General features: G+C 44.2%; 2 protein-coding genes across 10 annotated transcripts; one reads left to right on the top strand and one right to left on the bottom strand.

Annotated features, from left to right (window-relative positions):
- The first annotated feature begins 32,104 nt into the window (after positions 1-32,104).
- On the top strand, positions 32,105-36,806 carry TMEM271 (transmembrane protein 271). The gene has a single exon (XM_077817899.1). It carries the CDS (start codon positions 32,337-32,339, stop codon positions 33,321-33,323), a length of 987 nt encoding a protein of 328 aa, XP_077674025.1. The 5' UTR covers positions 32,105-32,336; the 3' UTR covers positions 33,324-36,806.
- Positions 36,807-102,599: 65,793 nt separating this feature from the next.
- On the bottom strand, positions 102,600-268,188 carry PIGG (phosphatidylinositol glycan anchor biosynthesis class G (EMM blood group)). 9 transcript variants are annotated; one of them, XM_077817889.1, is made up of 13 exons: positions 267,984-268,188; positions 264,741-264,946; positions 250,429-250,638; positions 247,910-248,098; positions 242,536-242,677; positions 237,378-237,590; positions 219,584-219,801; positions 211,126-211,407; positions 197,804-198,258; positions 182,174-182,365; positions 168,189-168,498; positions 163,776-163,939; positions 102,600-103,167 (listed from the first exon to the last, which is right to left on the bottom strand). In XM_077817889.1, the coding sequence occupies exons 1-13, from the start codon at positions 268,141-268,143 to the stop codon at positions 102,963-102,965; spliced, it is 2,946 nt and encodes a 981-aa protein (XP_077674015.1). In that variant the 5' UTR covers positions 268,144-268,188; the 3' UTR covers positions 102,600-102,962. The 9 variants fall into 9 exon arrangements, with proteins under 9 accessions (XP_077674015.1, XP_077674014.1, XP_077674021.1 ...); XM_077817888.1 differs by lacking the exon at positions 102,600-103,167 and adding an exon at positions 114,053-118,196; XM_077817895.1 differs by lacking the exon at positions 102,600-103,167 and adding an exon at positions 114,053-118,196 and having other exon boundaries at positions 198,140-198,258.
- Positions 268,189-288,358: the final 20,170 nt, after the last annotated feature.

The raw sequence follows: 288,358 nt of genomic DNA, 5'->3' as shown, positions 1-288,358 counted from the left end.
CATCAGTTAGGAAGTGAATTAGCAATTAGGAAACCAGTGTATTTATTCTCCTACTGACATTTACTTGATGTGTGACTTTGGGTAAATAACCTTTCTACAGGTCAGGTACCCCATGGATCAAATGGGCAATATAATAATTATTTACTAACCTGGGTGCTCAGGAACTTCACTCAAGGGAGGTGAGGTCTAGTGGCCCTTGTTAAGGATAGCAACATTCAGGAAGCATCAAACCAAACAGTTCAGGATTATGGAATTTACAGGACCCGTTAGCAATGTTACATCAGACAGAGGAACTTGCAAACACTGACTAGAGCCTGAAATGTTCTGTTGTACCCTTTAAAAAAACCTGGGAAATTAAATGCAAAGATCTATATAAATGCAATCTTAAAGTTGCACACCAGCACTCAAAAGTCAGAAAACACAAAAATTATAGTTGGAGAGGCAACCTTAACTGTGACCTCTTTAGGAAAAGGAGTACTTGTGGCACCTTAGAGACTAACCAATTTATTTGAGCATGAGCTTTCGTGAGCTACAGCTCACTTCATCAGATGCATACCGTGGAAACTGCAGCAGACTTTATATATACACAGAGAATATGAAACAATACCTCCTCCCACCCCACTGTCCTGCTGGTAATAGCTTATCTAAAGTAATCATCAGGTTAGGCCATTTCCAGCACAAATCCAGGTTTTCTCACCCTCCACCCCCCCACACAAATTCACTCTCCTGCTGGTGATAGCCCATCCAAAGTGACTCTTTACACAATGTGCATGATAATCAAGTTAGGCCATTTCCTGCACAAATCCAGGTTCTCTCACTCCCTCACCCCCCTCCAAAAACCCACCCCCATACACACACAAACTCACTCTCCTGCTGGTAATAGCTCATCCAAACTGACTACTCTCCAAGTTTAAATCCAAGTTAAACCAGAACATCTGGGGAGGGGGGGGGTAGGAAAAAACAAGAGGAAATAGGCTACCTTGCATAATGACTTAGCCACTCCCAGTCTCTATTTAAGCCTAAATTAATAGTATCCAATTTGCAAATGAATTCCAATTCAGCAGTTTCTCGCTGGAGTCTGGATTTGAAGTTTTTTTGTTTTAAGATAGCGACCTTCATGTCTGTGATTGCGTGACCAGAGAGATTGAAGTGTTCTCCGACTGGTTTATGAATGTTATAATTCTTGACATCTGATTTGTGTCCATTTATTCTTTTTTATGGCTGATTTAGAACAACGCTTCCTCAGCTCTCGTCCCCTAAAGCCCCTACTCTACTTGCACTATATTGATGACATCTTCATCATCTGGACCCATGGAAAAGAAGCCGTTGAGGAATTCCACCATGATTTCAACAATTTCCATCCCACCACCAACCTCAGCCTGGTCCAGTCCACACAAGAGATCCACTTCCTGGACACTACAGTGCTAATAAACAATGGTCACATAAACACCACCCTATACCGGAAACCTACTGACCGCTATTCCTACCTGCATGCCTCCAGCTTTCACCCTGACCACACCACACGATCCATCGTCTACAGCCAAGCTCTGCGATACAACCGCATTTGCTCCAACCCCTCAGACAGAGACAAACACCTACAAGATCTCTGTCAAGCTTTCTTACAACTACAATACCCACCTGCGGAAGTAAAGAAACAGATTGATAGAGCCAGAAGAGTTCCCAGAAGTTACCTACTACAGGACAGGCCTAACAAAGAAAATAACAGAACGCCACTAGCCGTCACCTTCAGCCCCCAACTAAAACCCCTCCAACGCATTATTAAGGATCTACAACCTATCCTAAAGGATGACCCAACACTCTCACAAATCTTGGGAGACAGGCCAGTCCTTGCCTACAGACAGCCCCGCAACCTGAAGCAAATACTCACCAACAACCACATACCACACAACAGAACCACTAACCCAGGAACTTATCCTTGCAACAAAGCCCGTTGCCAATTGTGCCCACATATCTATTCAGGGGACACCATCACAGGGCCTAATAACATCAGCCACACTATCAGAGGCTCGTTCACCTGCACATCCACCAATGTGATTTATGCCATCATGTGCCAGCAATGCCCCTCTGCCATGTACATTGGTCAAACTGGACAGTCTCTACGTAAAAGAATAAATGGACACAAATCAGATGTCAAGAATTATAACATTTCACTTCAATCTCTCTGGTCACGCAATCACAGACATGAAGGTCGCTATCTTAAAACAAAAAAACTTCAAATCCAGACTCCAGCGAGAAACTGCTGAATTGGAATTCATTTGCAAATTGGATACTATTAATTTAGGCTTAAATAGAGACTGGGAGTGGCTAAGTCATTATGCAAGGTAGCCTATTTCCTCTTGTTTTTTCCTACCCCCCCCCCCCCAGATGTTCTGGTTTAACTTGGATTTAAACTTGGAGAGTAGTCAGTTTGGATGAGCTATTACCAGCAGGAGAGTGAGTTTGTGTGTGTATGGGGGTGGGTTTTTGGAGGGGGGTGAGGGAGTGAGAGAACCTGGATTTGTGCAGGAAATGGCCTAACTTGATTATCATGCACATTGTGTAAAGAGTTGTCACTTTGGATGGGCTATCACCAGCAGGAGAGTGAATTTGTGTGGGGGGGTGGAGGGTGAGAAAACCTGGATTTGTGCTGGAAATGGCCTAACCTGATGATTACTTTAGATAAGCTATTACCAGCAGGACAGTGGGGTGGGAGGAGGTATTGTTTCATATTCTCTGTGTATATATAAAGTCTGCTGCAGTTTCCACGGTATGCATCTGATGAAGTGAGCTGTAGCTCACGAAAGCTCATGCTCAAATAAATTGGTTAGTCTCTAATGTTGCCACAAGTACTCCTTTTCCTTTTGCGAATACAGACTAACACGGCTGTTACTCTGAAACCTGTGACCTCTTTGTGCATATGCATTATGAAACTATACTGTTTCTCAAATAATGCAGTCTAATAACAATTTTCCTGCAACCTTGAATACACATACAAAGCATCTTGAATTAGTGCTTTTGGGCGGGGGGGTATTTAGATTTAAAATAATAAAGACTCCAATCAAAGGCTTCAGATGCCCTAAGAGCCTTAATTATACAATAAATACCATCACATTAACTCTGATCAACATTAAAATCATCAGTGCCAAAAACTCAGCCAGCCAGCCACTCACCCGCTTCCTCAACGAGGAAACATACCCTCAGCCCTCTCAAATAGATGCCTTTTTGCATGCCTGGAAAGTCATCAAATTCAGGTTATTTTGGACCACAAGGAGATGAAGTTCCAGAGTTCATACACACAATGCCCAGCCAGTCACCTCCTCTTTCATTCACCAACAAAAAACTTCATTTGGCGTTAGTTAAGGTTGCTCTCATCAATAAACTAAACCATAAAAAGTGAGGAAATACAAAGTTAAGGATTAAAAGGCGGCAGTGACAAATGCTCTCAGGTTAGGAAATGCAATAATGAACATTGCCTCGGCAGCCTGAATTCAGCCCCCTTGTGTGTGTGCATTATGACACAGCCTTTAATGACCTGTAGAAGTGACTGTGCAAAGTTTGGTGGGAGTGTCATGCCCATCATCCCATAGGAATTTGGTGGCAGAGGCAAGGATAGAATCCATGCTTTCAAAGTGGCATGCAACTTCCCTAACCACAAGGCCATCCTTTTTCTTCCAGCAGTCCCCTGTCTCATTCACTACAAATCTTCCAATTTCTGCAGCACATGAGGCAGGGATCCTACAGACAACAGCCTCCTTTACTGTACTTCCCTGATTCATCCCCAGTGCACTGAATGAACCTGGGGTCCTGTGTTACACATACTATAGGTTCATGTAATTAAAAACTGTATCATAATCCACATGTGAAAAGGGGACAAATTAAGGTGCCATAGACAACTTTCAGTATGGAATTTCTGAACTTGAGAATGCTTGATTTTGCAACCTTTAAATCTTCATTAATTCTTAACTTTGTATTTCCTAATTCTTTATGGTTTAGTTTATTGTGAGAGCAACCTTAACTAACATTAAATGAAGTTTCTGATTCGTTAATTTCCTTAGTTTTTTAAAAGGAAGAAAATGGTTTATATATGTGCTATTTAAATAACAAAGCACTTACACATTTGTTGTCTTCAGTGTATACACTTCATTGCCATAAGCTATCTTTGTGAAGCTCCATATTTCATCACTCAATAATATGTTGTCCAATATATTGAAAGTCATGAAATTAAATTGTAGTAAAAACAAACCAAGTTTTAATGCAACTTCAATTTTACTGCAACATCTAAATGACAGTTTTTAAAATTCTGTAACAGGAAACTGGGCTGGGACTCAAAGCTAGAATCTTCCACTTTTTAAAGGAATCTACATGAAAAGAAGCTGGAGAAAAGCATCTTCTTTTCATATCCCCCTTTTGAGGAAAATAAGAAACAAACAATTACCAAAGAAACCATGGAACATACCACAGTACAAGCCCAAAGGAGCACAGCTGGAGTTGATCCAAACCCAGTCTGCTCTGTCCCAGGTCCTCCTGGGGCCCTGCTTTGTACTAATGTGATGGTCATCTGAGGGAGACAAGTTATCGAAGGCAGCCATTGCTATGACAACCAGGGCCCTAGTGGCTCTCCCCAAGTATGCAGATGAGAGTGCTGAATGGCTGATTATCTCTGATGTCACAATGTTACTGTACAGGTAGCTGCAAGGGACACTGTGTGAACAAAATAAAAATCAGGTTTTTCCAGTGTTCTGATTTTCCCAAATTTTCCAAAACAGACCTCAACATACAAACCCAAAGTACACATTGGAGATCATGCCACACAGGTATTAATCAATGGCTGAAATTTGGTTCAAATTCCCCATGACCTGGTTACTTAAAAGGGTTCCAAAAAAGGTGAGACATTGATGTACAGACCTGATAACACAGAACATGTTGATGCAATCTTAACTATGGTCTTGCTGCTGGGAGACCATAATAATGAGGGAGTTCCAGCTTAATCACCCCTTCTAGCCCCAGCTGTGTTAGCATGGCCTGGAGAGAGAAAGGAGATCTCTTAGGTAGGCTGGTGCCGGGCTATTTAGGAAGACACCACCCGAAGGCTACCTTACTAACCCTATCGGCCCCATATATCTCTTGCAAAAAAGGTGTGACAGGATGGTGCCCCACGGCATCCTATACTCAAGAACTCTGCAGGAGGAAGAGCAGTTGCCCACAACTGCCTGCTGAGATCCAAAGAAAGCCACCAAAGAGCAGCCCTGCCAGGCTGTGAATAATTCTGTGCATATAGCAAAGAACGGGTGAAAACAACTGACTGGACAGTAGACAGTAAACCATGAAGTGACATATCTCAAATGCAGTGTAGTAAAACAGGGTAACAGTGAACAACATATGCACAGGCTAACCATTAAATAGCATGAAGTCTTTCAAGGACTACATCACTAACAGCTGTGCTTCATCAAACCATATGAGTTCTAATCCTTATTTAGGCCTTCATAGATTCACAGAGTTTAAAGCCAAAAGAGGGCCCATTAGATCACCTAGTCTGACCTCCTGTGTATTGCAGCCTCTTAAATTTTGCCCAGTTAGTCCTGTATTGAGTCCAATAGCTTGTGTTTGGCTAAAGCACATTTTCCAGAAAGGCACTCAGTCTTGATGTGAAGAGATGGAGAATCCACCACTTCCCCTGGTAGTTTGTTTCCAGTGGTTAATCACCATCCCTGTTACAAAAAAAGTGCCTTATTTTTTATTTTAATTTGTCTGTCTTGAACTTCCAGACACATTATGCCTTTCTCCACTACATCAAAGAGCACTTTAGTACCCAGTCACGCTTAGTTCCTATTAGGATTTCCATTCTCCTTATTTCACAGAAGGTAGGCACATCCTTACCCCTCAGGCCAGTTTAATCCAGTTTTCATGTAAATGAGGCATGTCAGAAACTTCTCTTTAATTGCCCACTTTCCTATTTAGCCTAAGCTATTCAATATCCCTAGTTTCATACAAAATTCCTATTAATTTCAAAGGGAATGTTGCCTTTTAAAGGACAAGTGGATAAGTCGCACTGTATTGACATATCACTATTTATTTCTTACAATGTCACTGTACAACTGGGAAATCCCCATGGGGACCTGATCCATCTCTCACTGGCCCCAGTGTAAATTAAGAGTAACTCCATTGGAGTAAATCCAGTTTCACAGTGTAAATGAGTGGAGAATCAGGGCCAGGCACTTTTAGGTTAGATTATCAGAAAAAAAATCACTTTTGACTATCATGCACTGGCTGAAGGTGGAAATATATTTAACTTTCAAATTATTACTGTGCAGGTTTCTATTCTAGATTCAACAAGTTCTCCTGGGATATTAAAGAAACAGGTTCAAAGAAAGTATCACCAGTACTCAGTGAATTAATTGTTGATTTTTATTAAAAGTTTTGAAGAGGTCACGTGGGTAAGAAATTTGGGGGCAGAACAAAGATAGAGTCAAAAAAAATATTAGAAAAATTCATACTCAGTAGATCTCAGAAGGATGAGAAACATTCTATGAACCAGTATAATAATGAATAATATGTTTATTGTTCAGAGATATGTATCCAAAGTGGGGGAGGGGGTCGGGTTTAGCTGTACAGTTAACAATTTTTTTTTTAAAACTACATCTAATTTGCTGAAGTCCCAGCGCTGTCATCCCTACTCCTAGTGAGTGGTACCTTACCCTGTTAGCGGGCTTGCTGATTTCAGTAGGACTACTCCCAAAGTAAAACTACTATTTGACATGAACAATGGGGGCAGAATCAGATCCTGAAAATATACTGTACCATTACGACCATAGGCTTAGTGGAAGCATACAACAATGACATAAATATATGAAAAGATGCGGCATATGAGTAGCTAAGGTTGGAGAAAACCCTGTTGCATTGCATTATTTATGAAGTAGTGTGTGATTGCACAATTAGAAGCCAATCCTACCTCTCTACACAGTGCCGTTTTGCTGCGTAGGAAGAGGACAGGGTGGGAGAGGTCTGTCCAGGAAATGTGCACCCTCTGCATGCAGCAGAGTTCAACTTCAGCTCTTCCCGGCATGACCTGTAATCTCAGCTAAGACCCAGCTGACCATTCCACAACCCACCTTGGCTGCTGATTACAGTGTTAATTAAGAACCTGATCCAATGCCCATTGCAGTAGAAGAGTCTTTTCCATCAGGTTTAATACGTGCTAAAATCAGGCCCGGAATGCTCCAAATGTTGCAAGTTTTGTCATATTATTTTCCTTTTTTCTTGTTACACTATAAATCCTTTATTTTTTGTGCTGCCCTCACTGACTCCTGAAAATAATTGGTCCCTTTCTTTCATTTTTGTAACAGCCTTTTATATATCTGTAAACAGAGCCATCTCCCCTCCCTTTCCTTTTCAGCAGACTGAACACTTCCAGCTCCTCTAACCTTTCCCCATTGGTCTTATTTGCCAAACTTCTGTCATTTTACAGCTCCCTTCTGAACTGTCTCCAATTCTCTCTCTTTCCTAACAAGTGGTGCCCAAAACAGAACTCCAGCTGAGGTCTGATCTGTGTGTTCATTTCATCCTCCTGTTGATACCTCCTAAAGCCCCATCTGTCTGTTTTGCAGCATTGTCAGTTCATGTTCCATTTATTTCCCACTCTGACCCCCACATCCTGCATTGTCATATGACGCTCAAGCCAGCTTTCCCCTATGCTGTGGGCCTGATCCCAAGGGTACGCTGACTTGTGGTTCCTCGCTGCGCTCAGGATCAGGCTGTGTATCAGTGCACGTAACTACTTCCTTTGGAGCCTGTTTACAGAACAAAGAGTAATCAAATGTAGTGAAATGGGTAGGAAAGGAAATTTCCTGCCTCCTAATTCCTTTTCTAGAGGGCTCCAGCTTCAAAGCAGCCACCGCCAGCTATAGCTGCTTACCAGGAGGTAAGTCAAGGCCTTCTACCCACAACCACTGACCCAGAGAGACCTGGCACCAGGCCCACCAATGCCCCTTCCTCTTCTCCACATGGAGAACCACAACATGAACAAGAGGGAGCTTGCAGGGACAAATGACATAAATCCTCCAACCCTCACCGCTCCTTGCCCAAAGCTATCAGCTCCAAATACAACCCAGGGCACAGCGTACCCCCACCACTGGATCCAGAGGGACCCACCCCCAGGTTACTGGGCCCTGTAGCCTTCCACGCCACGCTCCACATGGGAAGAAGCAGCAGCTGCAAGGAGCAGCTTTCCCAGCCTCCTGACACCATTCGCTCATCACCGAAACCAGGACTCTGGGAACGAAATCCTGGCCCCTTTGAAGGCAGTGGCAAAACTTCCATTCACTTCACCCTGAATATTTTCTAAATGGCTGTGTTACCCCTTTCTGGCCCCTTTCCTCCTATCCCAGCAACCCCTCAGCTGCCAGTCCCACTTTCCCTGCCTATGGTGGCTTCACGCTCCCCTTTCCACCTCCCTCCTTTGTAAGTTCTCTCTTTTTATCCACTGCCCTTCCTCAGCCCCCATTTCAACCCCAACCCTTGGAGAAACAAAAGCTGCATTTTAATCCTTTAACTCTGACGAATACACAAACACGTTTATTTGGATGGATCTAACCAACCACGTACTCAGCACCCTGAGCACTTTGCTTGGATCTCATATTTCTTTCCTCAGATCCATCGCTGTTTTTTTGCCTTTTTAGATTGCAAGCTTCTCAGGGCAGAATTCTGCATGTTTATACAGTGAGTAGCATCCTGTGGCACTACTGAAATAAAATAAAATAATAAATAATTATTAAACAAATAAATTAATAAAATAATAAATAATTTAAAACAAAATTATTTAGTGTGTTATGATAAAGACTCAGGGTCTGATCCAAAGCCCATCGGACTGAATGAAAACATGCCTTTTCAATCAGGTCACTGTTTGATCAACCCCTCAAAGAGGCAGTGTTTCACATGTCAGTTCAGCCCCCTCTTATTTATCTTAGGGTTTTATAATACTGCCACCCATTACCATAGTATCTGGGTGCCTGCCAGGTAAAATCAATAGAAACAGCCCAGTCCCTAGTAGACTTCAAGGAGTCTCTAGTTCAGGGGTCGGCAAACTTTTTGGCCTGAGGACCACAGCTGGGAATAGAAATTGTATGGCGGGCCATGAATGCTCACAAAATTGGGGTTGGAGTGCAGGAGGGGGTGAGGGCTCTGGTTGGGGTTGCGGGCTCCAGGGTGGGGCAAGAAATGAGGAGTTCAGGGTGCAGGAGGGGGCTCTGGGGTCGGGTGGAGGAATAGGGTGCGGGGGTGTGTGCAGGCTCTGGGGTAGGGCTGGGGATGAGGAGTTTGGGGTGTAGGAGGGTGCTCTGAGCTGGGACTGAGGAGTTTGGAGGGCAGGATGGGGATCAGGGCTAGGGCAGGGGGTTGGGGCATGGGGAGAGGCTCAGGGGTGCAGGATTTGGGCAGCACTTACCCCTCAAGGGGCTCCCAGAAGCAGCAGCCATGTCCCCACTCTGGCTCCTACGTGGAGGCATGGCCAGACAGCTCTGCACGCTGCCCCACTGCAGGCGCCGTCCCTGCAGCTCCCATTGGTCAAAGTTCTCGGCCAATGGGAGCTGCGGGGGCAGCATGCAGAGCGGAGCCCCATGGCTGCCCCTACACATAGGAGCTGGAATGGGCCCATGCCGGTGCTTCTGGAAGCAGCGTGGAGCAACCCCAGACCCTGCTCCCTGGCTGGAGTGGGGCAAGCCCCAGACCCTGTTCCCCAGCAGGAGCTCAAGGGTCAACTTAAAAGGGCTGGCGGGCCGCATTCCACCCATGGGCCGTAGTTTGTCCACCCCTGCTCTAGTTTCTCTCCCTCTTTTCAGAGCAACAACTGCTTGAGGTAAGATAGTTTTGTTTGTTTCCAATTTTTTAGGGCAGGGCAGTTGAGTAGGTGGGGTGTGGAAGGAAGAAAGAAAGAAAACTTGCTAAGGAAGAAAAACTCTTCCAGTGTACAGAGAGAAAATGTGTGGATTTGACCTTTATGCAACTAGTTGATGCCGTCTCAGAGAAAACAAGGACATGTCTGTAGTGCCTGACCGCTTACAGATGGGTACACTATACGACAAACCAGAGGGAGAAAACACTATCTTCTGAAAAAAAACCTACACTTCCATTGTTAGGAGTCATTGGAGAGGAAACAATAGCACATATAACATCCGCTATTTAATAAGCCCTCATGTAGATTGGCCAGCTGGTGAGAGGAATGGGGAAAGAAACCACATGTGACAGATACTACTTCTATGTGGTTGATTCACTGCTGCAACGTGATCTGGTGCTACAGTGATGGATGTATTAAAAGAACCAGTGCAGGCGAGAAACAAACCCATCTGGGGAGGGGGGAAAGTCTCCAGAGCAGTGTTTATATCAAAGCTAAAGTAATGATCATCCGTTATCTTCAACAGGCAGTTTTAGAAAGAGAACAGAGGGCATATGTACACGCCTGTACTTTTGCTCAGGAGCTGGTAAGTCTGCCTCTAGGAACACCAACTGCTGCACAGATGATCTGAAGGGTGTGTGGATGCCACACCGCCAGCAGTGCTAAAATGTATGAGCACATTAGCTGCATGAGAAGATGATCTACAGCAGTAGGTGAAAGGTGCCAAAGCTGACCACAGTTATCTCTTTTGGCTGAATATGCACTCAGGCCTGAGAAAGTGATTTTGAGGATTGCTACCAAGTACTTCTCACGTGAGTGTTCAGAGGAGATGTCTGACTCTCAGAATGTTTTCTCCTCTTTCTCTGCTCAGATCACAGAGGTAGGCTCAGTTCTGCCAGCAGTCACAAGCAACAGTTATTTCAAGTTGGGCCTCTCTGCCACGATCATAGGTTTGCCAGGCGTCCGGTATTCGACCAGAATGCCGGGTCAAAAAAGGGCCCTGGCGTCTCCGGTCAGCATGACTGACTGGGCCATTTAAAAGCCCAGTCAGCAGTGCAGCAGGACGAAGGTAGGCACCCCTGCCTGCCCTGGCTTTGCACACCACCACAGAAGAGGCCAACATGTCTCTGCGGCCCCTAGGCGCAGGGGCGATCAGGGAAGTTCTGCACACTGCCCCCCCCCAGCACCAGCTCCACAGCTCCTATTAGCCGAGAACTGGACCCTGACCCATACCCCAACCCCCTGTCCCAGGTCAGAACCCCCTCCCACACCCTAACTCCCTCCCAGACCTCACACCTGCTCTCACACCCAAACTCCCTCCCGGAGCCCATATCCTACACCCGCTCCTGCACTCCAATCCTTGCCCCAGCCCTGAGCCCGCTCCCACACTCCAAACCCCTCAGCCCCATCCCAGAGCCCACACCTTAACCCCAAACCCCTCAGCCCCAAGCCCACCCCAGAGCCTGCACCCCCTGCCAGAACCCTCACCCCCTCCTGCACCCCACCCCCCTGCACCAGCCCAGTGAAAGTGAGTGAGGGTGGGGGAGAGTGAGTCATGGAGGGAGGGGGGCTGGAGTGAGTGGGGTTGGGGCCTCAGAGAAGGGGCAAGGCCTTGGGGAAGGGGCAGGGCAGAGAGCGGGGCAAGCATGTTCAGTTTTGTGCAATTAGAAAGTTGCAACCCTACACAATCACCATCATAAATAATACCTATATTACCTGTTCCAGGTATCCCCTGGGGGGGCACTTCTGCTTCTACTCCATCCATGGATGGTGTTACATAGACCCCTCCCCCCCAAAAAAATGGCTCCAATAATCCAGTTACCCCATGTCTGCACAGATCTAAGTAAACAGGTGAGCCATCCTGCCGGGTACAGGGGTGATCACACCAATGACCTCACAGGGCCCAGGGTAACTGAATCATCCTGCTGGGTACAGGGGTGATCACACCAGCAAACCCACAAAGGCCAGCATTCCTTGGGAACATGTTTCTGTGGCTGGGCAGTTCCCCATACCAGGCTGGATGCTCAGCTCTTGCCATAGCATGCACATGAGGATTATAACTGAAGTTTAGCAGATCTTTGGACCCAAACAAAACCTATTTTTGCCTGTACTCTCTGGTTCCCCACAACCTGGTCAGTGCAGAGACCACAGAGATTTTCATTCTAGAAGCTCTTTTTCTTTTTACTCACATAAACTTGACTATCTGTTAAAAAATCAGATCCTCCCGTGCACCAGAGCTCGCCTTGACACAGTGGGGGGTCCATCTGCATTGCAAGTGAAAGTGCAACTGTAGCACAGGTAGGCATAGGTAGTGTACACCTGGTGGCACAGGCTTTACCCCAAACTATAGACCCAGGCTCCCCAGCAGGCTTGTACTTCACATCTTCGCTTGCAGAACAGACTTACTCTGAAAGGGAGGCAAAGGTGGCTTTAAGCCACATTCGTTGTCCTCAACCCACCAGAACTGACTGGGGCTGACTCTGACCCCAGCAAAACTTGGACCCACAGATGTAATGGCCCCTAAGGAGCCATTCCATGGGCAAAGACGGCTAGAGAGAAGTTATATTCCCTTCCCCCAGCCCATCCCACGACACACCACCTATGTGGACATTTCCTCCCCCCTATTATGGCTTTAAGGCTGCTGTGGGCCACTAACACAGAGCAGCCTGATTTGGGCCCACGACCTGGACCAATTACTCCTGCCATAGTTAGTATATAACATTCTTCTCGCTCTGATCTGCATACCGCACATGAGTGCATTCATACATCACACTTGGATGCTCTACAACATACAAAGTAAATTAAAACAATAAATAAGAGACGATAAAGGGCTAATTTCACCACTTTTATTAAAGTGCCTAATGTTACTCTTGAGTCCCCTTTATGAAGTCTTTCTTACCCTTCAGCTGTACAGTCTTCCTGGCAAAGTCACAAGAGAGGTGACTTTTGCAGATTGCACTACTAATGAGAAAATTGTTTGTTTTTATTGTAAGATGATTTATATAAATATTCCCCGCATGATAAGACTCTTGAAAAAACAAGTCTCGTTTTCAAAAGTGTCCTGGGATACAGCAAGAAACAACAAACAAATTCATTCATAAAAATTTGACATTTAGAAAACATTTGAAGAACACGGCTTCACGCTTAACAATCCCAGTTCAAAAAACCCTAGCACTGGTTGGCATTAATTTTATTTCAGAGGGAATTTATTATTGATATTATTCTATTGCTGTGCCCACGATGAGCTAGGCATTTTCCATGCATTCAAGGCTATGAGCCACTCACAATTTAAAGACAGCTAAAAGGAGGGCAACCACAAATAGCGAATTTTCATACTGCTCAGCTAGCTTCATTACAGGCAACCCAACTGAGAAACAAGGCCCTGCAGATGGGCTCGGGGGATGGGGGGCAAGATTGGACCATGTTTTGGAGACTCTACAGAAGAAGGTACAGAGGGGACTTTCCAAAAAGTTGACAAACAGACAGACAAGACCCAGGAATGTTAGTAGAGCGGAGGGGACAGCATAATGTGAATCTTGGCAGGGAGGATAACCAGGAAGGGGCAGAGATATGTAAAGCTTTAATTTGATGTGCTGGCAGATAGGGAGTGAGGGTTTCAAAGACAAGAATGATGTGATCAAATCAAGAGGTACGGAAGATGACTTTATGGGCTGAATAGAACCCATTACAGCATATACTGAAGGCAGACAATATTATCTGATTTAAAAGTTACCAGCTATATAGACAAAATGGGAACAATACTAGACACAAGTTTTTTTCCTGGATTTGGATGAGCATGTACACAGCAGGTTGGCTAAATCTGCTGATGACACAAGGTGCTTTACTTTCTGACAGCTGTTGAGGATTTTGAGACACTCCCAATAGATCTAAGCACACTGGGGTATTTAGCCAAGTGAGTGCAGATTAAATTTAATTAGCAAAAAAATGCAAGGCAATGGCCAAAAATAGTCCAAACTTTTATATAAGCAGATGGGCTGTGAATGAACTTTGAGGATTCACAGAGGGAAAGACCTTTGGGTCAATGTGGATAACTCAATGGACCTGTCTGCCCAGTAGCAGATAAAACAGATATTTGTGTGTTAGAAGAACATGGAAATGAAATTTTCTGGAACAACTGTGTGAGCCCTGCTGAAGTGATGTGAACAGCCAACAGCAGTCTTGGACTGGCACTTTGAGCCCCAAATTCCTCCCTACATCAGTGCAGAGCCCGGCACAGGGATGGGGAGGAGAGGGGCTACTAGGGACCAGTATGGACCCTGGTAATATTTAGGGCAGCCCGCAGTGCTGTCTAATTTGGGAGCCAGCTGCCCAAGGCCTCTGCCTGCCCCTATGTCCCCCAGGAGTAGCCCCTGTGCTAGCAGCTTTCATGACCCAAGACTACTCAATTGTCACATATTTGCCCATAAAAGTCAAGGGTACATTTAGCAAATGGAGTAGGATTTAATGTGATCTCAGTTACAGGCAGCATTTTCCAAAGCACTCAGCTTTGGCCCACCTCTGCTCCTGTTGAAGTCAAAGGTACAATTCCCATTGCCTCCAGGAAATGCAGAGTTAGGCCAAGCTGAGCGCTTCTGAAAAATCCTGCCTTACATAGTAGGTAAGCCTTGAACACTTAGGCAAGTGAAACCTTTTTTCTGATGGGTGAGTAGTGTTGTGTCAATATTAACGGCACAGAATTTCTTATTTAAACAAACTATAAAAGCTAAAAGAAATCTCTAAGCTTTCATAACGGAATACTGAATTCATGAACACTAATGAGCACAATAAAAAACCTAGGGCCTGCCTGATCCAAGGCCCATTAAAGTCAATGAGGGTCTTTGATTAGTCCCTGAGAGAGACTACCTCCATGCAGATTGTAAAATGAAGGAGTGATATAACTGTTCCATTGGTTTCCAAAAGCTATTTTGCACTGAGCCCTACCGCTTTGTTGAAATGATCAAAATACAACACCAACACCAAATTCAAGATTTCTCAGAGGTGCGTACTTTCAACACTACTTTATAGGCAGAATGCTGGGGAATGAGAAAGTATGACATGTCCAAACTGTCTTCATTTCATACAACCTGTCTCAGAAAAATCCTCTATATCTTTTGGCCCAGAACAATCTCAAACCGAGATCTATTGACACAGCCAAGAGTGCAGCACAGTGCAGCACCCTCATTGCCAGGAGGCGTTGGAAACAGATGGGTCACGTGCTTCTGATGGAAACTGATTCCATCACCAGAGTAGCAGTAAGATGGACACCAGAAGGCAAGCGAAAATAAGGCTGCCCAAAAACAACATGGCAAAGAGCTGTGGAAGCCGAGCTGAAAAACCTGGGGCACAGCTGCGGAACCATTGAAAGACTTGCCAGAAACAGACAGGAGTTGAGGAGCTTCGTCGCTACCCTAAATGCCAGAGGCATAATAGAAACATCATGATGACGATGACTACCACTTTGTGAACATCAGCATTTCTACTGCTTATTATGATTCTACTCTCCATTGTTCATTAACTGGACAAAACCAATTGTTGTTCCAGGGTAAAGCTTGCAGCATAAAATAACACCATTGTCACCTCCTGTTCCTCCCTGTGAGACAGTGATTTGAGAGGTGAGGTGGCCAGGTTCAACAGGACCAAGAAGAACTGTCAAGCTCTAGGCTAAGCTGAGAAGAGAAACTGGATTCTTTCAAGGAGATCTGTGATGCCTGGCCCTAAAGATTTCCATGTGACTCGTTAGTATTCTATTGGTCACCCATTCCAGCCACGCTGCATTAGAATCTTTTCCTTGCTGCTAAATCCAGTTTGTCTTTCAATCAATCACCTTGCTACATAAATCTGTGACGTGTGGCCCTCAGAGTACTTTTCAATAACAAAAAAATTAAAACAAATACTAAAAGCAAAAGATGGGAAAAAATTAAAAAAATTTAGCGGGATTTTAAATAACCTGTGCGTAGTGGCACTTACTGTGCTCTGTGTTAGGGACCCGCCAGAGCAGCAGCCTGTAGCTTGGCCCTGCATGTTGTGTCATTAGCAAAGCAGTTTATTGGGACCCCACGGTGCTCATGTGACTCCTTCACTTCAAGTTTGTTGGGCAGAAGACAGAGCAAACGGATTCTACATTCTCAGTAAGAGGAAACCCTACAGAAGGTGAGTTAATTAGGCAAATAACTGAGCACCAAGTGATTTCATTCAAATGTACAGCAATATTTAAATACACTGGGGGACACCTGGAAATGGAATGAGTCTGTCTATCACTACCCTTCAAACATGAGCATGTTAATCACAAAGCCTATCTAATTCAGCTTCAAAATATGGCAATAGAAGTGTTGCAAAATTTAATATGGTTAATTTGAGTTAATTATCCCTAATTATACATGTGCCATATTGCAGAGTTATCTAGAAACAAGTGTGTTTAATAGCTACAAACAGTAAGTATAATATTGAGCTCTATGATGAAACTTTAGATGCAAAATATATTCAAATACACACAAAAGAGCCATTGGCCATTATCTTTGAAAACTCATGGTGATCCAGGGAAGTCCCGGAAGACTGGAAAAAGGCTAATGTAGTGCCCATCTTTAAAAAAGGGAAGAAGGAGGATCCTGGGAACTACAGGCCAGTCAGCCTCACCTCAGTCCCTGGAAAAATCATGAAGCAGGTCCTCAAGGAATCAATTCTGAAGCACTTAGAGGAGAGGAAAGTGATCAGGAACAGTCAGCATGGATTCACCAAGGGAAAGTCATGTCTGACTAATCTAATTGCCTTCTATGATGAGATAACTGGCTCTGTGGATGAGGGGAAAGCAGTAGACACGTTATTCCTTGACTTTAGCAAAGCTTTTGACACGGTCTCCCATAGTATTCTTGCCAGCAAGTTAAAGAAGTATGGGCTGGATGAATGGATTATAAGATGGATAGAAAGTTGGCTAGATTGTCGGGCTCAACGGGTAGTGATCCATGGCTCCATGTCTAGTTGGCAGCCGGTGCAAGTGGAGTACCCCAGGGGTCGGTCCTGGGGCCGGTTTTGTTCAATATCTTCATAAATGATCTGGAGGATGGTGTGGGTTGCACCCTCAGCAAGTTTGCAGATGACACTAAACTGGGAGGAGAGGTAGATACGCTGGAGGGTAGGGATAGGATATAGAGGGCCCTAGACAAATTGGAGGCTTGGGCCCAAAGAAATCTGATGAGGTTCAACAAGGACAAGTGCAGAGTCCCGCACTTAGGACGGAAGAATCCCATGCACCGCTACAGACTAGGGACCAAATGGCTCAGCAGCAGTTCTGCAGAAAAGGACCCAGGGGTTTCAGTGGTCGAGAAACTGGATATGAGTCAACAGTGTGCACTTGTTGTCAAGAAGGCCAATGGCATTTTGGGATGTATAGGTAGGGGCATTGCCAGCAGATCCAGGGACATGATCATTCCCCTCTATTCAACATTGGTGAGGCCTCATCTGGAGTACTGTGAATCATAGAATCATAGAATCATAGAATATCAGGGTTGGAAGGGACCCTTGAAGGTCATCTAGTCCAACCCCCTGCTCGAAGCAGGACCAATTCCTAGTTAAATCATCCCAGCCAGGGCTTTGTCAAGCCTGACCTTAAAAACTTCCAAGGAAGGAGATTCCACCACCTCCCTAGGCAACGCATTCCAGTGTTTCACCACCCTCTTAGTGAAAAAGTTTTTCCTAATATCCAATCTAAACCTCCCCCACTTCAACTTGAGACCATTACTCCTCGTTCTGTCATCTGTGTCCAGTTTTGGGCCCCACACTACAAGAAGGATGTGGAAAAATTGGAAAGAGTCCAGTGGAGGGCAACAAAAATGATTAGGGGACTGGAACACATGACTTATGAGGAGAGGCTGAGGGAACTGGGATTGTTTAGTCTGTGGAAGAGAAGAATGAGGGGGGATTTGATAGCTGCTTTCAACTACCTGAAAGGGGGTTCCAAAGAGGATGGATCTAGACTGTTCTCAGTGGTAGCTGATGACAGAACAAGGAGTAATGGTCTCAAGTTGCAGTGGGGGAGGTTTAGGTTGGATAGTAGGAAAAACTTTTTCACCAGGAGGGTGGTGAAACATTGGAATGCATTACCTAGGGAGGTGGTGGAATCTCCTTCCTTAGATATTTTAAGGTCAGGCTTGACAAAGCCCTGGCTGGGATGATTTAGTTGGGGATTGGTCCTGCTTTGAGCAGGGGGTTGGACTAGATGACCTGCTGAGGTCCCTTCCAACCCTGATATTCTATGATTCTATGAAAAGCAAAAACCAGACAGTGCCAACTACTGAAAAGCAGCAGTGTCTTGTGAGACCTCTATGTCAGCTCTTGCTATGGGCCACAGGAGACCCTGGTTTTCTTCTTCATGTGTGTGTGTGTGTGCGTGTGTGTAGTTGGTGAGCACATCAGATACACTTCTCCTTCCACTTCCATTTCAGCCATCTGTCACAGAGGTGGCTGCCCCTTTAAGGTCAGGCCCTGGTCCAATACATCCCTGATACAAGTTCTGGTCTTTCAAGGATAGGCATTCTGGGAATTGTAGTCTCCGCCAAAAGGATCATGTGACTGCAGGCTACAGCAAGGTCATCTGGGCAAGGTGGGGCAGACTGTGAACAAGAGTCAGACCAGGAAAGAAGAGGGCCCTGATGCAGGGCACTCTACTGAGGGAGAGCTGAAGAAGCAACAGCAGCTTGCTATTGAAAGCTCTTGAGTGCCCTGTGTCTGTGGAGAGTGTCAGGGAAGGAGCAATGGAAAGGCTTGATAGGGAAGTGCTGGGAAGAGGTCAAAAGCTGGGAATGGGCGAAAGATCCATGGGCGAAAGATCACTTGATGCTTTCCTGTTCTGTTCATTCCCTCTGAAGCACCTGGCATTGGCCACTGTCAGAAGACAGGATACTGGGCTAGATGGACCATTGGTCTGACCCAGTAGGGCCATTCTTATGCCAAGGAGAAGGCATAAAAACAGGCCAGCACCATAAGTGGTGGCCCTGGGAAGCACCTTTACTGACGGTGAAGGACTGTGCAGTTCGTTATTGTTTGTGGCTTGTTTTCCCTGGACGAAGGAGAGTCTGGTTTGGCCGGAGAGTCCAGTCGCTAAATTCACAGAAGCACCAAGAGCAAGGGGAAATTGATGTACTGACGCAGAGGGATGGCTACATCTGACGCTGTATGGGCGAGCTGACCCTATCATGGTTCTAAGGAATCCATGGGAATGGGGACAGAAGATAGAAGAGACACATACAACAGTTTATAATCCCAATAAAGGGAAAAAGGTATCCTCTACTACATTGGAATACCTACACATTATCTCATAAAAGGTTGTACATGATTGCTTAGGAGAAGTGAACATGTCTGTATCAAGGAGACATTATCTGTAAAATAGGAAGTTCAGGACAATATCTTTCCAAGACCACGTATGCTGGACATAAACTCTTCTTCCAGGCAAGTGGAGAACAGAAGAGAGCATACAGTTCTTTGGGCCCCATTCCCATGTGTGGAGACCACTTCTCAACGCAGGAGAAGGTGAGAAGCTTCCCCCCATTGGTTCAGTTAGTACATGGCTGCCATGTTGAATGAGAGTAGGAAAGGAACTGAAGAACAGATATAAAGGCCTCAAGTTCCAGGACACTGAGATGCAGCTTGGACATGTTTGGTTTCCGCAGCCTGTAAGCTCTGAGCATCTCTTCCAATTCAGAGTTTAATGTATCTGTCCCTACATAGGAGACAGGGTGGTTGAGTAAAGAGTGGACCTCTTAGCACCTTATGTTGTAGGGATCACCAAATGAGCAAGTCATTCTTTCTAAAAGGTTACAGGGAATACACACAGATGATGCCATCATTTTGGTCTCTTGGACACTGCTCAAAGCAGCATAAATTGTACCCCTGAACAAGTCAGATCTTTCAAAAGGGAGTTTCTGGCTCTTTTTTATGGATTTCCTTGAATGACATAAAAGTTCTGAGCCCAGAATGCTTCTTGAAGGTAATGACTGAAGAAATAGAATTAGCTAGAGTATGGAAAGGATCCAAGAATATTATTACTGCATGCCTGGGTAAGTCTTGTCCCTCTTAAATGGCAGTCTTCGTAGCCTAAAAGAGAAAATCAGGGAGAATAGCTATAATTTGGAGGATCTTACTGTACAGATGGAAGTTGCACCACATCATCAATGCCTCCTAGTTGACAATTTTCACAGACAAGGTGGCCAAGGAGTAAGCTCTCTTTCTCATGTAATATACCATAATTTCTATGGCTCTTTAAGTTGGAGAATCATCTTGGAAGACCCACCCATCCTACACCTTTCAGAGGCAGCAGAAAATACCAAGGAAGGATTCTGGACAATAGATAGGGATGTGATACACAAGGATGGTTTTCTAAGCTGCAGATGAACCAAGGGCAGTGTGTTATCAGATCTCCTCAGCTGGATCCATTCTCCCCTCCTTTATTGGTAGGGCCATCTCTCCTTAATCCTTTGTTGCCACAACATCAAATATCTTGTGTATCTTTTCATGAACTACAGCAACTGGAATGTGAAAGGTTAGAGCTTAGTGTCCAGCAGTCTCTTGGATGGCCTGACTGTCCTCAAGAGCAGAATGCAACTACGGAGTAATTCTGTGCAGTGGCTGCAAAAGAAGACTCCTCATTCACCTTGTTCTTCTCTTTTTCTGGTGTCAATTTGCAGATGAATAGATTCTAAGGAACCTCCGGAAGATGATGGCCTCTCAAATGCCTGTTTATGATGCGTGGAGACAGAAGAAGGTGGAGACTAAGCTCTCCTAACTCCCTTCCTTTTGGAGGGATGTCCTTGAGAGGCTTCCTAAGAAGGTGTCATATAGGAGCATTTTAGTCTTGTGGTTAGACAACTAGGATCCTGGCCCAGGATACCTATTCCCCGTGAGGCAGAGGAAGTCAAAGGATGAAGAGTGCAACTGTCCTGGTAACACTGTCTCTGCTGGACACTCGCCAGGCTGCTGTGTGTGTGTGTGTTCCACCCGCCGGGACCATGTGATCTAAGCTCTCTTGTGGCTAAGTAGAATACAACACTGTCTGTTCCCTGGACCACTCTGGCACATTTCCTAGGTACAGGCGCCCTGTTATCTCTTCATAGAAACGAGACGTGCATCCCAGCTGCCTTAGTGCTGGCTCCCCCAGATTCTCCAATAGCTTAGGCACACCCTTTCCCAGAGCTCCAGCCTCTGGGTACTTTTTACAGTTCACCACTTCAGGAATGTGGCAGAGAAATGCAAGCAGACACATATGCTTTACGAGGATTTCTGAACACAGTTCCTCTTTCCTTAGACAGCATGAGGTCTAGGCAAAATAAGAAACACCTGCACACATTCTCCTGGCTCATTTTCCTCGCCACTCTTGTGCATTCTTTGGGTTTAGGGCAGACTCCTCTAAGGAGTCCTGGATTCGCCTCCTGCGCATGGGTTCTCCTCTGAATCAAGGCATCTCTCCCCTCCTGTAGATGAGTCAGCTTCCTTCTCCCTCAGCTGGTCCCTCAGTTAAACAAGACCCACTGCTATGGAAGCATGCCCCTCTCTTCCTCTCTCCTGCCCAAAGTTTTCTATGTCTCTCTGAGAGTCCTTCCCAAGCCACCGGTCTCTGTGGTTTTGGAAGGCTAGCATCAACACTTTGGTTTCTTGGTTCTGCTGCTGGGGATTATCCACTCTCCAAACCCCAGCCCCCTGCAGGGAAGTTGGAGAGAACTGATTTCCCCTAGGATGAAATTACCCTTTTGTTCTCCCTAGGTAAGATCTGTGCAAGTTATTGATAGTCCTTAACAATCAGCCTGTTCATGGGCAGAAATGTCAGTGCCATCCCCTGTCTCCTTAATACAAAAAGCATGGGGCAACACATATTAAAAGAGCTTCATAAGGTATAATACAGACAGTTCATAAAATCAAACTGTAATTCATAAGTTGTATATAGACAGATTCCCCAAATTGTCACAGAAGCTCTGGCTAAGGAAGCAGAGATCTGTCCGGGTACCTTAATAATGGAACCAAAAGGGCTGCCTCTGATCTGAATGCCCTCTACCCCAAACAGACAGGCGTGGACTCCACGTACCAGTCCCTCAGAACCAAAGAGGCTGTATACACTGGACCCACCCTAGCCCAAAAGCTCTTATGGCATGGGCACATAAAGAACCGATTTCCCTCCTACAGAATCAGAAATGGGCCACATGCATTTCAAATAGGAGTGACGTTTGTTGCCCTCTCTCAAAGTGTTGCAGCAACTTGGAATCATCGCACAGGACTCCTACTAATGCACCATGTGCAGAGCACAGGCACAAAGCCCATATATTACTTAAGTGCCACTCAAGGCCTCCTTTGAAGGCCTAAGTGGAATTTAAGTGGTGCGTAAGCCTTGAGCCTCTGCACAGGGGTGATGTTCAAGGTTAATGCGTTCAATCAAATATTGGAGCAAACAGACACATTGTGAAACACTGAAGCCCTGAAAGAAAGGATTTTGAGAGTTTTATAGGCTTGGTAAGAGGATTCATTAGACATTTACTCATTAACTTAATACTTGGCCAGAACGTGTAGAATCAACCATTGTCCAGTTCCACCATTAGGATAGCATCAGGCACATTTATGAAATCTGATCATTATTGAATGGCTTTCTGGGTGACAAGTACAAGAAAGATGTCATGTCTTTTACATAATTTATCAAATAATGTCAAGCAACTAATGTTAAACACAAAAGCAAATATCTGATCTTTCCCCATAAGAATCTGTATCATACTTTATAGTCTTGTAATGTAAAATAAATTCTTAAATAATTATTGATACAGCTATAAGCTGAACTGAACAGAGAAACCATCCTTTTTTATTCTAATCCTAAATCATTCTTTAAAATTCTGATCACAGGTCCCTCCACAACTCCTCACGGAAATCACATCAGCAATGGGAAGAGCAAGAGAACAGGGAATTTCTTGGAAGCTGGTGAAAACGCCAGTACTATCAACAGAAGAGTGAAGTCTGCTGCTGCTACAACCGCATTAAACTCTCGCTGCATGCTGTACCCTCACCATGGAAGGAGAGTAGCTGAAGAGTGCCTGAGACAGCCAATGACAGGTTTCAGAGTAACAGCCGTGTTAGTCTGTATTCGCAAAAAGAAAAGGAGTACTTGTGGCACCTTAGAGACTAACCAATTTATTTGAGCATGAGCTTTCGTGAGCTACAGCTCACTTCATCGGATGCATACCGTGGAAACTGCAGCAGACTTTATATACACACAGAGATCATGAAACAATACCTCCTCCCACCCCACTGTCCTGCTGGTAATAGCTTATCTAAAGTGATCATCAAGTTGGGCCATTTCCAGCACAAATCCAGGTTTTCTCACCCTCCACCCCCCCACACACAAACTCACTCTCCTGCTGGCAATAGCCCATCCAAAGTGACAACTCTCTACACAATGTGCATGATAATCAAGGTGGGCCATTTCCTGCACAAATCCAGGTTCTCTCACCCCCTCACCCCCCTCCAAAAAACACACACACAAACTCACTATCCTGCTGGTAATAGCTCATCCAAAGTGACCACTCTCCCTACAATGTGCATGATAATCAAGGTGGGCCATTTCCAGCACAAATCCAGGTTTTCCCACCCCCACACCCCCATACACACACAAACTCACTCTCCTGCTGGTAACAGCTCATCCAAAGTGACCACTCTCCCCACAATGTGCATGGCAATTGCCATGCACATTGTGGGGAGAGTGGTCACTTTGGATGAGCTGTTACCATTGCCATGCACATTGTGGGGAAAGTGGTCACTTTGGATGAGCTGTTACCATTGCCATGCACATTGTGGGGAGAGTGGTCACTTTGGATGAGCTGTTACCAGCAGGAGAGTGAGTTTGTGTGTGTATGGGGGTGGGGGGGTGGGAAAACCTGGATTTGTGCTGGAAATGGCCCACCTTGATTATCATGCACATTGTAGGGAGAGTGGTCACTTTGGATGAGCTATTACCAGCAGGATAGTGAGTTTGTGTGTGTGTTTTTTTGGAGGGGGGTGAGGGGGTGAGAGAACCTGGATTTGTGCTGGAAATGGCCCACCTTGATTATCATGCACATTGTAGGGAGCGTGGTCACTTTGGATGAGCTATTACCAGCAGGATAGTGAGTTTGTGTGTGTGTTTTTTTGGAGGGGGGTGAGGGGGTGAGAGAACCTGGATTTGTGCTGGAAATGGCCCACCTTGATTATCATGCACATTGTAGGGAGCGTGGTCACTTTGGATGAGCTATTACCAGCAGGATAGTGAGTTTGTGTGTGTGTTTTTTTGGAGGGGGGTGAGGGGGTGAGAGAACCTGGATTTGTGCTGGAAATGGCCCACCTTGATTATCATGCACATTGTGTAGAGAGTTGTCATTTTGGATGGGCTATTGCCAGCAGGAGAGTGAGTTTGTGTGTGGGGGGGTGGAGGGTGAGAAAACCTGGATTTGTGCTGGAAATGGCCCAACTTGATGATCACTTTAGATAAGCTATTACCAGCAGGACAGTGGGGTGGGAGGAGGTATTGTTTCATGATCTCTGTGTGTATATAAAGTCTGCTGCAGTTTCCACGGTATGCATCCGATGAAGTGAGCTGTATCTCACGAAAGCTCATGCTCAAATAAATTGGTTAGTCTCTAAGGTGCCACAAGTACTCCTTTTCTTTTTGAGACAGCCAATGGCAGCATAGCTTTGAGGCTGATAAGTATAGATAAATAATAACCATAGGTGTAAATTCAACACAAGCTATGTTTGGCAGAAATGCAGGGCTGGAAACTCAGCCTCAGCCGGCTATGCACAAGGGACCCCCATTCAGCAAAACCTTTAAGTGGGTGCTTCAGTCTGTCCCTATTCTTCAAAGAGACAAGGTGGGGGAGGCAATATCTTTTATAGGACCAACTTCTGTTGGAGAGAGACACAAGCTTTCACAGAGCTCTTCTTCAGGTCGGGGAAAGGTACTCAGAGCATAGGCATCAACATTTCCCGGCGCTAGTGGGTGCTTGCCCCTGCCCCACCCCCATTCCAACCCCTTCCCCAAAGTCCCTGCCCCAACTCCGCCCCCTCCCTGCCCCTATTGGACCCCTTCCCCAAATCCCGGCCCCGGCCCTGCCTCTTACCAGAGCCCGCCGCGTTCCCCCTCCTCCCCCCTCCCTCACAGTGCTTGCCATCCCGAAACAGCAGTTTCGCTGCAGCAAGCGCTTGGAAGAGAAGCGGGGACGTGGCGTGCTCAGGGGAAGAGGAGGAGCACAGGTGAGGTGGGGCGGGGTGGGGAGCTGCCGGTGGGTGCAGAGCACTCACTAATTTTTCCCTGTGGGTGCTCCAGCCCCGGAGCACTCACAGAGTCGACCCAGAGTGTCAAGGTGGAACAGATAGAGAGTTAACACATGTTGCAAGAGACCATTCAAGGTGAAGTGGGCAGTTAACACCTCTGTAGTCATAGGACAAAGGAGGGGTAGTAGATTACAGATTATTTTAATTTATTACAAGTGTCTTTATTAAATCCATGATTTTTGATGTCTAGCAGAATTATAAATTTAAGTTCCCAGGCCTTCAAAGTGCTTAAACACATGCTTATCTTCAAGCATGTTGTGAAGTCCCACTGCAGCCAATAGGATTTAGCCTTGTGCTTAAGAGTTTTCATGAATAGATCTGAACCTGGACCAAAATAACCACAAAAGGTAGAGGGTAGAATACAGGATAAAATCTGTTGCTCTAATAATGTACAGAATCCCTAAAGAACGTGTGGTATTAAGTCATTCTCCAAAGGATAGGAATATGTCCCTGTGAGTATAACCTGATGGACAGCACTTAAACAACCATCAGGGCATAGTCCCTAGATTAATGAAGATCCACTAAGGCTCATAATGACATCACACCCATAAATATGACTGGTTCATTCTCATAACTCAGGGCTGTGATAGCACACCTATGATTAGGAATCATTTTTGCCTGGGGTTCCTTTCATGTAATCATTTTTTTAAAGGGTGGAAGAGCAGGCAGGCCTCTACCCATGAGGCTGTTACACATGGAGAGAAGACCAGAATGAGAAGCAGTGGGCTCCATTTTCACAGTTTAAAGAACAAAATGAGCTGTATCACTGGGGAATACAAATGGGACCTCACAAAATGATTAAAAGTTTGTGTTTCTAAGATGTGCTTAGTCATAGGACATATAAATTGTTTTTAAATAGAAAGTTTTACAGTTAACAATGTCCCTTTTGGAACCAGAAAATAAGAACCAGGAGACAGAGTAAGCTAAGGCAGGTTATATATCCATCATGACTGGCGGTATTCAAAGCTGATGCCCATTTATCAGAGATGGCTTAGAAATAATGATACACATCTTGCTATAATGCAGTGTGCGTGGAGAGGCAGACGATAAAATAATGTAATGCGTTGCACTTAGATGGCATAGTCTGGGGATCTCAAGATGTGTTACAAACATCAGTGAGTTTAGCCTCACCACATTGATGTGAAAGAGCATTGTCACTTCCTTTCTGTAGCTGAGTCACAGAGAAACTTAGGGTTTGCCTAGATCAGGGGTTCTCAAACTGGGGGTCGGGACCCCTCAGGGGGTCATGAGGTTATTACATGGAGGGTCGCAAGCTGTCAGTCTCCATCCCAAACTCCACTTTGCATCCAGCATTTATAATGGTGTTAAATATATTAAAAAGTGTTTTTAATTTATAAGGGGAGGGTCACACTCAGAGGCTTGCGATGTGAAAGGGGCCACCAGTACAAAAGTTTGAGAACCACTGGCCTAGATGTAGAGTTCGTGGACAGCACGCCAGGGTGTGCACTAGTGTGTTGTGCACTAATGGGCTGTATGGACCCTATTGCTGTGCACTAAACGTTTCCTAGTGCTCTTTGATCTATGCCAGGGGTGAGCAAACTATGGCCCATGGGCCGCATCCGGCCCACCAGCCATTTTAAGCTGGCCCTCAAGCTCCTGCTGGGGAGCAAAGTCTGGGGCTTGCCTCACTCCGGCGCTCCAGCTGGGGAGCAGGGTCTGGGGCCATTCCACACAGCTCCCGAAGCAACTGTGTAGCCCCGCTCCAGCGCTCCAGCTGGGAACGAGGGTCAGGGGCCACTCCATGTGGCTCCAGGAAGCTACAGCATGGCCCCCCTCCGGTGCTCCAGCCGGGGAGCAGGGTCGGGGGGCGCTCCATGCTACTCCAGGAAGCAGCGGCATGGCCCCCATCCGGCTCCTTCATGCTCCAATGGCCCCACTCCAATGACCCCCTCCGGCGCTCCAATGGGAGCTGCAGGAGCAATGCCTGTGGATGGGGCAGCATGCAGAGCTGCCTGGCTGCGCCTCCACATAGGAGCCAGAGAAGGGACATGTCGCTGCTTCCTGCCCCCCTGATCCTCTTCCCACCCCCCTGCCCCAGCCCTGATCCCCCTCCCACCCGCCAAACCCCTCGATCCCAGCCCAGAGCACCCTCCTGCACCCCAAACCCCTCGTCCCCAGCCCAACCCCAGCTGCAGCACCCCCAGCCAGAGCCCACACACACACACTCTTCCACACCCTGAACTCCTCATTTCTGGCCCCACCCTGGAGCCCGCACCCGGTACAAATACCCAGCTGAGCGCACTAGGGAAAAGGTTCCACCACCAAGTCACTCTAGCCTGAGCAACCTCCATAGGCCCACCAGCCTTTCTTTGCAGGAGGGCAAGACCCACCCCAGATTCTTCCCAGGCCGCCTCCCTCTTCCCTGCTGTGAACTGACACACATGGAGCTGCCACTCAACTGGGCTAGTTTCTGCAAGAGTGGCTGCACAAGGCATCCTTCCTTCACAAAACTGAATACTGATTCTGCTGCCAGGGGCTGGCCACGAAGGGAAAGGTAGAGGCAGGATTTGACCCTAAATAACATGCCCTATGGGTACATAGAAAACCTGTTGCATAGCTGGGAACAGCACCCATATTTCCTATCTCCAAGTCCTATGTTCTAACCACAAGACCATCCTTTCAACCAATGGACCTGATCTAAGCCCAATAAAGTCAATGAGAGTTTTTTCATTTACTTTCATGTACCATCTAGGTACCAGGCCTAGATGATCCAACTGTGGTCCTTCAGACCAAAGCAGTTTGTAACTATTTCACCTTTTCCTAGGTTAGTAGCATCCTAGGATTTGTTTGCTTTCCTAGTGATGCCCGTGAGTAAGAGAGGGCAGGTGGTCAACGTAAGGTACCGATTTGGGGGATATTTGTGCAGAACTTTGAAAAAGTAAAGTACTAGGTCTTATTACTATTATTATTAATTGAATGGTATTATTACTGCATTCCCAGAGATTTAACCCAAAGAGAGTTGAACAGGAGATGGGGGAATATATTAATGACCTTATTGTATGCATTCTCTCCTCTAGCCCTATGTGTGTGAAACTGCAGCGTGCTAAATAACTACAAGGGAAATTCTGCTAACACAGAGCAACACCGAAACCCTAGAGACTGGTGAATAATAAAGTAAGCATTTGTTCTTTTGGTAGTGGAATTCCTAGCCTGGCCTATTGAGTCTGGTGCTCGGAAGGTCCCCAGACATTTTGGGGAGGATTCGGCAGGGACCGTGTGGGAGAAGGTCAGTAGTAGCCAGTTGCCCAGCAGGAAATAGGCGCATTACCAATGTTGTTAATGCTTAAACTTGTGTTTGTCAGTCCTGCCTCATGCATGATTCTGAAATAAACAATGTGGAACGGGTGCCAGTGGAGATTGTGGCCCCAGTGTGCTAGGCACAGCACAAACACATAGCGAGAGACTGTTCTTTCCCTGAAAAGTTTACGGTCTAAACGAACAAGACAGAAAGGGTGGGATGGCCGCAGAAACATAGGAATTGCCAGATCAGCGGATCCTTATCTTGTCTCTGATAGTGGCTAGAACCAGATGCTTCAGAAGGTACAAGAAACTCCAATGTGTCTCCAGTGGAAGTTTCTTCCCTAAGCATAATTTTTTTTAATTTATCTAATGTAACTGTGAATGTTCTAACTATTAATATGAACAGCTGACCCTTTACTGAATCTTGTTAAACTCCTAACAATAAGATACAAATTCTATATTTCTGTCCTATTTAAATAGGAATATTTGTGTCATGTGTCACTGAGTAAAGCCTTGTCCATTGTAACTGCAATTAGTTCATTAGGTGATAAATTCCTACTAGATGCAGTTCCTTTCCCACACATGGAGAGACCATTTCCCATTTCCCTGCATCTGCTGGATGGATGGGGAGTTTGGACTGTGTGTTACAAGACGGTGCTCAGGCTTCACCAGACATAAGGGCCCAGCTCTTCAAAAGTATTTAGGCCCCTCACTCCTGTTGATTTCAATGGGTGTTAGGCACTCAAATCCCTTTGGCATTCTGGGTAGGGACCTCAGCAGTTGAGTGCTACAGTTATGTAATATTGTGCAGGTAGCGTGCATTGCCATTTTAGGAGATGGGAAGATATAGGGTGCACTTTTCCAAGGTATTTACATGCCTAAGGATGCAGCAAGCACCTAGAGGGATTTCAGTGGGCTTTAAACACACACGTCACTTTTGCAAACCCCAGTAGGTACCTTGCTGCTTTTAGGTGCCTAAACCCCTTTGGAAATCGGGCCCTAAGTAATTTAGGAATACAAGTCCCACTTAAAATTAATTAGGCGCTTAGAGGCTTTTGGACCACCCCTTACCCCCAAGTGTTGTTAAAATATTCTACAGGCAGGGGGGCGCTCTCAAAATGCCATGAGAACAAAACCAAACCCAAACCCAAAGGAGGATCTTGCACAATCGCTATTCCTGGAAAGCCCCCAAAATGAAATGCAAAAATCAAGACAGCAGACCAGGCTAGTTGAGGGCACCCATCAGCCAGGCAAAGCGGTGTTTTTTAGCAGCTTGCACTGTGCTGGGGAACATACACGCATTCCGAGGCTTTTTAAAAAAAAAAGTCCCACCAATCTTTTGGGGCTCACATAACGGGTCTGACGCTGCCTGCAGAACGGTTTGACTTTTGCCTGAGTCAGGACAGCAAAATGTTGCTGTAGCGCCTCACCTCCATCCCTCCCTCCCCCTCGCTGGTGTGTATCAGTGGAAAGGAGAGGAGCGTTGCCACCCGCTGCGTCTTTTCACACCGGGCTGGCCAGGCTGCCTGCGCCTGGGAAATCCGCAGGGAGCGAGGTGTTTCACTACAACGGGTCCGGCAAAATGCAGCCTCCAGATCAGCTGGGGGGTAGCTGACACCGCTCCGCCCCCAACACCCCCAGGGCTGCTGGGAAGCCAGAGGGTGAGACCGTGCATGTTTCCGGCGGAGCATGGGCACGCAGATGGTTTGCACATAGCCCCTCTTCCAATGGCCGCAGCAGGTGCATCATCCTCTGCCCACTTCGCCGCCGGGAGTACGGAGGGGACAGCGCGCTGCAGGGCGGACGGCTGGGGCTGGAGCTGGAGCTGCTCGGGACGTTAATCCGCAGGGCGATGCGGAGCGCAGGGGGCCGGAGGCCGGGAGCAGTCGGCGGACAGAACTTTGCCTTCCCAGGCGTGCGGGGTGAACCCCAGAGCCGCCTCCCACACCCGGCGGAAACACCCTTCCAATGCAATCGTTACAAGTCCCGGTCCCCTCCCACACCCACTCAGCCGCTCTCCCACGCCTCCTCCCTAGCCCTAAAGACGCAGCCCGGTGCGTGCAGCAAGCAGGCAGCTCGGGAGCAGCTGGAGCAACAGGCATGCAAGCAGCCCACATTGCTATTCTCCGCAGCTCCTCATCCCTCCACCCATCGCAGCTCGGCACGTCTCCAAGCCAGCGCTCCGGGGATGTGCCGCGAGCCTTAGGGACATGGGAGCGGATCGTTTGATGATTTCGGGGGGAGGGGCTAGGAGTGTAGCCGGTCCCCTATAATGTCTGTGCCTTTTGAAAAGCACGGCCTAACGTAATCAACGCTGGTGATAAAACAGGTCTGCACCTAGTTCGCTGGCAGCAAAGCAAAGGCGCGAACAGCCAAAGGACCCAGCAATGTAGCCGGAGACCCCACATCACTCCGAGCGGACACTGAGCGCAGGCAATCGCGTGCCTCTGACTTCCAGCGGGGTCCCACACGCTGCTCGCCCTCGCTTTAGCTGAGTTCCTCCGATCGGGGGGCGGGGGGGTCCGCAGCAATTACAGGCGGGAGCTGGGTGCAGATGGAAAGCGTCTCTCTCACCAGCAGAAGTTGGTCCAGTAAAAGGTGGGTCCAAGCAAAACCTCGCCCACCTTGACTCTCTAAGATGCTGGGACCCACAGAGCTACACCGCACCGCTCCATGTCACTTGCAGGCGGATGAATGTGGCTCCCCGTTCTGCTGTGAGATTGCATTCCCTTTCTCAGGGGGATGTATTTGATTTCCTGCCTTCAGCCCTCAACCCTGTCAGAGTCGGGAGATAAATGTGTCCGTGCGGGCGCATCCTAAGTCACGCTACCACTGTGCTAAACTTTTCAATCACACAAACCCTCCCGAAGTCTCTCCCCTCCCCACTCCGTCCCTTTCACTGTTATTCAGAGATGCTTCAATGATCCAGCCTCGCTTGTGAAACCCCCTTCCACTGCCTTGTGGATTCCGTACTAAAAATGCCAGCAGCTTGTATGAAAATAACTTGCATAATGCAGTGAGATCACCCGAAACCATCCCTCCTTCCCCTCCACGAGCAGGTAAGAGGAAGGAATTTAAGGACCCTGCCAATATTAGCAGCAAGGGGGGGGGGGATGATAAATCACGGTTGCCAGCTCCTGGTTTTTCCCGTCTCTCCGCTTTGCTGCAAGGAACCGTAGTGCCGCCCTCTGGGGCAGGGCAGCCTTGGCACCACCATGGGGAGAGGCGGAGGCGGCCAGGGCAGGGCACTGCGGGGGCGATGCCCTGTTCCTTCCTCTCTGCAGGTGACCTCACCGGCAGAGGGGGGCGGGGGGGTTGAAGACTAACACCCCCAGCCCCAATCTCATCCCTCCTGCCATTGGCCCTGGCCAGGCTTTTCACCGTCCCTCTGCTGCGGGTGCCGTGTGCCCGCCGGGGGCTGGGGCTCGCGGCTCGGCAGGCTGAGCAACAAGAGGTCACCCTCCCGCCCGCGCCCGGCTGCGCTCCTCGCCCCGGCTCCGGCAGCCGGGCGGTTGCCATCAATTATTAATCGCCTCCCAGCAGCCGCGGCGGGGAGCGGGAGCAGCCGCGATAAGGGAGGGCGGCAGGGAGGGCGGGCAGGAGGAGGAGAGTGTGTGTGCGAGCTGCGCCTGGCTCACTGAGGCCGGCGGCTGCCTGCGGAGCGGAGGCTGCAGCGGCGGCGCGTTTGGAGAGCTGCGGGTCCCCCTCGCCACCATGTCCCCGCGCTGCGCGGCGGCCGCCTCGCCGGGAAGGGCCGCCGCCCCGGAGGACACGGGAGGATGAGGCGGAGGCGGCGGAGGAAGGAGGAGGCGGCGAGGCAGGCAGGGGGAGGCCGGAGGAGGCGGTGGGGCAGCGGAGGATGAAGTGGAGTGTCCGGGGAGCCTGCGCCGCGCTCTCCAGCTGCCTCCTGCTCGCCTGCGCGCTCAGCGCCGCCGCCGTGGGCCTCAAGTGCTTCTCGCTGGGCTCGGAGCTCAAGGGGGAGCCCTTCCGCCTGGGCACCGCCGCCGGCGCCTTCTACTCGGGGCTGCTGCTGGCCGCCGGCCTCTCGCTGCTGGGCTCGGCGCTGCTCTGCTGCCGCCCGCCGGAGGGGGAGGCGGCCGGGGGGCAGCAGCCCGCGGCGGCGGGCGGGGGCGGCGAGGCGGCGCCGCCGGGGGGCCGGCAGAACTTCCTGCTGCTGGGCGTGCTGGTCTTCATGCTGGGCGTGCTGAGCGCCTTCGCCGGGGCCGTCATCGACGGCGACACGGTGTCGCTGGTGGAGAGGAAGTACTCGCACTACTGCGGCCCGGCCCTCGGCGGCGGCGGCCCGCGGGCGGCGAGCGCGGCGCTGCGCTGCCAGAAGCTGCGGGACTACCAGCGCGGCTTGGTGCTCTCCACCGTCTTCAACGCGCTCGAGTGCCTGCTGGGCCTGCTCAGCCTGCTGCTAGTCCGCAACTACAAGGCGGCCCAGCAGCGCGGGCTCCGCCGGCAGCGCCGCCGCCAGCAGCAGCGGCCGGCGCCTGGCGGGAGGAGGCGGAGGCGGCGGCGGGGCGGAGGCGGGGGAGCGGGCGGGCGGCGGGCGCCGCGGCCGAGCCAGGGCTCCATCTTCTCCAGCGAGGAGCCCGAGCTGTCCCCCGCCGACTGCCCCTTCCAGGCCGTCTCCTACATCAACGTGGGCGTCTTCCACGTGTTCGACGAGGCCGGCGTGGAGGTGCACTGCGGCGGGCACCCCTCCCTGGAGCTGCCCGGCTACTCGCCCATGGACCCCGAGCTCAACCCTTCCTACCCCTATTGCTACCCGCTGCCGCACGAGCAGCCCCCGGCCTATGAGGAGATCTACCCCGGGGAGCCCTGCGCCAACAGCAGCTAGCGAGGGGCCGGCCCCGGGGAACCGCACCTGCGCTGACAATCAGCCGCTGGCACCAGGCAGCCCCTGCCACAGCTTTTGGGGGACATACCCTGGGCAGCATCAGCCCCCTCTCTTCACCTCATCGGCCCGCGCAAGAAGCGTGCGTCCCTCGTCTCTCCGCGCTAACGCCCGCTGCGGCTAAGCGCCTTGCAAAAGATCAGCCTCAGTCTCCCGCACCCTCGAGCTCCATCACTGCATTTCGTGAGACCCTGACCAGAGCCCCACGGTCCGCTGCTCCTGCTGGTGAAGAAGGCTGGGGCGTGACTGAGCAATCCCACTAGTACATTTTTCACTATCATGGTTCTGCCTGCTGGACTCATCTGTCTTGTCTGCTAAATATCAAGATCAAGTTTTAAAAGGCTGGACAAGAACCATTTAGGAGTTGGTTCTTCCCGTCCTGATGTCTCTTTGGCCAATTTTTTTTAAGTGAATCATCATCATAGTCTTCTTTTCTTCAGCTTTAAAACGGTACAAAAGTATACCATTTATGATAACCAGCCAGGGTAAGGGGAAAAGTGTAAGGAAGCTTCTTTACTTCTCAAACAGAGAAATTTTTAACAACGAAAAGACGTTCCTGTAATGTTTACCACAGCTGTTTGGGGAAATTCTTATGTTTACACTTTCTTGAAGATTTAAATTCTATTTAAAATGTAGTGAGAATTAAACCCTGTGTTGGGTCTGGTAGGGTGCACATTAAACCCCCCCTGCACTTTCAAAAGGAAAAGGAAACAGCAACATTTTTGTACACTAATGTGCCTGCTTTTGTTGTTAACTTCTTACTGTAAAAGCTTTCGAAAGCCTACAGCGAAAAGGTTTCGTAGATTCATTGCAATCTAAAATTAATCACTTTACTAAAATAATTGAGATGTTATTGGGATATAGCAATTAAAAGGAAGTCCAAATGTCACGTACATTCCTTTTTGTAAACAAGTTCTGTGTTTTTAATGCGAGGCAGGGGTCATTTTTGTTTTACACAAGTTTAATTTTGTACAACTATATAGTTTCTCTTGTAAAGAATTTCATCTTACTGTTATAAATTCATCAATCTGGTAAGCTTGAATATTAAAGTTTATTTTAAAATATATACTTTAAACAGCCTTAATTGATGTAATTGCCACAGTTCTAAAGGAGAAGTTGTACAAACACACCTTCCAAACACGTTTTCAGAATCACACTTAAAATTCCCACTAAAACTGGAGAATAAAAGTGGAAAGCGTAATTTAATGCACAGAGAGCAAAGAAAAAAATTAGATTAATTTACAAAAGTTAGCAAATACAGACATATTTAAAAAGGATTCCAGCCAAAAATAAGAAACTATTAATCCTCATTTAGCAGCCTGTTGTGGGATGTCAATTTATCAGATAGCAGGAGAAAGTAATAATTAAGGAAAACAACTATGGGGTATTTTTTTGTTGCACAGAAAAGGTGAAGGCTTAAGTAATGTTGCCCAAAGAACAAACAAGGCACACTTTGGATGGTGGCCTCCCACTTCTTTTTTCAATTAGCATGTATTAAAATGGAATCCTATACAAATAAAAACCCTTCTGTTAATCCTCATTTTGGAACCTACTGTGTAATGTCAGTGTATTAGATAGTAGGAGGAAGAGGTAGTTACAGGAAAACAGAATTATGGCATATTTTTGTGGGGGACAAAGTTATTTTTAAATGTTAAGAAGCCAAGAGAAAAGTAATTTACAGCCTTAGACTCAGTAAAAGCACATTTTAGCCTAAAAATGTTGCTGCCTCTCTGCACTATTTTGTTTTCTAAAGCATTTTGATTTGCACACTTTGTATTGCCTAAAATGCAGAATGCCTTAGAAGTCTTTTTAAAATAAACTGTATCTATGAATCATATAACAAATCTTTACTCTAGATATGGAATCAAATGCAACTATTCCAAGTTTGCCAAGTAATTCTAAATTGTGGAAGTCTAGTGATACAGTGCTTTTCATTTGGCTGAAATTTTATCCTGTGGAGAAGGCCAGCACAAAGCCCTGTTTAAGTCCTACTTAAGTCTTCAAAATAGGCTTTATGCTGGCCCTCTGCACAAGGGGAAAATTTCACCCCCTTTAAACCCAATCCTGTAGTCCTTACATACAGTGCTGATTTAGCCAAAAATTTCATATTTTATATAATAGAGAGAGCCAAGGTTGTGGGGTTTGGTTTTTTGTTTTTGATGGTTTATTTTTTATTTTATTTTTTTACAAAATGGGTAACTGAAGGAAGGATGCTAAATCCTTATTTAGGCTCCTGAATAAGTGGCTTGATTAGCAAAAATGCTGAGCACCCAGCCACTCACTGAATTTAAAGGGGAATTGCTGGGTGCTGAGTACTTTTAAAAGTTAGGCCATTACTTGAAATGGCTAAATAGAGATTTAGAAGGTTAACGGCAGGTGTCTATTTTTAAAATCTTGGCTATACAATGGAATTTTTTAAAAACTTTAAGAAATTGATTTTTAACAGGAAATACCAATATTTTAGGGTTCATAAAATTAGATAAGTCTGAAACTCCAGTTGTTCCAAAGACCAGTGCTCAGGGAAATAAATGGAAAGTCAAGAAAGCTACCTATTACACTCAAGTTTAAATATAAAATAACTTTAAACTCAAAATTTTAAAAGATTGTTAAATTCACTTTTTTGTTGTGTTATTTAAATATTATCTTTTCAGAATGCCATTATGTTTAAACATTGTTTGTGGATCAGCTACTTCCTAAATTCATATCTTTCTTCACTTGGGCTTTTTCCCCTACTAATAGTTTAATTTAGTGATGGAAAACATGCCGGAAAAACAATCTAAATCCAACTACTACTGAAGTTAATGGGAGTTTTGTCATTGACTTCAGTGGGAGTAGGAGTCAGCACAAATGATTCTAGCTACTCCACATAATACATGTGTAAAACAATATATTAGTCTTCTGGCACAACAGATAAGATGCAGCATGAAATATTAGCTCTCAGATATGTATTATTTGTATCAACAGAAGTGTGAAGAAGGTAACATGGTGTCACACATTTTTTATACATATAAAATTAGGCAGGCAAGTTGACCAAACAAGCCATGTTTTCTTAAAGATGGTATGCAAATGTTTCAGGTATCAGGTGACTAACTTTTATGGTAAAACGCAAATGTATTTATTTCTCAGTGAGAAGAAACTTATAAATACAAAGTACAAGAAGAAGCTTCACAAGCGTGATCCAAGTGTCATGGAGCCATTTTCAGTAATTTTGAAAACCATTATTATATAGATTGAGCAATAATGTTCGAGTGTATATATAGTATTCTGCCCAAATGGAAATAGGCTGGTGTAGTATTAGAATTTTAGGTTAATTACATTAGAGGGCTCATGCTACCCAATCTTTTTAAAATTATATCCCATATGTCATGTAATTGACAGAGTAAATGCAAAAGCAAATCTGATATAGGTCACTGGGGGGGAGGGGGGGTTAATTACCTTACAGGATTTTATTCCATAAACATAATAAAACAAGGGAAAAAACCACACAAATATTGTTAACACGTGTATCCATACATACACACTCATTTAGGTCCCAGTCTTGCTTTAATTGAAGACCATGGCAACACTCCCATTGCGCCTGATCAGCCACTGCTTTACACTTTGTTTAGTCACATCTGTGCAAAGGTGATATAAAGTGGGTGTGAATGCTAATGAACTTGCAGCATTTCACCTCCATTTTCCAATGCCTTTTCGCAGGTGTAAGTGACCAAAAAAGGAACAAGACAGTGGAGAATCAGGCCCATTGTCTTCGGCCGGAGCAGAATTGGGCCTCTGTGTGAAAAGAAAATGCCACCAGCCTATTAGTAATTCAGATGAATGATTTTCACACACTCCAACATCTTGCTTAACTAAGTTACTATATTTTGCATTGTAATTGACAGACAGAATAAATGTAAATTAAAAAAGAAAGAGCATTTGATGCTAAAGGAAATTTTTATTAAACTAGTACAGTTCATACTCTAAGTTTGATTTCACTATAGGACTTCTTTGGTTCACCAAAAGGCACTATGGTGACTGGTATAACTTAGATATATTTCAAATGTAATGTTTAATCATCAGAAAAGGTTTCTAAAAAAAAAAGTTAATGTGATGAGGGCAATCTGTTTCTGGGTTTGGACTTAGTACATATGAAAACCTTTTCTCCATTTTGCCATTTAATCTGAGATTGATCCTCAACAAAAATGTCAATAATTGAGATTGTAATTTTAGGATCAATAAAATATGTTTTAAAGCACAGCATATCCTATAAGAAAAGCCTAATGCTCTTCATTTCATCTTTCCTTCTTGTCTTATAGTTATACCTAACATTGCTACTCAAAACAATATTTAATTGCAATTTCCAGGACAAAGTATGTTTTCAGGGATTTATACTGAGCATCAGGTGGAAAACTGGCATTACATTTATTAGAATCATAGAATATCAGGGTTGGCAGGGACCTCAGGAGGTCATCTAGTTCAACCCCCTGCTCAAAGCAGGACCAATCCCCAATTTTTTTGCTCTAGATCCCTAAATGGCCCCCTCAAGGGCTGAACTCACAACCCTGGGTTTAGCAGGCCAATGCTCAAGCCACTGAGCTATCCTCCCCTCCCCATTAGCCCTGCTTTGAATTAAAATCTACTTAAGTAAGTTAACCAATATTTTTAGTTATAGAGCATTCAGAGGTTTTTGGATGCCTTTTTATTATTTAAATGCCCAAACGAGTTCTATTTTTTAAAAAATTTATATAATGAAATTCTTCGAGCACAACTAGGGTCTCTCTCCTTAATACAGGCTATGAACTCCTTTTAAATTTAGTATGGGAGAATAAGATTGAATTCTTACTGTAGACTCGCCATTTTAAAACTTTATTTTTTTCTAAATGGCCATTTAACCTCAAAAAGTTGCTCTTGTACATGACTAAACACATACTCTACAAAATCACTGTGGTACTGAAACTCATAACTTAGCATTTATAAAATGGGGTCCAGAAAGACCAGTGCAATGTTATATGAAATTCCCCATCTAATGAATATGTTGCAACAATTCAGTTTAAATTGCACTGAGTTCAGAAAGCGCCCCTGAACCAACACACTGTCACTGAGAGGAATTAAAGCTCATCATTCGTTTGCATTGCTTTGGTATGTTCTTGCTATTACAGTATCAAGGTGGAGACCATTGTGCTGCATATGCCATCTCTGGGTGAAATTCACCGCAGTGCAGAGGGACAAACACAAGACCTATGCACAACTTATGCTCTCAATATAGAGTTTAAGTGGTGCCTGTGCCGGTCCTCTGCACAGGGATACATTTCACCCGATATTCAGACAGAGCAAATCATGTAATATTAGAACTCTGTATATAGCCTCATAGTTCACTGACACGATAACCCTGAGACTGAAGCATGACGGTTTTGGATGCGGTAATTGCCCTATCACGGGTGTATATCTCATTTACAACAGACCAAATCCTGAAGTCCCCTTTTCATTCCCTTCAGGACAAATCTTTATGGACTTCAATGGGTTTATCCTGGAGTAATGATTAAAGACTTAAAGATTTGGCCCAATAGTCCTATGCTGAGTTTCAGATATTTGAAAGATCTCATTAGATTTATAGGAGAAAAATATGTTTCTATTAAAATATCATATAAAGTATCACTGGCAGCATGCTGCCTATTTGTAAGCTCATATGTATTATGGGAAATGGAGAGAACTGAAGGATCAAAATTGTGTAGATGGCCCAGAGATTGCCTCAAGGGAGGATTGATCATAGAAGTAGCTGGTGTGTCACTTCCAGATTTGATTCTATGGTGATCCAGTTTGGTAATGTCTAGTAGTCGTTGTTTTTTATGTCTGAGAGTCTTTGTGAATAAGTCAGTAGTCTCAGTCCTGTTCCTAGGGGACAGATGTCTACTGAACACCATAAAAATCACTACCACAGTTGTCAATCTTGCTATTCTTATCAGCAGTCAAGGTTTGAAAGGCATGAAGGCTGAAACAGTCTTATATGTGGTCCCTCTAGAACAGAGTTAAGGCATGATGGGTGGGGTGTAGAGGGGAAGCTGTACAGATATTTTTGGAGAAAGAGGACTTCATGCTCTAGATCCATCATTGTTTTTAAGTGAGAATCTGCATTAGATATAGGGAAATATATCCAAGAGAGTATTTTCAGCACACACGTTTGAAATCTTTTCAAAAACCGTAAGACTTTATTTTAGAGAAGGTGCTAGAAATCTTTGCATTTTCTCCTTAGCCACCTTTAAATCCTAATTCGATTCACCTAATTAAATCCTCAGGAGTTTAAATTATTAAATTTAGGGAAAAGTATTTAAATTTAGGGAAAATATTAGCTTAATCCTGCAAGATACCGAGTGCACTTAATTCTACTGAGGTCATAGGAAGGAACTCAGCACCTTGCAGGATCAGGCCTGATGTGGCCCAGATTGTGGCAGTCAGTCACTGCCTGGGAAGGGAGTGGTGCAAGAGACAGTCCTTTCCAAAGCAGCACAGGGGCTCCCTGCAGGCTGCAGACATGTCTGAGGTGCATTTAATCATCATATATTCATGATTAAAATGTATAACCTTACAAAGATGTCCATAGGGAAATGTAAGATTTGAGTAGATGCATGTAATTTCAGCTAATTTATACATATATTTTGAACCAAACTTCTCCTAAGAGAAAATACTGCAAAAAAGGGGATTGTGCTCCCACACACACAAAAAAAATCCATATGGAATTTCTGCCATTCTCCTGCTCCTCCAAATATCTGACCGTTCCTGGATTACCATGAAATTGCTGGAACAGACAGAAGATGGTCTAGCTAGAGTCCTGGAGAAGGGATGAAACTGAAGTGCAAATATGTTGAAAGCTATTAAGTGTTTCTAGGATGTTTTGATTACCCATGAGTGCTCTCAAGAGCTGCGCATGTGTTATGAACAGCAAATTCCGTAATTTTCAGAAACAGATCAAGCAGTTGAAAGATCTACTTTTATGATGCTGAGGAGGGGAAATATTAGCAAATGAAGATATACAGGTGCTAAATGGGACAACTTTTCTAAACGACAAAACTAGAAGATTTAGAGAACCAGAGGTGATTCTCCAATCTGTGTTTTGTGGGCATCCGAAATGAAGAGAAGGATGTTGAGTTGATGGGTTTTCTGTGATGGCTCTTGCAACCAACACTCAGTAGAAAAGATCCAGGCCAAGAAATAGAAAGCACACTTGTTGTTCTTAGGCCCAAGTCGAAGACCAGATAAAAGTTCTTGCACTTCACCAGCAGAAGTGATTTTGCAAGAAATCCTAGTTGCAACTTTGGTGGATATTGATAAACAGATTTGCACCCATCCTGATACTAACATTGAAACTAACTCCGAGACATAACATCTGATCATTGCTGAGAAATCACGTTCTGCCTCTGACATGTTATGTTGCCATCTGAAGGGAACAGAAAGGGGTTTCTGCCAACACTGTGCAACTGGATTATTTGATTTAAAAGAGTTTGACTGGAGTGGCATCTTCCCCTTCTACATCACCAAGAAATCCTGGATCATTACCCTGAGCTGCCAAGAGATACAATTTGTACTAAGTTTTATCCTGAACATTGCTTTAATGTACAATGATTTCATGTTCCTATACATACTGTATAACATATTGCTGTGGCTTGCCCATGAGATGTCATACATACTCATGACATTTATATGCTAACATCTGGTATATAAGTACATTGAGCAGGCCAAGCTTATGGACCACCTGCTACTATGCCCAGGATGGTTTGGTTTTGCGTATCTGTTAAGTGGTGATTAATCCAGGAGATAGCACTGCAATTTGGGTCAAATCCTGGCCCTGCTTTATGTAACTGTAAGAGTATTATCCCCTTATTGCCAAGGTTCTACACTTGACCCATCAATACTGAGGAGAGGTAGAAGAAGGGAAACTGGTTCTTGTTCTGGGGCCATGGAGATTTCTACAAAACTACCATGTGGGAGTGAGGAAAGGGCCTCCCTAAGGCCAAGTAACGGTGGATAGGATGAGTGGGTAGGCTACTGTCCTCATCTCCCTGTGAACACTATGGAAGTGATTTCATCACCTCTATATGGGAGCTAGGTATTCTAGCCACTGTGTTCCTCTCTAAACTGACTGCTTTCTGAGAGTTATTAGTCAGGAGACCAGTCTTGATTCACAATGTCTGTTCAATCTCTCCCAGCCAAGCAACTGCCAGAGGAATTCCCTACACACATGGAGTCAAGACGACACTGTGCTTGTGCATTGCCTCTCCTGTGCTCAGGTGGGAGAATGCTATGGTATATTAAATTATTGGATCAGTCAGGGGTACAATAAATAGAAAAGAGGAAGAAGACATGAGAAAGCCTTGCTAGTATCCTGCAGTTATACAGGTTTTTTGTTTCTTTAAAAAAAACCTATCTACAAACATCCATTGTCTCATGTATCGCCCTGAAGTTTGTGGGAGTTTTACCTGTGTTAGGTCTGCAAGATCAGACATTCTAAGTCTGAGTAATGCTGTCAAAAAGTCCCACACACTGGTTTACCTCAAAAGCAGTCCTGACCTTGTTCCAGCAAATGCATCTATGCATCAAAAGCACAAACAGGGCTGAAACTACAGGAATCCATTACTCTTTCGACAACAGCAGCAAAATAGATAAAAATGCTATTTAAAGTAGCAACAGCTCAGATTCAAAAAGTTCTTCGTTACAGGGAATATGGACCTGGCCAGGGTTAGAATGGCTTTGGGAAGGCATCTATGCACCAAAGGAAAATGGATATTTTCTTCCACAACATTTTCCTGACAACTATTGGAAACATATGAGGAAAGCAGGGGATTTCAATGCACTGTCGCATGTACTACTAGAACTGGTTTTCTGTTGTACAATGTATTCAGAACTTCACCTTACGTCTGATTGACTCTAACTTGCAATTTTTTCCTGGCAGATATCATATTCGTGCACACACATTTTTTTAAACATATTCAGGGCTAACCTACAGAACTCTCACTCATATGGAGTAGTACATTGTTCCAGGTGATGTCCCTATGAAATCAACCCAACTGTTCACGGAGTAAGGGCTTACCAAACATGAGCAAGAGTATCCCAATCTAGCCCATAGTAAAGGAGAGGACGTAAGCTCTCTTGTTGTCTCTGACCATACTGTTCCCTAAACGTAAACCAGGCTATTTGTTAGAAGTGTCCGTGGAATGTTGCCTCAAGATCCCTTCAGGCTTTATCGTGGGCATAACTGAGCGCCCAGTGCAGGGGAATAAGGGGGTACAAGGAATCCTCTTCTGTAATGAATGGGCTACCCACATTGTCGCCACCTGTGCAATCTGGAACAAGGACTGGGCAGAGGTTTGGCTCCACTCACAGCAATGCATTTGTATCAGTGTGGGAAAGGGGGAATAAATTATACAAGGCAAGGGGCTCCTGCAGCTTATTTCTCCCTAGGACAATCGGGGACTGAATCATGACTCACAAGTCAGTCCCTATCCCCCTCTGGGGGCAGCACAGCTCTGTGCCGTCCCTTAACATGGCCGGGATTGCAAGGTCCTTGTGTAGCCCTCGCTAATGTCATGAAGTCCAAAGCCAGAATTAACTGCAGTCTTCAAAATGATACTCCGCAGATAAGGCCTGGGTAAATGATGCCTCTCTGGTGGAAATTTCTTAGCTGACTCTTGGTAGATAAAAGAAAGCCTCTGACACCACAATGAATGGTGTGCCACTTCCAAAGAAGCTCATCTTAAAAGAAAAATAGGGATACCAAGCCAACTAGCAGAGATAGTTAAAATCAGAAGGGACGTAAATCCAAACGAGAGCCACAAAACAGAGATCTTTGACCATTTCCTCTATTTTCATCCTTGACAGTCATTTCAACTTGTTCATGGTTTCAGTGCTAGCTCTCAAAGTGTATAAAAGCTGGTAGAAGTAACACGGGCAAAGCATCAGGTAAAGGAGAACCAGTTTTTACATTTCTGCTCTGAACAAGAGTGGACTATATTCTAGCCTGCAAGCTTAGAAAGCAAAAGCAGAAATGATTAATTACTCTAATTAGGGCTCTAAATAGGGAAAAGCCAGCTCCCTTGAGCAAAGGCACAATGAATTTCCTCATTTATGCGCAATTGTATTGCTCAGAGGAAGAAGCCATCAAAGTGCATCTCCAAAACAAACATTTTCCGACTTTAATTTAAAAACACATTCAGGCCCTCAAAAAGAAAAGGAGTACTTGTGGCACCTTAGAGACTAACCAATTTATTTGAGCATAAGCTTTCGTGAGCTACAGCTCACTTCATCCGATGCTTATGCTCAAATAAATTGGTTAGTCTCTAAGGTGCCACAAGTACTCCTTTTCTTTTTGCGAATACAGACTAACACGGCTGTTACTCTGAAACCTGAATTCAGGCCCTCAAAACTGAAATACCTAATGCTGAGATGTAAGAGGCTATCTAGCCCCTGGCCAACAGGAAACCAGCTGAACTGAAGCAAGCTTTTCCCCTACGGAACTCTTATAAAAACCAATGCAGGAACAACAATAATCTTTATGTCAAAAGTGTACAACTGAGTCCTGAGAGACGGTGAGCTGGCTGACACCAGCTGCAGAGCTGGGGGACTGATTCTGACCTCTGTGATGGGATTCAAAAATAACTCCATTGAAATCAATGGAGCTCCACCAGAAACAGTCTCATTGTACCAAAACGAGAGCAGGCCGCGAAAGGGATACGTACGTTATTGACCACTAGCGCTGCCCAATGCTAAACAGAAAATCCCAGCACAGTTTCGTGGTGACAGGATGGAAGATGTTATGCAAAAAACCTTTTAGTTGGATTCTCAATTTGCTCCACTCAATCTAGTCACAGACCAATGTAGCAATATTCTTTCCTTGTTCAGGATTCATTCCTATCCCAGTAGCCTAATAATGAATCACTATGCTAAATTTTGCTCACGTTTTGTAATGGATGCAAACTACACAATAGTCATAAATTGGGGAAATACTGACTCATCTCTAAATGAGGGAGCACAAGAAACGGGGATGCTTTGATCAGAGTGAAATTAACTTGCTCCTTAAACAGTTAATATTGAAATTAATGAGCTACATGCTTCCCATTTCTTAATGAAAAAGAAAAAATGAAGGTTACTTACCAGGGACTGCAGCTGTTCAAGATGAGTTTCTGTACATTCACCCCACTGGGAGATGCGTCTGTGACAAGAATTTTCTTCTCACTTAGCTAGAACGCACTGAGGAACTGTAAAATCCCTGAGTATGGAAAATCATTCCCTTCCTTTATTCCCAGGAGAATCACTAATCTCAGCTGAAGGAAAGGGCAACTGTGCATATTCCAACATTTTACAATCTTATAGTGCACTTTGGAGTTTAAGATCAAAGTGATTTACACATTCTAAAGAGGCAAGTCACTTGGGATCCACCAAAGTGTTACTTGGTCTTACCAGAACAAGTGAGTAGGATGCCTGGACATTCCCAGAAGATGATGCCTTGAATGGGCTGAAGACATCAAGAACCAGATGAGGGAAGGAAGCTTCCCAGTTTTCCCTGGAGATGATATCCCACTTCTGGAGGGTTAGCAGACTGCCAGGCCGTCACCTGTCAAGACAGCATAGGAAGTAAGGGAGAGCCAGGACCTGTGGGGAGATAGTGGTTCTAAGGCAAGGGTTTCAGGGTTTGGTGGGGCCAGGTCTTAAAGTTTGGGAAAATTCCAATCAATTTCCAACTTGCCGAGGTTTATTCAGCTGAATCCAAGGGCCTAAACCTTTTTTCGAGCATCACTAATCTCACATAAAAATAATATTGTAAATTACAGTAACCCCTAGGAATTTAGGCCTCACATTCCCTTCTCTGCTTCTCCCTTGCTCCTCCAGGAGCCCGGGGGTCGTAATTTGCTGTTAGTTTATGCTAATATGTTGGGGACAGATTTTAGGCTGTGCTCACTCCCTACCTATATACTCTACTGGGGAGTAGTAGAAGCACTGCACTCAATTACTGCTCCACAAGGATATAGCCAAAGTCACAATCAAGACCAATGAGACTTCTCGTGCAGTAAGGGTGGCAGAACCCGGCTCTTAGATATTAGGTACCACAATTGTTCTTTAAATGGAACATGAAATATAAAGTCCATTCTGTTCTCGTGCATTTTCAGAGAAAGTATATTAGGTGAACAGCTGAACTAATTTCAGATCAAGAGGAAATCAGTGATTTGCGAATGTCACATTAAAATCAAGTGATGGGGAGATGTACATACATAAAAATATAAACATATAAATATAAACCTCACATCAAAATCGCAAGGCAGCATTACACATGGAGCCAGTTGTCGCAGAGGTTAGTGATGTGCCAATCCCTGAGGGCCCTTAAATATAAAAAGACAAATTCATTCAGTACCTGCAATTAGCTTGTCACAGAAGGGCCACATTTTATCATTATTACTGTCTGCAAATGAAAGCTTTTCCATCAAGAAAGTGTTGGCCATTTAAGAAAGCCAATCCTCATGGAGCAGACAGGTCATCCTTTTCCATTTTCTCAGAATGACCCTCTTATCGGAGAGCAGTAAGAGATTCATGTAGAAGCAAATGGAGTGAGATTTAGCCTGTGATCTTCAAAATAGAATACAACATTCAGCTGATGGAATAATTAAAGGAACATAAAAGAGGGGGAAAGAGCCCTACAGTAGGCAACTCCTCTAAGTTCACCTGGAGACCAAGTTGAACATCCAGATGGAACATTCACACCCCTCAGTCTACTGCTGCTCCCCATTTCTTCTTGGGAACCAGGGACCTTAGCACCCCCACTCCATTACTACAGACGGAGAAAACACCTTCTGTCTGATGACAGTCACCGCTAGACCGAGACACAGGCAGATAGCATCAACATAGGCCATCACAACTATACTCTCGGAATTAAGGGGCTTCATTTCCCTGGTGCAGGGTTGCTAGAGAGCTGCTGAGGTTTCTCTGGATACCATGAAAGGGATAATGAGGCCCTACCTACCTCTCCCTATGTGGAACAGTGACTGCAGCCAAAGAGGGAATATGTCCTCTCTTATGCTCTTCTATGGGGGCTCACGCTGCTCTTGCCTCCTGGAGACCCTGATGGATTAGAAGGTGATGACCCTCACTTAAAGCCCACCCCAAAGCAACAGAATGAGGGAGCCTCTGGACTTCCTTTAACACAGGTTAGTTAGGGGATCTCTAGGAGTTACAGGGGCTTCTGGGGGGAAGGGGGACTTGAGAGGTACGCTGCTGTAATAGGGTTGCCAACTTTCTAATTGCTGAAAACTGGACACCCCGGGTCCCACCCCCACCTATTCTCCAGGCCCTGCTCCCCATTCACTCCCCTACCCATCTCCCTCCATCATTCGCTCCCCCTCCCCCACGTCACTCACTCCCCCCTGTCCCAGGACTCACCTGCCGCCTGCAGAGCCAGGTGGGGAGGAGCTGACGTGGAGCCTGCCTGCCTGCCCAATTGGGGCACAGCAGGGTGGAGGAAGGAGTTGGCTCCTGGAGCGAGGAGCTGAGGCAGGGGCACAGTGGGGGGGGGGAGGGGAGTCAGTCCCCGGAACAAGGGGCAGGGATAGGAATACAGTGGGGCAGAGGTGGGGTGGACAGGATCCCCCCTCCCAGGCAGAGGTAGTACTGGCACCTACCTCTCTGACGGAGATGCTGGAGCTGGGTCTGGTAGCCAGATAGCCACTTCTCTCCCTCAGCAGCTGAGCAGAAAGCAGCTCCTCCAGGATCCTGCTCCTTCAGACTCTTCCTGCCCTCTTGGCAGGGAACCTGATTGCGGTTACTCTGGCCTTTATGACCGAACTTTCCAGTCAAAAACCGAACACCTGACAACACTATAAGCGGTAACTGCATTATACCAGGCACAACCAACCTTGTGTATCACAGCTGATATATTGCAATCACATTAGAACCTCAACTTCATCCTGTTACAGATGAGTTGCAAGGCTCTAATCAAACCTTATATATTGTCCTCATGCTAAAGATTGAGTCAATACTTCAGCAAGCTTTCTCAACTTTATGCGAGACAGGGTTACAACATTTCCCTGAATCAGATATCAGAAGCATGTCCTGTGCTCTTAGGCCTTGTCCACAACTGACTGAGAAATCTTCCACCAATATACCAGCATCAGTTGCAGCTTCTCTGATGGTAGCCATGGTATGGGTGTTAGCAGCCAAGGCTTTTCACCACCATTTCTAGACATATTTTGAGTAGGATTAGCTAAAAACAGTGGCAAAACCCCTACAAAAGCACTCCCACCATGTCTACTGCCAGAGGAGCTACAGTAAGGGAAGTGCAATGTTGAGCGATTTCCCAGAGCACTTGTGCACAGCTTTGAAGTCCTGTCCATTACAGATTTTCAGGTACCCAACAAAAACAGGAGGATGTTATTCTGAAAGAATCTCTAAAGGTACAGAGCAGGCCCATTGCCAGCCAAAATAGGAGAGAATGGAGAAAACTGTGCAGAAACTTTGAAAGAAACTGGGTCTGAGTCTCCTCCCGCCAAACGATTTGGAAAAGATGGTGCATTCCCTGGATTGTTTTTTTTCCAAGGAGCCCGTGGGAGTTAGGCACCCAAATCCCATTTAAATTCAGTTCTCAGTTCCCTTAGGCTCCTTGGAAATCCTAGCCTAAGACTTTTTTTTAAACCTGCAAGCCAGAAGTTAGCCCCCCCGCCCCCCCGGTGTTTATCTGTCTAACTGAATAACTTGCCTCTTAGCAAAAATTTTTCTCCTGTAAAATGCCACAAAACAAGCCACGACCTTAGAGACACACAAAGCTTCGCATCAGTTCCACACAGGAACAGCCCAAGAAGATATTCAGAAAGCCAGCGTCACTGTAATTAGCTCCACAAAACAGCTCAGAAACAGCTAGTATGCACCCATATGAGATACCAGCGCTTCTCCGAAGCTAGTATCTTGTTCTCCAGAATCTCAAGTTTTCATTTTAAAAAAAAATGAAAACCACAAAAATGTGAATCGAGTAACCAAAGCAGAGAGAAGTCTGCAGCAAGCCTGGAACAATCGCTTGGAGAGGTCTAAACTTTCCCCATGCATCTCACTGAGGGGTTAACTCAGATGCCCAGTGAGGATAATTTAAAGTATCCCTGTTAACTATTTCATCCCCCATGTAAGAAAGTGAGGGAGAGGCATAGGGCTACACAATTTACTGAGTGATGTCTCATTTCTATGCCCCAGGGGAGCTGTTTCGGAGTTATCATCACTTATCTCCTCCCCCACCACAGATCCAGAACCAAGGCGCCCCAGAGACCATGTGCATATTCAAGCCCCAGCAAGAGAGAGCCCCACTCAAGGAGCCCAGGAAAGGCAAGCGGCAACATCATGAACATATTTTCAATCTTCTGTGACAAGAGGAGTTTATTTGGTGGGCCGAGCTGGGAGGAATACTACCATCTTTCTACCTCACCTCCTGCAACCTGACCCCTGCATAAAGCCCAAGCACCTTGTCATTTCCTGCACCAGGACTATGGAGTCCCCATTCCCACATCCTAGCCACAGCCAGGTCACTCAGATCCTCCTAGGGTGACCGGATAGCAAGTGTGAAAAATCGGGACAGGGAGTGAGGGGTAATAGGCTCCTATATAAGAAAAAGCCCCAAATATCAGGACTGTCCCTATAAAATTGGGACATCTGGTCACCCTAGATCCTCCTCCTTACACAATCCTGGCACCAGAGGTTCCCTGCTAGCTATAATCTAAGGCTGGGTATGCTTTTAGGTAGCATTTTCATTTCCACCTTTAAAATAAAAAATCTCTTGGGCAAAAACACAGCCAAGCAGCCTTGGGCTCGGCTTCCCCTTGCAAAGGCACTGGTTTCCATGGCTGCCCACCCCCTTCATTCCTACACTGTTTTGTTGGTTCGCTCTTCAGGGCAGGACTTTGCACTGATACCAGTTTGATACCAGCACCTGAGCACCCTGCTGGTGTTATACTTATAAGAAGCACAAGGGATCTTTATAGGGGAGAAGGCAGCACGCCGCATTTGTTGAGAATACAACAGTTAACATATACTTTTCAATCACACACACATGCACACACACACACACACCCACCCCATGCACCCAGTCCTGCCAGTCGATGTTTATAGTTACCAGTCCAGAGTCTGGATCAATCTAGTGGCCAGCCAGATTGGTCGCAGAGGGGAGCAGGGCTTTGTCAGTCGTGATCCAATGCTCCTGGAGAGTGGCAAGACAAACCCAAAGTCCCATGGCCAAGCACCCTGTTCTTATAGTCTTTTTTCTCTGTTGAAGTCTATGGATTTTGCTGTGTCAGTTTGTGACCAGTTACTTCTTAATTGGGTATCTTTTGATGTAAACATTCCAAGAGGGTCATCCTTTCCTGGTTCTGATTTAATCATTGTCCTGTCTTTAGGGGTGCCAGCCTTCACCTCAGGGTCGTCAGTCTGCCCTTCCTTCATTATGGATGCCCGTTGATGGTTCTTTGGTGTCGTTAAGTCTCTTCACTCCTTCTTCCTTAACCATCTGGCTATAAAAATGGCCTTCACACTTTATCTTTTCCTGATGCATGCATTCCTCATTCACACAAACCGTCTTTTACAGAGACCTTTGAGAATATAAAGAGTATCAGTTTATATTGAGCAAAAGACATTGTAAATTAAACCTTTCTCTAATCTCCTTAACATGGACACAATACAAGATCCTGTCTCTTAGGCCTGGTCTACACTATGAGTTTATGTCGGATTTAGTAGCGTTAAATCGAATTAACCCTGCACCAGTCCACACAACAAAGCCATTTTTTTCAACATAAAGGGCTCTTAAAACCAATTTCTATACTTCTCCCCAATGAGGGGATTAGCACTGAAATCGACATTGCCGTTTTGAATTAGGGTTACTGTGGACGCAATCCAAAGGTATTGGCCTCTGGGAGCTATCCCACAGTGCATCATTGTGACTGCTCTGGACAGCACTCTGAATTTGGATGCACTGGCCAGGTGTACAGGAAAAGCCCCAGGAACTTTTGAATCTCATTTTCTGTTTGGCCAGGCGAGCTCATCAGCACAGGTGACCATGCAGTCCCAGAATCGAAAAGAGCTCCAGCATGGACCGAACGGGAGGTACTGGATCTGATCGCTGTATGGGGAGAGGAATCCGTGCCATCAGAACTACGTTCCAAAAGACGAAATGCCAAAACATCTCTGAGGCCATAAGGGACAGAGGCTACAGCAGGGACGCAACACAGTGCCGCGTGAAACTTAAGGCGCTCAGACAAGCATACCAGAAAACCAAAGAATCAAACAGACGCTCTGGGACAGAGCCCCAGACATGCCGCTTCTACGCTGAGCTGCATGCAATTCTGGGGGGGTCCACCACCACTACCCCACCCCTGTCCGTGGACTCTGATGATGGGGTATTCTTCGCCACGCCTGAGGATTTTGCGGACAGGGAAGATGAGGAGGAGGTCGACGACGAGCTTGAGGACAGCACACAGCACACCGTTCTCCCCGACAGCCAGGATCTTTTTATCACCCTGACTGAAATACCCTCCCAACCCAATGAAGCCAGAGAAGGGACCTCTGGTGAGTGTACCTTTTAAAATATAATACATGTTATAAAAGCAAGTGTTTTTTAATGATTAAGTAGCCCTTAGGACTTGGGATGCATTCGTGGCCAGTACAGCCACTGGAAAAGTCTGTTAACGTGCCTGGGGATGGAGCAGAAATCCTCCAGGGACATCTCCATGAAGCTCTCCTGGAGGTACTCTAAAAGCCTTTGCAGAAGGTTTCTGGGGAGAGTAGCCTTATTCCATCCTCCATGGTAGGACACTTTACCATGCCATGCCAGTAGCAAGTAATCCGGTATCATTACATGACAAAGCCTGGCAGTGCATGGTCTCAGTGTTTGCTGGCATTCAAGCAATATCCATTCTTTATCTCCCTATGTTATCCTCAGGAGAGTGATATCGTTCATGGTAACCTGGTTGAAATAGGGGAATTTAATTAAGGAGATATTCAGAGGTGGCTGTTCCTACTGGGCTGTTTGCCTGTGGCTGAAAAGAAATCCTCCCCGCAGTTAGCCCCGTGGTGGGAGGCGGGGGCCATTGGCACTGAGCCGTTTGCGTTTGGCTAGCAGGGATCTTCCCTGATACCAGCCAGGCGGTGGGGTGAGGGGTAAAGCAATCATTCCAGAGAATTGGATGGAGGAAGAGGAGTTAGTTTGGTTTCTGCTGCTGCACGTTAACAGGAAAACCGCAGCACTAAATGGCCAACTCAATGGGCTTTGCTTGGTACGGGAGAGGAGGGCGCTGCTGTTGCCAAGCTTGCAGTAGCTGAAAGACTATGGCTTACCATGGCCACCTGCAAGCCAAATTCTGTTGCCCGGCACTGTGTGTGTGATCTCTAACACCAAAGCCACAGGCACTCAATATAAGATGCAAAATGCGACCTTGTACCAAAATCACATGTGCTATGTAATGTGAATAGTGTTGTTCATCATGAAAGAGTATAGCCATTGTTCTGTAAAATGTATCTTTTTAAATACTTCACTCCCGTTTTTGTCTCCAGCAGCTGCAAATGTTTCAAGCCTCCCTCCTTCGTCCCAAAGGCTATCTCAGATAAGGCAGCGAAAAAAACGCACAAGTGATGAAATGTTCTGTGAGCTCATGCAGTCGTCCGGCACTGACAGAGCTCAGCAGAATGTGTGAAGGGACACAACAGCAGAGTACAGGAAAGCAGCCAATTAACGTGAGGAGAGGTGGCGGCAGGAAGATCAGAGGAGGCAGGATGCAACGCTGGGGCTACTGCGGGATCAAACGGACACGTTCCGGGGTCTGGTGGAGGTTCATGAATGGCAGCAGGATCACAGACTGCCGCTGCAGCCCCTGTTTAACCACCCTCCATCCTCCCCAAGTTCCATAGCCTCCTCACCCAGACGCCCAAGAACGCGGGGAGGGGGAGGCTCCGGGCACCCAACCACTCCACCCCAGTGGACAGCCCAAGCAACAGAAGGCTGTCATTCAACAAGTTTTAAAGTGGCCTTTTCCTTCCCTCCTACCCTCCTCCCACACCCAAACCGGGCTACCTTGTGAGTTATTTCCCTATTTTTATAATCAAGTAATAAAGAATACATGTTTTTTAAACAATAGTGACTTTATTTCCTTTGCAAGCAAGCTGTGATCAAAGGGGGGAGGGCAGGTGGCTTACAGGGAATTTAGAGGCAACCAAGGTGACGGGTTTGAATCAAGGAGAAACAAACAGAAGTGTCACACAGTACCCTGGCCAGTCATGAAACTGGTTTTCAAAGCTTCTCTCATGCGCAGCGCTTCCCGCTGTGCTCTTCTAACCACCCCGGTGTCTGGCTGCGCATATTCAGCGGCCAGGTGATTTGCATCCACCTCTCACCCAGTCATAAATGTCTCCCCCTTACTTTCACAGAGATTGTGGAGCACACAGCAAGCAGCAATAACAATGGGAATATTGGTTTCGCTGACGTATGAGCGAGTCAGTAAACTGCGCCAGCGACCCTTTAAATGTCCAAATGCACACTCTATCACCATTCTGCACTTGCTCAGCCTATAGTTGAACAGCTCCTTACTACTGTCCAGGATGCCTGTGTACAGCTTCATAAGCCAGGGCATTATGGGGTAGGCTGGGTCCCCAAAGATAACAATAGGCATTTCAAAATCCCCAACAGTTATTTTCTGGTCTGGGAAGTAAATCCCTTCCTGCAGCTGTTTAAACAGACAAGAGTTCCTGAAGACGCAAGCCTCATGAATCTTTCCCGGCCATCCCACATTGATGTTGGTGAAACGTCCCTTGTGATCTACCGGTGCTTACCGCACCATTGAAAAGTACCCCTTGCGGTTTATGTACTGGCTGCCCTGGTGGTCCAGTCCCAAGATGGGGATATGCGTTCCGTCTATAGCCCCACCACAGTTAGGGAATCCCATTGCAGCAAAGCCATCTAGCGTGACCTGCACATTTCCCAGAGTCACTACCTTTGATAGCAGCAGCTCAACGATTGCATTGGCTACTTGCATCACAGCAACCCCCACAGTAGATTTGCTCACTCCAAATTGATTACCAACTGACCGGTAGCTGTCTGGCATTGCAAGCTTCCACAGGGCTATTGCCACTCGCTTGTGAACTATGAGGGCTGCTCTCATCTTGGTATTCTTGCACTTCAGGGCAGGGGAAAGCAAGTCACAAAGTTCCATGAAAGTGCCCTTACACATAACCACCCGTGACAAATTTTTGGCTCCATCAGGCATTGGGAGCTCAGCCGAGCATTCCAGTGGTCAGCTGGGACTGCGGGAACAGTGCACCGCTTGGAATGTCGACGCTTGCCACGGTACTGTGGATGCTCACCGCCGAATTACTGTGCTTAGTGTGGACGCGTGCACTCGACTTTATACAATCTGTTCCCAAAAATTGACTTCTGTAAAATCAGAGTACTTTCGTAGTGTAGACATGACCTTACTTACTAAACCTTAAAACAAAGAAATGTATATTTAACTAGAGTGCCTAATTTGTAATACATATAGGAAACCATAATAGACATTATAACTTATCCTAAAACAAAAGTGTGACCATAATCAGTCATAAGGATTGTTCTGGTCTGTCCTTGCCTTAACATCAGTACAGACACTGGCAGTCTGTCAGATGCATTTCTACCAATGTCCCAGAGGGTCATTCCTTTCTGCTATTCAAAAAGGGTGGCTGGCAGGACAAAATCAAATCATACATTAATTCTCGTAGTACAATTATAAAATCCTGCTCTTACACTGGGGCCATACAGACCTATAGCCATCACAACTTACAGTGTGTCCACTGATTTTCTTCTTCTGTTCCTTGCCATCTTCCCCTCCACACTTCTCATTCCTTCTGAACCTCAGGCTACAGCAGGGTTTGTTTTCCCTCTGACAATTTCCTGCCCTTCTGTGTCTCTTCTCTCTGTCCCATCTAAACCCCCTCCCTCAGCTTCACTTGAGTTTTCTCCTCTTCCCTCCTGGGATCTCTCTGACTGGGCTCATCCAAGTCTCTGTTCCCCATTACAGTCTAATTCCCTCTCCTTCCTTGGGTCTCTTTCCCCTTCCATCACCCACTTCTCTGCTCTACCTTCAGGCAGGGTGGTTCCACCTCACCCCCTCTTAGAATAGGCCTCTAGTATGGTTCTCCCCCTTGCAGGGTATCTCCACCACTTATCTCGTCACTCTGCTTCAGGCAGTGCTCTCCCTCTCCTTCTCACACCTTCTCCCTGGGGGAAATCCTTTCAGTTGCTCTCTCCTTCCCTCTTCCTAGACCCCTTCCTATGTGACCTTGGGCATGTCCCTTAGCCTCTGTGTGCCTCAGTGCCCCATCTGTACAATGGGGATAACCATCCTGCCTTACCTCACAGAGGTGTTGGGAGGATAAATACATTAAAGACTGTGAAGCGCTTTGAGATCTGCTGAAGAAGAGCATTGTATAAGAGCTAGGCATTCATGTCAGGAGACTCCTCCCATAGTCACAGCCTCTAGCTCTCCCTCAAGGGGTCTTTTATCTGGCTGCCCTTCTGCCTCTGTTGTTGTTGGGGAGTTGTGTTATTCCTCCCTTTTCTTCCTTGTTTTTGGGTTGGAGTAGTAGACCAGTAGGGGTTGCAGTGCCACCAATTCTCACAGTTTTACTGCCGGTCACAATATCTGGTGTCCAAGTCTATACATGATCTCATGGTTCCCACCTTCCCGCTCACGAATTTTCCCTTATTCAGAATGGCCACCAACTCCCATTGCTTTGAATGGGGCTAAAGTCAAGCTGCCCACCATTCCCTACAGTCATTACCCCCTGCTGTTTCCAGTCAGACTAAAGCCAGGCCCTCCCTAAGGAAGATGGCTGCCACTCTGTGGCGAAGGGAGTGAAGAGGAAACTCTGAGCAGACAGGAGTAATGTGGGGAGCAGGAGAGAAGCTGGGGGTGCCAGGGACTGTGAAGGCAGGAAAGAGGCTGAAGGGGTTACATGGGAATAGGGGGCAAGAGGGAAAACATGAGAAAAGAATGGAAAGGGGAAAATGAGGGAAAAGGCGTGGGTCCGTAAATGCAGGGAGAGGTGATTGTTTACAACTCCCTTCCTGGGGATTCAATTGTTGGCCCATGGCTCTGACAGTAACAGGAGAGGGGAGGAAGGGGTCAGCATTAGGGCTGGGAGATAGTGTACTTTATAGTGGATTTAGGACAGAGAGTGGAGAATAAGAAAGCAAGAAAAGAGGCATCCCCTGCCAAGGTCCTGTGCCCCTGAAAAGAGAGGGCAGTATGTACGAGCCCATCCACACGCATATGCTGCCAGTCCCTCAAAGGCAGGTTTTAGCCACTGGAGGCAGTGCCAGCAATGTCCTCACCGCTTCCAGCTGGGCCAACCCAGGCAAATCAGGGTGGGGGTAGGGAACAGCGGTGGGAGGAGATGATTCACAGGGGTCCATGGGTGGAGCAGAGTCCAGCCAATCACACCAAGTAGGTGAGCTGACCAACTCCACCTCCAGCCCATTTGGAGCTCCCTGGCAATCGGGGAAGGCTCGCCTGCATGCGGAACCAATGGCCAGCAGTGAGTGGGGGACAGCCGCCCGTATGTAGGCCGTGACAAGGCCCAGCCCTTGGAGGGGATTAGCATGGGTACTGTGGGGGTCTCCATGCTCATCTGCTGCTGCTCGGTGCACAGGGCAGTTCCGCAGATGCCAGGGCAGGGACACATCGCTGTTGCCCCCGGTCCTGTGGACACTCACTCCTCTTAAGTTCTCAAAAGGTAAGTTGCCCATGCACAGAGAAGCCAGTCCTGGCTGTCTCACAGAGCATCCAGGTTCCCCTCAAGCCTTCCCCTTGAGAGATAGAGGCTCCCATGGGAATGGGAAGCGGCTGCCCTCTAGTGGCATGCAGCACTCCTGGGATACCACACAGGTACCAGGGATGTATAAGCCCACTAGGGTCACCAGATGGCCCAATAAAATCAGGACTGTCCCAATATTTAGTTGTTTGTCCCACGTCCCGACCGATGTACGGGACGCCATTTGTCCCGATATTTTGCTTCGGTGGCACTCCAGCTTTTTTTTTTTTTTGTGCTGGGGGCAGCAAAAAACCTAGAGCCGGCCCTGGTATGTGGGGGTGGGGGGGTGAGCCTGTGGCCGCCCCTGCATGTGTCCCGATATTTTGTTCTTGTCATCTGGTCACCCTAAAGCCCACAGATCTTAAAGGGGGCTCAGTTGAATCAGAGATGAATCAGAATATCAGAGTTGGAAGGGACCTCAGGAGGTCACCTAGTCCAACCCCCTGCTCAAAACAGGACCAATCCCCAATTAAATCATCCCAGCCAGGGCTTTGTCAAACCTGACCTTAAAAACTTCTAGGGAAGGAGGTTCCACCACCTCCCTAGGTAACACATTCCAGTGTTTCACCACCCTCCTAGTGAAAAAGTTTTTCCTAATATCCAACCTAAATCTCCCCCACTGCAACTTGAGACCATTACTCCTTGTCCTGTCATCCGCTACTACTGAGAACAGTCTAGATCCATCCTCTTTGGAACCCCCTTTCAGGTAGTTGAAAGCAACTATCAAATCTCCCCTCATTCTTCTCTTCTGCAGACTAAACAATCCCAGTTCCCTCAGCCTCTCCTCGTAAGTCATGTGTTGCGAACCAGTCAGTTGCGAACCAGCTGAGCAGCGAACAGCAAAGCAGCTAACAAAAGGAGTTGGCCTGGGAGTTCGCCTGGGGAGAACCCACTGAGGCCTACATCTTGCCGGATTCTCTGAGTAATTACTACAACTCCTGAGGAAGCTCGTAGAAGGAAGGTAATATGGATGGGGGGTGTTCAGCTGTTGTGACCTGCACTGGATGTGCTATGTTTGTCTTTCTTCCACAGGACAGATGCGACTTTGTCTGTACAAAGTGCAAGCTGGTCTCCATACTGGAAGAGAAAGCTCAAGGTCTGGAGCAACAGGTATCGACCCTGCGTTGCATAAGAGAAACTGAAGGTTTCCTGGATGGATGTCAGGATAGGCTTCTACAGGCACAAGGTTCTGAAGATTCGGAGCAGGCTGCACATCGGGGACAGAAGGATGGTGAAGAAATTTGGCATCATGTGACCTCCAGAAGAAAAAAGGGGAACGTCCATGTACCAGCAGGGCAGATACAGGTAAGTAACCGTTTTCATGTTCTCTCCACAGGTACTAATGCGGAGAGTGGACCAGATGATACGTCTGAGGGAAGGGAGCAGAAAGAGACTCCGCCGATTGGAAGACATGAGATGCACTGTCCTAGGGTTGGGGGTTCCACGACCACCGCTCCCAAGAGAAGGAGGCGGGTGGTGGTGTCGGGGACTCTCTCCTCAGGGGGACTGAGTCATCTATCTGCTGCCCCGACCGGGAAAACCGAGAAGTCTGCTGCTTGCCAGGAGCTAAGATTCGCGACGTGACGGAGAGACTGCCGAGACTCATCAAACCCTCAGATTGCTACCCCTTCCTGCTTCTCCACGTGGGCACCAATGATACTGCCAAGAATGACCCTGAGCGGATCACTGAGGACTACCTGACTCTGGGAAGAAGGATAAAGGAGTTTGAGATTCAAGTGGTGTTCTTGTCCTTCCTCCCTGTGGAAGGAAAAGGCCTGGGTAGAGACCGTCGAATCGTGGAAGTCAACGAATGCCTACACAGGTGGTGTCGGAGAGAAGGCTTTGGATTCTTTGACCATGGGATGGTGTTCCAAGAAAGAGTGCTAGGCAGAGACGGGTTTCACCTAACGAAGAGAGGGAAGAGCATCTTCACAAGCAGGCTGGCTAACCTAGTGAGGAGGGCTTTAAACTAGGTTCACCGGGGGAAGGAAACCAAAGCTCTGAGGTAAGTGGGGAAGTGCGATACTGGGAGGAGGCACAAGCAGGAGCGCGTGAGAGGGGAGGGCTCCTGCCTCATACTGAGAAAGAGGGGTGATCAGCGGGTTACCTCAAGTGCCTATATACAAAGGCACGAAGCCTGGGAAACAAGCAGGGAGAACTGGAAGTTCTGGCACAGTCAAGGAATTATGATGTGATTGGAATAACAGAGACTTGGTGGGATAACTCCCATGACTGGAGTACTGTCATGGATGGATATAAGCTGTTCAGGAAGGACAGGCAGGGCAGAAAAGGTGGGGGAGTTGCACTGTATGTAAGGGAGCAGTATGACTGCTCAGAGCTCTGGTATGAAACTGCAGAAAAACCTGAGAGTTTCTGGATTAAGTTTAGAAGTGTGAGCAACAAGGGTGATGTTGTGGTGGGAGTCTGCTATAGACCACCGGACCAGGGGGATGAGGTGGACGAGGCTTTCTTCTGGCAACTCGCAGAAGTTACTAGATCGCAGGCCCTGGTTCTCATGGGAGACTTCAATCACCCTGATATCTGCTGGAAGAGCAATACAGCAGTGCACAGGCAATCCAGGAAGTTTTTGGAAAATGTAGGGGACAATTTCCTGGTGCAAGTGCTGGAGAAACCAACTAGGGGCAGAGTCCTTCTTGACCTGCTGCTCACAAACTGGGAAGAATTAGTAGGGGAAGCAAAAGTGGATGGGAACCTGGGAGGCAGTGACCATGAAATGGTCGAGTTCAGGATCCTAACACATGGAAGAAAGGAGAGCAGCAGAATACAGACCCTGGACTTCAGAAAAGCAGACTTTGACTCCCTCAGGGAACTGATGGGCAAGATCCCCTGGGAGGAAAGGAGGGGGAAAGGAGACCAGGAGGGGGAAAGGAGACCAGGAGAGCTGGCTGTATTTTAAAGAATCCTTATTGAGGTTACAGGGACAAACCATCCCGATGTGTAGAAAGAATAGTAAATATGGCAGGCAACCAGCTTGGCTTAACAGTGAAATAGGAGAGAGTCTGGCAGAGGGCAACAAAAATAATTAGGGGACTGGAATCATAGAATCATAGAATATCAGAGTTGGAAGGGACCTCAGGAGGTCATCTAGTCCAACCCCCTGCTCAAAGCAGGACCGATCCCCGACTAAATCATCCCAGCCAGGGCTTTGTCAAGCCTGACCTTAAAAACTTCTAGGGAAGGAGATTCCACCACATCCCTAGGTAACGCATTCCAGTGTTTCACCACCCTCGTCGTGAAAAAGTTTTTCCTAATATCCAACCTAAATCTCCCCCACTGCAACTTGAGACCATTACTCCTTGTTCTGTCATCTGCTACAAGTGAGAACAGTCTGGAGCCGTCTTCTTTGGAACCCCCTTTCAGGTAGTTGAAAGCAGCTATCAAATCCCCCCTCATTCTTCTCTTCTGAAGACTAAACATCCCCAGTTCCCTCAGCCTCTCCTCATAACTGATGTGTTCCAGTCCCCTAATCATTTTTGTTGCCCTCCGCCAGACTCTCTCCTATTTTTCCACATCCTTCTTGTAGTGTGGGGCCCAAAACTGGACACAGTACTCCAGATGAGGCCTCACCAATGTCAAATAGAGGGGAACGATCACGTCCCTCGATCTGCTGGCAATGCCCCTACTTATACATCCCAAAATGCCATTGGCCTTCTTGGCAACAACGGCACACTATTGACTCATATCCAGCTTCTCGTCCACTGTCACCCTTAGGTCCTTTTCTGCAGAACTGCTGCCTAGCCATTCAGTCCCTAGTCTGTAGCAGTGCTTTGGATTCTTCCGTCCTAAGTGCAGGACTCTGCACTTGTCCTTGTTGAACCTCATCAGATTTCTTTGGGCCCAAGCCTCCAATTTGTCTAGGGCCCTGTGCATCCTATCCCTACCCTCCAGCGTATCTACCACTCCTCCCAGTTTGGTGTCATCTGCAAACTTGCTGAGGGTACAATCCACACCATCCTCCAGATCATTTATGAAGATGTTGAACAAAACCGGCCCCAGGACTGACCCTTGGGGCACTCTGCTTGATACTGGCTGCCAACTAGACATGGAGCCATTGATCACTACCCATTGAGCCCGACAATCTAGCCAGCTTTCTATGCACCTTATAGTCCATTCATCCAGCCCATACTTCTTTAACTTGCTGACAAAATTACTGTGGGATACAGTGTCAAAAGCTTTGCTAAAGTCAAGATACAATACATCCACTGCTTTCCCTTCATCCACAGAACCAGTAATCTCATCATAGAAGGCGATTAGATTAGTCAGGCATGACCTTCCCTTGGTGAATCCATGCTGACTGTTCCTGATCACTTTCCTCTCCTCTAAGTGCTTCAGAATGGATTCCTTGAGGACTTGCTCCATGATTTTTCCAGGGACTGAGGTGAGGCTGACTGGCCTGTAGTTCCCAGGATCCTCCTTCTTCCCTTTTTTAAAGATGGGCACTACATTAGCCGTTTTCCAGTCATCCGGGACTTCCCCGGATCGCCATGAGTTTTCAAAGATAAGGGCCAATGGCTCTGCAATCACACCCGCCAACTGCTTTAGCACTCTCAGATGCAACGCATTCGGCCCCATGGACTTGTGCACATCCAGCTTTTCTAAATAGTCCCGAAGCACTTCTTTCTCCACAGAGGGCTGGTCACCTCCTCCCCATGCTGTGCTGCCCAGTGCAGTAGTCTGGGAGCTGACCTTGTTCGTGAAGACAGAGGCAAAAAAAGCATTGAGTACATTAGCTCTTTCCAAATCCTCTGTCACGAGGTTGCCTCCCTCGTTCAATAAGGGGCCACACTTTCCTTGACTTTCTTCTTGTTGCTAACATACCTGAAGAAACCCTTCTTGTTACTCTTAACATCTCTTGCTAGCTGCAACTCCGGGTGTGATTTGGTCTTCCTGATTTCACTCCTGCATGCCCGAGCAATATTTTTATACTCATCCCTGGTCATTTGTCCAATCTTCCACTTCTTGTAAGCTTCTTTTTTGTATTTAAGAGCAGCAAGGATTTCACTGTTAAGCCAAGCTGGTTGCCTGCCATATTTACTATTCTTTCTACACATCGGGATGGTTTGTCCCTGTAACCTCAATAAGGATTCTTTAAAATACAGCCAGCTCTCCTGGACTCCTTTCCCCCTCATGTTATTCTCCCAGGGGATCTTGCCCATCAGTTCCCTGAGGGAGTCAAAGTCTGCTTTTCTGAAGTCCAGGGTCCATATTCTGCTGCTTTCCTTTTCTCCTTGTGTCAGGATCCTGAATTCGACCATCTCATGGTCACTGCTTCCCAGGTTCCCATCCACTTTTGCTTCCCCTACTAATTCTTCCTGGCTTGTGAGCAGCAGGTCAAGAAGAGCTCTGCCCCTAGTTGGTTCCTCCAGCACTTGCACCAGGAAATTGTCCCCTGCATTTTCCAAAAACTTCCTGGATTGTCTGTGCACCGCTGTATTGCTCTTCCAGCAGATATCAGGGTGATTGAAGTCTCCCATGAGAACCAGGGCCTGCGATCTAGTAACTTCTGCGAGTTGCCAGAAGAAAGCCTTGTCTACCTCATCCCCCTGGTCCGGTGGTCTATAGCAGACTCCCACCACATCACCACCCTTGGTACTCACACTTCTAAACTTAATCCAGAAACTCTCAGGTTTTTCTGCAGTTTCATACCAGAGCTCTGAGCAGTCATACTGCTCCCTTACATACAGTGCAACTCCCCCACCTTTTCTGCCTTGCCTGTCCTTCCTGAACAGCTTATATCCATCCATGACAGTACTCCAGTCATGGGAGTTATCCCACCAAGTCTCTGTTATTCCAATACATCATAATTCCTTGACTGTGCCAGGACTTCCAGTTCTCCCTGCTTGTTTCCCAGGCTTTGTGCATTTGTGTATAGGCACTTGAGATAACCCGCTGATCCCCCGCTCTTTCTCGGTATGAGGCAGGAGCCCTCCCATCTCACACGCTCCTGCTCGTGCTTCCTCCTGGTATCCCACTTCCTCTCTTACCTCAGGGCTTTGGTCACCTTCCCCTGGTGAACCTAGTTTAAAGCCCTCCTCACTAGGTTAGCCAGCCTGCTCGCAAAGATGCTCTTCCCTCGCTTCGTTAGGTGGTGCCCGTTGGACACCAGGGAGCTTTGTAAGGTCAGAACACGGAGCATGCCCAAGGTCCCACTCGCTGTATCAGATCCAATTGGGAGGAAGACACCCTAACAGCAATTCATTATTTAATTAGATTTCAATAATAACACAAAGACTCCTACCCAAGGTTCTAAAGGCCCTAGTTAGCATATCATTAACACCACACAATCCCAGCAGCATTAAAATAATCATTTCAAACAGGAACTCAGCCAGCTACCCACCTTTGTGCCCTGTCCTTGTTTCTGGAGCACACCCACCACCCCCTCCAAACACCAATCAAGTAGATATCCCACTAGATGATGGGAGACACATTGCTTATCCCCACTGTGGAACTGTGTCCCCAGACTCCCAACCAGGGGAGCTGAGATGCTGTTGGAACTCCTCCTCCTTCTGGAGTGGGATAGCATGACACCTCCTGTACTGGCTGCCCCGGCCTCTCTTGCGCAGTCAGAGTTGGAGAACATGCAGGCCCAAACTGTACATCCAAATAATGGAGGAGTGCCAGGTAGGAGGGACTCAGCATGCAAATGAGAATGTTAGAAACTCTTCATCTGCATGCACTTGCAAAAATCTGTGACCTTCACAGGAAAGTCCCCGAGATTCTCCACTCCCAGCACGTGCAGCCGAGGAACTAACCCAGTATTTTGGCTGGGGTTGACACTTGAGCCCGGCCACTGCCTCACTGCAAGACTTTGATACACAACAGCAGCTAAGCCAAAGCACTTGAATCCAACCTTTTAAGAGTTATTTAAAAAACAATTCCTCCTGGGCCTGCTCTGGGACAAGTCTGAAATAAGTTGGTTTCCAAACATTCACACTGACACCATCCCTTTAATAAAAACAACACTAAACAGCTCATGCTCATAACAGTAATAAGCAGTTAATGGTTATCGCTTAACAATGCTAACAGCAATAATTCTCAACAGCTAATCATAATGGCAACATTAACAAAAATGGTGTCCTTACCAATAAATAATAGTAATCATTTGTTAATAGTAATAATGAGAAGAGTGAAAAAACATTCCAAAATTGAATGGTCCGTCAGGGACTCCTCTGCAAAGAGTTACAAGGGATCTCATAAAACTGGGTGACTGGGCAACAAAATGGCAGATGAAATTCAATGTTGGCAAATGCAAAGTAATGCACATTGGAAAACACAATTCCAACTATATAGACATAATGATGGGGTCTATACTAGCTGTTACCACTCAAGAAATATATTTGAGTCACCATGGATAGTTCTCTGAGAACATCCGCTCAATGTGCAGTGGCAGTCAAAAAAGCTAACAATGTTAGGGACCATTAGGAAAGGGATAGATAAGACAGAATATATCATAACAGCGCTATATAAAGCCACAGTACACCCACACCTTGAGTACTGCATGCAGTTCTGGTCGCCACATCTTTAAAAAAGATATATTAGAATTAGAAAAGGTACAGAGAAGGGCAACAAAAATTATTAGGGGTATGGAAGTTATGCGACATTTTTTGCCTGCCATCTGGTTTTTGAGCTGGTAGGAGAGGCTACATTGTCCCTTTCTGCTCCCTACATTCCTCTGCATGGACCCCTCTGTCTCATCACCCTTCTTAAATTGACTTGGACTGTCAGCATTACTTATTTCACCCACCAATGAGCCCTCTCGCACTGTGCTGACTGAACTTCAACCAGCCAAATTAGCCACTTGGGATCCTCCTCCCATCACTGGGGTGGTGTGACACTCTGTACCTCAAAATAGCACCCTGGAACCCCTATATTCACCACTGTGATATTGGGATACATTTTGAACAAAGCATGCCTTGTGAGATATCATTGTGTAAGTCTTGATCCGTTGAATAATAATAACCTGTTGGATTGTATGTACTATCATTGTATATGACATTATGAAGTATTATTGTATGTGTTACTGAAATACGTTGTGAGGTTGGGAACACCCACAACCAGCCTTTCAGTTACAACAAAGGAGTAGCCATCAGTAGCCAGACAGTGTTAATGGCTCATCAACACACCATCCATTATCCCAGAGACTTTTCGGAGAAGGCAAGTACACCAGGGGGTGGACTAACTCACATCACAGCAAACATCTTTCCAGTAAACTGGAAGAAAGTATAAAAGAGAGACAGTGACATCACCACTTCGCATCTCTTCCCTCAAACTCAACACCTGGAGGAACATCTGGAGGACAAAGACTTTGAACTGGGGAAGTTTGGTCCCAGGCTGGAAGGTAGTGCCAGCCTGTGTATTGAGGAACTGTAACCTGCTTGTACCATCAGTAAGGGTGAGAAAAGCTGTTTGGCTCAACTTTTGCTTAGACTAAAAATTTAGGCTTTAGAATGCGTGTTTCTATTTTTGTTTCTTAAGGTAAGTATCTCTAACCTTTACGTCTACCACTTAAAATCACTTAAAATCTATCTTTCTATAGTTAATAAGGTTATTTTAATGTTTTATCCTTCCCAGCAACTTTGTCTAAAGTGTTTGGGAAATCTCAGGTCAGGTTACAAAGGCTGGTGCATGTCCATATGGAGAAGTGGCAAACTAAGTAATGAACTTACCCTGGTCAGGCTTCTGACCAGTGCAAGACAGTACAGTTCTGGGGATCAAGACTGGGGAGCTGGGAGGAACTGGCTAGAGCCTCTCTGTTTATGGTTCATGAGTGGCTGGGAGATCATTCATGTAACACGGTTGGGTGTGTCCCTGCCTGTGGATGGCTGTGTAAGTGCAGTGCCTATCAGAGGTTTGTAGCTTGACATCAGCATCACAGTGTGAGAGGCAACCCAGGTTGGTGGGTTTGGAGACCTCAGCAGTTCCACAGTCCAGGTTGCACCATGGGGACCCTGTCACAGGATGTCATAGGATCTCCCCTCTTCTAGATCAGCGGCTCTCAACCTTTCCAGACTACTGTTCCCCTTTCAGGAGTCTGATTTGTCTTGTGTACCCCAAGTTCACCTCACTTAAAAACTTACAAAATCAGACATAAAAATACAACAGTGTCACAGCACACTATTACTGAAAATTTGCTGACTTTCTCATTTTTACCATGTAATTATAAAATGAATCAATTGGCATATAAATATTGTGCTTACATTTCAGCGTATAGTATATAAAGCAGTATAAACAAGTTATTGTCTGTATGCAATTTTAGTTTATACTGACTTCACTAGAGCATTTTACGTAGCCTGTTGTAAAACTAGGCAAATATCTAGATGCATTGATTTACCCCTGGAAGATCTTTGTGTACCCCCAGCGGTACACAAACCCCTGTGTGAGAATCACTGTTCTAGAAGTGTAGATGTTTCCCCTTGTGGGGTCCTGGAGCGCTGTGGTACCACTATGTATTGGCACAGCCTGTGGCAGCATGTCAAATGCACAATAACTGAGGCAAGCACTGTAGGTGCTTCACCTGCTAAGGCGCTTGTCACCACCTTGGGTTTCCCATGGCCAAGGCTTGGGTAAGTCCTGCCACCACCAAATTTTGCATTTAGAAATGTTGTACTGTCCCACCCCTCTCTCTGCTCCCTTATTCCAAAGACGGGGGTCCCAGGAGCAGGAGCTCATTGATAAATACGGTAGGCGCTCTGCAAGGGACACTGCAAGAAAACCCAGGCACCACAGCTCCACTCCAGACTGGATTAACAAACTCGTACCTGATTAATTACAAGTAAACCCATGAATAAACTAATTTGGAGTCTCTTCTGGGCACTTCCAGCCCTGCCCCAGAAAAACTCGCCTCCAGCTGGCCTGTCTCAAATCCCCTCCCCCAGGTCCTTGCCTGCTGCCAGAATTTGAACCAACACTCCATGATGGCTCTTAGCAACCAAAAGGGACTTTGCAGAGTCCTCAATTGTAACATCACTGTTCCCTGTCCAACCATAGCTTTTGTTTCCCAACAAGCCCACATGTAAAATAACATTAATGCAGCACATTACCTCATGTTCTCCACAGCTGTGAGAAACCGCATGCCTGATAGTCCCACAGTCCCAACACGCTTCCCAACTGCCACCACACCACGCTCCCCCATGGCCTCCTGTGTTCATGTAGATGGAATAAATGGGCCCAAGAGTCAATGGTGTCCCAGCTGCCCATGCACTCTGTCCTCCCTGACCACCCTCCAAAACCCATCTGCCCACCCCAGTACCATGCTCCTCCCATAAACCCAGCTCCCTTGACATCTCCACCACCCAGTTGTTCCCCCAGCGGTCCCCCAGCACTACACTCCTTCCACAGTCTCAGCCCCACAGCCTCTCTGAGACTCCTCCTGCCCAATTGCCCCCCAGCATCACACACTTCCCAGGACCCCAGGCATCAGCCTCTCTGGTACACAGACCCTGCATTAGAATACCACCTTTAGTTACACCATCACATGCCCTACATTATCTGGTGCAAAGAAGGGTAAGTAGTAGAATTCCATGGGTAGCATAAAAATTTTACCTATGAAGGCCTTTGCAACAAGCTTAATCTTATTACACTCGCTCTCTTTCCCCAGTGGGGACATAGGAGCAGAAGAAACCTGTGCCAGCTGGTATCCCCCCACACACATGCCTCCGCCAGAAGCAGCCAGGGAGGAATATCAAGTCACTTTTGGAGATTTGGGAATGAGAAAATGAGAGAGAGAGAGAAAGAGAGAGAGAGAGAGAGAGTTTTTCTAAAGTTTGGATGGCAGGCTGTACCTCCCCTCCCACGAACACCCCACTGCAGCAAGGTGTCCACAGGCTCTGCTTCTCGTGAGGAAGCAGCCCTGCTTCTCCAGTCTTCCCCACCATCTTGTGGTCTGGAGGACATTTTACAACCATAACACACACTGCTGAATACTAAGTCCTCCTCTCCCCCAAAGCAAGGGAGGGCAGCAGGGGTGCCATGACAAAGTATCTCCATGAAATAAACTGCCTGGTGCCATGAGCAGCCTCCTTTGTTGTTGTGCTCAATCCTACCTATTGTTATTGTCACTGTTATTTCTACTGTTAGGCCACCATACTTACAGTACACCCACAATTACACTCCTACCATTCCTGGGATTCGACCTGGTATAGTGCTAAAAAGGGGCCCAACAGACCTGTCTTCCCCATTGCATTTGGCAAACCAGACAACTACTTAGATGATCCCATGGCACAAACCCCTACTTCACCCAACACAGTCCAAATGGGGAGGGACTGTCCAAGGAAACAGCAGACATAGGAAACCAGATACCAGACACCTATTCTGTATCCACTGCATTGGATTATTACCTGGGCACAAGCCTGAAGCAGGCAGCTCTTAAGCTACACAAACTGAAATTGATGCTGATCAATGCAAGATTAATTGCCAACACACTATACATTCCCTTATCAATTATGAAGCACGCAGTGCAACTTGCATCACAGAGACCTGGCTGGATGCTATCAAAATCCCTGTGCTAGCCCACTTGTCTCCTCAGGCTACTCTGTCCATCACAGACCCAGACAGGACAGGGCAGCAGGCAGCACGGCATTCACCTGCTCATCAATTATCATGTCCTAGAGAGGTGCCTCTTGTAAGAAAAGTTAATTTGAATTCATTCATCCAATAGAAACCAGAGCCAACGCTGACAGACTTTATGCTTATCTTCAGACTACCACAGACTAAAGGGTACATAAAGGAACTCACACATGCCTTGTCGCCTATGGTGGCAAAATATGCCAGAGATTTGTCATCTTGGGAGAAGGACACAACACAGTCTCAGAGTCTCAGTTCAAGACCTGTGAATCTGACCCATTCCTTTCCTGGCTGGTGAAAGAGTCATCAGTAACTGGGGCCACTAATGACCAGACTAGTCAATGCCTCATTCAGAGAAGGAATCTTTCTTTCCTTCTTCAAACACACAATTGTCTGATCAACACTGAAAAATCTACTCTGGACGCATTGGTTCTAGCCCACTATTGCCCAGTATCAAGCCTCCTGTTCCTGAGGAAGCTCATAGAGAAGCTAGCCAAAAACTGACAACAAGCTCATCTAGTTGAAATAATACCCTAGGCCAGCACTGTCCAGATTCAGATCAGGACATAGGACAGAAACAGATAGCCTAAAGCTCCAGGATGAGGACCGCAGAACAAACTCCTACAGGAACTAAAAGCCATCAGAGACTTCCCTACCTTCTGCTCCAAGTGCAAGGTGCACTTCTTTGACCTGTTTTTTCCAGTAAAAACTTTCCTCCCTTACCCCACCCCCACCAAAAGCCCTACTAAAACAAAACAGTACATTGCCCACACAATTCTCCCCCTGGAGAGAGGATAACAAACCATGCATGACAGACGTCGTTGGCCATATTGCTTAATGCGCAGCTGGAAAGTGCTGCAATACTTTAGGTGATGCGGGCCGCATAAGAACCTGTAGAAAAATGGAAGAATTTATTTCCTGTTAATGCTCTACTTTTTATGACTGGCCACACACCTGGGAGGTGGAGACCAGAAGACTTCTGACCTCTCTTCTAGTGAATTTAATGAATAAATTTACAACAGAAAAAAATCTCAGTATATCCTTTTGCATCTGAAATCCAAGCTCAATGAAAGAATGAACTCCAAGGTTTTCCATAGCCTTGCACCATATACAAGTGGGTGTGAAATGGCAGTAGCCTTTTATGTCTAGTTGGTGAGGGAGGGGAGAATCAGGCTCAAGTGTCCCTGTCTGTAAAGAACAGGACAAGATCTGGTTCTATCAAGGGAATGGCTAACTTCCTACCAGACCCATCGCCATGGGGAAGCTACTGAGGGGCACCATCAGCTCTCCTCACAGACTCTCCATTCCTACGTCCAGCTTCCCACTCCCTCACCCCCCATATCTCCTCAGTCATTCCATGCCTACTGACCACACAGTTCTGGCCCTGATCTCCAGGCTGATCAGGAGAGCTGTGTCGTTGTCCCACCTTGACTCTGCTGGGCGCTCCCCACCTGCTCCGAGCACAGCAGGGCAGAGCAGAGGGGCAGGTGCCCAGCAGGTGAAAAGGGGGTGGCCCCATGATCCCAGTATTACTAGCCCCAGGAATCAGCCACCTGCAAACATTAGAAAAATGGTGGTGTTAACTTAACGGAGAGGAATCTGGCTTTCGTTCCCTTAAGAGTAAGGGGGTAGGGAGGATTACCCATTTTGAAAAAGAGCAACTCTTCACAAGCTTGTCCTGACTGGTTGCCAACTCTTGTGATATTTGGAGTGCTTTTTTAAAGGCATCTCATAGCTTTCATATCTGGGGAGCTTAAAACATGGCCTTGTTAGATAAAGGCAATACTAACTCCTGTTACTGCTATCAATGGCACTCAAGCCACGGGCTGCCAAGATAGCCACTATTTCCCTACAGCCTTTGCAGGTGAAAATGAGGAGGTTGCCAGTAAAGGCGGACGCCAGCTCCCATTGTTTCTAAGGAAGCTGAAGCCAATCTGCCCTCAGAAGAGATGATGGCCCCATAGTCACGAGGCATAGGCAGGGGCACTGGAACAGGGAGAAGAGACACACGTGAGTGGGGGTCAGGGCCACCGTCCAGGTGCAGGTGGTACACCTGCTTTTAGGAAGCGTCCGCCACCCCTGGGCACAGGCAACTTAATTCTGGTATTCTTTACATCTGAGTGATTGACTTTGCCACTTTATCTATTTTAAACATAATGCACATGAAAACAATTACCACCGTTCTTAGCATATATTCACGGACATTGAAAGAAGTAAGATTACAGCCTGGTCCTCCTCTGCCAGTTGGGTGAGTCTCTGAAAAAGATTACCCCTCACAAGCAAAGACAGATTTGCAGAGGCACTGTGATGTCTTGGGACAGATTCTTATCTCATTTATACTGGTGTACATCTGGAGTTACTTCACTTAAATCCATGGAAGTACTCAGGGGATTAAGACCAACGTAAATGAGATCAGACAACTTCATTTTTCACCACGTCTGTATTTAAATGGTTCCTTTTTATTTGCCACAATAATGCATATAAATATAGGAATTGTTACAGTGGATTAGCCCAGCGGTGATCAAGGCCAGTATCCTGTCCCCACCAGTAGCCAGAGTCAGCTATTGCAGAGGAAGAAGCAAGAAACCCCATGCATTAGACAGTTATGAAATAACCTGCCCTCAGAGGAAATTTCTTCTGAACTCCCATTAACTGGAGGTTGGCTTATGCCTCAAGGCATGCACAACACTGAACAAAGTCATTACTATTTCAGTACAATTAAGCATTTTATGTAACTAAACTGAAATGCACTTTTTTGGCCCTCATTAAAAGAGTGATTATTTCGTGGGCTAACCTAGAATGATTATCTATGTACTTACATGGTCCCCATCACTACAGTATCTGACACCTGTACTATCTATCAGTCCGAACTAGAAAATGCCAGGGAAAGCCATATGGAGGTTTCACTATTTTTAGCATTCCCTAGGCAGAGATCTGTAGGTTAATTCATACCTTCAGGAGCCATTTTTAGTGATGCAAATAGTCAGGTTCCAAAAGTGGCTGGCAGTTTATAGAAGCAGAAATGGAGAATCTAATCTATCGATTACTTTCAGGGAGATGAATGAATTCTTTAAAAGTTTATGAAAAGGCAAATGTTTGTCAAAGCAATGCTATGTGAAGATAAATGGAAGGTTCTTATGTTCATTACACTGGCATTTACCCCAGGTAATTCTTCCAAAATCAATTGAGTTCCTCTATATTTACAGTGGTGCAACAGAGATCAGAATCTAGCCAATAGCCATAGTCAGAAATAAGTGAAAATCCAGTGAGAACCAGGAGCTATATTGGTCTAAGTGAGAAGTAAATCAGGCCCATTACCAGAGAATAGTCATTCTGGAAGGTGCAAAGCTATGAATCTCCCCAGATTCAGATAGCAAAAGCCCCATGGATGACTCAGTACATAGCCTCAGAGCCTGCTGAGATGGAAGTGTTATCTTACTGGTGGCAGAGTAATGCTGATCCCTTTCCAGGATCTTCATGCAGTCTAATGGCCACATACAGCATGTGACAAATAATATGTAGTAGTTTCTTCCCTACTCAGTGAGGAAGGATTTTTCTGTGTTAGTTTCGTGATGGTGAAAAGAGCCAGCAACCAAAATCATGGAGTCCAATGCCCCCCTTGGCTGCAGAACAGGTGCAGCATGGAGAGTGGTCAATACCAGTGTCCCAACATTGCCTCATCCCTGACAGGAGGAAATGCCCTTAGATAATTCAGTCTCCAGGTCTATTCAAATTTTTTGTGTCTCTACTGAGACTGCCAATTAGTGCCAGTTGTGATGGTGTTTTTTGTGATTTGGAAAAAGAAAAGGAGTACTTGTGGCACCTTAGAGACTAACCAATTTATTTGAGCATGAGCTTTCGTGAGCTACAGCTCACTTCATCGGATGCATACCGTGGAAACTGCAGCAGACTTTATATACACACAGAGATCATGAAACAATACCTCCTCCCACCCCACTGTCCTGCTGGTAATAGCTTATCTAAAGTGATCATCAAGTTGGGCCATTTCCAGCACAAATCCAGGTTTTCTCACCCTCCACCCCACCACACAAATTCACTCTCCTGCTGGTGATAGCCCATCCAAAGTGACAACTCTCTACACAATGCACATGATAATCAAGTTGGGCCATTTCCTTCACAAATCCAGGTTCTCTCACCCCCTCACCCCCCTCCCAAAAACCACACACACAAACTCACTATCCTGCTGGTAATAGCTCATCCAAAGTGACCACTCTCCCTACAATGTGCATGATAATCAAGGTGGGCCATTTCCAGCACAAATCCAGGTTTTCTCACCCCCCCACCCCCATACACACACAAACTCACTCTCCTGCTGGTAATAGCTCATCCAAACTGACCACTCTCCAAGTTTAAATCCAAGTTAAACCAGAACATCTGGGGGGGGGGTAGGAAAAAACAAGGGGAAATAGGCTACCTTGCATAGCCGCAAGGTAGCCTATTTCCCCTTGTTTTTTCCTACCCCCCCCCAGATGTTCTGGTTTAACTTGGATTTAAACTTGGAGAGTGGTCAGTTTGGATGAGCTATTACCAGCAGGAGAGTGAGTTTGTGTGTGTATGGGGGTGGGGGGGTGAGAAAACCTGGATTTGTGCTGGAAATGGCCCACCTTGATTATCATGCACATTGTAGGGAGAGTGGTCACTTTGGATGGGCTATCACCAGCAGGAGAGTGAATTTGTGTGGGGGGGTGGAGGGTGAGAAAACCTGGATTTGTGCTGGAAATGGCCCAACTTGATGATCACTTTAGATAAGCTATTACCAGCAGGACAGTGGGGTGGGAGGAGGTATTGTTTCATATTCTCTGTGTGTATATAAAGTCTGCTGCAGTTTCCACGGTATGCATCCGATGAAGTGAGCTGTATCTCACGAAAGCTCATGCTCAAATAAATTGGTTAGTCTCTAAGGTGCCACAAGTACTCCTTTTCTTTTTGCGAATACAGACTAACACGGCTCTTACTCTGAAACCTGTCATTTTGTGATTTGGGTAACTATCCATTGGCAACTGGACTGAGATTAAACAGGTAACAGGTGGAATCAGCTTTTGGCCAGTGCTGATCTGAATTCACACTGGTAACCCAGAGGGGATTCATAAAGGAGATAAACTGGATCCGCAGAATTTCCAGCAGAGAAATCCTGTTAAAGGAACTGAAGGCCAAAATAATGGGTTTTCTCCTGGATGATGGGTACAATTCAGTGGGCAGCCATGCACAAGGAGAAGATGACATGGAAGAGAAGAATATCACATCCATCACCCCAAGCTCACTGGAAAGCAAACCAATGGGGAGGGAAAGAAAGACAACCCCCTCCAAAACAAAGGAAATTGACAGTCTCTTTTTTTTGGTCAAGCTATTGTATTTCTAAGGGACTTATCCTGTGATCTGAAAGAGAGCTCATGATTGCTCCATTGTTTGAATACAGCAAATCTAAGAATATTTGTGTTCACTAAAGGGCTCAGCTTTGTGATGAGATGTGTGACACATTTATGATTTCACATGAGCAAAGAGCTGACAGCAGCCTCCTCCGTTTCAGATGTGACTCAGCCACCCTCCCGCATGCCCCAAGGACTGTGGATCTAAAATCCTGAAGATCCCTTGTGTCTGTGATGTGAGTGCCCTGGAAACAGTTTAAATAAAGAGATGTTATATACAAATTCTAGTCACTTACAAACATAGGTCTGGGAAATAGGCTAATGTTAGTTCAGTGGTGGCTGCTGCATAGCTGTGTAGATTTTTAATATAATAGTTTAAGTATGTAAAGCATTTTGGGATCCCTCAGTATAAAAGGCACTGTTGAGAAGCCATACTTTTATTGGCAACACTGTAACAATGCCTGTGATTTTATCACAAGGCTCTCACTAGTGTTTCTCTCAAAGTCCCAGCTTCCGGAATCATGTGATAACAAAATTTCAGCTTTTGTTTTAAAAAAGTTTCTCCACTAACATGAAGGCTAGAAAAGCTTGAAAGAGTGAAAACTAAAAGCTAAAAAAAAACCCTCCACCCAACCAAACAAAACAAAAAAAAGAAAGGAAGGTTATCTTACTTGAAAACTGGAGTTTGACATGGGCTCTACACATTCATGGGATCCACCACCCAGGTGCAGCTCAGACAGTGGGACCTTAAATAGCAGTGCTCATTGAAACACTTTCAAGCCCTCTCTTGTCCCTCACCCTTACTGTTCCTGAATGTTCTGAGGGCAAAGCAATCAAAGAGAACTTAACACAAAGATCACCTCGGGTCCTCTGCCTCCTCAGATCCATTCTAATTACGCCTCTGAGGAAGAGGAGGTGGTAGGCAGGGAGTGTCAGCATACAGAGTCCTTCCCTGAAAACTCCAGTTACAAGGAAGAAACCTCCATTTCTCCTTCTAGTGGTCTCTGCATATTCCCACTCGTGAGATAGATTGGCAAGCACTAGTCCCATTAAGGGAGATGGGACGAGGAGTCCTAATTAAAAAGTGATTGAAGGCCTGCTCTGCCAAATTGAGCATCAGATCTGGACATTAGATCCACAGAGTAATGTCTTGTAAAAGTGTGTTTGGAGCTTTACAGATTTCTACAATTAATATGTATCTAAGGCAGCGATCCCCAAATTTTTTACCTCATGCCCCCCCCCCTTGCCGCTGTCTGCACAAACACCCCCAAGAGCCACAGTTGGGAGTCTGGGCCAGGAACAGGGCCATGGCCAGAGCTGTGGCTGGGTTCAGGGGCTGTGGCTGGGGCAGAGCTATGGCCAGGCTGGGCCAGGGCCCAGGGACCAAGGCCAGGGCCACAGTTAGGGCCAGAGCAGAGCTGGGGGCAGAGCAGAGCTAGGTGGCACTCCCTTCCCACCCCCCATGGGGGCTGACCCATGCCCCGCTGTGCCCCCAGACATTCCTCTATGCCCTCCTAGGGAGCATGCCCCACAGTTTGGGGACCACAGGTTTAAGGCATGCCACTGAGGCCACCTTAGCTCTCGTAGAGTGGGAGATTATCCTGAGGAACCGGGATGCCAGCCAAAGTGTAGGCCTCTTGTATACAGAGCTTAAACCATCTGGATAATGTCTATGAAGATATAGCCTGCCCCTTTTTTTATTATTAGCATAGGGGCTGTACAGAGTTGGAGAATGCCAGAACTCTTTAGCCCTGTCTAAATAGTAAGCTAAAGTTCTCCTTACATCTAACATATGCAGTTTGGCTTCACCCTTATGTGCCTAAATGGGTAGGTTTACTGACTGCTTAATGTGAAAATCTGCTATCACTTCGGGGGCAAATTTGGGATGACAGAATACTACTTTGTCCTTATAAAAAGTCATAAATGGTGGCTCTGCCATAAGTCCCTGTAATTCGCTCACTCTTCTTGCAGATCTGATTACAACTTACAATGCTGCATTAGCCAATAAGTGAAAGAGAGAACATTCTTCAATTGATTCAAATGGACATTTCATTAGCTGTATGAGAACTAAATTAAGATCCCATGAAGGTATAGGGCAGGGGTCTCAAACTCAATTTACCTTAGGCCAGTGCCAGTCCTCAGATCCTCCCCGTGGGCCAATAATGTCACTGAAGATGGTGTTCAGAAAAGAAAACTTTTATACTGTATTTTTTATTTCGAATTTCTCAGAAATAATAAAACTGTCATACAACTTTATACAATTCTTCACCTGCCAGAGAGTTTTTAGTGTTTGCCAGACACCTGGCAATGAATCATAGAATCATAGAATCACAGAATATCAGGGTTGGAAGGGACCTCAGGAGGTCATCTAGTCCAACCCCCTGCTCAAAAGCAGGACCCATACCCAATTAAATCATCCCAGCCAGGGCTTTGTCAAGCCTGACCTTAAAAACTTCTAAGGAAGGAGATTCCACCACCTCCCTAGGCAACGCATTCCAGTGTTTCACCACCCTCCTGGTGAAAAAGTTTTTCCTAATATCCAACCTAAACCTCCCCCACTGCAACTTGAGACCATTACTCCTTGTCCTATCCTCTTCCACCACTGAGAATAGTCTAGAACCATCCTCTCTGGAACTACCTCTCAGGTAGTTGAAAGCAGCTATCAAATCCCCCCTCATTCTTCTCTTCTGCAGACTAAACAATCCCAGTTCCCTCAGCCTCTCCTCATAACTCATGTGTTCCAGACCCCTAATCATTTTAGTTGCCCTTTGCTGGACTCTCTCCAATTTATCCACATCCTTCTTGTAGTGTGGGGCCCAAAACTGGACACAGTACTCCAGATGAGGTCTCACCAATGTCGAATAGAGGGGGACGATTACGTCCCTCGATCTGCTCGCTATGCCCCTACTTATACATCCCAAAATGCCATTGGCCTTCTTGGCAACAAGGGCACACTACTGGCTCATATCCAGCTTCTCGTCCACTGTCACCCCTAGGTCCTTTTCCGCAGAACTGCTGCCTAGCCATTCGGTCCCTAGTCTGTAGCGGTGCATTGGGTTCTTCCGTCCTAAGTGCAGGACCCTGCACTTATCCTTATTGAACCTCATCAGATTTCTTTTGGCCCAATCCTCCAATTTGTCTAGGTCCCTCTGTATCCTATCCCTGCCCTCCAGCATATCTACCACTCCTCCCAGTTTAGTATCATCCGCAAATTTGCTGAGAGTGCAATCCACACCATCCTCCAGATCGTTTATGAAGATATTGAACAAAACCGACCCCTGGGGCACTCCACTTGACACCGGCTGCCAACTAGACATGGAGCCATTGATCACTACCCGTTGAGCCCAACAATCTAGCCAACTTTCTACCCACCTTATAGTGCATTCATCCAGCCCATACTTCCTTAACTTGCTGACAAGAATACTGTGGGAGACCGTGTCAAAAGCTTTGCTAAAGTCAAGATACAATACATCCACTGCTTTCCCTTCATCCACAGAACCAGTAATCTCATCATAGAAGGTGATTAGATTAGTCAGGCATGACCTTCCTTTGGTGAATCCATGCTGACTGTTCCTGATCACTTTCCTCTCATGTGAGAGCTTCAGGATTGATTCTTTGAGGACCTGCTCCATGATTTTTCCGGGGACTGAAGTGAGGCTGACTGGCCTGTAGTTCCCAGGATCCTCCTTCTTCCCTTTTTTAAAGATTGGCACTACATTAGCCTTTTTCCAGTCATGCGGGACTTCCCCCGTTCGCCACGAGTTTTCAAAGATAATGGCCAATGGCTCTGCAATCACAGCCGCCAGTTCCTTTAGCACTCTCGGATGCAACTCATCCGGCCCCATGGACTTGTGCACGTCCAGTTTTTCTAAATAGTCCCTAACCACCTCTTTCTCCACAGAGGGTTGGCCATCTATTCCCCATGTTGTGATGCCCAGCACAGCAGTCTGGGAGCTGACCTTGTTCGTGAAGACAGAGGCAAAAAAAGCATTGAGTACATTAGCTTTTTCCACATCCTCCGTCACTAGGTTGCCTCCCTCATTCATTAAGGGGCCCACACTTTCCTTGGCTTTCTTCTTGTTGCCAACATACCTTTAGAAACCCTTCTTGTTACTCTTAACATCTCTCGCTAGCTGCAGCTCCAGGTGCGATTTGGCCCTCCTAATTTCATTCCTACATGCTGAGCAATATTTTTATATTCTTCCCTGGTCATATGTCCAACCTTCCACTTCTTGTAAGCTTCTTTTTTATGCTTAAGATCTCCTAGGATTTCACCGTTAAGCCAAGCTTGTCGCCTGCCATTTTTAATATTCTTTCGACACATCGGGATAGTTTGTCCCTGTAACCTCAACAGGGATTCCTTGAAATACAGCCAGCTCTCCTGGACTCCTTTCCCCTTCATGTTAGTCCCCCAGGGGATCCTACCCATCCATTCCCTGAGGGAGTCGAAGTCTGCTTTCCTGAAGTCCAGGGTCCGTATTCTGCTGCTTACCTTTCTTCCCTGTGTCAGGATCCTGAACTCAACTAACTCATGGTCACTGCCTCCCAGATTCCCATCCACTTTTGCTTCCCCTACTAATTCTTCCTGGTTTGTGAGCAGCAGGTCAAGAAAAGCTCCCCCCCAGTTGGCTCCTCTAGCACTTGCACCAGGAAATTGTCCCCTATGCTTTCCAAAAACTTCCTGAATTGTCTATGCACCGCTGTACTGCTCTACCAGCAGATATCAGGAAAATTAAAGTCACCCATGAGAACCAGGGCATGCGATCTAGTAGCTTCCGCGAGCTGCCGGAAGAAAGCCTCATCCACCTCATCCCCCTGGTCCGGTGGTCTATAGCAGACTCCCACCACTACATCACTCCTGTTGCTCACACTTCTAAACTTAATCCAGAGACACTCAGGTTTTTCTCCAGTATCGTACCGGAGCTCTGAGCAGTCATACTGCTCCCTTACATACAGTGCTACTCCCCCACCTTTTCTGCCCTGCCTGTCCTTCCTGAACAGTTTATAACCATCCATGACAGTACTCCAGTCATGTGAGTTATCCCACCAAGTCTCTGTTATTCCAATCACGTCATAATTCCTTGACATCACCAGGACCTCCAGTTCTCCCTGCTTGTTTCCAAGGCTTTGTGCATTCATATATAAGCACTTGAGATAACCTGCTGATCGCCCCTCATTCTCAGTATGAGGCAGGAGCCCTCCCCTCACAGACATTCCTGCCTGTGCTTCCTCCCAGTATCCCGCTTTCCCACTTACCTCAGGGCTTTGGTCTCCTTCCCCCGATGCACCTAGTTTAAAGCCCTCCTCACTAGGTTAGCCAGCCTGCTCGCAAAGATGCTCTTCCCTCTCTTCGTAAGGTGGAGCCTGTCTCTGCCCAGCACTCCTCCTTCATGGAACACCATCCCATGGTCAAAGAATCCAAAGCCTTCTCTCCGATACCACCTGCGTAGCCATTCATTGACTTCCACGATTCGACGGTCCCTACCCAGGCCTTTTCCTTCCACGGGGAGGATGGACGAGAACACCACCTGCGCCTCAAACTCCTTTATCCTTCTTCCCAGAGCCACGTAGTCCGCAGTGATCCGCTCAAGGTCATTCTTGGCAGTATCATTGGTGCCCACATGGAGAAGCAGGAAGGGGTAGCGATCCGAGGGCTTGATGAGTCTCGGCAGTCTCTCCATCACATCGCGAATCTTAGCCCCCGGCAAGCAGCAGACTTCTCGGTTTTCCCGATCAGGGCGGCAGATAGATGACTCAGTCCCCCGGAGGAGAGAGTCCCCGACCACCACCACCCGCCTCCTTCTCTTGGGTGTGGTGGTCGTGGAACCCCCCATCTCAGGACAACGCATCACATGCCTTCCAACCAGCGGAGTCTCCTTCTGCTTTCTTCCCCCAGACATATCATCTGGTCCACTCTCCGCAACAGTACCTGTGGAGAGAACATGAAAGCGGTTAGTTACCTGTGTCCGCGTTGCTGGAACCCGGACATTCCCCCTTCTTCTTCTGGAGGTCACATGTTGCCAAGCTTCTTCACTGGCCTCTTGGCTCCGCTGTGCAACCTGCTCTATATCTTTAGAGCTTTGTGCCCGTAGAAGCATATCCTGACTTTTGTCCAGAAAATCCTCCGTTTCTCGTATGCAACGCAGGGTTGTTATCTGTTGCTCCAGACCTTCAATCTTCTCTTCCAGTATGGAGACCAGCTTGCACTTTGTACACACAAAGTCGCTTCTGTCCTGTGGAAGAAAGACAAACATGGCACATCCAGTGCAGGTCACAATAGCTGAACCCCTCCCTTCCATACCACCTTCTTACTATGAGCTTCCTCAGAGAAGTTGGCAAGATGTAAGCCTCACTGGGCTCACTCCAGGCGAACTCCCAGGCAAACTCCTGCTGTGTGCTGCTCTGCTGTCCCCCACTGCTCAGCTGGTTCGCCGCCGCTCAGCTGGTTCGCGAAGCTCTGGCTATTTTTTTTGCTTCAGTTCTGTTAGTTTTTTGATGTTTGGCCTCAGTGACTGAGCAGTTGAAACCTTCAGGATTGCAACAAGGTGGGCATCAGATAGCTGTGTTCAGGATTTTGATTTGTTTATATTCCTTGTGGAAAAAAGTGATGCTGCCTCCATGACTGACTCTGCCCGGCGACTAGTGATGGTATCGCTGTCCCTCTCCCCCAGCCAATAGGATCTGCGGGGGGGGGGGACAGCGCCTGCAGCAGACAGAGCAGACAGCATGGCTGTATGGGTCTCTCCTCCGTGAGCCACTGTGGGGAGGTTCTTAGGCCGCAGATGGCCTGCAGGCCGGGACTTTGAGACCCCTGGTATAGGGCTTCTGATAGGAGAGTAGACATTGAAATCGTCTTGAAATGTTTTAACCATTTCATGGGCACACATTGATTTATTGTTAATGAATGAATGGACAGCAGATATTGCCGATAGATGAACCTTAATCAATGATGGCGACAGAACCAAGAGTTTATGCTGCAACAAATCCTCAAGTATGGAATGGATTGGAGCCGTGGTCAGGTGTATATTGCTGGGATCTGCCCACTTATGAATCTTTTCCATTTTAAATTATAACACTGCTAAGACATTTTGAACAAGATAGCTCATTAATGGACTTGGAACTATCACCCCACACTGGGGTGAAAGGAGTTCAGGTGTGAATAATAAACGATCATTTTACTGGGTCAGTAGGTCTGGGCTGACAGGGAGTGGCTGGTGGATCCCTGCCGAGAGGTAAAGCAAGTTTGGGAACCATTGCTGTGTGCTTAAAATCTTGTCCTGTTTTCTTTCTTTCTTATGACCCTCCTATATGAGGAAAAGGGAGGAAAAGCATCTAGAAGCCCTTGGCTCCAGGTTAGGAGGAATGCATCAAATAGAATGATTGTCCCTTCCTGCTCTTGAACAAATAAATGGCATTTCACATTGTGTTTGGTTGTGAAGAGGCTTTTGTCTGGGTGGCTCCAGCAGCCGAAGATCTCCTTTAGTACTGATGTTTTCAGTGACCACTCATAAACGTCTATCATATTTCTCCTTAATTGGTCCATCAGGTTGCTCTCTTTCCCTGCTGGGTGCAAGGCTACTGGATACATATTGTGGAGAATGCACCATTCCCACAGATTTATTGCCTCCCTCCAAAGCTGTGGGGAGTGGGCACCTCTCTGTTTGATTATACAAAATATCGCTGTGGTGTTGTCCTGTACTGGACTGCTGGAGAGGAGGCAGAAAAGCTTTTAATGGCCAACACATCACACTAACTTCACAATGGCTGATATGTAACTACCTTATTAGGGGGTTCCAAAGTCCCTGCACTGTCAAATTGTTGCAGTGAGCTCCCCAGCCTGTGCTGGATGCATCTGTGGTCACAGTTATAAACCAAGCTGGATGGTTGAAAGCTATCCTTTGAGGATGGCGTAAGGCTGAGTCCAATACTTCAGAGACAGACGTACCTTTTTCAGACTGATCAGTTTTTGACACATGCTGTCTGTACCAGGTCTGTAGTTGCCTGCCAGTCAGTGTTGCAGGGCTCTCATTTTCAGATGTGCATAAGTAATTATGTAAGTTGCTGAAGCCATAAATCCCATCAATCTGAAGTAGAGTAAGACTAAGGCACTACCAAATTCACGGCCATGAAAAACACGTCACGATCCATGAAATCTGGTCTCCCCTGTGAAATCTGGTCTTGTGTGCTTTTACCCTATACTATATGGATTTCACAGGGAAGACCAGCCTTTCTCAAATTCAGGGTCTTGACCGAAAAGGGAGTTGCGGGGTGTGTGTGTGTGTGTGTGTGACTACATTATTTGGGGGGGGGCAGCCGGAGAGCAGTGGCTGTTGGCCAGGTGCCCAGCTCTGAAGGCAGTGCCCCATCAGCAGCATCACAGAAGGAAGGGTGGCAACACCATACCAAGCCATCCTTACTTCTGTGCTGGGCAGCCGGAGAGTGGCAGCTGCTCAGGGCCCAGCTCTGCAGACAGCAGGACAGAACTAAAGGTGGCAATACCATGCCATGTCATCCTTACTTCTGTGTTGCTGCTGGGGACGGCTCTGCCTTCAGAGCTGGGCTCCCGGCCAGCAGCCTCCACTCTCCAGCTGCCCAGATCTGAAGGCAGCGCTGCCGCCAGCAGCAGTGCAGAAGTAAGGGTAGCAGTCCCGCAACCACCCCCTACAATAACCTTGTGACCTCCCCATAACTCCTTTTTGGGTCAGGACCCCGACAATTACAACACCGTGAAATTTCAGATTTAAATAGCTGAAATAATGAAATTTACGATTTAAAAAATCTTATGACCATGAAATTGACCAAAATGCACCATGAATTTGGTAAAAAGAAAAGGAGGACTTGTGGCACCTTAGAGACTAACAAATTTTTTTGAGCATAAGCTTTCGTGAGCTACAGCTCACTTCATTGGATGCCAAATTTGGTAGAGCACTAAGTATGACCCTTTGGCAAGGCATAAGGTGCAGAGTGTCTATTGATGCCTGGCTCTTCAGAAATCTCTTGAGGACAAAGCACTCTGCCTATGTGAGAGTCTAGGATAGCTCGTATGAAGAACACGCGCTGAAAGTATTGCAAAAGAGTTTATTTTTTCAATTTATCACAACCCTAGCCTCTCAAAGAGAGTGCATGTGCAGTAGATGGTGTGGTAAAGGTCTTCCTCTGATGGCACCTTCATTAACAAATCATCCAAATAAAAGTAAATGTGTAACCCTTAAATGAGCACCTACTGCAGATGTAAACACTCTAGGGGCAGTAGAAAGGCCAAAAGGGAGGACCTTGTACTGAAAATGATCCTTCTTCCTAGTGAAATGGAGGTATTTGTGATGAGAGCATCTTCTGGAAACAGGTGTCTTAACTCTACAGTTGCAAACAAACCTTTTGGAGAAAGGATGAGTATGATAGAGGCTAGAATTAGCATTCCAAAACAGAGTCTTCTGATGAAAGTACAGAGCTTTATGAGGTCCAGTATACAGCACAGATCTCCATCCTTCTTCTGAACTGGGAAGTATTTGGAATAAAATTCTCTGCCTCTGTACCTCGACTATAGCCCCTACCTTCAGAGGATCAAGAACCTCTGATCTCAACAGGCTGTTGTGAGAGGGGACCCCAAATAGGGATGGGAGAGGAAACTGGAAGGAGGAATGGTTCAAATTGTATCAGAGACCCATGTGAATGCTTTCTAAAATCCACTTGTCTCTGGTTATAGATACCCAGTACTGGAAGAAGTGACACACACAGTCTTTGAAAGGTAAGGAGGGCAAATGGATTAAAATTGGACTGCAGTTCTCATGCATTATGTCAAACTTGGGGCGTAAGGCCCAACGCAGATGTTGAAGATGGTTTACCTCTTTTTCACAATTTGAAACACCTTCTCCTTTGATGAGAAAGCTATTAAAGGAGGATATTGCAGAAGTTATCATTATCTTCCTTATCAAGTGTGAAATGGAGGAAGATGATGGATTTTGCCATCTCTAGGACTTGAAAACCAGGTATTCCAGGTCTTCTCCTGACTGCTGAGGAACACCCAGTGCGTCTCATCTCCTCTTTTCAAGGACATCTTCCATTATAGTGCTACACCCTCCTTGTCCCGCAAAGGAGAGATCCACAAACTTGGATTTACATCTTCAGAGCTCCCTCCAGAAACCTCAGCCTAGCCTATCTTCTGATGGAGATTGCAGAAACAATGGCTCAAACAGAAGCACCTGAAGAATCAAATGTTGCTCTTACAGCATGTTTTGTTACCTGTTGACTCTCTACAGTGAGGGCATTTGCAAGTTTTATCTGGCAAAGACTTGGCAAAACTCCAACATTTTCTCCCAGAGCTGGTGTTGGTAGTGTGCCTAGAGTAAAGAAGGAGATGAGTTTCCTTTTCCAAAAACATCCATTTCCTTTCTGTCCTTATCTGAATGAGTAGACTGCACCTATCCTCCTTGAGACCTTTGCACACCCACCAGGGAGTTTGGGGCCGGGTGTGTCTGGAAATGTGAGAAACCCTCTTGGGGAAGCTGATGTAATTTGTCTCCTTTTTTTAGACATCACCTGAACAGAAACTGGACTTGACCAGATGAATTTAACACATTTCAAAAGTCTATCTAAGACAGACAGTGAAACTCTACTAAAACAATGGAGAAAAACTTACTACATTTATGTCCTGATTTGGGGTGGGGGGCTGGCTCATATTTGAACACATACAGTTGGCAATTTCCTAAAAACTGTTTTCCTAAAAATATCCTCAGCTATATTTGTTGGTAACACTAAAACTTACATCAGATGGTGATAGTCTGGCCTATTAAAGATTCTCTACAGTGAAAGATACCAGAACATTTAAATTAGCCTGAAAATGTCAAATTGAGATAATTTTCTCCAATTAACTATTCCATTCTATTCCTAAATTAATCCCCATCCCCCCCATAACAGTGAGAGAGAGAGTTTCCTTTTTAATTCTGCAAACATTTTATAAAACACGATTCTGTGTGCATTTTTATACCGTATTTTGCTGCTACAGTGAAGCTAATAAATCATTTGACTTCCAGGAAAGGAAAGTTACTTTAAACTTCATAGGTTTCAGAGTAACAGCCGTGTTAGTCTGTATTCGCAAAAAGAAAAGGAGTACTTGTGGCACCTTAGAGACTAACCAATTTATTTGAGCATGAGCTTTCGTGAGCTACAGCTCACTTGTCACTTGGACAGTGGGGTGGGAGGAGGTATTGTTTCATGGTCTCTGTGTGTATATAATGTCTTCTGCAGTTTCCACGGTATGCATCCGATGAAGAGAGCTGTAGCTCACGAAAGCTCATGCTCAAATAAATTGGTTAGTCTCTAAGGTGCCACAAGTACTCCTTTTTTTTAAACTTCATAGAAATTCAAGGGATTTTCAGAAACACTAAGTGCTGGTCCGACTCTCCTCCCACTGAAATCAGTGGCATTGGTGTCAATGGGCATGCCGAGCACTTCTGAAAATCCCACCTTTTAAGCATAATTTTTTTCCTGAGAAACAGAATTTTTTGAAAGGTCAGCTCATCTCCTGAGGGTGGGGCTGGGACCCAGGAATGCCTGAATTCTAAACCTGACTGCTATTCATGGCCATAATAATGAGTAGGCACATGAGGCGTAGGCCTACGATGCAATGATTTGGGGGGCAATGCTTTGGAGAGCCAGATAAGGGAAAAATAATAGTAGCAAATCTGGCTAGGCAAAGGGCCCTAACAAGCAGATGACCAGCCAGTGTGCATTCAACACTTACTGGACACTGCTTGACAAAATACCAGCTCATTTCCTTACTCTAGAACAGGGGTGGGCCCGAGGGCCACATCTGGGAATAGAAATTGTATGGCGGGCCATGAATGCTCACAAAATTGGGGTTGGGGTGCAGGAGGGTATGAGGGCTCTGGTTGGGGGTGCGGGCTCCAGGGTGCGGTCAGAAATGAGGAGTTCAGGGTGCAGGAGGGGGCTCCAGACTGGGGTGGGAGAGTAGGGTGCAGGAGGGGGAGGAGGTGTGAGGGCTCTGGGGTGGGGCTGGGGATGAGGAGTTTGGGGTGCAGAAGGGTGCTCCGGGCTGGGATCCAGGGATTTGGACAGTGGGAGGGAGATCAGGGCTAGGGCAGGAGGTTGGGGCGTGGGGAAAGGCTCAGGGGTGCAGGCTCTGGGCAACACTTACGTCGAGCGGCTCTCGGAAGCAGCAGCCATGTCCCCTCTCCAGCTCCTATGCGCGCTGCCCCATCCACAGGCGCTGTCCCTGCAGCTCCCATTGGCCACAGTTCCAGCCAGTGGGCGCTGCGGAGGCAGCATGCAGAGCGGAGCCCCCTGGCTGCCCCTACATGTAGGAGCCGGAACAGGGCCATGCCACTGCTTCTGGGAGCCACATGGAGCAACCCCTGACCCTGCTCCCCAGCTGGAGTGGGACAAGCACCAAACCCCTCTCCCAGCAGGAGCTTGAGGGCCAGCTTAAAAGGGCTGGCAGGCCGGATTTGGCCCGCAGGCCCTAGTTTGCCCACCCGTGCGCTAGAAGTTCCTCCTACTCACATTCTGCTCAACATTGATCAGTTAAGGGCTAATACTCACATAAATCTGGCTGTTCCAAACAATTCACTGACTTGAAATTTTTAGCATCATCAGAGAGCTGGAAAACGTTAGGCATAAAGCATTAGAGCTCACAACCTTTATATCAGTTCACTCGGTTGCTTTGTAGTTTGGATCAATTAATTTTCTATACATTTGTGTATCTGTTACTATAGACCTGTCCAATGCCATTATGATTGGGGGGAGGGAAGAGGGAAGTACTGATTTTGTCTGACTTCATATAGTTGATCCTAAAATTGAGCGTTTACAAAAACCTATTGGTGTAGCTTGTGAGGGATCTTAGCTGGATCAACACTGTGAAGACGAACTGGCTCCCAGTAGGGTTTACTGGTGGAAACGCATTTTCATTATTATTCTGCCTGCTGCACACGCCTTGACCTGGCCCAATCCAATCCCACTCTGCCCATCCATTACACCAGAAATCAAGTCTCCTTGCCCATTGATAGAGGGTGCTGTGTGGAGAAGAAAGGAAGAGAGATGAAATCTCTCCTATTTCTTTCCTGCTAAGAGATCAGCTGTGTGCTCCCCCTAACCATCCACCCCCTATCCCTCCTCTCAGGGCACGATCCAAAGCCCTTGGAAATCAGTCAGAATCTTCTCCGTTGGCTCAAACCCTCAATGCACCTGCTGCCTCATATTCCTAGGAGACGGATTTACCATTATTGCTAGTCTGAACTAGCATGGGCTCTGCATTGCCTAGAGGTGCTTGTGAAATCAATAAAGGAAAGCTCTACACGTTCCTGGGGGCTCACTTTATTAAATCACTCCTTGACTGCTCATTACACTTTGCAGGAGGGGCGGGGGCGAACCCACAGGGAAAGGAAACTGTTCCACAGAGAATGCCCAAGGCCGGAAGATAAAAGGAAAAAGGAAAACACAATGGATATGATTAAGCTCCCCAGAGCCCTGGACTTTAGGAACGTGGAAAATATGCAAATCAACATTTTCACTGTCCTTAAAAGCCATCAGAAGACAGAAGTCTGTCACTGTCACCGTTGTTGCCTGATTTAGAAGGTTAATAATATTAATTTGGATAGTATGGTTTATAGGCTCACCAATCAATTTGATCGGAAGATAATAAGGTTCTTGTCCCAGAATATGCAAAAGGTCCCTCGGGGGTATGATAGGATGCTTATACTGATACCAATATATAAAGACTTTTATTGAGATAAATGGAATTATAATCAAATAGTAATCAAATGGTAAAATAATCAGTTACAAATCCAATATTATTGTTCTAAAGCTACATATGATATTATATACTATAAAACTCTTGATTAATATACTCGCACCCTTCCTTGATGACTTGGTAATAAGAGACAAAGGACCAGCCTTGCCTTGGGTTCCTCAATTCATGAGTGAGGTGCAGAGCTTCGAAGAAGCTAGAGAGCTAAGAGCTATTGAAGCTAATTTAGAAATTCACTTGAATTTTAAGTTTTAAGTCAGTTAATTAACTAACTGACTAATAAACTAAGAAAGATGCTTGGAGCTTAGAAACTTAGATGCCTAGCTTTTTAGGTGCTTAGATTCTTAGATACATAGATGCTTCCTTAGCATGGTGGGTCACCCCTCTTACAGAGCATCAGTGCTTGAGCCCTCCTTCTATGTCCAAACTTAGTTTCCTCACCCACCAAAATGCTGGGGTACACTTACTCCATAGGCTGGTAGATTTGTACGTATTGATGACATATACACACATATTCCTGACATTAGATCAGGGGTTCTCAAATTTCATTGCACCGCGACCCCCTTCTGACAACAAAAATTACTACACAACCCCAACAGGCGGGGGACTGATGCCTGATCCTGCCCGAACCCCGCTGCCCCAGCTGGCGTGAGAGGGCAAAGCCAAAGCCCAAGCCCCACTGCTCAGGGCAGGGACAATCAAAGCCGAAGCCCAAGGGTTTCAGCCCCATGCAGGGGGCTTGTAACCTGAGCCCTACTGCCCAGAGCTGAAGCCCTCTGGCTTCGGCCCCAGGTGGTGCGGCTCGGACTTTGGCATTGGCCTGGGCAGTGGGGCTTGGGCTTAAAAGCCCTGGGCCCCAGCAAGTCTAAGCCAGCCCTGGTGACCCCATTAAAATTGGGTCTCAACCCACAGGTTGAGAACCGCTGTATTAGATCATTCTCACATTTGTTATTTTTGTCCTCCCGGTTCTTTCCTTGTGGTGTACCTGTTTACAGAGGGCATTAGCTTCAGAAAGCTCCCTAAGCCAACCTGCTTCAACGCATCCTTTATCTATCTAAGTTAAAGGTCACTGCCATACATGGACCTTATGCTTTAACTTATCACTATCTAGCTGGGTGAAAGGTTCCAGATATATGTATGCTAACCTTGCCTTAGCTTAACACAGAGGATATGGCCTGTAGGTCCCTTGCATTATAGCCAAACTATTTTAATATAAACCTATTATAATAAAACAAACAATCAAAACCATAAGAAAATAAGAAACCTATAAGAAAAGATATATAGGCAAGCAAGCAGGCTAGCCCTAAAGGCCACACTGTATGACTCGGGGACAACTGGACATACACACACAGAGGGTGTTGTTTTCAGGCTCTGCTGTCTTGGGTGCAGCTTCTAGCCAGGCCAGGTGTGGCTGGGAGGAGGCCAGAGTTAGATATCACAGGAGCAGCACATCATCATCAAATCTTTAAACAGGCAAGGGATCCTTTACTGCAAACTGTAACAGGTATGTTAGCAAAGATGAGGGAGAGAAATTGGCTGTGACAGAGGGCAAGTCTGATGCATGCTGTTCTCCTCCCCACAAAGGGGTGGAACGGTGGAATGGTCCAGTTGACTGTCTCTCCCATATGGGAATTCAATGTTTCTCCCGGGAGCACACACTGCAGAGCAGGATATCCACTGTCGTCTGCAGGGAAGAGGAGCTCTAAGTGGACAGGATGATCCATGTGCCACATGCTTCTCTGCAAAATACAGCAGCCTACAGAAAACTTTGATGCTTATTGTCACAAACTAAGGTTAAAAGCCGGGTCCTTCAATTAGGGAGTCACAAGAGCCCCTGGGAGAAGAGATTGGCTGCTGGGCTAGGGTGTGAGCAGCAAGACAGACTGACAGAGGTTAGAGGGCCTGAGTTACCCCTCAAGGGTACAATTAAAATTTGTCAAGCTAGCAAATGAACAGAAAAGTGCTGCTGAATCCTTCAGCCAGGTCCTGTACTGCTGTGGCAAGAGAATAAAGCAGCAACAGTGGGCTCACTGTGCCAGGAATAGACAGGCAGATTGAAGGAGCAGCATCTAGGTAGCAGGAAGGGGAAGCATTGAGCTAGAAGCAGTGACTGATTGGAACAGCTGTGAAAGGGATGGGAACAAAGATCACATCGAGGCAGTGGCTTCCCCTCTGTATTAATAATACATCTAAAACCACAATGTTCATAGAAAGTTAAGGTTGAAAAGTCGAGCACTCAGCTGTTAGGAAATGACAGAATTAAGGTAGCCTGGGCAGGCCTAATTCAGTTCATTTGTGCCTGTGCATTATGATACAGTCTCTAATTATATGATCACATACTATCTGTTCCAGAGGGCCCTGCTTCATATATATTTTAGTGGAGCAGGGAATGGCAAGAGAACAGCAACAGGACACAGGGATAAGGCAACATGCCCAGTCTATATGATGAATCAGTAGCAGGACCCACCCTACTAATCTACCTCTCCTCTTTTATATCTTGGATTATGCGAGTTCAGTGGCACAAAGGGATGGTAAAGGCCAAATTAACCAACTCTCCATGAATGCCTCCAATTTAGGGGGAAGAGTCAACAAAGCAGCTGTATGCCACTCCATGGGCAGTCCCTGGTGTCGGGGACATGGTGTGGGGGAAAGGGGTATTATGCTCTGGCTAGTCTTGGCTGTTGGAATTGTCCCTTGGAGCTGTTTTCAGCCGTACATAGGTCAGAACAACCCTAAGGCTGATGCAACTGACACTGGGAGGGCTGACCTGACCTGACCTCTGCCCACCCAGAACTGGGTGGAAGCCAAATTGGCTTCCATTCAGGTTCTGTGTTTAATACAGCATGGCTGGATGCAAGAAGCAGGACCCACATGTGACAGTGTTACACAGGGGCGTTGGAACAATTTGTATAGTGGAGGTGCTGAGAGCCATTGAACCAAACTGTAAACCACTTCAAGCCAGGGAGTGCTGCCACACTCCTAGCTCCAGCCCCCGGGGTTACATCTGAAAAACTGAACTGAACACTTGAAACTACTAAAGGATTGTAATAACTTTAATATTTATATTGCTGTTAGCACCCAGAGGCCCCAGGGAGGATCAAGGCTTCAATATGCTAGGCACTGCACAAATACACAGGAAGGTAAGGTAACTGCCTCAAAGATCTTACACTAGTTTCTTGCACTAAGTTTCTCTTACTCATCTAGTATTTTAACTATAGCTCTTATTTCCAGTGTTTTTTCTTGACTTCCTCACCTGAGCAGTTATAAAGGTTACATTCTGCTTGGCTCATTAGTGAATAGAAAGTGCTCTCAAACACATTTGTAGATCTGGGCCAAAAAGCCAATTATTTTTGTGGGAAATTTTAAGTTTTTCTAAAATGTTCTGTGAAATGTATTGTTTTATTTTTGAAGGCCATTTTTGATAAAAATATCTGGTTTTCAGTAACAATTATTTATTTGCAAAAACCAAAGAGATTTTTCTTTTTTAAACAAATTTTTGCTTTCTATTTTTTTGTCAAAAAAGTGTTTTGATGAAAAAATTCCAATCAGCAATTCTACCTCTTCTCCTTGGAGAAAGTGCCCCAATACGTTCCAGGTGACAGTCTGGAGCACAAATGTTTCGAGTTTTCTTTTTCTTTTTTTTGTTCATGCGCCACTCAAATAGGTGTCAATGATATGGTTTTTTTCTTTATTGATATGGCTGCCAACTTGACCATTAACACAATATAAAATATATTCTAACATATCTCAAAAGCTGCAGAGCCCTACAATAAGGTAATTGCAGAGACATTAAAAAATCTAATACCTCCACCCAGATATACTACTGTAAACATGTGAAGAGTGTTTACATTTGATAACTTAATTCTTTAAGAAGCATTGTTGAGAAGCTTTGTTGCAGCACACAGGGAAGATTAGAACATGAAGCAACTGATAACAGTAATCTTGTGTAAACATAAAACCCCAAGCCAAGATGTTGCTGCAGCTTCTAAATCAATTGAACTACAGTATTAGCACACTGCATAATGTTGCATGCAGTGTTAGTGAAGCCATGTTGGACCTTAGAGAGAAAGTGAGTGATGGACCATCATATTTTGTGGAGAATGACACATTTTGAAGCTTACACAGAGTATAACACTCTGAGCACATTTCTCAGAGTAGAAGAAGAGCTCCATGTCAGCTCACAGGTTTGTCTCTCTCACTAACAGAAGTTGGACCAATAAAAGGTATTACCACCCTCACTTTCTCTCTCTAGTGTACTGCATGAGGTAGGAGGAGGGAAATCACTAAACTGTATGGTCTTGGGGTCAGGTCTTAAAGTATGACCAAAATTGTGGAGAGAGATCCATATTGGTTTGAACAGCCAGCCAGAGCCACTAGATAGCATAATTCATGTAGCTATTTACTCAAGTTGCTACTATATAAAGCTAATTTTGTGCAAGCAGCAGCCACAGAACTGCAGCATGAGGACAATTTGGCTTTCCATTGATTCTTGTCTTTTGGAATAATTTATTTAGAGTTTTGCCAACCTCGCAAGTTCAAAAATCATGAGTCAGACAAAAAGAAATGAGAATTTTAAATAAATCATGATTTTAAGCCAAACTTTTTTTCTCTCCATTTTATGGTGTTTGAGCTGCTGTGGGAATAAACTGTTCTTTTGGTGCATGCGTGTTTCAGGAAACTCAGCCAGGACTGGGACCACACTAAAAGCAACAACACAAAAGAGAAAGTCCACAGACAGTGATGGGAAAATAGGAATAGTCTCTATTGTAGCCTATGGGCCTACCCTTTCCATCATAGTCAATTTAATATGTCACCCAGCCACACACAAAAATACAGCCACTAATCTGAGGAAGTTGACACATCCCTTTTACGTTGGACTGACCACCTGTCCAGCAACTCTCTCCCTGCTGCACTCTAAACACTGCCCAGCTCCCTCCCGGGGACTCAGCCCCCATCCCTCGGATCATGTCCCTGTCCAGCTGCCCTGCCCTCTCTCAGCACCTGTCCCTTTCCCCCATGCCCTCTCCTGCTCCCATATAGCAGCCCTGCAGTGGTGGAGGAGGCCTGGGGTCCTAGGTTCCTTTATCCTCCCCCAGCTCAGCATTATACCAGGTGAAGCGGATGGGTGAAGCAGCCTCTGGCAGCTTGGCTGGCTCCCATTAGCAGCTGCTTCTCGGCTCTATGCAGACATCACACACCAGGGACGCACACTCAGGCAGCAGGCTAAAGCGCTGCAGCAGCCTCTAAGGGGGGCAGCCTGAAGGGGCAGGCCACAGCCTAGGCTGCCATGATGGGTATCTAATGGCTGAAGCGAGAAGAGAAACACCAGCTCCAACTGAGTTGCAAATCCCTGAGTTGCCAGGAATTGCTTGCGAGAAGCAAGTAAGAAGTGCTCACAAAAAATCACAAGACTCCTGCGCAGAGCTGGCAACGCTGCCTTCGGTAGAACAGTGTTTGTGCTCAGCTTTCTTCTAGCACTGTACTGCTCTGAGTCCTGTGCCCTCCCGTTCTCAAAGCAAGACCTGTGATACAAGATTACTTTCCCAGCTCTGTGTGGCAGTGCTCGCTATTTTTCCAGGTGAGGCGAAATCTCCTGCTACTAATAATAGAGAGAGACAATAAAAACAAACAGATGCACAGTGCCAAACATTATTTTCTTTGAAATTGGTTTCATCCAGACAAGTTCTCAGATGACAGAAGCAGGGTCCCAGAATCAATAGCTTTAAGATCAATTATATATGGATGGGTATTAACACTTCAGCAATCTGCTGTGAGAATGCACATAGAAACATTGGTGATAATCATTCTTTGCACATACACGGCCAATCCTATCCTTTCATACTTGGTATCTTTCAACCACAGAAATCACATTATGATCACTTCAAACCCTAGGTATCTTAATGTGGAAATAATCACTTCAAAAGATGATAAAGCTCTAAGCATCCCACACAGACCTGATTGCTCTGAGATTTCTATTCTTTTTAGCACTGTGAATGCATACTTAATATTTTCCAGTAGCTACTAAGAAATTGAAGACAGAAAAGGCTTTTGAAAGAACACGTACTATTTTAAGAGGATCCAATTTAAATAAGTACCAACCAAAATGTTCCTTGGTTGAAAAGTTTTCTATAGCAACTTGTGAATGCAAAAACCAAGCCTCCAGCACACTCCTAGGTGGTGTATCTTTCCATCACAAGCCAACACTACAATATAGAAAAATGGGCAAGTGGGGTTGGGTTTCATCACAAATATTTTAATCAAGTTACAGTAAGTCAAAACGTATTGGGAAGGTTGTAAAGAAAAGTAAATTACCCACCCAAAACAAACAAATGCTTCCCTGGGGTAAGGCACCAATAACTAGAGGAAACTAACAAGCAATAGAACTGCAGGGCCTGGGCCTGCATTTGCTGTCCAGGATCCTGCAGGGGTTCAGATTGCAGGAGCAGGGCCCAACGGTGTCAATGCAAAATTTCCCTTGGATTTCAGTGGCTCAGACTGTAAATCCCAGACACGCCTGCTGCAGGGTTGGGCTCTTAGAATCATATATCTCGACGTTTGAGCCCTTCTATTGGTTTTTTTGCCCAGCCTAGGTGAGATTCCATTTCAGTAAGAGAAGATAAAGAATTTGGCCAAGATTTTAAAAACACAAGAGCCTAAAGTTAGGTGTCCAAAGCAGAGGGCTGGTTTTCAAGAGTGCTGAACACCCAACCGCTCCTGTTGATGCCTCTGGGGATGCAGGGTTCTGAGCATGTTGGAAAGTGAGGTTGCATATTATGCACCTAGCACTAGGCAGCTATGTCTGAAAATATCGGCTGCAGCTCTTGAAAGAAGGTCGCCACCTTTGTAGTTCACTGAAAGCTGTCAGCAGCATGGCCAACCCCATCCTTTCAAAACTCATGAAGCAGACTTCCAAAAATAATGAATTTAGGGGTTATTTTAAAAAAAATACAATGTGCGGGCTTTTCATTTGCCTTCTGGTTTCTGAGCCTTCAGGACAGAGGCAGGTCACATTTTAAAGCTTTCCTCCACAGCCATGAGAGCTAGAAATGGTCAGTTTTTCAACAAAAGCTGAGATTCTCATGTAATCACTTGACTCCAGGAGCTAAGGCCATAAGAGAACCAGCAAATATCTTGAGTCTCAATAAAGGCACATGAGCTGGCCACACTCTCAGCAACACAACCTGAGTCTTACCCACAGTCTGAGTCACCTACTAGGCTGCAGAAGCCCTCACCGCCTCCTGCACAGTGGTGGAGCTAATGAGGGACCAGGGAGGCAACTGCCCCCTCCCCTGGCAGTTTTTAGGTGTATATGTGGTGTCTTTTGGAGCCAATAGGTATAACTGAATGTGGCCCTGCCAATGACACATTGGCCCCCCAGGCACCACCGCTGCTCCGGCACACTTCCTTGTCAGTGGTGAAAGTGTGCCCATTGGTTGGCATACCACCTGCTGTTAAATGAGTTTGTCAGTTTGCGGGATTGCTGCCCTTTCATGGACTGCTTGCAATTACTCTGGGAGATGCTGCTTAACTAACCTGACTTTCTTAACCCATTCGCTCCTGGTCTTGTTTGACTGCTTGGCTGCAATTAACCTGATCCTTAATTTAGCTCTTCCAAGTGGCCGAATATTTGCTGCTGCCTGTAAATTCATTGTTAGCTTTCTTCTTATTGCTGCTACTTAATACAAACTCAGCAACTGCTCTAACATTGCCTTTCCTACTCACCGATTTTTGCCAGGCTCAGCATCCTCGCTCTCACGGAGTGGTCCCCTCCCTCACACCTTTCTACTGTCTGCTTTATTTCACTTGGCTCTTGCTCCTTTTCATGCCCACTTTGTCCTCCAATGCCCTGTAGTGTATTAAAAAGAAAGTGTAAATCCAACCTTGCTGCCAAAGCCACCATGTAATTAAGGACTAAAATAGAAGGGAAACATGATGCCTATGTGGACGAACAAGAAATCACATGATCATATTTGTTCCCTTTCCTCCCCAACCTTTCACTTATTTGTATTGCCGTAGCGCCTAGAAGCCTTCATCAGAGATCAGGGCTCCCTTACATCCTGTGTGGTAAATCAGAGTAAAAGACCTTGTCTGCCCAGCAAAGCTTAGGAGGTGCCATTTCTCCCCTCTAGCAGGGGATGTCCACTGCTCCCCTCTCTGCATGATGCCCAACCCCTGCCTCGATCTCCTTGCTTTTTAAAAAAAAGCTGTATTTCCACCAATCCCAGCCCCAAAGCTTTGGCCGGCTGAGTGTGCCGCACATGGCTACAATACTTGCCCATCTCTAAGACTGGCTCTGTATCTCCAGGGAAACAGAGGGCTGATACCAGTTCCAGCTCTGAGATGCCCATCCTACTCCCTCCCTGGGGGAATACAGACTCCCAAGTTCCCTACAGGATTGTCTGCCCACAGAGCACAGAATCCAGCACATATGGAAACCCAATTCAGCAAGGAACTTAAACACGTGCCTAGCTTTAAGACCACAAGTAGTAAGACCAAGATCAACCCGATTACTCATGTGGTTAAGCACCTTTCTGAATCAGGGCCTGAGTGCAGAGATTCAGCTCCTAAGCCCACATGTCCATGAGACTGTGGGTGGGTCAGCATCTTTGAAAGTCCCATCATTGTTATTTGAGTATGGAAATATGGACTCAGAAACTGAACTTCAGGTTCCCAGTTGTGAAGACGTTGGATTCTCTTTTCCATACACTTATAAACAGGCAGCTCTGTTACTGTATGTTCTGGTTCCAGGTAATTATTCAAAATCTATGAGATAAGGTTGAAAATGGGCGTTTGTGAGAAAAAGCCAATGTGACCATAACAGGATCCTGTCTCCTGGCTTTTACAGTTAGATTTCAGAATCAGTTAACATACTGATGTCTTAAAATATTGACAATAAAATGCCCGTGATCAAATTGGAGCTTTTACAGCTTGAAATTCATTGGCAGTTTCCCCCGTATTCCTTCTGCAGCAAAAATCAACCAAAGAACTTCTGAGCTCTCTGACTCAATAGGGCAAAACTGGTTTTATGATTTCTTTTAATTTTGTGTTCCTGCCTCTTCATTTGCTAGTCCTTCAATTCCCTGAATTTATAGTCAGCTCCCCAAGTAACTTATTCATATCCTTATAACCCTCTGTGTAAACCCCTTCCCCCAGAGCTCCTAATTTAGGCTGTTTCCTCACTGTTAGATCATGTGCCTGAGTTTTTGATCATCTTGCAGCTTGTGTCTTCAAATACAAGTACATCCAATTACAGTTCCATCCTAGTCCTCTTTTAGGTCTTCACTGCTGGCGCAGACATCTCCCAGCTGACTCGAAAGTCACAGCTAAGGAAAGATTTTTGTGTTCCCTTTAATGTCTCATAAAATTCTCTTGTCTGAATTCAGCAAAATGCTCCAAATCAATAGCTTGTGCCAACAAATGGAATTTCACTCACTATACAGTGCAGTGTTGACATAGCATAGATCAGTGGTCCTCAACCAGGGATCCAGGGGCCCCTTGGAGGCTGCAAGCAGGTTTCAGTGGGGCCGCCAAGCAGGGCCAGCATCCGACTCTCTGGGGCCCAGGGCAGAGAGCTGCAGCCCCACTGCATGGGGCTGAAGCCCAGGTCCCTGAGCCCTGCCACCCGGGGCTGAAGCCAAAGCCTGAGCAATGTAGCTTTGAGGGGGCCCCTGTGGCATGGGGCCCCAGGCAAGTGCCCTGCTTGCTACCCCCTAATGCCGGCCTTGGCTTTTATATGCAGAAAACCAGTTGTTGTGGCACAGGTGGGCTGTGGAGTTTTTATAGCATGTTGGGGAGAGGGAGGGCTCAGAAAGAAAAAGGTTGAGAACCACTGGCATATATGACAAGGGGCAACATGTTCCCTAAGAGCTCAGCTCCTCTTTTGGCACTTATATGACATTGCCAGCTCACTAGGAATTCTGGCTTGAACTATTCCCTGAATCTGAACTAGCCCTCATTCAATACATCTGGCCAGGTAGTCCTGGATAGTGTACCTCCATGTGTTCTGCTCAAACTCCCCTGTGGGACTGCTGCTTTCATAGCTTGATGTCATTCATTACAGAAGGACAGCCTCTGCAGATGGAATAACCGGTTAGGTTTAACAGTCCAAGCTCCAGTCAATGCAGTCAATTCCCTAACATGGTATTTTGAGTTGTCCAGTCTGCTTTTAAATAATTTAAGCAACTTGGCTTCCACCACTTTCCTGTGGAGACAATATTCCCCACTTACAAGACAGCACACACTAGTAAAATCACAAGTAAAATTTCTCAACATGATGTTCATTTTTCCTTAGCACAGTTATATTCCAGTACTCTTAGATATACACTCACCAAACACCCTGAACAATCCCTCTCCTGTGGCGGAAATACCTTTAAAATGCTTCTTACTGGTCATCCCATTTAATCACCATTTAGCTGAGTTACACATCCTGCAAAGACACACCCATGAGGCCCCCTACACCCCACATAAAGCACTGCAGAAGTCAATGGGGCTCCATGCTGGCATTGGGATCCACCTGTATGCATCTCTTTGCAGGACAGGGACCTTACAAATTAGCATCTTCAGGCCTTTAAACATCTCTGTCTGGTCGGAATACTCTCCAGCTTGTCAACATGATGCTGTTGCTGTGGGCAGACCTCAGCAGAGTAACCCATCACAAGACAAACAAACTATATTAAAATGGAGTTACTGTTGAGAGTACATATTGCTGATGTAAGAGTAAAAATGTTACAGGGGTGTGTAACTATCCCTAAAACAAGCATTACAGCTTCAAGAAATTCAGGGTTAAGGTTACACTTAAAATGAATCAGCCATGATAAGGTATGGAAATATACAGTTAAGATACCTACATCAGTGACACCATGCAATTAGGGTTAAGATGTTTTAGTGATTATGTTCCAGGTTAAAGTAATTTTTTAAGCCAAGTCCCCGTCCTGTCCCGTCCCGTCCCGTCCCGTCCCGTCCCGTCCCATCCCATCCCATCCCATCCCATTCCCTCCCCCCCCCCATGATGGAGAGCCTGCCCCACACTAGGCTCTAAGGGTTAATAGAGCCCTAGGGAGGTTGTGCAGGATGCAGCCAATCAGAGATGGGCTGAGAGCAGCAGCCAATCAGGACCAGGCAGGCCCATATTAGAAGAGCTGCAGGGTAGAGCAAGTTTAGTAGGTGATTGGAGCTCCAGGGGAGAAGACCAGGCTCCTAGCAAAAGGAAGGAGTGTCAGCACCTTGGACAGAGCAGTGCAGCAAGCAGGGACTGAGGAAGCTACAGAGAGCTCCTGGCTGGCTGCTTGGGCCTGCAGGCTGAGGCCCTGAGGTAAGCGCAGAAGAGGGTGCGGGAGCTGCTTGGGAAGTGGCCCTGGGACAATGGACTGCAGTTGCCACTGAGGGAGTGGCTGGACAGAGATTGCAGGTCCCTCAGAAGGGGAGAGTGCAGAGTGTGGTACAGCCGGAGGTCTGTGTCACTGAAGAGGATGCTGCAGTCCTGGGAGTGGTGCAGGTCCTGGAACAAAACTGACAGGGGTGAGGTGCCACCAGAGGCGGGCGCTCTGGCGAGCAGAGCTAATTCTCTTCCTACAGTCCAGCCTTTGTTCCTCAGGTGATTTCAGATGTGTTATTGTAGGGAGTGAGGTCCGTTCATGTTCTCATTGTCCCTCTTTTATATCTTCCCTCCACTTGCTGGAAACCTTTTTTGCTGGGACCTGGGTCAAATAGTTCCCATTGTGTGGAGCTATCTCTGAGACGTTTCTATTGCACACAATTCCTGGGGTCATCCTTATGCTGTGTGCATTTCTTCAATAAGCCACTAACATTGTTTGGCCTCATCCAACGTAGCACATTTGGAATACAGAGACATGGTCAATATTCCCAGCTTACGATACAGAAATGATACATGCACACAAATTGGATATTTACATTCAGTAAATCATAACCTTTCCAATGATACACTTTATGCAAGATGGGTCTTTTATGGTATCTGTTATATCATATTCATATCAGAACCATATTTCTATGAAGAATATGGGGTGCAACGTCACAGCCACATTAAAAGAACACTAAGGCTGCAAGGTCAAGCACTCAAAAGTTCAGTGCCAGAATTAAACTTGCCTGTACAAGTTTGTGCAACCCTAAGCATATATATCAAGCTGTCCCCTTTCCCCATCTCCTCTGGATTGGAGTCAGGTATCTTCCTCCCTCCTGCTCTATGGGCACTAGTGAGGGGTACTGATAGCACAGGACAGCCTGTATCCCTGCTCTCAGTTCTGGTGCCTTGGGTCAGTGTAACCCCAAGCAGCCAGGAGAAGTAATTGCAGAAAGTGTCCGGTTCAGCCCCTGCAATCCTGGGATACTCAATTATTCTGTTGGGAAGGCACATGCCCAAGCTGGTCGCACGTAGGAGCTGGGAGCCACTGGAGCATGCCCAGTGTGGGTGAAATATTCAGAGAAAAATGCTGTCAACTTCTAACCAACCTCTACTGAGCACATACAAATCCCAATTTTTCTAAGGCTTAGAACTTGTCTGAATTTGGGCCAATTTTCATGGGGTCAGCAAAAGGCACAGGCCTGACACCAGGGCAACCTCTTGTCAAATTTTAAGTTCCTGCTCCTAAGCATGGGGGCAGTAGAACTGCTCAACAAAATAGCTGTAATTTTAAATATTTTATTATGAAACATGGGCGGCTTCTGAGCCATTTTTACTTAGTCCCTTTTATAGCTAGTTTGGGCCTAATCTATCTTTCATTAATTCAGTGGGAGCTGGATTGGATCCTAAATTGTTTTTTCCTGCTTATGTGGGTGTTTTACATAGCAACAGGATTGCAAAAATGTGTTAAAGGAACATGTGAATAAACATGTGCCACAGAAATTGGCAAGGGGCTTCAAGGCCATGAGTATTACCTGAAACCTCTTAGAACCAGCTAGGTTTCAGTTTGACATTAGTTGTCTGAAATAAAGCCCATGTATGAAAAGAGAGGATTGAGTGTATGCTTAACAAAAAGTTGTGTGAACCCTTGAAAATATATGCAGCATTTATCTACATACAGCTGACTTATATGCAGCTAGGTGATGGAAAGAATTTATAACCTGTGAGAGGAAAGGCACAAGAGCTTGGAAGGTGTGTAGGTGAAATTACTTTGGAGCAAGAAGTGCTGTCAAGTGCATATAGTAAATTGGAAGGATTGAAAAAAATCCTCTAATCTTCCAGTTACAGTAATGATGATAGTTCTAACAATAGTAGCTACATTTTCAGAGTGATATTTTTTCATTACCATTTCCTTAAGACAATTTCACCCCTCCCCCAAATTTAGCCAAATAGTCTCTTCAAAAAGGATTATTTCCCTGTCATATTCAGGTCTTTTGAATTATCCACTGAAAAAACATGTAAAGAAAAGTTCTCTTCATTCACAAACATCTGAAAGAATTTTGCTCAAAATTTACAGAGAACAAGCATGGAAAATTACAGCCCAAAAGATGAAAGTTTCATAATCTGGTGTGTGTGAAACCAGGGGATTATGGAAATTGTTCTGTAACATTTACAAAAGTAGCGTGACTTCTATGCATATGCACACTGGATTCAGAGTTCTTCACATTATTTTAGCTCTTCAATTGCTCTCTGCTGTGGCACTGATCCATGTGAAGTATTAACTATTCTCAGGTCTCGCCATACTAACAGGTTTGGTCTTCAGGGTGACGGTTCATGAAAAAGCACATAATAAGACAGTGAGGGGTCCCTAAAGAGCAGAAAGTAAACACAGAGTCACAAGAGCAGCCATTGGCAGTTTGCTCAGAAGCATGAAAGCCTGAATTGGCAACACTGTAAAAAATCCACTTTGATCAGTATTTCTTACATTGATCTCCTCCTTCCTTGAATCACTACCCTCCAGCTTCTTTTTCTCTACCCAAGCCATCCTCCCAATCACACCCTTTGTCTCTTTCTCCCCTGTCATCTTCACGCTCTTACTCATACTAGAACTGGGCAAATCAAGCACAGGAAACCTATTCGCAAGTTATTTGTGAACAGACTTCAACCTTCTACTCATTTGGTCATTAGTCAATGACTGCTTTCTGCAAGCAAGCAGCAGGCTGAAGTGTGTCTATGGGCTTTGATTGTTGCTTCAGGCATTAACTACCCTTGATTTGCTCTCCTTGATCACATGTTTATGTCCCCGGACTGGATGACTCAAACCCAAAGTGTATCCAACCATCCCATGCAGATTCCTGCTGCTCTTTCCCATTGTCATAAATATAAAGGGAAGGGTAAACCCCTTTAAAATCCCTCCTGGCCAGAGGAAAAATCCTCTCACCTGTAAAGGGTTAAGAAGCTAAAGGTGACCTCGCTGGCACCTGACCAAAATGACCAATGAGGAGACAAGATATTTTCAAAAGCTGGGAGGAGGGAAAAAAACAAAGGCTCTGTGTCTGTCGGTATGCTGCTTTTGCTGGGGATAGAACAGGAATGGAGTCTTAGACCTTTCAGTAAGTAATCTAGCTAGGTATGTGTTAGATTATGATTTCTTTAAATAGCTGAGAAAAGAACTGTGCTGAATAGAATGACTATTTCTGTCTGTGTGCCTTTTTTGTAACTTAAGGTTTTGCCTAGAGGGATTCTCTATGTTTTGAATCTAATTACCCTGTAAGGTATCTACCATCCTGATTTTACAGAGGTGATTCCTTTACTTCTATTTCTATTAGAAGTCTTCTTGTAAGAAAACTGAATGCTTTTTCATTGTTCTCAGATCCAAGGGTTTGGGTCTGTGGTCACCTATGCAAATTGGTGAGGATTTTTACCAAACCTTTCCCAGGAAGTGGGGTGCAAGGGTTGGGAGGATTCTGGGGGGAAAGACGTGTCCAAACTACGTTTCCCAGTAAACCCAGTTAGAGTTTGGTGGTGGCAGTGGATATTCCAAGGACAAAAGATAGAATTAATTTGTACCTTGGGGAAGTTTTAACCTAAGCTGGTAAAAGTAAGCTTAGGAGGTTTTCAGGCAGGTCCCCACATCTGTACCCTAGCATTCAGAGTAGGGGAGGAACCTTGACACCCATACTGCCCCTTATGTTTACAATACTGTTCTTATTCCTCTTGGGAACTCACTTGCCTTTGCAAAGGCACGCACTCTCTCTTTCTTGTGTGCCTGACGCCCATCAAGGATTAGACCTTCCAATATGCTGCAGCTGGATTCAGTCTGCCTAACTAGCCCCAACCCTGTGAATGCATACATGTAGATCCTTCACCGGGGTTTCTCCATGTGCCTAAGGGTTTGCAGGACTGGTGCCTTTGATTTTTGTGATCCTTGGGACAGGGAACCTGTTTTCTAAGTAGTGTTGAACATACAAAGTGGAACAACTGTGCTCTAATTCTATTATTATTATTCAACATTTATAAGTTCACATAAATGAGCCTGGCATTCACATGATCAGATACATCCATAAATTTCTGCAGCCTTTTCTGCAAGGGCTTAAAGAAGTTTTAAGAACACAGTATCAGACAAGAAAGGACTTTAAGGATAGGGTTAAGAAGAGTGCTTAGTGTCTTTCCGGTCCCACTGACCTCACTGGGAGTGGAATTAGGCCAACTTGCAGTGCTTTAAAACACTCCATTCCAAAAATACACAAATGTTTGGTATTTGTATTTTATTTGAATGGTGTGGTTAAGAATAAATTAACTACCAATGAAGAGTATTTTTATTTAAACATTCAGCAACCTGTAAAACATTAATGGAGAAGCCAAGTTTCCTTTATACTTAAGAGCATTTTTCAGTCGCATACAGAAATGAATTATATAATGCTTTGCATCAAACAAATAGGAACACTATGTGATTTCAGGGCCTTTGTTTCAGATAATCTACATTTGTTGCACTCCATACAAATGAGCGCATTTACTGGAAATTGAGTGATTTCACATTACAGTTTTGATAATACAATTTTAGATTAGCAGTCTTTAAATAACTCGTTTACACCATGCATGTTCTCTAGCTATACCATTTTGTGCTGTGACCACATCAGTTCTTCCAAACACTCCAGCGTTAAGATGGGTTAGCACTTACATTGAAGGCTTTCAAGTACTTCAGGAAGAAATGCTGGTAGTTCAGCAGTTGATATTGCTCTTCCTGTATCTGTCCTGATCCCATATCTCTGAAAGGTATTGGTAGGGCACTCTGCTTCTGAAGGTGGATGATAAGTCTGGACCCTCTCTCGATGGTGTCTATGGGAGGGCTTTGGCTTCCTTGACCATGTGATGCTGCTCTAGGGAAGAGATGGGGTCCACGTGACCAAGAACAGAGTATCTTTGGACACAAACTCACCAAACTAGTGAAGAGGGCTTTAAACTAGGTTCCAAAGGGGCAGGTGACAAAAGCCAATAGGTAGGTATAAAAAAAAAGGTGATAGAGGACTTTCTGTTGTGAGGGAATGGAAAACTACAGTAGTGTCATAGGAACAAGTAGTAAATCACTGGGGGAATCCGCTCACCATAGATGTCTATATGCAAATGCAAGGAGTATGGTGGGGGGAACTGGAAGTGTTAATATATAAATTATGACTCAAGGGGAATCACAGACATGCAGAGCATGCAGTTGCATCCCTGACTATCTTGGCTAATAGGTCCATCAATGGCTATCTTCCATGAACTTATCTAATTCTTTTCTGAAGCCAGTTACAGAAAAGGAGTGAGCTACAGAATAAGGACAATGGACTTCAAAAAAGCAGTCTCTAACAAACTCAGAACTGGTAGATATAGTCCCAAGGGAAGAAAATCTAAGGGAAAAAGTTTGAGAGCTGGCAGTTTCTCAGACTATATTAAAGGCACAACAACAAAAGTATCCCGATGCAAAGGAAAGATAGGAAGAGGCCAATATGGCTCCACCAGGAGCTCTTTAGTAACCTGAAAATCAAAGAAGAATCCTACAAAAAGTGGAAACATGGACAAATTGGCAAGGATGAGTATAAAAGAAAAGCACAAGCACGTAGGGACAAAATCAGACAGGCTAAGGCACAAAATGAGTTACACCTAGCAAGGGATGTGAAAGGTAGTAAGAAGAGCAAGAAAAAGGCAAAGAAAAGTAAGTCCTCTACTGAGCGGGGAAGGAGAGCTAATAGCTGATGATGACATCAAGAAGGCTGAAGTGTTTAATGCCTATTTTGCTTCAGTCTTCACTAAAAAGGTTAATTTCCTCCTTTTAACAGGGTTACTGGCTTAGTGGATGGGGAAAGCTGTAGATGTGGATGCATCTTGATTTTAGTAAAGCTTTTGACACAGTCCCACATGACATTCTCACAAGCAAACTAATTGAGTCAACAACGTGATGCAGTTGCAAAAAAGACTAATATTCTGGGGTGTATTAAAAGGATTAACTCCTCCTGGATTAACAGGAGTATGTAAAAGGGAAGGTAATTATCCCACTCTATTCAGCATTGGTGATGCCTTATTGGAGTCATATGTTCAGTTTTGGGCGCCACACTTTAGGAAAGATGTGGACAATTGGAGAGAGTCCAGAGGAGAGCAACAAAAATGATAAAAGGTTTGAAAAAACAGACCTTTCAGGGAAAGCTTAAGAAAACTGTTTAGTTGTCAAAAGGAAGACTGAAGGAGGACCTGGTAAGTCTTCAAATATGTTAAGGGCTGTTATAAAAATTTGGTTGATTGTTCTTCATGACCACTGAAGGTAGGTCAAGAAGTAATCAGCTTAATCTTCAGCAAAGGAGATTAATGTTAAATATTAGGAAAAAATCTAAGTGTAGTTAAACTCTGGAATAGGTTTCCAATCAAGATTGTGGAATCCCCATCACTAGAGGTTTGTAAGAACAGGTTAGACAAACTCCTGTCAGATATAATCTAGGCTTACCTGGATCTGCCTCAGGGGATGGAATAGACAATCTATTGAGGTCCCTTCCAGCCCTACATTTCTATGATTAACCTTGGCTCCCTATCTGAATTCCAACTCTGGTACGCAGAGTAACAGCTGTGTTAGTCTGTATTTGCAAAAAGAAAAGGAGGACTTGTGGCACTTTAGAGACTAACTAATTTATTTGAGCATAAGCTTTGGTGAGCTACAGCTCACTTCATCGGATGCATACTGTGGAAAGTGTAGAATAAATTGGTTAGTCTCTAAGGTGCCACAACCAATTTATTCTACACTTTCCACAGTATGCATCCGATGAAGTGAGCTGTAGCTCACCAAAGCTTATGCTCAAATAAATTAGTTAGTCTCTAAAGTGCCACAAGTCCTCCTTTTCTTTTTGCGAACTTTGGTACTGTGATTATTCTGCTGCCTTCCCCTTGTGGTTTCAGCCTGACACAGTATATTTCTCTAGTGCCTGTTCTAAACAATCATGTAGTATTGCTGTATGCTGTTAAGCAGAGAAGGGTAAAGTGCCTCTTGGCTACCTCACAATGGTACTTGGAGACCATACCAATACAACTACACAACAAAAGACATTAAGGCAAAGTTAAGGTTGCAGACGCTGCCAGTGGTTTCAGTGTGAGAGCTAGAAAATGAAAAATCCAGGAAAAATAGGTTATTTCCTCTCTCAAACATAGCACTTTAATAGCTTCTCTCCATCCTGTGTCAGCCAACAATGATCCCTTCCTTATGTGCAGGGCATTGAAAATGTGCACCACACAATATTGGTTTTGTAGTTTGCTTCATACGTACACATCTGATACAATCGATTGCTGGGCCCTCTGTTAGGAAAGTAGATGGTCTGCTGGAAGTAGCACTAATATGTAGGATACTCCTTGAATAGGTACTTCTAAAAAAGTTAATAAAAATCAATCTGATGAAAACACCAGTCCACACGAGCAAGCCTGCCAGATCTCAGCGTTCACTTTAAAGCTAATGCTTGTTGTCTGTCTCGTTGAGCCTATCTTGAAGAAAATCAACCTGGTAGGCACTGGTTTTGGTTTACCTGTATCTGACGAGGGCATCCAGTCTAGGTAACTTATTTCTCAGACTAGAGCATCACAAAATGCTGCCATTTTTCTTCAAACTTAATTTTTGCCTACATGCAGCAATGGTTTTTAAGAGCTCTCTTCCCTTGGCCCTGCCCACTAGGACACTGACATCTACAACCTATCCTGAAGGATGACCCAACACTCTCACAAATCTTGAGAGACAGGCCAGTCCTTGCCTACAGGCAGCCCCTCAACCTGGAGCAAATACTCACCAGCAACCACATACCACACAACGGAACCACTAACCCAGGAACCTATCCTTGCAACAAAGCTCGTTGCTAACTGTGCCCACATATTTATTCAGGGGACACCATCACAGGGCCTAATAACATCAGCCACACTATCAGAGGCTTGTTCACCTGCACATCCACCAATGTGATATATGCCATCATGTGCCAGCAATCCCCTCTGCCATGTACATTGGTCAAACTGGACAGTCTCTACGTAAAAGAATAAATGGACACAAATCAGATGTCAAGAATTATAACATTCATAAACCAGTCGGAGAACACTTCAATCTCTCTGGTCACGCGATTACAGACATGAAAGTTGCGATATTACAACAAAAAAACTTCAAATCCAGACTCCAGTGAGAAACTGTTGAATTGGAATTCATTTGCAAATTTGATACAATTAACTTAGGTTACCTTGCATAATGACTTAACCACTCCCAGTCTCTATTCAAACCTATTTCCCCTTGTGTTTTTTCCTACCTCCCCCCCCCCCCCGACGTTCTTGTTAAATCCTGGATTTGTGCTGGAAATGGCCCACCTTGATTATCATACACATTGTAAGGAGAGTGGTCACTTTAGATAAGCTATTACAGCAGGAGAGTGGGGTGGGAGGAGGTATTTTTTCACGCTTTGTGTGTATATAAAAAGATCTTCTACACTTTCCACAGTATGCATCCGATGAAGTGAGCTGTAGCTCACAAAAGCTTATGCTCAAATAAATTGGTTAGTCTCTAAGGTGCCACAAGTACTCCTTTTCTTTTTGCAAATACAAACTAACACGGCTGTTACTCTGAAACCTGTCAGCATAGAGGACAGTATTGCTTCCTTTACAGTGTAGTCCTGTTATCTCACTTAACTCACCTGCTGCATGTGTTTTGCAAGCCACACAATTCTGTACCCATTTACCATCGCTCATAGTCAGGAAAGACGCATATCACCTCAACTATGTTCCTATAAAGTGCACTATACTGCAGTCTCCCTGCTGGTATGTTCATATTTGCTTGCACTGGTGGTCTGCTACTTGATAGGTTCTGAGCCAATGGGAAACTTAAGGTTTGGCTTCTTTGGCTGCAGTCTCATGGGCATTGGTAGGAACTAGATTGGGAAACAGTGGAAGGGATTTTTTTTTTTATACTTACAAAAGAAGGTGGAAATAAACTAGCCCATTTCAGAATGTCCTCATTAGAGGCACAAGCAGAAGAATCCTGCTTACAATCAAATCTCTTGCTGGGAAGTCTTCAATACTCTTGTCCAGTATTTGATTTAATGAGGACATGAATAGCAGGGAGACAATAACCCCTCCCACCCCTGCATAAAGGCTGCCTGATTGCAACACCACATGGATGACATTTAGTAACAAGAATAATTCTACCAGCAGTATGAAGTTACACAAGAAGTTTTATTTATAACAGAATTCAGCTACTTCATTCAATTCATGGTATTGGTTTAACTTTGAACCCACCGACACCAACAGCTCTAGTCACCCGAACATCATAATGGCCACCCAGGAGCAGAGCCCAATGAGAGCAATCTGGGGTCCCCAGGCACACTGCAGCATAGGCCCTATAGGATTTCAACCCTTGCACCAGGGCACCAATTGGTACTTGAAGTGGCAATATCCTGGGTCCCCCGTTCCTTCCCAAGAGGCAAGGGCAGCTGTATGGGCCCCGTCCTCCCCAACAGGATTGGCAGTAGGGACTTCCATTGATCAGGAGCAGCAGCAGGGTTGGCAGACAGATGGGCCTATTATGTACCTCAGCAGCCAGGGTGTGTCTGCTTGGATGGGGGCACAGGAGTGCAGGGCTCTTCCTTTCCCGCCTTACAGAGACCTGTGCTGGGCAGGGTTGGCAAAGACCCCACAGCAGTGGGTCATGGACTTAACATCCCGTCAAGGTGCATGGAGCTGTTCATACATCTCCAGTCTACTGTTCCAGGTTCTCCACAGATTTGGTTACACTTAATCATTTTTTCAAGCTTTACTTCAAAAGCATACCAGGTAGGAAGTTTGTTTTTAAAGCAGGCAGAGATTCTGAGGTCATCTCATGTTTCCAGAAGCCAGAGCCCTAGGCATGAGCCTATTGTGTCCATGCCTTAATCCAGCCTTGCCCAGCAACATTAACAAGTTGTGAGTAAACTGAGCTCACAAGCAGCATTGAACTAAGGGTAACAAATCAGATTTGCCAAACCAGTAATTCTAATGCCTTCCCCTCCCATTACCACATCTGGGAACATACCCTCAACCTTCCCCAAACACCCTACCAAATAAATAGCTTTTGCAGCATGCTTACTTCAGATCAAAGAGGGGACCCAAGGCCCTCATAGAGAATGTCCTGCCAGCAGCCCCCTCCCTTTTTTTTAATTAAGAAGGGCGTCCAGTTTGAGCACTCCCATTCACCTCAGCTGTTGCAGTATGGCAGAGAAAGTGGTCTCAGGTCAGCGGTCCCATGCTGTTCAGAGCTTTTTAGGGAAAACATCCCTTTAAATTCCATCTGGAGACCAATAAGGAGCCAGCACGGACCCTGGCACGCGGGCGTCATTTGTTCTCTGGGAGATGCTCTCCTCACTAAGAGATGCACCACTTTCTGCACCGACTTTTGTCTCCAAAAATGGCAGTCCGGTTCACCCCAGGTAGACCACATTGCGATACTTTAACCTTGAGGCGCTAAAGGGGTGAACAACAGTGGCAAGGTCGCATCTAAACAGAAAGGTCACAACCTCGTGGCCAAGTGTAGATGATAAAAAAGATGACAGGGTTACAGCTGTAATATGATCATCCAGTAGCACAGCTGGGGTGCAAAAAGCACTACAAAGGCTATGTCTACACTACCTCTGTAAGTCAACCTATGCTACGCAACTCCAGCTACGTGAATAACATAGCTGGAGTCAACGTACCTTAGGTCGAGTTACCACAGGGTGTACACTGCAGGGGGGTTGATGGGAGCCTTACTCTTCTCTGGGGTAGAGTACAGGGGTCAACTGGAGAGTGATCTGCAGTCTTTACTAGACCTGCTAAATCAACTGCTAGTAGATCGATCTCAGTGTGTCAATCCCGGCTGTAGTGTAGACCTGCTCTAAGTTGCAAACTCTGGTGACCAATGGCAGACACTCCTTCAGAACAAGTGATATTATCTTGGCTATCTTCTGAGGCTGTTTTCCCCAACATCCCCTCCACCTTGTCTGGGTTGAGCTATAGCCAGCACACTCGCATCCATGCCCCAATCTCAATTTGAGATTGTCTGAGCTGCTGAGCTGCATCCTTCTTCAAACTGGATGAGTGGATGAGAAGTGCACATTTGGGTGTCATCAGCACTCTGAAACACACCACAACCAATACCTCCTTACGAACTCTTCTCTGGGCCCCATGTGCATGCTGAACAGGAGAGTAACGAAATAACACCCTGTTATGTCCCACACCAAACAACTTTTCAGGAAGAGAAGCTATTCCACACAGCTACCCAGTGTTCTCTCAAATGAAAGAACAAAGCCAACCAAAAGCAGTCAAGGTCAGCAGGTGAGTCAACAAAACTTTGTGATCAACAATATTAAAGGGACCCAACAGATCTTATACCAAGATAAATACTGGATCTGCCGGGAGGACATGGGCCAACTGAGACTCTCTACTGACGCTAGGACTTTTATTCACATTGACAAGGGTCAAGGACTTCAGAAGCACCTAGAAACAGGGAGTTGTCTTGTTACAACTTTCTCTACAATCACACCCATTCCCTCTAACGAAGGGCAGGCTGCCTAAGGATAACGAAGATTTAGTGCAGTCTGTGCTCAAGAATGCACTGCTTGATGACACTCTGCACCAGCTAAGGACCCATCACTTCCCCACTTGCTTTCACCAGCTAGGAGAGGATGTAGATCCAAAGCATTGGTTGTGGGATGAAGTTCTCACATCTGCAGTACCTCAGGAAGCATTGCTGGCTGAAACTGTAGCAGACTAGTTAAGGCCTTTTTCCCCTCAAGACCTTGTTCTGCCACAACAGAAGCAGACAACTCACCCTTAATCAGCTTGACCTTGTCTGTAAAATATGACATTTCCTTGGGATGGTGAGGACTCTGTCCAGCTACTGAGGGGAGAAAATCCAGATTGACCAGACTCACTATAACCTAAAACATCTTCTGTCCAAGATTTAGTGCATATTATGAAGGGAAAAGACTTTTTTTTTTTGGTGCCTCCTGCATAACCACAATGCCAATTGCAATAACTTTCTATGCCTCAACCAGTCAGCCTCAGCATGAGATTTCCAGCCCCCACCCCTCTAGCCATCTTCCTCTTGCTCCAGAGGTCACGCATCATCTGTAAGCCAGGGGGACCTGTGACAACAAAGCCTCTGAAGAGGGCACCTGGTGGCCAGCTCCTCAATGGGGGAGGGCAAAAGTCTCAAGTCCTCCCAAACCACTGAGGAAACATCCTGTTAGTGGAACCTTTTCTTTGAGGGTGGACCATCAACATAGGTCCTTCACCCTGACCAGAGAAACAGGCCCCAACCCCAAAGTACAGGGGGCAGTGGTCACAGGTTTTAGACCCAATTGCCTAATCTCCAGTTGCGATCTAAAACCCAGTTCCAGAGGAACTTCACATCCCCCAGTTGGCTCTCTATATATGGTTTTCATTGTGTCAACTCCACCCGATACAGACTTTAGGAACATGTTTTCAGTGGCATAACTCCTTACACAGCAGCTGAACATACATTTCACAAGAATATTAATGACAGGTATGACCGTGGCTTTCATTTAAGACCTCACATGACATTCTTTGGTAACCAGAATGTACATACCAGGATCAAGATATTCTCGTAACCCCCTTGCCAGGTGGCACTGAGGGGTTATTAGGGTCACATCCCATTTTACAAAACTGTCACTTAGTGATTACATGCTATCACTGAAGATGGGTAAAGATTAGGACTTCTGTTTCAATATCTCATGCAGTTTCAACGTCAATCAATGAGCCAGATGCCGTATGTTAAGTAGAACTCCCCACTGAAATAAAGGGGGAATTTGGTTTTCAACACTGACACCCTGATTTGCCTTAGAGTAAACAAGCAGGTTAAATGAAGGAGAGGACATTGCACAACACTGTTTTTAAAATTGATCTAGCAAGTATCAAGAACTGTTGAACTAAAAAGGAGTATTGACCTAATGTGCCACATCTTCAATAGGAACCGAGAAAACCTGGACAAAAAACGGCTATTTGCTTATAGTACTGGCAAGAAAAAGAGTCTTGTGGTCAGAACACTAATAGATTTCCTGAAGTTGGTACAACTAAGTCTGCACAATCATCATTCCAATACATTTGCCTCAGTATATCTGAAAAAGCAGCTATGCTATTTTCCACTCTACAAAGGCAAATCTCTGTAAAACGATGAGAAAAGGATTCCAGGCTGCTCCACTGATATCCCAACAGTTGCTCTCCAAACCTCTGTGAATACTGTGCATTTGAACAGCAACAAATCTCATGAACTTCAAGGTGCCAATTCAAAAGTATCATATGTCGTTTTTCAAGCTGCTTTTCCTTAAAAAGAACCTCAGTCTCTTGTTGAAGTGCTTCTATTATTCTTGTTCAGACCCTTCCAAGGTCAAGTGCAGCAAAAAGTGGTGAAACTGGAAAAGGTTTATTATGAAGTAGTTTTGAGATAGGAATAGCATACATTGGATACATAAAGCAGTCCACATTCTGACTCTGCTCATTCAGCTGTCCTATAGAATGAACCTACTTCTGGAGACCAATTTTTTCCTTACCAGCTAGAAGCCATAATACCGGAACTCAGGGAAAAGAAGACCACCATTTATCTATGGTTTGATATTTTCTGAATTCATTGGCAGCACCTCTTCCCCTTGTTTAAACTTCAGCAGGCTCAAGCTTTGGGCCTCCCTCCCCGTTTCACCACACCAGGTCCATGCTGATGGAACTCAATGCCAAGCGCCGCAGCTGCAATATTTCACTTTAAAACCCTGAGTGAGACCCACAGCTCAGAAACCGAAGCCACCACGTTTTCTTGCCATATAGCCAAAAGGGAAGAGTTAGTGCCTGTGGATGGGTGATCAAAATGCCTCCTCTCACAGCTAAGGCCTGACAAGCCCAAACACCCTACTGCAACATGTAGAGTAGTTGTCCATCTGTTTCCCCCCAGTTTGATCTGCACACTCCCATTTTGTGCAGAAGTAATGCAACTGTGGGAGTTAGGGCTGGTCCAATCAAACTTTGTATTTGCAAACTGCTGTTGACTATCAGATCCTTCCAAACTGAGCATGCCATATTACAGCTGTGTCCTCTTTCATCTCACTTCCCAGGAGGCCAAAGGAAGAGTTCCCAACATATGACGATAAATTGCTTAGATTAGTATCTTCAGGCCAGAAGGGACTACTGTGATTATTCAGTCTGACCTCCTGCAGAACAATCCATACAATTTCAACCAATAATTCCTGTAGTGGAGGATTTTAAATTGATTTGCTAGACCCCAGAGGCGGCTTCCCCTCTAGTTCTCTTTCCATAGCTTTATGTGTTAGCCTGATGGGTAGAGGGAGAGATGCTCTAGGCCCCTGTAATTACATTCTATACTAAAATTAGGAAGTGTTGCTCAGGAATTTACCAAGTATAGAAGTTGGCAATAATCCCTATGCTGTTGCCAAGCAACAAATAACCAGAAAAATATTCGACCCGAGTATAAAGAGAATTCTCATTGTGCTGTGTGAGAGACACATTTTAACAAATACAAAATATTTCCAATATTCATCACTTCATAGTTAAAGCGTTTTTATTTAAGAAAGGGCAAAATTTCATTTTCTAAATACTCTAACACAGGTCACAATTAATGACGTTCAAGAACCATCAGTCTCTTATACAGTTTGCTCCAGCTGAACACCAGTTACTGAATGCCAACATTTTGAGATTGCCCATTCACAGAATTCGCATTATAGTGATTAAAATGGGTTGTTGGCTCCTTCTGGTAACAGAGATGCCATGTACCAGAATAGATGTGGCCTCTTTCTGAAACTCAGGGTGTCTGAAAATTGAGATGAAGGTTATAAGCAACCCTAACAAATTGGCCATCAGCCTCAGGAGTGAATTAGAGGTCTCAAAAGCATTTATTTTCAAACTGATGCAGTCCAAGAGGGTACATCATCTGTTAAACCCATCACTATACCTCTAAAACTGCAATACTGATTGTGCCTATGTTACTACACAGGCTAGAGTGAGAGTTAAAAAATATGGAAAGAATATTTAAATCTAGTATAGTTAACATTGATTTGTTTTGATAGTAGCTTGGAAAATGGCAAGATGTGCATTTACTGTGCCACATTCCCTGGGGGCATGTTCTGAGGTTTTAGGCTATCAGACAAGTGCATCCAGAGCATAAGTAGGGAATCTGACACCTTAGTGCTTGAAACTGAATCTATTAGCCCAGAGGTGGGCAAACTATATGGCCCATGGGCCACATCCAGCCAGCAGGACCCTCCTGCCTGGCCCCTGAGCTCCTGGCCTGGGAGGCTCACCCCTAGCTCCTCCCCCACTGTTCCCCCCTCCCCTGCACCTCAGCTCACTGCGCCAGCGGCGCAATGCTCTGGGCGGCGAGCTTCTGCGCAGCAGAGCCCGGCCTGACCCGGTGCTCTATGCTGCGCGGTGGGTGGCTGGCTCCAGTGGGGTGCCACGGCTGTAGCGCTGCCAGCCACCAGTGCTCCAGGCAGCGCAGTAAGGGGTAGGGGTGGATAGAGTGGAAGGGATGGTCAGGGGTGTGGTCAGGGCGGTCAGAGGGTGGGGAACAGGGTGGTTGAATGGGGGCTGGGGTCCCGGGGTGGGGGCAGTCAGAAAGGAGAGGAGGGGTTGGATGGGGCAGTAGGGGGCAGTCAGGGAGCAGGGGATGGTGGATGGGGCAGGAGTCCGGGGGGGGCCATCAGGGGCCAAGAAGCAGGGGGGGTTGGATAGGGGTTCGGGGCTGGGCCACGCCTGGCTGTTTGGGGAGGCACAGCCTCCCCTAACAGGCCCTCCATACAATTTTGGAAACCTGATGTGGCCCTCAGGCCAAAAAGTTTGCCCGTCCCTGTATTAGCCCTTTCAATGCTCAAAGCTCTAATGCTTTCATAATGTGTGAAAATCAAACAGGTTAAAATCTAACTATACATGCTTAGTAATAAGCAACAACACATTCTAGAACTGATCATTCAGAATCTGTAAAAGATTCATTACTTTGTCAGCCCTTAATGCTTCTTATTCATTGTGTGAAGCTCAGGAGAAAGGAATACAGAAGTCTCACACTCTTAATCATGGCATTCCTCTATGGGAGAGAATACTGCATTTATTGAAAAAAATGCAGACATTAAGAAAACTGCTAGAAAAACTGACACTGAATTACTGTATATAACCCATCCACTGTTTTGATGAAAAGGTGAAATATGTACAGGGGAAACACAAATATCAGTTAAAGAATATAAGATCTTGTAAGTTTCATCAAGAAATCCTGTATTATCTTGCAATGACAATCCGAAAGGAAGGAAACTGTCATTACACATTATGGTGACTGCAAAGTTAATACCATACATTTACAGCATGTAAGATACATATTTCTCATTTTATAAAAGCCTGTTAGGCACTGGCATACATATTTACACAAATCTGCAATTTCAATGAATTCATGTTTATAGAATTACATATGTTTTAATAGAATTGAAAATATTTAATATCAGTGATTTGTCAGGTTTCAACTCTCAAAATATCTACCTATGTAGGCTTAGCATTACATATTGCCTTTACCTAGTAACCTTCTGTCATAAATATAAAGGGAACGGTAACCACCTTTCTGTATACAGTGCTATAAAATCCCTCCTGGCCAGAGGCAACATCCTGTTACCTGTAAAGGGTTAAGAAGCTCAGCTAACCTGGCTGGCACCTGACCCAAAGGACCAATAAGGGGACAAGATACTTTCAAATCTTGTGGGGGGAGGGGAGGAAGGGTTTTGTTTGTGCTCTTTGTTTGATCGCGGTTGATCTCTCTTGGGACAGAGAGGCCAGACAGAAATCATCCACACTGAGTCAACAGTGTGCTGTTGTTGCCAAGAAGGCCAATGGCATTTTGGGATGTATAAGTAGGGGCATTGCCAGCAGATCGAGGGACGTGATCATTCCCCTCTATTCGACATTGGTGAGGCCTCATCTGGAGTACTGTGTCCAGTTTTGGGCCCCACACTACAAGAAGGATATGGAAAAATTGGAAAACGTCCAGCGGAGGGCAACAAAAATGATTAGGGGACTGGAACACATGACTTATGAGGAGAGGCTGAGGGAACTGGGGATGTTTAGTCTACAGAAGAGAAGAATGAGGGGGGATTTGATAGCTGCTTTCAACTACCTGAAAGGGGGTTCTAAAGAGGATGGATCTAGACTGTTCTCAGTGGTACCAGATGACAGAATGAGGAGTAATGGTCTCAAGTTGCAGCGGGGGAGGTTTAGGTTGGATATTAGGAAAAACATTTTCACTGGGAGGGTGGTGAAGCACTGAATGTGTTACCTATAGAGGTGGTGGAATCTCCTTCCTTAGAAGTTTTTAAGGTCAGGCTTGACAAAGCCCTGGCTGGGATGATTTAGTTGGGGATTAGTCCTGGTTTGAGCAGTGGGTTGGACTAGATGACCTCCTGAGGTCCCTTCCAACCCTGATATTCTGTGATCTTCTCCAACCCATCCTAATCCAAGTCTCCAATATTGCAACCAGTATAGGTAAGCCAGGCAAGGCAGATTAGTCTATCTTTTATGCGAATTTTCCCTGTGTTAAGAGGGAGGTTTATTCCTGTTTTCTGTAACTTTAAGGTTTTGCCCAGAGGGGGATCCTCTGTGTTTGAATCTGAATACCCTGTAAAGTATTTTCCATCCTGAGTTTTTTTTTTTTAAAATAAAATCCTTCTCTTAAGAACCAGACTGATTTTTCCATTGTTCCAAGACCCAGGGGTTTGCGTCTTTGATCATTTTGTAACCAGTTGGTTATGAAATTATTCTCAAGCCTCCCCAGGAAAGGGGGTGTGTAGGGTTTGGGTGGGGGGATATTTTGGGGGAAGATGTCTCCAAGTGGTCTCTTTCCCTGTTCTTTGTTTAAAACGCTTGGTTGTGGTGGCAGTATACTGTTCAAGGACAAGGCAAAGTTTGTACCTTGGGGAAGTTTTTAACCTAAGCTGGTAAGAATAAGTTTAGGGGGTCTTTCATGCGGGTCCCCACATCTGTGCCCTAGAGTTCAGAGTGGGGAAGGAATCCTGACACCTTCCCATTAACAACCTCAAATATACATAAACAAGTAAGATTTGACTATTATTTGCTCCACACAATAGAAAAATATTTTTCAATTTACAGACCCACCTTAATCTTATGACTAAAATCCACAAGGTTACTTCAAAAGAATGTTGTTCCAGTTTATAATGGCTTTTGGGACTGTGGTTTTAATGAATTACCTTTAATATTTTATTGTCTAGCTAAAAGTAGCTATATAAAGACTGTTCCCAAAACCAGCCTGTTAGGATATAGATATTCAGGCCTGTCCGTAAAGGCCTGTACTTTAAGAATTTAGGTGTATTCTTATCACTTGGCTAGTTAAAGGTATAAAAGAAAGAATCAAAATCACTGTCTGCCAGTGTAAGGTCCTTCTCTTACTGTGACAGTCTGAGGCCCTGTTCTTAGGCTAAGGCCTTTGGCTAAGCAGCAGAGGCAGCCATAAGCTAGGAAGCGAACAGTCACATCCTCACATTCCAAACTAGTCACACTGAAATAAGGTGTTATTGGGCTGTCAGGCACTATCAGGACAGGATTGTATTCCTATCACCTCCAGAGAAAGGGAGGCGCCTAGAAAATGTAAAAGGAAACTTAGTTTGATAGCATCCTGTCTGGCAAGAACTCACTTATCAATAGCTGGGATGTGAAATCCTCACTTCTGTATTGTTTTGTCATTATAGTTCCCACTTTGCTATTGTTTGTCTGTATAATCTCTGTCTGGTTCTGTGATTGTTTCTGTCTGCTATATAATTTTGCTGGGTGTAATCTAATTATTGTGGTGGGATATAATTGGTTAGCTAATCATGTTACAGTATGTTAGGATTGGTTAGTTAAATTTCAGTAGAATGATTGGTTAAGGTATAGCTAAGAATATTACTATATAAATTAGGGGCAAACAGGAAGTAAGTTGGGATTCGAAAATAAGGAAAAAGGAACTTGTATTTAAGCTTGCTGGAAGTTCACCCCAATAAACATCGAATTGTTTGCACCTTCGGACTTCGAGTATTGTTGCTCTCTGTTCATGCGAGAAGGACCAGGGAAGTGGGAGAGTGAAGGAATAAGCTCTCTAACACAGCAATTTTAGAATAACTGAAGAAATCTAAACTTAATGAGCACAGTTTTCACTTAGTTGAATGAGGACAGTCAAGCGCGTCCCCATTTAAGGCCTGATACATCTCCCATTGACCAGAATGGGGGCTGGATCAGGCCTTTAACATTGAAGGCAATGAGTTGCAAGTCCATGACTAACAATGACAAAACACTAATAAGATTTCATTACTAAGGAAGTTCTTAATATTTGAAGCCTCACTAAATCAGAGGTAATGGCTGCACTGGTGAAGATGGTAAAGATCTGAGTTCTGAAATAACTGATAGAGAATAAGGGAGCTGTAACTAATGATGAAAAGGTGGGTTTACTCAAATTAAACATTTTGAAACATAAATCTATTTAAATAAAACAAGCCTTGTATAACATATGTTTTCCAACAAACAAAAGATAATTACATTTCACAGGATAATTTAAAACCATTATTTTCATTATATGACTCCAGTCTAACCAGCTAGTACTGTAATGACAGACTTTGGAACGATACATTCACTTTCAGTCATGGATTTTCTGAGACCGGTTCTGATCCATGGCTGTAAAGAACATGCAAACAGCAGCTGTGATGAACACACGCATTCCCTCATAAAGAAGTTTAGGTGAGAACACACTCCATATGAACAAGTGGTACCGTAGACCTGTTACCAAAATTATGTAGACTGTGACTGGAACAGAACATATCAGTGCATAGCAGAAACAGCCATGACCCATTGCTGCTGAATTCCTGTTAAAAGAAAAAAAAAGTTAATGTTCATGTATTATAGATTCCAAGGTCAAACGGATGACTGTAGCCATCTGGTACGACCTCCTTGTATAACACAAGCTATACAACATCCCCCCTCCAACTGCAAACTCCTAGAGCATATCCTTTAGAAAAACATCCAGTGGTGATTTAAAAATGGTCGGTGATGGAGAGTCCACCATGACCTTTGGTAAACTGTTCCAATGGTTAATTACCATCACTGTCAAAAATTTACACTTCCTGTCTGAATTGGTCTAGCTTCAACTTCCAGCCACTGGATCATGTTATACCTGTCTCTGTTGGACTGAAGAGACCATTATTACATATCTGTTCCCCCTGTAGGTACTTAGACTGTACTCAAGTCACCCCATAACCTTCTCTTTGTTAATCTGAATAGATTGAGCTCCTTGAGTCTATCCCTATAAGGCATGTTTTCTAATTCTTTAATCATTCTTGTGGCTCTTCTCTGAACCCTCCCCAATTTATTAACATTCTTCTTGAATTGCGGGCACCAGAACTAGAAATAGTATTCCAGCAGTAGTTGTACCAGTGCCAAATACAGTACAGACCCGTTTACGCACGGATGTCAAGAGTCAAGCCGTCACGACCGCATGTTAATGGACCACGGGTTAAGAGGGCCATGCTGAAATATCTTAAGATACACACACACACACACACACACGTACCAGTTTAAGCTAAAAATGTGTAAGACATGTCGCGAAAGAAAGGTTTCCCGTTAGAATCAAATCAACAAGAATCAATTTCAAAAATTATTAGCACAGACTATATATATTACATGTACCAAGAGTCCACAATGATATATACAGTAGTCCTTGGCTCTAAAAAGTGTCTATGATTCACTTAGTAAAAAAGCAGTTATTTTCTGCTCTTTCTGGCTCGCATTTTTTTTTCTCTCTTATGAAGTCTGTCATTCGCCACAGATGAATGATTTCGATATTTTCCAGATTTTGCTCCTCCATAAATCTTACAACAGTTTCTACAACAGTAAGGGCTTCTGTGGGCAAAATTTTGACCTTTTCAACAACATCCTCCTCATCAAGAAAAGGAGTACTTGTGGCACCTTAGAGACTAACCAATTTATTTGAGCATGAGCTTTCGTGAGCTACAGCTCACTTCATCAGATGCATACCGTGGAAACTGCAGCAGACTTATATATACACAGAGAATATGAAACAATACCTCCTCCCACCCCACTGTCCTGCTGGGTGGTGGGAGGAGGTATTGTTTCATATTCTCTGTGTATATATAAAGTCTGCTGCAGTTTCCACGGTATGCATCTGATGAAGTGAGCTGTAGCTCACGAAAGCTCATGCTCAAATAAATTGGTTAGTCTCTAAGGTGCCACAAGTACTCCTTTTCTTTTTGCGAATACAGACTAACACGGCTGTTACTCTGAATCCTCCTCATCGTCATTGCCATCACTTTCACGATCTGACATAGCCTCGCAGCCTGTTAATATTTCTTCCTAGGACAGAAATTCTGAAGTCTGGCAATCTTCATCCATCTCCAGCCACTCGGTAAGGATTTCCGGTGATGTATCAAAACTAAAATCTTTTATCATTTGAAAGAGAAGTTTACCTTTATCCTCTTTTGCCTGCGTGCGTGTTTGTAGGATGTCTTCTTCCGAAAATCCTCCAAGTCTGGCTCTGAATAGGTGCCACTGCTGGAGTTTTCCAAGTCTGAGCCGTCTTTGATAGAAAAGGCATCACCGAGAGCCTTCATCCAGCAGTTTTCAATGGGCTTTTGTTTTACTCCGTCCCAAACTTTAACTAAATAAATAATTTCCTTCATGTTTAACTGTTTTGGGAATTCGGAAATGCCTGAAGACATGCATGACACTATCACCGAAATCAGCTCCCGTCGATAATTGTTTTTAATATTCTGAATAATACCCTGATCTAAAGGTTGAATTTTTGATGTTGTGTTGAATGGTAGGTATAGCGCTCGAATTTTTCCATCCCTCGATACCAGTGATTCGGCTGGAGGATGGGCTGGACTATTGTCAAATAGCAGAAGTGCTTTAGCTTCGAGTTTCTTCAACTGCAGATGCTTACGAAGAGCTGGAACAAAGCTGTTGTGGAACCAGTTGTCGAAAATGTGTCTAGTCGTCCAAGCATTTTTGCTGTTAGCGTATATTACTGGCAGTTTGGCTCTACTGAGGTGATTAAAGCAGCGAGGGTTATGAAAGTGGCCAATGAAAAGAGGGGCAAGCTTATGGCTGCCCATCTTATTACTACAAAAAAGAAGTCACACGATCTTTTATCTTTTTAAATCCAGCTGTTTTCTGTGTATTGTAATTAAAGGCTAAAGTCTTAACAGGTAGCAGTTTTGCAAATAAAGCTGTTTCATCACAATTATAAAGTTGTTCTTCATGGTAGTCTTCATTTTGTAAAATAGATTTTAACTCGGCGGGAAACGCGTTCGCAGCCGATTCATCGGCTGATCAGCTTTCTCCAGAAATCAATACCTGCACTATGCCATCACACTTTTTAAAACTCCTTATAAACCCCTTGCTGGCTTGGAATGATTCACCCCCCCCCCCGGTTAAATTTCCAAATTCTGTCACTTAGGCTTGAAGAATTGGCCCACTTAGCGGCATTCCTTTCGGCCTTTCCTGAGCAAACCACGTGCGCATGGCTTTGTCTATTGTGGCTTTTGCTGAATAGCGCACATGTTTTCGCTTAAGTCCCGTGGCGAAATCAATATTTTGAATAAAGCCATTCAGTTTAGATTTGTTTTTTAGCCATCCTTGGAGAGTAGATTCGGTAATCCCAATATCTTTTGAAACTTTGGCCTGGGTTTCTTTGCTATTTACTCTATCTATTGCAGCTAGCTTTTCTTCTACAGTGTAGGAACGCTGATGTTTGCCCTCTGCCATTAAAATTTTCTAATGTAGTATATATATAACTATTATATATTCTATATCTCTCCAGTGTGACCGTGACTAAGCATGCGTGATACGTCTTTACCATTATTGGTAAAGATGTACACAACACGTTTCCGCTCTGCACTTCCTGTTGATTTGTGTCACTGAGTCAGTGAGCAAATCTGTAGCTCTGCATATCAAGTTCCTGTACTAATGAGTCTCACATGTTAAATAGGTAGCACTGGGAGGCATAGCACTACCGCGCGTTAAGCGGATTCGCACGTAAACCGGTCTGTACTGCACAGAAGTAAAATAACCTCTTTACTGCTATTTGAGATCCTGTTTATACATCCAAGTATCACATTAGCTCTTTTGGCCACAGCATCACATTGGGAGCTCATGTTCTCTGATTATCCACCATGACCCCCAAATCTTTTTCAGAATCCTCCATTCCATAAGTGTGGTCCAGATTCTTTATTCCTTGATGTATACATTTACAGTTAGTTGTATTAAAACATATTGTTTGCTTGCGTCCAGCTTACCAAGTTGTGTGTCCGCTGCAAACTTTATCAGTTATGATTTTATGTTTATTTTCCAGGTCACTGCTAAAAATGTTAAATAGCATAGGGTCAAGAATTTATCCCTGCAGGACCCCCCTGGAAACACACCTGCTCAATGAGGATTCCCTATTTACAATTGCATTTGAGACCTATCAGTTAGCCAGTTTTTAATCCATTTAATATCATTCTACTCTTTTTTTAATCAAACTATCATGTCAAATGGCTTACAAAAGTCTTAGTAACAGAAGTCAACACTAACCAACCAACCAAACCTGTAATCTCATCAAACAAAGAAATATCAAAGTTAGTTTGACGGGGTCTGTTTTCCAGAAATCCCATGTTGATTTGCATTAATTACATTATCCTCCTTTAATTCTTGATTAATCAAGTCTCGTATCAGCCACCCCATTATCTTGCTTGGGATCATTGCCAGGCTGACAGGCCTATAATTATTCAGGTCATCCCATTTACCCTTTTTAAAAACTGGCAGAACGTTTCTTCTGGAACTTCCCCATTGCTTCAAAACTTATTGAAAATAAACATTAATGGTCCAGCGAGCACCTCAGCCAGCTCTTTTAAAACTCTGGGATGCAAGTTATCTGAACCTGCTGATTTTAAAAACGTTGAACCGTACCAGCTTCTGTTTAACATCCTTCAGAGATACTAGTGGAATTGAAAAGTGTTATCACTGTGCAATGAGATTGTCATAGTTTTTTCCCCAAATACAGAACTGAAATATGTATTGAACACCTCTGCCTTTTCTCCATTATTATTGATAATTCCATCTAGTAACAGACCAGTACCATTGTCAGGATTCTTCCCCCTCCACCCCCACCCCAAAATGAATAAATACCTGTTATACAGAACTTTTCATATCTTCATCTAACATTGTGTTATTATAAAGGCTCCTCTTACATGATCATCTTTATTTAGAAGACTGTCATATTTATTATTCAATGGCAATAATGTAACTAAGCCCTGGTCTACACTAGGACTTTAGGTCAAATTTAGCAGCGTTAAATCAATGTAAACCCTCATCCGTCCACACGATGAAGCCCTTTATTTCGACTTAAAGGGCTCTTAAAATCGATTTCCTTACTGCACCCCTGACAAGTGGATTAGTGCTTAAATCGGCCTTGCCGGGTCAAATTTGGGGTACTGTGGACACAATTTGACGGTATTGGCCTCCGGGAGCTATCCCAGAGTGCTCCATTGTGACCGCTCTGGACAGCACTCTCAACTCAGATACACTGGCCAGGTAGACAGGAAAAGAACCGCGAACTTTTGAATCTCATTTCCTGTTTGGCCAGCGTGGCAAGCTGCAGGTGACCATGCAGAGCTCATCAGCACAGGTGACCATGATGGAGTCCCAGAATCGCAGAAGCACTCCAGCATGGACTGAACGGAAGGTACGGGATCTGATCGCTGAAGGGGGGAGAGGAATCCGTGCTATCAGAACTCTGTTCCAGTTTTCGAAATGCCAAAACCTTTGTCAAAATCTCCCAGGGCATGAAGGACAGAGGCCATAACAGGGACCCGAAGCAGTGCCACGTGAAACTTAAGGAACTGAGGCAAGCCTACCAGAAAACCAGAGAGGCGAATGGCCGCTCTGGGTCAGAGCCCCAAACATGCCGCTTCTATGATGAGCTGCATGCCATTTTAGGGGGTTCAGCCACCACTACCCCCGCCGTGTTGTTTGACTCCTTCAATGGAGATGGAGGCAATACGGAAGCAGGTTTTGGGGACGAAGAAGAAGATGATAGCTCACAGCAAGCAAGTGGAGAAACCGCTTTTCCCAACAGCCAGGAACTGTTTCTCACCCTGGACCTGGAGCCAGTACCCCCCGAACCCACCCAAGGCTGCCTCCTGGACCCGGCAGGCGGAGAAAGGACCTCCGGTGAGTGTACCTTTAAAAATACTATACATGGTTTAAAGCAAGCATGTGAAAGGATTAATTTGCCCTGGCATTCGCAGCTCTCCTGGATGTACTCCCAAAGCCTTTGCAAAAGGTTTCTGGGGGAGGGCAGCCTTATTGTGTCCTTAATGGTAGGACACTTTACCACTCCAGGCCAGTAACACGTACTCGGGAATCATTGTACAACAAAGCACTGCAGTGTATGTTTGCTGGCATTCAAAGAACATCCGTTCTTTATCTCTCTGTGTTATCCTCAGGAGAGTGAGATACCATTCATGGTCACCTGGTTGAAATAGGGTGCTTTTCTTCAGGGGACACTCAGAGGAGCCCGTTCCTGCTGGGCTGTCTGCCTGTGGCTGAACAGAAATGTTCCCCGCTGTTAGCTATGGGAAGGGGTGAGGGGTTAGCCACACAGTGGGGGGAGGCAAAATGCGACCTTGTAACGAAAGCACATGTGCTATGTATGTAATGTTAACAGCAAGGTTTACCCTGAAAGAGTATAGCCACTGTTTTATAAAATGTGTCTTTTTAAATACTGCTGTCCCTTTTTTTTTCTCCACCAGCTGCATGTGTTTCAATGATCACAGGATCTTCTCCTTCCCAGAGGCTAGTGAAGATTAGAAAGAAAAAAAAACCACACTCATGATGAAACGTTCTCTGAGCTCATGCTGACAGAGCACAGACGAATGCGTGGCAAATAATGTCAGAGTGCAGGAAAGCACAAAATGACCGGGAGGAGAGGTGGCGGGCTGAAGAGAGGGCTGAAGCTCAAATGTGGCAGCAGCGTGATGAGAGGAGGCAGGTTTCAATGCTGAGGCTGCTGGAGGACCAAACCAGTATGCTCCAGTGTATGGTTGAGCTGCAGCAAAGGCAGCTGGAGCACAGACTGCCACTGCAGCCCCTCTGTAACCAACCGCCTTCCTCCCCAAGTTCCATAGCCTCCACACCCAGACGCCCAAGAACACGGTGGGGGGGCCACTGGCCAACCAGCCACTCCGCCACAGAGGATTGCCCAAAAAAAAGAAGGTTGGCATTCAATAAATTTTAAAGTTGTAAACTTTTAAAGTGCTGCGTGGCATTTTCCTTCCCTCCTCCACCACCCCTCCTGGGCTACCTTGGTAGTCATCCCCCTATTTGTGTGATGAATGAATAAAGAATGCATGAATGTGAAGCAACAACGACTTTATTGCCTCTGCAAGCAATGATCGAAGGGAGGAGGAGAGGGTGGTTAGCTTACAGGGAAGTAGAGTGAATCAAGGGGCGGGGGGTTTCATCAAGGAGAAACAAAGAGAACTTTCACACCGTAGCCTGGCCAGTCATGAAACTGGTTTTCAAAGCTTCTCTGATTCGTACCGCACCCTCCTGTGCTCTTCTAACCGCCCTGGTGTCTGGCTGCACATAACCAGCAGCCAGGTGATTTGCCTCAACCTCCCACCCCGCCATAAACGTCTCCCCCTTACTCTCACAGATATTGTGGAGCACACAGCAAGCAGTAATAATAGTGGGAATATTGGTTTTGCTGAGGTCTAAGCGAGTCAGTAAACTGCGCCAGCTCGCCATTAAACGTCCAAATGCACATTCTACCACCATTCTGCACTTGCTCAGCCTGTAGTTGAACAGCTCCTGACTACTGTCCAGGCTGCCTGTGTACGGCTTCATGAGCCATGGCATTAAGGGGTAGGCTGGGTCCCAAGGATACATATAGGCATTTCAACGTCCCCAACAGTTATTTTCTGGTCTGGAAATAAAGTCCCTTCCTGCAGCTTTTGAAACAGACCAGAGTTCCTGAAGATGCGAACGTCATGTACCTTTCCCAGCCATCCCACGTTGATGTTGGTGAAACGTCCCTTGTGATCCACCAGAGCTTGCAGCACTATTGAAAAGTACGCCTTGCGGTTTATGTACTCGCCGGCTTGGTGCTCCAGTGCCAAGATAGGGATATGGGTTCCGTCTATGGCCCCACCACAGTTAGGGAATCCCATTGCAGCAAAGCCATCCACTATGACCTGCACATTTCACAGGGTCACTACCCTTGATATCAGCAGATCTTTGATTGCGTGGGCTACTTGCATCACAGCAGCCCCCACAGTAGATTTGCCCACTCCAAATTGATTCCCAACTGACCGGTAGCTGTCTGGCATTGCAAGCTTCCACAGGGCTATCGCCACTCACTTCTCACCTGTGAGGGCTGCTCTCATCTTGGTATTCATGCGCTTCAGGGCAGGGGAAAGCAAGTCGCAAAGTTCCATGAAAGTGCCCTTACGCATGCGAAAGTTTCGCAGCCACTGGGAATCGTCCCAGACCTGCAACACTATGCGGTCCCACCCATCTGTGCTTGTTTCCCAAGCCCAGAATCGGTGTTCCACAGCATGAACCTGCCCCATTAGCACCATGATGCATGCATTGGCAGGGCCCATGCTTTCAGAGAAATCTGTGTCCATGTCCTGATCACTCACGTGACCGCGCTGACGTCGCCTCCTCACCCGGTATCACTCTGCCAGGTTCTGGTGCTGCATATACTGCTGGATAATGCGTGTGGTGTTTAATGTGCTCCTAATTGCCAAAGTGAGCTGAGCGGCCTCCATGCTTGCCTTGGTATGGCGTCCACACAGAAAAAAGGTGCAGAACGATTGTCTGCCGTTGCTCTGACGGAGGGAGGGGCGACTGATGACATGGCTTACAGGGTTGGCTTCAGGGAGCTAAAATCAACAAAGGGGGTGGCTTTACATCAAGGAGTATTTCAGGCAGGACTTCACAGAGGGTTCCAATAGGAAATGGTGCACCTAAGTTATTGTTCTTATTGGAACAAGGAGGTTAGTCTGGCCTCTGATTGATACATGGCTAGATTTACCTCGCTGCACCTTTTCTGTGAGTGACTGCAGTGTGACCTAGAGGAATGAGTTCCCTAGACGGAGGGAGGGGGGAAGCAAATGAGTACAAAACAAATCTGGTCTATTTCTTGTTTGGTCCACTCCATCTATCTTTTACATCTTTGGCTGGCAGCAGATGGTGCAGAAGGACTGCATGCCATACATGCATCTCATGGCATACATGCCATACATGCATCTCATGGCTGCCCGGCAGAAGATGATGCAATAGGACTGCTAGCAAGCCGTATCGCCTGCCTGCTCACCATAAGACGGTTCAATAGGACTGACTGCAGGACTAAAGAGAATGACCTGGTCAAGTCACTCCAAATTTAGTCCCTGCACCCACGTCTGCCCAGGCGCTCCTGGCCGACGTGGCCAGGAGCACCTCGGACATGACAATGACGGCTACCAGTCGTACTGTACCGTCTGCTGCCACAAGGCAATAGGTTGCTGCTACTGTGTAGCAATGCAGTACCGCGTCTGCCAGCACCCAGGAGACATACGGTGATGGTTACCTGAGCGGGCTCCAGGCTTGCCATGGTATGGCGTCTGCACAGGTAACTCAGGAAAAAGGCGCGAAACGATTGTCTGCCCTTGCTTTCATGGAGGGAATGGGGGCCTGACGATATGTACTCAGAACCACCCGCGACAATGTTTTAGCCCCATCAGGCATTGGGATCTCAACCCAGAATTCCAATGGGCAGCAGAGACTGCGGGAACTGTGGGATAGCCACCCACAGTGCAACACTCCGGAAGTCGACTCTAGCCTCGGTACTGTGGAAGCACTCCGCCGAGTTAATGCACTTAGAGCATTTTCTGTGGGGACACACACACTCGAATATATAAAACCGATTTCTAAAAAACCGACTTCTATAAATTCGACCTAATTCCGTAGTGTAGACATACCCTAAAAAAAGTTTCCCTATTGCCTTATATATCCTTTGTCCTCTTCTGTACAGCCTCTCAAGCATCTGTCACTGCAGCAGCTGAACACCACAATAAAGGTGCCTGATACTATGGTGATGGGAGTCATCTGTGTACGTAGATAGATATCCAGATGTTTACTTTCAATATTTTTTCTATGTAAAGACTCCATAAAACAGTTATGTTGACAACTTTACAGAAAAGTATGTGTCTTTTGCACTGTTCACTTTCTGCTGCACAGGCCCCATCTTTCTGCAGAACCATTCTATAGGAAGAGCTGACAACAATTTTCCCAGCACTAGTTTTCCCCTCTTTGCTGGATGGTACAGAACAGAAAAGGATTATTTAGGTCTTGGTGAGAGCTGTCTAACATTAGTAAAGGGTAACTGGGCAGTGCACAAAACTGCGCACTCTCAAAATGAACTGCTGCCAAGAAGCGATGATACTGTATTAAAGCAACGTAAAAATTAGAGTATTAGAAAAGTTATAAAACCATGCTTGTTATATGCCCTCCAGAAAAATACTGTATTTCAAAGTGTGAGAGAGCAGTCAATTAAATCCATGTCATAAAGGCTGACAGCTCAGCATGATCCTAACCATAAATTAGTCTTCTCATAAAGTAGAGATCTGCCAATCCAGTGAAATATTAGAAGTCTGATGGAAGTAGTATATGTTCATTTTTCTAAATAGTTTTTAACAGATCTCCCTCATGACCCAAACCCCAGGATATACTGCCTTCATTGGTATAGCTGTGTCAAGGTTCCTTCCCCACTCTGAACTCTAGGGTGCAGATGTGGGGACCTGCATGAAAACCCCTCTAAGCTTATTTTTACCAGCTTAGGTTAAAACTTCCCCAAGGTACAAAAAGAAAAGGAATACTTGTGGCACCTCAGAGACTAACTAATTTATTTGAGCATAAGCTTTCGTGAGCTACAGCTCACTTCATCGGATGCATCCAATGAAGTGAGCTGTAGCTCATGAAAACTTATGCTCAAATAAATTGGTTAGTCTCTAAGGTGCCACAAGTACTCCTTTTCTTTTTGCGAATACAGACTAACACGGCTGTTACTCTGAAACCTGTCATTATCCAAGGTACAAACTATTTTACCTTTTGCCCCTGGACTTTACTGCTGCCACCACCAAGCGTCTAACAAATATATAACTGTGAAAGAGCCCGCTTGGGGGGATTTTGGGGGGAAAGATGTTTCCAAGCCCTACACTCCCTTTCCTGGGGAAGGCTTGATAAAAATCCTCACCAATTTGCATCGGTGAACACAGACCCAAACCCTTGGTTCTTAAGAACAATGAAAAAGCAATCAGGTTCTAAAAAGAAGAATTTTAATTGAAGAAAAAGTAAAAGAATCACCTCTGTAAAATAAGGATAGTAAATACTTTACAGGGTAATCAGATTCAAAACATAGAGAATCCCTCTAGGCAAAACCTTAAGTTACAAAAAGACACAAAAACAGGAATATACATTCCATTCAGCACAGTTATTTTATCAGCCATTTAAACAAAACAGAATCTAACGCATATCTAACTAGATTGCTTACTAACTTTTTACAGGAGTTCTGACCTGCATTCCTGCTCTGGTCGGGTAAAGGCAACACACAGACAGAGAGAACCCTTTGTTTTCCCCCTGCCCTCCAGTTTTTAAAGTATCTTGTCTCCTCATTGGTCATTTTGGTCAGGTGCCAGCGAGGTTATCTTAGCTTCTTAACCCTTTACAGGTGAAAGGGTTTTTTCCTCTGGCCAGGAGGGATTTAAAGGTGGTTAGCCTTCCCTTTATATTTATGACAAGCTGCAACTCTATCCCTTTTCCTTTTCTTCTGCAACTCTGAACTACTGCAACTTTTATCCCCCACCTGAATTTGCCCCCTTTTCTCCCCTCCCCTTAGCTAGCAGGATCCTGCATCACTCGAGAGCTCAGCTGGATGTTCCTCTGACTGAGTGGTCTAGCCCAGTTGTTTTGCCCAATGTGTCACAACAAGCTTCTTCCCAACTCAGTCTGGGTGGTCTGAATCCTGGTACGCACATGACAGGAGTCAGAAGACACCCAAATGAGACAGCGTGGAGCTGGAAGGCTCTGTAGAAAGTACCCAGGACTGCAAGATATGCAGACTACTGCTTCTACTACTCAGAGGCACTTCCACTACCGTAGTGATACCATGGTGGTGCATATCCTCCTTGCCTCCCACATGGGTCTGTCTTGACTTAGCTCAGCAGAGACTGCTCAACCACTCCAAATTATGGGTGCCTGGTCAGGTTGGTAGATGGAATAAATGTGGGTAATAACATGCATAAGAAAGTTTACTCCTGCCCATCAACAGAATCCATAGATTATAGTTTGTATTGACTTTGTCTGTACAAAGTGCAAGCTGGTCTCCATATTGGAAGAGAAGATTGAAGGTCTGGAGCAACAGATAACGACCCTGCGTTGCATACGAGAAACGGAGGATTTTCTGGACAAAAGTCAGGATATGCTTCTACGGGCACAAAGCTCTAAAAATTTAGAGCAGGTTGCACAGCGGAGCCAAGAGGCCAGTGAAGAAGCTTGGCAACATGTGACCTCCAGAAGAAGAAGGGGGAATGTCCGGGTTCCAGCAACGCGGACACAGGTAACTAACCGCTTTCATGTTCTCTCCACAGGTACCGTTGCGGAGAGTGGACCAGATGATATGTCTGGGGGGAGAAAGCAGAAGGAGACTCCGCTGGTTGGAAGGCATGAGATGCACTGTCCTGAGATGGGGGGTTCCACGACCACCACTCCCAAGAGAAGGAGGCGGGTGGTGGTGGTAGGGGACGCTCTCCTCAGGGGGACTGAGTCATCTATCTGCCGCCCTGACTGGGAAAACAGAGAAGTCTGCTGCTTGCCGGGGGCTAAGATTCGCGATGTGACGGAGAGACTGCCGAGACTCATCAAGCCCTCGGATCGCTGCCCCTTCCTGCTTCTCCACGTGGGCACCAATGATACTGCCAAGAATGACCTTGAGCGGAACACTGTGGACTACGTGGCTCTGGGAAGAAGGATAAAGGAGTTTGAGGCACAAGTGGTGTTCTTGTCCATCCTCCCCGTGGAAGGAAAAGGCCTGGATAGGGACCGTCGAATCGTGGAAGTCAACGAATGGCTACGCAGGTGGTGTCAGAGAAGGCTTTGGATTCTTTGACCATGCGATGGTCTTCCATGAAGGAGGAGTGCTGGGCAGAGACAGGCTCCACCTTACGAAGAGAGGGAAGAGCATCTTTGCGAGCAGGCTGGCTAACCTAGTGAAGAGGGCTTTAAACTAGGTTCACCGGGGGAAGGAGACCAAAGCTCTGAGGTAAGTGGGAAAGCGGGAGGAAGCACAGGCAGGAACGTCTGTGAGGGGAGGGCTCCTGCCTCATACTGAGAATGAGGGGCGATCAGCAGGTTATCTCAAGTGCTTATATATGAATGCACAAAGCCTTGGAAACAAGCAGGGAGAACTGGAGGTCCTGGTGATGTCAAGGAATTATGACGTGATTGGAATAACAGAGACTTGGTGGGATAATTCACATGACTGGAGTACTGTCATAGATGGTTATAAACTGTTCAGGAAGGACAGGCAGGGCAGAAAAGGTGGGGGAGTAGCACTGTATGTAAGGGAGCAGTATGACTGCTCAAAGCTCCGGTATGAAACTGCAGAAAAACCTGAGTGTCTCTGGATTAAGTTTAGAAGTGTGAGCAACAAGAGTGATGTAGTGGTGGGAGTCTGCTATAGACCACCAGACCAGGTGGATGAGGCTTTCTTCTGGCAGCTCACAGAAGCTACTAGATCGCACGCCCTGGTTCTCATGGGTGACTTTAATTTTCCTGATATCTGCTGGGAGAGCACTACAGCGGTGCACAGACAATCCAGGAAGTTTTTGGAAAGCGTAGGGGACAATTTCCTGGTGCAAGTGCTAGAGGAGCCAACTGGGGGAGAGCTTTTCTTGACCTGCTGCTCACAAACCGGGAAGAATTAGTAGGGGAAGCAAAAGTGGATGGGAATCTGGGAGGCAGTGACCATGAGTTGGTTGAGTTCAGGATCCTGACACAGGGAAGAAAGGTAAGCAGCAGAATACGGACCCTGGACTTCAGGAAAGCAGACCTCGACTCCCTCAGGGAACAGATGGGTAGGATCCCCTGGGGGACTAACATGAAGGGGAAAGGAGTCCAGGAGAGCTGGCTGTATTTCAAGGAATCCCTGTTAAGGTTACAGAGACAAACTATCCCGATGTGTCGAAAGAATAGTAAATATGGCAGGCGACAAGCTTGGCTTAACGGTGAAATCCTAGCGGATCTTAAACATAAAAAAGAAGCTTACAAGAAGTGGAAGGTAGGACATATGACCAGGGAAGAGTATAAAAATATTGCTCAGCATGTAGGAATGAAATCAGGAGGGCCAAATCGCACCTGAAGCTGCAGCTAGCGAGAGATGTCAAGAGTAACATGAAGGGTTTCTTCAGGTATGTTGGCAACAAGAAGAAAGCCAAGGAAAGTGTGGGCCCCTTAATGAAGGAGGGAGGCAACCTAGTGACAGAGGATGTGGAAAAAGCTAATGTACTCAATGCTTTTTTTGCCTCTGTCTTCACTAACAAGGTCAGCTCCCAGACTGCTGCGCTGGGCATCACAACATGGGGAATAGATGGCCAGCCCTCTGTGGAGAAAGAGGTGGTTAGGGACTATTTAGAAAAGCTGGACATGTACAAGTCCATGGGGCCGGACGAGTTGCATCCGAGAGTGCTAAAGGAATTGGCGGCTGTGATTGCAGAGCCATTGGCCATTATCTTTGAAAACTCGTGGCGAACGGGGGAAGTCCCAGATGACTGGAAAAAGGCTAATGTAGTGCCAATCTTTAAAAAAGGGAAGAAGGAGGATCCTGGTAACTACAGGCCAGTCAGCCTCACCTCAGTCCCCAGAAAAATCATGGAGCAGGTCTTCAAAGAATCAATCCTGAAGCACTTACATGAAAGGAAAGTGATGAGGAACAGTCATCATGGATTCACCAAGGGAAGGTCATGCCTGACTAATCTAATCGCCTTCTATGATGAGATTACTGGTTCTGTGGATGAAGGGAAAGCAGTGGATGTATTGTTTCTTGACTTTAGCAAAGCTTTTGACACAGTCTCCCACAGTATTCTTGTCAGGAAGTTAAAGAAGTATGGGCTGGATGAATGGACTATAAGGTGGACAGAAAGTTGGCTAGATTGTCTGGCTCAACGGGTAGTGATCCATGGCTCCATGTCTAGTTGGCAGCCGGTGTCAAGTGGAGTGCCCCAGGGGTCGGTCCTGGGGCCGGTTTTGTTCAATATCTTCATAAATGATCTGGAGGATGGTGTGGATTGCACTCTCAGCAAATTTGTGGATGATACTAAACTGGGAGGAGTGGTAGATACGCTGGAGGGCAGGGATAGGATACAGAGGGACCTAGACAAATTGGAGGATTGGGCCAAAAGAAATCTGATGAGATTCAATAAGGATAAGTGCAGGGTCCTGCACTTAGGACGGAAGAACCCAATGCACAGCTACAGACTAGGGACCGAATGGCTAGGCAGCAGTTCTGCGGAAAAGGACCTAGGGGTGACAGTGGACGAGAAGCTGGATATGAGTCAGCAGTGTGCCCTTGTTGCCAAGAAGGCCAATGGCATTTTGGGATGTATAAGTAGGGGCATAGTGAGCAGATCGAGGGACGTGATCGTCCCCCTCTATTCAACATTGGTGAGGCCTCATCTGGAGTACTGTGTCCAGTTTTGGGCCCCACACTACAAGAAGGATGTGGATAAATTGGAGAGAGTCCAGCGAAGGGCAACAAAAATGATTAGGGGTCTGGAACACATGACTTATGAGGAGAGGCTGAGGGAACTGGGATTGTTTAGTCTGCAGAAGAGAAGAATGAGGGGGGATTTGATAGCTGCTTTCAACTACCTGAGAGGTGGTTCCAGAGAGGATGGTTCTAGACTATTCTCAGTGATAGAAGAGGACAGGACAAGGAGTAATGGTCTCAAGTTGCAGTGGGGGAGGTTTAGGTTTGATATTAGGAAAAACTTTTTCACTAGGAGGGTGGTGAAACACTGGAATGCGTTACCTAGGGAGGTGGTAGACTCTCCTTCCTTAGAAGTTTTTAAGGTCAGGCTTGACAAAGCCCTGGCTGGGATGATGTGATTGGTCCTGTGTTGAGCAGGGGGTTGGACTAGATGACCTCCTGAGGTCCCTTCCAACCCTGATATTCTATGACTCAGATTCTGAGTGGACAGTGAATGACATTCCCCTCAGTTTTTAACTACATGGATCTTGATATTCTTCTGAACAGAAAATCATTTAAGATGGCCAGGTAGCTCTAAGATACACTGTCTTTTTATATTGGTGACAAAATATCAAGCCAAATCCTTCCCCTCCCGCCCCCCTCAAATCTTGATTGTTTGTATGGGCCACAAAATACATGAATGTACTATTCTTTAAGACAAAGTCCAGTTAATAACTTCAGACAAGTCCTGCTCCCATCGCAATCAACAGCAAAACTCCTACTGATTTCAGGGGGGAAAAGAATGGGCCACAGCAGCATATTTCCACTCTGGCAATTGATTAAAAATGGCAGGTGCCATATTCATCGTTACTCAGCAACTCCAGAACAAATATACTCAGTTTATAAATAAATGTTATTCCCCAACTGCCCAGCCAAGGAAACTCAGCTAAAATAGAAGAATAAGCTAGGTTTCTCCCTTCTTACACATAACCAATAAAATATTCTGTAGGCAAAATTAGACCTCAGTTACATCTGTACATTTCTACTGTGTTCATTGGCTTGTACAAATGTAACTGATTCTAAATTTAATACGGGATTTTGTTAATATATAGACTGAACAGAATCTGCAGCTCTCTCAATTCTAGCTGTTTGTGCTAACTGAAGTAAAAAGTAGCAGAAATTTGACACTAAACTTAGGGCATGTCTACACTTACCGGGGATCGACGCTGTGGCGATCAATGCACTGGGGATCGATTTAGTGGGTCTAGTGAAGACCTGCTAAATAGACCGCAGATCGCTTTCCCGTCAACTCTGGTACTCCACCAGAATGAGAAGCGTAAGGTAAGTCAACAGGAAAGTGTCTCCCATAGAGCCAGTGCGTGTAGATGCCGCAGTAAGTTGACCTAAGCTTCGTCAACTCCAGCTACATTATTCTCGTAGCTGGAGTTGCGTAAATTTACCCCCGTAGTGTAGACAAGGCCTTAGCTAATCCAACTGAATAAACAAAAGACAAGACCTGTTCAGTAAGAAGATAATTGTTGTTTCTTGTTTGTTAATTTTGTTTTACAGTCAATTCTCAGAGTCCCACACTGAGACCAGGTGAAGATTATTTATGGCTGAATGCTTCCGATGTCTATTAAACACAAAAAGGTTTAAATGAGATTGTCAAAGGAATCTACATGAGTTAGGTGACCAACTCAATGGTAATTATGCATTTAACTACTTTAGGCCCCTTTAAAAAAGCCCAGCCTTTATTTTTTAAAACAGAGGCATTTTCCGTTCCCAATGTTCTCCTGCCAATACATTTGATATAGCATTGTGAAAACTTTCACTTAACATAATCTCAAAATTTAATCCTTTGGAAGGGCTAAAAATGGCAATGCCCTTTATTAGAAATAAACTGATTAAGAGCAACTTTTAATGGATGGGGTGGTATTTATACATGTACTGACTGACAAAAATAGACAAATGCTGATTTTGATATCCCATACTTATAAACTGAAAAACACAAATACAGTTTTGTATCAAATAAAGATGAACCTTTCCAATACTTTTCCCATCAAGACTAGAAAAACAGTATCTAAGCTAAATAGTAAATATAGAAAGCACAGAACTACTCAGACACACAGTAATATCTGATTGCCTTCTATTTGTATAATACTTAAAACTCAAAAAGATCTCAAAACAATTTCAAAGTAGGATTCACCTTGCCTCTAAATGAAATACAGCCACTGTGGGGGAGAAACAAGAACTGTTTCATCGCTCATAGCAACACTGCACTACACTTTATGGAAGTATGACAGACTGTGAGTAGCCTAAATCTGACTCACCCACTCTGTGCAACTTGCAAGCATCCCACATGGCCAAACAGAAGAGAGAATTGGTTAAGGACTGGATGATTAAAGTACTAACAAGGTGATTCAGCTCATCAGCGGAGGACACTTAAAAGACGGACAGAAGAGGGGGAGGGAGGGGAAGGCTGGGCCAGAGAAGCCCAAGGTCTAAGAGATTCCCTGCCCCCATCCTGTTGTGAGGGACAAGTGTAACCCACATGCCTAATAGGGAGATATCTTTAAGAATATAAAGGGAAGAAAGGGGGAGGAATGAGTTGTGTCTGGGTCATTGCTCTGCAGATGCACAATTAACATTTAACCCCCAGACATTTCTGGAATTGGCTGTGGTAGTTTTGGGCATGCTGTATAGCAGGGGTTCTCAACCTTTTTCTTTCTGAGGCTCCCCCAACGTGCCATAAAAACTCCAGGGCCCAGTGGGGCACTCAGGGCTATGTGCCAGGGGGTCCCTCAGGCATAGGCATAGTCTGACTTCTATTTGGGGGATCAGGGGCCAGCGGGACTTGGGCCAAAACTGCCCAGCGCGGTCCAGGGAGGGACCACCACCTCCGCCCCCGACTCACCTCAGCAGACATCTAGCCTGTCTGGGTTGCAGGGTAGGGGGGCACAACCAAAAATTATCAAAGGGACAGGGTGCTCAGCTCAAAAAGTTTGAAAACCGCTCAGGGTGCAGACACAGGGTAGCTAAGGGCTGTGTACAGGCAGGGGGGTAGCTCAGTCTACAAGGAGAGGGTAGCTAGGGCTGTGTGCCAGGAGGGCCCCCACCTGCACTCCCTGCTCCCCGACGGCTCTGCCGGGAAATAGGCTGCTTTCCTCTAACTCTGAAGCATTGTGCAGCAGGTTAGTGATATTGTTAGCTTTCTGATGGGGAAGCAGGGGCAGTGTTAGTTACATAAAGAGGAAATTGACTCTCAGACTGTACAGAGTTGAGGAACAAAAGACAGGTGAACTAAACCTAAAGCTTTTGGAACTCTGAGTTACTACTACTTCTGTTTTTGTGGGGACTACCTTATTTAGATTTAATGTGGGTTTTTAGATTTATGTACAACCGTGAAGATAATGTACGTGGATTATGAAGTAGCCTTGTTATTTAGTAGAAATTAAGTTATTTTATTATGTTTCTTTATCATTCTAAAATTTTATTAAATTGGCACATAAATATTAAGTTAATTGTTCTTTTTGGACTTGATTGTGAGGACACTGACCCTCTGCAATCCTTGCTGACAATCCTCAGTGACTAAATTCTGAACTCCATGTGCTTTTCTAGGAGTTGGGTAGAAGCACTAGGAGAGGCATGGTTAAGTAAACTCTAGCCCACCCAAAGGTTTTGAACACTTTTATAGCACATTGTAAATAAAGCACACAGTGCTGAACCTATGCAGGAGTGTAACAAGACTGTTTGCAGTGAGGAATCCAGGGTGAGGTAGTTTAGTGCTGACAGGAAGGGATTTCAGTAAGCAGAACGTAGTTATCCAATAGATTTTAGACAGGGTATAAGAGCTAATCCCCTAACTCATGAAGAAAGGGCCATGAAATGTTTAGTGGGCATAAGTAATTACAATGGTTTTAATGTCATATTCCTAAAAAGCTCCTTCAGCAGCACAGCATTCCATAAAAATGCTGGCTTTCTGGTCTGCTAATGGCTTCAAGAACAACTACTGTACTTACTAAAGCATGAAGACTGTTCCATAGTAGATTGATTTTCCTTGAATGTCTCCAAACCCAATATAAATCAGACCCAGTTGGCTTAACTGATGAAATCACAATCTTTAGGTAGTTGGGTTAAAGTTTTTGAGTAATAAAAAAAATACACCTTCCATTTCAGCATTGAATACTAATACCAGCAACAACAGCCACAGAGTGCTCTTAAAAATGAGCATATGCAGGACTAAGGCAAGTTATAGGCCCCATCTAAAGTTCTGATCTATGGCTGCTTTCCTAGCATATGAACTCTGCAACAATTACTTCCTTTGTTGGTGAGGTAAGGGATAAGGTACAAAAAGAGAGAGAAGTAGTCAACATACTGTGGATAAAGTGCAACTAGAAACATGTCTGTTGATATTTATTCATGTTTCAGTGCCGTGCAGGAGGTTGCATCCATTTTTACTCTTTAAAGGTTCAGCTCATTTCCTAGATTAACTTCCGACACTACTGAGTCCTCAGAATGCATTAAGTGTAGAAATACAAATCAGAATTTGCTCACTTAAATGTATGCTGAAGATAACTTGAACCAGAAAAATCAAAGGCTTATCAGAAATTGCTGCACTGAATGATGCAATTACTGCAAATTCCCTGTTCTGACTCCAAACACTAAATATAGTCCAGCTCAGGCAGGGGCTTTAAAAAGAAATCTTCCTTCTAAATTAATATTTAATGACATACAAGGAGGCAAAGCCGGGAACTCCCACACTATTTATGGATTTTCTGCTCGCCTTGCTCTCACACATCCCCACAGTTAATATTCTTCACCAAATCTTTCACCCTACAATGCCTCGCTTGCCTATTTCCACTGAAAATAGGGTATATAGTATGGAGGTGAACTTAAAAAATAAAAATATTATGCTGGCAAAAAATGTGAAAAGAAAACCACTCTTTTCTTGTAAAAGTATATCACCCATTTACACTGAATACTTGTGTGACCGGGTGCCTGGATGCACCACACTTTGAATGCTATATTCTGGGCAGACTGCAAAGAATAGGGCAGACAAATCCCAAAACTGGTGGTTTATTCTATAATTAGATTCACCAGGCCAATAACAAAACAGCTTCTGTAATATCACACTGGTTACCAAGAAGCCAAATACAGTCTCCTTTAAGCGTTCCAGCCCGCGACTCCCATCTAGACAGCCAATTCTAAAATAGTAAGAGGTTATTGAAAATCTGATTCACCATATATGAGTCTGATTCACCAGTCTCAAAGGACCAGACGATGATCACCAGGTCAATAGGAGTCTCAGATCTTACCCAATAATCATACAGATGCCAATCTTTTAGTAACTAAAAACACTCAAGGTTTAACAATAAAAAAGAAAAAGAAAGAAGAAAGTTGCTGTAGTTAAAAGATCAATATACACACAGATATGTGTAAAGGCCGTAGGTCAGTTTCACAGCAGAGATGGTGAGGCTGCTGATTTGTAAAAGTCTTTCTGGAATCAATTTTAAAGGTTATAGTCCAAACAGTTCAGGCATTGAGAGCCTCTTCAAGTTCTTCCATGAGAATTTCAGGGTAATCCAGGTTAAACTGGAAACCTCAGTTTTTAAGGTTTAGGCCTTCCCTGTTAAAGTTTAAGCAGACAGGAGATAAAAAGGATCAGTCCTGAAGCTTTCTTTATAGTTTCCTAGCCAGCTGATAAGTCTCTTGACAGGAATTCTCAAGCTGGACCTCCCCGCACCCGCAACGAAGAATGGGCAGTGCAGATTGTTGTTTTGAAATGAATCTGTTTCCTATCATACACAGGTAGACTACCTGCATCCAAAAACAACGAGGAGTCCTTGTGGCACTTAGAGACTAACAAATTTATTTGGGCATAAGCTTTCGTGGGCTACAACCGACTTCATCGGATGCATGAAGTGAAAATACAGGAGCAGGTATAAATACGTGGAAGGATGGGGGGTTGCTATACCAAGTGTGAGATCAGTCTAACAAGATAAATCAATTAACAGCAGGATACCAAGGGAGGAAAAATAACTTTTGAAGTGGTAAAAGAGTGGCCCATTACAGACAGTTGACAAGAAGGTGTGAGTAACAGTAGGGGGAAATTAGTATTGGGGAAATTAAGTTTAGGTTTTGTAATGACCCAACCACTCCCAGTCTCTATTTAGGCCTAATCTGATGGTATCCAGTTTGCAAATTAATTCCAGTTCTGCAGCTTCACGGTGGAGTCTGTTTTTGAAGTTTTGTTGTTGCCACTTTTAGGTCTGTTATTGAGCGACCAGGGAGATTGAAGTGTTCTCCTACTGGTTTTTGAATGTTATGATTCCTGATGTCAGAAAATAACAGAATGCCCCCAGCCGTCACCTACAACCAACAAGTAAAACCTCTCCAGTGCATCATCAAGGATCTACCACCTTTCCTGAAGGACAATCCCTCACTCTCACAGACCTTGGGAGACAGGCCAGTCCTCGCTTACAGACAGCCCCGCAACCTGAAGCAAATACTCATCAGCAACTACACACCACACAACAAAAACACCAACCCAGGAACCAAATCCTGCTACAAACCCCGGTGCCAACTCTGTCCACATATATATTCAAGGGACACCATCATAGGACCTAACCACATCAGCCACACCATCAAGGGCTCGTTCACCTGCAACATCTACCAATGTGATATATGCCATCATGTGTCAGCAATGCCCCTCTGCCATTTACATTGGCCAAACCGGACAGTCTCTACGCAAAAGAATAAATGGACACAAATCATACATCAGGAATCATAACAATAAACAATAAATAAATTTGTTAGTCTCTAAGGTGCCACAAGGACTCCTTGTTGTTTTTGCTGATACAGACTAACACGGCTACCACTCTGATACCTGTATCCAGTCACATATGGCAATTAGCCTTGAAAACTATCAAGGCAGTTTACAGGTGGTTTACTATGTGGAATTTCAACTTTCAAAGAGAGATTAGGACAATAATATTATTACACCACAAGTCCCATCTAAATGATAATATCCCCTTTTGATCTCTAATAGAATAATGAAGCATTATGAGACAGGAACAGGATTAGCATCTACAAGTTAATTAGATAACACTGTTAAACTTCTAACAAGATACAGGTAAACAGACAAATACACTTAGGACCTACCCTTGATTCTATTCCTACAAATAAATGGGTTAATGATTGCTGGTCTAGGACATCTCTTTGAAATTCACATACAAGTAGATTGTCTTGATAACTCAACAAGAGGCATTGAAATGTAATTGGTCAATTTGGGAATGACTCGTCTGTCAGTATCACAACTTGGCAGACCCCAGGTCACATTTCATTCTTTAAACTAAAAGACAGCTGGCACTAGACACGTTTCCATAGGAATTGTAAAAATTCACAGTTTGCATTAATATAGGTCTTGATCACAAGATAAAAAGAGGCTGCAGAACAATGTAAACTTATTGAAGCAAGAACATGCTGTTCTCCTCTGAACGATTTTACTGTGAAATAGACGATGCAAGGCAAACAGCTAACGGCAAACAACAACTGCTAGTTTGTGTCTATTTTGTTGTCTTCCTTTCATCACTGGTTTTCTTTTGACATTTCTGTTCTCCTGGTTTCTCTCCCGCACTGAATATTAGTGTTTACAAGATTACTTTTTCCTTGGTGTACTGAATTGCATTTTTCAAAACTGATTCTTATTTTATTTCCTGCTCTTCTCTGTGTAGGTCCTGTTGTATTTGTCCGCAACGCCTTCCAGTAACCACTATCTGAAAACAGTCAGTGTACTGTTAACGTGTGCCTCACAGATTAGTGAAAGACTGGACCAATCCTTGTAGCATCCCTCCTGTAACACATATGACATTCCTGCAATCCATATGACATTGTTCAGATTCGACTAATTTCAGTTAATTTTACAACTGAGAAACACTGAGAAACACTATCTGGTATCTAAATCTCAGCTATATTACCTCTACTGCATGCCTTTCATCCACTATTTGTATACTTCTATTAAACAAGAATTGTAAGGAATAATCCTGCATTGACAGGCAGATGGACTGGATGGCTTCATTAGGTCTTTTCCACCTCCAAACTGCTGGTGTGGATACTTTGGTACCAGTGATGAATCAGCCCAGATTTTGTATAATTTGTTTTCATTCATGTCATGGGATCCTGGAAGCAGGGGTTTCAAGCCCTCTCTCCAAACCACAGAGGTCAGAAGGTTTTGGGGAAGCCTTTCCCCAGTGCATTAGGCTTCACATATTTCTCAGGAAAATGGGTTGGCTATTCGGGGAGCTTAAGCCATTTTACAAGTTCAGGGGCTGTCGCACAGGATATGATATAGCTTGGAGTAATGCAGCCTCTGATATGGCCTTGGTTTTAAGTGGCTGTTAATCCTTGGGACTTCATTGCTTTGGATTTCAGCATCAAAAGAGGAAAGGCAAGTGAGAGCAGAGCAGAGAGGCCTGATCCATTTTCACCACGAACAGGAGAGGTGGCCCTGAGAAGCTACCTTGCTGTGGATTTAATAAAGTTTCACGCACTGGCCAAAAAATCCAGATGTCCCAGCCATTTATCTTTGAAAACTCGTGGCGAACCGGGGAAGTCCCGGATGACTGGAAAAAGGCTAATGTAGTGCCAATCTTTAAAAAAGGGAAGAAGGAGGATCCTGGGAACTACAGGCCAGTCAGCCTCACCTCAGTCCCTGGAAAAATCATGGAGCAGGTCCTCAAAGAATCAATCCTGAAGTACTTGCATGAGAGGAAAGTGATCAGGAACAGCCAGCATGGATTCACCAAGGGAAGGTCATGCCTGACTAATCTAATCGCCTTTTATCATGAGATTACTGGTTCTGTGGATGAAGGGAAAGCAGTGGATGTATTGTTTCTTGACTTTAACAAAGCTTTTGACACGGTCTCCCACAGTATTCTTGTCAGCAAGTTAAGGAAGTATGGGCTGGATGAATGCACTATAAGGTGGGTAGAAAGCTGGCTAGATTGTCGGGCTCAACGGGTAGTGATCAATGGCTCCATGTCTAGCTGGCAGCCGGTGTCAAGTGGAGTGCCCCAGGGGTTGGTCCTGGGGCCGGTTTTGTTCAATATCTTCATAAATGATCTGGAGGATAGTGTGGATTGCACTCTCAGCAAATTTGCGGACGATACTAAACTGGGAGGAGTGGTAGATACGCTGGAGGGGAGGGATAGGATACAGAAGGACCTAGACAAATTGGAGGATTGGGCCAAAAGAAATCTGATGAGGTTCAACAAGGATAAGTGCAGGGTCCTGCACTTAGGACGGAAGAATCCAATGCACCGCTACAGACTAGGGACCGAATGGCTAGGCAGCAGTTCTGCGGAAAAGGACCTAGGGGTGACAGTGGACGAGAAGCTGGATATGAGTCAACAGTGTGCCCTTGTTGCCAAGAAGGCCAATGGCATTTTGGGATGTATAAGTAGGGGCATAGCGAGCAGATCGAGGGACGTGATCGTCCCCCTCTATTCGACATTGGTGAGGCCTCATCTGGAGTACTGTGTCCAGTTTTGGGCCCCACACTACAAGAAGGATGTGGATAAATTGGAGAGAGTCCAGCGAAGGGCAACAAAAATGATTAGGGGTCTAGAACACATGACTTATGAGGAGAGGCTGAGGGAGCTGGGATTGTTTAGCCTGCAGAAGAGAAGAATGAGGGGGGATTTGATAGCTGCTTTCAACTACCTGAAAGGGGGTTCCAAAGAGGATGGCTCTAGACTGTTCTCACTTGTAGCAGATGACAGAACGAGGAGTAATGGTCTCAAGTTGCAGTGGGGGAGGTTTAGATTGGATATTTGGAAAAACTTTTTCACTAAGAGGGTGGTGAAACACTGGAATGCGTTGCCTAGGGAGGTGGTGGAATCTCCTTTCTTGGAAGTTTTTAAGGTCAGGCTTGACAAAGCCCTGGCTGGGATGATTTAACTGGGAATTGGTCCTGCTTCGAGCAGGGGGTTGGACTAGATGACCTTCAGGGGTCCCTTCCAACCCTGATATTCTATGATTCTATGATTAGCAAAGCTGCCTCAGAACAACCCAATTTTGAACCCAAGGTCCATCTAGTGCAAGTAATTGCTCCCAGAAGGCATTTTAATGCTCTGTGAATCTCAGACACTCCTCTCTATACCATTTGTGCATGTAACGATTGGCTTCCTGACTTCTTTCATTCAAATTTGGCACTGGAAGGCAAAAAGCTGTTCCACAAGGCTTCCCAAAGGAATACCATAAGGGTTCCCTATGGCGATTTTCAGTTTGCTGTTAGATACTGATTAGCTGTTCAAGTAGATAGGCATGTTTAAGTGTAAATAGCTAACATCTCTACTTTACGTAGAAACGATAAATTTAACCGCCATGGCAATAGGCCAGTTGTATTAATTAATAAAAGACTAAGATTTTGCCAAAATCTTAGCAACCTATCTGGAAAAATACCCATCATTGCTTAAACACTGGTGCTCTGCCAATTCTCTCTCAAAGGCTTGGGACCTGTGTATATTCTGTCAGTCTGCTGAGCCAGTCACTGCCTTCTCCTTCCCTGTGCAGAAGGTACTTGACAGGATTGAATAGCAGCATCTATTTCGTGTTTATAGTTAAAGGGATAACCATTTCATACCCTAGACAAAACTAAACAAACCCCAGGCTCCTTCGTAGACTCATTGACTTTAAGGCCAGAAGGGACTTTTATGATCATCTCTAGTCTGAGCTGCACATTGCAGGTCACAGAACCGCACCCACACACTTCTGTAATAGACCCCCAACCTCCGGCTTACTGAAGTCCTCAAATCATGATTTAAAGACTTTAAGTTACAGGGAATCCACCATTTACACTAGTTTAAACCTGTAAGTAACCCCATGTCCCATGCTGCAGAGGAAGGTGAAAACCTCCCAGGGTCTCTACCAATCTAGCTTGGGGGGAAACACCTTCCCAACGCCAAATATGGTGATCAGTTAGACCCTAAGCATGTGGGCAAGACCCACCAGCCAGACACGCAGGAAAGCATTCTCTGTAGTACCTCAGAGCCCTCTCCATCTAGTGTCCCATCTAGTGTAGGCAGTCCCAGTATACCACCCCTTCCATAAACCTACCAAGCTCAGCCTTGAAGCCAGTCGTTTTTTTGCCTCCACTGCTTCCCTGGGAAGGCTGTTCCAGGACTTCGCTCCTCTGATGGTTAGAAACCTTTGTCTAATTTCAAGCCTAAACTTGTTCACTACCAATGAGGTGAAACAGGTCAAGGATATGGAGGCTACTTACTTGTAAATGGAGTTTTTTTGAGATGCACCCTGCAGATTCACGCACTCTGGATGCACTGACTCGGTGCAGTTAAGATGGTGGAGCCTTCTTCTAGTAGATGTTAGAAGCTCCTTGCCCCTCCCCTCCTATCCCCAGAGCCCATGCCAGTCAGGGGGCATGGCTATAGGAGGGGCATTGGAATAGTTGACACCTCAGTTTCGGCCCAACTAACACAGAATACCAAGTAATGATACAATCAAACTCCACAGAACCAGGGAAGTGGGTGGGAAGTGGGAACATGCAGTGCATCTCAAATAACTCCAATTACATGTAACCAACCTCCATTTCCTTTGAGTGCCATTTGGCATGCAGTAACTCAATAGGGAAGGATGGGCAGAGTCCTAACTGAACAATGATTGAACTACTGCCCTGCCAAAATGAGCATCAAACCTGGATTCTAAATCTAGTGCATAGTGACTTGTAAAAGTATGGATTGTTCTCAGTGTAGCACCCTTGCAAATTTCAACAACAGGAACATGCTTGAAAAATGCTGTAGACAGCCATTCCCCTAGTACCATGAGCTCTAAGAGGACCTGGAAAGGAAAGGAGAGCAAATTTGCCCTACACCACTCCTCAATACAAAGTCTGACCCATCTAGATAATGACTGAGCTGACATGGCCCTAAACTTCAAAGAACCGGTACAAGAGATAAGCAATTTAGGAGAAGATCTGAAGTTCTTAGTACTATCCAGGTCATATGAAAGTACTCTTTTTGCATCTAAAGAATGCAATTTAGCATCTCCCATACCTCTACTTTCCCCCAAAACCACATGTAACTAAGTTTATATATGACACACACAGAAATCCAACAATTTTTGGAATGGACTTTATGATGTGGTCTAAGGACCACCCTGCCCCCATAAAAACAGTACTGGGGTGTAGGAGGAATCTGCCATTAGTGCATGCAGCAAAGTCATTGCTACTATAAAGGCTGTTTTCATCAAAAGGTGAAACAGGGAGCAATCTTGTAATGGCTCAAAAGGGGAAGACATCAGTTGAATCAATACTAAATTCAAATTCCACAAGGTGACAGGGTCTCTGGTGGGCAGATAAAAGCTCAGTAAACCCTTCAAAAAAATCTCTTCATCATATGTGAGAAAATGAGTGTGTCCTCAATACACATGTACTGATGAAACAACTGCAAAGGGCTGGTATACACTAGAAAGTTAGGTTGACTCAGTTTTGCTGGTTAGGGGTGTGAAAAATCCATACCCCCTGAGCAACGTAGTTAAGCAGACCTAAGTCCCTGCGTACACAGTGCTAGGTTGACAAAAGAATTCTTCTGTTGCCCTAGTTACCACCACTAGGGAAGGTGAATTGCCTATGCTGACAGGAGAACCCCTCCCCTTGGCATAGGTAACATCTACACCGAAGCTCTACAATCATCAGGGGTTACATATGGCATGGATGCCATGAGCCCAGTAACTTCAGAAAAAACCCTTATCATTTGAACCAGCTGCATCGTCAGTCATTGCATCGAGTCTGTTATTTTCAAAAACCTCTCTTCTGGAAGACAGACCCTTCCTTTGACAGAACTGAAGATTGCCCCTCTGAAGGGAACTTTTTGAAATGGAGGGAAAAGTGACTTTTGCTAGTTTATAACACCCAAATAAAGAACAAATTGCCTGAATAATTCTCTCTAATTCTCCTCTGGATTGGCCCTACAGCAACCAAATATCTAAATACGGGAATACAAAAATCCCCCATTTTCTTAGCTGTGCTCCTACCAAAGTCAGATGAGCTGCTCTGCAACTCTCCTGAGATTAAGGAAACTCATCCTGTGAAGGTCCCTCTTGATAGTCTTCTTCTGAGGGAGTGGGGGGAAGGGCAAGGGAGGCAATCTGATGGTCTCGGATCCGTGGCTGAAAGACCCGGACCTCTGAGCTCCATAGACTGCAGTAGAATCTGTTCTGGCCCTGGAAGTCCAGTTTTCTACTGAGAAAAGAAAAAGGAGGAGTCAGCAAATATGTCCACAGCATCCAGGAAGGCATAGGGTTTGCTGCCAGCTTGCCTAGTCAGGTGTCAATCACCAAAGGATATCCAGGAAATTCAGGACCACTCCTTGGCCTGAACACTTCTTCCATGAAAAGAAATGTCCACTCAACATCCGTACTGGATCCAGCTCTACCTCCAACCTCAGATCCAATCCTGGATCCAACACTGAAGTGATTAGTGAAGCCCATGATGTAGGAATTCTAAAAAGAGAAGACGGGGAAAAAGATCTCCCCTGGTGACCCTGTCAGGGCCTAGGGTGGAAATAAAGTCAAGGAACTTGGCCGATTGGAGGAACTGCTGGAGGCAAGCTTAATCACACTCTTCCTCACAACCAAGGAAGATGTTCCAGATGTGTCGTGTGGATCCCTATGATGCTTGTCCGGATCCAGGACTGATGCAGACTGCACTATGGTCAAGGTTGGTTCAGAGGACCTAACCACTGGGGTCTCAGCTGACTTGGAACAGGAACCTCGCACTGAAGCTGAAGCTTTTGTCATGGATATGGATGACTTCTTGGACCAGAAGTAGATGGAGCTGACTCTGGTCTCCTGTTTTTACAGCCAGATCCTTTTGAGCTTTCAGATCCTGCAGGCTTAGCAGACAGCACCTCCTTTAACAAAAGAATGTGAAGTCTATTTTGTCCATCCTTCTGGGATCAAGGGGTAAATGTGCTGTACATCTGATAGCGTTCTTGGAAGTGATTTTTGCCTAAACATTTTAAGCACCAGAGTACATGTCAGAGGAAGGAAAGACCACCAGACACGATGCACATTTTTTGAAGTTGAGCTTCTTCATGTCACCCATTACGATCATCAAGTTAACTACGTTATTTTAATTTAATTTTTAATCTGATTTTAATCTTTTTACCAACAAGTATAAAATATACTACTATCTGTCTAACTACTAAAATATAACAACTGTTGCTATTTATTTTAGTCAGGCAGGTAGGCAATGGCACTAACTACGGACAGAAACAGATCTAAGGTGGTTCACATCTTAACTCAGTGACGGTTGGAAGGAACTAAGGCGGCGGTGGTGCCAGTATCCTCCTATAGCCACATCCATAGACTGATGCAGGCTCGGAGCAGAGGAGGGGAGATGCGAGGTGAGTAGTATAAGGGCCCTACTGTCAATCAAACCCTAACCCTGCCCCTTGACCCCTTAAACCCCATCTCTTGACCCCTTAAACCCTGCCCACCTGTCACCAGAAGTTCCGCCCTATGGGGGTATTACTTCTGGGGTCAAGGCTGCCACATGACCGGAAGCAAGGTGTGTCATGTGACCCCTCTAACAACTCCTCCCACCACCCTCTACCAATCAGGAGGGGTTTTGGCCACATAGGACCGCCCCGAGAGCAGATTTGACCAAAATAGGGCAGGTTCTGGGACAGGGTGAACCGCCCAGAAGAGGGGCGTGTGACCCCTCTGCCAATCAGAGCACATCACCATCACCCCATAAGTCCCAGCACCGGGCAGAAGAGGCCATCTTTTACTAAGAGCACGTGTTTTAGAAATCGTGGAAAATTGGACTCCTTCACCACCCCCGTGAGAACTTCGGACTTCGTTTTAGCCCCAAGGGTCTTCGACAAACCGCTGAGAAAGCGCTTCATCAGCGACAGTTCTGAGGAGGAGGAGGGAGTGACTGAGGGGAGCCCTTTCACCCAGCCAGTGAAACACTGGAATGAATTACCTAGGGAGGTGGTGGAATCTTCTTCCTTAGATATTTTTAAGGTCAGGCTTGACAAAGCCCTGACTGGGATAATTGAGTTGGGGATTGGTCCTGCTTTTAGCAGGGGGTTGAACTAGATGACCACCTGAGGTCCCTTCCAACCCTGATATTCTATGATTATAAATGTGATCAAGTCATGATCAGTTTTACCTAAGCTATCATTTTTAGTTCTGTGATTAGCTCCTCTATATCTTTCAGGAAAAAGTCTAATAAAGAATTCCACCTTGCTGGCTGAAACACTTTTTGAGTTAGGAAATTGTCATTTATTATGTTGAGATATTCTAAGGATGTTAAAGAAAAACTGCAGCTGAAGATCATTTTGTGCAAGGTGACCTTGGAGACTTAAAATAGTTGTTTACTTGCTTACTTAGTTGTTAAAATGAGACTGACCAGCCTATAATGTAATAATAAAGAAGGTAACAGGAGAAGCCAGCAAGAGAATGAGGATCTTCCATGGAGATACTGTTAAATTAGTTCATATAGCTGGCAGATTTTTAGGTAGTGCTTTCCCCTTTGGCTGGGAAAAGCTCATTTAGTGTACATCTGATTCCCTCCAACACAAGCTGTTTCTTCTACTTTCAGGCTCCAATTACTTTTGAATACTGATTTATTTTAACTAAGAGATTATTACATCATTACAGGACAACGCTTGCCTTCCCAAAGTATGACAATAAACAGTAGTTTCAAAGTTATGCACTCCAAGAGATAGCTTGTCAGAGTAGCATGGGGAAGGAAGATCCCCAAGTCTTACATAACAATGGACAATATTTAATCTTGTATACAGCTAACTGACTAAAAATGTCAGTTTATCTTGGGTACAGTTTAGAGAAAGATTAAAGTTCATTTAAAGGTGAAAAACAAGAAACCAGAGACATGTTTGAACTTAAAAGGATTCTTGCCTAGATTTGTGGACTGTTAACCCTTTCCACCTGTTTGCATGGCTGAACATGTCATCAGGAAGCTAAAGAAAACAATGCTTTTGGCTAGCCAAACAAGATTAAAAGGGAACTAAAGTTCACACTAACAAGCAGTGTTGCGTTGGACCAGACTGGCAAGCTGGTACTCCCCTCCTCTCCCAAAGCTGCTATGTGGCATTCCAGAATCTGAGCTTTCATTAAAAAAAAAAAAAAAAACTTAAAATTTCTAGGCATTAGGGTTATAAAAAACCCTTCAAAATGTGAACAGAGTGCAAACTAATGCAGGGACAACTGCCTGTTTGCAGACAAAGTAAACGTATGAATTGCCCCCACTCATCTTGATGAGGTGTTAACTCAATGCCAGTAACTTAAATTTCACCTATTTTATTGCTGATCAGAGAATGTAAAAGAAAGGAACAATCATAAAAAAAAATCTCTTGTAACAGTTGTGCATGATACTACTGCTGCAGAGACGACTAGCCACTTATTTTCTCATATATAAAAGAGGGGTAGCTGTGTTAGTCTGTATCCACAAAAACAATGAGGAGTCAGGTGGCACTTTAAAGACTAACAGATTTATTTGGGCATAAGCTTTCATGGGTAAAAAATCCACTTCATATGTACATCTGAAGATGTGGGTTTTATACCCATGAAAGCTTATGCCCAAATAAATTGGTTAGTCTTTAAGGTGCAACTGGACTCCTCATTGTTTTTGTGGATACAGACTTACACAGCTACCCCTCTGAGATTTTGAAGGAGCTATTCTTCAACAAAAAAGTCAAAAACAGACTTCAAAGAGCAACTGCAGAGATACAATTAATTTGCAAACTTAACACCATCAATTTGGGCTTGAATAGGGACTTGGAGTGGCTGGCTCACTACAAAAGTAATTTTCCCTCTCTTGATATTGACACTTCTTCATCAGTTATTGGGAGTGGACCACATCCACCGTGACTGAATTGGCCTTCAACATTGATTCTCCACCTGTAAGGTAACTCCCTTCTCTTCATGTGCCAATATATATTTATGCCTGTATCTGTAATTTTCACTCCGTGCATCTGAAGAAGTTGGGTTTTTACCCATGAAAGCTTATGCCCAAATAAATCTGTTAGTCTTTAAAGTGCCACCTGACTCCTCATTGTTTTTGTGGATACAGACTAACACAATGAGGAGTCAGGTGGCACTTTAAAGACTAACAGATTTATTTGGGCATAAGCTTTCATGGGTAAAAACCCAACTTCTTCAGATGCACGGAGTGAAAATTACAGATACAGGCATAAATATATATTGGCACATGAAGAGAAGGGAGTTACCTTACAGGTGGAGAATCAATGTTGAAGGCCAATTCAGTCACGGTGGATGTGGTCCACTCCCAATAACTGATGAAGAAGTGTCAATATCAAGAGAGGGAAAATTACTTTTGTAGTGAGCCAGCCACTCCAAGTCCCTATTCAAGCCCAAATTGATGGTGTTAAGTTTGCAAATTAATTGTATCTCTGCAGTTGCTCTTTGAAGTCTGTTTTTGACTTTTTTGTTGAAGAATAGCTCCTTCAAAATCTCAGAGGGGTAGCTGTGTAAGTCTGTATCCACAAAAACAATGAGGAGTCCAGTTGCACCTTAAAGACTAACCAATTTATTTGGGCATAAGCTTTCATGGGTATAAAACCCACATCTTCAGATGTACATATGAAGTGGATTTTTTACCCATGAAAGCTTATGCCCAAATAAATCGGTTAGTCTTTGAGGTGCCACTGGACTCCTCATTACTTTTAAATCTGTTATTGAATGTCCAGGGAGACTGAAGTGTTCTCCTACTGGCTTTTGTATGTTACCATTGCTGATGTATGATTTGTGTCCATTTATCCTTTTACGTAGACACTGTCCGGTTTAGCCAATGTACGTGGTGGCAGAGGGGCATTGCTGGCACATGATGGCGTATATCACATTAGTAGATGTGCAGGTGAATGAGCCTCTGATGGTGTGGTTGGGTCCTCTGATGGTATCACTAGAGTAGATATGGGGACAGAGAAGGCAATGGGGTTTGTTAGAGGGATTGGTTCCTGGGTTAGTGTTTCTGTGGTGTGGTGTGTAGTTGCTGGTGAGTATTTGCTTCAGGTTGGGGGGCTGTCCGTAAGTGAGGACTGGCCTGCCTCCCAAGGCCTGTGAGAGTGGGGGATCGTTTTCCAGGATAGGCTGTAGATCGTTGACGATGCGCTGGAGAGGTTTTAGCTGGGAGCTGTACGTGATGGCCAGTGGTGTTCTGTTATTTTCCTTGTTGAGCCTGTCCTGTAGTCAGTGACTTCTGGGTACCCATCTTGCTCTGTCAATCTGTTTCCTCATTTCCACAGGTGGGTATTGTAGTTTTAAGAATGCTTGATAGAGATCTTGTAGGTGTTTGTCTCTGAGGTATTAGAGCAAATGCAGTTGTATCTTAGGGCTTGGCTATAGACAGTGGATCTTGGTATGTCATCTGTCCTGGATGGAAGCTGAAGGCATGTAGGTAAGTATAGCAGTCAGTAGGTTTTCGGTATAGGGTGGTGTTTATGTGAGCATCACTCATTTGAACGGTAGCATCCAGGAAGTGGATCTCTTAGAATTATAGAATATCAGAGTTGGAAGGGACCTCAGGAGGTCATCTAGTCCAATCCCCTGCTCAAAGCAGGACCAATCCCCCATAGTTGCCCCAGATCCCTAAATGGCCCCCTCAAGGATGGAACTCACAACCCTGGGTTTAGCAGGCCAATGCTCAAACCACTGAGCTATCCCTCCCTCTTGTGTGGACTAGTCCAGGCTGAGATTGATGGTGGGGTAGAAACGGTTGAAATCCAGGTGGAATTCTTCAAGGGCCTCCTTCCCGTGAGTCCATATGATGAAGATGTCATCAGTGTAGCATAAGTAGAGGAGGGGCGCTAAGGGACGAGAGCAGAGGAAGCACTGTTCTAAGTCAGCAATTTTCCCTCTTGGTATTGACACCTCCTCCTCAGTTATTGGGAGTGAACCACATCCACCCTGACTGAATTGGCCTTCAACATTGGTTCTCCACTTGTAAGGTAACTCCCTTCTCTTCATGTGCCAATGTATATTTATGCCTGCATCTGTAATTTTTACTCTGTGCATCTGAAGAAGTTGGGTTTTTACCCATGAAAGCTTATGCCCAAATAAATCTGTTAGTCTTTAAAGTGCCACCGGACTCCTCGTTTTTATTTTCTCTTATTTCTTCCACCCACTTCTCAATGACTGATGCTGCCAACAAGCCAAAGAAGAGGAGTGGACCCAGATGGGACTTCCAAACCCCACCAAAGAGAAACCAGCTGAGCCTACCCACACAATTCCCACAGCTCCCAAAACCATGTACTGCTGTATCCAGACTTACTGGCTCTTACATGCCACTTCCTGTACTGCTTATAGCACATGTAACTGCACTACCAGGCCAGGCACATGGGAATGTGCCTGGTTCCCAACACATTTCACTTTCATCTAAACTTTGATGAACTCTAGCTATAACTAGTAATACACACCAATGATTATAGTTTTAAGCTATGTTTTCTGCATTTGATTTCATCTTGGGTTTGTCAAGGTAAGTTTTAAATCTGACCTCTGTATATTGAAATTTGTTTCACAGGATTAGGTTTGAAAGTTCTTTCTGAACAAGGTGCTGGCCAAAGTACTTCCTTAAAAGATGAACCCATCTTTTTCCATATTTTATCTTTTGACTCTTTTTATTAATATGTAGCATTTTATTCTGTATACTTGAGAATCAATAAAAACAGATTTGAGAACAAGCTGGTTCAGTTATCACAGAAGATTAGGGTTGGAAGAGACCTCAGGAGGTCATCTAGTCCAACCCCCTGCTCAAAGCAGGACCAACCCCAACTAAATCATCCCAGACAGGACTTTGTCAAGCCAGGCCTTAAAAACCTCTAATGCTGGAGATTCCACCACCTCCCTAGGTAACCCATTCCAGTGCTTCACCACCCTCCTAGTGAAAAAGCTTTTCCTAATATCCAACCTAGACCTCCCCCACTGCAACCTGAGACCATTGCTCCTTGTTAAGAAGATACGTAACTTCTCAGCATATTCTGCAGATACACTAAATACAAAAGAAGCCCATAACATTAAGGTGAAGACCTAATAGGAGGCAAAAGTGAAAAAAGACAATGAAGTACCATCCATACTACACTTTATAGTAGAATCAGGGGAATCTTGTTACAGTCAAAATTAGTAATGTAGACAGGACCACATGGTATCCTTTTAATTGAGATGAAGCCTTGGGTTCCCACTAACTAATCTCCCTGATGGCTCCAACCTCTGAAACTAGTATGTATCAATGCAATGTTCCGTTCACCTTTATGGCCAATTTCCACAACTATCATTTTTTTAACCGTTCTAAACTACCTTTATTATATTCAGACATGCCAAATAGCCTCTAAATCTACTCCTAAATCATGCTTTAATCCCCTGTAAACCCTTGCAAGTGCTGGAGTTTTAATAATTGCTCTTGTCCTTTAGTCCAATCCATTGTCTAGAAAGTCATTGCTTTGTGCCTACTTATTTTGGTACCCATGCACTGGTCAGCAGGTAGGCAAGCAAAAAACATATTAATGGTCAGGAAACTGAACCAAGGGGGAAAAGGCTGCAACAATCACGCAGGTGGCTGTAGCCCATCCATACCATTATGTAAAAGAGACAATGCACAAATGAGGTTTGGCCAGAAGTGGGTCTTCTATGGAAGGGGAAGCAATATATCAGCCTTTTTACAGCATGATGTCATTCAATACCAGAAGTGAATCATGAATGTCAGTGGTTTACATCCTATTTTCATTTGTGGACCCCTAAAAAGTTTTGAATGGAGGTGCGGACCCCTTTGGAGATCTTAGATATAATCTGCGGACCCCTGGGGTCCACGGACCACAGGTTGAAAACCACTGGTATATGCTGTGAGCCTCATTGGAGTGATAACATGTGAGCTGCTAGCCGGAGAGCATTTTCAAAAGACTCACTCATTTGATAATGCACACAAAACTTCACAATCTTTCCATGATAATTAGCTAGGCTGTGGCTTGCATTCTTCATTCAGCATTTCCCAAAAGTGTACTTAAGGGAACTGGACTATTACCATGACCTACAGAAAGAGGCACAAAAGCCATCTAGAAATTGTAATCACAGAAGATTCTGATTAAACAACATTTCGAAAGTCAGAAGATGTCTGATCCAAAGCCCTGCAGAGATGCATACAGTACAGTATATCCAGAATGCTCCTTTTAAGTGGCATCTGTAGATCTCTGCAGTGGGACTAGGATCCTGTGGGTCCCGCAGGACCCACTGCCATAATACCAGGAGCGGGATTAAAGAATAGTTCCACGCAGGGCTCTAGCTTCTCTAACTGTGCAGGAACCCATACTGGTAAGAGCTCAGTATCAGCATGTAGCTTTTACTGTTTAGAAAGGAGAGAGAGAAAAAGGAAGGGCAAAGTTGCTGCTCAGTTTCAGTTTGCCAAAGGTTTTTCTGCTTCCTAGGGGGAAAGATACAGAACAATTACAAGGAATGAAGAATGGCAAGAAGGAACGTGCAAAGTGATAAAAAGCCCAGGGGAAGTAATTACTGGTGTATACCTGTTTTTCAGTGCTCTCCATTATGGTGAATTGTTTTCCGCTTTTCTGACAGCTTAAATCTGTGTTGCAGTATGTGATGAATTGCTTACATAAGAACGGCCATACTGGGTCAGACCAATGGTCCATCTAGCCCAGAATCCTGTCTTGTGACAGTAGCCAATGCCAGGTGCTTCAGGGGGAATGAACAGAACAGGCAATCATCTGTGATCCATCCCCTGTCTTCTGGCAATCAGAGTTAGGACACCCAGAACATGGGGTTGCATCCCTGACCATCTTGGCTAATAGCCATTGATGGACCTATATTCCATGAATTTATCTAGTTCTTTTTTGAGCCCAGTTATAGTTTTGGCTTTTGCATCCCCTGGCAATAAGTTCCACAGGTTAAGTTCCTTCTTGACAGGATTTCCAGAGATGAGTGAATGAAGAAAGGATGAGATGGAGCCCTGATTTAGAGTAACCAACACTTCTCTCTCTCGTACCTACTTGTCTGTGGTTGAGAAACCATTCCTCTGAGAAATGGGATATTTTGTCCACTAGTCTTAAACTTGGCTAAAATGAACCAATATTTTATTGTCCAGCTTTTGATATATTGCTGGTACCCCTGGCCTAGCTATCAGTTCCAAGGTTTCCTTCTGGCATAGTTTTTATCCCTTCTTTTGCCGTTCTAGCCAGAGAATGAATGAAGATAATATTTCTGCCTGTTGGCCTTGTAGTCAGAGTTCTGTTTGATGAACAAAGGGCCAGCTTTAGTTTAGATGCATTGTCTCCAACTATCTCATCCAATTTCCCCCCCAAAAGGAGAGTGCATGGAAACTTTGAGGTCCCCGGGATTTACGGAAGTGGTCTCTGCTACCCAGGGACATAAATAGATTTGGCACCTGGCTACTAAGTTAGACGTCATGGTTTGGGCTGCAAGTCACATGATGTTCATGCAGGCATTTCCCACAGAAGTGAATGCTAGGGATATTCTCTTAAAGATGGACGGGTAGTCAGGATGGTCCTTCCTGTCTAGAGACTTTAGGTATTCTAGCCAAACCACATTAGCTCTTGGGAAGCAGGTAGTGGCCAAAGAGGCTCTTACAGCTGCCAAAGAAGCCTCAAAGTCTCTCCATAGGGTGGCTTCCACCTTTCTGTCCTATGCATCCTGTGTGGGAAGGTCACCTTCTGATGGTATAACTATCACGGTTTCAGGGTTAACTGTAACTTTAACACCCCCCCCCCCCCGTCTACCTCGAGGGCACCCACTTAAAGTTTCAGGCTCCCAGCTGTCACCACTGTCCCTTAACACTATGCAACTTTTAAAAAACATTCTACATAATTCATTAATTTTTGTTAATCTGCTCTACAATCCTGGGTTTGTTTTTTCATTATGTAGTTTAAACAGCCTGTTCCACTAATGATAGAAGTAACTTAGAACTATTATAAGTAATCTTTTCTAGGGCTTTCAAGTCTCCCTAGAATTCTGCTAACAGTTCCTGTCCAGATTCTTAATTTTCCTTAGAAAAATACTGGTTTGCTGAACATTAGAACCAAAGTCAGTGAAGGAAGCAGTTCCTTCCTAGCCATGCCTAATGTCAGTTAACCAGTTTATGACTATAAACTTTATAGTTTATGACTATAAAGTCAGTTTATAACTATCAACTGGTGCCAAGTATCAGAGGAGTAGCCATGTTAGTCGGTATCCACAAAAACAACAAGGAGTCCGGTGGCACCTTAAAGACTAAGGGATTTATTTGGGCATAAGGATTTGTGGGTAAAAAACCCCCACTTCTTCAGATGCATGGAGTGAAAATTACAGATATAGGCATAAATATACTGGCACATGAAGAGAAGGGAGTTACCTTACAAGGGAGAACCAGTGTTGACAAGGCCAATTGAATCAGGGTAGATGTGGTCCACTCCCAATAACCGCATGGACTCTTCCTGACAGTTGAAATGACAGACTGGACTTGCAACTTCCTGAGGAAACTAGAATGCATTGGTGATCTTCCTGAAAACACCATCCTGGCCACCATGGATGTAGAACCTCTTTACACCAATATTGCACACGAGGATGGACTACAAGCTGTCAGGAACAGTATCCCTAATGAGGCCACGGCACACCTTGTGGCTGAGCTTTGTGACTTTGTCCTCACCCACAACCATTTCAGATTTGGGGACAACTTATACCTTCAAGTCAGCGGCACTGCTATGGGTACCCGCATGGCCCCCACAGTATGCCAACATTTTTATGGCTGATTTAGAACAACGCTTCCTCAGCTCTCGTCCCCTAGCACTCCTCCTCCACTTATGCTACATTGATGCAATCATCATATGGACCCACGGGAAGGAGGCCCTTGAAGAATTCCACCTGGATTTCAACAATTTCCACCCCACCATCAACATCAGCCTGGACCAGTCCACACAAGAGATCCACTTCCTGGACACTACAGTGCAAATAAGTGATGCTCACATAAACACCACCCTATAGCAGAAACCTATTGACCACTATACTTACCTACATAACTTCAGCTTCCATCCAGGACATATCACACGATCCACTGTCTATAACCAAGCCTTAAGATACAACCGCATTTGCTCCAATCCCTCAGACAGAGACAAACACCTACAAGATCTTTATCAAGCATTCTTAAAACTACAGTACCCACTTGGGGAAGTGAGGAAACAGATTGACAGAGCAAGACGGGTACCCAGAAGTCACTGACTACAGGGCAGGCTCAACAAGGAAAATAACAGAACACCACTGGCCATCACGTACAGCCCCCAGCTAAAACCTCTCCAGCGCATCATCAGCGATCTACAACCTATCTTGGAAAAGAATCCCCCACTCTCACAGGCCTTGGGAGACAGGCCAATCCTCACTTACGGACAGCCCCCCAACCTGAAGCAAATACTCACTAGCAACTACACACTACACCACAGAAACACTTTCCCAGGAACCAATCCCTGTAACAAACCCCATTGCCTTCTCTGTCCCCATATCTACTCTAGTGATACCATCAGAGGACCCAACCACACCAGCCACACCATCAGAGGCTCATTCACCTGCACATCTACTAATGTGATATACGCCATCATGTGCCAGCAATGCCCCTCTGCCACCACGTACATTGGCTAAACCAGATAGTGTCTATGTAAAAGGATAAATGGACACACATCAGACATCAGGAATAGTAACATACAAAAGCCAGTAGGAGAACACTTGTCTCCCTGGACTCTCAATAATAGATTTAAAAGAAGCCATTCTTCAACAAAAAAAACATCAAACACAGACTTCAAAGAGAAACTGCAGAGCTACAATTCATTTGCAAACTTAATGCCATTAATTTGAGTTTGATTAGGGACTGGGAGTGGTTAGCTCACTACAAAAGCAATTTTCCCTCTCTTGGTATTGGACTCCGCGTCACCAATTATTGGGAGTGGATCACATCCACCCTGACTGAATTGGTCTTCTACATTGGTTCTCCACTTGTAAGGTAACTGCCTTCTCTTCACGTGCCAATATATATTTATGCCTGTATCTGTAATTTTCACTCCATGCATCTGAAGAAGTGTTGTTTATTTTTTACCCACAAAAGCTTATGCCCAAATAAGTCTGTTAGTCTTTAAGGTGCCATCGGACTCCTTGTTTTTATGACTATAAACTGTTAGTATTGCAGATGGCTCTGCTATGGGACCTAGTCGTACCTGTATTTATTCTTTAACAGAACCACTTCATCCTATGAGAATTAATTTCTGCAGCCTTTGCAACTGGAGTTGGAAATGCTGGTCGCATAAAATAGCTTATGAAATTTAATAAAGGATCAGATACTTATGTTTTTATAATAGAACCACACTACACAGGCAATCTCTCGGAAGCACAGTAGATAACAGGTAGTAGGTCTGCAGAGACAGTGAAAACTGCTTGGCAAAATAAACCACACACTACCAAACATACTTCCAATAAGATGTAAGAGGGGAAAAAACCCAGGAGATGAGATACTGTAAAGTCTAAGATCAGAATTTTTGGTGGAAGCCAGTAATCCATAGACACTCTGCTTTTGACTGAAGATCACATGCAAGGAAAGAGAACAGCTAAAACATCCAAATATTGAACACCAGATTCTGCCTCCCTTATTCCTGTCAAGTAGTACCTTTCTCAACAAATAGTTCTCTTGGTTCCAGTGGAAATATTCACATAGTAAGGTGCTACTCAGCATGACTAAGAGTGGCAATCTGGACCCAAGTATTTAAGGCAGTGACCATCTGTTATGTGTTACTACAGGATCTAGCACCAGGAGGACCTGGCTTGTATACAATTGAGTCCTTAGACGCTACACAAGTACAAAACATATTTCTGACACGCAGGGTTAAGTGTCTTGAATATTTTAAATTCCAATCCCCTTAGAATATGCACATCCTGTATCTGTTAGTAAAACTTTTACAATAGATATTTATAAATTCAGGCTCACTTCTACCCCCTGCCAATTGCACAGTGTTTCATCTCCTGAACTACGGCTGCATAGTTGGCCCACAGGGGAAGGAGATGACATTTATGTTTCAGTCAGCTTTGAAGCAACTTGTCATGTATTTGTGACACAAGTGATGGTAGGCAACCCTGGTTGGCTGCATAGTTCTCACTTAGAAACAGATGACCAAATCCTGCCTTAGCATACAGACTGTGTAATAATATTGGTAGCAATGGGTCACATAGGCCAAGAGTGAGGGCAAAACAAGGCTCATAGGGGTATGTCTATGCAGTGTTTTGGAGCCCACAGTAGTGAGCCTTCCAGCCTTGGTCAACAGACTCAGGGTAGTGCTCTAAAACAGCTGTATAGCTAGCACTTTTAAGGGGTAGCCCAGGCTAGAGCTCAGGCTCTGAAGCCCAAACCTGTCCCTAGGCTTCAGAGCCCGAGCTCTAGCCCAAGTCACAACTTTAAACAGGATACTAGCAGGAGCCTTGCTAGTCCAAGTCTGTCGACTCTGGCTGGAAGGCTTGCTCCCATGAGTTCCAAAACACAGTGTAGACATACCCTAGGAGGCTTAATTGGAAATGTCAAAATCTCTGCTCACTGGAATGACAGGGGAATGACCAAAAAGGTGTCAGTTGTCCAATGTTAACTTCAAAGGAAATTCACCTGCCCCTCCTGGAATCATAATATGTTGTGAGAGATCAAAGAAAACAAGATATTTTGTAGTTCTTCCCCATATTGTTAACACTTATTCCTAGTCCCAAACTATTTCCAAGCATGCATATGCTCTATACAAGAGACATGTAGATGTTTCCAGTGTAGATTTTAAAACCGGCCAGGCTTCCTGCAGGAGGCAGGACCTGGATGAGCAGCATGGATTCCTCTTTCTCTATACTATTATATTAACATGGTGAGAACAATTCTTTAGATTCTTCCTCCCAAGGCTGATAGACATGAGCAGCAGTAGCAGCATTTAAAAAGGCAGTATCATTACTGCAATTCAGAGAAAATTCTTGCTTTGCCTCTTTATAGCTAAGAAAAACTGACTTTGAAATGGGTGGTATGAGCATTGCATGTCATTGAATTTATACGGGGGTAAAAGGACTGCTTTAGATAAGGTGCAATCTAGGGATAAAACTGTCAGAAGGTTAAATGGGGAAGGAGCTGTCTTGAGCTACAGTATTTCCTCTAGCCAACATATCCTCATTTTAGTTTGTCAGCACTGTACTAATTTTACAGTAACTTAAGTAATAAGCCCCTTAAGTTATTTCTGAATGCTTATTAGACTAGCAACAAACTTAGTTTATTGAATGACACTACTGCTAAAAATATTAAACATTTTATAGCTATTAGCATGCTATTGTTCTGTGCAATTTCCATCTACAATATCTGAACAGGCACTCACTCCTATTCAACTGAATGTCTACTGTGTCAATATGAATACAGAAGATTTATTAAAATCTAAGATGATGAAGGTTGTAAAACCATTTTTCATTTCCGGGTTCCAGGAGATATCCAGCAGAACACACTGAAACCAAACTCATCAGGCCAATTAAAATATTGATTCAAACTTTTTGAAGAATTTGAAAATCTGAGTGGCACAACAGGAAATTGAAAGTCAGTAGCAACTTTACTGCTCCTCTAGGCATATTTAACAATGCCTCACAAAATATTTAACGAGAAGTCTAAAAAGAATGTTTAGAGCGTAAAAGGTTTTTTAAAACCTAGAGCTGCAATATGTTTAAGTAACGACAGGTTTCAGAGTAGCAGCCGTGGTAGTCTGTATCCGCAAAAAGAAAAGGAGGACTTGTGGCACCTTAGAGACTAACAAATTTATTTGAGCATAAGCTTTCGCGAGCTACAGCTCACTTCATCGGATGCGTTCAGTGGAAAATACAGTGGGGAGATTTTATATACATAGAGAACATGAAACAATGGGTGTTACCATACACACTGTAACGAGAGTGATCAGGTAAGGTGAGCTATTACCAGGAGAGTGGGGGTGGGGGGAAGAGACCACCTTTTGTAGTGATAATCAAGGTGGGCCATTTCCAGCAGCTGACGAGAACGTCTGAGGAACAGCGGGAGGGTGGGGGATAAACATGGGGAAATAGTTTTACTTTGTGTAATGACCCATCCATTCCCAGTCTTTATTCAAGCCTAAGTTAATTGTATCCAGTTTGTAAATTAATTCCAATTCAGCAGTCTCTCTGTGGAGTCTGTTTTTGAAGTTTTAGTTTTTTTGTTGAATTGCCACTTTTAGGTCTGTAATCGAGTGACCAAAGAGATTGAAGTGTTCTGAATGTTTTGAATGTTATAATTCTTCTATGGGTACCCGCATGGCCCCACAGTATGCCAACATTTTTATGGCTGACTTAGAACAACGCTTCCTCAGCTCTCGTCCCCTTACGCCCCTACTCTACTTGCGCTACATTGATGACATCTTCATCATCTGGACCCATGGAAAAGAAGCCTTAGAGGAATTCCACCATAATTTCAACAATTTCCATCCCACCATCAACCTCAGCCTGGACCAGTCCACACACAAGATCCACTTCCTGGACACTACGGTGCTAATAAGCGATGGTCACAGAAACACCACCCCCCCCGCTCTCCTGCTGGTAATAGCTCACCTTACCTGATCAGTCTAGTTACAGTGTGTATGGTAACACCCATTGTTTCATGTTCTCTGTGTATATAAAATCTCCCCACTGTATTTTCCACTGAATGCCTCTGATGAAGTGAGCTGTAGCTCACGAAAGCTTATGCTCAAATAAATTTGTTAGTCTCTAAAGTGCCACAAGTATGCCTTTTCTTTTTACGTTTAAGTAGTGATTCAGATCCGTTGACCCCTTTCCTCTCTCCAGTGTTCCAGCCTTAATTCCAAGGAAAGTGGAACCTGAGCAAAGGACATAGACATTGAATTGCTAATTACAAAACCCTAGGTTAAAAGGAAAAGATACAGGGTATGTCCATATTGTAATTAAAAACCTGCAGCAGGCCCATGCCAGCTGACTTGGACTAAGTGGCTGTTTAATTGCAGTGCAGACGTTCGGGCTTGGGTTGCAGCTAAGACTCTAGGACCCTGCAAGGTGGGAGGGTCCCAGAGCTCGGGCTGCAGCCCAAGCCTGAATGTCTACATCGCAATTAAACAGCCCCGCAAGCCTGAGCCCCGTGAACCCAAGTCTGCTGGCATAGGTCAGCTGCAGGTGTCTAACTGTAGCGCAGACATACCCAGACAGACCCAACCTGACAGTATCTGCAGCACCCAGATTCAAACAAACCCTGAAAGGCTAAAGATGCTGCAAGTTCTACCTAATATATTCAGATGAAACACTGGTCTGCTGCATTTGACCTTAACCAATCAATGACAACAAAAAATGGCCATATATCTAAGTGAGCTATAGAGCTGTCCAGGTTAGGATTCTGGTTTCTGTGACAACAGTAAAGTAGATCTCAGTTTCCAATAGCGGACACTAAGTGTGTTTCCCACGCTGTTTGTACATGTGTGATATCAGCTGTTACAGAAGCAAACTGAATTTTGAATCTGGGTCTTGGGAAGTAAATGAAGTTCAATTTCAAATATTTATTTTTAAAATGTATTTGCATTTTAAATTTATAAAATATATTCCAAAATTGGAGATTTAGCCTTTCCAATTTTCAACAGCACAAAAATGATTTTGTTAAATACTTTCCTAACTTCCGAATGTAAAGTGTTCCCAATTTACACAAAATTATGTAGTAGGCCTAGATCATCAATCCCTTTGACAGAATTTAAAATTTCTAAAAATAAATAGTTACAAAAAACATGCAACTTTTTTTAATGAACTCTTTAAACTCTGAATGGATTACTCAGTGGGCCATTGCTATGGTTACACTGATAAAGGAAAGAAAGATTTGTTCAGTCTCCAAAAATCCAGCCTAAAACTGAGAAATATTTATGCTGCTGCAGGGACATATTATTCAACCAAATCAATACGAGCTTCCGTTTAAGATGCTACCTCAAAAACATTGCTACAAAATTTTAGCTTTCATCTTTGTTATAAAAGCATTCTAAAAACATGCCGTAAAAGCCATTCTCCCTTTGGAAAATCATTAGAAGACTGATACCCATCTGCATGAATACTGTACATTGCCAAGTGTAAGGTTTTCAAAATATTCCTAAAACCTCAAATTTTGAACCTGAAACCGAAGTAAAAAAATTACAGGAGCTTTGTCTTGTCTTCCTCGTCTCCCTCACAGTACTACACTGACACAAAAGCGGTTGTACCCCACTGTGCTGGGCACTGTATGGACTGATACAGATGGAGAGGGAATCTCTGCTCCAGACAGCTCACAATCTAAGTGACAGGTGAAAGGAAGGGGATGGGGATAGAACATCATACATATAAACATGGAGATGATTAACAAACCTGTGCCAGATCCAGGATTTTTTTTTAAAACATGGGAATAAAAATAGGGTGAGAAATAAGGGAGTTAGTAAGAGTACTGAACTATAAAAAGGGCAGGAAGAGCAACTAAGGGCTAAAGTTAAGGGGGGAAAGGCATATGAGCTCCTGTTTACATTATGTGGATGCTTTTCTGTATCTGTGAGAACCATTCCTTTTAATTTTATCAGCTTTTAGTACAGACAATTACCTGCTAACTTCGGAACTCAAGTAGCACAGCAAGTGAATGGCCCAAAGCAAAGGTCCTGCGTACGTTGCAAACCCAGTAAGAAAAATTGCTGGTATTTCCACATAGTTGTCTAATCCCACAAAACCAGCTGAAATATCCACTGTAGCAATACTATTTGAGTTTCCCTGAAAATAAAACAAAGATATCACTTAGATGTCTGAAAGGCAGAATGAAACAGTACACATCAAAGAGTTTAATTAACACGTAGCTTTAAAGGCTTAATAAGTCTTTGAGCCCTAAATCAGTATTCTGAATTTAACTAAAGAAACTTATGAGAAAGAGGTTCTACGTTAGCACATAAATGAGGAACACAAACAACCCTTGAAGCATGAAGCTTTTCTCACAAGCAAGAATAAAAACAAATCTTTGGCAAATGCAAAACTACCTTAATACAGCATATATGCTGTGGAGAGTAACTCCTTTATGTTCAAAAGTCTGAAGGACGGGAGGCAACCATATGCCTCTGAAAACAGCACTTATTTTGCTCAAAACATGAAATTTCATATGGTCAGAAGCACCTCTCACTATCTGGAAGCTATTAGTTGCATTGCCTTGGCGACATTTTGTGACACCGACAATAAGGAAGTGCTATGTCAGACTAACGAGTTTCCAATCTGCTTTAACACTAGTTTAATGACACAGAAGCTTAGTGTTCTGATTGCTTTTCCTCATGACCTGGCCTTAAACTCATGCCTCTCTTTAGTAACTAGAGTATCATGCAGAATAAATAGGTGTACAAGCAGGCTGTGCAAGAAAAATCAAGAGTTATTTTAAATAATTATTTGAATCCAATCATTACATTTAATATGAAATAAAAGAAGAAAGGCAAGAACAATATTCAAGGTTTTAGCCTACAATTTCCTTCCTCCCTCTTACAGGCACATTGTTTCAAAAGACAGTTAAAGACGACAAGTCTGACCAATGCAATCAAATGGAAGCCTCATCTGCCAATGCTCATCCATTCCTGACAATTTTACATTGTAAGTTCTTTTGAATAAAGTTTTACTAATATGAACTTCTCCGGATATTTTCAATTGCTATTTTCTTAGTTATGAAGCCGACCATGGAATACTAACTGAAACATCAACTTATGAACTGGATTTGGAGACTTTTTAAAACACATTATTTACTTTAAGCTGTCACTGCTTGTAAACATCAGGTTTCAGCATGAAGACAGGTTTCAGCCAGACCACACCACATGATCCATTGTCTACAGCCAAGCTCTACGATACAACCGATTTGCTCCAACCCTCAGACAAACACCTACAAGATCTCTATCAAGCGTTCTTACAACTACAGTACCCACCTGCTGAAGTGAAGAAACAGATTGACAGAGCCAGAGGAGTACCCAAAAGTTACCTACTACAGGACAGGCTCAACAAAGAAAATAACAGAACGCCACTAGCCATCACCTTCAGCCCCCAACTAAAACCTCTCCAACGCATCATCAAGGGTCTACAACCTATCCTGAACGATGACCCGTCACTCTCTCAGATCTTTGGAGACAGGCCAGTCCTTGCTTACAGACAGCCCCCCAACTTGAAGCAAATACTCACCAGCAACCACACACCACACAACAGAACCACTAACCCAGAAACCTATCCTTGCAACAAAGCCCGTTGCCAACTGTGTCCACATATCTGTTCAGGGGACACCATCATAGGGCCTAATCACATCAGCCACACTATCAGAGGCTCGTTCACCTGCACATCTACCAATGTGATATAAGCCATCATGTGCCAGCAATGCCACTCTGCCATGTACGTTGGCCAAACTGGACAGTCTCTACGTAAAAGAACAAATGAACACAAATCAGATGTCAAGAATTATAACATTCAAAAACCAGTCGGAGAACACTTCAATCTCTTTGGTCACTCAATTACAGACCTAAAAGTGGCAATTCTTCAACAAAAAAAACTTCAAAAACAGACTCCAACGAGAGACTGCTGAATTGGAATTAATTTGTAAACTGGATACAATTAACTTAGGCTTGAATAAAGACTGGGAGTGGATGGGTCATTACACAAAGTAAAACTATTTCCCCATGTTTATCCCCCTCACACACACTGTTCCTCAGACGTTCTTGTCAACTGCTGGAAATGGCCCACCTTGATCATCACTAAAAAAGGTCCCCTCTCCCCTCCCCTCCTCCCCCGCTCTCCTGCTGGTAATAGGCTCACCTTACCTGATCAATCTCGTTACAGTGTGTATTCTTAACACCCATTGTTTCATGTTCTCTGTGTATATAAATCTCCCCACTGTATTTTCCACTGAATGCATCCGTGAGCTGTAGCTCACGAAAGCCTATGCTCAAATAAATTTGTTAGTCTCTAAGGTGCCACAAGTCCTCCTTTTCTTTTAGTATGAAGACAATGGTCTACATTTTTTAGGACTCTATAATTAATGAAGACTAAAGTAATCTTTACTTCTGTTGTCACTGCATGCTCTGAATTAAACAGCAATGATAAAACCACAGGGCACTTCCAGGGAATTAATGATCCATTGGAAGGAGCGGATGGCTTGAGGCTCAGGAAAATAATGATAATCAGGCAAGGTTTGTTGAAAAATTCATTGAGGTTCATAAGCTACTGACTTACAGTAACAACGTGACACACAAAAAAGATGCTGATTTAACTGTATTAAATTTGTTACAGTTGGTTAATAAGCTTGATTTTTTTTCCCTTCATCTTGTAACACAATGTAGCAATTAAAGCAAAAAAGCAACAGGAGTCAAAGTAAGCTGGCTTTCGCATCTTCATCTCAATAAAAGCCCTCAATTATACTGATCCAGCCACTGGCAAATTAATATCTTTCCTCTAAATATAACTATTTCTCCAATTTTACAATAAAAATACCATATATAAAAGTTAAGAAAGTGTCCCTGATAATTTCCCTGATGAAAAGCCTGGCCAGCAACCCTCACACCTCATACAGAATATATTCCCATATAGCAGGAGAAAAAGCCACAGAAATTCCTTATGACTAACCACCCACAATGTCTCTCTCATTCAGAAGGAAGTCAATCCAATCCACATCTCCCTTCCACAGGGATGGAAATGCTGGTTGAGGTAGCCTGGGACCAGCACAAAAAGGAAAAAGAGGGAAAAATGTCACTCTCCCAAATCAATGTCCATAAATAATGTATCCTTATATTCTATATCCCCAATATTACCCTGAGAGTTATATTTGCCACCCTTACTCACAGTAGAGCAGTTCTACTCATTGATGTCAATGAGGCTCCGCAGGAAGTAAGGTAGCAGAATTTGGCCTTTCTTCAGATTCTCAACAATTTACATTTACAATAGTTTTAATCTCACCTAAACTACATCAAAGTTTCATACAGTTCCAGTTCAGAGGCTTTGTATGTCTCAAGTCAGTGACAGAACTAGATTTGTCTGTTGCTATTTTAAATATTAATCATGTCTGTTAACATTCTTAAATTAATTATTTGTATTGCAGTAGCACCTAGGAGTCCTGGGACTCAATATTAAAGTGGAATATTTTTATACAAACCAGCATGATCCAAGCAGGGTGAATGAACATGATTTTACATGCCACTGTTTTTGCCAATATTACAGTCCACAATGAAGATATTTACTGGAGTTACCTGATCTTTTCCCCATTTGAAAAAAACAGTGGCAGTAAATATTTATACTATGGCAGGAAATCAAAGCACTTCTGAGAATTTGGCAAAACACCATCTCAAATTATTTATTAAATACCTTAATTAACATGGACCATAGAAGTTTTTCAAAAGCTTTTAAAATTTTTAAATTAGTCCACTTAGCCCTTGAGTCTTCCCATTGCCCACTGAAACTACCACTATTAATACCTCCTGCTCCACAAATGAACTTTACATATTTCCTTTTGTATATACTTTATTTCTGAAGCTCTATTCCTTCAAGAAATTAGTTGATGTTATAATATTACGAATAAAACATTCTGAAAGTTGTATCACTATTTTCAGAAGCTATCCTTCCCCATATGTGCCAGGATAGATTTTACCATATTATATTTTATTAGTAGTAGCCTTTAGAGACAGACTAAACTAGACCAGAAGTTATAAATTGACTGCAATTTTATATTAGCTTAGTTCATGTTCTTGCCAAGAACACTGTACATTTTTATATATATATATGCATGCATGTTAGCACTATTTATTTATTTTTTGTATGTACGTGCAAATGTTATTCCACACTAAATAGCATAGGTTGGTGGAGAATAAAGTTAACTGAAACCTAGGGGCCTCACTCTGCATGAGTAGTTCCACTGACTTGAGTCTTTGCAGGATCAGGCCCTATGGTGCAATTTAACACAACACATGGTAGAATACCTACACACATTATTTTCATTGATGCTGTATTATCAGCTTACCTGAAAATAGAAGAAGGCTTGGCCAAACCAATAATGCATAATAGTAATTTGAGCTGCATCAAATTTTAGTGGCTTCCAGATACATCTTGTCATTATCATTTGAATCAGTAGGCAAAACACCAAAACTGGCAGGTTATGGGGTCTAAATAGCAGGGCTGCTAGCAGAACCAATCCGCTATATACTTCCCATAAACCAATACTCTTGGTCTTGCAGTCTGCAGATATAACCTGTGATTTGAGTAAATCTTTGGTTCCAGTGAAGATTATGCCAAGAACAAAGACATAAACAAAACGAGCTTCAATAATTCCCCTAAAAAGGAAAACCAGAAAGATAATTTGTTAGTATCTATTTTCACAAGTCAAAAAAAGTATGAGACAAAGATGATTCTGAGAAATGCATCAAAATTCAAGTGTGATCACTGACCAAGTGTGTCATAAAGTGTATTTCAAATAGAATAGTATTAAAAATATTTCAAATTTAAACTGTGCTACCCCAATGAAACAGCTTTGGCAACGAACACATTAGTTTTTTTTAATTGTTAAGTCAGCTAAAGTCACTGCAATGATTTGTTACTCCTATCAAGTATCAATCCTGGTACATATGGGGAAGGATAGCTCCTAAACTTACTAACATCCAGATGGCTTGTCAGTTTAACATATGAATTTTATCTTGAAATTTAAAATTCAAGAACTTTTTAGATTTAGGAAGTTTCTTTCAACAACTAATTATTTGGTTTGTGTCAGTTTTTTCAAATCACAGGCATTTAAGGCTATATCAAAATATTACTCAAACGTTTTTATTTCAGCCAGAGATCCACGATCTACAGTTCTCTTAGAAAATCCAACACAGTGGGCATGAATGGACTTTTCACAATAATCTCCCAATTTTAAACAGTATACACCTGACTATAATCATTGGATGCATAGTACTACATCACCTTAAACTCTGGTAATGTGCAAACTGCAAATTAATAGCAGGTGAAGAAAGGTTAACATTAAGCTTGAGATTTTAAGCACACCAGATTTAGGAAACTGAAAAGTTAAAAGTTCATACAACGGGAACTTGACTAGGTTATACTCTTGACAATGTAATTAGATCATTTCATTCAGTTAAATGTATAATCAACCTTGAATATATACAAAAGCAGCAATATGGCTTACTGTTTTATGAATATTAACTTGCGTATTTAATGTCTCAATCTTCACATTCCATTAACAGAATTTGGGGTTTTGGGGTTTTTTACATGTAATGTCTTTATATTTTTCTTCCCCCCCACCCCAGTACTATTGTTCCAATTCACTTCTGCTTGCATATAAATTTCTGCATATGATACCTTACTGAAAATAAAGTACATGTGTAAACAGTGGTTAAGATTTTCAAAAATGGTTGTTTAAGATCAAGTTCTGAAATTCTTAGCCACAAAGTGGCACAACTTATCAATTTTAATGTTTCAAGGCACAAGAAAACCACTAAAATGAGGCTAGGAAGCGTCTCTGGTCAGGTTTTTATGCAACTTTCTGACATAGGTTTCTTGTACCATACTTTGACGCATACAATACTATCTGCTGTTGAGGACGGGATACTGGTGGGTACAAATGGAGAGGATAAATTGTAGAAAAGGAAAAGAATTAAGAAACAACCAGGAAAAAATAACTTTTTCAAAATCAAACAGTTTATGAATAAATGTTGCTGACCTGTAACCCCTGACCTGATTTTAGGGAGCAATATTAAATTGTATATCATATCAAGAGTCCAGGAGAGCTGGCTGTATTTCAGGGAATCCCTGTTGAGGTTACAGGGACAAACCATCCCGATGTGTCGAAAGAATAGTAAATATGGCAGGCGACAAGCTTGGCTTAACGGTGAAATCCTAGCGGATCTTAAACATAAAAAAGAAGCTTACAAGAAGTGGAAGGTTGGACATATGACCAGGGAAGAGTATAAAAATATTGCTCGGGCATGTAGGAATGAAATCAGGAGGGCCAAATCGCACCTGGAGCTGCAGCTAGCGAGAGATGTCAAGAGTAACAAGAAGGGTTTCTTCAGGTATGTTGGCAACAAGAAGAAAGCCAAGGAAAGTGTGGGCCCCTTAATGAAGGAGGGAGGCAACCTAGTGACAGAGGATGTGGAAAAAGCTAATGTACTCAATGCTTTTTTTGCCTCTGTCTTCACTAACAAGGTCAGCTCCCAGACTGCTGCGCTGGGCATCACAACATGGGGAATAGATGGCCAGCCCTCTGTGGAGAAAGAGGTGGTTAGGGACTATTTAGAAAAACTGGACGTGCACAAGTCCATGGGGCCAGACGAGTTGCATCCAAGAGTGCTAAAGGAATTGGCAGCTGTGATTGCAGAGAAATTGGCCATTATCTTTGAAAACTCGTGGCGAACGGGGGAAGTCCCAGATGACTGGAAAAAGGCTAATGTAGTGCCAATCTTTAAAAAAGAGAAGGAGGAGGATCCTGGGAACTACAGGCCAGTCAGCCTCACCTCAGTCCCCGGAAAAATCATGGAGCAGGTCCTCAAAGAATCAATCCTGAAGCACTTACATGAAAGGAAAGTGATCAGGAACAGTCAGCATGGATTCACCAAAGGAAGGTCATGCCTGACTAATCTAATCGCCTTCTATGATGAGATTACTGGTTCTGTGGATGAAGGGAAAGCAGTGGATGTATTGTTTCTTGACTTTAGCAAAGCTTTTGACACGGTCTCCCACAGTATTCTTGTCAGCAAGTTAAAGAAGTATGGGCTGGATGAATGCACTATAAAGTGGGTAGAAAGTTGGCTAGATTGTCGGGCTCAACGGGTAGGAGCCATGGCTCCATGTCTAGTTGGCAGCCGGTGCAAGTGGAGTACCCCAGGGGTCGGTCCTGGGGCCGGTTTTGTTCAATATCTTCATAAATGATCTGGAGGATGGTGTGGATTGCACTCTCAGCAAATTTGCGGATGATACTAAACTGGGATGAGTGGTAGATATGCTGGAGGGCAGGAATAGGATACAGAGGGACCTAAACAAATTGGAGGATCGGGCCAAAAGAAATCTGATGAGGTTCAATAAGGATAAGTGCAGGGTCCTGCACTTAGGACGGAAGAATCCAACGCACCGCTACAGACTAGGGACCGAATGGCTAAGCAGCAGTTCTGCGGAAAAGGACCTAGGGGTGACAGTGGACGAGAAGCTGGATATGAGTCAACAGTGTGCCCTTGTTGCCAAGAAGGCCAATGGCATTTTGGGATGTATAAGTAGGGGCATAGTGAGCAGATCGAGGGACGTGATCATCCCCCTCTATTCAACATTGGTGAGGCCTCATCTGGAGTACTGTGTCCAGTTTTGGGCCCCACACTACAAGAAGGATGTGGATAAATTGGAGAGAGTCCAGCGAAGGGCAACAAAAATGATTAGGGGACTGGAACACATGACTTATGAGGAGAGGCTGAGGGAACTGGGATTGTTTAGTCTGTGGAAGAGAAGAATGAGGGGGGATTTGATAGCTGCTTTCAACTACCTGAGAGGTGGTTCCAGAAAGGATGGTTCTAGACTATTCTCAGTGGTAGAAGAGGACAGGACAAGGAGTAATGGTGTCAAGTTGCAGTGGGGGAGGTTTAGGTTGGATATTAGGAAAAACTTTTTCACTAGGAGGGTGGTGAAACACTGGAATGCGTTACCTACGGAGGTGGTAGAATCTCCATCCTTAGAAGTTTTTAAGGTCAGGCTTGACAAAGCCCTGGCTGGGATGATTTAATTGGGGATTGGTCCTGCTTTGACCAGGGGGTTGGACTAGATGACCTCCTGAGGTCCCTTCCAACCCTGATATTCTATGATCTATGATTCTATGATGCTAAGGCATATTAACATGCTTTAAGATAGTAATATAGAAGTTAGAGCTGTAATAGTAATAGAATAACAAAAAATTAATATTTGAGATAGGCTTTGCAATAAGTTGAGGCCTAGTAAAGTCTGTTAGTTTAAGTATCATTATCTTAAGCAGCAGACAGTTAGCAGAAGGCCTAACACTTCGGCCAAGAGTAAGTGCTTAACCTAGAGTTATATAATTTAGCAATTTATAATAAGCTAACCACAAAAGAACAAACCAAATCTAATTTTGGGGAGTTTTTTTAATATGTGTAACCATGTGATTAACCTCATTCCCATACTGGAAACAATGAAAAGTGTATTAATGCAGTATTGATGCAAACAGCTATGTTATCAACTGGAACTCCAGTTATGGTTTTCCAGACAACCAGACATGGATGGGGGTCAGGATTCAGTCAGATATGGTCACTAGACATGTGAGTGTGTCCAGGGGAAGGAGGCATGAGGTATTTAAAAAAAAAAAAAAGATATCCAACAGGACATCGGAATCAACAAAGTAGATGGAAGCCCAAATGTTATTCAGGCTCATGATGAACTTCCTAGAGTATATCTTTTGGAAAAACATCCAATCTTGATTTAAAGATGGGTCAATGATGGAGAATCCACCATGAGCCTTGGTAAGTTGTTCCAGTGGTTAATTACTCTCACCGTTAAAAATTTATGCTTTCAATTTGTCTAGCTTCAACTTCCAGCCATTAGATCATGTTATACTTTTCTCCGATAGATTGAAAAGCCCATTATTAAATATTTGCTCCCCGTGTTGGTACTTACAGATTGTAATCAAGTCACCCATTAACCTTCTCTTCATTAAGCTAAATTAAGCTCCTTAAGTCTATCACTATAAGGCATGTTTTCCAATCCTTTAATTATTCTTGGGGTTCTTCTCTGAACCATCTCCAATTTATCAACATTCTCCTTTAGGATTGAAGCCAGTCTCTTGGCTTTACTGTTGGTAGTACTAAAAATATTTAACCAATTTTCTGTTTTAGAATATCAGAACACACCACATTTCACAGCTTCTCAAGCAAAACCAGTATTTTAGAGAATGTATGCTAACCACTTTCTACAACTGCTATTTTAGTACACCCATAAATTGATCTTTATTCTCCATTTCCAGGTACCATCACAGCCACAATATCATGCACTTGAGAGGGGAGCAAAAGTTTTTGAAACAACCTGAAGTGATCACTGGGCTCCAGAATTTTGAGAACGGCTGTTCAAGAAGAAGAGAGCATGAGACAAGGCAAAGCAGAACTGGGAGGAAGAGAAGGTATCTAGATGTACACTAAAAATTAATTGGTGCGTCTCTGTTCATTGGTCAAACTGGACCAAAGTCAGCATTCACTGTGGACTACTGAGCCACCCAATAGTACAATGGGGTCCTAGTCCATAACCAGGACTCCTAGGTGCTATAGAATACAAATAAATGAAAAATGCCAAAAATAATATTTTTAGGAAACCAAATACAATAGAATTTCTCCATTGCCACAATTAATTACTTATATGTTCTGAGTGGAGAGTGAACATGCCCTGCTCTATAGATACCAGAATCAATTCAGATCTTAAAGTAAACTGATTCAGAAGCTCTCAGGTGCTCAAGATGTGGTAGTCTGGATCACATAACCCAACTTTGGACAAACCTGATTTCAACCAGGCAAGTATTCACAAGAAACAAGCTTAGCCAGAATCTCCTGGAAAAAGTCAAAGCAAAACTTTTCCCTTTCAAATGCGTATGTTTCAACTCTTTGTGAAACCAATTTACATTAGCATCCCAAATAGAATAATAGAATCATAGAATATCAGGGTTGGAAGGGACCACAGGTGGTCATCTAGTCCAACCCCCTGCTCAAAGTAGGACCAATCCCCAATTTTTGCTCCAATAGGCAACCTTGACCAAAAAACTACATTTTCATATCAGAGAAAGAGACTAGAAATGAAAAGGGGATGGGGGAAATTGGGGAGATTATCTGGGGCTCCAGTTCTTTTCAGTAGCACCAACATTAATAATTTGTGATTCTATCAAGCCAATAAAGGCTGAAGAAACCTGACACTAATAATGAGGACTTCCAACATATAAAGACAAAAAAACCCCACACCCACCATTAAGCCTTCAAAGCAATTTTTTTTTAAAGGCGGAGACACAAATGAAACCTAACACTACAAGCTAGTGTTTGCTTGCACATTGGTGTACAGTATTTAAGTGTTTTCCACTTAACGTCCAGTTCATATGAAAGTTAGAACTTCCGTGCATTGATTTTTTCTGGTCTGCAAAGCAATTAGCCAGTAGCTATTAAACAATGTTGCCCACAGAGATTTTCCATGTGATCATGATATATACCCTACTGACAATTTCTATTTTTGGAAATGAGTTCTCCCCGCTTCTCTCCTCCACCCCCCAAAAATTCAGCTGAAAATATCTTTCGCTTTTAAGGGCTTTTTCTCTCCCTTGCTTCTATAGTAAATATACAGTCCTTGCCTCAGAATTTAAAATTTAGTTTAATGACAAAATGCAACAGTCAGGGAAAGGTAAATTAACAATATGTGCATGTATTTGTACAAGAAAGCTGTCTTCACAACATAGCTCACCACCTGGCAGGGATCTGCAGGCATCATGGCAGAGTGTCTTAAAGGATTTGAAGGAAAGTGTTTTGGACTGACCTGAGTTCAAATAGCACACAAAGTTGGAGAAGAAAGAGTGGATTTGATTTAAATTACTAGTCAGGAAGACTTGATTTAATCATGGATTTCTACATAAAAGTGCATTCTTGTTGGTTGTTATAACCTTAATGCATATTCTTCACAACTCAGAGATAGATGTAGGTTTCATTTTTAGAAGATACACACTCTACATTTTTAAAGTGATGTTCCTTTCATCATCTTCAGGGCAGCTTCCTCCTGAGAAGGAATACTTCTCATGATGTTGTTTCATTCGCACAACCAGGTCTTGCATTTCTTTGTTGCACTGTTTGCATTTTGCACGCATGCCTATCTTACCCACAGGTAGAGGAATGTCATTAAAATGTTCCCAAACTGGGTCTCTTATGGCCTGCTGCCATTATAGGTTTTCCCTTCTAGTGAGAGAATGATATGGTAGATCTCAAATCAATGAAGGCTACACTCAGAAAGACCTCAAGACTTCTGGAATATGCTGCTCAAACAGTTTCACTTTTATTTCTACTGTCTGTCCCTCCTTCTCACATTTATCTCCAGACTTCTTCTCCTAGTCCAGGTCTATTCTGCCCCCAACAATCTTCTATTCATTGAACTTTTTGGAACTTTGCACTTTTAGAGAGAGGTACGGGATTGACTCTGTGTACACAAATTTGCAGAGGGAGAATAGGGTCGAGGTCTGTTATTTCTCACCTCTATATATTAATTTATTTATTTAAAAACATTTTTGCTGTTAACAAGCATGGTATCTCTGGAGAGACAAATCCACAGTTTGAGAACTGAAAAACTAAGCATGTCTGAGGGTATCTTCTAGACTGAGCACTGAGTGCCATTGGGTAGATAAAAAGATTAACCTAAATAATCTATACAGAAGCCCCGGGTACCCCATAAAATTGGGACCCTAATCCATGAACTATTGGAACTCATTTACAAAACTTTTCTTAAACATTACATGAATATATGCTCTTATACTATAGAATTAGAATTCATAATCCCTATTCCATGATGAGATCTCTTTGAGCTATAATTTATCTTAATTAAAACTGTCTTTAGATAAAATACTTTTTGAGGGGAAAAAACTATCAAAAAATCTGATTTTTTATTTTGATTTTTTTAAAACATTGATTTTTATCCACCCTGGAAGCAAATGGTCTTTTCAAATTGACAGCACCCTTTTTAAGGCAAGGAATTGCATCTTTTGGACACAATTTTCAAATATTTTTTCAAGTTGGAAGCACTTATACAAACATCAGCTGGGTTGAATAGTCTCAGTAAGAAAACCAACCATTACTGTGCAATACATGTTTCATGCAAATGTCCAGTTCAAAAAGTCTTTTAAAAAGTGACCAACTGAAAATTTACTGGAAAATATGACGTCTGAAGTAAAAGAATTTCTCCTGCCCTTGTACTCTCTGCGGGAAAGAATTTCACTCTTAATTAGAAGCGAAAATCTAATACAAAGTACTATGTACAACTAGATCAAGGAGCATATGTAATTTAACATCACAGAAGCACCAACTTAAGAGCAAACATTCAAGATGGCAATATCACATTAATCAAGTCAAATCAAGCAATAGGCAGGGCAATGAGGCAATTTTAGCACAAATCATGAATTTAACCAGGTACTTACAAACATCTGAAAACACCGTGTCCAGTATTATAAAAAAACCTTTCATAATTATTGTCAGGGTTCCTTCCCCACTCTAATTAAGAGTGAAATTTTTTCCTGCGGAGAGTCCAAGAGCAGGAGAAAGCTACTGGGCCTTTTATTCTTCCCTCTCTTGTAATAACTGTCATCAAATGAGGCACCTGCCACTTTGCAGTCAAGCATAGAGGAGACTAGCTCTGATCCATGCCTGGACACATTGGGGCCACCTCTGCTATCCAGTAGGATATTTGAAATGTACAAAGGCAGAAAGTGAAAGCTTTTGTTGCTGCTGTTTTTAATAGAGCTATTTGTCTTCTACTGATCACACAAGAAGTGAGATAAGACCATTACTGCCTCCAGAGTCAAATATGTTGTAAGTAGTGCATGTCAGAAGCTATATATGAATTCTACTTTTCTTCATGTAAGCAAGGATTAACTGTGGGATTTCTTAAATAGCTTCCAAAAATATTTCTATTATAGGAAAAAATGGCAGCAATAGCTTTAACTAAGTAAGGTTGCATAACACTTAATTTTTAAGACTCTTTTCAGTGGTTTACAACTCTGCCGAATTTCCATCCTAGTCTGTGCCTTTGGCTAATTTTTTTTCTCTGAGCAAACAGCTCAGCTAAGGATTTTCAAGGATTAGGTTAGAGAAATATTTTTTGCCAATGTGAAAACATTCTCCTAACATTCCATTGGGGAGCTCTAGCATTTCCATACTGGGAAGCCGGGCTGAAATTCAGGAAGGTGGTGGTACTTCTATCAGAGGGTTGCCTTTTGTCGTCCCTGTGAAAATCTATTCAAACTTGTCTGAATGTTAAATTTCTGACAACTGTCATTTATCCATGTTCAACAGAGAAAGTTTGGCAGCAAATTTCTCCAAAGATTCCATTTGTACTGAGAATGCTCAATTCCCACATAGCTCCATGCCAACCACACTGAGCATGCTCAATCACTACACAGCTCATGTTCAAGGGGCTGAAAAAGATAAACAGCATCCAGGAGGAGCAGTTGCTGGGGGATGCTTTAGTGTTAGGTACTAGAACAGGGCAGGGACAGTCTCTCCTATACCTTCAATGCTCCCCCTTGGTGGTGCCCAGGATACATTGGAGAAGAAAGAATCAGCCTGACTGGAATGCAGATGAATGACAAGCAGCAAGGACACAGTGACATGCTAGGGGACAAGAGGCAGAAGGGTCTGAAATCACTTGAGGACATTCCTTTCTATACCATGGAATTGAAGCCTAGAGTCCTGAGTCAAAATTCTTCTGCTATCAACCAATGTCTGAAACTCACTGGCAAAATGTGTCTCTCTTTAGTGACTGGCCTATAGAGAGGTTAAGAGCCTATTCTTGCTACCAATTATCCCATTACCTCAAATAGCAGAGGTCTGGGCTGCAGATCTAAAGGTTCCTACCCTGTTGACAAACCAAGTGTGGGCTTAATATGGTTCCAAATAGTGGGTGTTTTTTTTTTAAAGTTTGCTTTTTAAAAATAAAGAAATTACACACAAAAAGCTATGTTCAAACAATATTACAATTGCAAAATCAAGCACTTAAAAGTTAGGAAATGCCAGAATTAATGTTTCCTGTGCAATCCTAATTCAGCCCCCTTGTGCATGTACATGACTGTAGTGGGGCGCCTGCCCCACTCCAGTAGGCAGGGGGTTAAAAGCAGCACTGGAGAGAGCTGCAGCTGGGAAAAGGAGTGAAAGCACTTGAGTGGTGAAAAGCACAGGTGTGGACAGCTCAATCAGGGCCCAGCTGGCCCTTATAAGAGGGCTGTGGGCCAGAAGTTGGAGGAGTCTCTCTCCAGCCCTGGAGGGAGAAGGGCTAGCTGCCTCAGAGGAAGGAACCTGAACTGGAGCAGTGCTGGGGAATAGGGCAAGGAAGCTGGGGAGCTTCAGCCTGGTAAAACCCCAGGCTGCAGGCCTTGTTGAAGGCCTACAGAGGTACTGGGGCTGCAGAGATCCAGCCTGGGAATAGGCAAAGGCAACAGGTGATGATGAGTGGCCATTACAGACTGCAGTCTGCCCCAAAGAAAGGGAGCTAGATGATGACTGGCAGTAGCCATTGAGGCAAGGTGGGGATAGAGGGTCGGGGGTTCCCCTGGGAGGGGAGACCCAGAGAGTGGGCATACTGTAGAGGACAGAACCCCGAGGTAAAGGGGCACCGGAGTCTGGGAGGGACACGGGGGCCTGAGGCAGGCGAGCCACCAGCAGAAGGAGGTGCTCCATATGCTGGAGAGCTAATTCCCAGACAACTAGCAGGAGGCGCTGCGCTCGTGAGTCCTTGCTTCGCTACAATGATACAGTCCCTAACTGGATATCAGACATTTCTCACAGGACCTCTGCTTCATTTAGCATATTCAAAGGTTGTACAGTGGATGAAGCTTTTGTGTGGAGGGTCCTGTGTCATTTGTTGCAGAAACTGGGAGGTGTGAGGTAAATACAGGCAGTCCTCAGACTTACGACACAATTGGTTCCTTACGAGTGCATTTGTAAGTTGGAACTCAGAACTGCAATCTACTCCATTGCAGGACCGAGCATTGTAAACTTGAAACCTATAGTCATAAATCGAATCAGGGTGTCAATGTAGAAGCGTTGTAAGTGCCGTTCATCGTAACTCGAACATCGTAAAGTCGAGGACTGCCTGTAATGTAGGGGACTGCAGGAACTGAAAGGATGACCTCTTGGTTACGGAAATACATTGACACCCTGAAGATCTGAGTTCTAGTCATGTCTCTGCCACCAAGCTTCTAACTGATGCTGGGCAAGTCACACATCAAACTTTTCACAAGTGGACACTCTGTTTCTCACTTTCTTAGTGCTCAGCTTGAGAAACTTGGGATACTTGGGGCTTCATTTGCAGACACCCTGGGCACTCAGTGCAACTGAAGTCAATGGAAGCTATGTTATTAATGTATGTGCTATAAAAGTAGTAACATATCTGTCAAGAGCATCCACTAGGGCCCAATTTTCAATATTGGCTTTAACCTCTATGCATCTTAGTTCCTCATCTGTAAAATGTGAATATCATCATCTAACAAGGGATCCTCTGAATCCATTCATTAATGTTTGTGTAGCACTCAGCAGCTATGGTGAGGAGTTCCTGAGAAAATCCCATGAGGAAATAATTCTGTATGGAATTCAGGGTTTGGATGGTGCGTAGTAAATAAGGCACAAGTAAAGAGAAATATTCAACAACTACCCATTCAGTGAACACCATTCATTTTGTGCACTGAATGAGGCAGGGAGTCCTGATGTAAAAATAGTAAGTGATCATAAAGTACAGGCTGTTGGCAATGTATACATATAATGGGGCTAAATGAAGGTTACACAGAAATTTTTTTTTACTTTCCCACCTTTTAGGTACTTGACATTGCAACCTTAACATTCTTTTAATGTAGTTTTTATATGTAACCTAATACACAACATTTCTCACATTATGGTCAAGTTACAAAATTAGGAAAAGCATAACTCGCTAAGATCATATAGCAAATAAAGAGTTACAAATAAAAAACACCAGATTTCCCGATTTGCAGTCCAGCATTGGACCATGTTGCCTTTCCAGATATTTCTACCAGATTGTGTCAGAGTTCAGGCACATTTGCAAGGCAAGGTAGAAAGACCTGCATTACTGCAACCCATAGAATCATAGAATATCAGGGTTGGAAGTGACCTCAGGAGGTCATCTAGTCCAACCCCATGCTCAAAGCAGGACCAAGCCCCAATTTTTGCCCCAGATCCCTAAATGGCCCACTCAAGGATTGAGCTCTCAACCCTGGGTTTAGCAGGCCAATGCTCAAACCACTGAGCTATCCCTCCCCCATAATGTATGTATTCTACACTTCAGTCTCCATGGCAATATTTTTATCTTAAAAGGTAAAGGTAGTAGGCAGTTTTAAAGTGGATGTCCTGTCAACGCAAGTAACAGGGAAGCCCTGATACGTAACGCTAAGGATGGTGTAAAGACAAGGTTAAGGTGTATTGGCAGAGGTGTGCACCAAAGCTTGTAGTGTACCTGCTCCCATTTAGAAAAAGCACTAAAATTCTCCAATTTAAAAAGCCTTGTGCCATTTCTACATCTAAACAGTCATTTAATGTTAACATGCAAGTCTCACTCTTAAATGTGAGATACAGTCAGCCACGACTGTAACTGATCGTGAAGTTTGGTTTTATTAATCTAAAGAACTTTTAAGCCACTGCATAATCAAAACTATAAATGAAAGGTCTGACATAGCAGTTTAAGCAAATCACCATATTCACATTTAAAATTAAGCTGAGTATAAAAGCCCTATGTTTTCTTAGTCAATTCTAATTGCAATTAAGGCGCTGACTATAGTGTAAATCAGCTGTCAGTGAAACCTTTGCTCACTTTGTAAATTTAAGAACTCCACTTATTACTGTAACTATTCTTTTAATTTGCAGTTCAGCTGATGCAGTTAACATTCTGTTCCACACTGCAGTATTTTTCCTCACTGAAGGAAATGCATTCTACCCTAAGGAATTGTAGTCCAACAAAAACTAAAAATCATATTTAGCAATCAGATGTATTTCCAGACAAACACATTCAAGCACGTAGTCAGATTCTGTAGTCCAAGTCAAGGTCAATGGAAATTTTTGTATGCAGAAGATCAAATAACTTACTTCCTTAATTAGTATTAAGGTATCTTCAAATATCTCTACTACATATAAAAGAAATATATGCACCACTGGTACAGCTGGCCTTAGTTAGTCTAAAAATCTTTTCCTAGGCTGCTTTCCAAGGTAACTCCCAATCTCCACTTCTTACAGAGGGTGTGACCTCTGATCCCCAATCCTCAACCAAGCTACCCAGACTCAGGTCAAATTCTAAGTGATCTCTGAACAATTTATTCTAGCCACAAGCCAATCATCTTTCTAGAATTTCCCCCAAAAGACTACAGGAGTGCATCCTGAAGCTTTCCCACAATTCTGATGCTCCCTTTAGAACATGTTGACGCTGCAGGTCCAACTATATCACAACAAAAACTGAAAAATATCAGATAGGTTATAAAAGAATCAAAGCTGCTTTCCTGCACTCCGAAAGCAGCTAATGCTCAGTATGAGAAAAAAAGCCCTTATGAATTAGAAGCATCATTCGGTTGTTTCATCTCACATGGTAAACATATCACCTGCTGACAGATATGGTGGGAAAGGAGACTCAAAACTCTTAGCTTTGAAAGTTCTCAGTCTAATATAAAGTTCTCAGTATAATGCTCCAAGCTTTAGACCCCAAAGGCAGAAATCTATTACATCTTGAAAGGCTATGGAGCACAACTCTCAGCTGTAAGAAACAGAAAGGCACAGGGAAACTGTTTCCTAAATGTATTTTTAGCCTTGTAGTCAAATAGTAAACTATTTCATTGTTATAAATAAGTCAGGTTGGCATTGTTCTGTACTTAATGTAGCAAATCAACATAATAGTAAATAAAACAGCAAAGGTAGTAATCTTTATAAGCCAGATTCAATAATGGAAATGGAAAAAAATGGTAACTGGCTAGATCAATAGGCTATGCCTCAAGGTAGTCAGTGTATGTGTGTCAGCCTTTGACAGGTTTCCAATTTGAGATATGGTACAGGAACATACCACTTTATTGTACCCATATAGTATTTAAAGCCATAACACGAAAAACTTGTTAGGGCACATCCTAAGAGAACCATCCCTTTGCTCATAACAGCCTGATTCTAACAGAGATAACAGTGCTATTTTTTCAGTATCCAAAGTGTTAAAACTGTTCTAGAAGTTGATATACATATCTGCTGATGAACTCACTTTGAGATATCTTTGCTGTCTTGTTGCCATGGAAACACAACATTTCCAATGGCTACCCGGTAACTGTAGACTCCCAAGAGCCCAAGTGCCATCGCTATTTTCGAAACCAGGGAGCATCTCCTCTGAACCAGAATGAAGAGCATAACTAAGGAGACAGCTGCCAGAAGGGACAGTACAGCTTTGTGTTCAGAACTGTAAAAGAAAGGAAAAAAATAAATCTATAATTACTGCTAAAATACATTGAACATAGCTCCAGCAACTGTAGTGAATTTCCAAATTAATCATTGCACTGACATCTGTTACTAGCTTTCTAAGATGTGGTCAAATATTTTAGTATTTTTAGAAAAACGATTTTGTTAATGAGGTTTTATATTCAAACATGCATGTTTAAAAGTAATCATGTCTCATCATACGTTAGTTGGTCTGTTTTAACTGGATAAAACAAAGTTTCATATGATATAAAAAAAATTCTAATGATTTAAAACCAAAATTTATATACACGTGCAAAATTCACCATCACTTCTACTACAGCATTCTAGTTTCTCTAATATAAGGCAACAAGGATTGTTACCGTACTTCACAAGCATCTCTTTTTAAATTATAACTCTGCATATATATATATCCATTTTATTTAATTTTAGATGTATGAGGTGTACAAAATGTTCCCTAAAGCCATCACATCTAAGGACATAATGTAGCACACAAGTTTTCCTCCAATAGCAAAAGAACAATCACTGAAACAAACCAAACCTATTAGCACAATGGGGGTCCTGATCCATGACTATGAATCCTAGTGTTATGGTAAAACAACACAATAAATAGAAAACAAGACAGACATGGGCCTTGCATCATGCCCTAAAGATGCACAGAAGTTCTCTCTTTTAGACCAGCAGGTTGAGTGCATTCCATAGTCAAGTGCTATATACTGAATACCCTGCCCATTGCCAGATATTGAAACATACGGAGTGCTGGCACTCAGACACTATAGAAAAACCTAAATCACATTAGATAGAGTACTTCATCTGACCTCATCTACCCTGATGGTAAATGGGGAGATATGAAGTTTCCAGTACTGGGATCTAAGTTTTTTGTTTTTTTAAATAGGAAAGTAGACAGCTGGAACTGAACCCAAAAGCCAAGCAGGAAACCAGCAGTTGATGTCTATCTCCATATGTTAATGTTTTTTATTTGTTCCAAATGCCATGACTTTGACTGCACAGGCCAGAATCACACATACACTGTGAGAACCAGTGGCTACACCCTGCCACACATCAGCATTTCGAAGTCCTCACATTTTGAAATGCTATGGGGAAAGACTGCTGGCCTCTGGCAGACTGACACCGGACCTAGGCTATATTAGCATGACCTCCACATCGTATCACGGGAGTTGGAGTTCTTTCTTAAATTTTGTCGTGCTTTCTTTCCTTATTACCTGCTTTTCTTTGAATTCTACAAGGAAACACAAGACAGCTATTTCAGCTATACAGATGGGAGTCAGCCAGGCTAGGCTGAAAGAAAAAACATTCCCTCTTGGTCCTTCCATGTGACCCAGTCAGCTCCCCATCCAGCTTGGAGAGGCTCCCAGGGGAGGTACTGCTCTTTGCAGGGAAGGGAGGCGAAGAAGGGTGATGCTGGAGCACCAGGAGAAGCAAGTACATTTACTTGATGTAATCTTACCGTGTCTCTTCCCCAGTATCCTTTTTTCAGATCTCAAGAGCCTGGGAAATGTTGCTGAGGTCATATGGACTGCTGTGGCAACCCCTAAGATAGTACGTACACTGGCAGCTACATGCCTTAATGGCAGAGATCCTGTGCACGTGTATGCAATAAGACAGTTACCTGCCTGTACAGTAACTGTTCTTCGAGATGTGGGTGCAGACATATTCCATAACCCAACCTCTGTCCCCTCTGCAACAGTCTTAACTCTCGATGTTCCGTGCAAAGGCTGATGCTGCCCTTAAATAACCTAAGGAGAGGCTAAAAGTCAGAGACCATGAGCACCGCCCCACAGGTACTGCTAGGCAAAGTTCTTCAGCTTCAGTGCAGCAGGTGTGCGCACACCTGAGTGGAATACACATCTGCACTCACATCTCGAAGAATAACTTACCATACAGATGAGTAAGTCTTTTCTTCTTCAGGTGGTTGCAGACATGTATTCCACTCAGGTGATTCACAAGCCACATCGGTAGGAGGTGAGGCTCAGAGTCTACTTAAAGAATGACCACACTCTGTGTCTGAAAAACTGAGTATGCAGGGTCTCTGCCATTAAGGCATGTAGCTGACTTACTCATAGACTTTAAGGCCAGAAGGGACCATCATGATTTATCTAGTCTGACCTTCTGCTCATCAGAGGCCATAGAACCACACCCACCCACTCCTGTAATAGACCCCTAACCTCTGGCTGAGTTACTGAAGTCCTCAAATCATGATTTAAAGACTTCAAGTTACAGAAAATTCACTGTTTACTCTAGTTCAAACCAGTAAAATGATCCAGAACCCAACCTGCAGAGAAAGGCACAATAACCCCAGACTCTCTGCCAATATGACCTGGAGGAAAATTCCTTCCTGACCCCAAATATGGTGACCTGTTAGACCCCGAGCATGTTGGTGAGACCACCAGTAAGATACCTGGGAAAGAATTCACTGTAGTAACCAGAGCCTTCCCCCTCTAGTGTCCCATCTCTGGCTGTGGCAGATATTTGCTCATAACAGTAGCAGATGGACCACATGCAATTGTTGGCAACCTCATCATATCATTCCTTCCATAAACTTATCAAGCTCAGTCTCAAAACTAGTTAGGTTTTTTACCCCCACAGCTACCCTTGGAAGACTGTTCCAGAACTTCACTCCTCTGATGCTTAGAAACCTTCATCTAATTTCAAGACGTCACTTGTTGGTGGCCAGTTTATACTTATTTGTTCTTGTGCCAACACTGGCCCTTAACTTAAATAACTCCACTTCCTTCCTGGTGTTTACCCTTCTGATGTATTTATACAGAGCAATCATATCTCCCCGCAGCCTTTGTTCTGTTAGGCTAAACAAGCCAAGCTCCTTAAGTCTTCTTTCATAAGCTAGGTTCTCCATTCCTCTGATCATCCTAGTAGAAGGCCAGAACTGTACACACTATTCATTCCAGATGAGGTCTCATCAGTGACTTGTATAATGGTAACAACACTTCCCTATCTCTACTGGAAATACCTCACCTGATGCATCCCAGGATTGCATTAGCCTTTTTCACAGCTACATCACACAAGATTCATGTATTTTTGAAAGACACTCTCTAGGGTATATATAGTAAGCTTTGCAGCTTTTAATTATGGGTAATTTGTTTTGCTAGGGCTAGTCCAGCAATATATTGTGAAAAGTTCCTGCGCTACCTTGGTGGGTCTTGTGCTTATTGGCGGATTTGCTTGCCTTGGAGCTTCACAGCAGCCCTCAGCTTGGCCGTTTTTCTGAATTCACAGTCCAGGTCGACTCCTCCTGTGTCTGACCAGGAGTTGGGAGGATTTGGGGGGAACCCGGGCCCACTCTCTACTCCGGGTTCCAGCCCAGGGCCCTGTGAAATGTAGCTGTCTGGAGTGCCTCCTGGAACAGCTGTGCGACAGCTACAACTCCCTGGGCTACTTCCCCATGGCCTCCTCCCAACACCTTCTTTATCCTCACCATAGGACCTTCCTCCTGGTGTCTGATAATGCTTGTACACCTCAGCCCTCCAACAGTCCGCGTTCTCACTCTCAGCTCCTAGTGCCTCTTGCTCCCAGTTCCTCACACGCACACCACAAACTGAAGTGAGCTCCTTTTTTAAAAACTTAGGTGCCCTGATTAACCTGCCTTAATTGATTCTAGCAGCTTCTTGATTGGCTGCAGGTGTTCTAATCAGCCTGTCTTAATTGTCTCCAGAAGGTTCCTGATTATTCTGGAACCTTCCCTGTTACCTTACCCAGGGAAAAGGGACCTACTTGGCCTGGGGCTAATATATCTGCCTTCCGTTACTCTCCTATAGCCATCTGGCCCGACCCTGTCACAATATTTACACAGAAATGCCCTCCTTGCTCCTTGGGGCCATTGTGATAGTGCTCTATAGACCATGCACTTCCCTGATAGAGACTACAAAAGCTTGCACGGGTCTCTCAAGGCCTTCTTTGGCTGACAAACAAGAAAGGTGAAAGATATACTGGAGAGAAGCTTGTGACAAAAACCAAGAAAATCAGAAAAATGGAGAGGGCAGATGGTAAACTACAACTATTCAGCACACAAAACTATTTTAATGCGTTAAGACTGAGAATTTGTAACTGTGTTTTTATCACCTTTTATATGACATTGCATATGCCTTATGTTTTTGTAATGCCGTCAACATAGTTTTGGAGTTCCAAAAGGTTTACATTGAATTCTCGCAAGAAAGAGAAAAAGGTCAGAATACTATCTCTGTTACATTAAAATATAATCCATTCATCCTTTATATGGAACCAAAGGTAGTACATACAGTAACTCCTCACTTAACGTTGTAGTTCTGTTCCTGAAAAATCCGACTAAGTGAAACTATGTTAAGCGAATCCAATTTCCCCATAAGAATTAATGTAAATGGGGGCAGGGGGGTTAGGTTCCAGGGAAATTTTTTTTGCCAGACAAAAGGACTCGGCACACCTCTTCCCCCCCGCCCCCACCTCCTGCTGTGGCAAATCAGCTGGCTTTGGCGTTTTGGAGGCAGGAGGGAGTAGGGAGGAGCGCCAAGTCCTCGCTCCTCCCTCCTTCCCGGGGCAATCAGCTCGCTTGCCACATTTGGGAGGCAGGGGGAACCTGTGCACCAAGTCCTCGCTCCTCTCCACTCCCTCCTGCCTCCAAAACGCCACAAGCCAGCTGAACCACAATATTCCTAAAGTCATTACCAATAAATGACCTCAAATTTCGAATGTAATGCCCTATTGTGTTAAATTTAAGAAAAATTCTCTTCCCTTCTCCCCATACCCATAGCCCATGTGACCAATCAGAAAGAACTCCAAGCACTGTTATTCTCCATTATAAGAACATAGAATGGCCCTACTGGGTCAGATCAAAGGTTCATCTAGCCCAGTACCCTGTCTTCCAACAGTGGCCAGGGCCAGATGCCCCAGAGGGAATGAACAGAACAGGATAATCAAGTGATGCATCCCCTGTCGCTCATTCCCAGCTTCTGGCAAACAGAGGCTAGGGACATCATTCCTGTCCATCATGGCTAATAGCCATTGATGGACCTATTCTCCATGAATTTATCTAGTTCTTTTTTGAACCCTGTTATGGTCTTGGCCCTCAAAACATCCTCTCGCAAGGAGATCCACAGGTTGACTATGCGTTGTTTGAAAAAATACTTCCTTTTATTTGTTTTAAACCTGCTGTCTATTAATTTCATTTGGTGACTCCTAGTTCTTGTGTTATGAGAAGTAGTAAACAACACTTCGTTATCTACTTTCTCTACACCAGTCATGATTTTATAGACCTCAATCATATCTCCCCTTAGCCGTCTCTTTTCCAAGCTGAAAAATCCCAGTCTTATTAATCTCTCCTCATAGGGAAGCCGTTCCATACCACTCATCATTTTTGTTGCCCTTTTCTGAACCTTTTCCAATTCCAATATATCTTTTTTGAGATGGGGTGAACACTTCTGCACACAGTATTCAATATGTGGGCATACCATGGATTTATATAGAGGTAACATGATATTTTCTGTCCTCTTTTCTATCCCTTTCTTAATTATTCCCAGCATTCTGTTCACTTTTTTGACTGTCGCTGCACACTGAGTGGATGTTTTCAGAGAACTATGCATAATGACTCCACAATCTGTTTCTTGCGTGGTAACAGCTAATTTAGACCCCATCATTTTATATGTATAGTTGGAATTATGCTTTCCAATCTGCATTACTTTGCAGTTATCAACATTAAATTTCATCTGCCATTTTGTTGCCCAGTTTTGAGAGATCCTTTTGTAGCTCTTCGCAGTCTGCCCGAGTCTTAAATATCTTTAGTAATTTTGTATCATCTGCAATTTTGCCACCTCACTGTTTACCCCTTTTTCCAGATCATTTATGAATATGTTGAATAGGACTGGTCTTTGAACAGACCCCTGGGGACACCACTATTTACCTCTCTCCATTCCAAGAACTGACCATTTATACCTACATTTCCTACCCTTTAACCAGTTACCAATCCATGACAGCACCTTCCCTCTTATTTCATGGCAGCTTACTTTGCGTAAGAGCCTTTGGTGAGGGACCTTGTCAAAGGCTTTCTGAATATCTAAATACACTATATCCACTAGATCCCCTTGGTCCACATGCTTGTTGACTCCCTCAAAGAATTCTAGTAGATTGGTGAGGCACTAAAACCATGTTGACTCTTCAACAAATCATGTTCATCTATATGTCTGACAATATTGTTCTCTATTATAGTTTCAACCAGTTTGCCCAGTATTGAAGTCAGGCTTACAGGCCTGTAATTGCCAGGATCACCTCTGGAGCCCTCTTTAAAAATTGGCATCACATTAGCTATCCTCCAGTCATCTGGTACAGAAGCCAATTTAAATGATCGGTTACAGACTACAGTTAGTAGTTCTGCAAGTTCACATTTGAGTTCCTTCAGAACTCTTGGGTGAATACCATCTGGTCCTGGTGACTTATTACTGTTTAATTTATCAATTTGTTCCAAAGCCACCTCTAATGATACCTCAATCTGGGACAGTTCCTCAAATCTATCACCTAAAAAGAATGGCTCAGGTTTGGGAATCTCCCTCACATCCTCAGCCGTGAAGACCAATGCAAAGAATTCATTTAGTTTCTCCGCAATGTTCTTGAGTGCTCCTTTATCACCTTAATCGTCCAGTGACCCCACTGGTTGTTTAGCAGGCTTCCTGCTTCTGATGTACTTTAAAAAAAAATTGCTATTACTTTTTGAGTGTTTGGCTAACTGTTCCTCAAATTCTTTTTTGGCCTTCCCAATTGTATTTTTACACTTCATTTGCCAGTGTTTATGTTCCTTTCTATTTTCCTCACTAGGATTTAACTTCCACTCCTTAAAGGATGCCTTTTTGCCTCTCACTGCTTCTTTTACTTGGCCGTTTAGCCAGGGTGGCTCTCTTTTGGTTCTCTTACTATGTTTTTTTAATTGGGGTATACATTTAAGTTGAGCCTCTATTACAGTGTCTTTTAAAAGTTTCCACGCAGCTTGCAGAGATTTCACTTTTGGCACTTCGCCCTTTAATTTCTGTTTAACTACCCTCCTCATTTTTGTGTAGTTCCCCTTTCTGAAATTAAATGCTACAGTGTTGGACTGCTGCGGTGTTTTTCCTGCCATAGGGATATTAATTTTAATTTTATGGTCACTATTACCAAGCAGTCCAGCTCTTGGACCAGATCCTGTGCTCCACTTAGGACTAAATCAAGAATTGCCTCTCCTCTGGTGGGTTCCAGGACCAGCTCCTCCAAGGAGCAGTCATTTAAGGTCTCAAGAAACTTTATCTCTGCATCCCATCCTGAGGTGACATGTACCCAGTCAATATCAGGATAACTGAAATCCCCCATTATTATTATTTATTATTATTGTATTTTTTTTTTAATTTTAATAGCCCCTCTAATCTCCCTGAGCATTTCACAGTCACTCTCACCATCCTGGTCAGGTAGTCGGTAATATATCCCTACCGCTATAGTCTTCTTATTATAATATGGAATTTCTATCCATAGAGATTCTATGCTACAGTTTGATTCATTTACAATTTTTACTTCATTTGATTCTATGCTTTCTTTCACATATAATGCCACTCCGCCACCGACATGACCTGTTCTGCCCTTCCGATATATTTTGTACCCTGGTATTACTGTATCCCATTGATTATCCTCATTCCACCAAGTTTCGGTGATGCCTATTATATCAATATCCTCATTTAATACGAGGCACTCTAGTTCACCTCTTTTATTATTTAGACTTCTAGCATTGGTATATAAGCACTTTAAAAACTTGTCTCCTTTCGGCTTTCTGCCATTACACGATGTAACTGAATGGGACTTTTTTTTATTTGACTATTTCTGATCAGACTATCTGTATTTTATCATTTTCTGTCCTTACTAGGACAGAGATTCTCTATTAATAGATCCTCCCCTAAGGGATGTCTCTGTCCGAACCACATGCTCCTCTGCACCTGTTGGCTTTCCCCCAGCCCTTAGTTTAAAAGCTGCTCTACAACCTTTTTAATGTTAAGTGACAGCAATCTGGTTCCATTTTCGTTTAGGTGGAGACCATCCTTCCTGTATAGGCTCCCCCTTTCCCAGGTTTCCCCAGTTCCTAATAAATCTAAACCCCTCCTCCCTACACCATTGTCTCATCCACACATTGAGACTCTGCAGTTCTGCCTGTCTAACTGGCCCTGTGCATGGAACTGGAAACATCTCAGAGAATGCTACCATGGAGGTCCTGCACTTCAATCTGTTACCTAGCAGCCTAAATTTGGCCTACAGGACCTCTCTCCTATCCTTCCATATGTCATTGGTACCTACATGTACCACTTTACCAACTTAGTGAAGTTTGGAATTATGTACTGAATGTTCTGCTTTAAATAATCTACATTAATTCTGCGCCTTGCATAATGACAGGTTTCAGAGTAACAGCCATGTTAGTCTGTATTCGCAAAAAGAAAAGGAGTACTTGTGGCACCTTAGAGACTAACCAATTTATTTGAGCATAAGCTTTCATGAGCTACAGCTCACTTCATCGGATGCATATAGTGGAAAGTGTAGAAGATCTTTTTATATACACACAAAGCATGAAAAAATACCTCCTCCCACCCCACTCTCCTGCTGGTAATAGCTTATCTAAAGTGATCACTCTCCTTACAATGTGTATGATAATCAAAGTTGGCCATTTCCAGCACAAATCCAGGGTTTAACAAAAACATCGGGGGGGGGGGGGGAGGGGAGGAAAAAACAAGAGGAAATAGGTTACCTTGCATAATGACTTAGCCACTCCCAGTCTCTATTCAAGCCTAAGTTAATTGTATCAAATTTGCAAATGAATTCCAATTCAACAGCTTCTCGCTGAAGTCTGGATTTGAAGTTTTTTTGTTGTAATATCACAACTTTCATGTCTGTAATCGCGTGACCAGAGAGATTGAAGTGTTCTCCGACTGGTTTATGAATGTTATAATTCTTGACATCTGATTTGTGTCCATTTATTCTTTTACGTAGAGACTGTCCAGTTTGACCAATGTACATGGCAGAGGGGCATTGCTGGCACATGATGGCATATATCACATTGGTGGATGTGCAGGTGAACGAGCCTCTGATAGTGTGGCTGATGTTATTAGGCCCTGTGATGGTGTCCCCTGAATAAATATGCGGGCACAGTTGGCAACGGGCTTTGTTGCAAGAATAGGTTCCTGGGTTAGTGGTTCTGTTGTGTGGTATGTGGTTGCTGGTGAGTATTTGCTTCAGGTTGGGGGGCTGTCTGTAGGCAAGAACTGGCCTGTCTCCCAAGATGTGTGAGAGTGTTGGATCATCCTTCAGGATAGGTTGTAGATCCTTAATAATGCGTTGGAGGGGTTTTAGTTGGGGGCTGAAGGTGACGGCTAGTGGCGTTCTGTTATTTTCTTTGTTAGGCCTGTCCTGTAGTAGGTGACTTCTGGGAACTCTTCTGGCTCTATCAATCTGTTTCTTCACTTCTGCAGGTGGGTATTGTAGTTGTAAGAATGCTTGATAGAGATCTTGTAGGTGTTTGTCTCTGTCTGAGGGGTTGGAGCAAATGCGGTTGTATCACAGAGCTTGGCTGTAGATAATGGATCGTGTGGTGTGGTCAGGGTGAAAGCTGGGGCATGTAGGTAGGAATAGCGGTCAGAAGGTTTCCGGTATAGGGTGGTGTTTATGTGACCATCGATTATTAGCACTGTAGTGTCCAGGAAGTGGATCTCTTGTGTGGACTGGACCAGGCTGAGGTTCATGGTGGGATGGAAATTTGAAATCATAGTGGAATTCCTCAAGGGCTTCTTTTCCATGGGTCCAGATGATGAAGATGTCATCAATATAGCGCAAGTAGAGTAGGGGCATTACGGGACGAGAGCTGAGGAAGCGTTGTTCTAAGTCAGCCATAAAAATGTTGGCATACTGTGGGGCCATTCGGGTACCTATAGCAGTGCCGCTGATCTGAGGGTATACATTGTCCCCAAATGTAAAATAGTTATGGGTAAGGACAAAGTCACAAAGTTCAGCCACCAGGTTAGCCGTGACATTATCGGGGATAGTGTTCTTGACGGCTTGTAGTCCATCTTTGTGTGGAATGTTGGTGTAGAGGGCTTCTACATCCATAGTGGCCAGGATGGTGTTATCAGGAAGATCACCGATGGATTGTAGTCTCCTCAGGAAGTCAGTGGTGTCTTGAAGGTAGCTGGGAGTGCTGGTAGCGTAGGGCCTGAGGAAACTCCCTGAAACAGCACAAGATCAAATCCACACAGACACACCCCTGGAACCCCGACCTGGGATATTCTATCTACTACCCAAGATCCATAAACCTGGAAATCCTGGGCACCCCATCATCTCAGGCATTGGCACCCTGACAGCAGGATTGTCTGGCTATGTAGACTCCCTCCTCAGGCCCTACGCTACCAGCACTCTCAGCTACCTTCGAGACACCACTGACTTCCTGAGGAAACTACAATCTCTCTGGTCACGCGATTACAGACATGAAAGTTGCTATATTACAACAAAAAAACTTCAAATCCAGACTCCAGCAAGAAACTGTTGAATTGGAATTCATTTGCAAATTGGATACAATTAACTCTAGGCTTGAATAGAGACTGGGAGTGGCTAAGTCATTATGCAAGGTAACCTATTTCCCCTTGTTTTTTCCTACCCCCCCCCCCCCCGACGTTCTTGTTAAACCCTGGATTTGTGCTGGAAATGGCCCACCTTGATTATCATACACATTGTAAGGAAAGTGGTCACTTTAGATAAGCTATTACCAGCAGGAGAGTGGGGTGGGAGGAGGTATTTTTTCATGCTTTGTGTGTATATAAAAAGATCTTCTACACTTTCCACAGTATGCATCCGATGAAGTGAGCTGTAGCTCACGAAAGCTTATGCTCAAATAAATTGGTTAGTCTCTAAGGTGCCACAAGTACTCCTTTTCTTTTTACATTAATTCTATTACACAAGTCTCTTTGTACTATGCCAGTCACTGTTCACTTAGGCCTGGTCTACGGTATGCAGTTATTTCAGAATTAGCAGAGTTAATTCAAAATAAAACTGATTCCGTCCACACAACCAAACCGTTTTTTTCTATTTAAAGGGCTCTTTAATCAGATTTCTGTACTCCACCTCGGCAAGTGGAGTAGCGCTAAAATCAAGATCGCAGTTCCGGGTTACAGGTACTGTGGATGCAATTAGATGTTATTGGCCTCCGGGAGCTATCCCAGAATGCTCCCTTGTGACCACTCTGGACAACACTCTCAACTCCAATGCACTAGTCAGGTAGGCAGTAAAAGCCCCGGGAACTTCTGAATTTCATTTCCTGTTTGGTCACCATCAGCACAGTCCACCGCCACAGGCAACCATGCAGAGTCCACCATCACAAGAGACCACACAGTCCCAGATTTGCAGACAAGCTCCAGCATGGTCCGAATGGGAGGTACTGGATTTCATCGCATGTTGGGGAGACGAATCTGTTATAGCAGAACTATGTTCCAAAAAAAGAAATGCAAATACATACGCTAAAATCTCCAGGGTCATGACGGAAAGAGGCTGCTCCAGGGACACAGCAGTGTCATACAAAAATCAAGGAGCTCAGTCAAGCATACCAAAAAAGTGAGGGAGGCGAATAGGCGCTCTGGGTCACAGCCCCATACATGCTGCTTCTATTGTGAGCTGCATGCAATTATGGGGGGGTGATGCCACCACTACCCCACCACTGTCCATAGAAACCTGCAATGGGGGAGTTGCATGGAGTGAGGAGGATGAGTTACTGGAGGACGAAGAGGAGGAGGATGATGACAGTGCACAGGCGGCAAGTGGGGAATCCGTTTTGCCCCCTAGCCAGGAACTAGTCTTAACGCTGGAGCCAACAGCCTCCCCCCACTCCCAAGGCGGGCTCCCGGACCATGACCCTGGAGAAGGCACTTCTGGTGAGTGAGAGCCTGATCGAAGCCACGCAGTTGGGGGTGGGGGAAACCCAGATGTGCTGGGCTGTTCGTGTTTAGTTTAAAGGGCTCATCCCTCCTCAGAGCCTCATCGGAGCCACGCAATGGGTGCCAGGGCGGGGGGAGAGTGTTGTGTGAAGCGATCATCCCAGAGAGCCCGCAGGCCCTCCATTTATATGGCAAACACACCAGGCATTGCTTGGTATGGGAAAGGGGGCCCGGCCGTTTTGAAAGCATTGAAATGAATGAAGAAGCAGAACCCCGCATGCCCCTAGGGCTTACCATGGCTGCCTGCAAGCTGAATTCTGTTGTCCAGCTGCTTGTGATGGCTTACTCACACCAAAGTGGCAGGCACTTCAGTGAGGCAAAATGCGACCTTGTACAGAAAGAACATGTGCTGTGTACTATGAATTGCCTGTTTCACTGAGAAAGTGTGTCCCCTTTGTTCTCTAAAATATATCTTCTAAAATATTACCCTCCCTTTTTCTCCTCCCGCAGGTGCAAATATTTCAACGTGGCCCCTGTCTACTCTGTCCCAGAGGTTGGTCCAGATTAGAAGGCGGAAAAAATGAACTCAGGACGACATGTTCGCCGAGCTCATGCAGTCCTCCCGCACTGATAGGGCTCAGCTGAATGTGTGGAGGCAAACAATTGCAGAGTTCCATAAAGCGTTAAATGAACACAAAGAGAGGAGGGACGCGTGCAATGAGAGCAGGCAGGATGCTATGGTCAAGCTCATGGGGGAGGAAACTGACATGCTCCACTGTATGGTGGATCTAATGCAGGAAAGACAGCAAGACCACAGACTGCCACTGCAGCCCCTGTATAACCAACCTCCCTCCTCCCCAAGTTCCATAGCCTCCTCACCCAGACGCCCAAGAACATGGGGTGGGAGGAGAGCTACAGGGACCCACACAGTCAACCCCAGAGGATTGCACAAGCAGCAGAAAGCAGGCATATCCAGAATTTTGATTTGGTTTCTGGACTTGTCCTTCTCTCCTCCTCCACCCCTCTAACCCAATACCCGCCCCCTCCCCTGGTCTACCTTCTGATTTCTCTCAATGTGTTGTGCAACAAGTAATAAAGAATGGTCTTTAAACAATTGTGACTATTTCCTTATATATATATATACACATACATACATACACACACACACACACAGGGGGCGGGTAACTTCTAGAGAAACAACCACAACTGTCATACCATACCCTGGCCAGTCATGAAACTGGCTTTCAAAGCTTCTCCGATGTGCAGCGCGCCCTGCTGCACTCTTCTGATCACCCTGTTGTCTGGCTGTGCAAAATTGGCCACCAGGCAAGTTGCCTCAACATCCCATCCAGCCATAAACATCTCCCCCTTACACTCACAGATATTGTGGAGCACACTACAAGCAGCAATTACAATTGGAATATTGGTTGTGCTGAGATCTAACTGAGTCAGTAAACTGCGCCAGCGCGCTTTCAAACGTCCAAAAGCACATTCTACCACCATTCAGCACTTGCTCAGCCTACAGTTGAACTGCTCCTTACTACTGTCCAGGGCGCTTGTTCTATGGCTTCATGAGCCATGGCATTAAGGGGTAGGCTGGGTCCCCAAGGATAACTATAGGCATTTCAACATCCCCAACAGTAATTTTCTGGTCTGGGAAGTAAGTCCCTTCCTGCAGCTGTTCAAACAGACCAGAGTTCCTGAAGATGTGAGCATCATGCACCTTTCCCGGCCATCCCACATTGATGTTGGTGAAACGTCCCTTGTGATCCACAGTGCTTGCAGCACCGTGGAAAAAGTACCCCTTGCGGTTTATGTACTGGCCGCCCCGGCGTTCCAGGGCCAAGATAGGGATATGTGTTCCGTCTATCGCCCCACCGCAGTTAGGGAACCCCAGTGCATTAAAGCCATCCACAATGGTCTGCATATTTCCCAAAGTCACTACCCTTGATAACAGCTAGTCAATGATTGCGTTGGCTACTTGCAGCATAGCAGCCCCCACAGTAGATTTCCCCACTCCAAACTGATTCCTGACTGACTGGTAGCTGTCGGGCATTGCAAGCTTCCACAGGGCTATGGCCACTCATTTCTCAACTGTGAGGGCTGCTCTCACCTTAGTGTCTTTGCACTTCAGGGCAGGGGACAGCAAGTCACAAAGTTCCATGAAAGTGGCCCTACGCATATGAAAGTTTCGCAGCCACTGGGAATCATCCCATACCCCTATGCAGTCCCACCAGTCTGTGCTTGTTTCCCAGGCCCAGAATCGGCGTTCCACGGCATGAACCTGGCTCAACGCCACCATGATCTCCCAATCACCACATGCCATGCTTCTAGGAATGACTCTGTCCATGTCCTCATCAATATAGTAATGGCGCTGTCGTCACTTCCTCACCCAGTTTTTCAGGTACTGCACATACTGCTGGATAATGCATGAGGTATTTACAATAGTCAAAACTGCAGCGGGGATCTGAGCGGGCTCCATACTTGCCATGCTATGGTGCCTGCACGGGTAATCCTGGAAAAAGGGCGTGAAATGTAGGAGAGCAGAGTAGCAGCGGAAGAGGTGCTGTTTGGTTCACGATAGCTGATAAAAGGCGGGAAATGGTTGTCTTCTGTAGCTTTCACGGAAGCAGCAGCCCAAGACAGACAACATGGAGAAGCTCAGTAGTGCGGCAAGAGCGGGAGAGCAGAGTTGATGGCAGAAGCTGTGCTGCTCAGTTCACGATGCCCAAGCAGAGTTGGCAGTGGAAGCGGTCGATGAGGAAGAGAGAAAGAGTAGATACTTATAGAGATTACATAGAAAGATGAGAGGAAATGAGAGGTGGATTCATAGTACCAGGATAGAAGCGGTGCACCGTACTGCACCATCTGCTGAAAAAAGTATGGCGTCTGCACGCCAAAAAGGCGCAAAACGATTGTCTGCCGTAGCTTTCACGGAAGGAGGAGCGACTGACGACACACACCCAGAAACACCCGCGATGTTTGCCCCATCATGCAGTCGGAGCTGAACCCAGAATTCCAATGGGCAGCGGGGGCTGCAGGAACTGGGGGATAGCTACCCACAGTGCACTGCTCCGACATTCAATGCTACCCTCAGTACTGTGGATGCACTTCGCCGAATTCATGCGCTTCACCGAATGTATAAAATCGCTTCCAAAAATTCGAATAGAATAATTTTGTACTGCAGACATACCCTTAGTTATTGAAAAACATTAAACCGCTTATAAAAAAAAACATGCTTTCAAGTTTGCAAGAATTAGATTATAAATCTTGATTAGTGCTAAGGACAATAGCCTAGTGGTGGTAAATACATTACACAGGACAACTACTCCAACAAGAATAGTGAAAAAACTCCGCAGCACTTAATACTCACTTCCTTCAACTATTTACAGTATTTTCTATTTACAGAATATTAAATCATTATCCCCTTAGCTAAACACAAAGTAAGACATGAAATTTTAAGTAAGTAGTAACTATTATCCAACTCAGATACCCACCTTGTCAACCAATGTCCAAAGTCGGGTCGATGAGCCCACTGAACTCCCGTCTGATTTAATGAACGAAGTAACCGACAGCAAATAAGGATGATTAATGGACTTGCTAAACCCATCCACTTTTCTGAGCCTTTTAGAAATTCACCTGAAGAGGTGACTTTGCCCAATTTTGAGTCACATGATGGTATATCAACCTTCCTGCACTGGGTGGTTTCCTCAATATCTTCAAAATTTTGTTTCACAGCAGTACTAAGCTGAAGATCACATTCTTTCACAAGAAAGTAGTGTCTACAAATTTCCTGGCACAGTGCCAGGCAAAGAGTATTGATAAGAAAATACCAGGTTTGGTGCTCCTCTTCTATAAAGCTGCTTGCTCCCAGGCTCACAGCATAGCCAACAGTTCCTGCCAAAATGAGTACATCTAGTTCTGACCAGCTGGAACTGGAGACAGCTGGGTTCTGTGAACAGAAAATGTGTCATTGGTGAAATAACCTGAAAAACATATTACTTCAGTGTGTTTTTAAAATGTGCTTACAGTTACTTGTTCAGTGACAACAAATCCTAAGCAAAAAGACAAATTATGTAATTTTTCTCAATGGCATTTCCTGCACTTTTACTCTTAAATAAGGGTAATGTTAGTGTAATCCACTGATTTAGCACCATAACACATTTAACTATACTATCATTTTATATCTCCCCAAGGTAACGAACGTCTCTCTGAATAATCACCAATACGCACTTCAGCTTCAGGTTCTCTACAATCATGTGACAGAAGGCGTGGAGCAGCTCTTTCTTGTTGCACATCAATAGATCTAAAAATAGAACTCTTGCAGTAATCAAAAAAATGAGTAGAGATACCACTAACAAGCACCGCTCTAGATCTCTAGTCATTCTTGGCTTGATAAAGTGAAAAAATCATCTCAAATTACCAGCAGCTATTGCAGACATCTTGCTGCCTATTGCTACCTTGCAAACTGAACGGTGTATTTATATCATGATAAAGAGAGTGTTAAATAGTGGGTGTTTAAATATGTATTTCACATGTTATATATGGCTACAACAATACTCTTGGCCTGATTTTTTCATTATTTCAATTTTTTGCTCACTGCAGCTACATAGAACCATCCTCAATGTCCACGGCTGGGAAGAGATGGCTATATACTCACGAAGCATGCCAATGAGCACTTTGGGAGAAGTGCTGCCTGAACAATCCTTTCTTTTAATTGTAAGTAATTTTCTCTGTTGGGAAATACACTAAAGAAAGAGCATATCATGAATAAGAACTATTGATACTTTAAAGAACAGTAAAGAGACTATTTTAAAGCCAAATCCCAAACATGGTAAATGATTTATATTTAAAAACAAATTTCTCTGAATGCATATTCTGTAGATTCATTTTCTTAGCTATGTGCTCCTCCACTTGACCTTGTGAGCAGACTTTTAAAAAGCACTGAATATCCAGGAACCTTATACACACTAGTCAAATGTACTTTCCCCAAAACTATGCATAGTGCACCAGGATTTCTAAGCTTTAGTTCTTTTTTTAGACCTCTCCCCCTTACAACAGACAATTAAGGAAAGTAAAGTGATATTATATTAAACATAAAATCATGAAATCTGAAGACCACTGACGTAGTTCACTTCAGAACAGATTTAATTTCCTAAGCAACAGGCCACAGCTGTGAGGGTAGGAGAAATGTGGTATGTATGGAAAGCACATACTACAGCTTACTGTGCTATTTGACATGGTTTAAAATTAATGTAATGGTCAAGCCATTGTATCTAAAGATAGTGACTAGCTGCAGTGGCCCAGGACATAATATTTTGTTGCATAGAGTACCTTGCTAAAAGCACTGGCCATGGTGTGTGGAAAACTGTCCTGTGAAGAGAGTTATATGTCAGCCTAGCTAAGCAATCTAGTTTTTCTACACTAAGCAGCTGTTATTAAATTTAAAAAAGTGTTCTCCCAGAAACAAGCACCTCCAAGTTAATTTGACAGTTCTGATTACATGGAGGAGACACAGTTCAACCCTGAGATGCTTACAAGAAAACTAGTTTGTGTTCAGCACGTTTGGTTTTGCATAGTCAGTGATTTCACCTTAAATAGCTTGGCCTAGTAACCACTGCAGGGTTTAATCTCGATCAGAAAAACATTTGCCAACAATTAAAACATTAGTACTGTATGTGAGAGATCACAATTTTTCCTGTACTTACAAAGTATCTTCATTATCTCAGACACTGCTGTGTGGTAACTGTTGGACATAGGTATTTTTTATGTGCCATTAAGTACTGACTTCAGATGTACAATGATAGAATATCAGGGTTGGAAGGGACGTCAGGAGGTCATCTAGTCCGACTCCCTACTCAAAGCAGGACCAATCCCCAACTAAATCATCCCAGCCACGGCTTTGTCAAGCCTGACCTTAAAAATATCTAAGGAAGGAGATTCCACCACCTCCCTAGGTAACGCATTCCAGTGTTTCACCACCCTCCTAGTGAAAAAGTTTTTCCTAATATCCAACCTAAACCTCCCCCACTGCAACTTGACACCATTACTCCTTGTTCTGTCATCTGCTACCACTGAGAACAGTCTAGATCCATCCTCTTTGGAACACCCTTTCAGGTAGTTGAAAGCAGCTATCAAATCCCCCCTCATTCTTCTCTTCCACAGACTAAACAATCCCAGTTCCCTCAGCCTCTCCTCAGAAGTCATGTGTTCCAGTCCGCTAATCATTTTTGTTGCCCTCCGCTGGACTCTCTCCAATTTATCCACATCCTTCTTGTAGTGTGGGGCCCAAAACTGGACACAGTACTCCAGATGAGGCCTCACCAATGTCTAATAGAGGGGAATGACCACGTCCCTCCATCTGCTGGCAATGCCCCTACTTATACATCCCAAAATGCCATTGGCCTTCTTGGCAACAAGGGCACACTGTTGACTCATATCCAGCTTCTCGTCCACTGTAACCCCTAGGTCCTTTTCTGCAGAACTGCTGCCGAGCCATTCGGTCCCTAGTCTGTAGCGGTGCATGGGATTCTTCCATCCTAAGTGCAGGACTCTGCACTTGTCCTTGTTGAACCTCATCAGATTTCTTTGGGCCCAATCCTCTAATTTGTCTAGGGCCCTGTGTATCCTATCCCTACCTTCCAGCGTATTTACCTCTCCTCCCAGTTTAGTGTCATCTGCAAACTTGCTGAGGGTGCAATCCACGCCATCCTCCAGATCATTAATGAAGATATTGAACAAAACCGGCCCCAGGACCGACCCTTGGGGCACTCCACTTGATACCGGCTGCCAACTAGACATGGAGCCATTGATCACTACCCATTGAGCCCGACAATCTAGCCAACTTTCTATCCACCTCATAATCCATTCATCCAGCCCATACTTCTTTAACTTGCTGGCAAGAATACTGTGGGAGACCGTTCAAAAGCTTTGCTAAAGTCAAGGAACAACACGTCCACCACTTTCCCCTCATCCACAGAGCCAGTTATCTCGTCATAGAAGGCAGTTAGATTAGTCAGGCATGACCTTCCCTTGGTGAATCCATGCTGACTGTTCCTGATCACTTTCCTCTCCTCTAAGTGCTTCAGAATTGATTCCTTGAGGACCTTCTCCATGATTTTTCCAGGGACTGAAGTGAGGCTGACTGGCCTGTAGTTCCCAGGATCCTCCTCCTTCCCTTTTTTAAAGATGGGCACTACAGTAGCCTTTTTCCAGTCGTCCGGGACCTCCCCCGATCGCCTTCAGTTTTCAAAGATAATGGCCAATGGCTCTGCAATCATATCCGCCAACTCTTTTAGCACTCTCGGATGCTGCGCATCCGGCCCCATGGACTTGTGCTCGTCCAGCTTTTCTTAATAGTCCTGAACCACTTTTTTGTCCACAGAGGGCTGGTCACCTCCTTCCCATGCTGCGCTGCCCAGTGCAGTAGTCTGGGAGCTGACCTTGTTCGTGAAGACAAAGGCAAAAAAAGCATTGAGTATATTAGCTTTTTCCACATCCTCTGTCACTAGGTTGCCTCCCTCATTCAGTATGGGGCCCACACTTTCCTTGACTTTCTTCTTGTTGCCAACATACCTGAAGAAACCCTTCTTGTTACTCTTAACATCTCTTGCTAGCTGCAACTCCAGGTGTGATTTGGCCTTCCTGATTTCACTCCTGCATATATGTAGACCATATATATCAGATTTTTAACTCTCAGGATGTTGACTATCTCCATGTTTTCCAATGCAAACTCCGAAATGTTGGCTTATCTTGTAAGATTTGCTAACAAGTTATGCATTTTCACCCAAAAATTAAACCTATATATAATCAGGTAATAAACAAGTTTAGCCTCAGCATCTAATTAAGACTAATCTGGAGTTTTGATTTGTGGGAACCAAGCTGTGCAAAGTCTAAATGTAGTCTGTTATTCACCGCCTGGAGTTCGTGAGCTGAGTAAACAGGGCAGGTGGTGTACCTGAAGCAGGTATTAGACATTATTAATTCATACTAACAGCATGGACCATGTGCGTATGGTTGGAGGTAAAGGAGCACATTACACCAAAACCTCTGCATTTACAAGTTAAAATTACAGAATGTGATTATACAGAATTGAAATTTCAGCTGAATGAGAGTTTCCAGATGAAATACATCCCAAGTCAGTGATCTAAACTTCTTATCATCTGAAGCCTGTTTGGTGGATTATGTACTAATACTTACTCATTCCAGTTAACAGACAAGGTTACATCACAGAAACCACCAGCATTAGCACTAACCTCTTGTTTAACAGTCTCAGCAGAGACACCCAAAAAGAGTGAAAATGTATTGAGACCGAAATGTGCATAAGCATGCCATTAGACCACAGGAGATTTAAGTCACAGCAACTCCAATGCATTCACCTCTGTACTCCAAGTTCTGTATTTAAGGGACTTGTCAAGGTTCCTCCCCCACTCTGAACGCTAGGGTACAGATGTGGGGACCTGCCTGAAAACCTCCCAAGCTTACTTTTACCAGCTTAGGTTAAAACTTCCCCAAGGTACAAATTAATTCTATCCTTTGTCCTTGGAATATCCACTGCCACCACCAAACTCTAACTGGGTTTACTGAGAAACATAGTTTGGACACTTCTTTCCCCCCAGAATCCTCCCAACCCTTGCACCCCACTTCCTGGGAAAGGTTTGGTAAAAATCCTCACCAATTTGCATAGGTGACCACAGACCCAAACCCCTGGATCTGAGAACAATGAAAAAGCATTCAGTTTTCTAGAAATAGAAGTAAATAGAAGTAAAGGAATCACCTCTGTAAAATCGGGATGGTAGATACCTTACAGGATAATTAGATTCAAAATATTGAGAATCCCTCTAGGCAAAACCTTAAGTTACAAAAAAGACACACAGACAGAAATAGTCATTCTATTCAGCACAGTTCTTTTCTCAGCTATTTAAAGAAATCATAGTCTAACACATACCTAGCTAGATTACTTACTAAAAGGTCTAAGACTCCATTCCTGTTCTATCCCCGGCAAAAGCAGCATACCGACAGACACAGAGCCTTTGTTTTTTTCCCTCCTCCCAGCTTTTGAAAATATCTTGTCTCCTCATTGGTCATTTTGGTCAGGTGCCAGCGAGGTCACCTTTAGCTTCTTATCCCTTTACAGGTGAGAGGATTTTTCCTCTGGCCAGGAGGGATTTTAAAGGGGTTTACCCTTCCCTTTATATTTATGACAGGACTAGTGTAGCCAACCTGTGCCTCCAGAAGCTACAGGAATCTCAGATCCCTTCACCCTCCTATCAGACAATTTATGTGTCTTCTTTTAAAGATTTAACACTTCCTCTTACAGAAATATATATCTCGTACCTTATGGTTATCAGCACCAACCCATGGGCCCTTGACACAGCAGTAAGCTTCATAAATTGGAAACAACTGAAATGTAAGTCACTGGGGAAATCATGAAACAACTTTATGGGAGCAATCAAACTAATGGGAAAGTTTCTGGTGTTTCTCCAAACTTGCTCCATTTCTATGCCCATGTCAATACAGTTTCAGTGCAGCAGCTTAGTGTGACAGCTTAATATTCCTGTTGCAGAGACAATTACTTCAGCAGAATTACACTAGTAACCAAACAATCCCTCTGCACAACAGCAAGTCTCATGCACTCTCCAAGTCTAGAAAACAGTAAGAAAAATAGATTTATCAGGACTGATATTAATCCTGGTTGCATTGTTGTGGCTTTTCTGACTATTAATAAACATTATGGTAGGGCTTCAAGACGCCAATCAGGACTGGAGCCCCATTTTGCCAGGCACTGTACAGATTTATGTAAGACAATCCCTGTTCTCGAAGGCTTACAACCTAGAAGTCAAAATGGAGTAGAGGATAGGGACATAATATATAAATAAATATGGTGAATTGACAAAGCTTTGGTATATGTTTTGTTGTTTAAATGGCAGGAATGGTTAAACGGGAAGCTAATGGAACTAACCGAATACAACAGAAGTTCACCTACCTCACCAGAATCAGCAAACAGGGTTCTTTATGCATCACTGACAAATGGACCTGTTCCCCTAAGGGCATATCCTCCTCACCTCCATAATAACCATGTTTTCTCCTCCTGCTCCCGCCAACAGTCCCCCCATACACACACAACTCTATGGTTCCTGAGAGAGGGACACATTCAGTGATCAACCCCACATTCCCTCACACAGAAAGCATGTACAAAATAAATCTGTGCCTCATTACTGGATGTCATCATTAAAGGTTAGCTAGGACTTAGCTCATGAAACACTAAATTTAGATTTCTGTGTCAGTAGCTGACTTAGTGAGAACTACCCTGAAATGGATTTTGTAAAAGCATTGTGGGGTACCACGGTTAGGGCTCAATCCTTCAAGCTCTGGAGCCTCTTCAACCCCCATTAATTTTCTAGTCATTGCTGGTACTCAACACCTTAAAGGACTGACACCCTCATTATATCAAGCAAACTGTATATGGAATCCTTAATTTATAAATACAGATTTTCTAAGCAGCAGGCTTGCAAAACCAACCTAGTATCTGCAAGTCAAGTTGGGTTCTTTCTAGTTTGTGCGTCACCATGAGTAGTAAAAATTTTGCAGCCCAAATAAGTTCTTGATGCAATTCTCTTGCCACCATTGGGTTAATCAGTGTAACTAGGACATAATTAGACAATGGGAATGCACAGGCCCTTGCAATTGAAATTAACGTTTCTGTTAACATGTGGGGCAGAAAAATACAGTTCACTCACAAAGCTGTGCAGCTTCTGGAGGGCTGATCGTACAATAAAAAGTTATTTTTACACTAAAGTAAATATCAGCGACTAAATACATAAGTAATTTTTACACACTCACTTTTCAGACTAGAAATTATAAGATTTGGGGGATGCTGGTAAAGAGTCTAACATTCCTGAAGTCATTTTCTTGGCTTCTGCTCATTTGGACACAAAGTGAGCTAATCTTGATTTCCAACTGTGCTACCTTCCATGTGACGGAACAGCATTGATTACAAGGTTCCTAATCAGGTTTTTCCAGAATGCTGGGATCACATTTCAAAGCTACCAATCACTGCACCATCTCATTCGTACTACCTTAAAAAAAAAAAGTACGAATGAAAGAAAAGGTCTTAATGTGAACTGCAGTTTGGTGCTTTGGTAGTTAAACAGGAGATAAAAAAAAATACCATATTGGGGGAACCAATAAAAATTAAGCAGAAGACAAAAATTCAATGAAATACAATTTATTTGAATTGCATTTTATTAATGGTAGTAATACTCCAGAGCTGTTGCATTCTGAGCACTTTCAAAATGTCTCTTACTTAGGCTGGCCCCAATTTTTAAGAGAAATAGCAAAACATGACTACAAACAGTAACACTACATATTACACTTCAAGACAATCCAGTAACTTTGAATTGAGGCACTAGACAAATAAGTTAACATTTTGAAGATTTGCTAGGATTTATAAAGGACTGCAGCATTATTTAAAGCCTTACATGTCACTGAGGGAGTGAGTGATTGTGAAAAGATGTAGTAATCAAAAGTTATTTATAGCATCCAGGAAGCAGATGTTAACACTGCCTAAAGCATTATGGTCTCCAGAAAATTCATGAACTTGATAATCAGCTCCTACATTCAAGCACAGGAAAAAAGCCACATTGAAGGACATGTACTTCAGAGACTTCCTTCAGAGATATGAACTAAATGCTTTATTTAAAATTATATAGATATAGATAAATAAAAGATCTGAAGCCATTAACAGATGGTCGAATACATTTTTGAAGTATATATTTGTATTGTAAAACAAATTTGGAAGAGGGATTTATTCAACCTAACAAGATGCATGTTCTAGGTTCTACACTGGCAACATCAAACTCTTAAACTGGAAAAGAACAGTCTTTCTTGCCCTCTAAGTATTTGAGATGTCATCTCAGTTCCTGCAGAAGCCAGAGATCTGACATTGCAGTGGTTCTCAAACTTACTTGATCGCGCCCCCCCACTTGTGTGTCTGTAGTATTTATGCCCCCCACTCCTGCCACACAAGTACATATACCAATTTTAAAAAGCCATGCAAGTTTCACTAAATATTAAAAACAGTAAGGTACTGCCACCCCATTACTTCTGCTGGCGGTGGCGCTTCCCTCAGATACAGGCACCCAGCCAGCAGCCGCCACTCTCTAACCACCCAGCTCTGAAGGCGGAGTGGAGAAAGGTGGCTGCTGGCCAGGTGCCCAGCTCTGAAGGCAGCACAGCCGCCAGCAGTGGGGAGCACAGCTGCCAGCAGCGGCAGCACAGAAGCAAGAGTGGCATGGAATATGTAACTCTATGAACTCACCCAAGAAGTTTGCTCTTTATGCCCTAACCAACCCACAAAAAAATATGTGATTTCACTGTGATTTAAGTAGACCCCTACTGATATGTGTGGAGGAATCAACTTTGCTAGTTATTCATTACTGTGGATAAAATGGGGGCAGTAAGCTTTTTTCCCCCCCCAAAAAAGCTTCTCATACCCCCCCAGAATATACTCTGCACCCTGCTCCCGGTTTGAGAACCTCTGTGATACTGTAATGCAAGGAAGAAAGGGAATGATTTTATAGTACTATTTGTAATTCATGTCTACTCATGTATACCTTTAGCAATCCATCTTTATATATTTCAGTTAAAAGCATCTGGCTAAGCATCTGCAACTGGAGTTGGGAATGAAGCATGTATAGACATACCTGAGCTAGCTTTAATCCAGTGTGAATAATCAATAGCACCCATGCTGCTCCAAGCCCACCCTGTCCCCTGGGTCCTTATTACATGGCCAGCCAGCCTGTGCTGAAGTTTGTGCTGCCACAGCTTCACTGCTATCATCATAGAATATCAGGGTTGGAAGGGACCTCAGGAGGTCATCTAGTCCAATCCCCTGCTACGAATCCCCAATTTTTGCCCCAGATCCCTAATGGCTCCCTCAAGGATTGAACTCACAACCCTGGGTTTAGCAGGCCAATGCTCAAACCCCCAATTAGCATGCTAGCTACATTAAAGCCAGCTCAGGTATGTGTACATATGCGTCAATCACACTTTCAACTGCAGTGTAGACAAACCCTCAGCACCTCTACATTTCTTTACAAAACATGACATACAAAAATTTCCCTTGGATTGACAGTCTCAAAAACCTTCCTATCCAACAGATACTACTGCACCTCAACCTGCAAAATCCACTCCCCCATTTAACCCAGGCCCTTAGGCAAAGCATGGGAAAACATGCAAGTCTTCCAGCATGACTTGAAAGTCAAACATCTGGAAACTGTTGAACTTCAATTTTAACGTGTATTTTTCAGTTTTTTGTGGTATGACTACACTGCAACAGGGAGCAAGCCTCCCAAAAGACACAGACTCATGCAAGCGGGGATCCAGCTAGCATTCTAAAAATAGCAGTGTGAACGTTGTGGCTCCAGCAAAGACTTTGTCTAGCCACCCAAGCTCAGACCCAGTTGGAGGGGAGAAGTGGGGGAGGTTTGAGAGCCCAAACTGCTGCCCAAGCCACATTGCTTGCGTGGCTAGCGTGAGAGCCTATCTACCCAGGCTGGAAGGCTCACTTCCAGCTCAAGTGTTGACAAGTGGCAGCTGGTCAACCTTGGCACAAGTGGGGGATAGTAGAAACGCCTGGGGCTCCCCATACCAGAACTCTCCCCTTAGCCCCAGTTCTCTGGGAGCTCTGCCCTCTAATTCTCACCCCACTTGTCCCTGGCCCCTGAAGTCTCCCTCCTCCCTTTACCCTAATTCCTCCCTTCACCCCAGCCCCTGGTGCTTACTCACTGCCCTGCCTGCCTCCCGAAAGTTCACCGTTAGCCGCAGGTCCCTAGGGCTCCCTCTGCCCTAGGCCGGGAGCAACAGATTTACCAGCTCAGAAGGGTGGCTATTCTGCCCATTTGGCCTTTCTTCCTGCTTCCTTAGCTCCTGGTCAACGTCTCCTCCAGCTCCTTCTCCCCCACAGACTGCGCAGTGAAGGACTGATAGGAAGCAAGCCACAAGGATTTTGGGTGGGGTCCGAGGCGTTGGATTCACTGCCCAAACCACAGGCTACAGTGACAATACAGCACAGTAAAGCGTTACACTCTAATTGCCCCCATTCAAAACCCTAGCAGCTTGCCTCCTAACAGACTTTCACTGCATAGTCTGCGCACTTGCCATGGGGCGATGGAGAAAGACTTCTGGAGGCTGTTATTAAATACAAATTGCTAACAGAATATAGTTGCTGTGTTCTCAATTCATATTTAGTGACACAGGTATTTGTGTGGACTTTTACAGGAGGGGCGGTGCCCTAATGCCCTCTATACATAAGCCACCACTGGTGTAGACATACACCTTCAAAGTTATTTGCATCCTCTGAAAACCACCAAGGGAGGCTGGCATCATGGACCATTCAGAGATGGGAGTTAACATCTCAATAGTGAATGAGAAATGATAGGTAAGGTGTGGACTGACTGATGGACCCTGAAAGTGAAGACAAACAGCTTATGTTTGATGCTATAGAAAAGAGAAAGCAAGTGGAGAGATGCCATGGATAAAGCAACAGGCTAGTAAAATGATATTTGAAGCAGCATTCTGAATGGATATGAGCAGTGCAAGATTTGTCAAGGCCAGAGAAAGGGATGTTGCAGCAATCAAGACACAAGATGACCGAGCTTGGACAAGAATGTTAGCTGTATCTTATATTACGCTGAAAGAATCTGCAAGACTGAGATGTGCCCTGGGTATGAGGACCTACAGAGATGCCACATTTGAACATGTCACCCAGGTTATGGCCTGAGTGACAGGTAAGACTGGTGGTGTTGTCCATAGCAATCAAGAAAAGAGGGGAGGGGAGATTAAGAGCAGACTAGCATGACCAGTGTTTCCTGATGAAGTGTTGACAGATTTGTCACAATGCTTTTGTGCAAAGAGTAAGAACTCTCACATAAACCAATGAAGACCAGAAAATTGAGTTAAGGTTCAACATCTTAACCTTATTGCCTAATTTCTTTCCAATGAATTTTAGGATATTTTCAAGAAAACATCTTCAGTCACACATAAAACTCGAAACAGCAAAAGAAGAACTTCTGCAGCCCTCAAGCTAGATGAATTTGTTTTATGCTTGTAAGTGAAGTGACTCATTGGCTCAAGGAAAAAAAGTTCCCTTTAACTTGACTTTGAGTAGATCAGTACAAATGCACACTTTTGAGTATATGCCTAGGCTTGGCAGAATTTGATTTCTTTAATAAATTCAATGGATAATATAGATGTTAATTAAAAAAAAAAGCTTAAAAATAATCTGTTTAAATTTTCACAGTTGTGGAAAATTGGGGAGGGGGGGACAATGATTTAATGACAGCAGATGTTGAGATTCGAAAAGTTAAACCTACCTAAATGTTGCACTCCTCCAGCTCCACTAATGCCAGCATTACAACACATTTTATATACATTAAGGTGGGACTCTAATTTAAAGTTCTCAAGCAGCACTTTTCTTACTTTGCCTATTGTAAATTTTGATCATCGTCAGTGGAAACTGTGTGTCTGTGCGCGTACACCAACATTTACCAATACAAATCTAATCCTTCCAAGAACCTTCTGGCAAACCGACCACAGGGAGGGGAGAGGCATTCTTGCCTTGAGTAATGGAACGCTTAATTCAATGCTATGTAAAGAAACATGGCTCTCTGCATATCCTCAGCCCCTTCCACCTGTTCAAGTTCTATTGAGGATGGAGCGTGGGGATCTTCACTGATAATCTATATGAACTCAAGTTACAGGTAAGCAATTTTCTCCAAGTCCTAACCATTATTTTTTCGCTTGTTGCTATTTATAAAATTGGCACTATGAAAAAAATGTGGAAAACTGTAGAAAGAAAAAAAAAAAAAAGAGTACCCAGCACTGCTCACCATGAGTAAATATTTCCATTTCAGCAGAGACTATTAAGGCACTATGAAATGTTAGCAGCATCAAGGTCAGACTGCTTTTAGTTAAAGCAACATTAATCTAAGAGATACATCTCCTTATTTCATAGTAAATAAAATAAAAGCTAAAAGTCAAAGCCTAAGTAAGAAAATTCAGAGATGACTGAAGTGTGTATAGGCCATTTTGAGATCAACATTCCTTTTCCAGAGTAGACTGTGCAATTCGATCTCTTGCTCAGCAGATCTTGCCTTTCGTTGATTAGTTCATTATTTTAACAAGTATTTGCTGTTTGGCACCGAAAAGTTAAGCTAACCAGCTATCAGACCACAAAATGAATTATTCTTTTTACAATCAAGACAGTAAAGGAAAGGATACAGCTTCTGTATTAAATATTAATTGATTTTTCCATTATTACCACCTGCTGAGGAGGGGCAGCCCATTTTATATAGCTGATGTGGTTTTAAAACCTCTGAATTTGTTTTATGAAACTAAAAAGCTAACAATGCCTGTTTTCTTACTCAAAGTGTTGTCATGTTCCAAGTATCTGGAAAATACAACCAGTTCTTTTCAGTGTGTGGTATTTTGGCATCACCCAAACTGCTTTAGTTGTATACGCAAGTGTCATAGCGTAAGAGGCATGTAACTAGTGTACTGTGTTTCTGATCTACTAAATCAAATGCAAAATTACATTCATTAGAACATTTCTTAAAGTAATGTGAAAACGAACACTTTTTATGATCTTCATTATAGTAATCAGTATGATGCCATAGTGACTATATCACATTTCAATTTCACTATCTTCAGATTATACTATACCTTTAGCATACAACAGGAACTTCAGATAAGACTTGGCTCAAGAACACATCATAAACAGCAAAAGGCTTCAACTATATTTCTTAAGGAGTGGTCTCACCTTAGCTGGAAGTTTGGGATTCTCAATCATCTTTCCAAAGGCGGATAAAATTACACACATAAGTGCAGAAATCAGCATCATCACTCCAACTGCCGTTAACCATGATATACTGCAGAAATAGCACAAGCTTTCTGCTGATGTGCATACAATTACATGAACTGCACAGAGCATCAGGCACATCAAGTAAAACAGCAGAGAAAACAGCGGAGGTGAGAGTGGCACTTCAAATTCAGCCCTGCTGCTCAGTGCTTTTGACATGCTGAGCAAAAGCAGAAGTAGAACCTAGAAAAGAAAGCAAAAATATTGGGAGGGTCACTAGACAGATTCAAAACTACAGTTAGAGTATTCAACAAACATTCAAAGGAAAACAGTTGTTTTCCATACTAAATTGCTAGTAAATATATTTTGCAACAAGGTTGTGTGGGATGGAAGGTACATGCCAGACTGGGCAGTTTTATGCCAACTGTAACTGAAGAATACACTTACATATTTTAGTGTTTTTAAACCAGATATACAAACTGTTGCACAGAAATCTTGCAAGCCCTCCGTATACAAAACTCCCACTGATTTCAATAGCATCCCTGCACAAGGAGGGCTTGCAGAATATGGTTTGAAGTATGAAGAAATGATTACTCACGCTATGTAGTAACTGCAGTTTTTTGAGATGTGTCCCCCTATGGGAGCACCACTCCAGGTGCACTTGCGCCCCCTCTGTAGGGTTGCCAACTTTCTAATTCCAGAAAACCGAACACCCTTCCCCCGCCCACTGCCCCACCCCTTCCAAGGCCTTGCCCTTCCCCCACCTTCCTGAGGCCTCACTTCCGTGCCCACTCCATCCCCTCTCCCTCTGTCGCTTGCTCTTCCCCGCCCTCTCTCGTGCTCATATTCACTGCAAGGCCCCAACAGGCATATTATTGTTTTGACAGCTGTATTATGCTAAGTTCATGTTTTGTTTGTTACAGGACGTTAGAGCTGATAGCAAAATAATCAAAAAGGGTAATTTTTTTAAAAAATGAAATTTCACAAAGGTTTTCATTATTCTCTCTCTGCCCTCTTCCCATTTTTCGTAACCAGCTCCACGTTTTTTCTTCACTAAAGTTATTGTTAGTGTGTGTGTGGAATTAGAACCACACATTAACACAGCTGCAATGGGTCCATTAAAGGCCCACTCCTGAAGCCCAAATACAAAGCCATGGAGCACCACCACAGAAATGCACACCTGTCCAGATAACTATATAAATAAACTGGTGGAAACGGACTCCCACCCCTACATGCAGATACACGTGTATTCATGTGTACACATCTAGCATGCACTAACACATATAATTCCACATTATTTAATATTACAATTGTTTAATGCCTAGACACCCCAACTAAGATCAGGGCTCCAGGGTGGTAGGTGCTGAATATACACATAAAAAGAGAGAGTCTGCAACAAAGAGTTTATAATGTAGCTCAGCAAAGGTGGGGATAAATGTAGGATACATTGGCTCTTCTGCAATTACTAGTCGACAACCTCACTTTTTAAGAAATAATACATTTCTTGTAGAGTTCCCTTCTCTTTTAAAAACTTGTTATGCAATGAATACACATATTTTATGTCATCAATTTTTTTGTGCGCAAGCCAGCAAAAGGAATAAAAGTCAAAGAGTTAGGCTGCAAATTGTATTCACACACGTATACAAACATGCGGTAATACACATACCTCTCTACACAAAGACCCACATTCTCTTACACACATACAATGCATGCATGCATACACTTCCCTACACAGAGACACTTCTTCATACACTTTTCCAGGGGCTGCCTAAATCACCCAGCCGGGAAGGAGGAGGGTGGGCTGGAGGGGAAAAGATGGGGGGGGGGGGAGAAGAGAAGATGGGTGTGCGTGTGTGTGTGTGGAGGAGAGACACTGTGGAGGGAAAGAGGCCAAGGATGAGAGCAGGGTCAGGGTGAAGGAGAGAGGGAGGGGATGTGGGGTGGATGGGGATGCAGAACGCTACAGGTGCGTGAGGATGTCGGGGGCACAAGGGTGTAGAGGTGACTGGAGTGCAGGGCTGTGGGGGTGGCAGCTCTGGGAGGTGGAGAGGATGGGTGGGAGAGTGCTGTAAGGGGTACAGAGCTGGGATGGGTAGGTGTGGCAGACAGGACAGGATGGGATGGGGAAGGGATGCAGTGACTAGGGGATGGGGATGCAGAGGGGTTGGGGCAAGGAAGAATGCAGTGATGAGGCTGCAAGGGGGTTGGGACAGGGAGGGATGCAATGATGGGTGAACGGGGGTGCAGCCTCATTCCCAGCACTCGGAGACGGGGATACGACAGACAAACCGCGGTCAGAGGCAGGGCATGCACCGCAGCTCAAACCCAGCCACACAAGGAGTGTGAGGAGAAGAGGGCCGGGCAGCAGCAGGAGAGGCGCCCACCACACGACCCCTCAGCCACCACTTGCGGAACGCTCTCAAGTCGTGCTCGCGCTAGTTCCTCCCCTGCCCTGACCCAGCCAATGAGATGCGCCTGCGGGGGGGGGGGGGGAAGAGCACACAGACCCCTCTGGCTGCCCCTAAAGCTAGGGCCAGACATGCCGGCTGCTTCCCAACCCGGGAGCCACACAGTGCCGCAGCTAGCAGGGAGCCTACCAGTCCCATAGGGCAGTGGCTCTCCAAACAGACAGTCAATGGCCCTGTCAGAAGTGCTGACCGGAGCTGCCTGGATCCCTTTTTGACCAAGTGTTCCAGTCCAAAACCGGACACCTGGTCACCCTACCCCTGTGCCTTTGAATGGAGATTTCTCATAGCAGTGTCCGTTCAGCCCATGCACATATACTAGTCACCTCGTGCCCCAAATCATTATTATATAGTGCTGTGCAGGTGAACCCACCCTCAGTTCCTTCTCTATTGTGGAGCTGTAGAACAGAGAACTCCAAAGCAGAGGGGAAGATGGGTGGGCAGTGGAGCACCCATAGGGACACAGTTCTCGAAGAACTATAGCTACTGCACAGGGTGAGTAACATTTCTTCTTTTTTGAAGAGATTTTTTATCAGTGCCCCATTCTAGGTGACTACTGAGCAGTTTTCCTTTAAGGAGGAGTGGACTTTAGAGTCAAGTCCACTATAGAAGAAAGTACACCTGAGCTGAACATAGTATCAGCAGCAGAGTCATGAGTTATTGCATAGTGGTTAGCGAACGTATGTACAGAAGACCAAGTAGCAGCTTTACATATTTAAATAATGGGCTCGTTTTTGAAAAATGCCATAGAGCTGAAAAGGGACCTTGTAGCATGACTTCATATGTCTGAAGACGCTTGAATATTATGAGGTTTGCAGCAAGAATTAATGCAGACGGATATCCACTTGGAAAGTCTGATTAGAGATTACAGACCTTTTTGATCTATCTGTGAGCAAGACCAACAATGTTGGGGGGGGTCGGGAGGGGGTGTCTTTCTGAAGGGTTCAGCCCTATCCAGATAGATGTAGACAAAACTCCATCTGAGGTCAATGAACCTGAATGCTAACCAGTATAACTTCCGCTATTCCAACATGCCACCTCTAAGCAGAAACAGGAAATCAGGCCAAGTTCCACAGTGGTTTGCAATGTGCACAAATGGAATTTGGACAAGGATGAGATCAAACAATTGAATTTTAAGGCAACATTTAAAATAAGTCTCAAGGTTAGAAGTAAGCGCACACTATACCATTGTGCCACCTGCATTTTCATGAATCATTGCCAATAGTCAGCTTTTATCACATAATGTAGTAAAATGTGCAGACAGACATAAAAGCAGCACCCTCTACCCTCCAATGAGAAACTGAAGACCCACATCTCCTTACAGCAGGCTGCCAGTCTTCTCTTTCCCCACTATACTTTGCATGAAGTCACCCTGGGTTCTCTGTGTCAGGTTCTCTCCCCACAGCCTCTCTTCCCAAACCACACAGCCATCTCAATGCTGAGTCCAAAGCTAAAGAAGCAGGCAGGACCCTGCAGGAGGAATGAGTGGGACACAAGAGGACAGACCAGCTGATCAGCAGGGTCCTCAGTAGTCATTGTTTATCCTAGACAGGAATGCTACCCTTCCTCTGCTTCCCACAGAGGGAGATGCTCCCTTTCCCTTTTCCATAGCAGCTATAGCTGTCTCCAGCAGCCTGTATGAACTGGTCAGTTTTTATGGTCTTTAGTGTCTCAGGGTCAGTGTTAAGGTTTCAAGAATGTTGGAAGTCATCGCTTATGTATTCCACAATAAAGAAAATGCATTAAGTTTAGGTCTTAACTAACCTAGACAAACTATGATCAACTTCCCAGCCAACACATACCTATGGTACTAGAAGTAAGTGCTATGATGTTATTGGTCACAATTATTTTTGCCTATCAATAGATGTGGATCTTTATACTCTATAAGCCTTCATATTTGTAGACTGGAATTCATTTTCTTTGATGCTGTTCCTATTTGGGGTTTATTCTAATGCAAGAACACTTATCTGTTTGTTTGCCAAGCAAAGGTATCCTAATCTTGAAAATGCTTTGAAAATATATCACTCATCTAGTTATGACCTAAAACTGCCATTATGGACATTAAGGGCAAAAGAACTAAGATACCTGCAGAAATTGACCCAAACCCGTAAAGCCACAGTGAGCCTCCATTTTCTCCTCTATAGTTAGAGAGGAACAGATTTACAGAGGACAGGTTATTATAAAGTGGCTCAGGTAGCAGTGCCTATGTAGTTAATCACACAATCAACTACTTGCCAGATGTTTTTCATTTTAAGACCTTGTTTTACCCAGCCCTTTCCATTCTAATGCCCTATTTTCAGTTTCTTATAACCCCACCAAACTAATGGTTTAGGCTTAAATTTTCCATGTTTGCTGTTTGGCTCGGGATGAATTTTCTTTTTTTAAAGTCTCAGCAAAATCACAGCTGTTTCTCATATTGATATTTTGCCCATGTTAAAAAATTCGTAACCATTTTGTTGAGAAGCTCTAGTGCCTCCGATATTTTGGATCAGAGACCTGAAATTTGGCAAGGGTCCCACAGTGACAAGGATGTGTTTTTTACCATCTTTGTGAAAATTCATCCATATTTGGACATGTTCTGAGCCCCAAAACCTCAGTTCACACATGCTCATTTAGTAGAGTACAACAGCTATGTTAGAATCTCATAGAATCTCAGGGTTGGAAGGGACTTCAGGAGGTCATCTAGTCCAACCCCCTATTCAAAGCAGGACCAATCCCCAATTTTTGCCCCAGATCCCTAAATGACCCCTTCAAGGATTGAACTCAATCCTAGGTTTAGCAAGCCAATGCTCAAACCACCGAGCTATCCCTCCCCCAAAAAGATGTTCTCTGAAGATTTCATCTGTACTGAGCATGCTCCAACCCCTCACAGATCCTACATGCTGACCACACAAAGCATGTGCTACCCCACAGATCAACAGTGCAGAAACTTCATCTCAGGACTGCAGGGGCTGAGCAGGACTATCTCTGCAATTGGTCCTCTCAGCAGTCAGGGACTGTTGTAGCACCAATCACAAGAACTAAAAGCACAGAGACTCTATCCTGTGCTCTCAATACTCCCCAGTACTGCCACACTGGCAATGGAAGAGGAAGCCACTTGACTAATACAGATGCATGAAGTGCTGAGGAGGGATACGGACAAGCACAGGCTGGAAGGGGCAGGGCAGGCCAGGGGCACGAGGGTCTGTATAAACATTGGATTATGTGTCACTGCAGAACCTGCCATAAAAATCTAGTATTTCCTGAGCCTCAACATTCCTCTGTCAACAAATAGTAGGCTGACAAAGGAATGCTGTGAAACCCAAATGTTGCCTCATCTCCCTATAGTGGCTAACCCAATACCACTACCACCAGTTATTCCATTAGCTCAAGTAGCAGAGATCTGTTCTGTGAGTCTTCAGGTTTTAACACTGTGACACCACATAAGTCATCAATGTGATCCGACATGATGGAATTTTTTTTAATCCTAGAAAGTAGGGCTGTTACGCAATTAAAAAGATTAATTGTGCTGTTAAGCAATAGTAGAATACTATTTAAATATTTTTGGATGTTTTCTACATTTTCAAATATATTGATTTCAATTACAACACAGAATACAAAGCACACAGGGCTCACTTTATATTTATTTTTTATTACAAATATTTGCACTGTAAAAACAATAGTATTTCTCAATTCACCGAACACAAGTACTGTAGTGCAATCCCTTTATCAAGAAAGTTTAACTTACAAATGCAGAATTATGTACAATAACTGCACTCAAATAGAAAATGTAAAACTTTAGAGCTTACAAGCCCACTCAGTCCTACTTCCTGTTCAGCCAATCACTCAAACAAGTTTGTTTACATTTGCAGGAGACAACGCTGCCCGCTTCTCGTTGACAATGTCACCTAAAAGTAAGAACAGGCATTCACAGGGCACTGTTGTAGCCGGAGTCGCAAGATATTTACGTGCCAAATGCATTGAAGATTCATATAGCCCTTCTTGCTTTGACCACCATTCCAGAGGACATGCATCCATGCTGATGTTGGGTTCTGCTCGATAATCTCCAGCAGTGGACCGACACATGTTCATTTTCATCATCTCAGTCAGAGGCCACCGGCAGAAGGTTCATTTTCTTTTTTGGTGGTTTGGATTCTGTAGTTTCCGCATCAGAGTGTTGCTCTTTTAAGACCTCTGAAAGCATGCTCCACACCTTGTCCCTCTCAGATTTTGGAAGGCACTACAGATTCTTAAATCTTGGGTCATGTGCTGTAGCTATCTTTAGAAATCTCACATTGGTACCTTCTTTGCGTTTTGTCAAATCTGCAGTGAAAGCATTCTTAAAATGAACAATGTGCTGGGTCATCTGAGACTGCTATAACATGAAATATATGGCAGAATGCAGGTAAAAGAGCAGGAGACATACAATTCTCCCCCAAAGGAGTTCAGTCACAAATTTAATTAACACATATTTTTAAATGAGATCATCAACATGGAAGCATGTCCGCTGGAATGGTGGCTGAAGCATGAAGGGGCATATGACTATTTAGAATATCTGGCATGTAAATACCTTGCAATGCTGGCTACAAAACTGCCATAAGAATACCTGTTCTCACTTTCAGGAGACGTAAATAAGAAGCGGGCAGCATTATCTCCCATAAATCTAAACAAACTTGTTTGTCTTAATGATTGGCTGAACAAGAAGGAAGACTTGTAGGCTCTGAAGTTTTACAGAGTTTTTAATGCAGCTATGTAACAAAAAAAAATCAACATTTATCATTTTTACAGTGCAAATATTTGTAATAAAAATAGTATAAAGTGAGCACTGAACACTGTGTATTCTGTGTTACTGAAATCAGTATATTTTAAAATGTAGAAAAACATCCAAAAATATGTAATAAATTTCAATTGGTATTCTATTGTTTAACAATGTGATTAAAACGGCAATAAATTTTTTTAATCACAATTAATTTTTTGAGTTAATCGCGTGAGTTAACTGCGATCAATCAATAGCCCTAATAATTATCCACATTTAAAAAAAAAAACAAACAAAAAAACAACACCTACAAATAGCCTGTTCCAGGCTTCATACCAAAGATGGTATTTGCTATTTTTAGGGCCCGGTCCTGTGAGGTGCTGAGTACTCTCAGCTCCTACAGAAGATCTTAAGCAAGAGTTGAGGGCACTGAGCTCCCTGCAGGAAGCACTCCTTTCCCAGGATTATACCTTTAAGCACGAAGAATAAATGTTCCTATATCTGAGAATTTAACCCGGACTGCTGAAATGTGAATTTTACATCATCATTAGGCACAAACAGAACGTTGTCATAGCTGCTCTATACTTTTTATATAGAGAAGCTCTGCTCATGAAGCAATATAGGCTAGTGGATACAAGAGCAGTTAAAGTTGGAGCACATCTACACACTTACTGTAAATATCAAAGGTTTCAGAGCAGCAGCCATGTTAGTCTATATTTGCAAAGAGAAAAGGAGTACTTGTGGCACCTTAGAGACTAACAAATTTATTTGAGCATAAGCTTTCTTGAGCTACAGCTCACTTCATCGGCTGTAGCTCACGAAAGCTTATGCTCAAATAAATTTGTTAGTCTCTGAGGTGTCACAAGTACTCTTTTTCTTTTTGTAAATATCAAAGTACAGAAAGCGTAAACCAAAGAGATTATACCAAAAGCTTCCTAACACTTATCCCAGAAAATAATTTTGGTGTGTTGAAAAGTCATACTTCATCTTTCAATAGAAAAGAGTTAACACTGAAACAGTTACCAATTTCCAGCATTACTCATTACTAAAACCATACTATGTAATCAAAAGAGCAAATTGAACGTTTCTGCTCTTAGCCGCTTCATAATGAGATGTGAATTCACAAGAATATAAATTGGGACGGGACCTCCTGGGTCATTCTCCCCTAGCACAGGCAATGCCATCATATAACCTCCTTCCTAAACTTATCAATTCATACCTCCAGGACTATCACAGTCCCCACCGTCATTGAATACATGTCGTATTGTGCCACTTGCTTGCTTAGTGAAGAACTCAAGATCTTCAGAGCCTCTAAATATTGCTTAAGGACCTTTTTGCCAAGGTTGAAGAGGACTTCTGAATTATTTCCCTCTAGATAGAGCTTGATCCAATTCCCATGGGATTTTTCTGCTATCTTAAAATGCTCAAATCCAGGATCTAGTAAGAAAGAAACAGATAAAAGGATCAGTAAGTAAATTAGTAATTATCAGAGTCCTGATTATAACCTTGCTTCAGGACCTAAAACAATTGTAATTTCACACCGAGAAAGACAAATCCTAAATAGGCAATCAAGTCTATAATGAGGTAGTTACCCAGAATAAGACTGATTAATCTCCCAAAAATGAAACAATAAAGCCCTCAAAGTTGAAAATAAACATACTGAAAACAAAAAACCTATAAAAAAAATAGAAGAACTTTCTAAACTGACGCTCACTTATATACTTATGTACTTAAGCCCTGTCAGAACTCATATGTTCTCCATTAGGATCACTAGTTATCCATAATCGGTATAGGCCAGGTTGGATACCATCTGTTGGTGGTTCTCTAGATGGAACATCAGTTCCTTCATTCAACTTATGTGGGCAAAACAGCAGGAATTTGTATATAATGTGATTTGGACTATTTTACTTTAGTTTAAACAATAACACTGCAAACAATGCTTTTTCCGATTTAAATGCAAAGTTTTCCATATTTATCTCACCGTCCAATAAGACATGGCTTGTTTTCTGGGTTCTATCCAGTATATTTTAAATGTCTTTTTGCAATACGGGGCATGTAACTTATACTATTGATGGTAAAGAATGAGTTTGTAAGAGCCCTAATCAGGGGATAAGCATAAAGCATACAAGTAAAGCCAGTCTCTTTCATTCAGAAGGGGACATAGGTACTGTGAGACTAATATTAGACTGCATCCCTGAAAAGAAATAATTTTAAAATGTTTTTTTCAAACACTTTTTATTATCAATAAAAACGTGAAATTGTTGAATTCAAAAGACTCAGATTTGCCAGTAATATACGAACACACAGCCATTCAATCATTCCCTGATCTCTGCAATCAAGTCCCCAACATATACATTTTTGTAATTTCACCTGATAGAGCCAAATAAAATTAGTAGAAACATGCACTTACATCTTGCGGTCAATAATTTCAAAAGTGATTTTGCATGTCTCACTTTTAGGTTGTCCAACCTGAAACACTGCAAATGGCCTGATTTTTCAGATTACTTAACATCTGAGCATCAGGTCCCTTTCAAGACAGATTCCCAAAATCCTAGACTTCTGAAAAATCTTGGTACTGTTTCTTAGGAGCATACTATTAAGGAAGCTACGATAGTCAAGTTATTTCCAAGACAAGGAGACTTCAGCCTGATCTTCAAGCCTTTTAAATCCGAGTCCGTGAAAAGCAAAGGGATGATCAGATGGTCTGACCTTGTGCGCAACGCAGGCCATAGAATTTCACTAAATGGCTCCTGCATCCAATCCATCACTTCTTGTTGAGCTAGGGCACATCTTTTGGAGAGAGATTTCATCTGGATTTAAAGACTTCAAGTAACAGAAGCTACCACATCCCTAGGTAAATTGCTCCAATGATTCATTACCTTATTTTAGTTTAAGTTTTCTTTGCTTCAGCTTCCAGCAACTGAATCTTATGTCTGTCTGATAAATTAAAGAGCCCTCTATCAAGTCTTCTACCCAGGTAGGTACTTGCAATCTGTAGTCAAGTCATCTCCTAAATGTCTCTCGGATAAACTAAATAAGCTTCTTCTGTAGAATCTAAGTTTTCATTTTAAAAATGAAGTTTCTAACACTTATGGTTGCAAAGAAGTTTTCAAATGTGAACTGTGAATTGAGGAACTGTAACCCTCCCAAGTCTGCACACAGAGCTGGTGCCCCGGCTCCTGCTGGTTTGTCAAGCTGCAGAAGCAAAAAACTGCTGCTATTCAGAAACGTGTAAGCAAAAGTAAAACAGACTGCAAATCTAGGAGCAATAGCAAAGGCAAGAGCTGGAGTGAAAGACTCAAACTGAAGCTGCAGGAAAAATCCTATCAGAGAAACTGCCACTCTGCTCAGCAGCTAGAAATCTCAGGAACAAGGAGAGTGACAGAACTGTACCTACACAGCTGCCAAGTTGTTAAAGGAAAACAATGTTCCTTCTCCCTTCAAGAAGTCAGAGGGTCTTGCTTCAAGGGTGCGACGCACTAATTAATGAAAGTCTGATATGAAAGATGGAGGCATCAAACATTTTGATAAGAAACTATGCACGCTCTCCCTTCGAGCGGCCTGCAGAAGATTATTTCTCAACTGATCATTGTCTCTGGACAGTGACTATCCCATATTTTCTATCAGCGCCCATGGCCAGCAACGTGTTGGAATACCCTGGCCATGCCCCGCCCTCTAGCCCGGCCCTTTACCCCTGGGCCAGGTCAGGGAGTGACTTAAGAGTTACAGCAGTCCTAGACCAGAGGATTCATCTCATGCTGGGAGAATACTCCACTGACCCTTTAAGTCAAGCTAAAAAGTACTTCTTTTTTGGGGGGGGGCCAGTCACACAAAGCAGTCTTTCACAGGCCATAGATATGATCCAGAAAATAGAGCAGCTCTAAAGCTATGTAGGAAGAAGGACATAAAGACAGAGAAAGAAAAAACTAACACTGAAGACAAAACAGGAATGATATGCCATGTCCTTGTAGAGTAGGACACTGAACTGGAATACAAGAGACCTGGGTTTAATTCCTGAATCCACAGACTTGCTGTGTAACCTTGGGCAAGTCACTTAATCTGTGCTTCAAAACCCCATCTATAAAATGGGGGTGATCCTTCATCCCATCTTGTCCATTTGGTTTGAAAGCACTTAGGTCTGGAGCTATTTGGGACACCACTGTACCGGGCACTGTATAATCTGTTGGAACCTCCAGACACTATTGTAAAACACATTTTCTGTTACAGGAAAAGATAAAAAGTGAAGTAAAGACAGGAAGAGTAAAAAGTTACTACTTTTCTTATTTCTGTTATGCTTTCAGCATATTTATAATAGAAAGTTGATTGACAATATAAGTTCAGTACATGGTGAGCATTACACAAGAATAATACATCTTAGCCATTTGAGGGGAATTTTGAAATGTGTGGCAAGACAATTTTTCCATTCCGGCCAGTAACACCTTAATCTTCAGGCTAACTGTCATAAGGTTTTCAAATTCCCTGTAGTTTCTTCTCTTCAAACAAACTGTGCTTTTAAGCCTAACTCAATAGTTATCTCAAACCATAATTTAAAATGAAACAGAGTTGAATTACCAACCGTGATGTTCTGTACCTCATGGGAACACCCTACACCCCCATGTTCATCCTTATGATTGTGTGGTATCCAATGCAAAGTTTGTCATGTTGGGTGTCTTCGGAAGGCTCATGATGCACTGAGCATTGTTGTTATAGTGATGTTATAGTAATTGTTGTTACAGTAATGTTATAGGTTATAATTTCATGTATATAGTTATGAGGCTGAAAATGGATCCTCACGGCTTAAAGCAAGCCCAGGCAAAATCTCTCCAAGAGCAGAGCGGCAGTTCACACCTCATCAGGGCATGTATGGGACAAACCCAGTCCAGCCTCACAGGAACAAAGGACATTGGCCTAGGCAACAAAGGATCTGTTGGACTCTCGAGTGAGTCACCCCCATTCCTTTGGTCAGTTTGGGTCTGCGATGAGGTAACGCTCATCTGACTCTGAAGAGGTTGGGGGGGGGTGGGTAGGGCAAAGCCAAAAGGGAAGAAAGGACATGATAAAAGGGAGAGACATTTGCCATGCTCTTCTTCTCTCTTCCAACTCCATCTACAGACACCACCACCAAGCAACTGAAGTGCTGATCAAACAGGAGAGCCTGGCTGAAGAGCAACCAGCCAGCGTGTGGGGAGAAGCATCTAAGTTTGTTAGGGCATTGAAAGTGTTAAGATCAGCTTAGAATGTGTTTTGCTTTTATTTAATTTGACCAAATCCAACTTATGCTTTGACTTATAATCTCTTAAAATCTATCTTTGTAGTTAATAAATCTGTTTATTCTACCTGAAGCAGTTCGTTTGGTCTGAAGCATGTTAGAGAGTCCCCTTAAGATAACAAGCCTGGTACATATCAATTTCTTTGTTAAATTGATGAACTCATACATGCTTGCGGTGTCCAGTGGGCATAACTCATACAAAACGGAGGTTCCTAGAGTTGGGTCTGGGACTGGAGATATTGGCTTGTGTCATTCGGTTGCACAATCCAAGGAGCAATTTACATGCCAGAGGCTGTGCATGAACAGCCCAGGAGTGGGGTTCTCACAGCAGAGCAGGGTAAGGCTGGCTCCCAGAGTCAAGGATTGGAGTGACCTAGCAGATCACCGGTCCAGATGACACCAGGAAAACGTCACACCTACCAATACTGCAAAGGCTGAGGTGACTGAAAGAAGAAATATTTGATATTTGCAAAGACAAAATGGACTTTTCCAGAGAGAATGGGAGATCTGTTATTCCAAGACTCATCTTCCTCAGTGCTCTCAGGAAGATAAGAGACTCAGAAGATAACTGCTAGTTTTTCCATTGTAGAAACTCATTTACCCTCTGTAAACATCTGAGTAAGAGTTTTAGTACTCTCCCCTCAAGACTGTAGTGCCACCATCTTTACCTCTGAATTTTAACTAACTCCCTATAAATTCAGTTTTTCTCCACACTCTAGGATGGAAAGCATCTAGTTTATTCAGCTGCATCAAATTTTGTTTCAAGAAAGTTACAGACACAATATGGTGTCAAGGAAACATCCACTGAATATTTCAGTTTAGATAAACAGCCAAAGTATTTGTTGCATTAGTAGTAAACAAATAAGGGCTCCTCTATACAAACAATTAGTGTACTGCAACCTGGGGCATAAGTCTATTCCACACTAACCTGCCGTAAGCTAACTGTCCACGTGGCCCCTGCTCCCAAGCACTAAAGTTGCCTAGTATTCTCGGATATATTCCCATTTCAGAGCAGAGTTCCTGCAGTTTGCAACGACGACTATTAGACTTGAAGGTATTTTCTTTACCCCCCAGGACTCTCACCAACTACCTCCAACAGTAGCCTTCAAAAGTTATGAAATTAAGAATTCCATCCATGAATCTGTGGTGCATAATCTAAGATTACAGATGATTTCAGCTACATTTTTTCCAGCAGTTACCATTCAAACCAGTACTTCCAGCACAAAGATTGAAGTCACTGGAATCAAAATGCTTTTCTATTCTGAAGAGTGACTGGGTAAAAGAGCACTCACTCACTCGAGCCCATGTACTCCTTGTATATATTCAGTTACATCTGCTTACTTTAGGGACAGGGATTCTTTGCTTTTTTAATACAACCTTTTACTCCCATTAACCCGGTAGAGCCACAGCTAATTTGTTAGTCTCTAAGGTGCCACAAGTACTCCTTTTCTCACAGCTAGAAGAGTGAGCTAAATTCTTTTTCTTGTGCAGCAACAAAACTGTTTAGTGAGTTTGTCAGTTACACTTGTGCAACATTGTCTTCAATAGGATTGCACAGCTGTAACTGACTGCACTTATTTGGCCTGCAGAATCTTTTGATGAATAATGCATGAGAATGGAAGACCCCAGATTCAATTTACATGACTAGCTGAACTTAGAAACTTTACTGAATATTGAATCTTGAATGACAAATGGAACAGATCGACTCCTGTCTAGCATACAGTACATGATCAGTCGGAACCTGCACTCACTTCTGGCTGCTGGAAAGGAGAAGAAACTTTCTCTTTCCTCCTTATGAACCCAGAAGAGTGCTGGCTGCTCCAAGGACTCCTTACTTTACCTCTCACCCCAAGCCTTCTAGATGAAGGAAGAAGATGGGAGAAAGATAGAGTAAAGGTGACCAAGGGTCCAAGAACCTACACGTTATGAGGAAAAGACTCCATTCTATTCCTTCCCCAACCTCCTTCTTTGGAAACTCCTCTTCCCCTCCACCGAATCTCTGCCCACATCATTCCGGAACAGCAGCAGCAGCAGGAAATTGACGTGACTCTTCACAGTTTCATTGCGGCCCAAATGTGTCTTATCAGCAATGACACGAACCAGAGTCTAGTTATTTCGCTTTCTTGCTTCCTGGCAAAGCTTTGAGCAGCAGCAGAGGCACTGGAGGGTCTGCTTCCAGATGACAAAGACAACACTTCACTGGTTTGCATATGAATATTCATCTCCATAAGCAGAAGGGCTAGAATTTTTTTTAAAAAACAAAAAATCCGCAGAAATTGATGAGTCTGATCCCCTAGCTTGCCAGGTACAGCTTCCCTCTCACTACCTGCAAATTAACTTTCCAAGCCAAGTATTACACCATTTCACAGGACTGAACATCTAACATGCTATTTTAGTCCATTTTAGGCATACTTTATATAGAAAGCATGTTTTCCTTCGTAGTCTTATTTGGACACTACTATATAGCACCTCAATATGCTAGATAGGTATTTAAATTTGTAAATAAACAGTATTTTAGCTGAGAAATTGCACATGGTCTCCTAAAACTATAATCTAAAATACAAGGATAGCATGAAGTGACCCTCTCTAAATTTGCTTACTTATACTTGTGACATTCTATACCTTGGGGGAACACCCAGCACCACCATGTTCATCCTTATAATAGAATTGTGTGGTGTCTAATGCAAAGTTTGTCATGTCGAGTGTCTTCGGAAGGCTCATGATGTACTGAGCATTGTTGTTATGGTAATGTTATAATAATCATTGTTATAGTACTATTATACGTTGTAATTTCATGTATATAGTTATGAGGCTGAAAATGTGTCCTCATGTCTTAAAGCAAGCCCAGGCAAAAACTCTCCAGAAGTAGAGGGGCAGTTCACACCTCATCAGGGCACGTATGGGAAAAACCCAGCTCAGCATCACAGGAACAAAGGACATTGGCCTAGGAAACAACAAAGGATCTGTTGGACTCTCGAGTGAGTCACCCGCCTTCCTTTGGTCAGTTTGGGACAGTGATGAGGTAATGCTTAACAGGTAGTGATCAATGGCTCCATGTCTAGTTAGCAGCCGGTATCAAGTGGAGTGCCCCAAGGGTCAGTCCTAGGGCCGGTTTTGTTCAATACCTTCATTAATGATCTGGAGGATGGCGTGGATTGCACCCTCAGCAAATCTGCAGATGACACTAAACTGGGAGGAGTGGTAGACACGCTGGAGGATAGGGAAAGGATACAGAGGGAACAAATTAGAGGATTGGGCCAAAAGAAATCTGATGAGGTTCAACAAGGACAAGTGCAGAGTCCTGCACTTAGGATGGAAGAATCCCATGCACCGCTACAGACGAGGGACCGAGTGGCTAGGCAGCAGTTCTGCAGAAAAGGACCTAGGGGTTACAGTAGACGAGAAGCTGGATATGAGTCAACAGTATGTCCTTTTTGCCAAGAAAGCTAATGGCACTTTGGGTAGGAGCATTGCCCACAGATTGAGGGACGTGATCATTCCCTTCTATTCAGCATTGGTGAGGCCTCCTCTGGAGTACTATGTCCAGTTCTGGGCCCCACACTACAAGAAGGATGTGGAAAAATTGGAAAGAGTATAGCGGAGGGCAACAAAAATGATTAGGGGACTGAAACACATGACTTTTGAGGAGAGGCTGAGGGAACTGGGATTGTTTAGTCTGCAGAAGAGAAGAATGAGGGGGGATTTGATAGCTGCTTTCAACTACCTGAAAGGGGGTTCCAAAGAGGATGGATCTAGACTGTTCTCAGTGGTAGCTGATGACAGAACAAGGAGTAATGGTCTCAAGTTACAGTGGGGGAGGTTTAGGTTGCATATTAGGAAAAACTTTTTCCACTAGGAGGGTGATGAAGCACTAGAATGGGTTACCTAGGGAGGTGGTAGAATCTCCTTCCTTAGAGGTTTTTAAGGTCAGGCTTGACAAAGCCCTGGTTGGGATGATTTAGTTGGGGATTGGTCCTGCTTTGAGCAGGGGGTTGGACTAGATGACCTCCTGAGGTCCCTTCCAACCCTGATATTCTATGATTCAATGACTCGGGGGCGGAGGGGGGGTGGGAGAGCAGCGCAAAGCCAAGAGGGAAGAAAGGACATGATAAAAGGGAGAGACGTTTGCCATGCTCTTCCTCTCTCTTCCACCTACACCAGGGGGTTCTCACAGCAGAGCAGGGTAAGGCTGGTTCCCAGAGTCAAGGATTGGAATGACCTAGCAGATCACTGGTCCAGCCAACACCAGAGGGGAACATCACAATGCTTAAGAGCAATACCGTTTATATTTTTGCGCTGGATTTTTTAAAATGTCAACATTAATTCTCCATCTTTGTTATTCCAAATAAATTTATTTTTAAAGAAAACTGTTGAATCTAACCACAACTTGACAACTGCAAAAAATCCAGTTCTAAGGAAGCTATATAAGAAATATATAGATTAATGTCCTTGTGGCCCTGTAACTTCTACCTTCTCAAACAAAGATAGAAGAAAATGCTTAAATTCAATGCATTAGTAACAGCACTATGGTGGACATATCTGGATCATGGAGACTTAAGAATTCTGGTTGGATTTTATTCCTGACTGCTATCTAGTAGATTGGATAAAGCAGATTTACAAGAAAAAAGTATCACCTGATTATCAAACATAAAACCATTTGTTCATTTCAATTTTTTGAGGTAGTTCAAACATTTACATTTGCAATCATGGTATGGTTATAACCTTAAAAGACACCGGGCTCACTTCTGTTCATTTGAAGTTATTTTTTCCACATCACTTAATCATTTATCTTTTAGGTCCTCCTGCTGAATTCAGTTTGTTGTAGATCACTGAGCATGTCAAGTTCTATTTTACTAGACTTTGTAACATGCACTCCCAATGAGCAGCTCATGCTGTCTCAATGTCTTGCAGATCCCCTGGTTAAGAGCAGGATTCAAGCAATAGGTAGCTCTTATAAATGTGGCTGTAATTATGCATGTTAATTCAGAATTACGTACTTCCATTCACACACACCATACAAGCTCCCTAGGAAATTTCATTTCCTGACAGTAGGAAGGCTGCTCTCCTAGAGTAGCAGCCGTGTTAGTCTGTATTCACAAAAAGAAAAGGAGTACTAGTGGCACCTTAGAGACTTACCAATTTATTTGAGCATAAGCTTTCGTGAGCTACAGCTCACTTCATCGGATGCTTATGCTCAAATAAATTGGTTAGTTTCTAAGGTGCCACTAGTACTCCTTTTCTTTTTGCTCTCCTAGAGTAACTCAAGTAACATTATGTAATGCATTTGTATTTCCACTGAAACACTGAGGATCTCAAAGAATAATATAAAACAAAATTTTGACCAAGCTCCATGAGATAATTATGTAAGACACTATTTTATGGTATAAATCACAGGAAAGAGTTTCAAAGTCTTATTTAACTTAAAAAGGGGGAGGATTCATCTTTAGCTCTCATTTTTTTCCACTCTCTCCACTCTGAGCCTTCTTTCTCATCCTGCTCTTTTCACTTTTATTCCACTCTGCTGTTCCTTTTCCACGTTATTGCTTATGTCTTTACATCCATCCTGCCCTGGAGTGAGACCTGCTCACTTTACACAAATCCACACTTAAAACTCACTTCAGTGACACACACTAATGGAAACCTATGTAAAACCTCACAGCCAAAAATGGGAGGAAGGGGTTAGTGAATTTCCCTGGACAAAGCTAGAATTATCCGTCCCCCAGGGAAGTTCATAAGCTGTCAGTTGGGAGGGAGGGGCTGACAGCTGGGCCTGCCTCATTAAGGACACAAGCCTTTTAGCCTCTGAGTTAAAGAAGAAGCCTTTTGATTCAGGGATGAACAAAAAGTCTTCCTGGAATCTAGGCCAAGATGATCTCTGCGTACTGGGTATATGTGGCCACTCAGTGGCCACATCTTCCATTACATTGGGTAGCTTTGTACTGCTCCATTGGTCAAAAGCTGCCTCAGAACCAGCTGCCCCAGTGACAAGAGAGTCTTCATACAAAATAGGAAATGACTGCCTAGGAAGGAGTAGTTCAGAAAGTGGGAGTCAAAGTGGATCACAAACTAAATGAGCCAGCAGTGTAACAGTGGTGCAAAAAAAGCAAACACTCTGGGATGTATTAGCAGGAGTGTTGAAAGCAAGACACCAAAGGTAATTCTTCCACTCTATTCCATGCTGATAAGGTCTCAACTGGAATATTGTGTCAATTCTGGGTGCCACATTTCAGGAAAGATGTGAACAAATTGGAGAAAATCTAGAGAAGAGCAACAAACAGGATTAAAGATCTAGAAAATATGACCTATGAAAGATGATTGAAAAAAACTGGGTTTGGTTTGTCTGGAGAAGAGAGAACCAAGAGGGGACACGATAACAGTTTTCATAAAAGGTTGTTACAGGGAGGAGGGAGGTAAATTGTTCTGGTTAACCTCTAAGGATAGGACAAGAAACAATGTGCTTAAATTGAAGCAAGGGCAGTTCAGATTGGACACTAGGAAAAACTTCCTAACTATCAGGTTAAGCACTGGAATAAATTGCCTAGGGAGCTGGTGGAATCTTGGTCATTGGAGATTTTTAAGAGCAGGTTAGACAAACACTTGTCAGGGATTGTCTAGATAATACTTAGTCCTGCCATGAGTGCAGGGGACTGGACTAGATGACCTCTTGGGGTCCCTACCAGTCTTTTGATTCTGTGATTCCCCAAGTATAAGGGAATATTTTGTCATCACAGAGCTATGTTAGCATCCTTTACACCAGGCTTCCTCTTAGACTACGACATAAGAATGGCTGGGCTTCCCTGATATCAAACTACCAAAACAACTCCTTGGGCCCAGTGACAACCCACATCAATTGTAAACTGGTGTGACAGGGTCGGGCCAGAAGGCTACAGGAGAGTAACAGAAGGCAGATATATTAGCCCCAGGTTAAGTAGGTCCCTTTTCCCTGGGTAAGGTAACAGGGAAGGTTCCAGAAAAATCAGGAACTTTCTGGAAACAATTAAGGCAGACAGGCTGATTAGAACACCTGCAGCCAATCAAGAAGCTGCTAGACTCAATTAAGGCAGGCTAATCAAGCCACCTGGGTTTAAAAAGGAGCTCGCTTCAGTTTGTGGTGCACGTGCGAGGAGCTGGGAGCAAGAGGTGCAAGACGCTGAGAGTCAGAAGGCGTACTACTGGAAGACTGAGAAATACAAGCATTATCAAGACATCAGGATGAAGGTCCTATGGTGAGAAGAAAGAAAGTGTTGGGAGGAGGCCGTGTGGAAGTAGCCCAGGGAGTTGTAGCTGTCACGCAGCTGTTATGGAGCCACTGTAGACAGCTGTAATCCACAGGCCACTGGCTGGAACCTGGAGTAGAGGGCGGGCCCAGGTTCCCCCCATCCCTCCAACTCCCTACTTGATACCGGAGTTGTTGAACTGGACTGTGGTCTCCACCAGAGGGGAAGGTCTCTGGCCTGTTCCCCAATCCACTAGGTGGATCAGCAGAGACTGCGGGGATTGTTGTTCTTCCTTTCCCTGTGCTGGCCAGTGATGAGGCTAACTGAGTGAATGGCAGATTTGAGCCACGAAAGTGGCCAAACTGAGGGCTGCCGTGAACCTCTGAGGCGAGAAAATCTGCCAATAAGCTCAGGCCCCACCAAGGCAGAGGAGGAACTTTGTCACACTGGACAGATCTAAGAAGGGGATCAGAGAATAAAAAGTGGCTTCAATTTCACCACTGGTTGACTCCATTAGGAATCAACATGTGTTTTCATTTAATCCACATACCTAAAACACAAAGTCAATATCAGATATTAACTGAAGAGTTTCATTTTAGTTTTAGGCCTAAAATGTAACTCATCACTGCAGCAAATGCAACTGTGCTTTAAGCAAGCTAGTATTTTTGCAAAATAGTTCACTCCCCCCCCCCCCCCAACAGTTATTTACATTTTACAGAAACAATCATCAACTTGCATGTCATTCGTAACATGCACACTTTGGGAAGTGAGCATTCATGTGTACCATCAACCTACAGCTGTCATCTTTCCATTCAGGAAGTCACTCAATCCAAACCACATATTTATGTCTAGCTAAGCTCCTTCCAGGCTCTCCTCTTTTCTGTCTTCTCATCTTGACACTGCATTTTCAGAGTCCTCTATCAACTATCAGGGCTCACCTCTTCCAAAAGAAGCCACTCCACTGCTCCTATATCAGTTTCTATTAACTCTTCCCCTCAAAGTGATGAGCTCCCCAGTTCAGTTTCAGAATTTTCATTAACATTTAACTTTAACGTACCTGAAAATTGATTTTAGCTTGAAGATTCCTTTGTCCTTCAAGTTATTCAGATACCTATGCTCTTACGACAAAGTAGAGCTGTCAGAATGTTTTTGTGCCACCTTTCAATATGATTTTATGAGCAAAGTAAGTTTCTAATCTACCTTCCCTATATTGTTCATTAAATTTGTATGATATAATATAGTTGAAGATAGATAACACTTGTGTACTCCTCCTGTTAGTGCAAGACTGGCTATGTCTGTGTACCCCCGCCACTCATCCACCTCTCTAAGGCTTCTTCCAAAGAAAACGTGAAGATGACACTTTTCATTCTCATTTGTCTTTAAGGTGTAATAACCAACATAGGGCACAATACTGCAGCTGACGGCATATTATTCTAGAAACAGATCATAAACAAGACCTTGCTGGCAGAACAGCAGCAACTCTGTGCAAAAGAAGTCAGCTCACTAACAAGCAAAGGTAGAGTTCCAAAAAAATTCATGATATGAAGAACAGATGGTGGCTGGATAAATCGAATGAGCTTCAACTTCTCGCTGAAACCCTTGATACACATGACTTCTTTAATGCTGTTAAAACCATTTATGGCCCATGCAGTTGAGGCCAACCCCCTTGAGATCTAAAGATGGAGGGGAGTTGATCAAAAAAATGGAAGCCATCAACACACACTGGAACAACACTTCAAAGATCTCCTCCATCAGGATTCTGCTGTTGATGACAGCATCTTCACCTTCATCCCACAACACCCGATCAGAGATGAATTTGGAATACCTCCAACCCTGGAAGAAGTGTGCAGAGCTATTAAGCAGCTGAAGAACAAGGCATCTGCCGTTGATGGAATCGCTATAGAAATTTACAAGCAAGGGGAGAGGAACTCACCTCACAGCTACACAATTTTGCTTTGAAATCTGGAACCATGAAAAAAATCCCGTTTGAATTTAGAGATGCTATGATTGTGATGATTTTCAAGGCTGTTCCTTCAAAAGGAGATAAATCTGACTGTGGAAATTATAGATGAATTTCTCTGTTAGCAACTGCAGGAAAGACTCTCAAGACTTCTCCTGAACCATCCCCATTCTGTCTTGCAGAAAACAGTGTGGGTTTAGACCATCATGAGGCACTACTGACATGATCCTCACTGCTCACCAGCTGCAGGAAAAATATAGAGAACGCAGACCACTATCCTGGGCGTTCATTGACCTGACAAAAGCCTTTGACTCCATTAACAGAGAAGTGTTGTGGAAAATCCTTCTGAAGTATGGATGTTCACTGAAATTTGTCACCATTCTTTGGCTCCTTCATGACGACATGCAAACGGTCATCCTCTGTAATGCATCTACTACAGCTTCCTTTTAAGGTTAAGACAGATGTTAAATAGGGCTGTGTCACTGCCCCAACGTTCTTCTCCATCTTCCTTGCTGCGACGCTTTATTTGATCACTGATAAGATACTGGTAGGAGTGCAGCTAATCTACTGAATGGATGGCAAGCTGTTGAACTTTGGCTGCTTCCAATCCAGAAGCAAAACATCATCCACTTCAGTCATCGAGCTTCAGTATGCTGATGATGCCATAGTGTGTGTTCACTCGGAATCAGATCTTCAAGCGATCAACATCTTTGCTGAAGCATATCAGAAAATGGGACTTGCACTTAACATCCAGAAGACAAAGGTCCTCCACCAGCAAGCTCCTGGTGCACAATTCCGAGCACCAGCAATATGGATCCACAATAACACTCTAGGGAATGTTGCATGCTTCCCATATCTTGGAAGCCACCTCTCACGGACATTGATGAAGAAATCCAGTACCATCTCAAATGGGCAAGCCAAGCTCTTGGTCATCTGAGAAAGAGGGTGTTTGAAGACTGCGACATCAGAACCAAAACCAAACTCATGGTCTTTAAAAGGGTTGTGATCCCCACCCTACAGTATGGGGCTGAAAAGTGGACAACATACAAGAGACCTCTTAAGGCACTGGAGAAGTATCAATGCTGTATACATAACATTCTGCAATCAAAGGGGTGACAGACACACTAACATCAGCATCCTCTCGCAAGCTAATATTACGAGCATTGAGGCCATTATTATTTATCATCAATTTCACTGTGCAAGTCATATTGTCCGGATGCCCGATTCCAGACTGCCAAAACAAGTAGTCTCCTCACAATTCAGCCCAGGCAGAGAAACCTCATAGGAGGGCAGAAAAAATGTTACAGGGATGTCCTCAAGGCTTATAGGAGGAAATTCAACATTAAACATCAACTTGTGGGAATATATAACCCAGGACCGACAACAATGGAGGAACTGCTTGAGACAGGGAACTCAGCACTTTGAAAATCATATGTGACTACATGTAACGGAAGAACAGAAGTGATAGTGAGCTTGGTATGGCCCAAACTAATATCCCAAGGTCACCCGCCCTACTTGGAAACACACGCCTGCAATGTGGCAGAGTCTGCAGCTCCAGAATAGGTCTTATCAGTCATCAACGGACCCACATATCATTTGAAATGGACAATCCAAGAAAGACAATCATCATCCTCAACTTCAAGGGATTCCCAATGATATACATATACACACACACACACACACCCCTATCTTTTTCCAGGCACCCAAGCATCATATTTAATACATTTATTGCTGACACTACACACTGGACAGATTTTTTTCAGTTGACTACCTTAGCCTCAGTTACTCCTTGATCATTTTCCCCTTCAAAAGATCCTACTGCTTTTAGACTCAAGGGACAAGAAAAGTTCAAACTACTTTAAGCAAAATTTGTTACTTTATATTTATATCCATCATCTGAAACTACTCAAGGCATCATAGTTTTTAACTGGCCAAAACACAGTGTTTGCAAGCTTCAACTCACAACCAATCTCCTCCTTGAATGAGAAGTTTCTTATCCCTGCTAATTTTTGGTTAGCAGCTTCTCCTTCATCACAAATGAGTAATACATCTCCTCTGTAGAATTCAGAGGCAATCCAACTGGTACTCAAAGCTCCAGTTGCCAGAAGCTGGGAATGAGCGACAGGGGATGGATCACTTGATGATTACCTGTTCTGTTCATTCCCTCTGGGGGACCTGGCACTGATCACTGTCAGAAGACAGGATACTGGGCTAGATGGACCCTTGGTCTGACCCAGTAGGGCCACTCTTATGTTCTCATGATCTAAGCCCTGCTGTTCAACTCAGGGCACTAGAAGGATTTTTTAAAACCTGCAGAAGCCCTCCAGCAACCTATTAGCATTCAGATAACTTGAAATTACATTAACTAACCTAAACATATAATTGCCTTCAAGTCTCTCTTTAGAGAAAAAAATTATTTTGTATTCCAGTCATTTACGAGACTACCATAGTGGGCTGAATGACAAGAGACTCTGCTAAGAGAAAGAAATTTGCAGGTAAGAAATTTCTCATTCTGCTGCACAGCTTCTCTTCTCATTCATCACAAGTGTGTAGTAGTGAGCAGTGATTCACAGATATAGGGATAAAGGATAAAGCAGACTTTGTTATTATGGTAGAATTATCAACAGAAATAAAAGTTGCCCCTAAAAAGCAAATCCTTGTAATTTAAGAAAGTATTTGAGATCCAATACAGTCATACCTTTTCCTACCAAAGGATGCTTGTATAGAGGAACAGAAGCCTAAATTGCAAGACTTCCTCTGATGAGCCTCAGACTTGTCTCCCACACTGTCAGGTATCTTGAAAACCTCCATGAATGGTATCCCAGATACTTAGCATGTAAATTGGTGCAAGACTTTAACATCTTGCCTGGTGCAACTTTGAGGCCTTAAGGCCTGGCATTTTGGTTGGAATGAGATGAACAAGGAACAATTGGTGTGGTCACTTCATATGCTTGAGATTTTTATTGCTCTAAGAATGCCCATTTATACCACCCTCTTCTAAAGGCGTGCTAAGGATTGAAACAAAATGGGATAACTATTTTCCAGGAATTATGGAAAGAAGAACTTACCTTGGGCATAAAGGTTTCTCAAGCTCTAAGAATAGCAAGGGCAGCTCCCCACTTTGTTATGGTGCTTAGTTGTAGGACCCATTGCTGTACAACAAAGAGCACTGTACAAAGATACAGGCTGTTAATTGTGGGTAGTCCAGGTTAATTGTAGGTGGTCCAGGTCCTAATTAAATGGGGTCCCTGCTATAAAAAGTCTAATCTTTCCTGGAGGTGTCACAGAAATGCCTTCTGGAGCAGTGGAGAACTAGGAGGAAGACCTGAATTCTTTTCTATATCCTTTGTATGAACTGTCCTGAAACACATTACATCTTTCTCTGCCTGAGGCATAATATCCATCGCCACAGAGAAGCTTTGACCTCTGGTTACTCCCAGGTTTGGGAGGAATAGATACTTGTGCTTCAACTTGGAAGCCAGCCTCTAACAGGAGGTAGGAGGAAACGTGCCCAAAGGGAATGTTATGCATAACTGCTCATTACATGGTTTCTTGCACCTTTAGTGGCCACTGTCAGACAGGATACTAGACTATGAACCACTGGTCTGACCCCACATGGGCATGTCTATGTTTTCTTTTTCCAAATATGCAACTGATAGAGCTATCAAAGTAAGCTGAAGAGATAAGTACTTGGGGAATTCACCCTCTAGGTATGCGCTCCTCCCTTCAGGATTGTTTCCATAGTAAGTACACATGATTGGCCAAGAGTGAAAACTGGACTGGCTTTCAGCACATTTGTACTTGCCTGCCCACAAAGACCCATTTGGATGTGATCCACGAAAGACACTTAATTTTGCATTGCCTCTGGAGGAATTTTTGCAAGCACATTGAGAAATCCCATTCAGGTGGTAATACTGTTGCATATCACCAGCTATTTACTGGGGATAACTGAGGATTTTGTTGGGGGACGGAGAAGATATCTAAATTTCCTTGACAGCTTAAGTTTTCTCCCCTCTGCTACGAGAATATAGTCTCTTCCTAAATACCCTAGGTGCTGGTAGCAAGCAACAGTTTTCTATGCTGGCTTTTACAGTGATGAACGAGGCCTCTATAAATTCTCAGCTACTAATTTCTTTAATGTTTCTCCATTGAGAAACATGTGCTACCATAACACTAAAGAAGTTTAGTTTGGTATTATTTCTTGAGTTACATGGAAGTCAGTAGCCCCTGGCACAGAGTGCCTCATTCATGGATTTACATATCAGACTTCAGTCACATCTCAATTTACTTGTGATGCCTACTTTATTTGATCATGTCTCTTGCCCTTTTGGTTAGCAGCTTGCCCCCATATCTATGAACCTTAATTTAAAACAGCATACAACAAACACTAATACACTTAATTTAGCGCATACGGTTCTCAGAACTCACCTTGACTGTCCTATCGGTTTGTACTGGTGTGTTGTGTTCTTGTTCCTAAAACCCTTAAACTGAAGTTTAAGTGTCTCCTGCTGACAGAGAAGAAACAGGATACTGCTGGATATCAGAAAAATAACTTTAATTGACTTACCTTTTTCATATGTAGGCATGTTCTCCTGAAGGAGTCTGCTAAGCTGGAACCCATTTAAATGCAAGAACCTTAGTTGTTCTCTCATTGTTTTCCCTTCTATAACAGAAAGTATAATATTCCCAACACTATTTCTTGAAATTGGAAGGCCAAGACCTATTGCCAACGTAGCAGCTAAATCCGTCTGTTGCACAAGTTCTGGCTGTTTTAAAGGGCCTAGAATAAGGAGGAGAATATTTACATTACAAAATTATTCCAATTTGGAAGGTGGAGCTGCAAGCTTGGGTACTCTGCAAATTTGTTCACGTGTACTAGAGCAGATATGTTCCCAAACCAGGGTCTGTTTAAAAAAAAAAAAAAACAACCACCACCACCACGGGTTGATCACATAGTCTAGCTCCCCTTCCTTTCCAGCTGCTGCAACACAATAGAGGACAGCAAAAGCGTTATTAAATTCTTATGTAACATTACTCTTCCACATTAGTAATTACTGTAGTTTTAACAAGCATGTATGTAATTATGAATACAACGGGGTAGTCCATGAAAACATCTTTGAACTAAGTTGTGGTCCACATTATGAAAGTGTATGACAATCCCTGTACTATATAATGACAGGTTTCAGAGCAGCAGCCGTGTTAGTCTGTATCCACAAAAAGAAAAGGAGGACTTGTGGCACCTTAGAGACTAAGGAATTTATTTGAGCATAAGCTTTCGTGAGTTACAGCTCACTTCATTGGATGCATCCTGACACACTCAGTGTCTCCAACACACTGTTGCCATAATATGTATCTAAAGGGTGCCATGTAAGGTATCATATGTAAACCAGTGAAACACCAGTCCTGGAAATCATTGTGGGTTGCATACAAAGACTTATGGGCATGCACTGGAAACAGGTTCTTAAAACATGTTTGGAAAGCAGTGCATAAACCCAGCCCGCCCTAGATAGAGAGACTTTGACCAGAGGGTTTACAGGCAGAGAACAATGAAAGGAAAATTACATAGAAGATAAACAAAGTAATCAAACCCAGAAGAGGAGCAAATTATTATGAGGATGTGAACTCCTTAGTTAGCACACTTGGGACCCCAGAGTCTGAACCCCGCTTCCCAGCAAGTAGGGTGACCCAGACAGCAAGTGTGAAAAAATTGGGACAGGGGTTGGAGGGTAATAGGAGCCTATATAAGAAAAAGACCCAAAAATCGGGACATCTGGTCACCCTACCAGCAGGTCACCCTGACTCTTAAGGCAAAGACAATGGACTTTGGAAAATACAAGGGAGCAAAAAGCCATTGGAGTTATCTGTGACTTAGGAGACATAGGGAACAGAACCCTCTGAGCATATGAACATGCGATTCTCTTGGCCTTAAAGGCAGGAGCTGCTGGAAACTTGATCTAAGTGAGAAACCTGCTTATGTAAAGATTGTAACTTGCTAAAATTAAGTTTTAGTGACTGAAAACATGTTTTGTTTGTAACCATAACTGTCTTTTATTCTTGCTTAGAATCACTTAAATCTCTGGTCATGTCTACACTTGGAAGTTTACAGCAGCACAGCTGTACCAATACAGTTGTGCCATTGTAAGATCGCTCATGTAGCTGCACTATGCCAAGAGGACAGAGCTCTCCGGTCGACATAATACCACCACCTAAATGAGAGGTGGTAGCTATGTAGGCAGGAGAGCGTCTCCAACCAACATAATGACAGGTTTCAGAGTAACAGCCGTGTTAGTCTGTATTCGCAAAAAGAAAAGGAGTCCTTGTGGCTCCTTAGAGACTAACCAATTTATTTGAGCATGAGCTTTCGTGAGCTACAGCTCACTTCATCAGATGCATACCGTGGAAACTGCAGCAGACTTTATATATACACAGAGAATATGAAACAATACCTCCTCCCACCCCACTGTCCTGCTGTGAACATAATGTGAACATAATGCTGTTCATACGAGCACTTATGCTGGCAAAACTTATGTCGCTCGGGTGGTGCTATTCTCACACCCCTGAGTGACATAGGTTTTGCTGACATAAGTGGAAGTGTAGACACGGCCTCTGTTCCTCATTAATAAACTTTTTCTTAGCTTTACTACAAACCATCTCAGTGCTGTTATATTGAACTAAGTGAGAGTCTTCAGCAAACCTAACAGACTTATGTGTCTGGAGGCAGGAAACAATTTCTATGAGTGTCCAGCAAGAGAGAATGGACACTGCAGGGAGACATCTCTGGGGAACTCATGTTCACAGATTGATACTTGTAAGGCAAGATTTAAACTGGCAGAGCCTTGAGGAGTTTGCTGGCAAGGCAGACAGGCTGCTGGTCAGTGGCCCGATGCATAGTTTAGCAGCAACAAAGCTCTCATTTGCTGAGACAGAGGGATAACAGTGGCTTACAGTTCTGGGAGTCCTAAACAGAATGTCACAGATGGTTCCTATTTATTCTCATGCTCATTCAAAATGCCACCTACAATCCTTAAGTCTTCTTTGCATGTAATCCTTGCATGCTAGTCTCAGCAACTTTCAGAATGTCATTAAAGACAAGAAGTTACCCACTGGTAAACTTGATTGATAACAACTGTTTGATATGTAGATCATATCAAACTTATTTAGTAGCAATAGGGATTTGTATCTCCTTAATAGGTTACACAAGTAATTCTTGATCAGCACACTAATTCAAATATAACTGCCAGTAGGATTACCCAATTTGCATAAACAAAATCTACCAAATTAAACACAGCCTGAATTATTTGCCCATTTGCAAGAGTAAGACCATTTAGATAGAGTGACTAAAATTCCAACTAGAAATAGAACAGAGAGCAAGGGAAAGCTACATATGAGTTGCAAGGCTCACTATTAGTTACACAAATATCAAGGGACAAAATGCCATAATTTCACAAGACTCTTCAAGGTGTCATGCAGTTGACATTGATAAAATTCAACTGGGAGCAACAATCAGCTCTTGATTCGGTTATTTCAATATCTGAAAGCAACCCAACTGCCCTTGCTTGACAGCGTTGAGTGCATCAGCTGGACACCAGCTCTGCAGATGAATGATATTTGGAAGTGCCTCAGCTGTGCTGAAGTAACCTCCAGCAAGAGGACTAAGCCAAGTATCTGACGGCAAGATTTAAAAGCAAGAAAAAGTCAGATGTCCTAGCAAATAGGTTGGGGGAGGCCAGGGAGCAGGGGACAGAGTGATATGGAAGGGCAAATTTATCTCGCTGTAACTTAATTTAATTGATTATTTGGACAAAGTGTTTGAATGTAATTAAAAGTTATGCAAACCATAGAATAAATACCTTTATAAACACAAAAAAGCCACTGTGATATTCCCTCCCTTTTCCTCTTATTATGGACAAATGCACTTTTCACAATGGAATGTGGTGTCAATCAGAAAAATCTTTAGTGCTGTACAATTAGAAACTTGACCAGTAGAAGGACTACTCTCCTGCTCAGCATTCTGCATTCAGGGATTGGAGACAGGCATCCACATTGTCAATATTTCAACCTCTTGCCCCTCCACAGCAAGAGCTTCACTTCTCTCCCTAACACCACCATTCCAGTCTTTAGTCCTCCCACTCAGCACCGGAAATTGACATTTACTCCCCCATCACTGATCTGGGGCACAAGGGAAGGACAGAAAGAAGTTCTTCTCAGAGAAAGGCAAGGCTAGGCAGAACTCACTTCAAGCATTAATTCAGTTCCAATCTTGCCTCCTAGTGGCCAATAATCAGACTACCTCTTCAGAAAAGACCCCTTTAATAGACTCCTGAATCCTTTAGGAAGTTAGCCAGTCCTAAAGTGATGGCCACATGGAAAACAGATAGTTTAAGAGGCCAAAACACAGAGGTCATGTTTTAGCAGGACATCAGTGCACACAAAGGATAGTAAAAACACATGGCCAACGTGTTACAGTTTATTTCTCTACTAATGCAAAACATTGTTAAAAAACTGTCTGTAAAGAGGAAGTGTCTTATGTAACTTAATCTACACAAGGGGTTGGCAACCTTTCAGAAGTGGTGTGCTGAGTCTTCATTTATTAACTCTAATTTAAGGTTTTGCATGCCAGTAATACATTTTAACCTTTTTAGAAGGTCTCTTTCTATAAGTCTATAATATATAACTAAACTATTGTTGTATGTAAAGTAAATAAGATTTTAAAAATGTTTAAGAAACTTCATTTAAAATTAAATTAAAATGCAGAGCCCCCCCGGACCAGTGGCCAGGACCCAGGCAGTGAGAGTGCCACTGAAGAATCAGCTCGTGTGCCGCCTCTGGCTCGTGTTAGCTACCCCTGATCTACACCAATGTATAACAGCACTTTGAACCTGAAAGTTTAGAGCCACTATGAACTAAACTAGAGATGAAAGCATATTCTAAGAGACTGTTTAAAAATCTCTTACAATTGTACAGTTCTGAACAGGTTTTTTTAATATGATAAGAACTGAAATTCTTCAATCCTTACTGTGATAAAGTGGGGGTTCTGTCTGTACCACTTCTGAATTGTGGATATTTTATGAAATTGTATCATGAAGTTACCCTGTCATGGAAAGCCTACATGTATGCGGATCCACCATGAATTAGCATGATTGTGTCATGTCTCCACCAGGCCAGAGATAATGGTGAGTGATCTGCACTCAGCAATTGTCTATTCAGAGTAAAGCATCTTGGGACAATGGGTTTGTTCTAGATGGAAGATACTTCTTCCCCTTGTCGAAAGGAAAGGGGGTTGAGAGCTGTGGAAAATTACATAGAGGCACAACAAAAGAAGCAGGCGACCACAGCAGGAGTCTATAAAGGGACTCTGAGGGTGAACTGGGGCTGGGGAAACTGAGCACCCAGCCAGCAGCTGCCATTTTCCAGTCGCCCAGCTCTGAAGGCAGCGCTGCCACCAGCAGCATTGTGGAAGTAAGGGTGGCAAACCAGTAAACACGCACGCTGCTATTAGGGCACACCAGGAATTGCAGTTCTACCAGAATCAATGTTGGAAAAAGGATGAGCAAGAGGAAATCACGGACACTTGTTCACATTTCAAAAATCTGCCTGGACAGAGATCAGTGGACCAAAAGAAGAGGTAAGTCTTGTTGGGAAAACCCCGACATATGCTGACCCTACTCACAGCAGTCCTAGTGGGTGGCCAGGAAGGGGCACTCGCTAGGATCTGTGACACTTACCATTTCTCTTTTCAAAAGCAGAGCTGATAAATAGCAGAGGTGTGTGAACTTCTTCCTCTGAGGAACCTCCATGACTGCCTGTTTCGGACATCCCATGATCACCACACACAATAAGTAAGTTGGGCAAAGACGACTCTCTTTCCTGCAACTCTCAGAAAAAAAGGCTTCAGTAACATCAGACATGCACAAGCTTCAGAAGAATATTATTTTTCCATTTTAATAAAAATATTTCCTCTAATAATTTGTTTTTAAAATGGCTCTGCTTCCAGAGCAGATTAGTAGAGATGCACTCAGCAACTGCTGACTGCAGTACAGCTACACTGCCAGGATACTGGATTGTGACATTACTTCCACTCCTCTCCTTAATTTTGAAGTTTTAAGGCATCTTTCAGTACCTAGCAAGGATAGCAGAGTTAAAAAAAAAAAAAAAACAACTCAGGATCTAAATAAATAGAGTCAAAGGAGAGACAGACTGAACTAGCAGAACAAGTAACCCTCAATATTAATCCTGTATCGTATATTAGGACAAAAACCTAAAATCAAGATGAAGTCTAATGAACTTTTAGAAGGTATTTATATTCCAATATCCTCTTTCCATTCACTCATGACTCAGATGTATTCAGGGGAGATATCCGATATGGTTTATCTCACGCCAAAAGTTTATTTTTGTTGTGGGAGGGGAGAACCAGAGGGAGTTTAAGTGAAACCCATCCAATGAGTTGAGTTGTTAAATTAAAATAAAAACTGCAGAAAAGTTATATTTTCCTTAATGTAAAAATCAGTCATGGTATATTTGTAGTCTCCAATGATAAACGCAATACTTGCTCTGTTTGAGTAAGTAGTTTTATATTTTTTTAAATGTCCTAAAGCTTTTAGGGTTATATTTGCATATTAACAACTCTATTGATTATCTATTAATGAATTATGCCAAGCCATTCCAACACCATATGGAAGGTTGCATTCTATCTTGCACTGAAAACAGGGGTTCAACCTCTGATGAAAACGTGGGGCAGATACTTTCATACCAAAAACTAAACCAAGCTTAAGTTTTGATAAACTTTAGAAAAAAAATCAATTTGCCTGAATTCTAACCAATTAAAAATTAATCTTAAGAAGTCTGTTTTGAGTCTCAGGATTTTGGGGGTCCTTCTAGCTTAAACTACAAACATGAAACTGCCAAGCTGCACATAAGTAGTTTGGGAGTCTTTCTAGGGTTATACTATTATTTACAAAAAACTTATAACTGAATCCTTAAGTGTTAACATAAAACTTGATTTACAACATCCACTTCTATTTGACGCTGTATGCAGAAATCTTTATAACAATTAAAGAGAGAGTGTAACACTACTTTATTTTATGCTCTCTGTAACTTTTCCTGCATCCAAAGTTGAAGGCTAAAACAGTGCGCACAAACTGCATGTTACTAGTTCAGGGGCATTTGTGAGCATTAAAAACTTTTAACACAGAAATAACTACTGCATTGAGAAGCTATGTTCTTCATGAAACCATACTTCAGGTTCAGCAGCTTCATTCCTGAATAAACTCACAGTTTCATGGAAATAATGATCTTCCTGAAAAGAACAGCTACCATGCTGAAGATTCTGGATTTCATTAAACTGGTCAGCCAAATCAAGTGTGAGCTCTTGAGCCAAATGAATGGTTTCAGAAGAGAAAAGGATCCGAGACAAAACAAATACTACAGTGGTTCTCAACTCTGGTCCATCACTCATGCAGGGAAAGCCCCTGGCACGCCAGGCCGGTTTGTTTATCTGCCGCGCCCGCAGGTTCGGCCGATGTTGGCTCTCACTGGCTGCGGTTTGCCACTCCAGGCCAATGGGGGCTGCAGAAAGTGGCACAGGCCAAGGAATGTGCTGGCCGCCCTTCCCACAGCCCCCATTGGCCTGGAGCGGCAAACCGCGGCCAGTGGGAGCCGCGATCAGCCGAACCTGTGGACGCGGCAGGTAAACAAACCGGCTTCGCGTGCCAGGGCCTTTCCCTGAACAAGCGGTGGACCAGAGTTCAGAACCACTGAAATACTAGGATCTTTCAGAGTAACCAGCTAGCTCAGGAGTCGGTCCTATTCTTCATGAACAGAGGCGCTGATATGGGGGAGAGCCTTTCTGAAACTATTAGCCTTATAGTCAATCAAAAACACCCCACACCTAAGTAGAACACACAACTTTTGTTTTCAGAAAAAAATCAGCTGCACTTTTGAACATTAGGATTGCAGTATAATATTGGCTTTTGCCACGTGCTTCCAGCTGTGCCCTCTGCCTAAAACTGGGGCCTTACAGGGTGGAGGGGAATTGTTTTTCTAGTCCATGAGCATTTGTGCTGTGCTATAGAAGAAAATCTTCAAAGCAGCAGCTACTTTCATGATGAAGGGATTCTTTGTGAAAGTGCCCCTTTTATTTTAGTGCAGCTCCTGAGCCAACTATATAACTTTGATGGACGCTTCCACAAAAATCCTGGGCTTCTTGAAAGTAGACACTGTTTTGGCTAGAGATCCTCTCAATCTTAAGACTGGAAATACATAAACTGTCAGTTCAAATTTCATTACACATATCAACAAAAGCATAAGAGCAAGGAAATGAAGTCAAGTCATTCAACCGTATATACTCTCGGTTCCTCCACCTAGAAACAAACTTCACCACAGAGAATACACCACTATAACTCTGCCCCAGTAAGGGTAACAGTTTTCCAGCACCCACGTTCCCCTCCCATGCCATATATTAAGGAGTGTGATTCCACAGAACTGTGCAGAAAGGATAGAGGTGATGAAGGCAGAGCTATTTGTGGTGGTGCTGGTGTTGAAATGCTGGGAAACTGGCATTCCTGCTGGGACAGAGTTCAGGTTGCAGTATGTCTACAGTAACGTACCACTGCGGGAATTCTGCGCCACTACACAAGCGCAGAATTAATGTTCCCCACAGATTTCCCCCTCCCCCTGCAGAATAATTGATTCTGACAGGCAGGCAAAGGGAAGCTGCAAGAGGGATCATGCTGTAGTTACACCTTTTGCCTACCAGGGGCTGATGTGACACCAGAAGAGAGGGCAGCTGGCTCACAGGCCAGAGCAGCCGTGGAGAGGGAGGCTGCCTTCCTCACAGCGCCCTGCCTGTGGAGGCAGGTGAGGAGGGACAGCATATGGGGTGGATGGACAGAGTAGGTCAGACGAGGCTGCAGGGGGAAGTGGGGGGGTGTCACACAGATGGGCTAGTGGGGAGGACAGACTGGGGCAGGTGCACAGGAGCTAGTGAGGGGCTAACACTGAGCCGGGGCTGAATGGGTGTGAGGATGCAGGACCATAAGGGGACAGGGGCAGCTATGCCTGGCTGAATGGGAAGTGGAGATGCAGGGACACCTGGGGACAAGGGCAGATGTGCCTGACTGAATGGGAGGGGCTAGGAGTCAGCCAGGGTCTGCATGGAGGCGGCTCCACAACTCTAGAACAATCCCTTCCCTCCCCCCAAAAAACCCCAAACTGTTCCATACTTCTCCCATCCACACCCAACAACCCTCCAAGTTCACTCCCAGGCTCCTTCCCAGCAATTACTTTCCTCTCCCTCAGCTCCTCCTTTACACCTGACTCCCCCAAGCCTTTGCACTGCTTCCGAAGGGTGCAGGAAACACGTTTTTGTATTGGTTTCAGAGTAACAGCCGTGTTAGTCTGTATTCGCAAAAAGAAAAGGAGTACTTGTGGCACCTTAGAGACTAACCAATTTATTTGAGCATGAGCTTTCGTGAGCTACAGCTCACTTCATCGGATGCATACCATGTCTTCTGCAGTTTCCACGGTATGCATCTGATGAAGTGAGCTGTAGCTCACGAAAGCTCATGCTCAAATAAATTGGTTAGTCTAAGGTGCCACAAGTACTCCTTTTCGTTTTTGTATTGTAGATTAAATGAATTATTACTCAAAATTCTGTATTAAGATGCCTAATAAGGAATCTATTTGTCAAAAAACATTTCCTGAATCTTTTTTGTTGTCTATATTGTGTGACAAAGCTCTGTCCTTGCCTCTGTGGGTCCTGCGCTTCCTGGCGGATTTCGCTAGCCTCAGAGGCTCCCTGTGACACTCCACGTAACCCTTTTCTCTCTCTAGAGACAAGGGTCACAGCCTACTAAGCCATTTTCATCATAAGCCAACAAGGGAGGTGAGGAGAAGTTATCCGTCCTTGCACAGTCTTTGTTGTCTCCCAGTCTCAGTCATTAATCAGGGGGCAAACGTGAGGGGGTGGGGGCGGCCGGAACCACCCTCTACTCCGAGCGCCAGCCCAGGGACCCTAATAGTATCAGCTATGGTAGCTGACCTTTTAGAATCATGACATGTACAATACCCTCGGCTACTTCCCCCACAGCAGCCCTCACTTCCTCAAGCTCCACTTCACCCTTACCTCAGGGCCTCCTTCCTTGTGCCTGATATGGTGTGTACTACTCAGCCTCTCCAACAGCGCAACTTCCTCCCACAGCTCCTGACATGCACACCCACCTGACTAACTGGGAGGCTTTTAACTAGTTTCAACCAGCCCCTCATTGGCTTCAGGTGTCCCAATCAACCTAGCATTCTCCCTGCCTTCTGGAAAGTTCTTAATTGGCCCCAGGTGTCTTAATTAACCTGGAGCAGCTGCCATTTCACTTATCCTGGTACCAGGGATTTGTTTAGCCTGGAGCTAATATATCTATCTCCCACTACTTTTCTATAGCCATCTGGCCTTGCCCCGTCGCAATTGGTTCAGACATACTTGCTGACAGGTATTTTGAAATAAATTACCAAAATGAGTGAAACTAGCATGATTATAGTGTTATTTTGACAAATAAAATATGCAGAATTTTTAACTTTTTGGCGCAGAATAACCCCAAGAGTACTAGCACATGATGGCTCTAGTAGCAAAGTAGCAGCTTTCAGTGGAGTACTGTTAGATGCTTTAACTTCATTTCCTCATTTCTGTAGCTTTGTGTTAGTCATAGCTGAACTTTAACTGAGTGTTCTTGTGTGTTAACATTGATCTGAAACATATGCACAATTGCTAGCATAGCAGAATGGAAATACATGGCACCCAAATTAAAGTTATTTAGGTTAATACTCCTTATCACATTAGATTGATTGTGCTTGTATAGTATTGTAATAGCTTGAACATTTTAAAATAGGACCTGATCCTGCAGAGTTTTGACAGTCTTTTCCTTCTGTGACTTTGATAGCAGCTCCTGGGTACTCACCACCACTTTTGAAAAGCGGGTTATATTTAGGCTCCTAAATATGCCTTTAGGCACCTGCTTTTCAAAGTCTTGGCCAGTATACTCAAGAACATCTGTTAATAAAAGTTGTGAAAGTAAAATCTTTAAGAACAGGAACTAGAAGTAAGTGTTTCACCTTTGAGAGGAGTGAAGTGTGAATCTTCTTGAGGATGTTATCCATTTCATAAAGCTTTGGTCCCACCAAAGGGCTGTTTGGTCCAGTCAGATGACCAATATGGTCCAATCCTAGGTAGTGAAGTATTAGTATATCCCAGTCTTCTCTTTTTAAGACACCGTCCAAATGCCTGGTAACGTTCTCATCAACCTTGTAGATGAAAGCAAAACATTTTAGAAAAATCACATCTTCCTATTCTACTAGGAGTAAAGGAAAATTAAATTGCTTCATTTGACACCACACGTTCAAGTTCCATAGAAGTTAAGTGAGAACTGCAGGATGATCACCAATTTTGAAAATCATATTTGCCATGTAAATCAGCTTGAAGCCAGGAACCTAACTGTAGGTACCCAGTTTCGTCCCTTTCAGCCCCGGTTCCCCCCCTTTCAGCTGAAGAGACCCCAAAACAGACAAGAATGTATATATAAAAAAACAAAACAAGACAGGGCTGTCAAGCCACTGAGGGGCATTCCTTTTCTTAAAAAAAAGAAATAGTTTAACCTTTTGACTAATTTTCCTCCTGTACTCCCCTGCCTTTCACCTCTATCTCCTTCCCTACTGTTCAGTAGGGAGTACTGTCTCCAATATTAACTCTTTTGTCCTTCCACTGGTTTTCATTGGAGGAGCCCAGCCCCTCCCTTCCCATTCACTCTTGATACAATTTAAAGTTTTTAAACTTTCTACTCAGTTTGACAGCCCATTTGGAGTTTAACATTCATTCTAGGTTCTTCTCATTTTAAAAGAAAAGCTATGTAAACATTCAGTTCAATACTAACTTGTCTATTGAGCGATCAAGGCCTGGTAATAATGGAATAATCCACATTGAAAACTTCAGATCATGTCAATGTTTCTAGAAGAGCAATGTGTATCAAATGTAGTTAAGTGGTAAAAAAAAAAAAAGATTTCCACTAACTCCTGTAGGCCTAACAAAAAAAAAAAAAGTTAGCTTTTCAAACATGGAACTAGAAAGTACCTATGGCAGCAGCCACCTAATGGTCTTATGGTTTACTGGAAGAAGGAATCACAACTTCCAAATATTAACTGAAATTGTAGAATTTTTTTCAGCACATGGAAACAAGTGACTTCAAAACTTGATTACTTCCCTCCTCCCTCTTTGCTAAAATAATCGCACGAGCCACAAGAGCTATAAAAAAAAAAATCTCAAGTATGGGATTAAAAATTTGGCAAGGCATATAGCACTAGTACTAACTTTGGTAGTCCTTTAAGACACTAAAATCATGTCAGAAATGAAGTGGCAGAACAGAACACAGTAATTAGACTTACGTGATTTTTAAGGTGCAAAGACACACAACTGGCCAGGAGAGGGCGATATGTGTGGGGAAGGTGGTAGGTGTGTGGCAGGAGACCCTCTTTTCTAGTGTTCAACTGCATTTAATTTCTGTTGTAAGTGATTTGTGATAAATCAAACTTTCAACACTGTTACTGCACTTTTGCCACTAGGCCCAGACTTCCAACCATGAAATCGTTCAATCCCTGCCACTATAATCTGATTATTTAGAACAAGATGGAGAGTGTAGCACAAACAGGATTACGTTAAAAGGCAAACTAATGCAGTATCCTGCTTACATCTGCATGTTACCCTACGTGTGGGCCAACATGCCGCTGCACTGCCCCAAGGGAGCACAAAGAGGCATTTTGTTTAAGAAACACAGCTTCTCCCAGGGCTCCTGCACTGCAATGGAATGGGTGTGCAGGGAAGAATAGTTTGCAGCACTCCTTTACATAGGAGCTGAACACTTCCCCCTTCCAGCCAGCTGGCTACCACACCCCTGGCCTTCTGCAACCAATTGTTCAGAGGAGGAAGCCCCAGGGCTTGCTTAAGCACCCAAAACTGAAACATGGGTAGCCTTTCCAGGACTGCCCTTCATCACCACTACACAGCCATCTTAGAGCACATGGCAATCTAGACAAAACTGGATATTTTTGATAGCTACATGATCAGAGATCCTAGCTGCACTAATACAACTTTTATTTTTGGTTTGTATTATGGGAATGGTGAGTGGACTGAAAACATGTACAGCTTTGTTTAAAAATCCACAAAATGATCTAGTCTCCCACCACTACAAAGTTTTGTGGGTAAATCACATGAATATTAAATAGGAGTTATTCACAGACCTCCTGCACATTAATGGACAAACGAAATGGCACATGCTTAATCTTTTTCAATTAATTAGGCCTGGAATAGCTGTTTTTTAAAATGAGCATGCAGCTATATTAAGGGTTTTCTATTGCTCCCCCATTATTATCGTATCCAAGGACCTTCCACATGAAATTCATGGGAACAGCAAAATCCCTAGTTTCATACTGTGAATACTTTTTTTAAAATAGGGTGTATCAATACAGTTTTCAATTAGTAGCCAATGTCTTGCATACTCCAAAACATGGCCAATGTTTTTTGAGAAGGAAGTATTCACTAAAGGTTTGAAAAATGTGTGTGCTCATACGTAAAAGCTTCTTACCTCAGTATAATCTGACACAAAAAATGATGTTGTTCCATCATATTCCACAAAATGCTTTGGAAACAGTTTAACCCAAGTGTCGTCACCATAAAAGACTATTCTTTTCCCAGCTGTTTTTGCCTGCCATATCAGGTTGTCTTCCAAGAGTGCTGGAGAATTAAGGTTCATGATAACATCAATGAAGCCAGGTATGCTACCAGTCATCAAAGCCTAGATAAATAAAGTAAACAGCAGAAGCTAAGGTAGTATTTGACACTTGTGTGAAAAATAATGAGGTAAAATTAACAGTGGCCTGGCGGGGGGGGGGGGGGAGGAGGAGAGAGAATCAGGCTTACAATGTCAAAGCCTAATAAATGAATTAACCCACGAATTGCCATACCAGAGTCCAGTATCCTGTCTCTCACTGTAGTCACTGGAGCTATACTGAAAATGCTGATTCAGGGCAAACCGCAAAGAATAGGGCAGACGATCCCCACAATTGGTGGTTTAATCTATAATTAGGTTTCACCAAGCTAATGACCAAACAGCTTCATGCTTTCCTGGTTACCAAGAAGCCGAAACACAGTTCACTTTAAGCAATCCAGCCTTTGGCTCCCACCCAGACAGCCAAGTCTAATATAGTGAGGGTTAAACTTTATTCACCATATGTAAAGTTCTACCAGCCCCAAGAGACTCAGACACATTACCCATCAGGTCAATGAATATTTCAGAACTTACTGCCAATCCTTATCAACTAAATCTAAGATTTATTAATAACGAAAAGAAAAAAAAAGTTTCTATGGTTAAAGATCATTATACATACAGATACGAGTAAAGTCCTTAGGTCAGTTTCATAGCAGAGATGGTGAGGCTGCTGATCTGTAAAAATCCTTTTGGAATCAGTTTAAAAGGTTATAGTCCAATAGGCAGTCCATATGCAGAGTTTGTTCAAATTCTTCCACAAAAATTGCAGGGTTAATCCAGAGCAGACTAGAGCTCTAAGTTTTACAGGTTTAGACTTTCCCTGTCAAAGTTTAAGCAGATCCAAGACAGCAAGGTTCAGGCCTGAAACTTCCTTTATAGCTTGAAGCTCAGTGGATAAGCCTGTTGGCAGCAAATGATTACAGCAGGCCTTCCTTGATAAAGAATAGGTAATGTACACTGTTGCTCTGAAGCTAATCTTTGTTTCCGAGGCATACACTGGTAACTAGTTGCATTCATTAGCATAAGGCAATTAATCATTCAAACAATTCACAGGTAGTTTTACTATGCAGAATCACAAATTTCAATGAGAAATTAAGGCAATATTACACCACAAGTCTCATCTAAATGAGATAGTTTTTGATCTCTGAATCAACAGAATACAGTAATGCAACATTATAGGCAGGAACAGAAATCTAGCACCCACAAGCTAATTAGACCACATTGTTAAACTTTTAACAAGATATCGGTAAACACAGACAAATACAAGAAGTATCTACTTTTAATCCTCTAACAATACAGACCTACATACCTAGGACTCTAGTCTATATAACATGGCCCTGTTTACCATTTCCATACTCTTCTAATATGTCCTCCTAAGGGTTACTTTCAGGTCAACCAGCCTACTGGTTCCTTAACTACTGGTTCAGCATCACAACAAACTGCCACACCAGAGGGCATCTAGTCCTGTACCCTGTCTCTGACATTAGCCAGTGCTAATTGGCTTACATGAAGGTACAAGAAATCCCATAATAGATCATTTTCCCATAGGGGAAAGCCCAGGCAGTAGTTGCGTTTAAGCCCACACGGTCACAGCCCATAGTAAAAGCTTCTACACTTACATTATGCAAGGATAAAAAATTTACAATCCATAACAACGTCATTTTAAAAAAATCCTACTAAGCTCTTGGCCTCAATTAGGGACAGGAATATTCACATACTGTGCTCTGAGTAGCAACAAAAAAGATTCCTGATTTAACCGATTTTGTGGAACCTTACCAAATGTTAAGGATGACTCAACTAAAAACAAAAGTTCTCAAAAGAGGGAACAAAATTTAGGAATAAGGGAAGGGTGTATTAATCATGGATGGCAAGAGTTTCTAAAGAACAGCCTAAAAATAAATATTTGAGCGGGCACAGTTGTTTTCAAACATCAGCCCATAGACAGCTGCCAAAAAAAATTTGCAAAGTGAGAAAGTTTCAGCCCAAGGAGGCAGAAGCCTTCTTGTTTTCATGAAAGGCAGTGTTTACAGAGATAAAGTATTGTTTATGCCTCTGCTGGTCTAAAAATATCAGACTGTTAGCCAAAGCAGAGAAAAGTACAGCCCTCACCAAGGACTCCAATATAGGTACAGAAGACTATTTATGTACTGAATTATTTGATTGCATTTATTTTTCCATTCTGAGAACAGAAATAATGGTGTACAATTGACAATGCATGTTTGGCTAAGAAGCTGCTGTATCTTGCAATGTTGTTTTCTTTATGTTTGCATCTTTTATAAAGCTATAGTTATCTGGGCAGAGGCAGTGGGATTCTTTGATGTTAAGTGTACTCAAACTTTGTATCTGAGATGAAATAATTTAAGACAGCCTCCAGGTTTGTGTACAAATAGCATGAAACAGGAGGGAAAAATTCAAGTGATTAAGAGTTTTACTATGAATGAAATTGTAGGATCCTACCATTTTCTTTATATTACATTCTATAATATTGTTGGTTAGTTTTGCAGACTTACTGGTCTGCTGAGCTCAGCAACACCAAACAAACAATTTATTCTCTGCAAATTTCCATTTTAGAGTAAAAAGTGTAGGCAAAGCAATTTGGTTACCAAAATTCAAATTATCTAACCTAAAAATGAATAATCACTATGCAGTTGAAATTGAACAAGTTTGAGCCCAGCTAGAATATACTGATGCTTAATTCACCCGTACAGGCTTCAGATCCAGATAACAGATGCTGCTATGGTCATCACCAGTCCCAAAAAGAGAGCCACGCAGCCCTGGATTTCTGTTACCTTAACCATCATTGAACAACATCACATTGCTTCTTTGAGAAGAGATATGGTCATATTGTAATCCAAATTGTGTTCGCAACCATGACCGGAGTCCCAGGGGTGCCAACTGATGTCACTCAATTAGGGTGAACTGCAAAGAATGGGGAAGACAATCCCAAAAGCTGGTGGATATTCCAATATTTAGATTTACCAAGCCAGCACAAAACAGCTTCTATAATACCTCACTGGTTACCAAGAAACCAACAACACAGTCCCTTAAAGTAACCCAGCCTTAGGCGTCCACCCAGACACCCAAGTCAAATAGGATAACGATTACTGAAAATCTTATTCATCACATAAAAACGTTCTACCAATCCCAAAGGATCGGACACTTTACCTCCCAGGTTAATGAATATTTCAGATTTTACCCAAACACATGCTGACAGCCAATTCTTATTAACTAAACTAAAATTTATTAAAAAAAAAGAAAAGAGACTACTGGTTAAAAGGTCAATATACATTGAGACAGGAGTACAGTTCTTGAGATTAGATTCATAGTGGAGATGGTGAGCTTTGTAGTTGCAAAGAGTTATTTCAGAAATAGTCCATAGGTTATAGTCCTATGTTCACATTCAGGGCGATTCAAGATTAGAACTGGAGATCTCAATCTTGGTCTTAAGCTTCCCCTGCATGAAGCATCAAGCAGATCTGAAATAAAAAGGATTGGGACCCAAGGCATCTTTATACATTTTCAGGCCTTCTTGTGACAGCTTGGAGTCCTTAGGCAAACAATAGGCACTCATGGGGACTTTGAAGAGGACCCATTTCCTAAGCATCCCCGATAATTATCTACACAGATTAACATAAGGCAATTGCCCGCTTTCCAACAGTCTCAGATGATTTGCTATACATTTCAAAGAGAGACTAACAGAGCGATATCCTAGATTCACAATTTAAATATTAATATTCCCTTTTGATCTCTGAATCAATAGCTATAGTGACAGACAAAAATGTCTGTTTACATGGCTAACATTTAACAAGAAATAAGCACATACATACAATTAGTATCCCCTCCAGTTCTCTAACAATACAGGTTGCACTTCAAAGTTCTAGCTTATCTAACATGGCATAACCTAATTACCATTCACACTCTTTTCTAACATCTCTAATGGTTGTCTCTGGGTCAATTAGCCTGCAAGCTGCTTAACCCTTTCTGGCTATGCATCACAGCAACAAAGCCACTCACACTGTCTGCAAAGCTTTTATGGAAGCCAAGGTTATCACACTCTAGAAGCTTCAGCCAGGAACAACATCACCTCCTTTTATAAACATTTGCACAACCTTACTGATGCGAAAGGTCATTCATTCAGAGTTTGTAGCAATGATGTTACAGACTGCTGGCTTGTAAAGTCTCTGATAACTTCTAAAAGATGGGAAGGTCCTCAGATCATAATCAATATGCTCTTTTCAGTTGTAAATCCACAGTCCAGAGCACAAAACAGACAAGATGGAGATATTTCCAGGGTCTTTCATAGCCTTTGCCATATGGATGGTGTGATGTTACACCCCGTATTCTTATGGAAATATGCTTATGATATGAATATGGCATAACAGATATTTTATGCAAGATGGGTCTTGTAAGGTGTCTTTGGAAAGGTTATAATTTACTGAATGTGATTATTCAATTTGTATGTATGTATCATTTCTGTATCTAAAGTTACGAATATTGACTAGGAAACAATTACAATTGGGTGTGTACTTGGGGAACATCCCCTCCCCACAAGACAACAGGCCATCAGCTTTGATGGGCAATTAGGAAGAAACAATAAGACTTTGAAGATACTAATCTCTCTCCTTCCTGAGAGGCGTCCTGGGACATAGCTGTGACACTACTAGGTCAGGTGATCCTATCACCTAGTACTAAACACCATCTTGGACTTCTAGTAATTTTCCACTAAAAGAGGAGGGAGGTCAAAACTGGGAAACAAAAGATTCCCGCCTTATGTAAATCTTATTTAAGGCTGGGGAGTAAGGTAAACAGGACTTTTCTCCATTGCCTTCCTGCCCAAGAAAACAGACTGAGCTGTGGGAAAGGCAAGGGCTGACGTCAGATTACAGACTAGACCCCTCCGTCTCAAAGAGAAATACCCGGAACTCTAAGCTACAGAAACTCTGCAACTTCCTAAAACAACATTTAGGATAAGAAATTACTTCCTGAAACTAGTCTCTTTAAGATCTTAAGCTTAGTATGCGTGTTTTGTTTTATTTGCTTGGTAATCTGCTTTGTTCTGTTTGCTATCACTTATAATCACTTAATCTGCCTTTTATAGTTAATAAACTTGTATTTGTTTATTATTAAACCCAGTTTGTGCAATTTATAACTCGGGGGTGAGGGTGAGAAGTTGTGCATACCGTCCTCCAGATTGAGAGAGGGGGCAAATTTATGAGTTTACATTGTATAGATTTCTCTACAGCGCAAGACTTTATTATTTTAGGTGTACTTTCCAGAGGGGAGCTTCATTTGTGTGCTGGGCCATTTTCTAGCTGAGTCTTCTCATGGAGAACTGCTTGCAGCCTCTGAGATTCTACAGCTGGTGCGTCCCTATCTGAGTGTGTGTGCTGCCAGCAGCCAGAGAGCTTAATTCAGCAAAACTAGTGGAGCAGGCAGATTCAGTGAAATCCCAGGACATCAGGTGGCATCCCAGAAAGGGGGACTAACCCATCACAGATGAAAATTTACTGACCCAAACAAAGCTCACAGTTTCAGTTTGTGGGAAACTATTGGCACAAGATGAAGTCCAGGGTCACATGAGCAAGTCACATTCCCTTACATGGCTTGCTGACTCACAGGGGCAGCCATTACCCATATTCTGGCTGGGGCATCCACAGAAAGGCTCACTAGGCAGGATGAGTTTCTTCTGTGGCCCATTGTGAGAGTCAATTGCCTTTGAAGGGCCATCAACACAAAGCTGTCTGGCTTCAATGTAGATTTTACCTGGTGGGTGTTACCCCACAAACAAACATCTGGGATGCAGATATATATAGCCAAATTCATAACTTCAGATACAGTGATACATGGATTTCAGCAGGATAAATCGCATTTAGCAAATCATAACTTTTCCATTGACACCTTACATCAGGGTGAGCAAACTACGGCCTGAGGGACAGATCTGGCCTGAGAGCCATTTTAAGCCAGCCCACGAGCTCCCACTGGGGAGTGGGGTCTGGGTCTTCCCCCGCTCTGGCGCTCAACCAGGTCACAGGGTCAGGGGCTGCACCACGCGGCTCCCGGAAGCCAGGGCATGGCCCTACTCTGGTTCCTACACGCTCCTGCTCTATATGCTCCAATGGCCATGCTCTAGTGGCCCCCTCCAGCACTCCAATAGGAGCTGCAGGGGCGGTGCCCGCGGACGAGGCAGAGTGCAGAGCAGCCTGGCTGCACCTCCACATAGGAGCCAGAGAAGGGACATCCCGCTGCTTCTGGGAGCCGCTTGAGGTAAGCACCGCTTGGAGCCTGCACCCCTGAGCCTCTCCCCATGCCCCAGACCCCTGATCCCCCTCCTGCCCTCCAAATTCCTTGATCCCAGCCCAGAGCACTCTCCTTCACCCCAAACACCTCATCCCCAGCCCCACCCCAGAGCCTGCTCCCCTTCCCACACCCCTACCCCAGCCCTGATCCCCCTCCGAACCCCTCGGTCCCAACCCAGAGGGTCCTCCTACATCCCAAACTCCTCATCCTCAGCCCCACCACGGAGCCTGCACCCCCAACCAGAGCTCTCACCCCCTCCTGCACCCCAACCCCAATTTTGTGAGCATTCATGGCCCGCCATACAATTTCTATTCCTAGATCTAGCCCTCGGGCCAAAAAGTTTGCCCACCCCTGCCTTACATGATGTACTTTGTACAAAAGTTTTGCTGAAATTGTCTAACAGTGGCAATTATCAATGATACACATGGTCATATTTCAATCATACACCATCACAACCCATAAAGAAGCTTAATAGAAATAGGGCAGCAGGAATCTGAGCCAGCTGTTCTTTTGTGGCTCCAAATGCCATCCAATGTTATCCGGGGACCAGAGTCAGTCCTGCCCAACAGCAAAAAGGCATTATTTTACTGCTGTGGAAAGATTGTTTTAACTATTATGGCATTAACTCTTCTATCCATCGCTGGGAAAGTTTTAACTTTGGTCTCGTTGGCCCAAGTTGCTGATATATTAAGGGAGCAAGAGAAGACGACAACAAGCTGGCTTTACTCTTGGCTGTTCCATGACGGAACAAATTTCACAGCATGACAGCTTGTTGAGAAAAGAAGAGAATTCAAGCACCCCATTCACATTGTATTTGTGGATATCAAGGCAGAGTTTGACTCTGACAGGGAATCACTCTGGCTGACCTTTAAACTCGCAGGCCTCTCTGACAAGTATTGAAGAACGTTCCATCTCTTATAATGACAACTCCTCAGGCTGTGTTCTTGTAAATGAGAAAAAAAATCACCTTCTTGCAAATTAGGTCAGATGTTCAACAAGGATATGTCACTGCCCCAGAACTCTTCAATGCCATCATAGACTATGAGCTTGACCACACACTAAGTAAATGTCATTCAGGCATACGCATTGTTAGGAGACTGGAGAGCCCCGAAACAGGCCACACCCTGAGACACTCCTGTTTCCCTGTGGTGAGGCACCTTTACCCTTTCTTGTTTTTAATGTTTTTTTTTAGTATGTGTTTCAGGTTTTCCAGCAGTAGGGGGAGCCATGATTGGGGCATGTCTGGACATGCGGTGTATATTCCTGTCATAGGGCGCATGACATATATACACAACTGTGTTAAAAGCTTCTCTGTGTGGTGTGGTGAAGTGGTGACAGACTCTAGACAGAGAAACAGATTCATCTGACCACAGCTCGTACGCCTTGCCACGCCACCTGGCAGGAAGTGAGATTTTACTTACTCACTATAATTGTAGCCTAAGATTGTGTATTTAGGTCCTACTGTAGTTTTCAACAAATTGTTAAAGCCACCTTGTCTCTCTCGAACTTGACTGAATTGCTCTGGAGGAAGGGCCGTTCGTAACAGCCTAAAATACAAGAACTTCACTGACACAAATTTTGTCTACAACACAGCATTAGTTGTTGAATCAGTGGACAAGCTGATTGCAGTATCTAAACCCCTAGAAAGTTCACTTGCAAAAGTCAGCCTGAAAATTAATTGGGGCAAAAACAAAATTATTCTAGCTGGCAACTTTGAACAGGCTGTGGGCTCTAGCATTTAGTGGATGACCACCCAGTACAGATTGTCAGCAATTTCACCTATCTGGGCTCTGTTTTGGATAACATGGGCAGCAAAAGAAGTTGAAACTTACACTGCAAAAGCATTGTCAGTAATGGGACACTTCATGAAGAACGTCTTGCAAACCAAACATCTTGATCAGGAGAGAAAAGATGCTGAGGATATACAATGCTTTGGTGGTCTGAATCCTGACCTGTGGGACTGAAACATGGCCCCTCACTGTTTAGATTGAAGAGATATTGGACGCCACTCAAATGAACCAACTCTGAGAGACTGAAAACATAAAATGGTTCAAATTCAAGCCAAATGAAGAGAACCATCTTCTAACTAATTAGGTCCTGCTCTCTCAAACAGTCGCCCAATGCTCTCTAAGGTAGTATGGTCAATTTCTCCGAATGCCTACCAATCTTCCCCGTGAGAATCATCTTTGACTTGAATCAAATGAAAGCAGGATGGAAAAGACATACAAATGTATCCCCAGAAGACCTAAAATATGATGGTTGGACAGCAACAGATACAAGGTAGAATGCCTGCTAGGGACAGGTAATACACCAGGTTTGGTTCAGGACAGAACAAAATGGGGGCCTGTAATGCATTCTGTGGCATCTATGCTGCATAGACAGCATGAGAACTATCTATCTAGCTATGCAACTAGAAGGGATGCAAGCTTTTTCATTTTTTAATTAAACATTTGATTCTAGAGAAGACGACAGACCCTAATTCCACAACTGCCATGGAATTTTAAGAACAAGGAATTTCAACAACCCAGCTGGGAAAGAAACTTGAGAAGTTGTTCCCTCCTCCAGTAATATTTATTCTGTTTAATTTTAACTTCTGTTCTTTGAAACAAAGCTTCTATACAGCAAACATTCCAATCATGCAACCAAAGTATTGGAGAGACATTTTAAAGTCATATTATTCAAAAAAATAATCTTGGTTTCAAAAGACAGTTATGGTTCCTAAGTGACTATAGAGTAGTTTCTTACCAGATTATTTACATAATCTAAGCACTAAGACCAAAGAAATGAATAATTAAGTACATAAAGCTTACACGACTCTCAAACACATTTTTATCTAATACAAAGAAATGCTTGAACTCTGACTTAAAGATTTCAACATCTTGATTTCAGCATCTTTTAACAGATACTGTTGGGACAATATATTTAAACGATTACATTTTTCATGAAGTACTCACAATTGCTGTTTGAGACTAATGTACCGGGAGTTTAATAGCAGTGAGTATGACTGTGAGCCTGGGTGCCCCTCAATACAGATGGCACACCATACTATAACTCACATCAGGCCTGACACACATTGCCACAACACATGGTTGTCATAATCTGTATTTAAAAGGTGTCACGCGAAGGATCATATGCAACCTGGTAACATGCTGGTCCCAAAAATCACTATGTGGTACAGTTACAAAGTGTATAGAAAGAGTTTGAGATGTGCGCTGGAAATAGATTTCTAAAATGTGTTTAGCAGGAAGCACATAAGACCAGCCTGCCCTAGACCAAGGAATGTGCACTTTTCTAATCAGTGTAATCACAGGCAGAGGACAATGCATGCACATTCATATATAAAGGTAAACAAAGCCATCAAGCTAAACAAGCAGGGGAGAAGACTGCTTAACAATCACACCATGGGACCAAATCTGCACTCAAGGAAATCTTCATGGCTCTTTAAACAGACACAACTAACTAATATAAGCAGGAACAAAGACATTTTAGTTATCCATCACTGAAGTGACTCAGGGTTCAGTGCCCTGTGAGCCTATGAAAGCCAGATCCTATTGGCCTGGAAGGAAAGAAAAGCAGGAAACTGACCCAGACTTTAAAGTGAGAAGGAACCATCATGATCATCTAGTCTGACATCTTGCACATCACAGGCCAGAGAACCTTACCCACCCACTCCTGTAACAGACCCTTAACCTCTGGCCGAGTTCCTAAAGTCCTCAAATCTTGGTTTAAAGACTTGAAGTTACAGAGAATCCACCATTTATTCTAGTTCGCAAGTCAGCAAGTGACCCATGTCCCAAGTTGTAGAGGAAGGCAAAAAACCCCAGAGTCTCTGCCCGTCTGACCTGGGGGAGAATCTGACTCTAAATATGGTGATCAGTTAGACCCTGAGCATCTGGGCCAGACACCTGGGAAAGAATTTTCAGATGCAAGTCAGAGCCCTCCCCATCCAGTGTCCCATCTCCAAAGGTTGGAGATATTTTCTAAAAGTCATCACGGACAATACCATCCCCTCCAGTCTTGAAACAAGTTAGATTTTTTTGCCTCCACTACCCTTGGAAGACTGTTCCAGAACTTCACTCCTCTGCTGCCTAGAAACCTGCATCTAATTTAAAGCCTAAACTTGTTGATGGCCAGTTTATAGTTATTTGTACCAGTGCCAACATTGGCCCTTAAATAATTGCTCTCTTTCCCTGGTATTTATCCCTCTTTATTTATCGACACCAATCATATCTCCCCCTCAGCCTTTGTTTTGTTAGACTAAACAAGCCAAGCTTCTTAAGTCTCCTGCAATAATGTAGGTTCTCCATTCCTCCGATCATCCTAGTAGTCCCTCTCTGCACATGTTCCAGTTAGAATTCATCTTTCTTAAACATGGGAAACCAGAATTGAACCCATAATTCCACATGAGGTCTCACCAGCACCTTGTATGTCGGTAATATCACCTCCTTATCTCTCCTGGCAATACCTCATCTGATGCATCCGAGGATTACATTAGCCTTTTTCATAGCCGCATCACACTGGCAACTCAGAGTTATTCTGTGATCAACCAATACACCCAGGTCTTTTTCCTCTGTTGCTTCCAACTGATATCTCCCCATCTTACAGCAAAAATTCTTGTTAGTCCCTAAATGCATGACTTTGCACTATTAAGTTTCATCCCATTTCTATTACTCCAGTTTTCAAGATCATCCAAGAGGACTTTCTGACCTCCAGAAGGCAGCATTCCATGCTGAACCATCCCTTCAAATCCTTGTAAGCTTTTTGCCTTCTCTTGGTAACTTGTCTGACATGCTTATTCATCCAATTTGATCTGCAACCCTTCCCTACAATTTTTTATCTATCCCCTTGCTTGGGATGCAGGCTCCAGATAGTTTCTGTAACTTTGACTTAAAGTAATTCCAAGCCTGCTCCACATTCAGATCTTTGAGTTCTTCAGTTCAGTCCACTTCCCTAAGTAATTCCCTTAATTTTTTTAAGTTGCCCTTTTGAAATCAAGGACCCCAGTTACTGACCTATTTTGTTTATCCTTAGCTGAACCTGAACTAACTCATGATCACTCCAATCAAGGTTGTCCTCTAAAACCAGTTCTTCTGTGAGGTCCTTGCTACTTACCAAAACAAAATTACCTCTTTTTGATTTGGTGAAGAATCTGTCAGCTATCACATCCAGGAATATCTGGGCCCTACCATTATTAGTAGTGCTTGCCCTCCAATCTATATCTGAGAAATTAGCATTCTCCAAAATCACACAGTTCCCAGAAGTATTTATTTCATTAAAAATATTAAAAAGGACTTTATCCATTTCAGATCCTGGGAGTCTGAAGCAGACCTCAAGTAATATAGGTTAGAAATCTGTTTACACAAAGATAGTAACTTGCTGAAATTAAGTTTTAGTCACCAGAAAATGTGTTTTATTTTGTTTTACTTGTAACCACATTTGTTTCTTTTATTCTTACTTATCACTTATTCTACTTCTTTTTTAAAAAGCTTATTCTGGTTTTATTATAAAAAAATCTCAGTGTCATATATTAAAGTGAATTTTGAGTCTTCAACTAAACTAGTAAGCTGCCGTGCACTCTTTGGAGGCAGCAAACTTAATTTCTAAGAGTGCCCAGTGAAAGGGACTGGACGTTGCAGAGAGATGTCTCTGGGAAACTTGTGAATTGGAGTTCTTTGATAGTTACCTGCAAGGAAAGATTTGGCCTAGCAAGGTAGAAGAAGTGGCATGTCAAAGCAGCAGCAAACGGTCTCTCCTGCTGAAGTTGATTGGGGGTAATGCAGTAGCTTACAGTTCTGAGTACCTTAAGCAGAACATCACAGAGACATTGGAGAGCTAATATTTAGTTGTAATAGACTTCATGCCTACAATAGGGCTGAAGTTTCAATGACTCACTGTAACTTACATTTAAACAGAAACCACAACTCCCTAGCACACAACCTTCTGTCCCCAAGATTATCGGGGAATTCTCTCAGACTACCTGACGAATCACACTGAATCTGATCTTCGAAGTTGGAGTGAACATTGGGGACCGAGCACTCTGCTCTCCTGGTCCAACAAACCCTGTCAGCCAGGTAAAGATCAGAGGCTTCTCTATCCCCAACTATCTTAGATATTTTCAGATCATCATAGGAAAGTATATCACCCAACTATAAGACCACTGGGCAACAAGCTGGTAGAGTAATACAATCACCGTGCATCAAAAACTGTCAGTGGCTTAACCCCAAATCAGCTCCAATGATCACCTTGGCGTGGTTCACCACCAGATTAAATCAGTTGAAGTACACAAATACACCCGTGTCCACAATCCGATCAGAATGCACCCACAAGCAACAGACTTTTTGCATAACTATGCTGCCACAGTAAAGAACATTACTTCTAGTCCATAAAAACCATAAAATCACGGATGGCAGAACAATTTTGTCCAGCGAACTAACCAATCGCTGGACCCAAGCGCTGACTACTGCAAAGAGCTCTCAACCTATTCTACAGAAAAGATCAACTAAATCTGAAAGAAACTCACAAAGGCTGACCTTCCTAAACTAGACCATTTAATATTAATCTCTCTGCTACTTCTGATGGAGTTTGGACCTGTCATGTACAATGAAACCCCAGAATATGAAAAACATTCAAGTCACCACTCCTGCCGAACAGAGCTAGTGTCTCCCATCACACCCTCTCTGGTGAAAGCCAGCAAGGAAACACTGTGTCCTGTGCTGGGAAAAATAATTAATACCTCTTTCAGAGGAGCAAACCTCTCCAACTATTGCCCACATTCAGCCTCCCTTTCCTAGCAAGAAACACTGAAGCTCCAGAAAAACAAGACATCCTCAGGCATCCTGGATGCTGAAGAATCTTGGCTTCAGACCAGGACACAGCGCAGATGATCCTAGCACTGCTAATGATTGTCTCCTCTTTTCAATGGGTACTGGCCATTTATCAATGCTCATACTAACTCCCTCCACAGCCTCAGACAATCACAGAAAGGTGCTGCTCACTCATTTATTGAGTACATTGGAAGTCAACTATTCAGTGTGTTACAATGACTTCAATTATTCTTTCCATCAGGACCCAGACAGTGGTGATAGGAGCAGTAGCCTATCTCCAAAAGTAGATACCTGGGGGGCAAGAGAGAGATCTAACCTGCCTCTCCTCAGTTTTAATATCTATGAGTAAGGATTTCAAGAAATGGTGAGGTACCACAGACTCTGCTGCTAACAGCATGCCAAAAACAACGAACTATATCTCAGTTTCCAAAGACAACCCATGCCATCACACGAATGTAACTATACCTAGATCAGCATCTGAATGAACTGATGCCAAGAAGGCTACACTCTTCATAGTAATCCACCAACCTGCACCTTTGGGCCTAAAATTCTGGTTCTACAGCTCCAGAGCTATAGGCCCTTCCTAAAGCTAAAGAAAAAGCTCTCCTAATTATCAATTAGAAAGGAAAAATCTTTCTTAATACCTTAGAAAGAGCAATATACTCAAGCAGTGCCCTATCCTGCTCCCACTGAAATCAATGACAGAAGAGCTCGCATTAAAATCAGTAGGAGTAGGACTGGCCCCCAATGCTCAAAAATAAACTTCAAACTTTACTTTACAAATAGAAAGGAGAATCCCTCCAGAGCACCAATCCTCCTCTTCAGCCTATAAAGGGTAGAACTACAGTCGTTCAAGTATCGCTGTAAGCGATGGGAAGATAACCTCCTTTCCATTCTCAACTCCTGTGACACTAGGGCAAGGAGAACAAGGTGTCATGTTAACTTGAATCCCTGACTGGGTAGGACACAATGAGACTTGGGAGTAACCACCAAAATGGGACTGCTTACCTTAATTCGAGGCATGGTGACAGTGGGTGGCTTTGCTTCAGCAATGAAACTGTGGCATGTTCCTTTTTCAACAAGTTCTGTAGTGTAGGGCATGAACTGTTTACCCTTTGATCCAAACACGAAATCATCTCTCAAAGCATCTATCAACACAATGACCACTTTTTTGAAGAGAGGTGATGGAATCTTGGTCCAATTAGAAGTCACTCCTAAAATAAAAGTAAACATAAAATGTATAGATCATCAATGCAAGTTAAGAGTCCACAACAAAAATGATCAGCACTTCTCAAACTTCACATAAGATTCCTGCAATAGTTATAATTGCCAATGACAGCAATTTAAAGTTAGAAAGTCAGCCCACATTTTCAAGATTTGAAATTCCAGTCTAGTACCAGTATTTGACTGTGCATGTTCTGGTTTTCATTGTAAACAAGACAGGACCATACTGTTTTTAGGTCGCCTGCAGCTGGAACCTATGTCTATCCATATCCACCTTGGCTTCAGGAAATCAAAAGATTCAGTCCACGCGGTCTTTAGTCTGACTTAGGTCCCAATAATGCACTGACCTGCAGTGGTGCCCATCATTGTGGGGAAGTGCTAGATGTAGTGAATAGAAACGGGGTAAAACGGCTTGTGAGCCCTCAAGTGGCTACCACTGCATTTTATGTTTTAGAAGCCAGCTAGTAGTTTTTATATACAACTTCCTTGTATGTTGTGTATATTTAGAAAATATGGTTATCTGGAATCCCTTTGTGCCTGTGCTTTTATATATTGTTATGTAAAGAACAAAATAAATAGGGATTCAACTGAAACAAGTACTAATCATACGGTCTTACTCTTCACAGCCAGGGACAACGTAACAAAAGCAGTCAAGATTCACAGAAGCAAAAAGCTGTGGCAGCAGCCCCACTTCCACCTCCGTGTGGGGAGCTAGCAGTCCAGTCCCATTCCAGAGAGGCACAGGGAGGAGGTGGGCATCCTATCCCCTGGGGAATAGGGGGGTTGGTGGACTAAGGTGGTGTGGTGGGTCTCATTGATGGCTGGCCCAGAGCAGCCATTAGAGCCCAGCTTGCTCCATGCTCAGCTGTGGCCCAGGCTACCGCTGCTACTTCTTGTCCAGCTGATAGGGAGACAAAGGACCAATCAAATTAAACTTTATTTTCTTTCCTCTGCCAGTGCCTCAGCTCCTGCTGGCTTTATTCTTTCTCATGAATCATAAAACCAAATACACCAAAAACACCCCAAATACTTGGGATCCTGGATCTTATTTTGCAGCTTCCAGCCCAAAGCAAGCTTTTAAAGCCAAATTCTAACCACCTGTAAAAGGATTTAATAATGGAATTGCTGTCAAGCTGTTAATCAGAACAATATGAATAGAGCTGTTATAATAAAAGGTACAGGGACCATGGCAAACATAGGGAGCCTGTGATGGAAAGGAATTAACGTCTCAAATGAACATGGGTGAGTGTGATACATGTACAAAAATAGTGCAAGGAGCGAGGGCAGGCTCTCCATGTGCACATGCTAATGATGCACCTCAGGATTTTCTTGCTTTCAATAATTAGATCTGACAAGGTTTGTCAAGAAGAAAAAGTGAGCAAGGGCCCAGCAAGGCAGGGGATGGGGGCACGGTTACCTATGCAGGTTACCTGGGCTGGGGACTGGGAAATGGGACAGGGGCTGGTTACCTGGGCCAAGCAGGGGTAGGCGGAGTGGAAGATGAACTGACTACCTAGGCAAGGCCAGGAGGAAAAAGAAGAGGGTTGGGGGGAACCAGTCACCTGGACTGGACCAGACGAGGGAAAGAAGAAGGGGGAAATGGGCTGCTTACCTAGACAGGATAGCAGAAGGAGTGAACGGGTAAGACAGTGGCAGGCAGAGGAGGGGATTATACCTAGCTAGGGGTGATTACCTGGCCAGGCAGGGGAAGGAGGGACCAAGGGTTACCCAGGCCAAGCGGGAGATGGGGGAGGGGAGGGAGGTCCAGGTTACTTAGGCCAGCTGGGGGAAGGGGCAGGCCGGATACCCAAGCCAGGTGGAGAATGGGCCAGCAAATTACCTGACCCAGGCCAGGGAAGGAGAGGACAGCGGGGGCGGGTTACCCAGGCCGGGCCAGGTCAGCGATTTGGGGGGAGGGGGAAAGGGGAAAAGAGAAAAAGAGCTGCTGGGCCCAGCAGAGGAAGGAGAGGACAGTTGGGGCTGGTTACCTGGACAGGGCTGGGGGCGGTAACCGGGCCGGGCGGGGAAGAAGAGGGCGGAGGGTGGGAGGACCATAACCCGGGCTGAGCCGGATGGGAGGGAGGAAAAGAGTTACCTGGGCCGAAGAGGGGAAGAAGAGAATAGTGGGGGGGAGGGGTGTTTACCTGGGTTGGGCGGGGGACGGAGAGGGCTAGGGTCGGTTAGCAGAGCTGGAAGCGATTACCCAGGCCAGGACTGGGGGCGGTGGGTTACCTGGGCCAGGTGGTGGCGGTTACCCGGGATGGGGTACCTGGGCCGGGCGGAGGACAGAGAGGACGGTGGGAGCTGGGGTCAGTTAGCCGAGGTGGAAACGATTACCCAGGCCGGGGCTGGGGGCGGTGGGTTACCTGGGCCAGGTGGTGGCGGTTACCCGGGATGGGGGGGGGACGCGGTACGGACGGTGGGGACTGGGGTCGGTTAGCGGAGCTGGAAGCGATTGCCCGGGCCGGGGCTGGGGGCGGTGGGTTACCTGGGCCAGGTGATGGCGGTTACCCGGGATGGGGGGGGGACGCGGTACGGACGGTGGGGACTGGGGTCGGTTAGTGGAGCTGGAAGCGATTGCCCGGGCCGGGGCTGGGGGCGGTGGGTTACCTGGGCCAGGTGATGGCGGTTACCCGGGATGGGGGGGGGAAGCGGTACGGACGGTGGGACTGGGGTCGGTTAGCCGAGCTGGAAGCGATTGCCCGGGCCGGGGCGGTGGGTTACCTGGGCCAGGTGATGGCGGTTACCCGGGATGGGGGGGGGGACGCGGTACGGACGGTGGGGACTGGGGTCGGTTAGCCGAGCTGGAAGCGATTGCCCGGGCCGGGGCTGGGGGTTACCTGGGCCAGGTGATGGCGGTTACCCGGGATGGGGGGGGCTAGTACCTGGGCCGAGCGAGGGACGGTGGGGGCTGGGACGGTTAGCCGGGATGGGGGGTGTACCTGGGCCGGGCGGGGGGCGGTGGGGGCTGAGGCGGTTACCCGGGATGGGGGGGGTACCTGCGCCGGGCGCGGGACGGAGGGTTACCTGCGCCGGGCTGGGGCGGCTCAGCGGGCGGAACCCCGCGGGCCTCTCTCCAGGGCAGGGATCTCACGGGCACCGGGAAGAAGCCCCGGAGGAACAGCCCCACCCCGAGCGCCTGCACCAGGAGGCAGCCGGCGGCGAAGACCCCCGAGCGCAGCCGCATCCTCGAGCTAGGAGGTAGCCCCAGTGCAACAGCAGCGCTCCGAGCCCGTCCGGCTTAGGGGCAGGGGGTGGAACACCGCCCTATCAGCGGCCCAGGCTCTGCTCAGCCAGCGCTGCGATTGGCTAGTGACTAACCAACCGGCACCCTCCGCCTGCAAAACAAACAAACCTCAGCGCTAAACCGGCCCGAGCCCGGAAGAGCAGCTCAGAAAACTACAACTCCCAGAAGCCCCTTCCACAGCCCCCTGCTCTATGGAGCGGCGCAGGGATCAATCCGCGTTGCCCCCTCCCCGCAATCTTGCCCAGCGGTCTTGTAGGGACTGGGAGGAGTCACTGGTGTTGCCTCCTGGTCCATGAGCGGCTGCATGGCCAAAGTCACTGGCCATGGGTGTGACTATCTAGGCTAAGGCCTGCACAGCCTGGGCCTAGGGCTAGTCAGCTGCACGTGCCTTTGGGGCATGGTTGGTGCCTAGCCCATCAGGAAGTCCTACCACTTGCCCAGCATTTGTTAGTTAACAGTGGCAAGCGAAGGAGAGGGATGTGCTGGGCATGCAGCAGCAAGGGGCAAGTGAGGGTGGGGAAAAGGTGCAAGGGCAGAGAAATCTGGGCAAAGCTGAGTCTGGTCAAGCAACAGCTCAGCAGCTCTCCAGATGGGAAGGAAGGTAGCAGCACCCAATTCCCTGGACACTACCTGGCCTGTAGAGAATGGAATTAGGAAAGAAAAGGCTAGAAGAAATAGCCAGCAATTAGCCCACCACATTGAAAGAAGATTCCAAAGTGTGCTTAATGTGAATTGAATTAGTTTTCTGTATTCATGTGCATACAATGCAGCCATGCATTGCTTTGGCAGTCCTCCAGCTGCTACGTGTTAATGACCTATCTGTGACTCTGCTGCTCTGCCATCAAATTGACTAGATATTCCCTCTCTCATTTAAAAAGTGAGGCAGGGCCTGATTTTGCCCATTTGCTCCCGGATTTAGCTGTATCTCCACTGCTGTGATATTACTCCAAAAGTCTACAACATGCCTTTAGCTGCTTAGAGTCATGCTGAGATCCTGGATCTCATTGCCAGCTGAGGAAAAGCATGGGTGCAGCAAGATCTTGTGCACAGCCCTGCAGAATAAAGATCTTTTTTGTGACCATTGCTAAGTAGATGTCTGCCAGGGGGCCACAACTGGGACACTGTCCAGTGCTGAAGAAAGAGCAAAGAACTCATAGATATTAAGGTCAGAAGGGACCATTATGATCATCTAGTCTGACCTCCTGCACAATGCAGGCCACAGAATCTCACCCACCCACTCCTGCAATAAACCTCTCACCTATGTCTGAGCTATTGAAGTCCTCCAATCATGGTTTAAAGACTTCAAGGTGCAGAGAATCCTCCAGCAAGTGACCTGTGCCCCATGCTACAGAGGAAGGCGAAAAAACCCCGGGGCCTCTTCCAATCTGCCCTGGAGGAAAATTCCTTCCCGACCCTAAATATGGCGATCAGCTGAAACCCTGAGTATGTGGGCAAGATTCACCAGCCAGATACCCAGGAAAGAATTTCTGTAATAACTCAGATCCCACCACATCTAACATCCCATCACAGGCCACTGGGCCTATTTACCATGAATAGTTAAAGATCAATTAATTGCCAAAATCATGTTATCCCATCATACCATCTCCTCCATAAACTTATCGAGTTTAATCTGGAAGCCAGATAGGACTTTTGCCCCCACTGCTTTCCTTGGAAGGCTATTCCACAACTTCACTTCTCTGATGGTTAGAAACCTTCATCTAATTTCAAGTCTAAACTTCCTGATGGCCAGTTTATATCCATTTGTTCTTGTGTCCACATTGGTACTGAGCTTGAATAATTCCTCTCGCTCTCCGGTATTTATCCCTCTGATATATTTATAGAGAGCAATCGTGTCTCCCCTCAACCTTCTTTTGGTTAGGCTAAACATGCCAAGCTCCTTGAGTCTCCTTTCGTAAGACAGGTTTTCCATTCCTTGGATCATCCTAGTAGCCCTTCTCTGTACCTGTTCCATGTTTAAGAAAGATGAATTCAAACTGGGAGATGACCAGAACTGCACACAGTATTCCAGATGAGATCTCACCAGTGCCTTGTATAACGGTACTAACACCTCCTTATCTCTACTGGAAATACCTCACCAGATGCATCCCAAGACCACATTAACTTTTTTCACGGCCATATCACATTGGCAGCTCATAGTCATCCTGTGGTCAACCAATACTCCAAGGTCCTTCTCCTCCTCCATTACTTCTAATTGATGCGTCCCCAGCTTATAACTAAAATTCTTGTTATTAATCCCTAAATGCATGACCTTACACTTCTCACTATTAAATTTCATCCTATTTCTATTACTCTAGTTTACAAGGTCATCCAGATCCTCCTGTATGATATCCCGGTCCTTCTCTAAATTGGCAATACCTCCCAGCTTTGTATCATCCGCCAACTTTATTAGCACACTCCCACTTTTTTTGCCAAGGTCAGTAATAAAAAGATTAAATAAGACTGGACCCAAAACCGATCCCTGAGGAACTCCACTAGTAACCTCCCTCCAGTCTGACAGTTTACCTTTCAGTATGACCTGCTGTAGTCTCCCTTTTAACCAATTCCTTATCCACCTTTCAATTTTCATATCGATCCCCATCTTTTCCCATTTAACTAATAATTCCCCATGTGGCACCGTATCAAATGCCTTACTGAAATCTAAGTAAATTAGATCCACTGCGTTTCCTTTATCTAAAAAATCTGTTACTTTCTCAAAGAAGGAGATCAGGTTGGTTTGACACGATCTACCTTTTGTAAAACCATGTTGTATTTTGTCCCATGTACCATTGACCTCAATTTCCTTAACTACTTTCTCCTTCAAAATTTTTTCCAAGACCTTGCATACTACAGATGTCAAATTTACAGATCTGTAATTACCCAGATCACTTTTATTTCCTTTCTTAAAAATAGGAACTATGTTAGCAATTCTCCAGTCATACAGTACAACCTTTGAGTTTACAGATTCATTAACAATTCCTGCTAATGGGCTTGCAATTTCATGTGCTAATTCCTTTAATCTTGGATGAAGATTATCTGGGCCCCCCTATGTAGTCTCATTAAGCTGTTCGAGTTTCGCTTCTACCTCAGATATGGTAATATCTACCTCCATATCCTCATTCCCATTTCTCATGCTACCAGTATCCCTAAGATCCTCATTAGCTTTATTAAAGACCGAGGCAATGTATTTGTTTAGATATTGGGCCATGCCTAGATTATCCTTAACCTCCACTCCATCCTCAGTGTTTAGTGATCCCACTTCTTCTTTCTTTGTTTTCTTCTTATTTATATGGCTATAGAACCTTTTACTATTGGTTTTAATTCCCTTTGCAAGGTCCAAATCTACTAGACTTTTAGGCTTTCTCACTTTATCCCTACATCTTCTGGCCTCAATAAGGTAGCTTTCCTTGCTGATCCCTCCCATCTTCCACTCCCTGTATGCTTTCTGCTTTTTCTTAATCACCTCTCCGAGATGCTTGCTCATCCAGCTTGGTCTACAACTCCTGCCTATGAATTTTTTCCCCTTTCTTGGGATGCAGGCTTCCGATAGCTTCTGCAGCTTTGACTTGAAGTAATCCCAGGTCTCCTCTGCCTTTAGATCCATAAATTCTTCAGTCCAATCCACTTCCCTAACTAATTTCCTTAATTTTTGAAAGTCAGCCCTTTTGAAATCAAAAACCCTAGTCACAGATTTATTTTTGTTTATCCTTCCATTCAGTTTGAACTGAATTAGCTCATGATCACTTGAACTAAGGTTGTCCCCTACAACCATTTCTTCTATGAGGTCCTCACTACTCACCAAAACCAAATCTAAAATGGCGTCGCCTCTTGTCAGTTCAGCAACTACTTGAGGAAGGAATCCATCAGCTATTGCATCTAGGAAAATCTGAGCCCTATTATTATTACTAGCACTTGTCCTCCAGTCTATATCTGGGAAGTTAAAGTCTCCCATTATCACGCAATTTCCATCAGTATTTACTTCATTAAAAACATTAAAGAGGGCTCTATCCATATCCAGATCGGATGCCGGTGGTCTATAGCACACCCCAAGTACTATCGCAGGGGAGGCTCTAGTAGTTTTCTTCCCCAATGTAATTTTTGCCCAGACGGACTCTGTCTTATCCATTCCTTCGCTTCTTATTTCTTTACATTCTATCTCATCATTGATATACAGTACTACTCCACCACCTTTACCTTTATTTCGGTCTTTCCTAAACAGCACATCCCCTTCAATACCTATAGTCCAGTCATGACTACTATTCCACCATGTTTCTGTTATCCCTATAATATCTGGTTTCACTTCCTGCACCAGTAGCTCTAGTAACTCAGGACTTACGTTAAAACCAGGGAATGGTGTGGAAATGAAAGTGTACTCTCTCCATTTTTTTTTTTTTTGAGGAGATGGACAGGATTTTGAACAATAACACCACTACCAAGCATTATGGACCCTGTTGCCCCCCTTCCAAACTCCCTGAGGATGAGAAGCAAGAGTCATTGGAGGAGGAACACAAGGAAGACAGCGAAGAGCTCTCTCTGAGGGCAGCCATGTAGAAAGCAAGCCCAATCTCCAGCCAGAAACCCAGGCCAGGACTGAGGAGGCAGATCATTTGGAGAGAATGTCAATATGTTAAGTATTTATTTTTACAATTTATTATACTGTACTGCTGTGCTAGCTTCTGTTCTGGGTGCCACATGCTCCATACAAGCTAAGAGCTTTTCCAAGTTCTCAGCCCCCACCTCTCTCCTGCCATCCACCCACGCATTACACCTCCACAACACCTGATACACTTTTTCAGAATGGCATCTGTCCTGGCCAGGCAGTTGACTTCTGACTCATGCTAAAGCCCTGACTACTGACTGTTTTCAAGCCACGCCATGGAGGGCACATACTACTCTACCCAATTCCTTTCCTCTCCCTGCATCTGTCCAGCCTAGTGAACATCCCCCAAACCCAATTTGCCTGCTCAAAATAACTGTCGGCAGCATGGAGCAGCTGCAACTTGTACCCCACTTCCCCTCCCCTTCCTCAGCATATTTGAATAATGAAAACATTCAATTGTGCAAAATTCAGCAGTTTGAGACAGTGGTTCTAGGAAAAGAAGTTTGGTTAGTGTTCTTAGTTTACATGAGGTAGGTGTGGGCTCTGCACGTCATACAGCTGCCATTTGAGGCATAAATGGCCTGTAATAGGCATTCATACAGGAAAACCTTAGGGATAACCAAGCTGAACAACTCTGAATAGCTTTTTGCAGGCTTACACAGAGACAGACTGGGAGCAGTTCATGCATCAAACAGTCAGTGCAGAAACCAATCAGTGTCTCTCTGCAGTTTCAGTATATCTGCAGCGGAGATAAAGCAGCATCTACGATGGAGGAATTGCTCAATTTAGGTCTGACGCTGTGAGGTCATTGTCCTCGGTACAGCTCGCAATTCCCTTCCGCTCCTGCTGCACTTATGGGGGAACCATCTTGGTGAATAACTTCACAGCCTGTCTCACTGGTCTGCCCTTTGCCTTTTTGAATAAGGCCATTGGCTGCCCCCTAGGCACCCACCTCAGGGTAACGTCACAGAGCGCCGGGGCAGCTTGAAGCACTGTGGAGGGGATCACTACCCAGCTCGTCCCAGATGACCCCCACTAACCTAGCCTGTACCACATAAGCACCTCCAAGGCACAGCAAAACCGAACTGGGAACATAATTCCCAAGCCCCACAGCCTCCAAGGCACAACAGCCTGTGACGTACAAGGGGGGTTGTTGGTAGGGAACCCTGGGCCCTTCCACTCCACCAGCCTCCAACCCAGGGCCTTTGAGAGCTGTCAATGCAAGGCATCCCAACCTGAAACACTTTCTAGCACATCCCACGCCCCCCATGATTGTCCCAAAAATCGCTGTGTGGGTTTAGGTGGCGTGAATGAGGGATGTCTGCTTACCAAAAGGCACCCTCTCTGGCAGCAACTGCCTCTGCCAGCAGAATGGACCCGCCTCCTGGGCCAGCCTAGGCCAAGGGCTTTACCCTGCTGGGGTAGTTTGAACAAAAATAAAGGGGGATTAACCAAGTCCAGAGTTCGTATGAAAGGGAGAGGAGAATGCTCTCAGGCTGTCTCTGCAGCAGGTCCTCCCTTCACCTCAGGGAGGGACCACTGGGTAGCTGTTTAGGGAGGGATTCTGCCTTTCCTCAACTCTTTGCTCCTGGAGCTGTAGATCACAGGTCTGCTCTCTTCCCTGAACAGACACCAAATGACCTGCTCCCCTGCCTTTTAACTCCTCCTCCAGCTGGTGCATTTGCTACAGGTGTGGTGGGGTGGGTCTGGCAGGGCCCAGAGCAATTCCTTAACCCCTTATTGTCCAGTGTGGGGTTTGTACATCCCATTACAGCTGGTAAGAATCTTAGGGACAGGAAGTCATAAATGCTTGTTTAAAAAAATGCTATTGTAGCCTCTCTGTAATGTGAACAATAACCGCTTGTGGTTTTGTCCTGTTCCCACAGCCACGGCACCTGCAGTTCTGGACCTGTGAGGACAAGGCTTTTACCAACGCTGAGCAGCTGGCTAATCTGAGGGGGAAAAAACAGAAAATGCAGGATGCAACGTTTGCAGACTTCATAGAATCATAGAATATCAGGGTTGGAAGGGACCCCTGAAGGTCATCTAGTCCAACCCCCTGCTCGAAGCAGGACCAATTCCCAGTTAAATGATCCCAGCCAGGGCTTTGTCAAGCCTGACCTTAAAAACCTCTAAGGAAGGAGATTCTACCACCTCCCTAGGTAACGCATTCCAGTGTTTCACCACCCTCTTAGTGAAAAAGTTTTTCCTAATATCCAATCTAAACCTCCCCCACTGCAACTTGAGACCATTACTCCTCGTTCTGTCATCTGCTACCATTGAGAACAGTCTAGAGCCATCCTCTTTGGAACCCCCTTTCAGGTAGTTGAAAGCAGCTATCAAATCCCCCCTCACTTCATTGCAGACTCCCTGCAAAAATTGATACTGGAGAGGCGGGGGTTGTATTTGAGGTGACAGAGGAGAAAACCCAGAGAACTATCCAAAGAGAGCATTGAAAAGGCCAGAGCTAGTTGCAGTTGTCAAAGCCAGCATCGCCATGGTATTGTGGAGAAAGACAGGGAGATACAGAGGCAACTTGAGGAGGCAAGACAGAATCAGAGTGCTCTGCTGCAGTGCAAGCCGGTAGCGGGCACACAGACAATCCAGTGCCCTCAACCAGACCCCGCCATGTTCTGTAGCCCCTGGACAACACAGGGTACTGGGAATGCCAGCTATGTTCCCCACCGTACTCCTGGAGCCATGCTCCCAGAGGCCATTCCCCTCCCCGGCCCAAGCTCAAAGCAACAAGAACAATTGCAACTGGGAGCACAGCTCTTCCAAGTCCCTGATAACTTTGAGCCTGACACTCAAAACCAGAAGACCCAGGAACAAGAAGCGGTGGAGGCATGGCATGGACTCACCTGTCAACTGGAGCATTCTCCCCCCCCCCCCCGCCATTGGCATGTCCTGTGTCACTTTAAAGCTTTGTTTCACTGTCGTTTTAATTAAAGTCCTCTTTCTGGTTGTCATGGTTTAATAATAAAAAACAAACATTCAGTCACAAAGACTCGGCAATGTATTTTACACAGTAAGTCTGAATTTTGCATAAGTCTTCATTTTTACAAAAGTATAGAGGTGCAGACGCAAGATGAAGGAAGGAGTGCCACAATGGTCCCTGCTTACCACCCATAACAGAGAGTGTCATGCTCACAGTCCAGTCCTGCCCCTCACCCTGGGATAGCAGCGCGATGTGCAGCTGCACATTTTTAGGCCTCAGACTCAAAGTCAGAGAAATAGGCTTTCTATTGGATGCTCTGCTGGCTGCTCAAACTGCTGAGTGAGTCTCTGCACTTCAGCCTGCCACCCATCACGAAGGCTTTCTCCTTTACTCCTACAAATATTATGGAAAATACACATGCTGCTATATTCTTGGCAAGCACTTTTCTGCAGCTTCCAACTTATTCCACAAACAGCGCCACCATCCTTTCAGACGGCCAAACACTCCACTGTCATTCTGCCAATGCTGAGGCAATAGTTAAACAGTTCTTTCCTTCTGTCCAGGTGCCCCCTGAATGGCTTCATTAGCCAGGGAAGCAGAGGACCAGCCAGATCTCTCAGGATATCCAGACCAGTCTCCCCACCATCAATGCCCATAGTGATCGTGGGGACAGACTGTCCTGTATTCATTCATTGATGTAAATAGAGTTGAGTTCCAAAAGATCCTAGCATCATGAACCCTTCCAGACCACCCTGCTCTTTAGGTCTGTAAGCCTGCCTGCCACAGTGGTCAACTGGGCACCAGGGAGAAATACCCCATTTTGTTTATAAGCTCTGAGCCCTGGTGTGGGGAGCAAGTGATAGCCATATGGGGCCCAGCAACTGCCCCAATACAGTTTGGGAGCCCCATACGTGCAAAGCCATCAATAATCTCCTGTTACCCAGCTTTATAACCTGGTACAACAGTCCCTTGTGCATCGCATCACACACCTATGTGACAGTGGCCCCAGCAGTCCATCTCCCTAAGCTGAATTGGTTGGCTAATGACAAGAAGCACTAAGGGGTGGCCAACTTCCTGATGACAATGCTGGTATAGAATCATAGAATCATAGAATATCAGGGTTGGAAGGGACCCCAGAAGGTCATCTAGTCCAACCCCCTGCTCGAAGCAGGACCAATTCCCAGTTAAATCATCCCAGCCAGGGCTTTGTCAAGCCTGACCTTAAAAACTCTAAGGAAGGAGATTCTACCACCTCCCTAGGTAACGCATTCCAGTGTTTCACCACCCTCTTAGTGAAAAAGTTTTTCCTAATATCCAATCTATACCTCCCCCACTGCAACTTGAGACCATTACTCCTCGTTCTGTCATCTGCTACCATTGAGAACAGTCTAGAGCCATCCTCTTTGGAACCCACTTTCAGGTAGTTGAAAGCAGCTATCAAATCCCCCCTCATTCTTCTCTTCTGCAGGCTAAACAATCCCAGCTCCCTCACCCTCTCCTCATAAGTCATGTGTTCTAGACCCCTAATCATTTTTCTTGCCCTTCGCTGGACTCTCTCCAATTTATCCACATCCTTCTTGTAGTGTGGGGCCCAAAACTGGACACAGTACTCCAGATGAGGCCTCACCAATGTCGAATAGAGGGGAACGATCACATCCCTCTATCTGCTCGCTATGCCCCTACTTATACATCCCAAAATGCCATTGGCCTTCTTGGCAACAAGGGCACACTGCTGACTCATATCCAGCTTCTCGTCCACTGTCACCCCTAGGTCCTTTTCCGCAGAACTGCTGCCTAGCCATTCGGTCCCTAGTCTGTAGCGGTGCATTGGATTCTTCCATCCTAAGTGCAGGACCCTGCACTTATCCTTATTGAACCTCATCAGATTTCTTTTGGCCCAATCCTCCAATTTGTCTAGGTCCTTCTGTATCCTATCCCTACCCTCCAGCGTATCTACCACTCCTCCCAGTTTAGTATCATCCGCAAATTTGCTGAGAGTGCAATCCACACCATCCTCCAGATCATTTATGAAGATATAGAACAAAACCGGCCCCAGAACCGACCCTTGGGGCACTCCACTTGATACCGGCTGCCAACTAGACATGGAGCCATTGATCACTACCCGTTGAGCCCGACAATCTAGCCAGCTTTCTACCCACCTTATAGTGCAGTCATCCAGCCCATACTTCTTTAACTTGCTGACAAGAATACTGTGGGAGACCGTGTCAAAAGCTTTGCTAAAGTCAAGAAACAATACATCCACTGCTTTCCCTTCATCCACAGAACCAGTAATCTCATCATAAAAGGCGATTAGATTAGTCAGGCATGACCTTCCCTTGGTGAATCCATGCTGGCTGTTCCTGATCACTTTCCTCTCATGCAAGTGCTTCAGGATTGATTCTTTGAGGACCTGCTCCATGATTTTTCCAGGGACTGAGGTGAGACTGACTGGCCTGTAGTTCCCAGGATCCTCCTTCTTCCCTTTTTTAAAGATTGGCACTAACATTAGCCTTTTTCCAGTCATCCGGGACTTCCCCGGTTCGCCACGAGTTTTCAAATATAATGGCCAATGGCTCTGCAATCACAGCCGCCAATTCCTTCAGCACTCTCGGATGCAACTCGTCCGGCCCCATGGACTTGTGCACGTCCAGCTTTTCTAAATAGTCCCTAACCACCTCTATCTCCACAGAGGGCTGGCCATCTCTTCCCCATTTTGTGATGCCCAGCGCAGCAGTCTGGGAGCTGACCTTGTTAGTGAAAACAGAGGCAAAAAAAGCATTGAGTACATTAGTTTTTCCACATCCCCTGTCACTACGTTGCCTCCCTCATTCAGTAAGGGGCCCACACTTTCCTTGGCTTTCTTCTTGTTGCAACATACCTGAAGAAACCCTTCTTGTTACTCTTGACATCTCTTGCTAGCTGCAGCTCCAGGTGTGATTTGGCCCTCCTGATATGATTCCTACATGCCCGAGCAATATTTTTATACTCTTCCCTGGTCATATGTCCAACCTTCCACTTCTTGTAAGCTTCTTTTTTATGTTTAAGATCCGCTAGGATTTCACCATTAAGCCAAGCTGGTCGCCTGCCATATTTACTATTCTTTCGACTCATTGGGATGGTTTGTCGCTGTAACATCAACAGGGATTCCTTGAAATACAGCCAGCTCTCCTGGACTCCTTTCCCCTTCAAGTTAGTCCCCCAGGGGATCCTGGCCATCCGTTCCCTGAGGGAATCGAAGTCTGCTTTCCTGAAGTCCAGGGTCCGTATCCTGCTGCTTACCTTTCTTCCCTGCGTCAGGATCCTGAACTCAACCAACTCATGGTCACTGCCTCCCAGATTCCCATCCACTTTTGCTTCCCCCACTAATTCTACCCGGTTTGTGAGCAGCGGGTCAAGAAAAGCGCCCCTCCTAGTTGGCTCCTCTAGCAGTTGCACTAGGAAATTGTCCCCTACGCTTTCCAAAAACTTCCTGGATTGTCTATGCACCGCTGTATTGCTCTCCCAGCAGATATCAGGAAAATTAAAGTCACCCATGAGAATCAGGGCATGCGATCTAGTAGCTTCCGCGAGCTGCCGGAAGAAAGCCTCATCTACCTCATCCCCCTGGTCCGGTGGTCTATAGCAGACTCCCACCACTACATCACTCTTGTTGCACACACTTCTAAACTTAATCCAGAGACACTCAGGTTTTTCTACAGTTTCGTACCGGAGCTCTGAGCAGTCATACTGCTCCCTTACATACAGTGCTACTCCCCCACCTTTTCTGCCCTGCCTGTCCTTCCTGAACAGTTTATAACCATCCATGACAGTACTCCAGTCATGTGAGTTATCCCACCAAGTCTCTGTTATTCCAATCACGTCATAATTCCTTGACATCACCAGGACCTCCAGTTCTCCCTGCTTGTTTCCAAGGCTTTGTGCATTTGTATATAAGCACTTGAGATAACCTGTTGATCGCCCCTCATTCCCAGTATGAGGCAGGAGCCCTCCCCTCACAGACATTCTTGCCTGTGCTTCCTCCCGGTATCCCGCTTTCCCACTTACCTCAGGGCTTTGGTCTCCTTCCCCCGGTGAACCTAGTTTAAAGCCCTCCTCACTAGGTGAGCCAGCCTGCTGGCAAAGATGCTCTTCCCTCTCTTCGTAAGATGGAGCCCGTCTCTGCCCAGCACTCCTCCTTCATGGAACACCATCCCATGGTCAAAGAATCCAAAGCCTTCTCTCCGACACCACCTGCGTAGCCATTCGTTGACTTCCACGATTCGACGTTCCCTACCCAGGCCTTTTCCTTCCACAGGGAGGATGGACGAGAACACCACTTGCGCCTCAAACTCCTTTATCCTTCTTCCCAGAGCCACGTAGTCCACAGTGATCCGCTCAAGGTCATTCTTGGCAGTATCATTGGTGCCCACGTGGAGAAGCAGGAAGGGGTAGCGATCCGAGGGCTTGATGAGTCTCGGCAGTCTCTCCGTCACATCGCGAATCTTAGCCCCTGGCAAGCAGCAGACTTCTCGGTTTTCCTGGTCAGGGTGGCAGATAGATGACTCAGTCCCCCGGAGGAGAGTCCCCGACCACCACCACCCGCCTTCTCCTCTTGGGAGTGGTGGTCGTGGAACCCCCAACCTCAGGACATCGCATCTCATGCCTTCCAACCAGCGGAGTCTCCTTCTGCTTTCTTGCCCCAGACATATCATCTGGTCCACTCTCCGCAACGGTACCTGTGGAGAGAACATGAAAGCGGTTAGTTACCTGTGTCTGTGTTACTGGAACCCGGACATTCCGCTTACCTCTTCTGGAGGTCACATGTTGCCAAGCTTCTTCACTGGCCTCTTGGCTCCTCTGTGCAACCTGCTCTATATCTTTAGAGCTTTGTGCCCCTAGAAGCATATCCTGAGTTTTGTCCAGAAAATCCTCAGTTTCTCGTATGCAACGCAGGGTCGTTATCTGTTGCTCCAGACCTTCAATCTTCTCTTCCAATATTCCAGTACTGCATGTTGGCGTGCTGTCACTGCAGCTCCAGGTCTAGTTCAGCACAGATCTCAAATAAGGTTGCCTTCGTCATCCTGAATTTCTGTCATCATCATTGCTGGTCATCCCAGGGTCACAGAATGACCCTTTCCCACCAGTCGATGCTGGTTTCCCAAGCCCAGAAATGGTGCTGTACCCTGTGAAGCGGCTCCAACAACAGCGTCTGTACTAGCAGCTGCTCAGCGTCATCCTCGCCTTCGTCCCCCTTCCTCCGCGCTGCTGAAACTGCTCCTGCTGGAGAAGCCGCGACTGTAGTCCTCTGCTCAGTGGCATAGCAGGCAAAGTCCAAACCCAAAGTCACCTGGCTTTAAGAGCTGAAATGCAACCCAAGCAGCATATTCCCGGTTGCCAGTACAGCAGTGCAGTGCGTTGTTGGGTCCATGCTGGCTGACAGTAATTTGAAAATGGTGCTAGCCTGCCCAAAAAGAAAGGATGTGAGGGATAGAGAGAGCAGAATCATGGGATCTTTTTAAGTCTGACTTTAAGTTCCAGAATGTCACTGGCTTCCACTATACATCCCCTAATGTGCAGCAAGAAATATGGCAGAATGCATATTGCTCAGCAGCAAAGCAAAGGACCACGGGATACTCTCCAAGAATGCCCCACGCTTAGTACACAGTAAGCCCCCACTATGTGTACCCAATGATGTGAACTGAAAGAGGGCACTGCCGTCGTGTGTGTACACTATTAGTGTGATTTACATATTGTGCGTTAACTATGCACATCACGCTGTGGATTAAACCCCTCATGTAGACAAGCCACCCTTTTCTAGTCTCACACACCCTTGCCTAATATTATGCTTTGCTGATGTCTCTCCTTTTTCTCAATTTCTTGCTCTTCATTTCCCTTCCAGAGCTTAGTCTCTTTTGAAAACTCCTGTTTAGCTTTCCTCTTAGATCTTTACATCAGATCTATAATAACTTGTCAGGATCTACTCTATACCATCTTGCTCTTTGAACACCCTGAGGATCTACTTCATCTCACTCCCACAGGACTTCTCTGTCTTCAGTCCCAACGGAAAAGTTGACTTCTCCTATGCTGGTGGTAGAACAAACATCCTCTCTCTGTAATCAGAATGCTACTTGCAAAGTTGTCACTAGGAAATTAGACAATGTACTTGGAGAGGCAATGGGGGTGGAGGGAGGACACCACTTGCTCTGTGCACAGGCCTCTGAATAAAATCAAGTCTGAACAGGAGAGCCAGCCTTCTTTTATACAGAGAGCATATACTGTATCAGTTGTGAGACACATTTACGAAATAGTACTCTTGGCAGTAAGTACATAGCCAGTTACAATACAATCCCCAAGAATGACTGTTTCATCAGAAAATCCAAAAGGACATAAGGTAACTTTTACCATCTTTCCATTCTTTAGTACCTGGCAAATTGTATGTATGTCAAGTCTCTGCTGGTTTAAACAGAGCCAGAGCATCAAAAGGGTTATCTAAGGCAGTCCACTGAAGTGCGAATCTCTACTGCGTGCTACTGCAGTGGAAGTCTCAAAGGCTTTGTAGAGATTGAGGTGAAAGACCAGGCACATGGGTTGTCATTTTAAACCCCCACTACAAAGGGGACATTTTTAATCCCACAAGTGAAGGAGGCAGCAGAATTATATGGTAGCTCTACCCACAAACAAAGCATGAGTTCCCCCTCACACCCCAAGTTCAGTTTCAGATACTAAGGGAAGTGGCCCTACATAAACGTAATAGAATTTGGAATGGAGTGGTTCAGAGGCAATCAAAGGCTGTGAAAGCCTCTAACAACCACCTGCAGGAAGTGAGAGCCATTTGGTTTGTGTCCTGCAGGCTAAAGACTAATGGATGAAAAGACATAGCTCCTGAGCTTGCTGTTAGGAAGATTTTTTAAAAAAAGGAAAGCAGACCTGTAGATTAAACAAATTGAAAGAACTACATGGTGCAGGTAAACTCATCAGTTGCCACAGGAGTCAAAATGACAAGGTAGCTTGGTAGGATCATCTTGATCCCTATTTGTACGCGCTAAATTGTATTGAGGTGTGATTATCAGTCTGTGCTTATGAGGGTCCCTGTCTGTGTTAGAATAGCAGTGGTACTGCAGGTTCACATGGAGATACTTTGGCAGAACGGAAAGAATCATAGTATATGTGTTGGGGACACTGGGCACTACACTAGGTAACTCGGGAGGGTGGAAGACCACAAGTGTCGATGAAGCCCTCCTGCTCTATGCCCAGATAAACCTAGGCCCCTTTGCTTCTTGAACCCTCTGTGATCCTGCATAACTCTGAGGAAGCTAGCATACAAACAGACAGGTTAGCCAAGGCCAGCTTCGGCCTGGGAAACAGACAGATAAGGCAGAAATGTTTAGCAAAAACTAGTAACAAATAGGACCAAATAAGGCAAGGCTCAGGCAATGCTACTGAGGAAAAACACAACTGGCTGCTTTAGCTGATTGGCTACGGTATTGTACGGGGCAACAGGTAATTGGTTGCAGAAGCTTGTGTAGTGAAGTAGGCAAAGGTATAAAATGTATACTGGAATCTGCTGCACTGCTGCAGGATTTGAGACAGCTCAGCCTCCCTACGCCCTATTTGGAGCTCCAAATAAATCTCTCTGCTTCTCCACCCCATTGTGATCATTGGCACGACGCATACCGGGCAACGAACCCTGCTGTTGCTTGCCTCGGGCATTCTGTGCCGGCAACATATGCTTGCACTCTACCTGATCCTAGCAAGTGCTTTTCAGGTCAACAGTTTAAAAACATGGGTGCCTAAGGTTATTCCCCAAGTTGGAGGCGGGTGATGGTGGTCGGGGACTCTCTCCTCAGGGGAACTGAGTCATCTATCTGCCGCCCTGACCGGGAAAACAGAGAAGTCTGCTGCTTGCCAGGGGCTAAGATTCACGATGTGACGGAGAGACTGCCGAGACTCATCAAGCCCTTGGATCGCTACCCCTTCCTGCTTCTCCACGTGGGCACCAATGATACTGCCAAGAATGACCTTGAGCGGGTCACTCCGGACTACATGGCTCTGGGAAGAAGGATAAAGGAGTTTGAGGCGCAAGTGGTGTTCTCGTCCATCCTCCCCGTAAAAGGAAAAGGCCGGGGTAGGGACCGTCGAATCGTGGAAGTCAACGAATGGCTACACAGGTGGTGTCGGAGAGAAGGCTTTGGATTCTTTGACCATGGGGTGGTGTTCCATGAAGGAGGAGTGCTGGGCAGAGACGGGCTCCACCTAATGAAGAGAGGGAAGAGCATCTTTGCGAGCAGGCTGGCTAACCTAGTGAGGAGGGCTTTAAACTAGGTTCACCAGGGGAAGGAGACCAAAGTCCTGAGGTAAGTGGGCAAGCGGGATACCAGAAGGAAGCACAGGCAGGAACATCTGTGAGGGGAGGGCTCCTACCTCATACTGAGAATGAGGGGCGATCAGCAGGTTATCTCAAGTGCCTATATACAAATGCACAAAGCCTTGGAAACAAGCAGGGAGAACTGGAGGTCCTAGTGATTTCAAGGAATTATGATGTGATTGGAATAACAGAGACTTGGTGGGATAACTCACATGACTTGGAGTACTGTCATGGATGGTTATAAACTGTTCAGGAAGGACAGGCAGGGAAGAAAAGGTGGGGGAGTAGCACAGTATGTAAGGGAGCAGTATGACTGCTCAGAGCTCCGGTATGAAACTGCAGAAAAACCTGAGTGTCTCTGGATTAAGTTTAGAAATGTGAGCAACAGGAGTGATGTAGTGGTGGGAGTCTGCTATAGACCACCGGACCAGGGGGATGAGGTGGACGAGGCTTTCTTCCAGCAACTCGCAGAAGCTACTAGATCGCACGCCCTGGTTCTCATGGGCGACTTTAATCATCCTGATATCTGCTGGGAGAGCACTAGAGCGGTGCATAGACAATCCAGGAAGTTTTTGGAAAATGTAGGGGGCAATTTCCTGGTGCAAGTGCTGGAGGAGCCAACTAGGGATAGAGCTTTTCTTGACCTGCTGCTCACAAACCGGGAAGAATTAGTAGGGGAAGCAAAAGTGGATGGGAATCTGGGAGGCAGTGACCATGAGTTGGTCGAGTTCAGGATCCTGACACAGGGAAGAAAGGTAAGCAGCAGGATACGGACCCTGGACTTCAGGAAAACAGACTTCGACTCCCTCAGGGAACTGATGGGTAAGATCCCCAGGGGGAATAACATGAAGGGTAAAGGAGTCCAGGAGGGCGGGCTGTATTTCAAGGAATCCCTATTGAGGTTACAGGGACAAACCATCCCGATGTGTCGAAAGAATAGTAAATATGGCAGGCGACCAGCTTGGCTTAATGGTGAAATCCTTGCGGATCTTAAACATAAAAAAGAAGCTTACAAGAAGTGGAAGATTGGACAAATGACCAGGGAAGAGTATAAAAATATTGCTCGGGCATGTAGGAATGAAATCAGGAGAGCCAAATCGCACCTGGACCTGCAGCTAGCAAGAGATGTCAAGAGTAACAAGGGTTTCTTCAGGTATGCTGGCAACAAGAAGAAAACCAAGGAAAGTGTGGGCCCATTACTGAATGAGGGAGGCAACCTAGTGACAGAGGATGTGGAAAAAGCTAATGTACTCAATGCTTTTTTTGCCTCTGTCTTCACGAACAAGGTCAGCTCCCAGACTGCTGCGCTGGGCAACACAGCATGGGGAGTAGGTGGCCAGCCCTCTGTGGAGAAAGAGGTGGTTAGGGGCTATTTAGAAAAGCTGGACGTGCACAAGTCCATGGGGCCGGATGCGTTGCATCCAAGAGTGCTAAAGGAGTTGGCGGCTGTGATTGCAGAGCCATTGGCCATTATCTTTGAAAACTCGTGGCAAACGGGGGAAGTCCCGGACGATTGGAAAAAGGCTAATGTTAGTGCCCATCTTTAAAAAAGGGAAGAAGGAGGATCCTGGGAACTACAGGCCAGTCAGTCTCACCTCAGTCCCTGGAAAAATCATGGAGCAGGTTCTCAAGGAATCAATCCTGAAGCACTTACATGAGAGGAAAGTGATCAGGAACAGTCAGCATGGATTCACCAAGGGAAGGTCATGCCTGACTAATCTAATCGCCTTCTGTGATGAGATTACTGGTTCTGTGGATGAAGGGAAAGCAGTGGATGTATTGTTTCTTGACTTTAGCAAAGCTTTTGACACAGTCTCCCACAGTATTCTTGTCAGCAAGTTAAAGAAGTATGGGCTGGATGAATGCACTATAAGGTGGGTAGAAAGCTGGCTAGATTGTCGGGCTCAACGGGTAGTGATCAATGGCTCCATGTCTAGTTGGCAGCTGGTATCAAGTGGAGTGTCCCAAGGGTCGGTCCTGGGGCCGGTTTTGTTCAGTATCTTCATAAATGATCTGGAAGATAGTGTGGATTGCACTCTCAGCCAATTTGCGGATGATACTAAGCTAGGAGGAGTGGTAGATACGGTGGCAGGTAGGGATAGGATACAGAGGGACCTAGACAAATTGGAGGATTGGGCCCAAAGAAATCTGATGAGGTTCAATAAGGATAAGTGCAGGGTCCTGCACTTAGGACGGAAGAATCCAATGCACCGCTACAGACTAGGGACCGAATGGCTAAGCAGCAGTTCTGCGGAAAAGGACCTAGGGGTGACAGTGGACGAGAAGCTGGATATGAGTCAACAGTGTGCCCTTGTTGCCAAGAAGGCCAATGGCATTTTGGGATGTATAAGTAGGGGCATAGCCAGCAGATCGAGGGACATGATCATTTCCCTCTAATCGACATTGGTGAGGCTTCATCTGGTGTACTGTGTCCAGTTTTGGGCCCCACACTACAAGAAGGATGTGGAAAAATTGGAGAGAGACCAGCGAAGGGCAACAAAAATGATTAGGGGTCTGGAACACATGACTTATGAGGAGAGGCTGAGGGAACTGGGATTGTTTAGTCTGCAGAAGAGAAGAATGAGGGGGGATTTGATAGCTGCTTTCAACTACCTGAGAGGTGGTTCCAAAGACGATGGTTCTAGACTATTCTCAGTGGTAGAAGATGACAGGAGAAGGAGTAATGGTCTCAAGTTGCAGTGGGGGAGGTTTAGGTTGGATATTAGGAAAAACTTTTTCTCTAGGAGGATGGTGAAACACTGGAATGCGTTACCTAGGGAGGTGGTAGAATCTCCTTCCTTAGAGGTTTTTAAGGTCAGGCTTGACAAAGCCCTGGCTGGGATGATTTCGTTGGGGATTGGTCCTGCTTTGAGCAGGGGGTTGGACTAGATGACCTCCTGAGGTCCCTTCCAACCCTGATATTCTATGATTCTATGATTCTATGATTCCACACCTAGGCACTTAAATAAGTGACCTGATTTTGAAGAGTGCGGAGCACCCAACAGCTCCTATCAATTACTAACATAATTCTACCCATGTAGCCTTTAGGACTGAAACTGCCACCCAGAGTCTGAAAGCCAGCTGAGCTGCTGGAGAAGCAGCATAAAACAGAACAGACAGCCACTGATAACTTGGTCTTGCTCTGCCTTGTGCTGACTACTGGCTGTTTGCCCTTCCTGCTCCTTCCCCAGACTCTTAGCTTCAGCCTCAATCCACAACTGCACCTTAGCTTCCTCCCCTCCCCCGCTCTGTCCTCCTTACCTGTTACCCCTCCTCCCTCCTTTGTTCTTCTGTTTAGTTAATCACCTCCTGACTAACACCCACACTGCAATAAAATCATGGCACATATTTGCCCCCATCACAGTGATTACTCTTCTTGTATGTTATATCCCTTTCCCCGGCCCTTATTCTGTCTTGCCTGTTTCGACTGCAACCTTTACATGGCAGGGGCCGTCTATCACTCTGTGTTTATACAGCACCTGGCATCACAGGGCCCTATGCACTACTATAATAAACTCCATTAAGATGCTGAAGTTAGAAATTTAAATAAATTAATTACTGAAATAGAAATTCATTGAAATAATAGTCCCAGGTGATAACTCACAGCCAAGTGTTTTCCCCATCACATGTGCACCTTTCTCTAACCTCAACTATTAATTTAAGACTTCTAGTTTCTTTTGAAATTCACAAGGAGTTGCAAGAACAAGTATTCAATAACCCTGACCTTGATTGACTTAAAGCCCTGATGTTATATTAGCACACTGCCAAAAGCAAGGGCTAACTTTAGCTTAAAAATATTAACACATTAGACACTTATCTTGTCTTAGAAGCTGTTGATTTCTGTGACACCATAATCATGTAGTATTTCTAAGATATGAATGCTGGAAATATATAGGTTTTTAGCATACAGGTTTTTTTCTCGGCTCCTTTTTCAATGTGTATAAACACAATACGCTACGATTTCTAGCATAAGAAATTTACTCATCTTAACACACAGTCTCTTATTGAGTCTATTTTTAGGTATTTAGATTGAAAATTGGAATGAGGCCAGTGCACATTAAATATGCAACATGTTTACAGGATTCTTAACTAAAGTATGCATTTTGGGAATCATATTTTACATATTTCAGAGTAACAGCCGTGTTAGTCTGTATTCACAAAAAGAAAAGGAGTACTTGTGGCACCTTAGAGACTAACCAATTTATTTGAGCATAAGCTTTCGTGAGCTACAGCTCACTTCATCGGATGCATACTGTGGAAACTGCAGAAGACATTA

Source organism: Eretmochelys imbricata, chromosome 5 (genome assembly GCF_965152235.1).
Source record: "Eretmochelys imbricata isolate rEreImb1 chromosome 5, rEreImb1.hap1, whole genome shotgun sequence".
In the NCBI taxonomy this organism is placed as follows: Eukaryota; Metazoa; Chordata; order Testudines; family Cheloniidae; genus Eretmochelys; species Eretmochelys imbricata.
Note: the sequence above shows the minus strand (reverse complement) of the source record. Positions and strands in the feature narration are given on the sequence as shown.

Excerpts from the sequence above, each read along its gene's own strand:
- PIGG (XM_077817888.1), bottom strand. The coding sequence starts at position 268,143 with ATGCGGCTGCGCTCGGGGGTCTTCGCCGCCGGCTGCCTCCTGGTGCAG. Across the intron at positions 219,802-237,377 it reads CATGCCTACATATGAAAAAG|ATCCTGGATTTGAGCATTTT; the intron begins GTAAGTCAATTA and ends CTTTCTTACTAG. Across the intron at positions 182,366-197,803 it reads TTTGGACATTGGTTGACAAG|TTCTGAACACAAAGCTGTAC; the intron begins GTGGGTATCTGA and ends TTTCTTTTACAG.
- TMEM271 (XM_077817899.1), top strand. The coding sequence starts at position 32,337 with ATGAAGTGGAGTGTCCGGGGAGCCTGCGCCGCGCTCTCCAGCTGCCTC.